Raw genomic sequence first — 288,358 nt, forward strand, 5'->3', positions numbered from 1 at the left:
TGTTATTTTCTGGATTTTTGTTTTAGATTCCGTCTCTGACAGTTGAAGTGTATGATGATAAAAATTACAGACCTCTACATGCTTTGTAAGTAGGAAAACCTGCAAAATCGGCAGTGTATCAAATACTTGTTCTCCCCACTGTATATAGCAATCATTATAATAAAATATTTGTACCAATAGTAAATAAAGCACTCAAACCACAGCATTTCATAGTCAACATAAAATACACAGGCTATACATTGTGGGTCTATATAAAAGCCAGTGGAGGCTGGTCACGGGAGGAATGTTCATAATAATGGCTGGAATGGAGTGGCTTTTTTAAATAAATATATAATTACCTACAATATACAATGTATTAGCATAGGCTGTGTATTTTATGTTGACTATGACATGCTGTGGCTTTTGAGTGTCTTATTTACTATTGGTACACATATATAATTATAGTGATTGTGTACCCCATACTCTATATATGTTTATAGATGTGTTGTTTATTTGATGTATTGATGCAGGCCTCATCCGTAAAAGTATTGATGCAGGGCTCACCCCCAGCTAAAATAATGTAATAGTAAACTTGAGTTCTTACTGAATGTTTTTTTTTAAATCTTCAATAGTGCCAATGACTCAGATGACCTTAGGGAACCACCACATTCAAGTCACCCATCCCCCACTCATTCAAATGTAGAAACTGGTTCATCCAGTCTGACCCCTGCTGCGGTCTCTGGCTCCACACCTAGCCCCACTATAGTTTCAACAGTAAAACACTGTAGAATGCACAGTAAAATACCTTAATTGTGTTTTACAGCTTTTAATGCTGTACATTGCACTGCTTTATGGGTAAAATGCTGAAAAATACTCTAACTTACTGTATTTCTTTACAGTAGTACCCGAACACTGCTGTACTTGGCGGCGCCAAACGGTCTGTTGTGTGTGTGTATGAGAGAGAGAAAGAGAGCTGTATCGCATAGTTGAAACCAATAATGTTCTCAGGGCAGGTCTGCCGGTTTTGACAAGCAGAAGTTACTTTTCGTAGGAGGTTATGAGAATTAACACAGCATGTTAGGATAATTAACATGGCAGGTTAGGATAATTAGGTAAAGGTTAGGGAAAGCTAAAATGATAACATTGTCCCCGACGCGACTCAATCCTGGTTCGATCCCCGGGACCACCCATACACAAAAAAATATATATGATGCACGCATGACTGTAAGTCGCCTTGGATAAAAGCGTCTGCTAAATGGCATATTATATTATATTATTATCTACAACCAGGCCTGCCCTGAGTACAGTCTTGATTTCCATTAATGCGATGCTCCGCGCCAAACGGTCTGTGAGGGAAGACTCATGAGAAAATAAGCTTTCTGTTCTTCTCGAGCTATTTTATATTTTATTTTCGTGAAAAAGTCGGCTAAATATTTTTGATCAGCTGCTAGGTATGTACTACTTCCATATACTATATACTTCCATATACCTACTGCCTGTTTTCTTAACTAAACTACTAATGTTAACTAGCTAGCTTGTTTGGATTGTGTTAGCTAGCCAAGTTGACACGTCGGTCTTTTGCGTTGATATTTCTCACTGGTAAAATAATCAGTGATATTGTAGCTATAGAGCAAATCATTTTAGTACTAACAACGTGCAGAAATCCATATGTGTATTTCTTTGGATAGGCTACTTAACTGGTGGGTGCATGACATGGTGGCATGGTGCTAACGCTATTATTGGCAAAGTGGTTGTAAGCTACATAAAAAGACTGTCCACCTAGGGAGGGAGCGAGAGTTTAGCTAGGTCGAATGTACCTTTAGTTTGTCAGCAGGCACGGACTGACATTCTGCCTTGCGATGTATAATTTGGGGGGGATTCTGTAGTTGGAATGAGAGGCATCTCAGATGAAAGGGGAATGGTGCTTGCTAACGTCAGCCATAGCTCAGAGATGAGGAACTCCATTGGACACCTTTCTCTAAATATCTCTAGTTAGCTCTATTCAGTCTGGAGGTGCGTGTGATTTAGCAGAAGTGTAGTGGAATATTCCCCCTACTTTTGTTATCCTTATTAAATCATAAAATTAATTAATTCAGCAACAACAGGCACAGACAGATATTTTGCCCTGCAGGATATTACATTTATATTTTTTCATTTTCTTCAGATTGTGTGGTTAGCTCGCTAGCATTATTCAGGGCGATGGTTGTGGCATTTTCCCGCATTAGTTGAATTTTCCTCGTGCTTTTGCTAATCTTTTCAGAAGTTATCCTTATCCATCCATTAATTAGGCAATGTTAAATTAATTATATCTGAAACATCAGGCACAGATTTATATTTTATTTAGCCTTGTAGTCTATTAAAATAGTTTTTCTTGAGATTGTGTGGTTGGCATGAGTTGCATGGTATAGCTTGATAGTTCTTCAGGTGTGTGCATGCAATTTGGTGGCTGGGGGTAGTGTAATTTTCATTTTGCAGGATGGCTGGTAGCTGGAAGTAGCTTTATTGGGAAGGTACAGGTGTAAATCCTGCAATTTCTGTTCTAAATATTAAAGCATTCATCACTCATGCAAAAAAACACATAGAAATGTGGCGGACTACAGTTTTACTTGTGGGGTAGAGGAGTGCCCTTGCATTTTTAAGAACTTCTCTGCTTTTAAATCCCATGTATATAGGCTTCATAAAACGACAAAACCTCAGAATGAGGCGACTCAACAAGGAGAATTCCCATGGACCTGCCAGGTTCAGGGATGCTCATTTCAGAACCCTATTTTTTCAGTTTTGTGTGCTCATTTGAGATGGCATCAGAGATGGGAAAAAGGTGTTTTGTCCCCATAGAGGCTGCTCCAGAAATGTCCAGGTCAGGTCATCTTTTAACACCCATCTGAGCAGAAAACATAAGGAGCCGGTTGCAGATCACAGTCATGTCAGACAACATGTAGAAAACACAGTAGATGATGAGACTGTCACACTCGCAGATGCACATGTCGATAAAGATGATGTAGTTGATGAAGTTGACCAAGAGGCATTCTTGAGTAACTTAGCCTTGTTTTACTTAAAGAGGCATGCCAAAATGCTGTTGCCAGCCAGCACAAAACAGTCCATAATAGAGGAGTTTCAGGAGGTCCATAACCATGGAATGAAATGTGTGCTTTCAAAACTCCACGAGAAGTTGTCTATGCTTAAGTTGCAGGACAGTGAGATAAAGCAAATCATTGATGAAGTATCAGAAGAAGATCTGCTTACAGGTCGGACAAAACACGAAAGCCATTTTTCAAAAAGAACTTTAGCTATTTTGAGCCCTCTCAGATTTACCTTGGTTCAGATGCTAGTGGCAAGGAACGTTTCTGTCAATACATCCCTATCAAAGACAAACTGAAATCTCTCCTGGGACAGTCAACTATGAAAGACCAATACAAACAGGCAAAAATGCATGTCTCTGTTGCCAATGTTTTAGAGGATGTGACAGATGGAAAAAATGTAAAGGAAAATGTACTGTTACAAGAGTCCCCCTCATCATTGTCTATCATTCTCTACCAGGATGCATTTGAAGTGGCAAATGCTCTAGGCTCAGGTAAAAAACACAAAATCCTGGCAGTATACATGACACTGGGTGAGATTCTGCCCCACAATCGATCATCAATCGATCCCATGCAATTGGTATTGATTTTAAATGTTTTGGGTATGAGAAAGTATTTTCCAATCTGATTGCAGATCTTAAGGATATTGAGGATTCAGGCTTTGAGATAGGGGATGGGGAAACTCTTAAAGGGTAATTGATCACCATTGCTGGGGACAATCTTGGGTCCCACTGTATTGGTGGGTTTACAGAAATCTTTAGCTGTAGTAAGTATTTCTGCCGATACTGCTTAGTTGACAGAGAGACCTTTCAAAGAGCACCTCACAAGCTTGGCCCAAAGAGAACAATCAGTAACTATCAAGACAGTGTTGAGGAGCTGTCCACCACTGACCAATACATAATTCAAGGAATCAAGTTCGATTCTGTGTTCAACACTTTGAACCACTTCTATGTGTGTAAAGGGCTTCCTCCTTGTCTATGCCATGATTTATTTGAAGGAATAGTGTCATATGACTTGGCCCTTTTCATTAAGTATCTTGTAACTGTGGAAAAACCTTTCACATATGTCCAGTTAAATAGATGCATGTCACAGCTCAGACATACAGGGACCGAAGCACATAACAAGCCGTGTGAGATCAAACCAAACGGAGAAAAACTTGGGGGCCATGCAGCCCAGAATTGCCACTTGTGTCTCAAACTGAGGGAGATGGTTGAGTTAATTTGTGCCCACAAAATTAGTCACAATCAGATTACATACTTCAGGGTTCTGATTGAAGAATATGTGCATTTGAGAAGCACTATGTTACCTGACTCCAAACTGAAACCAAAGCATCACTACTTGTTACACTACCCCGACCTCATCCTGCAATTTGGGCCACTCATTCGTTTGTGGACACTGAGGTTTGAGAGCAAGCACTCCTACTTCAAGGAGTGTGCCAGAAAACTTCTCAACTTTGCAAACCTGTGCAAAACATTGTCTGAGAGGCAATCTTACTTATGCAACGGCCAATTGTTTCCACATAGCATTGAAGTTGTTGGTGTCATGAATGAATTTGAGGAGCAATTATATAACAACGCTATTCAGGGAGCTGTACAGTCCAAAGGGTTCACAAAGCAAAGCACTGCAGAGGTGTCTAAAGTTGTATACAAAGGAACAACATACACTAAAGGCCTTGTTGTTGTAATGGGAGAAAATGATGACGGATACACATTTGGAAAGATCTCACTGATTCTGATCACAGAATCACAGGTCCATTTAATTGTTGGTGTGTATCAGTCTGTGTCACTGGTCGATCTTGGGGTTCATTTTATACCAGATTCTGTGATTAATTATGTGTGTGTTAATGCAGATAGTCTGAGTGATTATTACCCACAACCAGTTTACAAAGTGTCAGGTTTCCCTGTTGCTTCCCTGCATCACTCAGTGTGTTCTCCTTAAACCAGTGTAGGCATGGAGGGTCTTCAAGATGCAATTAAAAACCAATTGCCCGAGTTGGAGACCGAGACGGTGAGATCTTTGTTGGAGCATCTGAGGGGAAATGTTGGAGTGGAGTATATTAAAGACCTTGAAAATGTTCAGCCGGAGGACATAAAATACCATTTGACATCAATACAGTGCCGGAAATTGCTTCAGTCCTTCAGGCAGAGAGTAGAGATCTTGATTGATAATTTATGTTTATGTAATTGTTATGACAAAAAGGTGCTATCTAGAACCTAAAATGGTTATTTGGCTGTCCCCATAGGAGAACTCTGTGAAGAACACTTTTTGATTCCAGGTACATGTATAACCCTTTTGGTTCCAGGTACAACTCTTTTGGGTTCCATTTAGAACCCTTTCCACAGAGGGTTCTACCTGGATCCCAAAGGGTTCTACCTGGAACCAAAAAGGGTTATATGGGGACAGCCAAAGAACCCTTTCGGAACCCTTTTTTCTAAGAGTGTACACACACACACACACACACACACAAGGTTAAAAAGGTTCCGTAAATAGTTCATTTGTTTGCCCTCAATATCAATGGTTTATGCTATGAGGGAGCGATGCAAATGCAATAAAAGGGACATAAATGACAAAAAATACATAAAAGAAAGTAAAAAGATATACAAATGTTTCTGTAAATTATTTGTTTGTCCTCTTGTGCTGGGATAGAGTGCAGCGCATAGCCTAACAGACAGTTTAAAAAAAATGAAAAATTAAGAATGGATAGGCTTGTGACGAGCACTGAGTATACGAAGAGGCAGGATGCAGACGCAGGAATTAACAAGGTAAAGGTTTATGTAACAACGAGAAAGAGAATAACAAAGCGTGAGTAAAAGACACAACTCTAACAATTACACACAACAATGAACAAACAGTGAACAAACAGTCCAGGGCTATATAGTGGTGGTGATGAGATGATGAGGTGCAGGTGCGCTGGAGGTGATTAGGGTGCATTGGGTTTCCATTCCTGTGTTTGCCGAGGTGGTGCACTCAGACCGGTGGCTCAGTAGACCGGCGAATCAGAGCGCCGGAGGGGAGCAACGGGAGGAGACGTGACAAGGCTGAATGGTTTTGATCTGTAAATAGTTTGTTTGTCGGTGTATTTTCTAACGATCTGTCCCTCGACAAACATGCGTAGCCGGCGAAAAGATGAAGAAAGATTATTAGTTCATTTTGATTGTACAATGTTGTGGCATAAGTGTCAGGAGAAGAAAAGTTTTACTCCTCTCTGAAGTGAAACAATATATTGGGCAGTCGAATACCTTTCTGTGTCTGGAAATAATGCAGGCAGCAGTAGCCAGCCATGCAGGGCTCTACGCTGACCTTTTTTACAAGGAGTACATGTGCGCCTATGTTGAAAACTGTTAAAACTGTAACTTCAAGCGGGAACAGACTCAGTGTTCACAATGTTCAAGTTTGCGCTCAGCAGACCTGAAATTTGCTCAGTGCCGAAAACAATTAGAGGGAACATTGGTAAGGACTGTATTTCTTACACATTGTAATTTTTGCCTAAAGTGTTTTATCTTTTCTTCTTTCAAGATTCTGGTTGTCGCTCATCATCCCCTCTGCTTTGTGAGTCAGTCAGTGGTGTGAGTGAACTGCTGTCCCCTCTAAGTCCGGCCTCTTCTTTGCCTACAACAACAATGATTAACATGAGCACATTGTGGGTCAGCAACTTCCAGGTACCTTGGCAGAAGATTCCCTCCAGCCTCAAGCAGGCCATTGCCCAAGGAAAGAGGGTAGAGGCGGCAGATGGTGAGGGAGACTGTCGACGCCATGCGCGAGCACTGCCCCAATCCCAATAAGGCTGTATGCAGTGAAATTGCAAAATCCATTGTAATGCAGTACCCAAAGACGTTTGGAGACCTGACCGAGGAAGGAGAACCACTTGGCAGTGGGTACCACTCCCTGTTCACTAAGATTAAGACCAGAGTGGAGCATAAAAATCGTAACCGCACTTTAGATAGAATCCGTAGACCCAAGGGGAACAATGAAGAGGAAAGGGACATCAGCGGACAGGCAAGAACTAAGGTCGACAGTTATAGCTGCATCAACTGGCAACCACAGGACCTTCCAGAGAAAGAAACCCCAGACAAGAGACAGACGATGGCGACCATTTTCAGCTGTGTGGGACCCAGAGGTGCAGACGAGTGGAATGGATTACCTGATGAAGCTGACATACACTTATCAACGCCACATGATCAACACTTGTCCACCTCCAAGCAACAGTGACCTCCAGGGACAGTGGCTTTTCCTTTTCACCAAGTTATGGCTCTGCGACCACTTCAATACCCTCACTGGCATCGAGATTGACAGTCACCTGACTCAAGCTCTCCTGAACAAGGGTAAGAGAATTGTCTACTTTTTAAAAAGCCAAAAGACCAAGTGAAGGAGAGAGATCCAGTGCCTGCTGAATGAAATCGACAGTTACATCAGAGGCAATGACGATATAAGAACCAATCCATTCTTTTGTTGATGACCCACTTCAAAGAGAAAGACAAATCTCTGTTCCTCTTGGCAGATGTAAGGAATAGTGTTTTTATACTTATAAAGTGTATATATGATTAATGGTGTTTATACTGTACTATTACACATGATTTGAATATTTTTTTAATGTATGTTTTGTGATTTTAGGTCACTGCAAGTCGGGTTGATGTCGAGGCGCAAATTCCTTTGCCAGACACACCAAGGCTGATCATGCTTGGTAATACAATTATTTTATTTAAGGTGGAACAGAAATATATAGTATTGTGGTACCTATCTAGAGATACCTAGTAAGTATGCACTAACTTTTTTTTCTAACACCCTTACTTTTGTGTATTTCAGGAAATACTCTATTGGGTTCCTCAAAATGGATGGTGTCGATCGAGGGGAGAGTGGTCTGTGTTTTGGACAGTGAGTCCAACTTTGCTGCTGCCCTCTCTGTGCTCTTCAGCACATTCTATGTTTTTAACATAGAATTCCAGGAGTTGTCCTCTGCAACCTTGGAGCTGATACGGCGGTAAGCATTGAAGTTTCATTGATCCAACACTTACATTTAGCATCTGTTACTTACATTGCAATTATATTTCTTATTGTTATTTTTTCAATGCCTCAACTGATTTCATATATTCTTTATTGGGTTGTGCAGGTTCCTGGTTCCAATAAACCCTGAAGGAACCAAATGCACACCGAAAGAAGGAGAGAGCCGCAAGACCGGAAATGTCGTTCAGAGGAAGCCGCAAGACAGGAAAGGTTGTTCAGAGGAAGCCAATGCCAATTAACCCACATGTTACATGGTTCCTTGCGGACCTGAATAAGTTCTAATTGAAAAACTACAACATGTAAGTACACAAACACACACACCTGATGAACACACACACTTTATTTGTCAGTTGTCATCTGCCTTTTTACCCACCAAGTAATAGTAATAGTAATAGTAATAGTAATAGCAATAGTAATAGTAATAGTAATAGTAGTAGTAATATTAATAGCAGTAGTAATAGTAGTACTAGTAGTAATAGTAGTAGTAATAGTAATAGTAATAGCAGTAGCAGTAGTAGTAGTAGTAATAGTAGTAGTAATAGTAATCTCTCTCTCTTTCTTTCTATTTCCATGTCTGTCCTCGTTGACGTATCAGAGCTAAGGAGGATCAGAGTTTCAAAGATTGGGGTGATAATCTGCACGCCACCAATACTTATTCAAGACTTGTTTGCATCTCTCATTCTCTCAGAAATCCTACCAACACAGGCGCCATCCCGGAGCCTGTGTTGGCTTGTGGTAGCGTGCCTCTCTGGCTCCAGTCTAGCCCTGCTCGCTCTTCTCTACCCACCCCTCTCTCTCAGCCCCTCCCTCTCTCTCAGCCTCTCTCTCGTTTCTCTCTCAAAGACAGGCAGGCAAGCAGTTCTTGTTATAGTTTTTTTATAAACATTTCTCCCTGTTCGACTGTTGTTTTCCTATTTTTTCAATTTTCTGTTTTGATCTTTTTTTTTTTTACATAGTCCAGTATTTTCAAGAATGACCTATTCTGATGTCTTGGTTTGTGTATGATGAAGTACATTATTGGCCAGTATTTGTCAATGTTCTTATCACTGTATCTCTCGCTCTCTCGCTCCTACTATCTGGAGTTGTAATGTTTGTGGTTAAAGTGAAATTCATGTGAAATTCATGTTATGAATTTGAAGAAATACATATATATTTGTAAAATTATTGTTTTTCTTACAATATTACATTTCAGGGAGCTGTCTTCTAAAGACAACCTGCAATGTTGCTTAGTACTGTAAAATAATTGTATATTACTGTAGGTATTTCCCTGTAAATTTACAGCATTATACTGGCACAACAGTTGCCAGCTTAATACTGTAATTTTGCTTTAGAGCAGTGATGCTGTAATATAGTTTACAGTACTATTTTCCTTACTGTAAATCATATTACAGCATCCTTGCTGTAAATTTACAGCAGGGATGCTGTAATATGTTTGGGAGTGTGTAAACTTAATTTGTTTTATTACCATAGCATTTTTGTATGTTCTCTATAGTTATGTACTTGAAAATGTATAAATTGACCAATTCGGCCACTTGGAGGCCACTTGGGTACATTTGGGCTAACTCGTGAGGGACACCTGGGAGTCTTGATACAAAATATGATATTCTGTTGTCATCCTTCATTGTATCAGTCTGCAACTTTGCACAGGCACTGCAGCCCTCTTGTGGATAACATCTAAATTACCTCCAGCTTCCTATCTGAATAGGCCTTTCTTTTTCATTTCAAAGATGATGCAACAAAAATTATAATTGAAAACGTATGTTTTTTTGTTTGTTTTATCTTTTACCAGATCTATTGTGTTATGTTCTCTAACATCATTTCACATTTCCACAAATTTCAAAGTGTTTCCTTTCAAATACTATCAAGAATATGCATATCCTTGCTTCAGGTCCTGAGCTACAGGCAGTGAGATTTGGGTATGTCATTTTAGGCGGAAATGGAAAAGTAGGGTCTGATCCTTAAGAGGTTAAAGTTGAACATGAATGAGCAATTTACAATTTGCTTAAAATTCTGCTATGAATCAGGTCTGTCGTTAAAGCTGATATGGGTAGAGATTTTTTGTTATGTTTCTATTCAAGATGGTAATGTGCAGTCACCACCCTCTCTCTCTCTCTCGCTCACACACACACAAAAACACACACACACACACACACAGTTTTATAAGGGTATAAACAGGTGCTATTTTGTGCTATTATCAAACATTGGCATAATGACAAGGAGTGGAATGATACAACAAACATGTCTGTTAAGCACTAGATTTGAGCACTAGATGTGAGTCATAGATGAGTCATACTGCTTTATAATAGTGTTGCAAAGTAGAGGTCTTCACGGGTCCAAAATGTTGTACCCATTCTTTATACTAAGACTTGTTCCGAATGGACCCGACGACAACTAGACCCGTTCCGTATAGACCTGGTCGGCTCCAGACACGATCTGATCCGACTGAGGGAAGCAGCAGAAAAGTCATTTTTTTAGCTACTTTATTAACAGGAGCTGAAAAAGCGTGAGGGAGAGAGAGGTGCCACTGTAGCAGTGGCTGTGCTGTGTGTGTACTCTGTGTGTGAGCGAGTAACACGGGGACCAGGGAGGAGGGAGTGAGAGATCACAGACAGCACCCAATCAAGCCAAAGGAGGGAGGGAGAGACAGCAACCAACCAAGCCGACTCACACTATAGTAGATATCTGCCATAGCTAGGTTATTTATCATGCAACATGACTACGTCATACAGTTGAAGTCGGAAGTTTACATACACTTAGGTTGGAGTCATTAAAACTCGTTCTTCAACCACTCCACAAATGTCTTGTTAACAAACTATAGTTTTGGCAAGTCGGTTAGGACATCTACTTTGCGCATGACACAAGTAATTTTTCCAACAATTGTTTACAGACAAATTATTTCACTTATAATTCACTGTATCACAATTCCAGTGGGTCAGAAGTTTACATACACTAAATTGACTGTGCCTTTAAACAGCTTGGAAAATTCAAACAATTATGTCATGGCTTTAGAAGCTTCTGATAGGCTAATTGACATCATTTGAGTCAATTGGAGGTGTACCTGTGGATGTATTTCAAGGTCTATCTTGAAACTCAGTGCCTATGCTTGACATCATGGGAAAATCAAAAGAAATCAGCCAAGACCAGAAGAAAATGTGTAGACCTCCACAAGTCTGGTTCATCCTTGGGTGCAATTTCCAAACGCCTGAAGGTACCACGTTCATCTGTACAAACAATAGTACGCAAGTATAAACACCATGGGACCACGCAGCCGTCATACCGCTCAGGAAGGAGACGCGTTCTGTCTCCTAGAGATGAACGTACTTTGATGCGAAAAGTGCAAATCAATCCCAGAACAACAGCAAAGGACCCTGTGAAGATGCTGGAGGAAACAGGTACAAAAGTATCTATATCCACAGTAAAACGAGTCCTATATCGACATAACCTGAAAGGCCGCTCAGCAAGGAAGAAGCCACTGCTCCAAAACCGCCATAAAAAAGCCAGACTACGGTTTGCAACTGCACATGGGGACAAAGATCGTACTATTTGGAGAAATAAAAAACCCAGTTCCTACATTTTGAATATAAAAATTGATTTTATCAAACAAGACTACATTTTATCTCTGGGACCCTCAGGATGACAAATCAGAGCAAGATTACTGAATGTAAGTACATTATTTACTTTCAGTCGTGAATCTATCAAACCAGTTGCCGTGATACTTTTTTTGTTGTTGTGCACTCTCCTCAAACAATAACGTGGTATTTCTTCACTGTAATAGCTACTGTAAATTGGACAGTGCAGTTAGATGAACAGGAATTTAAGCTTTCTGCCCATATACAGTGGGGAAAAAAAGTATTTAGTCAGCCACCAATTGTATGATGGGATGTTACTGGGATGCTGACGGGAGAGGTTGTGTTTTCTCTAGCAGGAGGTAAGCTTGGCTTCTTATATGGTGTTGAGTAAAGCTTAAACCATGTATTTAGATTGTAGGTAGGTATTGTAGTTAGGTATTATAGGTAGTTTACTCAGGTAGTTATTGAAGGTTATTGTAGGTAATTATTGTAGGTAAGGACTGTATTCGGCGGACTCCGGCGAAGCACGAGGCTAGCCTACCCACTACTTGGACCAACAAAGCTAGCTAGCTAGCGGGTAGCTACCGGTAACTTTTAGCAACTGTGGTTAGCTGTTTCCAATGTTATTTCACGCTTAAGAGTACCTGTAATTGAGCCAGCTAGCTGCCACCTTCAGCTGTTTTTCTAACCTCATTATCATTAACGTTAGGTGGTTGGTAGCTGCTGTACTTAATTTCGGCTACTGATTGCAGTCTGCCAGTTTGGCTTTATACATAGCTTGGGCTTTGTCGAGTAAGGCTTAAACTATGTATTTAGATTGTAGTTAGGTACTATAGGTAGGCATCGTGGGCTGTATATTATTAAGTAGTATAGGTAGGCATCGTGGGCTGTTGTGGGTAGCTGTTGTGTAGTTATTGTAGGTTACTTTTGTATTCGGCGGTGCCGGATGTAGCACGGCTAGCTAGCTAACTCACCTCCTGGATTAGCTGGCGAGTTGCTATTAGCAACGGTTGCAACTAAAAACAATATCCTTTTAGCCAGCTACATTCGTTCGCAGCGACGCAGTTTTTCAAACAAAGTCAACACAGTAGCCATTGCTAGCCAGCCAACACTACCAGCAGGCTGTGGTAGCTAAATACAATATCTTTGTGCTAGCTACCCAACGTTTAATCGTTGCTGCGTTATGAAAGGTAAGCTTGGCTTCTTATATGGTGTTGAGTTAAGCTTAAACCATGTATTTAGATTGTAGGTAGGTATTGTAGTTTGGTATTATAGGTAGCTTACTCAGGTAGTTATTGAAGGTTATTGTAGGTAATTATTGTAGGTAAGGACTGTATTCGGCGGACTCCGGGCGAAGCACGAGGCTAGCCTACCCACTACTTGGACCAACAAAGCTAGCTAGCTAGCGGGTAGCTACTGGTAACTTTTTGCAACTATGGTTAATTGTTTCCAATGTTATTTCATGCTTAAGAGTACCTGTGATTGAGCCAGCTAGCTGCTACCATTCAGCTGTTTTTCTAACCTCATCCGAGGCATTAACGTTAGGTGGTTGGTAGCTGCTGTACTTAATTACAGCTACTGATAACAGTCTGCTGTAGTTTACAACAATTCTAATTTCTAAAGTGGAAGTTGGGAGAGTTTTACTCGGGTGGTTCAGTGAAACAATTATAGTTTCTGAGGTGGAAGTTGGGAGAGTTATATATATATTTTTTTTTTGGTGAGGGAGGCCTGCTCTCTCCTTTCCCTGATGTTTAGTTCATTTCATCCCGATCTCCTCTGCATTATTGTAGCCATCTGCTGCAGCCTGTCAACTATGCCTCTGCCTATCCCTGTTCTCTCCTCTCCGCACAGGCTACACAAATGCCTCACACCGCGTGGCTGCTGCCTCTCTAACCTGGTGGTCCCTGCACGCACCACACACCTGGAGTTCCAGGTCTCAGGCAGCCTCTGGAACTGCCGTTCTGCCGCCAACAAGGCTGACTTCATCCCAGCCTATGCCACCCTCCAGTCCCTCGACTTCCTGGCACTGACGGAAACATGGATTACCACTGAAAACACTGCTACTCCTACTGCTCTCTCCTCGTCTGACCATGTGTTCTCGCATACCCCGAGAGCATCTGGTCAGAGGGGTGGTGGCACAGGAATCCTCATCTCTCCCAAGTGGTCATTCTCAATTTTTCCCCTAACCCATCTGTCTATCTCCTCATTTGAATTCCACGCTGTCACAGTCACTAGCCCATTTAAGCTTAATATCCTTGTCATCTATCGCCCTCCAGGTTCCCTTGGAGAGTTCATCAATGAGCTTGACGCCTTGATAAGTTCCTTTCCTGGCTCACCCTTCACAGTCTTGGGGGATTTCAACCTCCCCACGTCTACATTTGACTCATTTCTCTCTGCCTCCTTCTTTCCACTCCTCTCCTCTTTTGACCTCACCCTCTCACCATCCCCCCCCCCCACTCACAAGGCAGGCAATACGCTTGACTTCATCTTTACTAGATGTTGCTCTTCTACTGATCTCACTGCAACTCCCCTCCATGTCTCCGACCACTACTTTGTATCCTTTTCTCTCTCGCTCTCCTCCAACACTACTCACTCTGCCCCTACACAGATGGTAACGCGCCGCCGCAACCTTCGCTCTCTCTCTCCCACTACTCTCTCCTCTTCCATCCTATCATCTCTTCCCTCTGCTCAATCCTTCTCCCTCCAATCTCCTGATTCTGCCTCCTCAACCCTCCTCTCCTCCCTTTCTGCATCCTTTGACTCCCTGTGTCCCCTATCCTCCCGGACGGCTCGGTCCTCCCCTCCAGCTCTGTGGCTTGATGACTCATTGCGAGCTCACAGAACAGAGCTCCGGGCAGCTGAGCGGAAATGGAAGAAAACTAAACTCCCTGCCGACCTGGCATCTTTTCACTCCCTCCTCTCTACATTTTCTTCATCTGTTTCTGCTGCTAAGGCCACTTTCTACCACTCTAAATTCCAAGCATCTGCCTCTAACCCTAGGAAGCTCTTTGCCACATTCTCCTCACTGCTGAATCCTCCCCCCCTCCTCCCTCTCTGTGGATGACTTTGTCAACCACTTTAAAAAAGAAGGTTGACGACATCCGATCCTCGTTTGTTAAGTCTAATGACACTGCTGGTCCTGCTCACACTGCCCTACCCTATGCTTTGACTTCTTTCTCCCCTCTCTCTCCAGATAAAATCTTGCGACTAGTGACTGCAGGCCGCCCAACAACCTGCCCGCTTGACCCCATCCCCTCCTCTCTTCTCCAGACCATCTCCGGTGACCTTCTCCCCTACCTCACCTCGCTGATCAACTCATCCTTGACCGCTGGCCATGTCCCTTCCGTCTTCAAGAGAGCGAGAGTTGCACCCCTTCTCAAAAAAACCAACACTCGATCCCACTGATGTCAACAACTACAGACCAGTATCCCTTCTTTCTTTTCTTTCCAAAACTATTGAGCGTGCCGTCTTTAGCCAACTCTCTTGCTATCTCTCTCAGAATGACCTTCTTGATCCAAACCAGTCAGGTTTCAGGACTGGTCATTCAACTGAGACTGCTCTTCTCTGTGTCACGGAGGCTCTCCGCACTGCTAAAGCTAACTCTCTCTCCTCTGCTCTTGTCCTTCTAGACCTGTCTGCTGCCTTTGATACAGTGAACCATCAGATCCTCCTCTCCACCCTCTCCGAGCTGGGCATCTCCGGCGCGGCTCACTCCTGGATTGCGTCCTACCTGACCGGTCGCTCCTACCAAGTGGCGTGGCGAAAGCTGTCTCCGCACCACGTGCTCTCACCACTGGTGTCCCCCAGGGCTCAGTTCTAGGCCCTCTCCTTTTCTCCCTATACACCAAGTCACTTGGCTCTGTCATATCCTCACATGGCCTCTCCTATCATTGCTACGCTGACGATACACAACTAATCTTCTCCTTTCCCCCTTCTGATAACCAGGTGGCGAATCGCATCTCTGCATGTCTGGCCGACATATCAGTATGGATGACGGATCACCACCTCAAGCTGAACCCTGGCAAGACGGAGCTGCTCTTCCTCCCGGGGAAGGACTGCCCGTTCCATGATCTCGCCATCACGGTTGACAACTCCGTTGTGTCCTCCTCCCAGAGTGCGAAGAGCCTTGGCGTGACCCTGGACAACACCCTGTCGTTCTCCGCCAACATCAAGGCGGTGACCCGATCCTGCAGGTTCATGCTCTACAACATTCGGAGAGTACGACCCTGCCTTACACAGGAAGCGGCACAGGTCCTAATCCAGGCACTTGTCATCTCCCGTCTGGATTACTGCAACTCGCTGTTGGCTGGGCTCCCTGCCTGTGCCATTAAACCCCTACAACTCATCCAGTATGCCGCAGCCCATCTGGTGTTCAACCTTCCCAAGTTCTCTCACGTCACCCCCCCTCCTCCGCACACTCCACTGGCTTCCAGTTGAAGCTCGCATCCGTTACAAGACCATGGTGCTTGCCTATGGAGCAGTGAGGGGAACGGCACCTCCGTACCTTCAGGCTCTGATCAGTCCCTACACCCAGGCGAGGGCATTGCGTTCATCCACCTCTGGCCTGCTGGCTCCCTTCCTCTGCGGAAGCATAGTTCCCGCTCAGCCCAGTCAAAGCTGTTCGCTGCTCTGGCACCCCAATGGTGGAACAAGCTCCCTCACGACGCCAGGACAGCGGAGTCACTCACCACCTTCCGGAGACATTTGAAACCCCACCTCCTTAAGGAACACCTGGGATAGGATAAAGTAATCCTTCTACCCCCCAAAAAAAAAAAAAAATATAATTGTAAAGTGGTTATCCCACTGGCTATAGGGTGAATGCACCAATTTGTAGTCGCTCTGGATAAGAGCGTCTACTAAATGACGTAAATGTGCCCTTGAGCAAGGCACTTAACCCTAATTGCTCCTGTAAGTCGCTCTGGATAAGAGCGTCTGCTAAATGACTAAAATGTAAAAATGTAAAATGTAAAAGTTCTCCCACTTAAAAAGATGAGAGAGGCCTGTCATTTTCATCATAGGTACACGTCAACTATGACAGACAATCACATTGTAGGATTTTTTATGAATTTATTTGCAAATTATGGTGGAAAATAAGTATTTGGTCAATAACAAAAGTTTCTCAATACTTTGTTATATACCCTTTGTTGGCAATGACACAGGTCAAACGTTTTCTGTAAGTCTTCACAAGGTTTTCACACACTGTTGCTGGTATTTTGGCCCATTCCTCCATGCATATCTCCTCTAGAGCAGTGATGTTTTGGGGCTGTCGCTGGGCAACACGGACTTTCAACTCCCTCCAAAGATTTTCTATGGGGTTGAGACTGGCTAGGCCACTCCAGGACCTTGAAATGCTTCTTACAAAGCCACTCCTTCGTTGCCCGGGTGGTGTGTTTGGGATCAATGTCATGCTGAAAGACCCAGCCATGTTTCATCTTCAATGCCCTTGCTGATGGAGGGAGGTTTTCACTCAAAATCTCACGATACATGGCCCCATTCATTCTTTCCTTTACACAGATCAGTCGTCCTGGTCCCTTTGCAGAAAAACAGCCCCAAAGCATGATGTTTCCACCCCCATGCTTCACAGTAGGTATGGTGTTCTTTGGATGCAACTCAGCATTCTTTGTCCTCCAAACACGACGAGTTGAGTTTTTACCAAAAAGTTCTATTTTGGTTTCATCTGACCATATGACATTCTCCCAATCCTCTTCTGGATCATCCAAATGCACTCTAGCAAACTTCAGACGGGCCTGGACATGTACTGGCTTAAGCAGGGGGACACGTCTGGCACTGCAGGATTTGAGTCCCTGGCGGCGTAGTGTGTTACTGATGGTAGGCTTTGTTACTTTGGTCCCAGCTCTCTGCAGGTCATTCACTAGGTCCCCCCGTGTGGTTCTGGGATTTTTGCTCACCGTTCTTGTGGTCATTTTGACCCCACGAGGTGAGATCTTGCGTGGAGCCCCAGATCGAGGGAGATTATCAGTGGTCTTGTATGTCTTCCATTTCCTAATAATTGCTCCCACAGTTGATTTCTTCAAACCAAGCTGCTTACCTATTGCAGATTCAGTCTTCCCAGCCTGGTGCAGGTCTACAATTTTGTTTCTGGTGTCCTTTGACAGCTCTTTGGTCTTGGCCATAGTGGAGTTTGGAGTGTGACTGTTTGAGGTTGTGGACAGGTGTCTTTTATACTGATAACAAGTTCAAACAGGTGCCATTAATACAGGTAACGAGTGGAGGACAGAGGAGCCTCTTAAAGTAGAAGTTACAGGTCTGTCAGAAACAGAAATCTTGTTTGTAGGTGACCAAATGCTTATTTTCCACCATAATTTGCAAATAAATTCATTAAAGATCCTACAATGTGATTTTCTGGATTTTTTTCCCTCAATTTGTCTGTCATAGTTGACGTGTACCTATGATGAAAATTACAGTCCTCTCTCATCTTTTTAAGTGGGAGAACTTGCACAATTGGTGTCTGACTAAATACTTTTTTCCCCACTGTAAGACATGTCTATGTCCTGGAAAGTTTGCTGTTACTTACAACAGTCATGCTAATTACATTAGTGCACGTTAGCTCAACAGTCCCGTATACGGACACTGATCCCGTAGAGGTTAATATTCCTGTCCAGACTGGAGCCTGTATTATCCTGTCCTCTTCTCGCAGGCTCGCTCGCTGTCCACTGGATGCCTCGTCCGCGCCAGGGCACCATGGCAAGGACTGACAGATGTAACAATAGTGTCAGAATAGGATGTATTTTCTAAATATACTTTTAAAAAATCTTAATCACATGAACAAGTCAAATGTCAAGTAAGTACACAGGAAAACACAGGCAACAATTATGTGAGTACGGGTGACCGGGGGTGTGTGTAACACTTAACAGCCATACAAGCTAGAGTGGTGTAACTTGCTCTGCACAGCTCTGTTAAAGTTTCATAAAGGACAGTTCATTAAGACCAAGTGTAGCCTAATTCTAATCTCAGTCTTATTCAATAGTGCTTATTCAGCACTAGTGTTATTACTACATTGATTTCACAGAATGAAATGATAGCTATACAATGTAAAGGTAGGCCTAACCTACCTTCCAAAAATATGATCTTGATTCATAATCCATAACTATCCAGATGCATTAAAATAACATACACTATATATACACAAAATGTGTATGTGGACACACCATCAAATTAGTGGATTTGGCTATTTCAGCCAATATGGTTGCTGACAGGTGTATAAAATCGAGCACACAGCCATGCAATCTCCATAGACAAACATTGGCTGTAGAATGGCCTTACTGAAGAGCTCAGTGACCTTCAACGTGGCACCATCATAGGATGCCATCTTTCCAACAAGTCAGTTCGTCACATTTCTGCCCTGAAAGAGCTGCCCCGGTCAACTGTAAGTGCTGTTACTGTGAAGTAGAAACGTCTAGGAGCAACAACGGCTCAGCCGTGAAATGGTAGGCCACACAAGCTCACAGAACGGGACCGATGAGTGCTGAAGCGCGTAGCGCGTAAAAATCATATGTCCTCGTTTGCAACACTCACTACCAAGTTCCAAACCGTCTCTGGAAGCAACGTCAGCACAAGACCTGTTCTTCGGGAGCTTCCTGAAATGGGTTTCTATGACCGAGCAGCCGCACACAAGCCTAAGATTACCATGCGCAATGCCAAGCGTCGGCTGCAGTGGTGTAAAGTTCGCTGCCATTGGACTCTGGAACAGTGGAAACGGGCTCTCTGGAGTGATAAATCACGCTTCACCATCTGGTAGTCCGACGGACGCATCTGGGTTTGGCGGATGCCAGGAGAACGCTAGCTGCCCAAATGCATAGTGCCAACTGTAAAGTTTGGTGGAGGAGAAATAATGGTCTGGAGATGTTTTTCATGGTTCGGGCTAGGCCCCTTAGTTACAGTGAAGTGAAATCTTAACTCTACAGCATACAATGACATTCTAGACGATTCTGTGCTTCCAACTTTGTGGCAACAGTTTAGGGAAGACCCTTTCCTTTTTCAGCATGACAATGCCCCGTGCACAAAGCGAGGTCCATACAGAAATGATTTGTCGAGATCGGTGTGGAAGAACTTGACTGGCCTTTTCAGAACCCTGACCTCAACCCCATTGAACACCTTTGGGATGAATTGGAACGCCGACTGCGAGCCAGGCCTAATCGCCCAACATCAGTGCTCGACCTCACTAATTCTCCGCAGCAATGTTCCAACCTCTAGTGGAAAGCCTTCTCAGAAGAGTGGAGGCTATTATAGCAACAAAGGGGGACAAACTCCATATTAATGCCCATGATTTTGGAATGAGCTGTTTGACGAGCAGCTGTCCACATACTTTTGGTCATGTAGTGTACATAAACTCTGTTGTAGCTCTCCTCGTAAGAAACAGACAGAATTTATGTCTGAATAAATATGTCAGAAAAACTAAAGAACATTTAAAAATGTCTGACATAACCAATCCGTTGCAGTACAATGAGGTAATCATATTAGGTGATCAGATTTTCATTACATAATTAAATGCCTCCTTATGGTATTGGTCACAAGCTCAGTCATGAATAGGTTGAGCTGTGTCTGTAAATGTATTTTGTTCACAGTCCCCTTGCAAGTTAAACATTACTGATCAGGGATGGACTGGGAACAGAAATCAGCTCAGGCCATTTTTTTTGTACATCAGACAATTTTTTCCCCAAAGGTCCCCATTATAAGCCAAATAATGATCAATCTACCTAACTGTAGACTGGCCCACTGGGCTAAAGAGGGACCAGTCCATCTGGCATTTGCCCGAACTGTAGATCGTTTCTTTCACTGATGCTAACAATGGCAAACTTGGGGCATATCTCATCAGCCCATTTACTTCATAGTAGAGTGCCATTCATTTGATTAATCAAAACAAATGGTTGAATTTTTTATAAGATCCTTTTTTTATTACATCAGGCAGTATAGTTTCATTGTAGAATGGATAACTCCCACACACACACACACACATTATCACCTCTGCACAGGTTTCCCGAAAATCTGAATGTCCCTTTCCCAAGTTCCTTCACCCCCCATTTGTCCACCCCAAAATGTTCCACCTCTCAAATAATGGCTTAGGAGGGGCTTGAGGTCAGATAGGAGTGGTCACGTTCCAGGCTGACTACATTGCAGTTGTTGCATTGCATCAACCAATGGTTGTGTACACGTCATTGACTGTGCAGTAGGGCATCATATTGCCATATCATATGATGTGGGGAACTGATATGTTAAACACCTATCAAGGCTTTGTGAAATCTGGCAGTCATCTGCAATGTAGTCAGCTAGGAACGCAACCAGTGTGTTGAGCTCTAGATAGATCCAGCAGGAGGTTTGGACACTGGGTTCATATCTGTCACTTCCTGTCCGCCTGTCTGAAGGAGGGCGCGCTGCTCGTCCATGCGCTTGGCCTGGACTCTCTGGATTAGGCTGAAAAAGTCCTTGTCTTCCTCAGACAGAGCTCCACAACCATGGCCCGGGAGAGAACACCTCTGATTGTTGATCCTGGAAGACTGTGAGAGAGAGAGATAAAAAAAAAAATACATTAGCAAGATATCTAAAAAATTATCAAGGTAATAAAAAGGAAAGATCCCACTGGCACAAACTGTCTGACTCAACGTAATTTGTCAACGTATTGTGTCATGGAATCTACCATACCTGGAAAATACTGTAACGTAATGGTGACTGTCTTTTTAACAATGGAACTCTAATAGGCTCTTTGGTATCACATGCACTTATGTCCGTCTCATTAAGACTGCAGAACTCACAGTTTACAAGCTTAACCTTTATTAACCTCTTAAGGATCGGACCCTTTTTTTCAATTTTCGCCGAAAATGACATACCCAAATCTAACTGCCTGTAGCTCAGGACCTGAAGCAAGGATATGCATATTCTTGATACCATTTGAAAGGAAACACTTTGAAGTTTGTGGAAATGTGAAATTACTGTAGGAGAATATGACACATTAGATCTGGTAAAAGATAATACAAACAAAAAACATGCATTTTCTATTTATTTTTTGGTTCCATCATCTTTTAAATACAAGAGAAAGGCCACAATATAATATTGAAGTTTAGTCGCAATTTAGATTTTGGCCACTAGATGGCAGCAGTGTGTGTGCAAAGTTTCAGATTGATCAAGTGAAGCATTGCAATACTGGACTATTTTGTATCAAGTCTGCCCAAATGTGCCGAATTGGTCAATTGATACATTTTCAAGTACATAACTATAGAGAACATACAAAAAATTATATGGTAATACAAAATGTAAGTTTACACACTCCCAGGAATGTCATACATGATGGATCATTAGCTTATACACATCTAGATGGCGGGGTGGGTGTGGAGCCAGAGACGACAGGGGTTCAAACTGTAGAACCCAGATCCTACATTTGAATATAAAAATTATTTTATCAAACAAAACTATGCTACAAAAACTGGGGCCCGTTAGGATGTCAAATCAGAGCAAAATACATTATTTAACTTCAGAGGTGAATGTATCAAACCAGTTGCCGTGATACGTTTTTTGTTGTTGTGCACTCCCCTCAAACAATAGCATGGTATTTTTTCACTGTAATAGCTACTGTAAATTGGACAGTGCAGTTAGATTAACAAGAAATTAAGCTTTCTGCCATATAAGACATGTCTATGTCCTGGAAAGTTTGCTGTTACTTATAACAGTTACGCTAATCACGTTAGCACACATTAGCTCAACCGTCCCATATACAGGACACAGATTCTCTAAAGGTTAACAGAGTACAACATAATACATGAACTGGCACGACAATTTTACACATGGTTAACCAAACAAAGCTCATCCAAGGCCACGCCTCCACCAAGCCACACCTCCAGATCCTCTAATAGGCTGACGCCACTACATTGCCCCCACCTAAGGGGTCAGTCGTCCCCGACAACCCGAAAATCAAACACAAAGACCTGAAACCTGGACAGGGGTCTTCGGTGGCAGCGTGATTGCGGTGGTGGGGGTGCCAACCTGACCTCGAGACGGGAGCCTGCCGCGGCGGCACCCTGGTGGTCATGGGAGAGTCCCATTCTGATCTTGCCCCTCAGGTGAGGAAACCGCTGCATTGTCCAATGGTCAAGGGCTGTGAGGAGGAGTAACCACCTCCTCGTCCTCTCTTTCCACTTCACAAGGTGTATGAGGTTGGTAAGGCGCCAGCTGATCTTGATGGATGACCACAACTCAGCCACGAGTCTGAAGCTGGATGTGGTACATACACCATGTCAGAAAGTCATTACAGAACCATGGATGGGCCTTCCCAGTGACTCAGACCACGCTTGCGCCCACACTTCTTGGCCAGGCTGGAAAGGCTGACCTCAACATTGGGTGTCGTATGCCCTCTTCTGCTTTACCCCTTTGTCCGTCAAGCCATGTGGTGCAAAGTCGTGGGTTGTGTCCAGGCACTGCTGAAGGTGGTGGAGGTACTCTAAGCCTGCGGCTCCAGGAACCACGGGCTCGCAGTCTTGTTAGTCTTGTTGTCTTGTTATCGCAGGTTGTTATCCTGGCACCACACGGCCAGGTCTCTGACATCCTCCCTATAGGCTGTCTCATCGTTGTCGGGGATCAGGCCTACCACTGTTGTGTCATCGGCAAACTTAATGATGGTGTTGGAGTCATGCCTGGCCATGCAGTCATGGGTGAACAGGGAGTACGGGAGGGGACTGAGCACGGACCCCTGAGGGGCCCCCGTGTTGAGGATCAGTGTGGCAGATGTGTTGCTACCTACCCTTACCACCTGGGGCGGCCCGTCAGGAAGTCCAGGATCCAGTTGCAGAGGGAGGTGTTTAGTCCCAGGATCCTTAGCTTAGTGATGAGCTTTGAGGGCACTATGGTGTTGAATGCTGAGCTGTAGTCAATGAATAGCATTCTCACGTAGGTGTTCCTCTTGTCCAGGTGGGAAAGGGTAGTGTGGAGTGCAATAGAGATTGCATCATCTGTGGATCTGTTGGGGCGGTATGCAAATTGGAGTGGGTCTAGGGTTTCTGGGATAATGGTGTTGATGTGAGCCATGACCAGCCTTTCAAAGCACTTCATGGCTACAGACGTCAGTGCTACGGGTCGGTAGTCATTTAGGCAGGTTATCTTAGTGTCCTTGGGCACAGGGACTATGGTGGTCTGCTTGAAACATGTTGGTATTACAGACTCAGTCAGGGACATGTTGAAAATGTCAGTGAAGACACTTGCCAGTTGGTCAGCACATGCTCGGAGTACACGTCCTGGTTATCCGTCTGGCCCTGCGGCCTTGTGAATGTTGACCTGCTTAAAAGTCTTACTCACATCGGCTACGGAGAGCGTGATCACATAGTCATCCGGAAAAGCTGGTGCTCTCATGCATCCCTCAGTTTGCTTGCCTCAAAGCGAGCATAGAAGTGGTTTAGCTCATCTGGAAGTCTTGTGTCACTGGGCAGCTCGCGGCTGTGCTTCCCTTTGTAGTCTGTAATAGTTTGCAAGCCCTGCCACATCCGACGAGCGTCAGAGCCTGTGTAGTACGATTCAATCTTAGTCCTGTATTGACTCTTTGCCAGTTTGATGGTTCGTCGGAGGGCATAGCGGGATTTCTTATAAGCGTCCGGGTTAGAGTCCCGCTCCTTGAAAGTGGCAGCTCTACCCTTTAGCTCAGTGCGGATGTTTCCTGTAATCCATGGCTTCTGGTTGGGGTATGTACGTAAGGTCACTGTGGGGACGACATCATCGATGCACTTATTGATGAAGCCAGTGACTGATGTGGTGTACTCCTCAATGCTATCTGAAGAATCCCGGAACATGTTCCAGTCTGTGCTAGCAAAACAGTCCTGTAGCTTAGCAGCTGCGTCATCTGACCACTTTTTTATTAACCGAGTCACTGGTGCTTCCTGCTTTAGTTTTTGTTGATAAGCAGGAATCAGGAGGATAGAGTTATGGTCAGATTTGCTAAATGTAGGGCGAGGGAGAGCTTTGTATACGTCTCTGTGTGTGGAGTAAAGGTGGTCTAGAGTTTTTTTTCCTCTGGTTGCACATTTAACATGCTGGTAGAAATTAGGTAGAATGGATTTAAGTTTCCCTGCATTAAAGTCCCCAGCCACTAGGAGCGCTGCCTCTGGATGAGTGTTTTCCTGTTCACTTATGGCCTTATACATCTCGTTCAGTGCAATCTTAATGCCAGCATTGGTTTGTGGTGGTAAATAGACAGCTATGAAAAATATAGATGAAAACTCTCTTGGTAAATAGTGTGGTCTACAGCTTATCATAAGATACTCTACCTCAGGTGAGCAAAACCTTGAGACTTCCTTATTATTTGATTTTGTGCACCAGCTGTTGTTTACAAATATACACAGACCGCCACCCCTTGTCTTACCGGAGTCAGCCGTTCTATCCTGCCGATGTAGCGTATAGCCCGCTAGCTGTATGTTGTCCATGTCGTCGTTCAGCCACGACTCGGTGAAACATAAGATATTACAGTTTTTAATGTCCCATTAGTAGGATAACCGTAATCTTAGGTCATCCAATTTATTCTCAAATGATTGAAGATTGGCTGATAGGATTGATGGGAGAGGCAGTTTACTCGCTCGCCATCGGATCCTTACAAGGCACCCCGACCTACGTCCACGATATCTCTGTCTCTTTCTCATGCGAATGACGGGGATTTGGGCCTTGTCAGGTGTCTGTAGGATATCCTTTGCAGCTGCCTCGTTGATGAAAAAATATTCGTCCAATATGAGGTGAGTAATCGCTGTCCTGATATCCAGAAGCTCTTTTTGGTTATAAGAGACGATGGCAGAAACATTATGTACAAAATAAATTACAAATAACCAAGCCATGAGGTCGAATGAATTGCAAGTAGAGCTCCGAGACAGGATTATGTCCAGGCACAGATCTGGGGAAGGGTACCACAACATTTCTGCAGGAGTGGCTTCCATCTGGCCACTCTACCATAAAGGCCTGATTTGTGGAGTGCTGCAGAGATGCTTGTCCTTCTGGAAGGTTCTCCCATCTCCACAGAGGAACTCTAGAACTCTGTCAGAGTGACCATCAGGTTCTTGGTCACCTCCCTGACCAAGGCTCTTCTCCCCTGATGCTCAGTTTGGCCAGGCGGCAAGCAGTAGCATGTGTCTTGGTGGTTCCAAACATCTTCCATTTAAGAATGATGGAGGCCACTGTGTTCTTGGGGACCTTCAATGCTGAATAATATAAATGATGTTTATATGACTTGTTGGTGTAGCAGTATATAAGGACTGAAAGGGAACGTCCTTTTCAGAGTTTTCATCATGCTTGGATTGAGTTTGTGAACCTCTCCGACCGTGATAATAAAGATTGATTCATTTACATTGAGTTTGCGTCCTTAGTGGTGAATTTCCACGATCATCACCGCCCTTTACATGCGGTATGGATTGTTTTGGCCCAGTTCTTATTAAGCAAGGATGAAGAGTGCACAAAAGGTATGGTCTTCTCTTCACCTGTTTTTGCTCTCGTGCCGTTCATATTAAAATGTTGGATGACATGTCAACAGATGCCTTCATTAATGGTCTGCGCTGCTTCAAAGCCATACGTGGTGCAGTTCGTCAGATTAAATGTGACCAAGGAAGCAACTTTGTGGTAGCCAAAAATGAACTGAAGGAAGCTCTCAAGGAAGTTCACATGGACAGGCTGACTGCCTTTCTCGCTGAGAAACAGTGTGACCTCAGCATGAATGCTCCCCATTCAAGTCACGTCGGCGGCATCTGGGAGCGACATATCAGGACAGTGAGAGGTATCCTTAGCTCCACACTCTCACTCTCTTCTGGTAGACTTGATGATTCTTCTCTACGAGCCTTCTTCTACGAAGCAATGGTAATTGTAAACAATCGCCCACTCACCGTTGACAACCTCAATGATCCAAAGTCTTGAGCCACTCACCCCTAATCATCTGCTTACTATGAAATCTACCACATTTCTACCTACTTCAGGCAAGTTCATCAGGGAGGACATATACGCTCGGAAAAGGTGGCTCAATATCTAGTAGAACAGTTTTGGAGCTGCTGGCGAAAAGAGTATCTAGCCAACATCGCAATCAGGCAGCGCTGGGACACCCCGACGAGAAACCTGGAAATCGGTGAAATAGAGATGATGATCTGCCTAGGAACGAGTGGCGGTTAGGTAAAGTTTCAGAGACTACTGTTGATAAAGATGGACTAGTAAGGAGAGTCAAAATATGTGTTGGTGATCGGAAGTTAGACAAGACAGGCAATTGTCTCACCAAGCTGTTAGTGTTCGAACGCCCAGTTCAGAAGCTGGTCTTGTTGGAGGAGACTGGTTAAGATAAATGCCCCCCAAATCTCTTTACATCATATTACTAACCATGATATCTTGTACTTTTGAATGGTTTGTGCTATGATTCCATACCTTTATGATAACCTATTTCTGGTCATAGGTCATTTAAAGTACATAAATCATTCGTGCTTTGTGTATACCATGTACATTGTTCTAAATCACTCATGATTTGGTGGGTGTGTAAATTAACCCCTTAAAACAAGTGTCAGATCACAATGTCTGCTCTATATTTTGACTTTTATTTTCTTTGTACAAGCTTTTAATCCTCATTGTACAGTGCCTTGCGAAAGCATTCACTCCCCTTGGTATTTTTCCTATTTTGTTGCCTTACAACCTGGAATTAAAATGGATTTTGGGGGGGTTTGTATCATTTGATTACACAACATGCCTTCCACTTTGAAGATGCAAAATATGTTTTATTGTGAAACAAACAAGAAATAAGACAACAAAACAGAAAACTTGAGCGTGCATAACTATTCACCCCCCCCAGTCAATACTTTGTAGAGCCACCTTTTGCAGCAATTACAGCTGCAAGTCTCTTTGGGAATGTCTCTATAAGCTTGGCACATCTAGCCACTGGGATTTTTGCCCATTCTTCAAGGCAAAACTGCTCCAGCTCCTTGAAGTTGGATGGGTTCCGCTGGTGTACAGCAATCTTTAAGTCATACCACAGATTCTCAATTGGATTGAGGTCTGGGCTTTGACTAGACCATTCCAAGACATTTAAATGTTTCCCCTTAAACCACTCGAGTGTTGCTTTAGCAGTATGCTTAGGGTCATTGTCCTGCTGGAAGGTGAACCTCCATCCCAGTCTCAAATCTCTGGAAGACAGAAACAGGTTTCCCTCAAGAATGTACCTGTATTTAGTGCCATCCATCATTCCTACAATTCTGACCAGTTTCCCTGTCCCTGCAGATGAAAAACATTTTCATTTACATTTAAGTCATTTAGCAGACGCTCTTATCCAGAGCGACTTACAAATTGGTGCATTCAACTTAGGATAGCCAGTGGGACAACCACATCTTGATCACAGTAAGTACACTTCTTCAAACAAGCAGCTGTGAGCAAAGTCAGTGCAATCAGGGACAACTACATCTCGATCACAATAAGTACATTTCTTTAAACAAGTCAGTGCTAGCAGGTGAAATAAATCAGGTGTTAGTTTAGACAAAAGACAGTGGTAGTAAAGGTGGGGTAGAAGGATTACTATTATACCATTGTGCACTTCACAAAATAGATGGCATCATGAGGAAGGAAATTGATGTGGATATATTGAAGCAACATCTCAAGACATCAGTCAGGAAGTTAAAGCTTGGTTGCAAATGGGTCTTCCAAATAGACAATGACCCCAAGCTTACTTCCAAAGTTGTGGCAAAATGGCTTAAGGACAACAAAGTCAAGGTATTGGAGAGGCCATCACAAAGCCCTGACCTCAATCCTATTGAACATTTGTGGGCAGAACTGAAAAAGCGTGTGCGAGCAAGGAGGCCTACAAACCTGACTCAGTTACACCAGCTCTGTCAGGAGGAATGGGCCAAAATTCACCCAACTTATTGTGGGAAGCTTGTGGAATGCTACCTGAAACGTTTGACCCAAGTTAAACAATGTAAAGGCAATGATACCAAATACTAATTGAGTGTATGTAAACTTCTGATCCACTGGGAATGTGATGAAATAAATAAAAGCTGAAATAAATCACTCTCTACTATTATTCTGACATTTCACATTCTTAAAATAAAGTTGTGATCCTAACTGACCTAAGACAGGGAATTTTTACTAGGATTAAATGTCAGGAATTGTGAAAAATTGAGTTTAAATGTATTTGGCTAAGCTGTATGTAAACTTCCGACTTCAACTGTACATGTCTTATATGGGCAGAAAGCTTAAATTATTGTTAATCTAACTGCAGTGTCCAATTTACAGTAGGTATTGCAGTGAAAAAATACCATGCTATTGTTTGAAGATAGTGCACAACAACAAAACCCTTTTATCACGGCGACAGGTTTGATACATTCACATCTGAAGGTGTATGTAAACTTCCGACTTCAACTGTATGTATATATACACACATACATACATACATACATATATATATATATATATATATATACAGTGGGGAGAACAAGTATTTGATACACTGCCGATTTTGCAGGTTTTCCTACTTACAAAGCATGTAGAGGTCTGTAATTTTTATCATAGGTACACTTCAACTGTGGGAGACGGAATCTAAAACAAAAATCCAGAAAATCATATTGTATGACTTTTAAGTAATTAATTTGCATTTTATTGCCCCTAGTGGTGTTGCAGACTCTTGGGCCTTTCAGAACAGGTGTGTATATACACTGAGATCATGTGACAGATGATGTGATGCTTAATTATGTGACTTTATGTGACTTCTGAAGGTATTTGGTTGCACCAGATCTTATTTAGGGGCTTCATAGCAAAGGGGTTGAATACATATGCACGCACCACTTTTCCGTTATTTATTTTTCCGAATTATTTGAAGCAAGTTATTTTTTTCATTTCACTTCACCAATTTGGACTATTTTGTGTATATCCATTACATGAAATCCAAATAAAAATCTATTTAAATTCCAGGTTGTAAGGCAACAAAATTGGAAAAATGCCAAAGGGGGCGAATACTTTCGCAAGCCACTGTATATTTGACAGTTTAGTTTGACTTTTATTTTGACAGCAGGTTTTTTTGCCTTCTCTTTTTTATGTGCAAAGGGCATATGGGAAACGGGCGCGAGAGAAAAAAGGAAAATCACTTTTTTGTTAAGGTTATTCAAGCGTCCAAGAAACAACGTCAAACTTAGCACCTAGCTGGAAATAGAACAAGGTATTTACTGTCTTTCAAAATTGGTCTTCAGAAATCTTTCGAATTTGAACGTGTACTGAACGGATATTTGTGTTGTAATTGATGTTCTGAAGTCTGCTAGCAATATGACGTTGTTAGCTATAGCCTAGTTCCACCGTTTGTGCTGGCTAATATTAGTTCATCTTGCGCCACATTAGCTAGCTGTTAGCAATTGATATCAACTATTTGGGTAGATATTCTCATGCCTATTCTCATGCAAATTCTTGACACCAACATAATGTTGAATATTTGGGGCATACAATCCTCACAGCTCTGCAGATTTTGTTGTGAGGATACAGAGTCAATAGACCATTAGTTCTGGTATTGCCCTCAGGTAGCCTGTTTCTGGTCTCAGGTTCAGGAATGGCTGAAAAAGCATAACATGAATCTAAAATTGACCCTAGAAATAGCACTGTTGGGAGATCTGGAGAGATCAATTACTAATATACTAATACTCTTCGTAAAAGTATTTATCTTCAACTCGCAATCTGTGGATTCTATTTGATTAGATACAGTAGATTCAAGTTGGGGGGATGGGGGGGAGTCTCGGATGGTTGAGGGGCAGCTCTCGGGGAACTGTGGGGGGATCTTGGATGGTTGGTGCCCTGGCGGTTGGGATCTTGGGCCGGTGGCCGATAGGTCGATGGTTTGGGTCCCCGTTTTGACTTGGTGGGAGATCTGTTGACGTGCCCTTGGGCCTGATTGCTCCTGTGGTTCGTTCTGGATGGGAGTCTGTTAGATGATTGAATGTAATGTAAATGTTGAGCGACTTCACTGCAGGTAGATTGTATGTTTTAATATTCAATAAAATAAAAAATAAAATGTGCATTCTTGGTTGAGATGGAGATGTGAATCCAACATATAAATGATTAATTTGTACCCAAACTGAAATTTGTTGACAACCAAACAAATTCAATGTCACAGTATTTTGCGATACAGTAAAATTCAATGTATTTTGCGATACAGTAAATAGCCTATTAAATTGTCGACAAGTTAACAAATGATATTTTGGATTCCCGTCTCCAACTAAACCAAAATTACAAGTTAAATAATAGGATTAAGCCAGTGGCTCAGATGAAACTATCCAAACATTAGATATCCTTTAAATGTAGATATTTGGTTGCGTTGTCAACCAAACACAATTTAATAATATTTTTGTAATACAGTAAACAGCCTAAAGTTAAGGCTATCTTACAAACTAATGTAACAGTATTTATTCAACCTTAAAATGCGTAACACATTCTTGGCCACATTGAGGTTAGCCTACTGTAACTATAAATGTCTATTTATGTAATCATAGAAAACATGCATGTTCAAGATAGCATGCAAAGGTCTGTGGAGATCTTCACATTGGTGTAATCATCTGTGCAGAATCTTGAACAGCAGTGATCACTTGCATTATGTCTTTTTAATGTAATCTCAACTGCAATACATTGGTTGTGCCATTAGATGAAGCACATTGATAATAGATTAAGTTGTATAAATACAAAATATCTGACATTCTATTCCCAGTTTAACTTTGTTGTGCTTTTAAATAGTTGAAAGCACAGTGATGACACATTTCGATGACAACTAAACCTAATATTAGACATTGTTTTTCCATTGGAATTTGGTTGTGCTTTTAGATGGTTGAAAGCATAGTGATAACATATTGGGAATTCAACAAACTTTTGGCTGTCTTTTTGAGTGGGTAAATAAAGGTTGAAATCACATTAATAAACATCTCAGCCAAACATTAACCACATTTCCATGTTGAAATGACGTGGTGTGCCCAGTGGGATGAGTGTCATGTCAACAAGGAAGTGGACAGCATCATGCTCCACTAGCTGCTCCAACACCCACTGACCTGGTACTTGATGAGCATGTTGAAGAAGTCGTCGGTGGGCTCCTGGGGGGTGCAAGCGGCACACTGGTGTCCCAGGTTGTTGTGGGTTATCCTCAGCCCTGGGAAGTTGCTGACACTGGCCCTCTGGTCATTCAACCTGTGACTCTGAGAGCTGGCGATCAGGTCAAAGAACTCCTCTGTCTGGGCTGAGGTGAGGGTGGAGTCAGGTGCTGAGGTGGTGGTGGCCCCTCTGTCCACTGATAGGGGAAGGGGGAACGGGCAGTGCTGGTCAGCCATGCCACTACTCTGGAACTGACTGGAGACGTCCAAAGGCCTGTCCTCATCAGAAGGGTTCGAACCTCTGAGAGGATGGAGATACCACAAGTTAGGGCATATCAATTGACTGACAGGCGGTAATGGGCCAGTAATTGGTGCGAGTTGAGTACACATGGAGCACAAATAAGAAACAAAATGGAAAAAAAAGTAGACCTTTTTTTAAACAGAGCTGGTTGACACATCTTTCATAATAACTTGAAAGCTTAAATTACACGTGTAAAAGTTCGAACATCCAGTCCTTATTATGTTACATCTGAACACCAAGTATGCATTCGGCTGACAATAGTAGCCACACTTGCTTGAAATACACTTTAACTATCCTGAAGTATGCTACTTTCTGTCATTTTTTTGGAAATAATTTTTATTCTGTAAATAAAAAAAGTGGTACACATCTAGATTTTAATTCTATCCACATAACAGCAACAGTGCAAACTAGGTCACTATGCACACAAAGAGGTCCAACATAATGTGAAAGACCAAATCCAGCTTCTATACAAAACAGATAGCGCAATAATTCTACTTTGTTCACCACTAACTCAGAATCAAATGACTTCATAAAGTGAAACCTTATTTTAATTAACAATGTCTCTCCATCTCTTTCTCTCTCTCTCTAGCAACTGTCATTAAAATTATTAAAAGGTTTTTAAAACAATTATAATAAATGCAACATTTGGACAATTGATGAAGATACTCCAAACTTTTCAATTTTTTACAAATCTATCAGATATTGACTGAATCATAGCACATAACACATTTTACTGGCAGAGACAAATAATGAATGGAGTACAGGGATTTTGGTGGTAATTCAGATATTCAATTTATTGTAACATTTCAAGGGTATCAGGTATTTTTTAAATATTTTTTGTGAAAATACAGAACATTATATGTGCATCATTTGCATAAATACACTAGGTGTATTTGCGTATATTAATATATTTACATAACGGGGTGGAGCAGTGCTGCAACCACCAAAAACTTGCTCTGTCTAGGCCTAAATGCACTCACCTGCACTGTCTAGACTGCCTCATTAATTACTGTTGTTATCACATTCTGTTGCATAATTCAACAAGTGTGTCAATAGCAGGATACCCTCGGATTAAAAATCAACACGCTTGGCTTTAGATTACATCTATACATACTTTGCATTGTTTACGAAATCATACATAATATCACTATAATCCGAGTGTACACATTTTCGGAAGTTGCTTACATTTCACCGCATCTCATTTGTAAACATTTCAACTGTAAATTATTAATTTTTTTCAATTCCACAAAAAATGAACACCCATTAAAATCAATTTCTCTTTCTTCTGATGTAAGTGTCGAAACGATGTGTTAAATCCCCGACGAAGCTTTAGCGTTCTTATAGATGCAATGGAAAGAAAATGTATTCCATTGAGCCCATTTCAGCCATTACCAGGTGTGTTTGACAGGTCATTACAAACATTTCTGCGGTCGTAATATTAACGGGAAAAAACGACAGGTACAAGCAAGAGTATGAAAGAGCCGCAGGAGTACAATGAAAGCAATTAATCCAGTGAGGTTTAAGTGACAATTGGATTTTGCACCCCTCCAACACAGGAAATAAATAGCTATAAAAGACAGATCCTCAAGTGGGCCGGCCAATTCGCGTTGCTTCTCACTCTCTCTCTCTCTCTCTCTCTCTCTCTGCAGGGACCATATTCCCCTGAGGCTGCAGGTTTCACGCTGTAAGAATTGGGACCTTCCCCCTGTGCAGGGTTCCTGCTAGCTCTGGTCCAGGACCAGAAGTAGTTTCTGCCTACCACAGGAACCAATGCACAAACACTGAATGAACGTCTACAACATAATCCGAGTAGACACATTTGTTACTGCACCTTGCACTCCAGAAACACAAATGTAGAAGTCCAACGCTCCTCCTCTTCGTAAAAGTAAAATCTTGTTGTCGTTCTTTACAACCTGTCTCTCATTCTCACACACCCCTGAGTTCCGGACACTGTTTCATTCAACCAAATGCAAGAGAGAGAGCGAGAGAGGCAGAGAAAAAAAGAAAGGGAGGGGGGGAAATTGCTTCAATCATGGTTACTATAGGAACAAGAAAGTGGCACACACACACACACACACACACATTCCTGCATTGTTAAGTCCCATTCACTGCCTCCGAGAGAATCAGTTGCCTCCCTCTATCAAGAGGCACACAAAAGGAACTGGTGCACTTTGCTGGAGTAATAGATCACAAATACATTTATTGCAATATTTATGCTGTTTGCGTGTGACAATACAGTCAATTTGAGTAGCTAGACGAAAGGACTCCAGTGAGAGGTTATGGTGAAAATAGTGTAGAAAGAATTCAAATAACTCCACGCTGCCTAGGATCCCAACCATGAATGACTCTCTGTTCCTGCATCATTATGTGGGAATCAAGCCATCTCTATTGGCACTCCCCAGTCAATGTGTCCGCCAGCAGCCAGGGGATAGTGCAGTCCTACGTGTGTTTTTTGTGTTCCCATAAAGCAGATTGTTAGTGTCCTCATTACCCTAACACACATATTGCTGTCGCCTTAGGACAAAATATTATTTATTTGGTGAAAAAGTGCACCGCTCTCTACAAACAAATACCGTAAACATCATAATCTGGCAGCATGATTTAATTTGAAACATCCAATTCAAATCACATTTATTACCTGCGAGGGAACTTCATATCTGCTGATGATTGCTATGTAAAAGACGCGTAACATACATACAGTGGGGAGAACAAGTATTTGATACACTGCCGATTTTGCAGGTTTTCCTACTTGCAAAGCATGTAGAGGTCTGTAATTTTTATCATAGGTACACTTCAACTGTGAGAGACGGAATCTAAAACAAAAATACAGAAAATCACATTGTATTTTATTGCATGACATAAGTATTTGATACATCAGAAAAGCAGAACTTAATATTTGGTACAGAAACCTTTGTTTGCAATTACAGAGATCATACGTTTCCTGTAGGTCTAGACCAGGTTTGCACACACTGCAGCAGGGATTTTGGCCCACTCCTCCATACAGACCTTCTCCAGATCCTTCAGGTTTCGGGGCTGTCGCTGTGCAATACGGACTTTCAGCTCCCTCCAAAGATTTTCTATTGGGTTCAGGTCTGGAGACTGGCTAGGCCACTCCAGGACCTTGAGATGCTTCTTACGGAGCCACTCCTTAGTTGCCCTGGCTGTGTGTTTCAGGTCGTTGTCATGCAGGAAGACCCAGCCACGACCCATCTTCAATGCTCTTACTGAGGGAAGGAGGTTGTTGGCCAATATCTCGCGATACATGGCCCCATCCATCCTCCCCTCAATACGGTGCAGTCGTCCTGTCCCCTTTGCAGAAAAGCATCCCCAAAGAATGGTGTTTCCACCTCCATGCTTCACGGTTGGGATGGTGTTCTAGGGATGGTACTCATCCTTCTTCTTCCTCCAAACACGGCGAGTGGAGTTTAGACCAAAAAGCTATATTTTTGTCTCATCAGACCACATGACCTTCTCCCATTCCTCCTCTGGATCATCCAGATGGTCATTGGCAAACTTCAGACGGGCCTGGACATGCGCTGGCTTGAGCAGGGGGACCTTGCGTGCGCTGCAGGATTTTAATCCATGACGGCGTAGTGTGTTACTAATGGTTTTCTTTGAGACCCAGCTCTCTTCAGGTCATTGACCAGATCTACAATTGTATCCCTGATGTCCTTACACAGCTCTCTGGTCTTGGCCATTGTGGAGAGGTTGGAGTCTGTTTGATTGAGTGTGTGGACAGGTGTCTTTTATACAGGTAACGAGTTCAAACAGGTTCAGTTAATACAGGTAATGAGTGGAGAACAGGAGTGCTTCTTAAAGAAAAACTAACAGGTCTGTGAGACCCTAAGTTGCAGTGTACCTATGATAAAAATTACAGACCTCTACATGCTTTGTAAGTAGGAAAACCTGCAAACTTGGCAGTGTATCAAATATTTGTTCTCCCCACTGTATGTATGTTACGCGTCTTTTACATAGCAATCATCAGCAGATATGAAGTTCCCTCGCAGGTAATAAATGTGATTTGAATTGGATGTTTCAAATTAAATCATGCTGCCAGATTATGATGTTTACGGTATTTGTTTGTAGAGAGCGGTGCACTTTTTCACCAAATAAATAATATTTTGTCCTAAGGCGACAGCAATATGTGTGTTAGGGTAATGAGGACACTAACAATCTGCTTTATGGGAACACAAAAAACACACGTAGGACTCTGCACTATCCCCTGGCTGCTGGCGGACACATTGACTGGGGAGTGTCAATAGAGAGGGCTTGATTCCCACATAATGATGCAGGAACAGAGAGTCATACATGGTTGGTAGGTGATCAAATACTTATGTCATGCAATAAAATGCAAATTAATTACTTAAAAATCATACAATGTGATTTTCTGGATTTTTGTTTTCGATTCCGTCTCTCACAGTTGAAGTGTACCTATGATAAAAATTACAGACCTCTACATGCTTTGTAAGTAGGTAAACCTGCAAAACAAGTGTTAAACAAATCAATATATATTTTAGATTTTAGATTCTTCAAAGTATCCACCCTTTGCCTTGATGACAGCTTTGCACACTCTTGGCATTCTCTCAACCAGCTTCATGAGGTAGTCACCTGGAATGCATTTCAATTTCAATTTAATTTGTGGAAATTCTTTCCTTTTAATGTGTTTGAGCCAATCAGTTGTGTTGTGAAAAGGTAGGGTTGGTATACAGAAGATAGCCCTATTTGGCAACATTAAATCATGCTGCCAGATTATCCTGCTGGCAGAGGTTTACGGTTGATAAAGAAATGTGTGAGTAAGATATGACTAAAATGTCACACCCTCAGTTAAACTAATACTGTATGACTAATTAGTAGACTAGAGCTTAGAGAGTTAATCAAATGTGTTTATATCCCAGCAACAGAGTGTTTGTGTCTTGTAATTAGGCAAGCAGAAGTGCAAAACGATTGAAACCAATAACAGGAGACTGGTTCCAAAAACACACAGGGAAAAGGGAGTGAAAAGGCTTGCAGGATATTGTGAGGACGGCGATAACTAAAGAATGCAGCCTGCCCGAGCAAGGAGTAGACTATGATAAGAACATGTGTGTGTGTGTGTGTGTGTGTGTGTGTGTGTGTGTGTGTGTGTGTGTGTGTGTGTGTGTGTGTGTGTGTGTGTGTGACCTGATGGTCAGGAGAGCAGAGGAAAATCAAATGAGCTAAACCCAGGTGTGAGCTTACAAGATGTGTACAGTGGAAAAATACAGCCCGCCTAAAGCGGGGTGGGATTTTTCCTCTGACGTGTGGGTATAAAAAGATTGTACGACCATTTTGTTACAGAGCGCTCTCATGAATAAACATGCTGACCATTGCAGAATTGGGTCTTTGTTTAATTTATTCAAACTAAGAGATTTACAACCTTTTGGGAATTATTCAAAGATTTAAGAAGTGTTTGACTTCAACCATTGAGATAACAAAATTCTCGTGACAGCTTGGTCCTTCGAGCCGGATATCAATACCCGTCCTCTATCATTCCGGGGGACACTGAAAACCGTGCACGGGCGGATGATACATCCGTATAGACAAAGACCTGCCCTCTGAGATTGGGGGATCAATACAGGCCAGTGACAACCTGGAAACGACAGGAACAGTGACGATATCCAAACAAAATTGAGCTGCAAGAATAAGGTCAGTAATCTTTATTCATTGGATTTTGGGGGAATTGAATCTGTAACCTGCAGTAAGGATTTATGGAGTTTAAATATACTGTAGTGAGGTTCCGTCAATAATCCAAAACGGGATCGACATCCCGGTAGCCCGTTTTTAGACGTTTATCTAGAGAAAACCCAATGCGCCAGGGGCGAGTGTAAGATCAAAAAAGGAAGGAAGTGGGTCCGCAATTGACCCAAGGTAATAGGCCACTACCAATATAAACTAGGTAATATTGAGATTGTACAAGATACAGTCTTTACAATATAGCAGGAAGGAAGGAAGTGAACTTCAGCGTTTTTAGATGTTTATCTAGAGAAAACCCAATGCGCCAGTATTCTAGATAAACTTAAAACGGGGGTGAAACTTCAAGGAAGGAATAATTATTGACTTGTGAAATAGATATATTAATCGCGATAATTAATTGTTTCAAGGAAGGAATATACGATAAAACATATCATTCATTAAAAGTGGTAAAATAATTTGACACCAAATAATTCATTAAAAGTGATCAAATAATTATTTGAGATTCTAAGTATAAGTTATCTATAAACCATACTTAGGCGTTTGTAAGAAGACTATTAAAACATTAGTGAGACCTAATAATCTATCAACAGTCATAATATAATTATTCGAGGGAGGGGGGATTTCTTCTTTTTCCATTATGGGAAGCAAACTCTCCAAGGAGGTCCCGGAGAAAACCGGGGATGAGAGATTTATGGAGTCAAGGTATAGGAGAAACCTCCATTATGTGACCAGGTGAAGGGAGAGGTATGGTTTTGAGGGACGTCTGGACGCAGACAATCTCGAATCCATGGTAAAACAGATGCACAAGGTGTAAAGGCAGAGCAGTGAGAGAGTGAGTGGAAGGGCTAGATACGGCCAGGGTGTGGCTCTTGGAGTCTCGAAAGAGAGAGGAGGGTGAGAGACAGAAAAACGATGAAGTAGTGGTGGTGAGGGGAAGGGTGCCACAGCAGGCTGCCGCTGTGGAGCCTCCACCCCCTTACCAGAACCAAGGGGAAGCTGAGGCAGAAAAGGAAGAAAGTATAGTTGTGGTTCTTAAGAAACTTTTGGAACAACAGCAGCAAAACCAATTGGAATTGCAGAAATTTGAAATTGAGAGAGCAGTAAGACAGATAGTGGGAAAGGATTGGGCTGCCATTAGAGGGCAGTGGGTTCCAGGGAATGCCCAGAGGGCACTTTTGCCATGGGCCGATCACGGAGAGTATGTTGGGAAAATAACTGAATTGTGTAATAGCCTCAGGGAACATTACCATCATCATGCAGACTTCTCTAAAGTACATGAGTGTAAACAAGAGGATAGTGAGACTGTCAGCCAGTACTTAGAGAGGCTTAAAGATGTGTTCAACGCAAACAGTGGCATACCCGAGCCAGACCAGGCACTGGGGAATGATACGCCCTACCATCAGCAGTTAAAGATAGCATTTCTCAGTGGAATGAGACCAGAGATAAGCAGAACCATTAAAAATACTTTGGTGGGGTGGGGAACGGGACCGGTAGCTGAGGTTAAAATATATGCAATCCATCATGAGCAGAATAACAGACAGGACCTAGCCAAGAGAGAGCAGAAGGGAGCAGAGTACCTAATTGCCACTCTAGGATAAATAATGGGTAGAAGTAGAAACCTAGGAGAGAGAGGGGATAGGGCAGGAAAGAGTGAAGGCCACAGGGGGGAGAATAGGTGCTTTAACTATAGCCTGGAAGGGCATTTTGCCAAACAGTGTGAGGCCCCATGCAAGTACTGTAAGAAAACAGGCCACAACCATCGAGACTGTAGATATAAAGGAAAGGGCAAGAAGGATGACCGGGGAGGAAAGAGAGAGAAGCCTTACAGACGCCCACCCCCCGGCTTTGATATTGAAGAAGAGGAAGATGAGGCATGACTAGCCCTGGAGGGAGGGGGAGTAGATTCTAGTGAGGAAAATTAAATTCCTATTTGATACAGGGCCTTGCAGGACAGCAATCTGTTCAGCAGACAAACCAGAGGGAGTGAGGATTGATGGGGAGAAAATCATAGTGTGATCTGCCTCTGGTCATCAATTTATTGAAAGGTTATCAGCCCCACTAACACTAAAACATGACCAATCAGGAGGAGAGGCAACCATACCCATCCTGATATCTAAGCTGTGTCCGGTAAACTTACTAGGACGTGATGTAATGGCTAAATTGAATGTGGCCATCATTTCCACTTAGAAGGGAATGAAAGCACACATAGTCAGAGACAATATGGTGATCTGTGGGGAGGGGGAACCATGTTATTGGTATACTTGTTAAGGGGGGGGGAGCCAATTCAATTCCTGTGGTACATTTAGAGGAGGATAGAGATTGTACAGGGTTTCCTGCGTAAAAAAAAAAGGGTAATAGAAATTGGGTGATGAGAAATATTGAATCGCATTGTTTAAGCAAGAATGGTATTAAATTCATGCTTTCTAGTTACTGTGAGGGAAAAAAGTATTTGATCCCCTGCTGATTTTGTACGTTTGCCCACTGACAAAGACATGGTCAGTCTATAATTTTAATGGTAGGTTTATTTGAACAGTGAGAGACAGAATAACAACAAAAAAATCCAGAAAAATGCATGTCAAAAATGTTATAAATTGATTTGCATTTTAATGAGGGAAATAAGTATTTGATCAGCAGGGGATCAAATACTTTTTTCCCTCACTGTATGGGTATGCAAGTTGTATTCGTTTTTGGTGGTGTGTGGATAGAATTTACTAATGCCAGGATTTAGTAAACGAAGCAGAGGGTAATGTGAAGCGGATGTCTGAATAGTTTGTTTATGCAACAGTGAGTTATGCAGACAGTTCACGCTGAACAATGGGAGATCGTTTTTACTATTTTACATTTACATTTTAGTCATTTAGCAGACACTCTTATCCAGAGCGACTTACAGTTAGTGAGTGCATACATTATTTTTTTACCTATTTTTTTCATACTGGCCCCCCGAGGGAATCGGACCCACAACCCTGGCATTGCAAATGCCATGCTCTACCAACTGAGCTACATCCCTGCCGGCCATTCCCTCCCCTACCCTGGACGATGCTGGGCCAATTGTGCGCCGCCCCATGGGTCTCCTGGTCGCGGCCGGCTACGACAGAGCCTAGATTCGAACCAGGATCTCTAGTGGCACAGCTAGCACTGCGATGCAGTGCCTTAGACCATTGCGCCACTGCACTACTATTAGGCTGATGGCATAGTAAATTTTTTTCGAAGGTTCTGAATTTGTTAAACAATAGGTTTATATTTTAGGTTTAAATCAGTAGATTACCGGAAAGTGGTTATGGGTTTGTTATTTATAGGTTTAGTGAATTTAATGAAACGTGGAATTATCTGATGTATTCTGAGGGGGAGTTCAGGATAATTCAGGATTGAGGGAAATCCCCTACAGTATACAGTGGGGAAAAAAAGTATTTAGTCAGCCACCAATTGTGCAAGTTCTCCCACTTAAAAAGATGAGAGAGGCCTTTAATTTTCATCATAGGTACACGTCAACTATGACAGACAAAATGAGAAAAAAAAATCCAGAAAATCACATTGTAGGATTTTTTATGATTTTATTTGCAAATTATGGTGGAAAATAAGTATTTGGTCAATAACAAAAGTTTCTCAATACTTTGTTATATACCCTTTGTTGGCAATGACACAGGTCAAACATTTTCTGTAAGTCTTCACAAGGTTTTCACACACTATTTTGGCCCATTCCTCCATGCAGATCTCCTCTAGAGCAGTGATGTTTTGGGGCTGTCGCTGGGCAACACGGACTTTCAACTCCCTCAAAGATTTTCTATGGGGTTGAGATCTGGAGACTGGCTAGGCCACTCCAGGACCTTGAAATGCTTCTTACGAAGCCACTCCTTCGTTGCCCGGGCAGTGTGTTTGGGATCATTGTCATGCTGAAAGACCCAGCCACGTTTCATCTTCAATGCCCTTGCTGATGGAAGGAGGTTTTCACTCAAAATCTCACGATACATGGCCCCAATCATTCTTTCCTTTACACGGATCAGTCGTCCTGGTCCCTTTGCAGAAAAACAGCCCCAAAGCATGATGTTTACACCCCCATGCTTCACAGTAGGTATGGTGTTCTTTGGATGCAACTCAGCATTCTTTGTCCTCCAAACACAACGAGTTGAGTTTTTACCAAAAAAGTTATATTTTGGTTTCATCTGACCATATGACATTCTCCCAATCCTCTTCTGGATCATCCAAATGCACTCTAGCAAACTTCAGACGGGCCTGGACATGTACTGGCTTAAGCAGGGGGACACGTCTGGAACTGCAGGATTTGAGTCCCTGGCGGCGTAGTGTGTTACTGATGGTAGGCTTTGTTACTTTGGTCCCAGCTCTCTGCAGGTCATTCACTAGGTCCCCCTGTGTGGTTCTGGGATTTTTGCTCACCGTTCTTGTGATCATTTTGACCCCACGGGGTGAGATCTTGCGTGGAGCCCCAGATCGAGGGAGATTATCAGTGGACTTGTATGTATTCCATTTCCTAATAATTGCTCCCACAGTTGATTTCTTCAAACCAAGCTGCTCACCTATTGCAGATTCAGTCTTCCCAGCCTGGTGCAGGTCTACAATTTTGTTTCTGGTGTCCTTTGACAGCTCTTTGGTCTTGGCCATAGTGGAGTTTGGAGTGTGACTGTTTGAGGTTGTGGACAGGTGTCTTTTATACTGATAACAAGTTCAAACAGGTGCTATTAATACAGGTAACGAGTGGAGGACAGAGGAGCCTCTTAAAGAAGAAGTTACAGGTCTGTGAGAGCCAGAAATCTTGCTTGTTTGTAGGTGACCAAATACTTATTTTCCACCATAATCTGCTAATAAATTCATTAAAAATCCTACAGTGTGATTTTCTGGATTTTTTTTTTCTTAATTTGTCTGTCATAGTTGACGTGTACCTATGATGAAAATTACAGGCCTCTCTCATATTTTTAAGTGGGAGAACTTGCACAATTGGTGGCTGACTAAATACTTTTTTTCCCCACTGTATGTTAAGGGACAGTAGAAGACAACGTATCAATTTTTTTTTTAAATAGATGCCTGGGAACAAAATATCACTGCTTACTTATACGAAGTAAGGGATTATATTGGCAAACGAGTGAAATATCACATTAAGAAGGGTGACAGGAACAATATACGGGGAAACAGATATTTCCTATGTTCTTGATTACATTTTGCATTTTGGTCATTTAGCAGACGCTCTTATCCGGAGCGACATACAGTTAGTGAGTGCATACATTTTCATACTGTAAAGACAGGATAAAGAATTGAACATGTGGAAAAAGAAAGGGGCAATCCTACGAGATAATGTCTAGCATAAGGCTAAATTATTAATTTGATTAAAGTCACCGTTTTGATATGCAGAAATATTGACACATGAGTAAAGTCATGTGTCAAATGGGGGGTTGGTAGAGCAGGTTAGAAAAAACTTTGGTAGAGCAGGAACAGGTTAGGAAACACTTAGGAAACACTTTGTGGCCTAGGGTATAACGAATTACCAGATTCGTGTGTCATCTGTGCACAGAATAATCACCAAGGTAGAGAGAGCACCCCAGGGGGAATATCCCCTGGCAAAATATCCAGTCCAGCAATTGGAAATGGATTTTATAGAGTTATCACGGAGTGAAGGGAAGCAACTGGGTACAATGTCTACCGATAGTATTAATGACGATCAGGGTAACACTCGATAAATTGGGTTATCCCCCTTTGAAAAAGTGTTTGGGAGACCATATAGAATGCCCGAGTTAGGTACACTAGAACAGACAGACATAGAGGCAGAAGACACATTGGCAGAGCATATGAGGAGACTGTTCGTTAACCAAACCCTATGTCAAAGATTTTGTGTCCCACAGGAGAACTAAAGGAGAAGGTAACCCACTCTATCCAACCAGGTGACTGGGTGTGGATCCAATCCTTAAAGAAGAAAGACTGGAAGCAGCCCCGCTGGGAGGGACCATACCAAGTCCTATTGGTAACTGCCTTCGCTGTAAGAATAGTTGAGAGAGCCACTTGGGTCCACGTTACCCAAAAGTTACGCCCACATACCAGCACCGTTGAACACACACAGAGTTAAAGAGAAGAACTGCACCACTAGGGTTCGGGGGTAAACTCTGTTAACGAAGAAACCCTACCCCGACCTTTCATCACTGTGGGGTGTTCCTAGAGGTGTGGGTATAGGGATGTACCAGGCAGGTGGGTCAGGGACAGGATTGGGATGGCGGTTTTGGGGATTTTAGGGGACTCTGAGCTGCATCATCGTGTTAACCATATTATGGATTAATCCAGGTCAACCTAAACAGGGAAATGATGAACCAAATAATACCAAGGCACTGATTTGATCTCGTAGAAATACTGAAACCAAGAAAGACTATTGGGGAAATTATTATTTTATAGTTAAAGTCAGGTTATGACAAGATGGGGGATTCAAAGTACTATTCGACTTCTCCCATGAAGAGTTAGGAGGTTTTGGGGGCATTGGTAAGAGGGAGGCGTGTACAAGAAAGGAATGTCCTAGAAGGTATGGTAAATACATTTGCACTGGGGATAGCATATGTCCTTGGGCAAAGGTGTTTAAACATACCTGGGGAACATACTATGAGAATGGGATGGACGCAGCACACCGATGAGGAATTAAACAAACCCATGATAAATGTAAAACGGAACTGGTGATAACGGTAAAGTCAATTATGCAAGATGACATAGCAAGGAACTATTGAGTCTGTGTTGATGATGTCGGGGAAGATACATGTGTGAAGCTCATTTTTCAGGAGAGAAATGAATCTTCCACCCCTGAGACAGAACAGCAGGTAGATCCAATGTTATCACTAGAGGTATCAAAAACTAGTCTAACACCCTTTGGAAGGCCCTCAGTGTCACGATCGTTAGAGGAAGCGGACCAAGGTGCAGCGTGATATAAGTACATCTTTTAATGAGTACTTTCTACAATACAACAAAACAACAAAACGATACGTGAAGTCCTAGGTAATAAACACACAAACCTACACGGAACAAGATCCCACAAATGACAAGTGCACAAAAGGCTGCCTAAGTATGGTTCCCAATCAGAGACAACAAGCAACAGCTGATTCACGTTGCCTCTGATTGGGAACCACCCCGGCCAACATAGAAAACACATGAACTAGAAACTGAACATAGAACACAAAACATAGACCCTACACACCCTGGCTCAACATATAAGAGTCCCCAGAGCCAGGGCGTGACACTCAGAAGGAATCCTAAATAGCACTAAACCACCAAGGGTAGAATGTTTCCTCATGCAGGAAATGAACAAAGGAGAAGTAGAAGGAATTTCAAAAGAGAACTTCTGGGTAAAGTGGATGAACTACACAGCTAGGGCGTTGGGTCAAACTATGCCTTTTCAACAGGTAGGCCAACCCTTTTAACTGCACCTATGCCTCAGACCATGTTCTCTTGTATGATATATTTGGGATCAAACAAAACCTCACCTAATTGTTCTGATATTAAAACATCCGCTTAAAAAAAAAGAGAATGTTAAGCCACCCTAATTCACCATGACCCCCGGAGATTATCAATGTTATAGATGCCAAAGTAATGCGAATCGCAGATCAAATTGGAGAAGGGTTTACAACAACGTTTTTCTGGTGGGTTACAATTAATAAAAATGTTGACTGGATTAATTACATCTATTACAATCAACAAAGGTTCATTAAAGGGAATCTCAGACCAACTATCCGCCACCTCACTCATGACCTGGCAGAATAGGTTGGCTCTCGATATGCTTTTAGCAGAGAAGGGCGGGATTTGCAAGATGGTGGGAGGTCATTGTACGTTTATCCCCAACAATACAGCCCCAGATGGTACAGTAACTAGAGCACTGGCAGGTCTCACTGCATTGAGTGAAGAATGGGCTGAGAACTGGGGGGTGAATACATAATTGACTGGATGGGCTGATGAAATGTTTGGTAAATGGAAAACTATTGTTGCAACTATTCTGGGTGCAGCTATAGCTTGTATGGGTATGCTTGTTCTTTGTGGATGTTGTCTTATTCCCTGTGTCAGAGGGTTGGTGAGCAAGGCGTTGGACGAAGCAGTAGCCCTGCAGATTGTGACCTATGGGTCCATTCCCTACTCAGACCGATGGAACGACAACCTATATCCTCCCTCTCTAGTGGACGATGCAGAAGATTTTAACCCTGATTCAACTAAATTAAATGAGACAATTTTTAATGTTTAGTATACTATCTTTTCAAATGAAGACCATAACGAAAATCTAAACAAGAAGTGTTATGGTTGGAAGTAAAATTTGGTAGCATGTCAGGCAAATTGTGTTATTATAGTGTGTTTTGTACTAGTGATTCATTTTATATGCAAATCAAGTTTTATGCTTCGATGTGTGTGTTTCATTTCATAACAATGTATATTTTGAGTGTTTCGTTTTATAAGAATGTATTTTAAATGTTTGTGTGAAATTTAGTCAAAGGGTGGATTGATTAAGAAATGTGTGAGTAAGATATGACTAAAATGTCACACCCTCTGTTAAACTAATAATGTATGACTAATTAGTAGACTAGAGCTTAGAGAGTTAATCAAATGTGTTTATATCCCAGCAACAGAGTATTTGTGTCTTGTAATTAGGCAAGCAGAAGTGCAAAACGATTGAAACCAATAACAGGAGACTGATTCCAAAAACACACAGGGAAAGGGGAGTGAAAAGGCTTGCAGGATATTGTGAGGACGGCGATAACTAAAGAATGCAGCCTGCCCGAGCAAGGAGTAGACTATGATAAGAACTTGTGTGTGTGTGTGTGTGTGTGTGTGTGTGTGTGTGTGTGTGTGTGTGTGTGTGTGTGTGTGTGTGTGTGTGTGTTTGTGTGTGTGTGTGTGTGTGTGTGTGTGACCTGATGGTCAGGAGAGCAGAGGAAAATCACATGAGCTAAACCCAGGTGTGAGCTTACAAGATGTGTACAGTGGAAAAATACAGCCCGCCTAAAGAGGGGTGGGATTTTTCCTCTGACGTGTGGGTATAAAAAGATTGTACGACCATTTTGTTACAGAGCGCTCTCATGAATAAACATGCTGACCATTGCAGAATTGGGTCTTTGTTTAATTTATTCAAACTAAGAGATTTACAATCTTTTGGGAATTATTCAAAGATTTAAGAAGTGTTTGACTTCAACCATTGAGATAACAAAATTCTCGTGACAACGGCACTGTGCTTTTTTAGCACCACAAAATGTGCCCCAAAGGGACAAATTTACTAAGTGTTTGCATCAGGTGTTAAGGTATAAAACAAAGCTAAAATATTTTCATTTACAGTTGAAGTCGGAAGTTTACATACACTTAGGTTGGAGTCATTAAAACTAGTTTTTCAACCACTCCACATATTTTTTGATACAAACTATAGTTTTGCCAAGTCGGATAGGACATCTACTTTGTGCATGACAAAAGTAATTTTTCCAACAATTGTTTACAGACAGATTATTTCACTTATAATTCACTGTATCAAAATTCCAGTGGGTCAGAAGTTTACATACCCTAAGTTGACTGTGCGTTTAAACAGCTTGGAAAATTCCAGAAAATGATGTCATGGCTTTAGAAGCTTCTGGTAGGCTAATTGACATAATTTGAGTCAATTGGAGGTGTACCTGTGTATGTATTTCAAGGCCTACCTTCAAACTCAGTGCCTCTTTGCTTGACATCATGGGTAAATCAAAAGAAATCAGCCAAGACCTCAGAAAAAAAATGGTAGACCTCCACAAGTCTGGTTCATCCTTGGGAGCAATTTCCAAACGCCGGAAGGTACCACATTCATCTGTACAAACAATAGTATGCAAGTATAAACACCATGGGACCACGCAGCCGTCACACCACTCAGGAAGGAGACGCGTTCTATGTCCTGGAGATGAACGTACTTTGGTGCGAAAAGTGCAAATCAATCCCAGAACAACAGCAAAGGACCTTGTGAAGATGCTGGAGGAAACAGGTACAAACAAATCTATATCCACAATAAAACGAGTCCTATATCGACATAACCTGAAAGGCCGCTCAGCAAGGAAGAAGCCATGCTCCAAAACCGCCATAGAAAAGCCAGACTACGGTTTGCAACTGCACAAAGATCGTACTTTTTGGAGAAATGTCCTCTGGTCTGATGAAACAAAAATTGAACTGTTTGGCCATAATGACCATTGTTATGTTTGGAGGAAAAAGGGTGTGCTTGCAAGCCAAAGAACACCATCCCAACCGTGAAGCACGGGGGTGGCAGCATCATGCTGTGGGGGTGCTTTGCTGCAGGAGGGACTGGTGCACTTCACAAAATAGATGGCATTATGAGGAAGGAAAATTATGTGGATATATTGAAGCAACATCTCAAGACATCAATCAGGAAGTTAAAGCTTGGTCGCAAATGGGTCTTCCAAATGGACAATGACCCCAAGCATACTTTCAAAGTTGTTGCAAAATGGCTTAAGGACAACAAAGTCAAGGTATTGGAGTGGCCATCACAAAACCCTGACCTCAATCCTATAGAACACTTGTGGGCAGAACTGAAAAAGCGTGTGCGAGCAAGGAGGCCTACAAACCTGACTCAGTTACACCAGCTCTGTCAGGAGGAATGGGCCAAAATTCACCCAACTTATTGTGGGAAGCTTGTGGAAGGCTACCTGAAACGATTGACCCAAGTTAAACAATTTAAAGGCAATGCTACCAAATACTAATTGAGTGTATGTAAACCTCTGACCCACTGGGAATGTGATGAAAGAAATATAAGCTGAAAATAAATAATTATTTCTACTATTATTCTGACATTTCACATTCTTAAAATAAAGTGGTGATCCTAACTGACCTAAGACAGGGAATTTTTACTAGGATTAAATGTCAGGAATTGTGAAAAACTGAGTTTAAATGTATTTGGCTAAGGAAAATGTAAACTTCCGACTTCAACTGTATACTTAAAGGAAATATTCACCCATTTTGAATGTTATTGTTTTTGTGCAACTCTGAGCGATGTTCTATTGATTCCCGGGGTAGTTTCAAGTTTTCATGTGTATCTGAGCTGTTGCAATTCAAGCAGGCAGAAATTTGGCCACTATGACGTAGCATTGCAATAAAACCGCTCTCACTATACTGGAAGTTAATAGGAATACAACTTTTAGATCGCAAAAACGTCTATCATACAGGTCAGATTTCAATACTGGCTGCTGTCATAACACGTGAGGTTGTCTTCTCTTGAACGAGCCATTGATAATATTTTTGCGATATTCCTACCTCGAGAAATTTGTAATTTAACAGATGGTCCACCACATTTCTCCTATTTGTCTGCCCTTTCAGTCCAGGGTGCATTGCATGGTGCCGTTGCGAATGTCAGACTCCACTCTGCGAGGCACATCGATCTTCAGGTTGAACATAGTGAGATTGTAGACTACTAAATAGATAATGCAGTTTGTTTAGGCGATTTTACAGATTACTAGCTACTTCACATGCTGATATTGACTTTGGTATTATTCAGTGGTGTAAAGTACTTAAGTAAAAATACTACTTAAGTAGTTTTTTGGGTATCTGTACTTTACTTTACTATTTATATTTTTTGACAACTTTTACTTTTATCTCACTACATTCCTAAATAGAATTATGTAGTTTTTACTCAATACATTTTCCCTGACGCCCCCAAAGGTACTCGCTACATTTTGAATGCTTAGCAGGACAGGAAATTTGCATCTCTGATGTGGCAGACTCACTAAACACATGCTTCATTTGTAAATGATGTGTTGGAGCATACCCCCGGCAATTCGTAAATAAAATAAAACAAGAAAATGATGCCGTCTGGTTTGCTTTATAAATGGATTTTGAAATTATTTATACTTTTACTTTTACTTATGATACTTAAGTATATTTTAGCAATTACATTTACTTTTTATACGTAAGTATATTTAAACCCAAATACTTTTAGACTTTTACTCAAGTAAAGTTTTACTGGGTGACTTTCACTTTTACTTTAGTCATTTTCTATTAAGGTATCTTTACTTTTACTCAAGTATGACAATTGGGTACTTTTTCCACCACTGGTATTATTGTGTAGCTACATTTGCTAGCCAGCCCACAGAGAGAGCATTGGATTGTGGGTTTTCTAGTTGATTTGAGCTGCAACTGCTTTCCACAACGATTTTCACGTTGCTAGCAACCTTATTAAATGACAAAATGAAACATTTGTTCACAAAAAAATATTGTTCTCACATATTAGTGTTATTTAACACTGTAAATTATAGGCATTTGTGATTTTGGGTGGATTTTTCCTTTAACCTCATGCACCGGTATTTTATGTTTTTGTTCTGTCCTCAATCTTTATTTCCTTTTGGAAAAACTGGTGCAAATTCTGTACCTGGTGCAAAGGCTGGGTTAGTAAATCTAACCCTTAGTCTTAGCCATGAAATAATAAATACATTATGAACAATAGAGTGAGACAGTCCCATGTCCCATATGTCCTCATATTATGACATGGATCATGAAAAGCTCTCCAAATGGCCCTCGATATGAACAAAAACATTGTTGGACAATTGCTGTTAATGATACACCCACTCAAATCGATTTGAAACAATTTACAAAAGCCTCCAACTTTTCCTTACTCACATGAGAAGAGGACTACAGATGTAGTTCTTCATTTGAGCCAGTTTGATACAGCAGGAAAATAATCCTGCAGCAACAGGAAATGTGAATTATTATGTGGATTATAATTAATGGAAATGTTTTGTAGGTGTTGATAAATGTTTTGTTTGGGCAAATCAAGTCTGACATTTTAAAGTGGAAATTGCAAACTTTAGAAGCCTTTTAAAACCTAGAATACACTACAAGTTTGCATTTCCTGCTATGCAGGAAAATTCTCAGCAACATAAGAATGATCAAATTAAGATCCTACATCTGTATGTTCACCATGTTCCTGTAGCATCCATCAGGTGCTCTACATGATGCAATTAACTCACACGTGCCTTGTTGAGCCCTTATCTGTGGACGCCAGAGAATGCCAGGATTAAAGGTCCGTACTCCACTGGCTGCAGATTGGCCTCTTTGTGCTGTCGTTTTCCTATTACTACCCATCCACGGTGCCCTTTGCGTTTCTAAGCTGAACACAGACAGAAAGTACAGTTCAAGCGATGGAAAGATCACTACAGTAATTCGATATCTTTGCAAATGGTGTGGGTCCATAATTATAACATGTGTGTTCCTGTTCTCTGGGCCCTTGATGAGTGCAAGGGCTTGTGAGAGGCATCAGCGCTGACAGGGAAGCGATTGGGACAGTGTGACTAGGATCAGATCAGTCAGCCATGGAATTTCCTGATGAGGCATTTGCCTTTGTGCCTTTGTGATACCCCAACAATACATATCCACGCTGGAATTGAGAGTGAACGTGACACAGGAAGAAGGATAAGGGATAAAAAGAGGAGGGCTGGTTTAGCCATTTTGTGTTTAGCAAATACAATGTGACCTCATTGTGAAGTATTAATGTCTTTAGCTTGAAATAACTTGCATTGAAAGAGCCCACATACAAAAAAGTAACTAACAATTGTGTTTATTCAAGTAAAAATCTACCATTTAAACAGCCTGACCCTGCTATTTGGTAAGCTATTGGTTACTATTCAACCTGGTCTCAGAATAAAATGTATTATATTTTACAAATATCCATGCCACTCCATTTAGTATGATATGTTACTTTACCTTAGGTTACATTGGCCTACCAATGTAATAGCGGTTGTTCAATATAATACAAATTGTAGGACGTATAGTATCCTACGTCTTGATCCATTTAGTATGATATATTATGCTTGACTGCTTTAGTATGATATATTACATTCGACTGCATTAGTATGATATACAGTGCATTCAGAAAGTATTCAGACCCCTTGACTTTTTCCACATTTTGTTACGTTACAGCCTTGTTCTAAAATGGATTAAATAGTTCCCCCCCCCCTCAATCTACACATAATACCCCATAATGACAAAGCAAAAACAGGTGTGTAGATCTTTTTGCAAATGTAATTTTTTTTTACTGAAATATCACATCTACATAAGTATTCAGACCCTGTACTCAGTACTTTGTTAAAGCACCTTTGTCAGCGATTACAGCCTCGAGTCTTCTTGGGTATGATGCTACAAACTTGGCACACCTGTATTTGGGAAGTTTCTCCAATTCTTCTCTACAGATCCTCTCAAGCGCTGTCAGGTTGGATGGGGAGCGTCGCTGCACAGCAATTTTCAAGTCTCTCCAGAGATGTAAGATCGGGTTCAAGTCCGGGCTCTGGCTGGGCCTTTCAAGGCAATTCAGAGACTTGTCCCGAAGCCAGTCCTGCGTTGTCTTGGCTGTGTGCTTAGGGTCGTTGTCCTGTTGGCAGGTGAACCTTCGCCCCAGTCTGAGGTCCTGAGCGTTCTGGAGCAAGTTTTCATTAAGGATCTCTCTGTACTTTGCTCCGTTCAGCTTTCCCTCGTTCCTGACTAGTCTCCCAGTCTCTGTCGCTGAAAAATATCCCCACAACATGATGCTGCCACCACCATGCTTCACTGTAGGGATGGTGCCAGGTTTCCTCCAGGCGTGACACTTGGCATTCAGGCCAAGGAGTTCAATCTCGGTTTCATCAGACCAGTCGACATTTAGGTGCACTGAGCTCGGTCCGGAGTCAAAGTATTCCCTGGTCCTCCACACATACACCTTCTCAAACATCTGACAGACACTTAGAGGGAACAGAAAAATAAAACATTCCTGTGAGATCACACAGAACAGCGCCATGGAGCCATGCGCAGGACGTTCTTGACTACATGGTTGGACAAATGAGTGAGAGGAGGCAAAGGGAGTTAGTGAGGAGGCAAGAGGCTGAAAGCGAGCAGGAGAAAAAGAAGGAGGTGCAGAGGGCAGCCCTGCACAGAGCCACCAGGAAGGAGTTGCAAAACCCAACACAGGTGAATAACACATAGAATACCTGTCAGCAACACATCAAGGCGACTTATAGCCAAACTACACTTCATTGTCTGTAGGAATCACTGATTAAAAAAATAAATAAGATAATCCCCTCACAATACAATACAATGCAAAACAACTTAGACATTTGTCTTTTTGCTGTCTTATTCGTTCCAATCCCCCGGGCACCACACAAACCCACACACGAGAGGCTGGAAGCAGCACATGTTAAGCCTCAGTACCCCAGGAATACAGTATGATTTTATATGTTTGCTCTGTGTATCAGGATGTGAAGTCTTTTCAGGGAACAACATGATCTCCAAAGGGGTGCTTGGCTCACATGCAAGGTAATGTATGCAACCTGACAAATCAGATTATGATATTATTTCTGGCAATTGTACATAATTAACCATACAGGTGGGGGAGGAAACACTTTGGGTGCATTGCAACCAACAGGCGGAATGTAGTGCTGTGCTATGCATTACTGCTGGATTTCTTAAAAGGCTACAAACAGGAGATTATATGTACCTGCGTGCAAACTGGCTTGCAACCAAAACCCCACAAGAATAAATCAGCAGATCAGTTGGGATCTCTCGTTGTTACCGTGTCAAGTGGTTATGATACCAGAAAACTGAGTCTAGGTTCTCTACTCCTGCCCCAGCGAAATATCGGAGCACCGGAAAATAAGGTATGGTAAAAATACTTATTAGAGTATATGAATATAGAAGTAGTAGGCCTATATTCATTCCAATATTTCACCTTCGATGGCAAAATAATATATGCCATTTCAAATAACTATATTAGCCTACATATTAATTTCCAGCGCTCTGGAGCAGGTTTTCATCAAGGATCTCTCTGTACTTTTCTCCGTTCATCTTTCCCTCGATCCTGATTAATCTCCTGTCCCTGCCGCTGAAAAACATCCCCACAGCATGATGTTGCCACCACCATGTTTAACCAGGTTTCCTCCAGACGTAACGCTTGGCATTCAAGCCAAAGAGTTCAATCTTGGTTTCATCAGACCAGAGAATCTTGTTTCTCATTGTCTGAGAGTCCTTTAGGTGCCTTTTGGCTAACGCCAAGCAGGCTGTCATGTGCCTTTTACTGAGGAGTGGCTTCCGTCTGGCCACTCTACCATAAAGGCCTGATTGGTGGAGTGCTGCAGAGATACAGTGGGGAAAAAAAGTATTTAGTCAGCCACCAATTGTGCAAGTTCTCCCACTTAAAAAGATGAGAGAGGCCTGTAATTTTCATCATAGGTACACGTCAACTATGACAGACAAATTGAGAAAAAAAAATCCAGAAGATCACATTGTAGGATTTTTAATGAATTTATTTGCAAATTATGGTGGAAAATAAGTATTTGGTCACCTACAAACAAGCAAGATTTCTGGCTCTCACAGACCTGTAACTTCTTCTTTAAGAGGCTCCTCTGTCCTCCACTCGTTACCTGTATTAATGGCACCTGTTTGAACTTGTTATCAGTATAAAAGACACCTGTCCACAACCTCAAACAGTCACACTCCAAACTCCACTATGGCCAAGACCAAAGAGCTGTCAAAGGACACCAGAAACAAAATTGTAGACCTACACCAGGCTGGGAAGACTGAATCTGCAATAGGTAAGCAGCTTGGTTTGAAGAAATCAACTGTGGGAGCAATTATTCGGAAATGGAAGACATACAAGACCACTGATAATCTCCCTCGATCTGGGGCTCCACGCAAGATCTCACCCCGTGGGGTCAAAATGATTACAAGAACGGTGAGCAAAAATCCCAGAACCACACGGGGGGACCTAGTGAATGACCTGCAGAGAGCTGGGACCAAAGTAACAAAGCCTACCATCAGTAACACACTACGCCGCCAGGGACTCAAATCCTGCAGTGCCAGACGTGTCCCCCTGCTTAAGCCAGTACATGTCCAGGCCCGTCTGAAATTTGCTAGAGTGCATTTGGATGATCCAGAAGAGGATTGGGAGAATGTCATATGGTCAGATGAAACCAAAATATAACTTTTTGGTAAAAACTCAACTCATCGTGTTTGGAGGACAAAGAATGCTGAGTTGCATCCAAAGAACACCATACCTACTGTGAAGCATGGGGGTGGAAACGTTTTTCTGCAAAGGGACCAGGACGACTGATCCGTGTAAAGGAAAGAATGAATGGGGCCATGTATCGTGAGATTTTGAGTGAAAACCTCCTTCCATCAGCAAGGGCATTGAAGATGAAACGTGGCTGGGTCTTTCAGCATGACAATGATCCCAAACACACCGCCCGGGCAATGAAGGAGTGGCTTCGTAAGAAGCATTTCAAGGTCCTGGAGTGGCCTAGCCAGTCTCCAGATCTCAACCCCATAGAAAATCTTTGGAGGGAGTTGAAAGTCTGTGTTGCCCAGCGACAGCCCCAAAACATCACTGCTCTAGAGGAGATCTGCATGGAGGAATGGGCCAAAATACCAGCAAGTGTGTGAAAACCTTGTGAAGACTTACAGAAAACGTTTGACCTGTGTCATTGCCAACAAAGGGTATATAACAAAGTATTGAGAAACTTTTGTTATTGACCAAATACTTATTTTCCACCATAATTTGCAAATAAATTCATAAAAAATCCTACAATGTGATTTTCTGGATTTTTTTTCTCATTTTGTCTGTCATAGTTGACATGTACCTATGATGAAAATTACAGGCCTCTCTCATCTTTTTAAGTGGGAGAACTATGTGTGTCTATGTCTAAATTCTGTTCATGGTGTGTCTATGTCTGTAAATTGTTATGTCTGATATTTGTCTGAAACATTGTTCCCGCATGCTGCTGTCATGGTTGGACCTGGTCCCTCTTGAAAAAGAGATTCTCAAATGAGACTAACCTGGATAAATACCAAATCACCATGGTTTTCGTATCATCATAAATATATCTCACCCACCTGTCCTGAAACAGTTGTTGCATTCTTCAGAGTTCAGCAATCAGATCGTCCAGCCTGAATACCTAATCAATAAACCCTCTATGTAGCTATCAGATTGTTTAGAATGGCTAGTCTTGCAACAAGAGTGCATCCTTTCACTAGGAACCAAACAGAAGAAAATGTATTGAAACGGAGAGGGAATTATCTGAATTTCTAGGGTAACATGGGGTAAGATCAATGTCTAATTGCTGACAGAAAAAATAACAGCTTGGAGAATAGATGGATGGTGGCCATGCTTAGAGTAACAAACTATAAAGGAAAATAAATGGCTACAGTTAACAGATAGTTATTTAATCAAATGTATTCTTTTGGAAAGGGGCATTTTGCCGAGCTACCGGGGTAAGATGCCCACTGTATCCTTGGCCTGAGGGACAACTCCAATATGACCTTTGCCGCTGTTTGTTGTTGTAGAACTGCTACTTTAAACAAAAACAAACAAACAAATAAACAACAACAAGAAGTCATGAGTATTGGTTCAATAAATACTTCTTTCTAATCACTATATATTTCCTAAAATGAGTACTGACGTTTCTTTTTCTTATAAGACACTCTGGTTTGACATTAGAGAAATGTACATTTAACATTTTAGTCATTTAGCAGACGCTCTTATCCAGAGCGACTTACAGGAGCAATTAGGGTTAAGTGCCTTGCTCAAGGGCACATCGACAGATTTTTCACCTAGTCGGCTCGGGGATTAGAACCAGCGACCTTTCGGTTACTGGCACAACGCTCTTAACCACTAAGCTACCTGCCGCCCCAAATATGGTAAGAATGCCTATTTCTCTGTCCATTCTTCCCTGAAAATTAAATTTTCATTATCCACCTTGCTTTTGAGACTTTTTCAGAGAGACATTTTCCCTAAATCGACAACACCAAACATATATCTTCTGTTTAGTTATTTCACTCACCTCTACATCATCATCACTTTCATCCAGGTGAATCCAGGTGAAATCAGTGCAACGCTAAACAAAGAGTTGCAGTCAGTTTAAGAATGGGTGGCCAGTAATAAACTGGTCGTGAACATCTCTAAAACGAAGAGCATTGTATTTGGTACAAATCATTCCTTAAGTTCTAGACCACAGCTGAATCTGGTAATGAATGGTGTGGCTGTTGAGCAAGTTGAAGGGACTAAATTACTTGGTGTTACTTTAGATTGTAAACTGTCATGGTGAAAACATATTGATTCAATAGTTGGGGGAGGTCTGTCCGTGATAAAGAGATGCTCTGCTTTTTTGGACACCACACTCCACAAAGCAAGTCCTGCAGGCTCTAGTTTAATATTATATTGATTATTGTCCAGTCATATGGTCAAGTGCTGCAAAGAAGGACCTAGTTAAGCTGCAGCTGGCCCAGAACAGAGCGGCATGTTTTGCTCATCATTGTAATCAGAGGGCTAATATCATTAAATGCATGCCAGTCTCTCTTGGCTAAGAGTTGAGGAAAGACTGTTTGCATAGTCAACTTACACACAGCACTGACACACACAATTACTCCACCAGACATGCCACCAGTGGTCTTTTCACAGTCCCCAGGTCCAGAACAAATTCAAGGAACCAGTATTATACAGAGCCATGATTGCATGGAACTCCCTTCCATCACATATAGCGCAAGTGAAAAGCACACCTGGTTTCAAAAAACAATTAAAGCAACACCTCACGGCACAACGCCTCTCCTCCATGTGACCTACTTTTTGTGTGACATGCACACTGAGTGTACAAAACATTAGGAACACCTGCTCTTTCCATGAGACTGACCAGGTAAATCCAGGTGATAGCTATGATCCCTTATTGATGTCACTTGTTAAATCCACTTCAGTCAGTGTAGATGAAAAGGAGGAGACACGCACGCACACTAGCTCAATTGGTAGAGTATGGCGCTTGTAACGCCATGGTAGTGGGTTCGATCCCCGGGACCACCCATACGTAAAAATGTATGCACACATGACTGTAAGTCACTATGGATAAAAGCGTCTGCTAAATGGCATATTATTATTATTACTACATGTTAATGTTTTTAAATGTATGTAAATTGTAAAGTCTTTGTCTGTAATGTCTTTTTCGTTAGGTGTCAGACCCCAGTAAGACTAGCTGTCGCCATTGGCGTTGGCTAATGGGGATCCTAATAAAATCTAAACATGGAGGCTGAAAAGCCCAGCGGTTCTAGTGTTAACGAATGCTTGTGTGAACACGGGATAAGCTAGGTCAGGGCCAGTCTTAAGCTGATGATACACCTGCAATTTTTTTGCCGAGCAATATTGCTGCAACAGAGTGGGGTATGAGACAATGGAGCAATAATGAGCGATGAGGAACAGCATATGTACAGTATATTTAAAACTCAATTTCCCCATTAATTTACTCATCTCCTATAGCTTGTTGGTGGCTACCACATCTGTACTGGAATTTGTCAGCTAACAAACAAGCAACAAAGAGGTGTTGTCCCTACACTGGGCATCCACTCAACCTACTGCCAGTCAAGTCAATGGCAATGCAGCCATAAGGATAACTAGATTTAGCTAACTTTTTACTTCACAATTCTAAGCTAGTTATTCATCCAGCTAGCCAGCTAGTTTAACATACAAAAAAAAAAAAACTATCTAAAATGAAAAATCTACATGGCTAGTTAGCTAGTGAATTAGCCTGTTTGTCCCATTGACTTAGCATGGGTTATGGTTAGCATGCTATTGATTAGCATGTACCCCAAGCATGAATATTTGACAAACTGAACACAGTATGTATGTAGTAACGTACCATGATCAAATATAATACTTTCCCAACAACTTAGACAACAACTTAGAGCGTATGAAATCTTAGTTTCCTTCTCTGCTTTTCAAATAAAAAATCAGAACACTTCTTCAACTACCACAAAAATACTTTTAAAGAGCTAAAGCAGGTCCCACAATTTTACTTCATGTAAAATTACCATCTACATGTAGTTTCCTTATACAGTGCCTTGCAAAGTATTCATCCCCCTTGGCATTCTTCCTCTTTTGTTGAATTACAACCTGTAATTTAAATTGATTTTTATTTGGATTTCATGTAATGGATATACACAAAATAGTCCAAATTGGTGAAGTGAAATGAAAAAAATACTTTTTTCAAACAATTCAAATAAATAAATAACGGAAAAGTGGTGCTGTGCATATGTATTCACCCTCTTTGCTATGGAGCCCCTAAATAAGATCTGGTGCAACCAATTACCTTCAGAAGTCACATAATTAGTTAAATAAAGTCCACCTGTGTGCAATCTAAGTGTCACATGATCTGTCACATGATCTCAGTATGTATACACCTGTTCTGAATGGCCTAGAATCTGCAGCACCAGTAAGCAAGGGGCACCACCAAGCAAGCGGCACCATGAAGACCAAGGAGCTTTCCAAACAGGTCAGGGACAAAGTTGTCCCAGATCAGGGTTGGGTTATAAAAAAATATCTGAAAATTTGAACATCCCACGTAGCACCATTAAATCCATTATTTAAAAATGGAAAGAATATGGCACCACAACAAACCTGCAAAGAGAAGGCCGCCCACCAAAACTCATGGACCAGGCAAGGAGGGCATTAATCAGAGGCAACAAAGAGACCAAAGATAACCCTGAAGGAGCTGCAAAGCTCCACAGCGGAGATTGGAGTATCTGTCCATAGGACCACTTTAAGCCGTACACTCCACAGAGCTGGGCTTTACGGAAGAGTGGCCAGAAAAAAGCCATTGCTTAAAGAAAAAAATAAGCAAACACGTTTGGTGTTCGCCAAAAGGCATGTGGGAGACTCCCCAAACATATGGAAGAAGATACTCTGGTCAGATGAGATAATAGCCATCAAGGAAAATGCTATGTCTGACGCAAACCCAACACCTCTCATCACCCAGAGAACACCATGTTTTTCATCGGCAGGGACTGGGAAACTGATCAGAATTAAAGGATGGTGCTAAATACAGGGAAATTCTTGAGGGAAACCTGTTACAGTCTTCCAGAGATTTGAGACTGGGGCGGAGGTTCACCTTCCAGCAGGACAATGACCCTAAGCATACTGCTAAAGCAACACTTGAGTGGTTTAAGGGGAAACATTTAAATGTCTTGGAATGGCCTAGTCAAAGCCCAGACCTCAATCCAATTGAGAATCTGTGGTATGACTTAAAGATTGCTGTACACCAGCGGAACCCATCCAACTTGAAGGAGCTGGAGCAGTTTTGCCTTGAAGAATGGGCAAAAATTCCAGTGGTTAGATGTGCCAAGCTTATAGAGACATAGCCCAAGAGACTTGCAGCTATAATTGCTGCAAAAGGTGGCTCTGCAAAGTATTGACTTTGGGGGATGGTGAATAGTTATGCACGTTCAAGTTCTGTTTTGTCTTATTTCTTGTATGTTTAAAAAAAAAAAATATTTTGCATCTTCAAAGTGGTAGGCATGTTGTGTAAATCAAATGATACAAACCCACCAAAAATCTATTTTAATTCCAGGTTGTAAGGCAACAAAATAGGAAAAATACCAAGGGGGGTGAATATTTTTGCAAGCCACTGTACAAGCCCGGGGCCTCCCAAGTGGCGCAGCGGTCTAAGGTGTCACTACAGACCCGGGTTCGATCCCAGGCTGTGTCACAACCGGCCGTGACCAGGAGTCCCTTAGGGCGGCGCACAATTGGCCCAGCGTCGTCCGGGTTAGGGGAGGGTTTGGCCGGGGGGGCTTTACTTGGTTCATCACACTCTAGCGACTCCTTGTGACAGGCCAGGCGCATGCAGGCTGACTTCGGTCGTCAGTTGAACGGTGTTTCCTCTGACACATTGGTGCAGCTGGCTTCCGGGTTAAGTGGGCGGATGTTGAGAAGAGCGGTTTGGTGGGTCATGTTTCAAAGGATGCATGACTTGACCGTAGCCTCTCCTGAGCCCGTAGGGAAGTTGCAGCAGTTTGGACATACCTACTCATTCCAGGGATTTTCTTTATTTTTACTATTTTCTACATTGTAGAATAATAGTGAAGACATCAAAACTATGAAATAACACATATGGAATCATGTAGTAACCCAAAAAGGGGGTTTATATTTTATATTTGAGATTCTTCAAAGTAGCCACCCTTTGCCTTGACAGCTTTGCACACTCTTGGCACTATCTCAACCAGCTTCATGAGGTAGTCACTTGGAATGCATTTCAATTAACAGGTGTGCCTTGTTAAAAGTTAATTTGTGGAATTTCTTTCCTTCTTAATGCGTTTGAGCCAATCAGTTGTGTTGTGACAAGGTAGGGGTGGTATCCAGAAGATGGTATTTTACCAAATTGGGCTATGTCCATATTATGGCAAGAACAGCTCAAATAAGCAAAGAGAAACAACAGTCCATCATTACTTTAAGACATGAAGGTCAGTCAATCCGGAAAATGTCAAGAACTTTGAAAGTTTCTTCAAGTGCAGTCGCAAAAACCATCAGGCGCTATGATGAAAGTGGCTCTCATGAGGACCGCCACAGGAAAGGAAGACCAAGAGTTACCTCTGCTGCAGAGGATAAGTTAATTAGAGTTAACTGCACCTCAGATTGCAGCCCAAATAAATGCTTCACAGAGTTCAAGTAACAGACACATCTCAACATCAACTGTTCAGAGGAGACTGCGTAAATCAGGCCTTCATGGTCGAATTGCTGCAAAGAAACCACTACTAAAGGACACCAAAAATAAGAAGAGACTTGCTTGGGCCAATAAACACGAGCAATGGACATTAGGCCGGTGGAAATCTGTCCTATTGGTCTGATGAGTCAAAATTTGAGATTGTTGGTTCCAACCGTTGTGTCTTTGTGAGACGCAGAGTAGGTGAACAGATTATCTCTGCATGTGTGGTTCCCACCATGAAGCATGGAGGAGGAGGTGGGATGGTGTGGGGGTGCTTTGCTGGTGACACTGTCTGTGATTTATTTAGAATTCAAGGCACACTTAACCAGCATGGCTACAACAGCATTCTGCAGCGATATGCCATCATATCTGGTTTGCGCTTAGTGGGACTATCATTTGTTTTTAAACAGGACAATGACCCAAAACACACCTCCAGGCTGTGTAAGGGCTATTTGACCAAGAAGGAGAGTGATGGAGTGCTGCATCAGATGACCTGGCCTCCACAATCAACCCAATTGAGATGGTTTTGGACGAGTTGGACCGCAGAGTGAAGGAAAAGCAGCCAACAAGTGCTCAGCATATGTGGGAACTCCTTCAAGACTGTTGGAAAAGCATTCCTCATGAAGCTGGTTGAGAGAATGCCAAGAGTGTGCAAAGCTGTCAAGGCAAAGGGTGGCTACTTTGAAGAATCTCAAATATAAAATATAAACCCCCTTTTTGTGTTACCACATGATTCCATATGTGTTATTTAGAGTTTCATAGTTTTGATGTCTTCACTATTATTCTACAATGTAGAAAATAGTAAAAATAAAGAAAATCCCTGGAATGAGTAGGTGTGTCCAAACTGCTGCAACTTCCCAACGGGCTCAGGAGAGGCTACGGTCAAGTCATGCATCCTTTGAAACATGACCCACCAAACCGCTCTTCTCAACATCCGCCCGCTTAACCCGGAAGCCAGCTGCACCAATGTGTCGGAGGAAACACCGTTCAACTGACAACCGAAGTCAGAAAAACCCTTGAATGAGTAGGTGTGTCCAAGGTTTTGACTGGTACTGTATATAGAAATACAAAACAAAAACAAAAAATCATAGCCTGGGAAGGGTGCTGGAGCACCCATGATACTGTGATGTCACGAGAGGCTGTGTCCTGGAGGGACGTTACATCCCCCTGAGGTGGCTGCAAACCCAGACAGCTATGGCTCCATCTGCTGGTATGGTCGGGAACTCCACCCCTCTATGGCCAATCTTCCCACGCAGCTGAAACAAATCAGGAGCTGATGAGCTGAAGGTTTGGGAAGGGAAGAGACACAGTCTCCAAGCTGGGCTCTCTGGAGGACAAGAGTGCTGCACGTCCACTTCCATGAGGAATATAAGGATTTGGAGATACTTACCTTTGGGAAATACTCACCTTTGGATATATGCACCTGTGGAAATACGTGAGAGACATTTGGAAGGACTTTTTGCTGGGTTGGCCACTAGCTGCAACGTGGACTACAGTAAGGCTGGGGAAAAGTTATCTGAGCGAGTGAGAATTATGATTTTGGATGTGGAAGAGACATCCCTGAACTGTTAACCCTTAAAGAGCCACAAGAGAACAGAATTTTGTTATATTTTCGTTAATTTCCCAAGACCTATAATAAAATCCTTGTTTTGTTTGAACCTTGTCTCCTTGCACTACTTGAGCAATCCCGCTGAAAGCTGTGTAGCCTCTCGTGACGTCACAGATGGTGGAGAATACGGGCACGCTCAAGCGTTAATAGTGCATGTCAGAGGAGGATACCGAAGGTTTGATCACCCAGTTTTCCAAGTTGGCCGTAGGCTCCCCGCCGACTGAAATGGAGGACATATTGAAAGCCCTGGTTGCTGGCCAGCAAGCCCAGATGCAAGCAAACGTGGCTCTCTTGGAGGAGCAAAAGAAAGCCAACCTTCTGAAGGCAGAGGAATTGCAGTTGCAGAGACAGAGGGTGGTCCAAAATACCCGCCCAATAAAGGCAAGTGACTTTATATCTAAGATGGGAGCTACCGATGACATTGAGGCATACCTGCATGCATTTGAGGCCACGGCCACTAGGGAAGCCTGGCCCAAGCAACAGTGGGTTGGTCTGTTAGCCCCCTTTCTAACCGGGGAATCGCTGAATGCTGTCCGGGACCTGGGCCCTGACCAGGTTACTGACTATGATGCCCTGAAGTCTGAGATCCTCAGCAGATATGGACTCACAAAGTTTGGTATGGCCCAGCGCTTTCACAGCTGGACCTTCCAACCAGACCAACCTCCTCGGGCGCAGATGCATGAACTTGTCCGAATCGCAAGGAAATGGCTGGATCCGCAGAGGAATACAGCAGCGGCGGTGGTGGAGGCCGTTGTGGTGGATCGTTACCTACGCGCCCTGCCTTATGAGGCAAAAGCGGTTCATCAGTCAACAGGCCTTGACCACGGCTGATCTGACCGTGGAAGCTGTGGAAAAGTACCAGGCCACAGCGGAGATGCTGAATGCTTCCGAAAAGACCCCAGGAGTGCGGCCCCACCACAAATGGGAAGAACCCGTCCAAAGGACCCCAAGGTCTCGAACCCAGCCACGTCAGGACTTATCCCGGCTCCAGGGGGAGCCAGAAACCAGACGGGTCCAAGAAGAGTACACCAGGAGGGGGAAACTCGACAGTGTTACCGGTGTGGGGAGATGGGACATATCTCCTGGCAGTGTGGGAAACCAGCCGATGAACCTATGCCCACTGCAGAGTCCTCCAGCTCAGCACCCACACACCGTTTTGCCTCGCTCTTGGGAGTCGTAGATGGCGGCCCAGATCGACCCCCCCACCTGCCCGGTAACTGTGAATCACCATGATGTGGAGGCCTTACTGGATTCTGGTAGCCGGGCCACCCTGGTGCGTAAGGATTTGGTGGGCCCAACGTGTCTGACCCTGGGGAAAGTCCTCCCAGTTTCCTGTGTCCATGGGGACACCAGAGAATACCCCCATTACTGAACTTACAATGACCAGCACACGGGGAACCATACACACGACGGCGGGGTGGTTGATTCCCTCCCCGTCCCTGTCCTAATTGGACGAGACTGCCCAGCCTTTTACCCACTCTGGAGAGAGTCTCAGGAGAGGATAACCCGAGTACCTCGGAAACGGAGAGGCAAGACTCATCCTGGGAAGGCTCCGGTGCAATCCTCCGAGTTACTCACTCCCGCCCGGGCTCTGATAGGGATGGCAGGTGCCCAGACCGACACAGAGACGGAGCTACAGAATCTGGACAAAGAACTGTCTGGTCTGAAGGGGACCGCTGAGAGGTATCGTTTGTTAAAGCAACAGTTAGACATGAAGACAGAAGAGTTAGATATCCTCCAGGCTAAACTCCAACAGATCTCCTTCCCTAAGCAACAGGAGGAGCTGGAGAGGCTGCGCAGGACCATCGAGGAGTGTGAGGAGACCCTGCGCAGTAGTAAGGAGGTCCAGAAGAAGGCAGAGGAGAAGTACAAGGTGTTGGAGAACAAGATGAAGAATGCGGAGGCAGAGAGAGAGAAGGAACTGAAAGCTGCTCAACAGAAGCTAAACTCTGCTAAAACCAAGGCTGATGCGTTCAGTAAGAAACTCAAGGAGAGACAACAGGAGGCTGAGTCCCTGGTCCTAGAGTTGGAGGAGTTGAAGAGAGAGCAGTCTGGCAAGCACCACGGCAATGCGGACGCCCTCTCCCGGCGTGATGCCTTCTTCGCTGCCTTTACCCCGACGAGACGTCGGTCCCGAGGAGGGGGATGTGTGATGTCACGAGAGGCTGTGCCCTGGAGGGACGTTACATCCCCCTGAGGTGGCTGCAAACCCAGACAGCTATGGCTCCATCTGCTGGTATGGTCGGGAACTCCACCCCTCTATGGCCAATCTTCCCACGCAGCTGAAACAAATCAGGAGCTGATGAGCTGAAGGTTTGGGAAGGAAAGAGACACAGTCTCCAAGCTGGGCTCTCTGGAGGACAAGAGTGCTGCACGTCCACTTCCATGAGGAATATAAGGATTTGGAGATACTTACCTTTGGGAAATACTCACCTTTGGATATATGCACCTGTGGAAATACGTGAGAGACATTTGGAAGGACTTTTTGCTGGGTTGGCCACTAGCTGCAACGTGGACTACAGTAAGGCTGGGGAAAAGTTATCTGAGCGAGTGAGAATTATGATTTTGGATGTGGAAGAGACATCCCTGAACTGTTAACCCTTAAAGAGCCACAAGAGAACAGAATTTTGTTATATTTTAGTTAATTTCCCAAGACCTATAATAAAATCCTTGTTTTGTTTGAACCTTGTCTCCTTGCACTACTTGAGCAATCCCGCTGAAAGCTGTGTAGCCTCTCGTGACGTCACAATACATTGAAATAAATGAGACAGTTATAGAATTACTGCTGTCTGTTCAGAAATAATTCAGAATAGCCTACTACACCATGAGTAGGGCTATAATTTAGCCACAGAGGATCAATAGCTTCTTACAAAAAATAGCCTAGCTGTGGATTGTGTGTAGCATGCAGACAAAACAGGCCTTTCACAATATTTCAAATATAATCCAAAACGGGTTGGAAAGCAAATGGATCCTGCTGAAAAGAACATACTCTTACCGGTCTGCTGTAGGCTACCAAAATATTTGATCAACTTCCAAATAGGCCTATTGAGCGAACATTGCTTTACAAAGTAAAACAAGAGAGAGGTAGGCTTGGCACGAGCGCAGCGGCCATCGCCGGCGAGTGAGATGCGCATCATTGTGTGAATCAGTGAAACTGGAAAGGGTTTTTAGGACTATAATTTCCTCCTCATATTGAAGAATATGTGGCTCTCCACACACCTAGGCTATTGATGGATTCAAGACAAGGTTGTTTTCAATGTTCAGATTCTCAGTTTGTCAGTGTCAAAGTAGCCTGTCATTTCGATCATTTGTTGAGTGTTCAAAAAGATTCTGCAAAATGCATGTAAAATGAAGTAGAATGGCATGAAATGCGTTTATAAAACAAAAAATTTCACAGACCCTAGGCTACTAAAAATGGTCCCCATGTGTGCAACTTCTGTAAGTGCCTCTCTTCTACTGCTCTCTGCCACAACGCAAACACAATAAAATGCATGCAATGCTTTATTATAAAAGGTAAAAAAAATACATTCTCATGCATTCCGGTACCTCAGAGCTCCCCAGGTCATCCCCCCCTTGAGCTCACTTTCTGTTCCGGCACCTCCCGATTCACAAGAAGAAAAAAAAGCACCTGCCCCATGAAAAGTCTGCACAGCCCTTCTGTAAATCATCTGTCAATGCCATCTCCATGGGTCTAATTCAATATTGGTCAGTGAACCGAACACATGATAACCATGCAATATCAACCATGGAGATTGAAACTGAGCCAGACACAGACACATGCACTCTCAGTGTACTGTCTCCTTGCTTGCCTATAAGTGGCTTATTGATTAGTGTCCTGGGGCTCAAAAGAGAACTGCCGATCTCACACAGATGCTCTCGTTTTAAAGGGGAAATATGTGATTGGTACATCCATTTTTTTTTTAACGTTTAAATTAATTATATACCCATTGATTCTGAATTATGTAACTTATAAATGCCCCATGAGCGTAGTTCAACTGTCAAACCCCATCAGAACCCAAATTATAAGCTTTTTATACTCACTGTATAGCCTCAAAACATGGTAAAATCTATCATTTTGATCTCATAGATGGTCAGTCCTTGCATTTGTAGCTATGTCTATGAATTGAGTTACATTTGTTGTTACATTTCTCCAGCCCCATCCCTCAGCTATAAATGGTTTAAATTAATATTTTACTGCAGTGAGCTAAATCAGGATCACACAGTGTTTCTTGGTAGTCTTAAACAAATCTACTTTCAAACAAAAGTATACACCTCACACACATAACTCTCCCGAGTGGCGCAGTGGTCTATGGCACTGCATCGCAGTGCTAGCTGTGCCACTAGAGATCTTGGATCGAATCCAGGCTCTGTCGTAGCCGGCCGTGACCGGGAGACCCACGGGGCGGCGCACAATTGGCCCAGGGGAGGGAATGGCCGGCAGGGATGTAGCTCAGTTGGTACAGCATGGCGTTTGCAACGCCAGGGTTGTGGGTTCGATTCCCACGGGGGGCCAGTATAAAAAAAAAAGATGTATGCACTCACTAACTAAGTCGCTCTGGATAAGAGCGTCTGCTAAATGACTAAAATGTAAATGTAAAAAGAATACACCTGTACCATGTCAGATATAGAGTTGAAATGTATTCAATTTTGAGTTTGCTTCCCAATATTACACTTTATATACAGAAGACTGAAATATAACAAAACCGTTTGACATACACTACATGGCCAAAGGTATGTGGACACCCCTTCAAAGCCACACCCGTTGCTGACAGGTGTATAAAATCGGGCACACAGCCATGCAATCTCAACAGAAAAACATTGGCAGTAGAATGTCCAGTACTGAAGAGCCCAGTGACTTTCAACGTGGCACCGTCATAGGATGCCACCTTTCTAACAAGTCAGTTCGTCAAATTTCTGCCCTGCTAGAGCTGCCCCGGTCAACTGTAAGTGCTGTTATTGTGAAGTGGAAACATCAAGGAGCAACAATGGCTCAGCCACGAAGTGATAGGCCACACAAGCGCACAGAGCGGGACCGCAGAGTGCTGAAGTGCACAGAGCGTAAAAATCTTCTCATCGGTTGCAACACTCACTACCGAGTTCCAAACTGCCTCTGGAAGCAACGTCAGCACAATAACTGTTCGTCGGGAGCTTCATTAAATGGGTTTCCATGGCCGAGCAGCCGCACACAAGATTAAGATCACCATGCGCAATGCCAAGCGTCGACTGGAGTGGTGTAAAGCTTGCCACCATTGGACTCTGGAGCAGTGGAAACAAGTTCTCTGGAGTGATGAATCACACTTCACCATCTGACAGTCTGACGGAAGAATCTGGGTTTGGTGGATGCCAGGAAAACGCTACCTGCCCCAATTCATAGTGCCAACTTTAAAGTTTGGTGGAGGAGGAATAATGGTCTACGGCTGTTTTTCATGGTTCGGGCTAGGCCCCTTAGTTCCAATGGAGGGGAATCTTAACGCTACAGCATACAATGACATTCTAGACGATTCTGCGCTTCCAACTTTGTGGTAACAGTTTGGGGAAGGCCCTTCCTTGTTTCAGCATGACAATGCCCCCGTGCTCATAGCGAGGTCTATACAGAAATGGTTTGTCGAGATTGGTGTGGAAGAACTTGACTCGCCTGCACAGAGCCCTAACCTCAACCCCATTGAACAGCTTTGGGATGTAAGGGGTGACTGAAAAAGTTAGGACATTATTGCCACCAGCCAGCAGTCTAAAAATGGCAGCATTGCAACACTGTGTATAGCTTCATGAAATGTTAGACTTACCTAATGCAAAGCTATGCCCTGGCACCATAGAAAGCCTATCATTGATTCGATAGGCATGCGGGCGCATAGACGTTGCAATTTCAGCACCATGGACAGCGATCAGTAGTTTACTTTGAGAGTGGCTGTCTGGAATATGAGGTAAATGCATGGGGGCCGCAATCTTGAAGCACTTCTGCTATTATTATAGTATCCAGACACTTTTCTTTATGCGATTTCACTTGATTTTGAGAAACTTACCCCACCAGCGATCGACTTCCTCATGCTTGTTCTGCAGTTGCAGGGGTACAGATAAAACATGAACAAAGGTTCCAAAAACACCCAACTACGTCATTTTAGAAACGACAACGCTCTCAGTATAGTGATGCAGGTCTTTAGATCTTGTAAATATGAAATCTTGTCATTCCGAAAATTTTTTGCTACGTTATATTCCATTTTGTTGGACTTGAACGATACTTTGTCTAGCCTGTGCATGCGCACACGGAAAACTATCGCTCGAGTCCAACAAAATGAATAGGTGAAATCTAGAATCTAAAAGGGTTATTCGGCTGTCCCCATAAGAGAACCCTTTGAGGAACTAGTTTTGGTTCCAGGTAAAAAACATTTTGGTTTCAGGTAGAACCCTTTTCGGTTCCATGTAGAACCCTTTCCACAGAGGGTTCTACATGGAACCAAAAAGGGTTATCCTATGGGGACAGCTGAAGAACCCTTTTGGAACCTCTTTTTTTCCTAAGAGTGTAGTTTGCCAAAACCTCTTCCCCCGAAGTGGGAAAAAACACCAGTTGACCAGGAAACTCTGTGTCCTCCACGTCCTGACTTGAACTTGTTTCCACATCAGACCAGAGTGAGGGGTGCAGGCAGCGGAAACAACGTCTCAGGAAAATGGTTCGCTGGATGGATACTGGTCTGGAGGACACCCAATCCTCAGTTTGTGTGCTGTCTGCAAATAATATTACTTGAACTTATTTCCACAAGTTCAGGTAACTGTATATTTAAACATCTAGTCGTTCCTGAACTTGTGGAAATACGTTAATGTAACTGTTTTCAAGGGAATTGCACAGCTGGCCCTAAATTTGACCTAAAGCAGACATACAGTGAGCTCCAGAAGTATTGGGACTCCAGCACTTTGGATTTGAAATGATACAATGTGTATTAAAGTAGTAAAAAGTTTAGTATTTGGTCCCATATTCATAGCACACAATGACTACATCAAGCTTGTGACTCTACACATTTGTTGGATGCATTTGCTGTTTGTTTTGGTTGTGTTTCCGATTATTTTGTGCCCAACAGAAAGTAATGGTAAATAATGTCTTGTCATTTTGGAGTCACTTTTATTGTAAATAAGAATGGAATATGTTTCTAAACACTTCTACAATAATGTGGATGCTACCATGATTATGGATAATCCTGAATGAATCGTAAATAATGATGAGTGAGAAAGTTACTGACGCACATTTATCCACTATCTTTGTTATAGTCCTTCCCATTGTAAGATTGTCACTGACCTCTAGTGTTTTGTAGGTGACTGTACAAATAGTCTCGTCCACCAGCCGGCTCAATATGCGGTTGCAGTAGCAATTAGTAAGCCCCTTGTCCGGGCCAGATGGCCCATAGGGCAGGATGCTATCTCTTGTTTCTGTAGCACAAGGCAGCTTGATGTGTTCCCTGGACAGGACACTAGTCTAACGCAGAGACTTACCCTCAATCCATCTCCTTAATGCGAAGCAGAGAGGCATCAGGACCCATTTTTTAAGTATACCTCGACCAGGGATCGAACCATCCAATCTTAGTGTGGACATTCAAACCACAACTTTAGTGTCCTTTGGGCTATAGAATAGCTTGACAGTTTATGGAATTAAATTATATGAGGCCATGTTATACTTGATTTGATTGTATTGTGGTATTGATAAAAACAAGACTAGTCTGACATGACAATAAGAAGATTAGACTCGCATACATAAAAAAAAAAACATGTCCAAAGCAACAGCCATTTCACAGAGTACTTTATTTTGCCTAATAACAGTGGAGAACAAAAGTAACATTGTGGTCATACTGCATAGAAGTTCATGTTAACAATACATGAAGAAATACAGTTAAATGATCAGTATATCTCTATTTTCTTCCATTGAATAGGAACTGACAATTAAAGTAATACAAGGTCAGAATCTACGATCACTGCACTTATCAGTCATTTTATTTCAATGTCTGGTCTAAGCCCTTGGTTTGCGATATCTACTAAGCTAACATATGGAATTGTTTTAAGATGGTCATACCATGGATCATTTAGCCATTTGATTTGGAATTTTAGGACCCCTGTAGGTATAAAAACAAATATATAAAACAATTATTTGATAAAATATTGAATTTGCCTTTTACTGCTATAACCCATAGAAACACATTGATAACAGATTCATAAATGGCAAAACAGCCAAAAAATGTATCATAAGGAATAAGGTTTTGAAGTGTCTGTCCTATTGTCCGAGTACTTGTTTAGTACAGTCAGTTTGTAACTCCACTCACTACTTGTAGCTGTATAGTCTGTTTGTTTGTGTTGTTGGTCTTGGCTAGCTTAATGTTCTAGTCGGTAGCTAGCTAGCTAGCTAGCACACACACACTCCCTCATGTGGCTGCTAGCATCGTCATGAAAAGGGGCATGAGGGAAGCCCTACAATATTACATTTTTCTAAGTAGTGAGAATGCTCGGGAGCAGGCAATGCTGAAAAGTAATCTTTACATGTTGTCCTTTTCTTAAATGTAGTTTTGCAATTGACTAAAACAAGCAGACAACAAGAAAACTGTGTTTGAAAAAGGTCAAGTTTTTGCTGTGAGCCAATTGAGTAACCTAGGTTACCACAGGTTGTTTTCCCCACAGGTGGGCTGGGCCGGGCCGCGACGGTCCATCTAATACCGACTGGGTCTACATCTAGGAGATATAAGCAAACACCTATTTTTATTTTATTTATTTTTACATCTATACCCATATTTAGTCACTTTGTTTATGGCACTTTTTATACCCTCATTCATGTTGTGCCATTTTCACAGGTTACCTTCCGTGCGTCGTAGAGTAAAACAATGTGCTAAATGTTTGTGAAAGTCTTGTGTCGATGTTGGTGACTATTAGCTTGTAGCTCAAACGGTTCGGACTGGACAGTTGGTTTTGTGAGAAGACATCTTTGATATTAGGACTTGGGTGTCAGAAAGTTCAGACGACTGCCATAAAGCTTGTGGGTGTCGTAGAGCAAAACAAACAACATTGTCATGTTCGTGTGTCTCCTCTTTGATGGGGTCGTATGAGTTGCTAGCTCAAACGGTTTGGGTTTTAAATCCAATTTTGTGACGATTTTCTTGTCCGGATCCTCTCATGTGTAGAAAAACACCGCTTTCACAAGCCCCATCTTATGAAATAGGCCAAGCTTTATATCAGTGGAAAGAGGGGATTGAGCTGCAGCCACTGAAAGAAACGGTAAGTCTCTAGCCTAAACACTCAGGGAGCTAATGACGTCTCGTGTGACACGCACGTGTCAATTGACTATAGGTTGACTCCATGTGTTAAATTGTACATAGTGAATACACCAAAATACACTCTTTATAAGCAAAGCATCTTTCTACATTTGCAGTATAGGTAACAAACCAGTTATTCTATAACTTCGATCTCTCTTTTTCATATGACCCATTTTGTTTGGTTAACGTGTTTATTTTTTCTCCTTGAAGATAAATTTTTCTCCTTAGGGGTCTCTAAAAGTCAGATATGTGCTATAGATGTCATGAGATTAATTATTAATGACATAAATTGCTTTTCCATGTTATCACTGTTTATGTTACTTTTATAAAGTATGTGAGCCTCCTTAAAACAATTACTATTATATAAGATACTATAATACAAAACCGTACAGGGTAATATACTATTTCTCCTTTATACAGTACCTTCAGAAAGTATTCACACCCTTTGACTTTTTCCACATTGTGTTGTGTTACAGCCTGAATTTAAAATGGATTAAATTGAGTTTTTTTTTGTCACTGGCCTACACACAATACCCCATAATGTCAAGTGGAATTAAGTTTTTCAATAATTTCTGGAGTCAAGTGTTCAACCCCTAAATAAGTTAATGAGTAAAAGTTTAACTAGTCACATAAGTTGCATGGACTCACTCTGTGTGCAATAATAGCGTTTAAAAACAAAGAGTCTCTTTGTTTTTATAGCTTACAGTTTATTCACCGTTAGTCAGCACCTCTACACTAAATAATTTTCTCTGGGTGTGCGCCAGCTCATGCTTTTTATTAGACAATAATAGCGTTTAACATGATTTTTTGAATGACTACCTCATCTCTGTACCCAACACATATAGTTGAAGTCGGAAGTTTACATACACTTAGGTTGGAGTCATTAAAACTTGTTTTTCAACCACTCCACACATTTCTTGTTAACAAACTATAATTTTGGCAAGTCGGTTAGGACATCTACTTTGTGCATGACACAAGTCATTTTTCCAACAATTGTTTACAGACAGATTATTTCACTTATAATTCACTGTATCACAATTCCAGTGGGTCAGAAGTTTACATACACTAAGTTGACTGTGCCTTTGAACAGCTTGAAAAAATCCAGAAAAAGATGTCATGGCTTTAGAAGCTTCTGATAGGCTAATTGACATCATTTGAGTCAATTGGAGGTATACCTGTGGATGTATTTCAAGGCCTACCTTCAAACTCAGCGCCTCTTTGCTTGATGGGAAAATCAAAAGAAATCAGCCAAGCCTCAGAAATTGCAGACCTCCACAAGTCTGGTTCATCCTTGGGAGCAATTTCCAAACGCCTGAAGGTACCACGTTCATCTGTACAAACAATAGTACGCAAGTATAAACACCATGGGACCACACAGCCGTCATACCGCTCAGGAAGGAGACGTGTTCTGTCTCCTAGAGATGAACGTACTTTGGTGCGAAAAGTGCAAATCAATCCCAGAACAACAGCAAAGGACCTTGTGAAGATGCTGGAGGAAACGGGTACAAAAGTATCTATATCCACAGTAAAACAAGTCCTATATCGTCAGCAAGAAAGAAGCCACTGCTCCAAAACCGCCATAAAAAAGCCAGACTACGGTTTGCAACTGCACATGGGGACAAAGATCGTACCTTTTGGAGAAATGTCCTCTGGTCTGATGAAACAAAAATAGAACTGTTTGTCCATAATGACCATCGTTATGTTTGGAGGAAAAAGGGGGACGCTTGCAAGCCGAAGAACACCATCCCAACCGTGAAGCATGGGGGTGCCAGCATCATGCTGTGGGGGTGCTTTGCTGCAGGAGGGACTGGTGCGCTTCACAAAATAGATGGCATCATGAGGAAGGAAAGTTATGTGGATATATTGAAGCAACATTTCAAGACATCAGTCAGGAAGTTAAAGCTTGGTTGCAAATGTGTATTCCAAATGGACAATGACCCCAAGCATACTTACAAAGTTGTGGCAAACTGTCTTAAGGACAACAAAGTCAAGGTATTGGAGTGGCCATCACAAAGCCCTGACCTCAATCCTATAGAAAATGTGTGGGCAGAACTGAAAAAGCGTGTGCGAGCAAGGAGGCCTACAAACCTGACTCAGCTACACCAGCTCTGTCAGGAGGAATGGGCCAAAATTCACCCAACTTATTGTGGGAAGCTTGTGGAAGGCTACCCAAAATGTTTGACCCAAGTTAAACAATTTAAAGGCAATGCTACCAAATACTAATTGAGTGTATGTAAACTTCTGACCCACTGGGAATGTGAAGAAATAAATAAAAGCTGAAATTAATCACTCTCTCTACAAGTATTCTGACATTTCACATTCTTAAAATAAAGTGGTGATCCTAACTGACCTAAGACAGATAATTTTTACTAGGATTAAATGTCAGGAATTGTGAATAACTGAGTTTAAATATATTTGGCTAAGGTGTATGTAAACTTCCGACTTCAACTGTACAATGATCTGTAAGGTCCCTCAGTTGAGCAGTGAATTTCAAACACAGATTCAACCACAAAGACCTGGGAGGTTTTCCAATGCCTCGCAAAGAAGGGCACCTATTGGTAGATGGGTAAAAAAAAAAGCAGACATTGAATATCCTTTTGAGCATGGTGAAGTTATTAATTACACTTTGGATGGTGTATCAATACACCCAGTCACTACAAAAGATACAGTAGTCCTTCCTAACTTAGTTGCTGGAGAGGAAGCAAACCGCTCAGGGATTTCACAATGAGGTCAATGGTGACTTAAAAAACAGTTACAGAGTTTAATGGCTGTGATATGAGAAAACTGAGGATGGATGAACAACATTGTAGTTACTCCACAATACTAACCTAAAAAAGAAGGAAGCCTGTACAGAATAAAAAATATTCCAAAACATGCATCCTGTTTGCAACAAGGCACTGAAGTAATACTGCAAGAAAAGAGGCAGAGCAATTAACTTTTTGCCCTGAATACAAAGTGTTGGATTTGCCGCAAACATGACACATTACTGAGTACCACTCTCCATATTTTCAAGTATAGTGGTGGCTGCATCATGTTATGGGTATGCTTGTAATTGTTAAGGACTGGGTGGTTCAGTCTGCTTACCATCCAGCACTGAGAGATTAATTCACCTTTCAGCAGCACAATAACCTAAAACACAAGGCAAAATCTATACTGGAGTTGCTTACCAAGAAGACCGTGAATGTTCCTGAGTGGCTGAGTTACAGTTTTAACTTTAATCTACTTGAAAATCTATGTTAAGACCTGAAAATGGTTGTCTAGCAATGATCAACAAACAATTTGACAGAGCTTGAATAATTTTGAAAAGAATAATGGGCAAATGTTGCACATTCCAGGTGTGGAAAGCTCTTTTAAAGACTCACAGCTGTAATCGCTGCCAAGGGTGTTTCTAACAAGTATTGACTCAGGGGGTCGAAATCTTATCTAATCAAGATATATTAGTGTTTTTTATTTTTTACAAATGTTAGAATTTTTGTGTAAATCGTTGACAAAAAAATACAATTAAATACATTTTAATCTCACTTTGAAACAACCAAATGAGGAAAAAGTCAAGGGGTGTGAATACTTTCTGAAGGCACTGTACATAACACATTCATATTGCACTTAGAATCTGGACGCTGATGGTGAAGGTTTTCTGTAAGCAGGGACAACCACCTTGTATTGCAGAGCTTCCAATGCTGAAATATTAAAAGATCATATAGGATTGCTTTTAGAATTTTGGGGGGGAATTTCATTGCACCATCATGTTTGTGGAGTGCACAAAGGTTTAAATACACTGGATGGCCTCTTGGCTATGTTGAAGACCTCCTAGATCTAGCGTACAGCATCTTGGAGCCTTTGGAATAGTGAAGTGTCAGAAATCTGCCTGTGTTTCACACAGGAATAGAAGGCAGTGTAGGTTTGGACTATGCCACAAACAGGAAGGCCCATGAGGATATGGGAGCTGTATTTGTCCAAAAGGCTCAAAATTAAAACATGTAAACTTGTCAGAAATACTTGGTTGTACCAATGACCACAGAACCAGGTTGGGAAAATGCCCATGGAGAATAATGGAGAATCAGATGAGGTAAATATAACAGACAAAATAGTACCAAACCATTCTCTAAACCAATTTAGACAACAACGTGAATGTCACCTGGGAACAGCTCTCCAATGTCCATCCCTCAAATGAACACGATCCAGGGCTCCAAATCATCCGATGTCCTCGATCTCTCCTCCAACTCAGGGCAGATCTGGCACCATGGCGTTGAACCTCTTTTGGTTGGTCAAGTCCCTGTAGAGGTCCGAGCGCAGGAAGCGAGGGTACGGGTCCTTCTCCATGAGGCCGTAGATCCTGTTCTGGGCCAGGTCAAAGGTTGAGGCCGAGGTGCTCTGCAGGTTCTCCTTGGTGACCTCTCGGGTGTAGGAGTCCAGATTCACCTGTTATTGGAAGGAGGCTCTTAAAGGGGCAATCTGCAGTAGCTACATACATTTTTGGACTTATAAATTAATAATATGTACCCATTGATTCTTGAAGAATATAACATAAATGCCTCATGAGCTGAGTTCAACTGTTGTACTCCATCAGAACTCGAAATATAAGGTTGTTTTACTCTGTTTGTAAGCAAAGTAATGTAAACAAACACTGTATAGCCTCAAAGCATGGTTAAAACTATATAATGTTGATATCATGGATGGTCAGTCCTTGCATCCATAGTTCTGTCTATGCATTTGAGAGTGGTTAAATTTCTCGAGCCCCATCCCTCAGCTTTTTAGCGAAACTGTGGCGGGGATTACGCTTTGTTATTGTTTCAACTGTTGATTGCCACTTTAAATATCACACCCTGCTAATGTTTCATATACGCTGGGTTGAGGTTTCCCCTAGGCACAGATCTAGGATCAGCTTCCCTTCCCCCAATCCTAACCTTAAAGCTAGTCCTTAATTGAAACAACAACCAAATAGTTACCCCGCCTCTGTTTTGGTAAAAAGCTGATGGAGAGGCCTGGAGAAATGTAACCACTCTCAAATTCATAGACAGTGCTATGGATGCAAAGACTGACCATCCAGCATATCAAAGTTATAATTTTAACCATGTTTTGAGGATATACAGTGTTTGTTTACATGTACATTGTTTACAAACATTGGAGTAAAAAAAAAGCGTATATTTTGGGATCTGCTGGGGTACGACAATTGAACTAACCTCTTATATATCAATAATTTATACGTCCAAATGGATGGAGCAACTAAGGATTCTAGATTTAAAGGCTCAATGCAGCTGTTATCTCATATCAAATAATTTCTGGGTAAAAGTTAAGTACTGTACCTTACTGTGATTGTAAGCTTTTTAGCAAGAGCAATTTCTCAAGCAAGAACTGTCTGGGAGTGGTCTGAGTGGGGAGGGGAAAACTGGAAACTATCCGTTATTGGCAGAGAGGTTTGGAACTCTTTCTTATTGGTCTATTAAAGGGAAAGTTTACCTAAAATCCAACATTTCCCAAGTGATTCCATACACTGAAACTAGGTAGGTGGCTTTTGCCTTTTTCTCCCTCTCTTTCCCTGCAGTCTAGAACAGGAAAGCGGCAAAAACGGCGTCACGTCACTTGTGATGTTTGTTTGTGCACTGCTAGCTCTGCTCCATTGTCAATCAAAGAGCAATTGAGAAATCTGCGAATTGTGGACAATTTTTTTTACTGAAAGCGTACTGCCGAATTAGCTATTTTTAATCAAAAGTACTATCGGTTTGGAGTCAGAAAATGTGTAGTTTTCCACCTAAAACCCTTGCGATTATTTTATATCATTATTTTATGTGGCAGACTGCAACAGCAGAGATAGGTAACAACTGTGTATGTGCGCTCTCGTTGGGGAATCCCTTTACGTAAAAACTGCACGCAATGCCCTTATTCACAATCACAGAGGCTAGTTTTTTTTTTGGAGGAAAAGTGAAGACAGTAGCATAGCGTTACAGATGAGTTATACTAAGTACACAACAACCTAGTGATGAAGAAAACTACTGGAGGGGCGCTGATGGTGTCGTTGAACGGTACTTTATATTTTGTTTATGAATTTTCTGTTTTACAGACAGATAATGACAGCAAACAATACATCGAGAATAACCCCCCAACCCCAACAGAAGACAGAAAAACGAAAACAGAAAGAAAAAGCAGAACACAACAGGAATCGGCAACATGCTTCATTGATATTTGACATACTGTATAAGGATTATGCTCCATTAAAAATAATTACTTCGGATCAGGGTGGGTTGCAGGTTGTATGCTGTGTTATCCATCTTCACGTGACAGATAAGCCAAAAAGGGCTGCCATATCTTAAGGAATGTATTAGATCTGCCAGAGATATCATGGCGAATCCTTTCTATATGTAGCAAACTGGTGACTTCAGCTAACCAGGTTTTTTAAAACAGATATTCTCCTTATTCCAAAGGCTTAAAATATTTATTTTTGCAATAACCAAGCCATATTGCGCAGTATTCTGTTCCCAGTGGGTTAAAGTCATTACATGCTGTAACCTGCCTAAAATAGCAGTGTCCAGGGCTGGTGTGAGGTTACAGCTGTATACTTCTGAGTAACACTTACAAATATCCAGCCAGAATGTGTGCAGTTTGGGGCAGTTTGACCAGAAGAGGTGACCTAGGGCACCTTCAGCAGACTTGCACTTAGGGCATATGGGAGAGAATGACGTGTAAAATGAGTGTAATTTGGTACAGGAATAGTGGAGTCCGTGAATCACTTAGTGTTGAATAAGTTGGTGTCGGGAGTTTATCGAGCACAAGTGAATATCTCGAAGGTAAACAGCCCAACTGTTATCAGTAATCTCCATACCAAGGTCTTCCTCCCAGGTGTCCTTCAAATATTGTGTGGATACAGAGTAATATGCTGCAAAGAGATCTACAAATCTGGAGACGAGACTCTTGGAGTCAAGGTTCACGAAAATATACAGGTCAGGTCAGGTCAGGTGTAATTGCCTCAATTTTGTATATTTAAGCAAATAGGTGTAGAGACAGAGGTCTCCGGGAGACCGAATCTTTTCCAAATTTGATACAAAAAAATAAAAATATGTTGTTTTGCATAAAGTTATTGCCAGTAATAACTTTAGGGGATTTAGTTGATGAAAAAATATGTGCTGGAAGAGAGGTGTTGTTTATATCTTGTTCAATAGCAAGTCATGAAGGGGTGGAGGGATCTACCACACCAGGATATGCATCCTGCCAATAAACCAGTGCTCTAGCATTTTATGCCCAATAAGAATGTTGAAAATTTGGCAGGCTCAGGCCCCCTTACTCTTTGGGTTTGATTATGTGTTTTTTTAGAGATACGGTATACTTTGTATCCCCACACAAAAGGCAAGATGATAGAATCCAAGGATTTGAAAAAAGCTTTAGTAAGAAATATAGGCAGATGTCTGAAAGAGATAAAGGAATCTGGGGAGTGTACCCATTTTAATAGCGTTAACATGGCCTATCATAGATAGAGGCAACACTCTCCAGATCTCAATGTTGCGCTTCAACTTCTCGATCATGTCGAGATAGTTCAATTTATAAATCAAATGAGGATCTTTGGGGATGACAATGCCTAAATATTTAATTTTGTCTCTTGTGATTTTATTTTTAAGAAAGTCTGTTTAAGTCGCCTTTTTGAGGCATGAATTCGCTTTTATCCCAGTTTCTGGTGTACCCAGAAACGTCTCCAAAATGATGATTCGATGAGCTACAACAGTGGTGGGAGTGACTCTTCAGGGCGTGAAAGGAACAAAATGATGTCATCCGCGTAGAGTGAGCTGCGGTGATCAACCTTGTCCATGTTTAGCGGAGCAATGACAGGATGGCTTCTGATACTAATAGCTAGGGGTTCCATAGCAATGGCAAATAGCAACGGACTCAAGAGGCGAACTGTATTTATTTGAGCCAGAGTATTTTGATGCAGAATTTAGGCAAATTGAGCTTCAGATGGCCGCCACCGCTCTAGCTACCGAGACCACAGCCCCAGCCCAACCCAACGATGAACGCAGATTGGTGGTGCAGTTGTGTTAACTGTGCTCCAATGCAGACTCCAATTCCGACAGAGAATTTGATTACATGACAGGAACTTATTCATGATGAGGAGCAGTTAGTTTGCTTTCGCGACCACAGGGATTTTGCTGCCCACATCAACTCTGGTGTCCTGGAAAAAGAAATCTGTTTCCCAAAAATAAATTTGAGACGCCACCCCAATCCAGCTGGGCCAAATGGACAGTTATCCAATGAGTAAGTAGCTGAACTTTACTTTATTGAATGACCACTTATCATAAACCTCTATAAGCTAGACCATTGTGGGTTTATGTTTTTACATTAGCCCAAACACTGTCCACATACAGTATGTTTTCACAATGTTTTTGGCCTCTTTTATTTTAGTAGGATATAGGAAATATAGGCCTACACATTGAACTTGAAATAACAGCAACATTTAAGAAGAGAAAATAAGAACCTGTTTTCATATTGTCAAAAATATGTACATGACTGTTGCTCCAGATTCTCAAATTCACTTTGCCCTTTGATCTATAATTGTCATTCCAGAGAGTCGAGACTGGTCTCATACTGCATGGTTGTACACACTGTATCTTGGTTTCCTCCGTGGTGAGACAATGGGTCCAGGAGTCCGGATTCCTCTTCCATCCTGCGTAGTAAATGCCATCCGAGCCAAATATCTAAATCGCCTACACTAGTTTTCAGGAAGTGGAAGACTCCAAGGACTTGTGAATACTCAAAGTTACAGCTACAGTGCATTCGGAAAGTATTCAGACCCCTTGACTTTTTCCACATTTTATTACGTTACAGCCTTATTCTAAAATTGAATAATAATAACATCTATCTACACACAATACCCCATAATGACAAAGTAAAAACTGGTTTTTAGAAATGTTTGCAAATGCATTCAAAATAAACTGAAATAATACATTTACATTAGTATTCAGCCCATTTACTCAATACTTTGTTGAAGCACCTTTGGCAGCGATTACAGCCTTGAGTCTTCTTTGGTATGACGCTACAAGCTTGGCACACCTGTATTTGGGGAGTTTCTTCCATTCTTCGCTGCAGATCCTCTCAAGCTCTGTCAGGTTTGATGGGGAGCGTCGCTGCATTGCTATTTTCAGGTCTCTCCAGAGATGTTCGGTCGGGTTCAAGTCCGGGATTTGGCTGGGCCACTCAAGGACATTCAGAGACTTGTCCCGAAGCCACTCCTGCGTTATCTTGGCTGTGTGCTTAGGGTCGTTGTCCTGTTGGAAGGTGAACCTTCGCCCCCAGTCTGAGGTCCTGAACGCTCTGGAGCAGGATTTATTACTTTTTTAATCCATTTTTTAATAAGGTTGTAACGTAACAAAATGTGGAAAAAGACAACAGGTCTGAATACTTTCCGAAGGCACTGTGTGTGTGTGTATATATATATATATATATATATATACAGTGAGCTCCATAATTCATTGGACAGTGACCATTGTTTTGTTATTTTGGTTCTGTACCCTAGCACTTTGAGTTTGAAAGGATACAATGACAATGAGCGTGAAGTGCAGACTGTCAGCTTTAATTTGAGGGTATTTTCATACATATCGGATGAACCGTTTAGAAATGACAGCACCTTTTGTACATGGTCCCCCCATTTTAAGGTACTACAAGTATTTGTTAAATTGGCTTCACAGATGTGTGTCGTTAGGCAGGTGTATTCATTTGTGTCGTTAGTGAATGCAGGAGAGCTGTTGATGAATAGTAATGATTCTAGACGTTGCTATTGCCTTTGGAGGTTGTTATTGGGGTGTGACAACATGAGGAAGACAGCAGTGTCGATGCAAATGAAGTTGGCCGTCATAAGGCTCAGACATGAAAATCAATCATTCAGGAACATTGCAAAAACCCTGGCCATGCCCAAGTCAACAGTTTTGTTCATCATTAACAAGAAAAAAACAACCGGTGAACTCAATTATGTCAAAAGACCCGGTAGACAGAGGAAGACCACTGTAGTGGATGACCGGAGAATACTCTCTATGGTGAAGAAAAAACCCTGATAACAGCCCAAAAGATCAAAAACACTCTCCTGGATGCAGGTGTAGATGTGTCAAAGTCTACCATACGTAGAAGACTACACCAGCAGGACTACAGAGGGTACACTACAAGATGCAAACCACTGATAAGCCTGAAGAACAGAAAGGCAAGATTACAGTTTGCTAAAAGCACCTAAAAGAACCCCAAGAGTTCTGGAAAAAATATTGTGGACAGATGAGACAAAGATTAACATGTACCAGAGTGATGGAAAGACAAAAGTGTGGAGAAAAAAAGAAATGCCCATGATCCAAAGCATACCACCTCATCCATGAAACATGGTGGAGGGGGTGTTATGGCTTGGGCCTGTATGGCTGCCAGTGGAACAGGCTCACTTGTCTTCATCGATGATGTGACTACAGACAGAAGTAGAACAATGAATTCTGAAGTCTACAGAAATATTTTATCTGCTCAGATAAAACCAAATGCCTCCAAACTCATTGGACGGCACTTAATCACGCAACAAGACAATGACCCTAAACATACTGCTAGAGCAACAAAGGGGTTTTTGATGGCCAAAAAGTGGAAAAACCTTGACTGGCCGAGTCAATCACCAGATCTGAATCCAATTGAACATGAATTTTACATGCTGAAGAGGAGACTTAAGGCAATAAGTCCCCGAAACAAGCAGGAACTGAAGATGGCTGCAGTACAGGCCTGGCAGAGCATCACCAGGGAAGATACCCAGCGTCTGGTGATGGCGATGCATCGCAGACTTCAAGCAGTCATTGCATGCAAAGGATATGCGACCAAATATTAACAATGATTACTTTATTCTACATTATGTTAAACTGTCCAATGATTTCTGATGCCCGAAAATGGGCGGGACCATGTACAAAAGCTTCTATAATTCGTAAACGGTTCATCCGATATGTATGAAAATACCCTCAAATTAAAGCTGACAGTCTGCACTTCACCCTCATTGTCATTGTATCCTTTCAAACTCAAAGTGCTAGGTACAGAACCAAAATAACAAAAGAATGGTCACTGTCCAGTGAATTATGGAGCTCACTGTATATATATATATATATATATATATATATATATATATATATATATATATATATACACATACACACACACACACACACACACACACATATAGAGTGAGGGAAAAAAGTATTTGATCCCCTGCTGATTTTGTACGTTTGCCCACTGACAAAGACATGATCAGTCTATCATTATAATGGTAGGTTTATTTGAACAGTGAGAGACTCAAATAACAACAAAAAAAATCCAGAAAAATGCATGTCAAAAATGTTATAAATTGAGGGAAATAAGTATTTGACCCCTCTGCAAAACATGACTTAGTACTTGGTGGCAAAATCCTTGTTGGCAATCACAGAGGTCAGACGTTTCTTGTAGTTGGCCACCAGGTTTGCACACATCTCAGGAGGGATTTTGTCCCACTCCTCTTTGCAGATCTTCTCCAAGTCATTAAGGTTTCGAGGCTGACGTTTGGCAACTCGAACCTTCAGCTCCCTCCACAGATTTTCTATGGGATTAAGGTCTGGAGACTGGCTAGGCCACTCCAGGACCTTAATGTGCTTCTTCTTGAGCTACTCCTTTGTTGCCTTGGCCGTGTGTTTTGGGTCATTGTCATGCTGGAATACAAAAATCCAGAAAATCACATTGTATGATTTTCAAGTAATTAATTTGCATTTTATTGCATGACATAAGTATTTGATACATCAGAAAAGCAGAACTTAATATTTGGTACAGAAACCTTTGTTTGCAATTACAGAGATCATATGTTTCCTGTAGGACTTGACCAGGTTTGCACACACTGCAGCAGGGATTTTGGCCCACTCCTCCATACAGACCTTCTCCAGATCCTTCAGGTTTCGGGGCTGTCGCTGTGCAATACGGACCTTCAGCTCCCTCCAAAGATTTCTATTGGGTTCAGGTCTGGAGACTGGCTAGGCCACTCCAGGACCTTGAGATGCTTCTTACGGAGCCACTCCTTAGTTGCCCTGGCTGTGTGTTTCGGGTCGTTGTCATGCTGGAAGACCCAGCCATGACCCATCTTCAATGCTCTTACTGAGGGAAGGAGGTTGTTGGCCAAGATCTCACGATACATGGCCCCATCCATCCTCCCCTCAATACGGTGCAGTCGTCCTATCCCCTTTGCAGAAAAGCATTCCCAAAGAATGATATTTCCACCTCCATGCTTCACGGTTGGGATGGTGTTCTTGGGGTTGTACTCATCCTTCTTCTTCCTCCAAACACGGCGAGTGGAGTTTAGACCGAAAAGCTCTATTTTTGTTTCATCAGACCACATGACCTTCTCCCATTCCTCCTCTGGATCATCCAGATGGTCATTGGCAAACTTCAGATGGGCCTGGACATGCGCTGGCTTGAGCAGGGGGACCTTGCGTGCGCTGCAGGATTTTAATCCATGACGGCGTAGTGTGTTACTAATGGTTTTCTTTGAGACTGTGGTCCCAGCTCTCTTCAGGTCATTGGCCAGGTCCTGCCATGTAGTTCTGGGCTGATCCCTCACCTTCCTCATGATCATTGATGCCCCACGAGGTGAGATCTTGCATGGAGCCCCAGACCGAGGGTGATTGACCGTCATCTTGAACTTCTTCCATTTTCTAATAATTGCGCCAACAGTTGTTGCCTTCTCACCAAGCTGCCTGCCTATTGTCCTGTAGCCCACCCCAGCCTTGTGCAGGTCTACAATTGTATCCCTGATGTCCTTACCCAGCTCTCTGGTCTTGGCCATTGTGGAGAGGTTGGAGTCTGTTTGAGTGTGTGGACAGGTGTCTTTTATACAGGTAACGAGTTCAAACAGGTGCAGTTAATACAGGTAATGAGTGGAGAACAGGAGGGCTTCTTAAAGAAAAACTAACAGGTCTGTGAGAGCCGGAATTCTTACTGGTTGGTAGGTGATGTAATACTTATGTCATGCAATAAAATGCAAATGAATTACTTAAAAATCATACAATGTGATTTTCTGGATTTTTGTTTTAGATTCCGTCTCTCACAGTTGAAGTGTACCTATGATAAAAATTACAGACCTCTACATGCTTTGTAAGTAGGAAAACCTGCAAAATCGGCAGTGTATCAAATACTTGGTCTCCCCACTGTATATATATATATATATATATATATACACACACACAGTTAAAGTCGGAAGTTTACATACACTTAGGTTGGAGTCATTAAAACTTGTTTTTCAACCACTCCACACATTTCTTGTTAACAAACTATAATTTTGGCAAGTCGGTTAGGACATCGACTTTGTGCATGACACGTAATTTTTCCAACAATTGTTTACAGACAGATTATTTCACTTATAATTCACTGTATCACAATTCCAGTGGGTCAGAAGTTTACATACTCTAAATTGACTGTGCCTTTAAACAGCTTGGAAAATTCCATAAAACGATGTAATGGCTTTAGAAGCTTCTGATAGGCTAATTGTCATCATTTGAGTCAATTGGAGGTGTACCTGTGGATGTATTTCAAGGCCTACCTTCAAACTCAGTGCCTCTTTGCTTGACATCATGGGAAAATCAAAAAAAAATATGCCAAGACCTCAGAAAAAAAATTCTAGTCCTCCACAAGTCTGGTTCATCCTTGGGAGCAATTTCCAAACGCCTGAAGGTACCACGTTCATCTGTACAAACAATAGTACGCAAGTATAAACACCATGGGACCACGCAGCCGTCATACCGCTCAGGAAGCAGACGTGTTCTGTCTCCTAGAGATGAAAGTACTTTGGTGCGAAAAGTGCAAATCAATCCCAGAACAACAGCAAAGGAACTTGTGAAGATGCTGGAGGAAACAGGTACAAAAGTATATATATCCACAGTAAAACTGGTCTTATATCGACATAACCTGAAAGGCCGCTCAGCAAGGAAGAAGCCACTGCTCCAAAACCTCCATAAAAAAGCCAGACTACGGTTTGCAACTGCACATGGGGACAAAGATCATACTTTTTGGAGAAATGTCCTCTGGTCTGATAAATCAAAAATAGAACTGTTTGGCCATAATGACCATCATCATGTTTGGAGGAAAAAGGGGGACGCTTGCAAGCCGAAGAACACCATCCCAACCGTGAAGCACAGGGGTGGCAGCATCATGCATGGGGGTGCTTTGCTGCAGGAGGGACTGGTGTGCTTCACAAAATAGATGGCATCATGAGGAAGGAAAATTATGTGGATATATTGAAGCAACATCTCAAGACAACAGTCAGGAAGTTAAAGCTTGGTCGCACCCCTTCTCAAAAAACCAACACTCGATCCCTCTGATGTCAACAACTACAGACCAGTATCCCTTCTTTATTTTCTCTCCAAAACTATTGAGCGTGCCGTCTTTAGCCAACTCTCTTGCTATCTCTCTCAGAATGACCTTCTTGATCCAAACCAGTCAGGTTTCAAGACTGGTCATTCAACTGAGACTGCTCTTCTCTGTGTCACGGAGGCTCTCCGCACTGCTAAAGCTAACTCTCTCTCCTCTGCTCCTGTCCTTCTAGACCTGTCTGCTGCCTTTGATACTGTGAACCATCAAATCCTCCTCTCCACCCTCTCCGAGCTGGGCATCTCCGGCGCGGCTCACTCTTGGATTGCGTCCTACCTGACCGGTCGCTCCTACCAAGTGGCGTGGCGAGAAGCTGTCTCCGCACCACGTGCTCTCACCACTGGTGTCCCCCAGGGCTCAGTTCTAGGCCCTCTCCTATTCTCGCTATACACCAAGTCACTTGGCTTTGTCATATCCTCACATGGCCTCTCCTATCATTGCTACGCAGACGACACACAACTAATCTTCTCCTTTCCCCCTTCTGGCAGACATATCAGTATGGATGACGGATCACCACCTCAAGCTGAACCTTGGCAAGACGGAGCTGCTCTTCCTCCCGGGGAAGGACTGCCCGTTCCATGATCTCGCCATCACGGTTGACAACTCCGTTGTGTCCTCCTCTCAGAGTGCGAAGAGCCTTGGCGTGACCCTGGACAACACCCTGTCGTTCTCCGCTAACATCAAGGCGGTGACCCGATCCTGTAGGTTCATGCTCTACAACATTAGGAGAGTACGACCCTGCCTTACACAGGAAGCGGCACAGGTCCTAATCCAGGCACTTGTCATCTCCCGTCTGGATTACTGCAACTCGCTGTTGGCTGGGCTCCCTGCCTGTGCCATTAAACCCCTACAACTCATCCAGAATGCCGCAGCCCGTCTGGTGTTCAACCTTCCCAAGTTCTCTCACGTCACCCCGCTCCTCCGCACACTACACTGGCTTCCAGTTGAAGCTCGCATCTGCTACAAGACCATGGTGCTTGCCTACGGAGCTGTGAGGGGAACGGCACCTCCGTACCTTCAGGCTCTGATCAGTCCCTACACCCAAACGAGGGCATTGCGTTCATCCACCTCTGGCCTGCTGGCTCCCCTACCTCTGCTGAAGCACAGTTCCCGCTCAGCCCAGTCAAAACTGTTCACTGCTCTGGCACCCCAATGGTGGAACAAGCTCCCTCACGACGCCAGGACAGCGGAGTCACTCAACACCTTCCGGAGACATTTGAAACCCCACCTCTTTAAGGAACACCTGGGATAGGATAAAGTAATCCTTCTAACCCCCCCCCTTACCACACCCCCCCAAAAAATAAAAAATAAAATAATAATAATAATTGTAAAGTGGTTTTCCCACTGGCTATAAGGTGAATGCACCAATTTGTAAGTCGCTCTGGATAAGAGCGTCTGCTAAATGACGTAAATGTAAATGGGTCTTCCAAATGGACAATGACCCCAAGCATACTTCCAAAGTTGTGGCAAAATGGCTTAAGGACAACAAAGTCAAGGTATTGGCGTGGCCATCACAAAGCCCTGACCTCAATCCTATAGAACATTTGTGGGCAGAACTGAAAAGGCGTGTGCGAGCAAGGAGGCCTACAAACCTGACTCAGTTACACCAGCTCTGTCAGGAGGAATGGGCCAGAATTCACCCAACTTATTGTGGGAAGCTTGTGGAAGGCTACCCGAAACGTTTGACCCAAGTTAAACAATTTTTTTTTTTTTTTTTTTTTCACCTTTATTTAACCAGGTAAGCCAGTTGAGAACAGGTTCTCATTTACAACTGCGACCTGGCCAAGATAAAGCAAAGTAGTGCAATAAAAAACAACACAGAGTTACATATGGGGTAAAAAAAAAACATAAAGTCAGAAATACAACAGAAAATATATATACAGTGTGTGCAAATGTAGCAAGTTATGGAGGTAAGGCAATAAATAGGCTATAGTGCAGAATAATTACAATAGTATTAACACTGGAATGCTAGATGTGCAAGAGATTATGTGCAAATAGAGATACTGGGGTGCAAAAGAGCAAAATAAATAACAATATAAGGATGAGGTAGTTGGGTGGGCTAATTTCAGATGGGCTGTGTACAGGTGCAGTGATCGGTAAGGTGCTCTGACAACTGATGCTTAAAGTTATTGAGGGAGATAAGAGTCTCCAGCTTCAGAGATTTTTGCAATTCGTTCCAGTCATTGGCAATTTAAAGGCAATGCTACCAAATACTAATTGAGTGTATGTAAACTTCTGACCCACTGGGAATGTGATGAAAGAAATAAAACCTGAGATAAATAATTATCTCTACTATTATTCTGACATTTCACATTCTTAAAATAAAGTGGTGATCCTAACTGACCTATAAACAGGGAATTTTTACTAGGATTAAATGTCAGGAATTGTGAAAAACTGAGTTTAAATGTATTTGGCTAAGGTGTATGTAAACTTCCGACTTCAACTGTATATATATACACATACACTGAACAAAAACATAAACGCAACATGTAAAGTGTTGGTCCCATTTTTCATGAGCTGAAATAAAAGTTCTCAAATGATAGTCCCACTAAGCCCAAACCAGATGGGATGGCGTATCCCTGCAGAATTCTGTGGTAGCCAGGCTGGTTCAGTGTGCCTTGAATTCTAAATGAATCACAGACAGTGTCACCAGCAAAGCACCCCCACACCATAACATCTCCTCCTCCATGCTTTACGGTGGGAACTACACATGCAGAGATAGTCCGTTCACCTACTCTGCGTCTCACAATGACAGCGGTTGGAACCAAAAATCTCAAATTTGGACTCATCAGACCAAAGGATAGATTTCCACCGGTCTAATGTCCATTGCTCGTGTTTCTTGGCCCAAGCAAGTCTCTTCTTCTTATTGCTGTCCTTTAGTAGTGGTTTCATTGGAGCAATTCAACCATGAAGGCCTGATTCACGCATTCTCCTCTGAACAGTTGATGTTGAGATGTGTCTGTTACTTGAACTCTGTGAAACATTGACTTGGGCTGCAATCTGAGGTGAAGTTAACTCTAATTAACTTATTCTCTGCAGCAGAGGTAACTCTGGGTCTTCTTTTCCTGTGGCAGTCCTCATGAGAGTCAGTTTCATCATTGCGCTTTATGGTTTTTGCGACTGCACTTGAAGAAACTTTCAAAGTTCTTTACATTTTCCGGATTGACTGACCATCTCTTAAAATAATGATGGACTGTCATTTCTCTTTGCTTATTTGAGCTGTTCTTGCCATAATATGGACTTGGTATTTTACCAAATGGGGCTATCTTCTGTATACCACCCCTACCTTGTCACAACACAACTGATAGGCTCAAACGCATTAAGAAGGAAAGAAATTCCACAAATTAACTTTTAGCAAGGTACACCTGTTAATTGAAATAAATTCCAGGTGACTACCTCATGAAGCTGGTTGAGAGAATGCCAAGAGTAATTAAAGCTGTCATCAAGGCAAGGGGTGGCTACTTTGAAGAATCTCAAATATATTTTGATTTGTTTAACACATCTTTGGTTACTACATGATTCCACATGTGTTATTTCATAGTTTTGATGTCTTCACTATTAATTCTACATTGTAGAAAATAGTACAAATAAAGAAAAACCCTTGAATGAATAGGTGTGTCCAAACTTTTGACTGGTACTGTACAGTGCATTCGGAAAGTATTCACACCCTTAACTTTTTCCACATTGTTACATTACAGCCTTATTCTAAAATTGATCAAATATTTTGTTATCTCATCAACCTACACACAATACCCCATAATGAGAAAGTAAAAACAGATTTTTTGAAATTTTTGCAAATGTATTAAAAATAAAAAACAGATTCAGATCCAAACTATTCAGATCCTTTGCTATGAGACTCGAAATCAGGTGCATCCTGTTTCCATTGATCATCCTTGAGATGTTTCTACAACCTGATTGGAGTCCACCTGTGGTCAATTCAATTGATTGGACATGATTTGGAAAGGCACACACCTGTCCATACAAGGTCCCACAGTTGACAGTGCATGTCAGAGAAAAAACCAAGACATGAGATCGAAGGAATTATCCGTATAGCTCCGAGACAGGATTGTGTCGAGGCACAGATCTTGCGAATGGTACCAAAACATTTCTGCAGCATTGAAGGTCCTCAAGAACACAGTGGCCATCATTCTTAAAAGGAATAAGTTTGTAACCACCAAGAATCTTTCTAGACCTGGCCGCCCGGCCAAACTGAGCAATCGGGGGAGAAGGGCCTTGGTCAGGGAGGTGACGAAGAACCCTATGGTCACTCTGAAAGAGCTCAAGAGTTCCTCAGTGGAGATGGGAGAACCTTCCAGAAGGACAACCATCTCTGCAGCACTCCACCAATCAGGCCATTATGGTAGAGTGGCCAGACGGAAGCCCCTCCTCAATAAAAGGCACATGACAGCCCGCTTGGAGTTTGCCAAAAGGCACCTAAAGGACTCAGACCATGAGAAACAAGATTCTCTGGTCTGATGAAATCAAGATTGAACTCTTTGGCCTGAATGCCAAGCGTCACTTCTGGTGGAAACCTGGCACCATCCCTACGGTGAAGAATGGTGGTGGCAGCATCTTGCAGAGGGGATGTTTTTCAGAGGCAGGGACTGGGAGACTAGTCAGGATCGAGGGAAAGATGAACGGAGCAAAGTACAGAGAGAGATCCTTGATGAAAACCTGCTCCAGAGCGCTCAGGACCTCAGACTGGGGGCGAAGGTTCACCTTCCAACAGGATAACGACCCTAAGCACACAGCCAAGACAACACAGGTGTGGCTTCGGGACAAGTCTCTGAATGTCCTTGAGTGGCCCAGCCAGAGCCCGTACTTGAACCTGATCTAACATCTCTGGAGACACCTGAAAAAGACTGTGCAGCAACGCTCCCCATCCAACCTGACAGAGCTTGAGAGGATCTGCAGAGAGGAATGGGAGAAACTCCCCAAATACAGGTGTGCCAAGCTTGTAGTTCATACCCAAGAAGACTCGAGGCTGTAATAGCTGCCAAAGGTGCTTCAACAAAGTACTGAGTAAAGGGTCAGAATACTTATGTAAATTAGATATTTCAATTTTTTTGTTTGAATAAAATTTGCAAACATTTCTAAAAACCTGTTTTTACTTTGTCATTATGGGTATGGTGTGTAGATTGATGAGGGGGGAAAAAAACAATTTAATCAATTTTAGAATAAGGCTGTAACGTAACAAAATGTGGAAAAAGTCAATGGTTCTGAACACTTTCCGAATGTACATTGGGGGAAAAAAGTATTTAGTCAGCCACCAATTGTGCAAGTTCTCCCACTTAAAAAGATGAGAGAGGCCTGTAATTTTCATCATAGGTACACATCAACTATGACAGACAAATTGAGATTTTTTTTCTCCAGAAAATCACATTGTAGGATTTTTTATGAATTTATTTGCAAATGATGGTGGAAAATAAGTATTTGGTCACCTACAAACAAGCAAGATTTCTGGCTCTCACAGACCTGTAACTTCTTTAAGAGGCTCCTCTGTCCTCCACTCGTTACCTGTATTAATGGCACCGGTTTGAACTTGTTATCAGTATAAAAGACACCTGTCCACAACCTCAAACAGTCACACTCCAAACTCCACTATGGCCAAGACCAAAGAGCTGTCAAAGGACACCAGAAACAAAATTGTAGACCTGCACCAGGCTGGGAAGACTGAATCTGCAATAGGTAAGCAGCTTGGTTTGAAGAAATCAACTGTGGGAGCAATTATTAGGAAATGGAAGACATACAAGACCACTGATAATCTCCCTCGATCTGGGGCTCCATGCAAGATCTCACCCCGTGGGATCAAAATGATCACACGAACGGTGAGCAAAAATCCCAGAACCACACGGGGGGACCTAGTGAATGACCTGCAGAGAGCTGGGACCTAAGTAACAAAGCCTACCATCAGTAACACACTACGCCGCCAGGGACTCAAATCCTGCAGTGCCAGACGTGTCCCCCTGCTTAAGCCAGTACATGTCCAGGCCCGTCTGAAGTTTGCTAGAGTGCATTTGGATGATCCAGAAGAGGATTGGGAGAATGTCATATGGTCAGATGAAACCAAAATAGAACTTTTTGGTAAAAACTCAACTCGTCGTGTTTGGAGGACAAAGAATGCTGAGTTGCATCCAAAGAACACCATACCTACTGTGAATCATGGGGGTGGAAACATTATGCTTTGGGGCTGTTTTTCTGCAAAGGGACCAGGACGACTGATCCGTGTAAAGGAAAGAATGAATGGGGCCATGTATCATGAGATTTTGAGTGAAAACCTCCTATCAGCAAGGGCATTGAAGATGAAACGTGGCTGGGTCTTTCAGCATGACAATGATCCCAAACACACCGCCCGGGCAACGAAGGAGTGGCTTCGTAAGAAGCATTTCAAGGTCCTGGAGTGGCCTAGCCAGTCTCCAGATCTCAACCCCATAGAAAATCTTTGGAGGGAGTTGAAAGTCCGTGTTGCCCAGCGACAGCCCCAAAACATCACTGCTCTAGAGGAGATCTGCATGGAGGAATGGGCCAAAATACCAGCAACAGTGTGTGAAAACCTTGTGAAGACTTACAGAAAACGTTTGACCTGTGTCATTGCCAACAAAGGGTATATAACATAGTATTGAGAAACTTCTGTTATTGACCAAATACTTATTTTCCACCATAATTTGCAAATAAATTCATAAAAAATCCTACAAATGTGATTTTCTGGAGAAAAAAAATCTCATTTTGTCTGTCATAGTTGACGTGTACCTATGGTGAAAATTACAGGCCTCTCTCATCTTTTTAAGTGGGAGAACTTGCACAATTGGTGGCTGACTAAATACTTTTTTTCCCCACTGTGTGACCAACCGGCTCAAAATTGGTCTTATGTGGCAAAATTTGAAATTGTGTTTTACACATTTGATAAAAGTAGAGACTCAGAGCTACAAAATGGTATATCATACACTACAGTTGAGGAACAATGGGAAAGTAAATTTTTTTTGAAAGTTGATAAACTTGTAAACTCACCTTTGAGAAAATGGTACTACTACTGGAGAGCCCTTCTTTGTCTACACCCAATAGGCATTGTTCACACCCTCTTAAGCTTTAGCCCCACCCATCTCTTTAAGGGTTGATCCGAGCGTTCTGTACTAACAACAGTAGTCAAGCACTCAAGCTAACTTGCTCACTGAACATTACTCGCCCTAGCAGAGCTGGTTAGGCTGTTATGTTATCCAGATCGTTGGTGACTGCAACTGTGCTGTCAGATTGTCAGTTCGTAAATTCAAAACGTGTCGCACACCGGATGCTCTGGCCGATGAGTAGGGTTGATCCGATCTTTCTGACCTCACAACGGCAGTCAAGCTAACTGGCTAACATTGGCTAGCTTGCTAGATACTTCCAGACACATAATGAGAGAACACCCCACTCTGACCATTTTACTCGCCCTAGCAGAGCTGGTTAGGCTGTTTTCATGTTATCCAGAGCGTTGGTGACTGTAACTGTGCTGCTGGCAACAATTTAACAACGATTTTTGCCAACGTTTACTGACACTGGCCATATTCAACGGATGTTGAGCATTCGGAAATTCATCAGTTATTCTGCGCTCTGGCACACTCAGACGAGAGTGTTCTGAATTCGGAGTAGATGGCCAGACTGAATTTACGAACGCACCCGAAATGGTTACTTGCAAAGTCTTTTGTTAAGACATGTAGCTAGCTAGCTAGATAAACAATTAACCATAATCCCAACTCATGACGTTACTACCCTGCATGAATCTGCAGGTAGCCAACCAACCAGGTTCAATGTTAGCTAGCAAACATTAGGCTATAGCTAGCCAAGCAAATGGCTCTGATATACAAATAATAAAGGTAATACACGTAACGTTAGCTAGCGAGCCAGCCAGCTAACGTTAGCTAGCTAGCTAGCTAGGTAAACAATGAACCATAATCCCAAATCATGACGTTACTACCCTGCATGAATCTGCAGGTAGCTAACAACCAGGTTCAATGTTAGCTAGCTAACATTAGGCTATAGCTAGCCAAGCAAATGGCTCTCTGTCAAAATTAGAAACATGTAATATCTGAAAATGTAGCTAGCAAGACTATCTTACCCGTATACATCCTTCATGGATGGACGCGTCTCCTGTCAGATGCCATGGTTGCCCTTAGTTTGAAGATGTAATCCGGAGACAGGTGTTATCTCCATCTCCTTAGCTATCATACTCGAATTCCACTGATTTCAAAACTCTGTCCTCCAGAAAGTGGAGCAACATTTATGCCGTTTTAATACAAGATAAAAAAAAATTTAAGCCGCGTTAGACAGGATTACCTAGACATACTGACCAGCTCAAATTGACAGAAGCGTGCTATATGGCAGACCAATCCAAACTCATCTCTTGGCATGTCCAGCCCACTCATTATCTCAGCCAATCATGGCTAGCGGGAAAGTTGCTGTCTTTTTCTTTGGCTAAACCAACTAGGCTCGTAATTTAAAAAACATATTCGTATTTACAATTGGCATTCAAGTTTGTTATTATGGCACATGAAAGTTCACATGTTCGAGAAGGCATTTCTGCCAAAAGACGCATTTTGATTTTATTTTTTTAAAGTTTGAGTTCAAACGGCTCTCCTGTGAAGTAGTGAACCGCGACATACGCCTAGTTTCCTGAAACGGGTCACATATATAAAAACACAGGACAATCATGTGTTTGACTGCACTGGGCCTTTAACCATTAGTGGGGGAAATGCAAAACTGACCCAAGATCAGCGCCTAGGGGCAACTTCACCCTACTCCGTTTCGTATATCTAAACGGTATAAATAAGAACAATACATCTTATCTGTAACACGCTTTCTCACAAAAACTCAAAGTGCTCAAATAGTAGCAGCATCACTAGAGTATCACTCTAAAGATGAACCATGGTGTGTGTACTGTGTATTAGGCTTTACCTCTTTACAGGACTGTATGGACATGTACTCTGAGAAGATTTGTTTTGCTCGGGAGGCCATTTTGGACTGGGATTTGATCTTCCTGTACTTCTCACAGGCCAGCCAGAAGTCCAAGTTCTCCTCACTGAACTCTGTCTGCAGGAACCTTTGGAAGACTGCCACTCCATCTGTCCAGGACGATAATATCATATTATATAGTGTTTTTGTATTAAATATTGTGTTATTAAATAGTATACAGTGAGGGAAAAAAGTATTTGATCCCCTGCTGATGTTGTACGTTTGCCCACTGACAAAGACATTATCAGTCTATAATTTTAATGGTAGGTTTATTTGAACAGTGAGAGACACAAATAACAACAAAAAAATCCAGAAAAATGCATGTCAAAGATGTTATAAATTGATTTGCATTTTAATGAGGGAAATAAGTATTTGACCCCTTTGCAAAACATGACTTAGTACTTGGTGGCAAAACCCTTGTTGGCAATCACAGAGGTCATACGTTTCTTGTAGTTGGCCACCAGGTTTGCACACATCTCAGGAGGGATTTTGTCCCACTCCTCTTTGCAGATTTTCTCCAAGTCATTAAGGTTTCGAGGCTGACGTTTGGCAACTCGACCTTCAGCTCCCTCCACAGATTTTCTATGGGATTAAGGTCTGGAGACTGGCTAGGCCACTCCAGGACCTTAATGTGCTTCTTCTTGAGCCACTTCTTTGTTGCCTTGGCCGTGTGTTTTGGGTTGTCATGCTGGAATACCCATCCACGACCCATTTTCAATGCCCTGGCTGAGGGAAGGAGGTTCTCACCCAAGATTTGACGGTACATGGCCCCGTCCATCGTCCCTTTGATGCGGTGAAGTCGTCCTGTCCCCTTAGCAGAAAAACACCCCCAAAGCATAATGTTTCCACCTCCATGTTTGATGGTGGGGATGGTGTTCTTGGGGTCATAGGCAGCATTCCTCCTCCTCCAAACATGGCGAGTTGAGTTGATGACAAAGAGCTCCATTTTGGTCTCATCTGACCACAACACTTTCACCCAGTTCTCCTCTGAATCATTCAGATTTACATTTACATTCAAATGTTCATTGGCAAACTTCAGACGGGCCTGTATATGTGCTTTCTTGAGCAGGGGGACCTTGCGGGCGCTGCAGGATTCCAGTCCTTCACGGCGTAGTGTGTTACCAATTGTTTTCTTGGTGACTATGTTCCCAGCTGCCTTGAGATCATTGACAAGATCCTCCCGTGTAGTTCTGGGCTGATTCCTCACTGTTCTCATGATCATTGCAACTCTACAAGGTGAGATCTTGCATGGAGCCCCAGGCCGAGGGAGATTGACAGGTCGTTTGTGTTTCTTCCATTTGCGAATAATTGCACCAACTGTTGTCACCTTCTCACCAAGCTGCTTGGCGATGGTCTTGTAGCCGATTCCAGCCTTGTGTAGGTCTACAATCTTGTCCCTGACATCCTTGGAGAGCTCTTTGGTCTTGGCCATGGTGGAGAGTTTGGAATCTGATTGATTGATTGCTTCTGTGGACAGGTGTCTTTTATACAGATAACAAGCTGAGATTAGGAGCACTCCCTTTAAGAGTGTGCTCCTAATCTCAGCTTTTTACCTGTATAAAAGACACCTGGGAGCCAGAAATCTTTCTGATTGAGAGGGGGTCAAATACTTATTTCCCTCATTAAAATGCAAATCAATTTATAACATTTCTGACATGTGTTTTACTGTTTTTTTGTTGTTGTTGTTATTCTGTCTCTCACTGTTCAAATAAACCTACAATTAAAATTATAGACTGATCATTTCTTTGTCAGTGGGCAAACGTACAAAATAAGCAGGGGATCAAATACTTTTTTCCCTCACTGTATATAACATTTTTGTGTTTTTAGATGTCTCAACATACAGGACCACAATGGAAATAAGTATGTTGACTGTGTTCTTATGCTTGCTGTATTCAATTAATTAATTTACAGTCATTTTGAGACCAAGGTAATTTTTGCATGGCTCCCTTGGAAAATATACAGTGGTCTCCCCTGCCTAAACAAAGGTTAAAGGTTTATTTTAATTTTTGCATTGTCATTTCAGAAAATGTCCATAATGTATCTGCCGCTAATAGTGGGATGATAGTGTTTCACAGTATTAATTACAGTTTTGTGATTGGCTGTGATATTCACCTATTGATGAGCGGCATCTGTTGTCAAAATGGGAAAACGGTTCTGACTTTGTGGCTGTGTTATCTAGTGGAAATCGCTAATTTCCTGCTTGCAAAAATTCTACACTGTCTGCTCAATTTCAGTTTATTTGAGAAAACAAGCACTGAAATAGTATAGGAAATCATTGTGCCATCTAAATCGCTGGGAAATCAGTTTAGAATTTTTGCAACCAGGAAGTGATAGCGATTGCAACTAGATAACACAGCCACAAAGTCAGAACAGCTTTCCCATTGTGACAACAGATGCCGCTCTGGCGGGAGAAATCGATAGGCAAATATCACAGCCAATCACAACACTGGCAGGTAAGTAATACTGTGAAAAACTATCTTTCCACTATTAGCGGCATATATATTATGGACATTTTCTGAAATTACAATGAAAAATTAAAAATAAATCCTATGTGTAGCACCTTTAAATAAAACAGAAATAAAGACATTAGGATCTTTGCGTGTGGAAAAACGTACATTTGTGAGCCAGCAGCGTATCAAAGCATTCCCCCCACTTCAGAGCCTCCTCTGGCGATGGCCTAAAAATGAAAGCAAAGAAAGACAAATTACTAATACATCAAGTTTCTTATTGCGTGGGAGCCTTTCAAATAAATACCCTTCTCTCACACTGTGCCGTGTTTATCTTGTACTATAAGTGTTTATCATTATACTCGGACTATGATTAAAAGTATTTCCTACTGTAAACAGCACGAAGTTGAGGTGATTGACGAAAACGGTAACTATTCTCTCATAGCAAAAACATGACATGCTGATCACCAACATGACATGCTGATCACAAACTGAACGACAGGTGTTGGTTGGTTTGTTGTTGTAATGCTTTTCATATAACTCTAGTGTATGAAGTCGGTTTGAGGTACAGTATCCTCTTCTGAGGTCTTGGGATGCGCCAGTGGATGGAGTGTGCTTTACAGTGTAGGGTGAAGTTGCCCCTAAATGATGATCTTGGGTCAGTTTTGCATTTCCCTCACTAATGGTTAAGGTTAGGATTGGGGTAGGGGAAGCTGGTCCTAGATCTATACCTAGGACCAGCTTCCGGAGTGCTCTTTACAAGGAGGCTCTTACTTGACAGACTTCAGGACTTTCTCTAGCCCGTTTGTTGGGTTGCTGCCATAGAAATCATTCTTCCTCCTTAAGAAAGTCAAGCGATTTTTCATGTCCTTGGCCCTGTGGAAAACATATTTTTTTATTATGTCAATGCCAGAGTATACCCCATAGAGTCGATCCGCTGACTGATACAATCCACTAGCATTGCTACATGCACCCAAAATGCTAGCTAGGAGATTCTATGACGCTGCTAAATAACCAGCTTGAAGAAAATAAAAAAAAGGTTTGGATGAAACAACACTCTAGGTAAATCAAAAATAAGATAAATCAGTTTTTTTTTTTAAAGCAAATGTCTCTAGTCTCCAGTTCTTGTTCCAAAATGAGGAGAGAGAACTTTGGGAATGAAAATGAGAGTAGTTATATCATGATAGAAACATTTTGAGCATAGCAACATTTGATAATGATTGTGATTCAGTGACTGCTGAAGAACAGAGAAGAAACCAGAGGAGGAGGTCAAACAGGATAGCACCAACAATTCGTCATGTCACCCGATCTCTCTGTGTTGCAGCTGTCGATTTCAATATGAAAAGATGGGGGGAAAAGTTTTGACACATGCTTTGGTGAATTTGCAAAGCATGCAAGACAAGAGATACTGATTACCAAGACATATGCACACCACAGTACTTTCTGCCTGCCCCCTCCTCTCTCCCTCGCGCTGGCAGCATGGCATTAGTGGAAACCAAGACAGTTTTCGGGGCAGGCCTGGTTGTCGCGTCATCAGGGACAATTTTAGCATTTTAGCTAACCCTAACAATTTCCTAACCTTAACCTAATTCTCCTAACCTGCCACGTTAATTATACTAACCTGCCACGTTAATTCTGCTAACCTGCTGTGTAAATTCTCCTAACCTGCTACGAAAAGTAACTTCTGCTAGTCAAAACTGGCAGACCTGCCCTGAGAACAGTCTTGGTTTCCACTTATGCGATACAGCTTCGCGCTGGCTCGCCTGCTCTTTCTCGTCGCTAATGATGCGAGTGTGTGTTCAATCTTCGGTCTGTCCATACACTTTTTGGTCCAGACGGAGACATGGATTACTCCAGCTGCTCTCTCGTCAATGGACTATGTGTTCTCTCAAAATCTGAGAGCATCTGGTCATCGCGGTGGTGGCACAGGGCTACAACTTTTTTCCTAAGTGAAGATGTTCTCTTTAATCCCTCTATCAGCTGTCTATCTCATTTGAATTCCATGCAGTCACTGTCACAACTATAAAACTTGGGTGAGCATCCACAATGGAGGAAGTTTATCATTCTACAGTTGGCCTACATCTGTCAATCAACTGATGGCCCAAATCAACTCATCAACTCAGCCAGGGAAACACAACCAGTAGCCTATTATCGCTTTTCACACCTTTCATTATGTGACAATGGCTAGGCTATTGGGTAGCCTACAGAATGCAGCCTATTGGAAAATAATCAAATAACATGGGGTTTGTTGCAACCATCGATGGCACTTGATAATTGCCAGCTGATGTCTCGTTAAACCATCAATATGCACTAAATTCACCCGCACAGCTGATCACAATTGCAACCATTATTGGTTACCTCATTATCGCTCCCTAAAAGATGATGTCGGTGTTACCTAGGTGTTGCCATTGGAACAACTTAGCCCTTTTCAACCAGACTAAGGGCTGTACAATAGAAAAAAGTATTAACTCGCTTAACATGCCAAATCTACTGTGGCAATTTACCCAACACTTTGTATGAATGGAAACTAATGTTGATGTAGCCTATAGATATTATTTTATTTGCTTCCTATTTATGTTATCCAAAAGTGTCTGGTATGGTAATTTCTTATCAAGATCATGGGGTAAAATATCCCTGCACCATCCATATTTGAAATGTGTAACTTAATCAAGTAAATCGGGGTAGATTGAGTTATTTGTGCCAGATGGCCATTGGCCGGAATCAAACCCACACCAACACGGTAGGACTATATGTGCACACTGAAGAGAGAATATTATTTTCATGATATGCCCTGATCCCAATGAAACGACGGCCCCCACATGGAGAGAAGGAGAACTGCTCATTTTCAGAGATTCACAAGGCTCATTTGAATTTCCTGATGCAGCAGGAAAATTCTCTGCAACAAAAGGGATCAAGTTAAGATCTGACATCTGTACCTTCTCTTCCCCTGTATCCGCTGATAAGCCCACTTTCTACATTTTAAGCTTCTGCCTCCAACCATGGGAAACTCTTCCCCACTTTTTCCTCCCTCCTTATTCCTCCCTCCTCCCTTTCTGCGGACGACTTTGTCAACCACTTTGAAAAAAAGGATGACGACATCCGCTCCTCATTCACTCAGCCTTCTGAGTCCATTGGTCCCACTCACACAGAACTACCTTACGGCTTGACCTATTTCTCCCCTCTCTCTCCAGATGATATCCTGTGACTAGTGATGTCCACCCGCCCAACAACCTGCCCACTTGACCCCATCCCCTCCTCCCATCTCCAGACCATCTCTGGAGACTTTCTCCCTTTCCTCACCTCCCTCCAACTAATCCTTGACCACGGGCTGCGTCCTCTGACTTCGAGGGCCAGAGTCACTCCCCTCCTCAGGAAACCAACACTTGACTCCGCTGATGTCAAAAACTACAGACCGGTATCCCTTCTTTCTTTTCTTTCCAAAACACATGAGCGTGCAGGTTCTGACCAACTCTCTCGCTATCTCGCTCAGAACGATCTTCATGACCCTAACCAGTCAGGCTTCAAGGCGACTCACTCAACTGAGATCGCTTTCCTCTGTATCACAGAGGCGCTCTACTAAAACTGACTCTCTCTCCTCTGTTCTCTAAAGCTGACTGCCTCCTCTGTTCTCATCCTCCTAAATCTATCTGCTGCTTTCGACACTGTGAACCATCAGATCCTCTTTTCCACCCTCTCAGGGTTGGGCGTCTCAGGCTCTGCACACTCCTGGATTGCATCCTACCAGGCAGGTCGCTCCTACTAGGTGGCATGGAGAGGATCTGTGTTTGCACCACGTGCTCTCACTACTGGTGTCCCTCAGGGCACGGTATTAGGCCCTCTTTTCTCTCAAGTTACTCAGCTCTGTCAAATCCTCACATGGTCTCACTTATCATTGCTATGCGGATGACACTCAACTACTCTTCCCCCCCCTTCTGACACCCAGGTGGCAACACGCATCTCTGCGTGCCTGGCAGACATCTCAGCTTGGATGTCGGCCCACCACCTCAAGATCAACCTCCCAGGGAAGGCCTGCCCGCTCCAAGACCTCTCCATCACGGTTGATAACTCCACAATGTCCCCCTCCCAGAGTGCAAAGAATCTTGGCGTGACCCTGGACAACACCCTGTCGTTCTCTGTAAACATCAAAGCAGTGACTCGCTTCTGCAGGTTCACGCTCTACAACATCTACAGAGTACGAAGTGGCGCACACTCAAAAATGCTGGGTTAAAAACACCCAATTTGGGTAAATCTTAGAACACAAGTTGGGTTATTTTGACCCATTGTTTTCTTTAAGTTGGGTTGTTGAGCTATCCACAGGGTCAGATCAGAAGACTGGAGGCGTGGCCTAGTAGAGGTAGTGTTTTCATATAGTTATTTTTGGCCACCTGTGAGAATAAATGTCATTCCGGTTCATACGTTCTGTTGTATTGTCAACACATGTTAAGGTTGAACACTGACACTTTTATAGCTTTAATAAGGCTTACACAGGAGTATAAGTTATTTAAGTGCCTATGCATATCCCAATGTTGGGATAGTTACCACTTTGTTATGTTTAAATAATAATGTTATACATTTTACATTCCAATATGTAATGTGAAAAAATATTGAAGGGAAATTTATATTTACAGTGTACAAATATAACATAAACAGGAATTACATTTACCTCGACTGGTGAGCTCGTCTGAGTCGGTGTCTGCGGAGTCGCTGATGGAGATGCTCTCTGGTGTCAAAAAGTAGTCGCCACTGATCATCTGAACCAGCTCCCACCACAACATTACTATTTCTCTCTCCTGGGAATCCATTGATGCAGTAGAAAGCTAAGCTAGCTAGCTAAGATGTAGGCAGTAGTGACAGTGTGACTATGTATGATGGGGTTTTGACAGATCTGAAGAGCGAGAGAGAGAGACTGTGTAGCCTGAGGTAAAGTTTTTGTTTTACTGCGGATGATACGATATAGCAGCTATGGTTGGGCAAACAGGAAAATCATCCAATTGAATAGCCTATTGCAGTTTGATTGAAAATATATAGCTAACTAGCTAGTTTGCAATTCATTCCTGATTTTGGGTTTTGATAGAGCAGATAAGATAGTACCGCAAAAGCCTGATGTGATGTGTTACAAGCTAGCATCCACCGAACCGATGTGAAAGTGCTCCGTTTCATTCTACGTTTATAATATTAAAAACTATATTTATACTCTGAATTTGGCAATAAGACATACAGATTATGAAAGCAAAGACATTTTGTTAAAATCAGATGAAACTCCCAAACAGCGAAAAATCTAAATGGACAAAAACACAATTTATATGCAAATTAGCCATAACGACTTCAGACTGATTATGATAAAGTGCGTCACATATCATAAAGTGGTAACTATCCCAACCTTGGGATACGCATAGGCACTTAAGGAACTCAAATTGCGTAAGCCTTATTAAGCTACAAAAGTGTCAGTGCTCAACCTTAACATGTGTTGACAATACAACAGAATAGATGAAGCGGAATAACATTTACTTTCACGGCTGGCCAAAAAGAACCAACTGAAAGCCACGCCCCTTCTAAGCCATGCCTCCAGTTCTGATCTGACCCAGTGGACCATAGCTCAGTGACCCAACTGGCTGGGTCAAAAATAACCCAACGTGTGTTCTGTTTTTAATCCAGCATTTTTTGGAGTGTGGTGCTTGCATAAGGAGCAGCAAGGGGAACAGCCCCTCCTTACCTTCAGGCTATGCTCAAACCATACATCCCAACCAGAGCACTCCGTTCCGCCACCTCTGGTCTCTTGGCCCTCCCACCCCTACGGGAGGGCAGCTCCAGCTCAGCCCCGTCAAAGCTGTTCTCTGTCCTGGTACCCCAATGGTGGAACAAGCTTCCCCCTAAAGTCAGGACAGCGGAGTCCCTGCCCATCTCTCAAAAATGTCTGAAACCCTGTCTCTTTGAAGAGCATCTTAAATAACTCTCACGGCGCACCCCTCCCCACAAAAAAAATAAATGCACTTCTCTTTTCCCACTAGCACTGACTTTGCTGATAAATACTTTGTTGAGGGAAAATGTACTTAATACAATTGTGATCTGTTGTCTCACCTAGCTATCTTAAGATGAATGTACTAATTGTAAATTGCTCTGGATAAGACTAAAATGTAAAATGTGTGTAGAATATCCTAGCCTATTCATTGATCATAGGCCCTGCTTTACAGAAATTCTGAGATACAGCATTCTATTGCAAGATACAGCTTTTGATTGCAGATAGATAGGCCTAGTGCACAGTTCTTACTCTGTCTGCTTGGTGCCCCTCCCATCTCTCAACGTCCCTCGCTAACTCGCTATGAAAGATGCAAGTGTTCTTGGAAGTACGGCAACGAATCAGTCTCTTCCGTTCCAGAAATACTGAATCTTAGGAGTCGATTCTGCTATCTTGACACTCTCCACCACTACGGCATCATCGTTAACAGTTGGAAAAATTGCAGAAAAAGGCAAGCGAGAGCAGGGAAGTTCTGTATGGCAATACTTTGAGAAGTTAAATGAGAACGAAATGTAAACTTGGCGGGGTGGAATTGAGGTACAGTAATGGTAGTACAGGTGCAATGTGTAACCATCTGAAAGGGACACACCGTGAGACACAAACCATTGCTGTGAATCACGTGGAATTTTATGAATTTTTCTTATAATTTCATGAAAAAACTACAAAAAATGTGCTGTTTAAACGTTAAGAAAAAATAATCATGGTCAAATGTAGGGAATAGGGTGCCATTCGGGATGCAACCAATTACATAAATAAAAGTAACACAGTCGGCCACATCGGCTTCAGGGGTTTAGATACGGCAGCAGCTATAAGATAACATGAGGTAGCTACTTCTCTGTCGTGACTCGTAAATGTCCTACTGGTAAAATCGTTTCAGACTTAGTACCTGGGTATGTTTGATACGTCCTGGGGACAAAACTCATAGGGACTCAATGGAGAAAGCTGTTATATCATTCAGTGTAGTCCTTCTATTATGCTCCTCATCTCTTCACTGTATTCACAGCTTCCTGTCAAGACTGCTAGAGATTTTTAGCCAATGTCCAAATGTATCAGGACTTACAGGTTCATGGATTTCTTCTTTTTCGTGTGGCCATGTTCAAACTCACAGTTACAGTCAGATTCGCTGCATACCTTTGGGGAAAGAAAGGAACACAAAGAGAGAGAGTTAGAACAAGAGAAAGACAGAACAATTTGGAAGAGAGCAAGTATGTGTTTGCGATGTATTCTTTGTCGAAATCCTATATGAATCAAGTGTTTCCCTAACTGCTGTATGGCATTTTAGGAGGGGATACAATTCAAGTGATGCTCAACGCCGGGGGAAAAATGGTCTGCCATTAAATTAATGTGGAAGTCATCGGATCTGAGTTCAAATAGTATTGGTTTCCCTTCAAATTGTGTGTTTGAGCCTGTCTGAAATGCCAGATGGGGCGTGGTAGGGTTATATTTTGTTTGTTTTTAATCTTGTCCTTCCTCTACCCTCAACCTCTCCCATCTATTTCTGATCCAGTTTGATTTCTATTTGCCATATATTTTTCACTGTGCTGTTTCACAAAAGTTCTGAACCTATGTACATTTTAAAGACAGTATATTTTACATTTGTTATCTCGTTGTTATTAGTCCCACCCTTCAGCTCCATTCAACCGCTCCCATCTATCTCTTAACACCATCCATATTGGATTGCTATTTGCCATATATATTTTCAACTGTGCTGTGATGCTTCACAAAAGTTCTGAACTTTTCTATTCTCATAGTTTCTACAGATTGTAAATTAAAGATGAACATTTTTTGCTAAAAGTATTATTATATTATTGATCGATTGACTATGACTTTTCAAATCACCCAGTATTGCTATCTGCAGCATTAGCTCCAGGTAAATGTTGCAATTCTTCAGCCATTCCTGGACCTGTGACCAAAAACAAACTATATATGGACAGTACCAAAATCAATGGTCTAATGATTCTGTATCTTCGCAGCAAAATCTGCAGAGCTGGGAAGGTTGGACCCCCCATATATATAACATTATATTGGTTGCAATAATTTTGTATAATAATTTAAATTGAAAAATGTAAAGTTTTGAATCCGGCGTCGTTTTGCGTATCACTTCATAAACCATGTACCATGGAATCGGTACATCAAATATCTCTTCCAAAATATTTTGCAATCTATATGGCACAGCTGTACATTTTTTGGTCCTTAAATGAAAACTGGAATATTTGTTTAATTTGTCACAATGTTCTTTAACCAATTTTGGTCTTTAATGAAGGGCCGACAGACAAGTTCCTAATTGCAGCATTACCGCAAAAAATGGAAGAGGCAACTGGACGGGGGAAAAATCCCTTCCACTTGACCTCTTCCATTTTTTTGTGGTAATGCTGCAATTAGTTGGTTGTAATTTTGGGTAGAGCAGACATTTCCATATTTTGTTGTTAGCTGCATGTGTGACATAACTCCACCAGTCCTATTTATGATATAATTTACAAAGATTAAACTTTAAAAAAACTTAAACTTAAATCAATTAGTATATTTCAGTTTAACCACAATATTTGTTGTGTTATTTGTCCTGTCTTTTCTGGTGGATTAAACTGAAATTGCAACCAACCTTCTATGGCTTGTTTTAAAAATAGCAATATTTTGGAGATGATTTCCTTTTCAAAAACCTGAAAGTGAGGGGTTGTAATCTGAATAAAGGGAAAAAGTCCCTTCTTGAACATTGGGTGAGACAATCTTACTAGTTTGCTAGAGAACCAGTTCGGATTTAAGTATAATTTTTGTATGACTGAAGCTTTTAGTGATAGGTCTAATGCTTTAATATTTAATAATTTCTGTCCTCCGAATTCATATTCATTATATAAATAGGCCCATTTAATTTTGTCTGGCTTGCCGTTCCCTATAAAATTGAATATTTTTTTCTCATATAATTTAAAAAACTGTTCGCTAGGACCATAAGCAAATAGGTAAACTGGGATAATACTAAAGAGTTAATCAGGGTGATTTTTCCACAAATTGACAGGTATTTACCTTTCCATGGTAGCAAGATCTTATGTATTTTTGCTAACTTTCTATTAACATTTATTGGAGTGAAATAATTTAATTCATTTGGGATATGTATTCCGAGTATATCCACATCACCATCAGACCATTTTATTAGTAAACTACAAGGTAATGTAAAAGTTGTATTTTTTAGTGATCCAATACGTAATATAGTACATTTATCATAATTTGGTGGTAATCCAGAGAGATTTGAAAACGTATCTAGATCCTATATGAGGCTGTGGAGGGATTCAAGTTGTGGATTTAAAAGAAAACATGAATCATCAGCGTACAATGACACCTTTGTTTTTAAGCCCTGGATTTCTAATCCCTTGTATTATTGTTGGATCTGATTTTAATAGCTAACATCTCGATGGAAATAATAAATAGATAAGCCGATAGTGGACAACCTTGTTTCACTCCTCTTGACAGTTTCAAACTTTCTGAGAAATAGCCATTATTTACTATTTTACACCTAGGGTTACTATACATGATTTTAACCCAATTTATAAGAGATTGACCAAAATTGAAATGCTCCAGGCATTTATATATAAACCCCAGTTGTACTTTATTAAATGCCTTTTCGAAGTCTGCTATGAATAGTAGGCCTGGTTTCCCAGATTTTCCATAGTGTTCTATTGTTTCCAGTACTTGCCTTATATTATATCTTACATGGATTTATTAGACTTTTTAAAATGTAGATGTTCCAAAGGTCTGCATTAGTGGCTTGTAGGCTATGTGTGGAAGCCAGGAGATGCTAAATGTGTTTATGTTAATTAACGGTCAATTACCGTGAGACCGACAGTTATTTGCTTGACAATCACCGGCTGATTAAATTTCGTGACCGCCACAGCCCTTATATATAGGTTAATGAGCCATATCTGTTTATGGTCCAATAACATATTTAAAATCATCCATCTACCTTGAGGATCTGTTTGGACAATTTGCACATTCGGATCAAAGTTACTGTTAATTGGATTCCGGTTGAGCGATGTAGAAAGAAGTCGCACGAGGTCTCTCCTCCGACAACTTTTTAGCCTAAATTCATACTTCTCATGACCTCAAAAGTTATTTTAATTACCCAGTAATAGAGTGTATCTAAGTTAGCATGAGCAAACCAGTCACACGCTTTGGGAAATCGACTTCACTACACCAAATCAACTTCAGCTAAAATGGCTACCATCCCACCTTCATAGCCACTCCGGGCGATACGGCTAACCCGATAACACCGGAGATCCTTGTCAGAGAGCTGGAGAAATCACGTGAAAGTTTGGCAGCAGAAGTCACCGAATTGCTGAATAACTCACTGATGGCTGCTCTGGCTCCAATTCAGGCAACCGTGGAAACCATCCGTGGTTCTGTGGCATGTCACACTATCACACTGGCTGAAGTTGAGGCCAGGCGACCAACTCACTATGCTGGAAACCAGGCTTGACGATGTGGCCGCTGCCAACAAGTCGATGCAGCTACAACTGGAAGATTTGATTTCACGTTCAAAACACCAAAATATCAGCGTGATTAGACTGCCAGAGGACTATCATACAGGACCCCCAACCCAGTTCATGGCAGAGCTGTTCAATGAGGTTTTGGGCGATGACGCTTTTCCCAATCTTCCTGAACTCACTCAGGCGGCCGACCGCATCCCATCATAGTGCGGTTCCATTGATACAAAGAAAAGGAGCTCGTCCTTCGGTGGGCAAGGGAACACGGCGATATAACTTTCCAAGGCCACAAGATCAAGTTCTACCAGGATTTCAGTTGTAGCCTGGCGAAGAAACGGGCCGCATTCAACGACATCAAGTCCACTCTGTACAAGAAGGGAATCTGCTTTGGGCTGATTTATCCTGCCTATCGGAACTCCTGAAGAAGCTGAGTTCTTCTACCGACAGCGCATACATGCCTGGATTGGGATGATTTCGCACCTACCTGTATTATGTGAGTAACGTTAGTCCTAGTGACCGTGTGGACACTAGGCTACATACATCTATGGCTATCTATCGATCCGTTTCTCGTTAAATAATCCTATGCTAAAGCTTGCTGGCATCGCATAACTAGTTTGTGTTGTTGACAATGACATAATATGCTGTCTCACTGCTCTTTATACTTTAATTTGATCTTGTTTAGTTTCTTAAATCAAAGACAATTGCTGTTAAAAGCGCAGCATTTTTATTTATTTATTTTTACTAAGGTTTTGAACTTGCTGCTCCACTTATAGCAATCTATAGCCCATACCCAAATGAAATAAATGAAAAAAAGTTAGCAAAAATAGATAAGATCTTGCTACCATGGAAAGGTAAATAACTGTCAATTTGTGGAAAATTCACCCTGATTAACTTTTTAGTATTATCCCAGTTTACCTATTTTCTTATGGTCTTTGCCTATGCCTAGCGAACAGTTTTTTTTTTAATTATATGAGGAAAAAATATTCAATTTTATTTGGAACGGCAAGCCAGACAAAATTAAACGGGCCTATTTATATTATGAATATGAATTCGGAGGACAGAAATTATTAAATATTCAACCCATCACTAAAAGCTTCAGTTATACTTAAAAAGTTATACTTAAATCTGAACTGGTTCTCTAGCATATTTGTAAGATTGTCTCACCCAATGTTCAAGAATGGCCTTTTTCCCTTTATTCAGATTACAACAGCTCACTTTCAGTTATTTGAAAAGGAAATCATCTCCCAAATATCACTATTTCTAAAACAAGCCATAGAAAGTTGGTTGCAATTTCAATTTAATCCTCCAGAAACGACAGAACAAATAATGGAACAAATATTGTGGTTAAACTCAAATATACTAATTGATAAAAAACTATTATTTTTTGACCCAAAAAAAAAAAAAAAGCTATAATCTTCGTAAATTATATCATAGGTAGGACTGGTGGAGTTATGTCACACATGCAGCTAACAAAAACATATGGAAATGTCTGCTCTACCCAAAATTACAACCAAATAATTGCAGCATTACTGCAAAAATGGAAGAAGAAAGTGGAAGGGAAAAAAGTAAGGAACTTGTCTGTCGGCCCTGCATTAAAGAACATAATGGCGTTTCAAGATTCAAGATTCTACATTCCAAGATGGCGTAGCAGTACGGTCGCTTTTATTTTTTCGTCCTGTGTAAATATCCCGTTTCTTGTTTTTTTGTCTATATTTCTCAATTTTTTACTTTCATTCTTTAACTAAATATACTCTCCTGCAACCCGCCTCACCCAACGTGGAAAGGATTCTATTATTTCTTTATAACTTTCATCAAGAACCGTAAGCTGAAACGTGTGTAGCCGCAATCTGAATTGGCTACCTGCTATTAGTTACCGTTAGCGTCTTCACCACTGTCCGTGGCCTACACTATCCACCAGCCAGCTCTAGCTAGCCTGGACAATTGTCGGCCAGTCTGCACAGCGTGCTATCGACCCAGCGTGCTATCGACCCATAGCTTATTGGACTTTCTGCCGGAATCACTGGACCCTAGCGCCGGATCATCACAACCAGCTAGCTAGCTGCAACTAAATGGCTACCTGTTATTAGTCACCGTTAGCGTCTTCACCATTGTCCGTGGCCTACACTATCCACCAGCCAGCTCTAGCTAGCCTGGACAATTTCGTCGGCCAGTCTGCACAGCGTGCTATCGACCCAGCGTGCTATCGACCCATAGCTTATTGGACTTTCTGCCGGAATCACTGGACCCTAGCGCCGGATCATCACAACCAGCTAGCTAGCTGCAACCTGTTGTTGGCTGATTACCATTACCATTGCCATATAGCAAGCACCAGTTAGCCTTGAGCTAGCCTGCTAGCTCCCTGCTAGCTGTGCTGAAGCACCAATTTGAACTGCTCTCGGACTCACATATTGCTGTTCACTGGACCTTATGATCACTCAGCTGCACAGCTGATGCCTGCTGGACTGTTCCTTTACACGGTACTCTGTCCTGTTTATTCTGTTTAGTCTTAGCCCAAAGCGTTATCGCTATTTCCAGTTGTGTCTTAGCTCTCTCTAATAACACGTGACTGCTTTATGCCTCTCTCCCATGTCAATTATGCCTTGCCTATTGCTGTTTGGGTTAGTTCTTATTATACAATTTCAATGTAGAACCCCTAGTCCCTCTCAAACTGTCTCATATAGTTCCTTTGTTCCTCCCCCCATACACGCCGAGACCGGCTCAATCGATGCCTCCAATGACGCTATCTCTTTCATTGTTACCCAACACTTAGGATTACCTGAACTGTACTCATATCCTTCCATATCCTTTTCTGTACATAATGCCCTGAATCTTTTCTACAACGCCCGGAGAACTGTCCCCTTTATTCTATGTACCCAACGCACTAGAAGACCAGTTCTTAAAGCCTTTAGTCGTATCCTTATTCTAGTCCTCCTCTGTTCCTCTGGTGATGTAGAGGCTAACCCAGGCCCTGCAGCCCCCAGTATCCTCCTACTCCCCAGGAGCTATCATTTGTTGACTTCTGTAACCGTAGAAGTCTTGGTTTTCTGCACATAAATATCAGAAGCCTCCTTCCTAAGTTTGAGTTATTCACTGCGTTAGCACACTCCGCCAACCCTGATGTTCTAGCAGTGTCTGAATCCTGGCTTAGGAAGGCCACCAAAAATTCTGAAATTTCCATCCCCAACTATAACATTTTCCGTCTAGATAGAACTGCCAAAGGGGGTGGAGTTGCAATCTACTGTAGAGATAGCCTGCAGAGCTCCATCATACTATCCAGGTCTGTGCCCAAACAGTTTGAGCTTTTACTTCTAAAAATCCACCTTTCCAGAAATAAATCTCTCACTGTTGCCGCTTGCTACAGACCCCCCTCAGCCCCCAGCTGTGCCCTGGACACCATATGTGAATTGATTGCCCCCCATCTATCCTCAGAGTTCGTACTGCTTGGTGACCTAAATTGGGATATGCTTAATACCCCAGCCATCCTACAATCCAAGCTAGATGCCCTCAACCTCACGCAAATTATCAACGAACCTACCAGGTACAACCCTAAATCCGTAAACATGGGTACCCTCATAGATATCATCCTGACTAACTTACCCTCTAAATACACCTCCGCTGTCTTCAACCAGGATCTCAGCGATCACTGCCTTATTGCCTGCGTCCGTAACGGGTCCGCGGTCAAACGACCACCCCTCATCACTGTCAAACTCTCCCCAAAAACACTTCAGCGAGCAGGCCTTCCTAATTGACCTGGCCCAGGTATCCTGGATGGATATAGATCTCATTCCGTCAGTAGAGGATGCCTGGTTGTTCTTTAAAAGTAATTTCCTCTCAATCTTAAATAGACATGCCCCATTCAAAAAATACAGAACTAAGAACAGATATAGCCCCTGGTTCTCCTCAGACTTGACTGCCCTTGACCAGCACAAAAACATCCTGTGGCGTACTGCATTAGCATCAAATAGCCCCCGTGATATGCAACTTTTCAGGGAAGTTAGGAACCAATATACACAAGCAGTTAGGAAAGCAAAGGCTAACTTTTTCAAACAGAAATTTGCATCCTGTAGCACTAACTCCAAAAAGTTTTGGGACACTGTAAAGTCCATGGAAAATAAGAGCACTTCCTCCCAGCTGCCCACTGCACTGAGGCTAGGAAACACTATCACCACCGATAAATCTACAATAATCGAGAATTTCAACAAGCATTTTGCTACGGCTGGCCATGCTTTCCACCTGGCTACCACTACCCCGGCCACCAGCTCTGCACCCTCCGCTGCAACTTGCCCATGCCCCCCCGCTTCTCCTTCACACAAATCCAGACAGCTGATGTTCTAAAAGAGCTGCAAAATCTGGACCCCTACAAATCATCTGGACTAGACAATCTGGACCCTTTCTTTCTAAAACTAGCCGCCGAAATTGTCGCAACCCCTATTACTAGCCTGTTCAACCTCTCTTTCGTAACGTCTGAGATCCCCAGAGATTGGAAAGCTGCCGCGGTCATCCCCCTCTTCAAAGGGGGTGACACTCTAGATCCAAACTGTTACAGACCCATATCCATCCTGCCCTGCCTTTCAAAAGTTTTTGAAAGCCAAGTCAACAAACAGATCACCAACCATTTCGAATCCCACCGTACCTTCTCCGCTATGCAATCCGGTTTCCGAGCTGGTCATGGGTGCACTTCAGCCACGCTCAAGGTCCTAAATGATATTATAACCCGCGATCGATAATAGACAGTACTGTGCAGCCGTTTTCATTGACCTGGCCAAGGCTTTCGACTCTGTCAACCACCGCATTCTTATTGGCAGACTAAATAGCCTTGGTTTCTCAAATGACTGCCTCGCCTGGTTCACCAACTACTTCTCAGATAGAGTTCAATGTGTCAAATCGGAGGGCCTGTTGTCTGGACCTATGGCAGTCTCTATGGGGGTGCCACAGGGTTCAATTCTTGGGCCAACTCTTTTCTCTGTGTATATCAATGACGTCGCTCTTGCTGCTGGTGACTCTCAGATCCACCTCTACGCAGACGACACCATTTTGTATACATCTGGCCCTTCATTGGACACTGTGTTAACAAACCTCCAAACGAGCTTCAATTCCATACAACACTCCTTCAGTAGCCTCCAACTGCTCTTAAACACTAGTAAAACAAAATGCATGCTCTTCAACCGAACGCTGCTTGCACCCGCCCACCCGACTAGAATCACTACTCTAGACGGGTCTGACCTAGAGTACGTGGACAACTACAAATATCTAGGTGTCTGGTTAGACTGTAAACTCTCCTTCCAGACTCACATTAAGAATCTCCAATCCAAAGTTAAATCTAGAATCGGTTTCCTATTTCGCAACAAAGCCTCCTTCACTCATGCTGCCAAACATGCCCTCGTAAAACTGACTATCCTACCGATCCTTGACTTCGGCGATGTCATTTACAAAATAGCCTCCAACACTCTACTCAGCAAATTGGATGTTGTCTATCACAGTGCCATCCGTTTTGTCTCCAAAGCCCCATATAATACCCACCACTGTGACCTGTACGCTCTTGTTGGCTGGTCCTCACTACATATTCGTCGCCAAACCCACTGGCTCCAGGCCATCTATAAATCACTGCTAGGCAAATCCCCGCCTTATCTTAGCTCATTGGTCACCATAGCAACACCCACCCGTAGTCTGCGCTCCAGCGGGTATATCTCACTGGTCATCCCCAAAGCCAACACCTCCTTTGGCCGCAATTCCTTCCAGTTCTCTGCTGCCAATGACTGGAACAAATTGCAAAAATCTCTGAAGCTGGAGACACTTATCTCCCTCACTAACTTTAAGCATCAGTTGTCAGAGCACCTTACCGATCACTGCACCTGTACACAGCCCATCTGAAATTAGCCCGCCCAACTACCTCATCCCTATATTGTTATTTATTTTGCTCATCTGTACCCCAGTATCTCTATTTGCACATCATCTCTTGCACATCATTCCAGTGTTAATACTAAATTGTAATTATTTTGCACTATAGCCTATTTTATTGCCTTACCTCCATAACTTGCTAAATTTGCACACTGTATATTAATTGTATTTCTGTTGTATTTTTTTTGATTTTTGTTTTGTTTTACCCCATATGTAACTCTGTGTTGTTGTTTTTATCGCACTGCTTTGCTTTATCTTGGCCAGGTCGCAGTTGTAAATGAGAACTTGTTCTCAACTGGTTTACCTGGTTAAATAAAGGTGAAATAAAATAAAATAAAAAATAATTGGTTAAAGAAAATTGTAGTAAATAAAAAAGTATTCCAGTTTCATTTAAGGACCAAAGGATTGACAGCCGTCCCATATAGATTGCAAAATATTTGGAAAGAGATTTTTGACGTACCAATTCCATGGCATAGTGTTTATTAACTGATACGCAAAACGACGCCGGATTCAAAACTTAGAATTTTTCAATTTAAATTATTATATAAAATTATTGCTACCAATAGAATGTTATTTATATGGGGGATACAATCTTCCCAGCTCTGCAGATTTTACTGCGAAGAGACAGAATCATTAGATCATTTGTTTTGGTACTGTCCATTTGTAGCTTGTTTTTGGACACAGGTCCAGGAATGGCTATAGGATTGCAATATTTACCTGGAGATAACCCTGCAGATAGCACTACTGGGTGATCTGAAAAGTCATAGTCAATCGATCAATAATATACCTTTAGCAAAAATGTTTATTTTCAATTTACAATCTGTAAAAATAATGAGAATAGAAAGGTTCAGAACTTTTGTAAAACATCACAGTACAGTTGAAAAATATATGGCAAATAGAAATCCAATATGGATGGTGTTAAGAGATAGATGGGTGGTGTTGAATGGAGTTGAAGGATGGGACTAATAACAACTAACAACAACTAATAACAACAAGATAACTAATGTAAAGCATACTGTGTCCATAATAAGTATATAGGTTATAGGTTGAGAGCTTTTGTGAAAGAGCACAGTTAGAAAGATATGGCATATAGAAGCAAACCGGATGGACACCATGAAAATGATTGGAGAGGTTGAGGGTAGAGGAAGTTCAGGAGTAAAAACAAATGAAATAGAATTATTGTAAAATTGACTGTGTCCATAAAATGTATATAGTATGTACAGTGCCCTCCACAATTATTGGCACCCCTGTTTAAGATGTGGTCGAGGACTTCCAAAAATTCTCCTTTTTTTTTAAAAACAACATAGAACCCAAATGCAAAAAAGAGAAAAATCCAACCTTTTATTTAAGTACATTACTTTGGTGTAAAAAAAAAATCACACATTTAGAAAAATAAAACTTGAAATCATGTCTCCCACAATTATTGGCACCCCCTGATGTTAATACTTTGTACAACCCCCTTTTGCCAACAAGACAGCACTTAATCTCCTCCTATAACATTTCACAAGATTGAGAACACAGAGAGAGGGATCTTTGACCATTCTTCTTTGCACAATCTTTCTAGATCATCCAGTGTCCTGGGTCCTCTCTTATGCACTCTCCTCTTTAGCTCGCCCCACAGGTTTTCGATTGGGTTGAGGTCTGGGGACTGAGATGGCCATGGGAGGACCTTGACTTTGTGACTGCTGAACCATTTTTGTGTAGATTTTGCCACATGTTTTGGATCATTATCCTGCTGAAAGACCCAATGACGACCCATCTTCAGCTTTCTGGTAGAGGCCATCAGGTTTTTATTTAAAATGTCCTGGTAGTTCAAAGCGTTCATAATGCCATGCACCCTAACAAGGTTCCCAGGGTCTTTGGAAGAGAAACAGGCCCACAGCATCACAGATCCTCCACCATACTTCACGGTGGGCATGAGGTGCTTTCGGCATACTCATCTTTTGTTTTACGCCAGACCCACTTAGAGTGTTTGTTGCCAAAAAGCTCAATCTTAGTCTCATCTGACCAAAGCACACGATCCCAGTTGAAGTCCCAGTGCCGCTTAGCAAACTCCAGACGTTTACGTTTGTGAGTGTTAGTGAGAAAAGGCTTTTTCCTTGCATGCCTCCCAAACAGCTTGTTGGCATGTAGAGAGCGTCTGATGGTTGTTTTGGAGACTTTGTGACCCCAAGATGCCACTCTTTGATGCAATTCTGTGATAATGAGCTTAGGACTTTTTTTTACTTCTCTTACCATCCTCCTCACTGTGCGTTGTGGCAAGATAAACTTGGGACCTCTTCCAGCCTTGTTTGTCACTGTTCCAGTTGTTTTAAACTTCTTAATGATTCCTCTGACTGTAGATACGGGCAAGTTAAGGCGAGTGGCTATTTTCTTGTAGCCATTGCCTGACTTATGAAGGTCGACACAAATCTGCCTTACTTGAATGGTGTGTTCTCTTGTCTTTGCCATGTTGACAAATGGGTAAGAGAATTAGGCCTCTGTGTCACGTCATATTTATACCCCAGGGAGACAGGAAGTCATGAATTACTAATCAAAAGTTCCTAGATACCCTGACCAACTTTAGCAACTACAGAAAAATATATTTAAAAAAAAAATCAATTAAAATTTTCAGCGGAATTGTTAGGGGTGCCAATAATTGTGGGACACATGATTTCAAGTTTTTTTTTTTCTAAATGTGTGATTTTTTTTTACCACCAAAGTAATGTACTTAAATAAAAGGTTGGATTTTTCTCTTTTTTTTGCATTTGGGTTCTATGTTGTTTAAAAAAAAAAGGAGAATTTTTGGAAGTCCTCGACCACATCTTAAACAGGGGTGCCAATAATAGTGGAGGGCACTGTATAAGCTGGAAGTAGAGGACTAAGCATTGTTGTTCACTAGTTTACTCCAATTAGAGAGAGAAAAACATATGGGGGATTGGAAGTGATGCAGACAATTACATTGATGGAAGTTACAATCTATCTGCAATATTAAAGCTGATCCACCCCCGAATGTTCTTTTTTTTAAATATTTAAAACAAAAGATCTATAGCCCACATGGTAGTTTGGCTGCCTTTAGGTCGTTTCGGATACTAATGTTACTCGCTAGTTAGACACCGATCCTGTCTACCGATATTTGTGTTTACAGTGCCTTCGGAAAGTATTCAGACCCCTTCCCTTTTTCCACATTTTGTTACGTTTCAGCCTTATTCTAAAAAGGATAAAATTATTATTTTTTCCTCATCAGTCTACACATAATACCACATAATGACAAAGCGAAAACAAAAATACATTGTTTACATAAGTATTCAGACCCTTTAGGTGCCTTTTGGCAAACTACAAGTGGGTTGTCATGTGCCTTTTACTGAGGAGTGACTTCCGTCTGGCCACTCTACCATAAAGGCCTGATTGGCGGAGTGCTGCAGAGATGATTGTCTTTCTGGAAGGTTCTCCCATCTCCACAGAGGAACTCTAGAGCTCTGTCAGAGTGACCATCGGGTTCTTGGTCACCTCCCTGACCAAGGCCCTTCTCTCTCGATTGCTCAGTTTGGCCAGATCTATGCTTTGACACAATCCTGTCTCGGAGCTCTACGGACAATTCCTTCGACCTCATTGCTTGGTTTTTTGCTCTGACATGCACTGTCAACTGTGGGACCTTATATAGACAGGGGTGTGCCTTTCCAAATCATGTCCTATCAATTGAATTTACCACAGGTGGACTCCAATCAAGTTCAAGAAACATCTCAAGGATGATCAATGGAAACAGGATTCACCGGAGCTCAATTTCTAGTCTCATAGCAAAGTGTATGAATACTTACTGTATGTCAATATGGTATTTCTGTTGTATATTTGAAATACATTTGTCAATATTTCTAAAAATATATTTTCGCTTTGTCATTATGGGGTAATGTGTGTAGATTGCTGAGGATTTGTATTAATTTAATCCATTATAGAATAAGGCTGTAACGTAACAAAATGTGGAAAACGTCAAGGGGTCTGAATACTTTCCGAAGGCACTGTATATTTATTTTTATTACAATCCCTACCATGGCTAGTATTGGGTGTTCCTTTATTCGACTCCTCTATGGGAACTTTGTAATATTTAGAATAGCCATGGAGTAGTCTTTGTGTCTCGGAACATCCGGTTAGTTTATCGACTACGAGAGCTACTCATTTCCCTTTTCATCTTTTCTCCTTGAAGATTGGGTATATAACTTTGCGCCGTTTCCTTCGGGAACTGAACATTCATGCCTATTTTCATGCCAGCAAGTCTATAACCCAGGCTTTTAACCATTATTTTATCTTTAAAGAAAGCACATTTGGCAATGATTTGGTGCTCATATCTCTGTCCGAAACGGTGTACACGTTCAAGTTGGATTTTGTCGACAGCTTCGCGTGGGATCTGAAGCGCTGTAAGGAGGAACTCCCTCACTACACCCTCAGGAACTTCTCCTTCTTTCTCATGGATACCAGTAAGTACCACATTTTCTCTCATAGATCTAGTCTGTCTGTCAAGTAAGGCTTCTCTCAGAAAGATGTTCTCCTTTTTAAGTTCTTTAACGTCCGTTTCAACCTTATTGACTCTCCCTTTTGGCTTGTTTGTTTCTTTCTCTATTGTCGCAGCTTTTTCGTCACTCATCTTGAGGCTCGCCTTCAACTCCTTTATGTCTTTACTGACTAGTTCAAGTATGCCCAGTTTGTCATTAATCGATTTTAACAGATCGGTTACCACCATTCCCATTCCCGGTGGTGAAAAGCTTAAATCGCCTGTGTCCGTCGAGGAGTTCTGTTTTCTTTTGGAGATTGGTTCTCCTTGTTTACTCTCGGTCATGTTTGGGTGTTGCTTGTTTTCCTAATATTTGTCGATACATTTCTCTAGCCTTATGATTTGTTTTGTGTTGTTTTCCAGATTGAAGGTTATTACCCACCAGTATGTGAAGTGCTAATATTTAGTCTAACTTACGTTTTTATCTTGAGGTGATCTGTACCTGCTGTCTTCAGTCTGCCATCTTACTTGCAGTGGTACTTGCAGAGACTTACCTTCCTCCCTGAGAGGAGCATGTAGAGCTGGTGCACCGAGCCTCCATTCCTGGTCAACTCCTTCCTCAGGGTCTTGGGGGAGGGTCGCGTCCAGCTGCCCGGCAGGGGAGCGTGGCCTCTGTCCAGGCAGTGGATGGTGCTGTCGGAGATAAAACGTGGCGAGCGCGGCTCCTGCAGCAGACTGCCCTCGCTGAGAGTGCGTCTGTGGAGGGCCCTCGGCTCGCCGCCACCGCCCACGCCCGCTCCCCGCTTCCTAAAGGGAGAGCACTCCCCGATGCTCCGACGTTCCAGGTCGTCTTCGTCACTGTCCTCCTCATCCTCCTCTTCTTCTTCTTCACCCACCTCCTCGGGAGAGGACGTGGGTTCTGTGTTGAAGGAGCGATCGAGGAAGCGCACGTCTGGCACCGTGACGGGGGAGGACGGGGAGGGGGATAGAGGTATGGCACCAATGCATGCAGTCTCCGACGTCTCGGAGGCGCTCTCCCCCTCGCCCTGCTGCCTCTCCTCGTCTCCCTCCTCCCTCTCCTTACAGATGCCCATTCTCTCCAGGCTCATGCTTTTGCAGGTTTTACCCATGGTACACGGTGGGGGCGTGAGGGGCAACTTCTGTCCAAGGTCCTCTGTGCTGCGCACCACCAGGGGGGTGAGGTTCAGAGTCTTGGCTGGCAGGCTGCTCATGCTGTAGGGTTCGGGGGAACGGCTATGTGAGGAGGGCTCTTCGGTGGCTTGACGGCCCAGACTTAGGATACCGAGCTCACAATGGACATCAGCCATTGGTTCCAACATCTGTCAACACACAGCGGGGCAACACTCAGCTATTCAATCATTGGTTCATTGCTTTAGCTTTGCAGGCGATCTAGAATGTAGTGAATGTGCCTTTGAGATCGACTACATTGCAGTGGGATTGTGCAGAATCCCTGAACTACAAATCACCTCACATCCAAATAACTACTCATATCATTATGTGATCAAGATTAGACATTCTGCACCTTGCCTTGCTCAAATGGATATCCTCAGACAAAAGTTTTTAAAGTTAGAATGGACTTGATAAGAAACAAACATATTCACAATTCTATGTTGCTAGCCAAATCTGAAGAGTCAGATACGCAGACAGTAGAAAAATTGCAAAAGTTGAAAAATGTTGGTAACTTTCCAAAATGTCCCTAGTTTTTCAGAAATCCTGGTTGAAAGATTCCTGGAATCAGGAGGGCATAAGCAGGATATATGGAATTCTCCAACCTGAATTTCTGGAAGACCTGGGAATTTTGGGAAAGTTGGAAAGATTTTACCCTAGTAGGCAGTGTACCTGATCATGTACAAGTGTATCTCTCTGCTCCAGCTGCTTGTCGATGTTCTCCCGCAGGCACTGATGTATCCGCTTCTTCTGCTCCACCGTGTACGCCTCCAGACTGAACAGGCACTCACTCCTCTACAATAGACAACACAGAGACATAGGGGTTGTATTTACTAGGACACACCGTAGCTAAACATTTTGAAACCTTTTTTGAGGCATGACACCGCCTTTTTCGAGGTGGTCCATTGTAAACAACAGCTAGTCGTGAATCGAATGCGGCATTCAACGTGTCAAAGCAAGGCTTTAGTAGACAGTGTACACATTTTATTTTAATTACATGTACACAGTTACCTCCAAAATTACCATTGATAAAGATTAGCAAAAATATAATATAAAATAAATAATAAAAATAGTATTGTCCTTCCAAATAGCCTATTTGCATGGAGGTGGCGTCTAATTGTAAATTTGGAAACTTGGTGAATACAAGATGCAACCAAGTTCTGTAATTCTCCTGCGGCCCTTGGACTTTTCATTCCCTCCTGAACCATCCTTCTCACTGTGTGTGGGGACAAGATACACATTGTTCACAGCTACATAATCTGATTACAAAAAAACTAACTGTAATCAGTAAAGTTACAAGCTAAAATATCAGATGATTACTTCTTGGATTACTTTTAAAGAGCGACTGCACTTCCTGATTTGGCTTCGTTTTTCATCAATGCTCATTAAAAAATGCTAGAGGCCATAACGGAAGGCAAACAACAGTTGTCTTGGGGGTGTGGTTTGATGTGGGTGTTTCTTTGCTATTCAATCACAACAAACAAGTCAGTACAGTAGTGAGTACAGCGAGGTAAACTAAGCTAGCTTTGCTATGGAGTGAAAAACGTTTTCAAGTTGAGGACTTCTCCCCTCATGACTGACTTGCCATCTCTAGATGGTCAGCTAATTCAGTTCTATGTGTAGGCTAAAGCCTGCGCTGACCTTGTGTTTAGCCAAGCTGACAGCAGCTAGCTAGCATAGTTTGGTGATAGCTGCAGCTGGCTATCCTATCAACTGATATTTCTCTGTCGCATCAGTTATGGCAAGATAGCAAGAGCCAGTGTCGGGAATGTGTTTCATAAGACAGTCGTTCTACAATGCCTTGCTATGAAAGTAGCTTGCAACTAAAAGTTTCAACGTTTAATCACGTCAAGTAATTACGTTATCGTGGAAACGATATAAACTACTGCGAGTTGAATGCCCGCGGTCTTCAGTAACTCAGCTGTCCTACAACACAATATCTAGAACTGGCTTGTTTTGTCTTGTCTCTCCTCATATGCGCTGTTAGATCTTTCCTGGGAGACAAATCCCAAAACTAACATCCCTACAGGTGTAGGCTACATGTGGACATTGCACAAACATCACGCACCTTGAGTGTAGATACATCAACTACAAATCGATGGTTGTGTTCGTGTTACAAAGACAAAACAGTTCAAGTCTCCAGTGGGTGATAAAGTCCCTTCTATCTACAGTTTGTAATGTATTAGAAGTTATGGACATTTGCAGTCAAGTGGCAGGAGGGGTGGAGTGCATGACACTCCATCCTGGATATGACAGATTTTGCCTCATGGGTCCAGCAGGCTGTTTAATAATAACTACAGGCAGATGTGAGATGCAGGGGGATGGCACTCTTCTCATACTGAGTACCCCACAGAGTAATACAGTGGCTTGCGAAAGTATTCACCCCCCTTGGCATTTTTCCTATTTTGTTGCCTTACAACCTGGAATTAAAATTGTTTTTTTGGGGGGGGTTGTATCATTTGATTTACACAACATGCCTACCACTTTGAAGATGCAAAGTATTTTTTTTATTGTGAAACAAAGAAGAAATAAGACAAAAGAACAGAAAACTTGAGCATGCATAACTATTCACCCCCCCTATTATTATCCTATTTACACTTTGTAGTCAATTCTGAGAGTAGAATTAATGTTTCTGACTCATATCGATGCGACTTAAGTAATTTAAAACCAGAGGAATTGGCTCTTAAGCGGCAGTTGACCTTTAAATTCAGAAAGGAAAGTTTGTGAAAAAATACATTATGAAACCTTTCTGTTTTCCCTTATGACATTCAATTCAGCATTGAAAAAAGCATGCCTCATAAACGTAAAGTAACAAAGTAATCAGATTACGTTACTGAGTTTGGGTAATCCAAAAGTTACGTTACTGATTACAATTTTGGAAAGGTAACTAGTAACGGATGCATTTAGAAAGTAACTTACCGAACAACTGTACACATGCGTCCTTTACCAGGCAAGTTTACCACTGCACCAGTGGTTTTAAACTTCTTAATTGTTGCCCTAATAGTGGTAAGTGGTATATTAGATTGTTCTATTGTTGTACCCATTGCCTGATTTATGAAAGTCAACAACCATTAGTCTTTTTATTTGTGAGTTCTTTGCCTTTCCCCATGCTGATGGATGTCAAGGGGATTTGACATGCGTGTTAACTCTTATTTATTTACCCCAGTGAAACAGGAAGCCATGGAAGGCCATAATACAGTTCCTTAGACTGAGATTAACTTTAAAAAGTACAGTGTTGTGGTCTAGCGTGTGTACCGCTGCAGCATGGGTTCGAATCCGCCCCACTGCTATTTCAGCACACTCCTGTCTCTCTCTTTCATCTCCATCTCTCTCTATCCAATAAACATACAACGACATATTTAAAAAGTAGAATGTTAATGCAGATGTAATTTTGTTTTAATTTATTTATACGAATCTTTAGGGGTGCCAATCATTTTTTAGATTTTTTGTTTTTTACTTGTTAAACAAAATCTCTTTCTCTAAACGATTGTATTTTTTTATCATACAATATAGCTCAGTATTTGTATTATTCATTTTACAGTCTTTTTTGTTTATCTTTATCAAGGGTGCCAATCATTTTGGAGGTGACTGTATATATCCCCAGTCCCCTGCAATGGGGAGTAACAACAATTTTTTTTTTTAAATTGCATGGAATATATTTGTATACAATACAAATGTATCATCCAATCGGAAATGTGTCTTTTTGCTTTCTTATTCAAAACCCCCCGGACACCAGTCACACATATTGTATTGTTGGATTTGTATCTAATAAGTCAAATAATTCAAAACAAAAAATACAAATGCTCATTCATGTTTACCTCTGTCCAGTGGACGATGTACAACCTCAAAACATCAGCAGGAACTGTACGGGATGAGAAAAAAAAACAGACGTCTCACACAGCATAGAGAAACAGACCGCAAATGCCACAATCCTCAAATAGACATTGTTTATCCTTTGATCGCCACATCCAAAAATTCATCCTTCTATCACTTCCATCCGAGTACAGACGAGTACATTTGAGACTTCAGCCCTATAGGACATTCCCACGTAGGTCCCCCAGCTGTTGAGTGCTGCTATGGGGTGTAACAAGAAGGTCAAGGATACACAGCCCCCCCCTTGTCCACCCAACCACCCCGCCTGCCTCTGTACTCCTCGGAGCCGGAGACAAGTCCATTGTTCGAAGCAGACACGGCATCAATGGGGCATCAGCTGAGCTCTAGTTACAAAGTGACTGAGGTCTCCACAGTCCCCAAATCCCCCCAGCCCCATCCCTCCAGCACAAAGAGGCCCCTTCAGCCAACAAAAACACAACACAGCGTGTGTGTACGCCTATGTGCGTGTGTAAGTGTGTGTGCATTGGTGTGCACTATGTGCATCTATGTCTAGCTCTCTGTGTGTGTGTGTGTGTGCTCACCATCCCGCAGGCGGAGGTGGTGGAGGTACAGGGGGCTCTGCAGCACATTACAGTGGCCTGCCTCGTCCTCCCTGGTCAGCAGCATCAGGTCTGTGTAGATGAGCAATGTCACCTGCAGGGGGAGACAGAGGGCAAGGCACTGAGTAAAGGAGCGTAGTACACGGAACAAAAATATAAACGCAGTTACAGTTCATATAACGAAATCAGTCATTAGGCCCTAATCTATGGATTTCACATGATTGGGAATACAGATATGCATCCGTTGGTCACAGATACCTTGAAAAAAAGGTAGGGGTGTTAATCATAAAACCAGTAATTTGCCTCATGCAGCGTGACACATCTCCTTTGCATAGAGTTGATCAGGATGTTGATTATGGAATGTTGTCCCACTTCTTTTCAATGGCTGTGCGAAGTTGCTGGATATTGGCAGGAACTGGAACATGTTGTCATACACGTCAATCCAGAGCATCACAAACATGCTCAATGGGTGACATGTCTGGTGAGTATGCAGGCCATGGAAGAACTGGGTCATTTTCAACATCCAGGAATTGTGTATAGATCCTTGCAACATGGGGCTGTGCATTATCATGCTCAAACATGAGGTGATGGCAGCAGATGAATGGCAGGACAATGGGCCTCAGGATCTCGTCTCTGTACATTCAAATTGCCATCAATAAAATGCAATTGTGTTCGTTGTCCATAGCTTATGCCTGCCCATACCATATCCCCACCACGGGGCACCTCTGTTCACAACGGTGACATTAGCAAACCGCTCGCCCACACAACGCCATACTGCCATCTGCCCGGTACAGGGATTCATCCGTGCCTACTGAAGATGGTTATGACGTCTAACTGTCTCAGAGTTCTACGGACAATTCCTTGGCTTGGTTTTTGCTCTAACATGCACTGTCAACTGTGGGACCTTATATAGACAGGTGTGTGCCATTCCAAATGATGTCCAATCAATTGAATTTACCACAGGTGGACTCCAATCAAATTGTAGAAAAATCTCAAGGATGATCAATGGAAACAGTATGCACCTGAGCTCAATTTCCAGCCTCATAGCAAAGGGTCTGAATATGTTTTATTTTTAATACATTTGCAAAAATAAAATAAAAAACTGCTTTCACTTTGTCATTATCGGGTATTGTGCGTAGATTGATGAGGATTTTTTTAAAATCCATTTTAGAATAAGGCTGTAAAGTAACAAGATGTTGAAAAAGTCAAGGGTCTGAATACTTTCCGAATGCACTGTAAATGAGATTTCTGTATTTCATTTTTAATACATTTACAAAACTTTCGCAAAACATGTTTTCACTTTGTCATTATGGGGTATTGTGTATAGATGGGTGAGAGAAATATATTGTTGTAACAACAATATGTGGAATAGGTCAAGGGGTATGAATACTTTCTGAGTACAGCGAGGACCGGATCTCTGTAATTTTTTCGAATTTATTTTGGAAGTCAGTCGGGGTCTCAACTTACTTTTGAGAGTTAGAATATACAAGGTGCAATTTCGAAACTTGGTTGTGCATCAGTAGTTTTTTCCTCTTGTTATATGTCACTCACTGAAATTCACTCAATTAGCCCATGTCAGTTAAATGTTTTTAGATTGGTAAATTAGTCTATTTAGTCTAGCCACCTATCTAAACTTGTAGTAATCATGGCTGAATTACCGACCGGGCACGTGCCCAGGGTCCCTGACCTCTAGGGGGCCCCAATTGATTTTGTTACTCACTCTCACTCAGATATCATATTAAGGTGGCTTAAGACATGGCAAAATGTGTAGAATTGCAGGAAATTAGCTGTAAAACAGCAACAACAGGGGCGCTGGTGAGCAGCAACATGTGAAGACGCGTTTTCTCGGTGCTCCTGTCCAGGTCGAAAAATGTACTATGAATATTTCACCAACACCTCCCCTACCGCGTTAGTTTTGCAACATTTTATTAGGAATCAAACCCAATTCACTAATTTTGCCATTTTTCCTGACATTTTTGGCCTTTTCATCGTAAAATGTCAAAACAACGGCCACGAGTCACAAAAGAGCAGGCCTCTACTAAAGCCTCAGGCTCACCGGACACTGACACGGACTCTGACCCCCCGACCTAGCCAAGGTAATGGCGGCTATCACCAAGTCTGAACAGACTGTGCTGGCTAAGGTGGAGTCACCATCCACTTACCTATCCGCACAAATAGCCACTCTCGCCACCGATGTCAATACAAAGATCGACTCCGTTAAAGAAGATTAGGCGAAACAGGACACCCGTCTGAATGGCCTGGAGGGCGTCGCAAATACTTAATCAGACAAAGTGGTGACACTGGAAGAGCAAGTCACCCGGCTATCATCAGATGTCGTCAAACTTACTTCCAAGGTCAAGGACCTCGAGAACAGACAGCGCGGGGGAACGGTCGCATTTTTGGCGTGAGAGAGGGACTCGAGATTGTAGGCGGATTGCGGCCTACCATGTTCATAGCTAAACTACTACAGGAAATCCTAGGCCTCGATTACACCCCCACCCTTGACCGTGCACACAGAAGCTTACAGTCCGCACTGAAGAATGTGGAGCCGCCCAGACACATCGTAGTAAAATTCCACTACTTTCAGGAGAAAGAGCCGCTCGTAAGGCATCACGAGCAGCTCAAATCACCCACGACGGCCAGAAGATTCACATTTACCCGGAATACACGGCGGCAGTCATGAAGAAGAGGTTGGCCTTCAACGAGGTGAGGGGGCTCCTACATCGCTGTCGGGACACCAAGTTTGGCATTCTCTACCCAGCAGTGCTGAAGATCACTACTCCCTCCGGCGAGCAGAAGACATTTGTGGACTCAACCAGGGCCAAAGAATACATTGTCGCGCACCTACATCCACTGGTGGCATACGACTAACTAGCCATTGTAAAGCCCGTACTCTGACCCTGACCTTACACTACTAGCCATGCTACCGCGACTAAGGACCAACTACAGAACTCCTCTCTTGATTAGAAACGTGCCTCCACCATGCTGCCAAAAAGGACAATTATTCTTCCAGTAATTGAACATTATGAACAATGATGGTATGTACAGTGGGGAGAACAAGTATTTGATACACTGCCGATTTTGTAGGTTTTCCTACTTACAAAGCATGTAGAGGTCTGTAATTTTTATCATAGGTACACTTCAACTGTGAGAGACGGAATCTAAAACAAAAATCCAGAAAATCACATTGTATTCTAAGTAATTAATTTGTATTTTTTGCATGACATAAGTATTTGATCACCTACCAACCAGTAAGAATTCCGGCTCTCACAGACCTGTTAGTTTGTCTTTAAGAAGCCCTCCTGTTCTCCACTCATTACCTGTATTAACTGCACCTGTTTGAACTTGTTACCTGTATAAAAGACACCTGTCCACACACTCAATCAAACAGACTCCAACCTCTCCACAATGGCCAAGACCAGACAGCTGTGTAAGGACATCAGGGATAAAATTGTAGACCTGCACAAGGCTGGGATGGGCTACAGGACAATAGGCAAGCAGCTTGGTGAGAAGGCAACAACTGTTGGCGCAATTATTAGAAAATGGAAGAAGTTCAAGATGACGGTCTATCACCCTCGGTCTGGGGCTCAATGCAAGATCTCACCTCGTAGGCATCAATGATCATGAGGAAGGTGAGGGATCAGCCCAGAACTACACGGCAGGACCTGGTCAATGACCTGAAGAGAGCTGGGACCACAGTCTCAAATAAAACCATTAGTAACACACTACGCCGTCATGGATTAAGATACTGCAGCGCACGCAAGGGCCCCCTGCTCAAGCCAGCGCATGTCCAGGCCCGTCTGAAGTTTGCCAATGACCATCTGGATGATCCAGTGGAGGAATGGGAGAAGGTCATCTGGTCTGATGAGACAAAAATAGAGCTTTTTGGTCTAAACTCCACTCGCCGTGTTTGGAGGAAGAAGAAGGATGAGTACAACCTCAAGAACACCATCCCAACCGTGAAGCATGGAGGTGGAAACATCAATCTTTGGGGATGCTTTTCTGCAAAGGGGACAGGACGACTGCACCGTATTGAGGGGAGGATGGATCCATGTATCGCGAGATCTTGGCCAACAACCTCCTTCTCTCAGTAAGAGCATTGAAGATGGGTCGTGGCTGGGTCTTCCAGCATGACAACGACCCGAAACACACAGCCAGGGCAACTAAGGAGTGGCTCCGTAAGAAGCATCTCAAGGTCCTGGAGTGGCCTAGCCAGTCTCCAGACCTGAACCCAATCGAAAATCTTTGGAGGGAGCTGAAAGTCCGTATTGCCCAGCGACAGCCCCGAAACCTGAAGGATCTGGAGAAGGTCTGTATGGAAGAGTGGGCCAAAATCCCTGCTGCAGTGTGTGCAAAGCTGGTCAAGACCTACAGGAAACGTATGATCTCTGTAATTGCAAACAAAGGTTTCTGTATCAAATATTAAGTTCTGCTTTTCTGATGTATCAAATACTTATGTCATGCAATAAAATGTTTTAGATTCCGTCTCTCACAGTTGAAGTGTACCTATGATAAAAATGACAGACCTCTACATGCTTTGTAAGTAGGAAAACCTGCAAAATCGGCAGTGTATCAAATACTTGTTCTCCCCACTGTATATAGTGACATGTTCTCACAAGGACAATATAGTTTGAATAGTATTTTATTTACAGTAAATTACACAATTAGCTTTTACCAACTAGCTGCGGCTTGACAGCCTTGGTGGGTGCTAGGTGGCGCGAAACTAATTAGCCTAGTCGCTACATAAGGCTAGCCACTGAGATCTCTATTTCCATGCCTTAATAGGATACCCTGCCATTATACTGTGGGCATGTTTAATACCTAAAGTTTGTACTCCCAAAGGACCACGTGTATTATTCTTTCCTATTTGACTGGTTGGCCCGCTTTGGTGCTTAGTGGCTGCTGGCACAGGACCGCAGGTTGTACAGCCGAGCGAACACTGCAGGACGAGTATTAATTACCAAGTGTTTGCCATTAACTTTTCTGTGTTCTGGCTTGTTAGGATGTTCAATCGAGGGTTACATTTAAACAAATGTTGAATTATACTGCGTTTGTTTTCCTTTATTTAAAAAATAAAATAATTTAAGGCATCCCAATTGGATGGGGTTGGACACACCTACTCATTCAAGGGTTTTTCTTTATTTTTACTATTTTCTACATTGTAGAATTTCATAGTTTTGATGTCTTCACTATTATTCTACAATGTAAAAAACCCTTGAATGAGTAGGTGTCCAAACTTTTGACTGGTACTGTATATATTTTTTATTATCCTTCAAATATGCATATTGCATAAGATACATTAGAGAACTGAGGTGGTTCCCTCTAGAATCCCTTCCCTATGTGTAAACTTCATTATGTTTGCCCTGGATAGAGCTCTACTGAAGTTCGGTTTAACATAGTAGTATCTTGCTCTAGTCTAGGAGAGGTAGATCCAACAGGGGGAAGGCCAGCATAGGGGTCCAAGGTTTTCTTCTGGGTATTTTTTTTTCTGAGTCACCAGCAGCAAGAGCGACATCATTGATATACACAGAGAATAGAGTCGGCCCGAGAATTGAACCCTGTGGCACCCCCATAGAGACTGCCAGAGGTCCAGACAACAGGCCCTCCGATTTGACACATTGAACTCTATCTGAGAAGTAGTTGGTGAACCAGGCGAGGCAGTCATTTGAGAAACTAAGGCTACTTAGTCTGCCAATCATTCTACTGTGGGAGTCGTTAAAAGCATATCTAAGGGGCCAAATTATTTCATACACAGCATATGACAACGAACAGTGCACTAAACACTTATTGGAGCCATCTCAACTCATTCTAGATGTGGACAACAGATATGCCTCTTCTCCGACTCCTGAACTCTACACCAATCGGAATTTGACAAGCTTTCCACTAAACAAATGGAGCAGCTTCTGTTTAAGTCGAGGCAGACATTTTATGAACACTGAGAGAAAGCTGGCAAGTTGTTCTCACCTGCTTTGACAATCCGCTGCTAGTAGCACCATACCTGAAATCTGTGATGCAGCTGATTTAACTTCTACCAATCCCAAAGAAATCAACAATCAATTTAAGCAATTCTGCTCTGCTCTTTACTCATCAGAGGCTCTTCCTGACACATCTCGTATGCATGCATTTCTAGACAACCTGGACATCCCATGTCTAACATGGGTACCTCAATAAGTGATGAGGAAGCTACTCTGGCAAGCCAGTCCATGCAGAGCGGTAAAGCCCCTGGGCCTGATGGCTTCCCTGTTGAATTTTAGAAAGCATTATCCTCTAAACTATCCCCCATCCTCAGCTCAATGTACAATGAAATCCTTTCTAATCAGAAACTGCCCCAAACACTTACCCAGGTGACTATTACGGTTTTGCTTAAAAAGGACAAGAATCCCATAGACTGTGGCTCATACCACCCTATAAGCTTCTTGTGTTGCGATGATAAAATTCTCACTAAGGTCCTCTCGCGCCGTTTAGAGACAGTGATGCCTAATACACTGCTCAAAAAAATAAAGGGAACACTTAAACAACACAATGTAACTCCAAGTCAATCACACTTCTGTGAAATCAAACTGTCCACTTAGGAAGCAACACTGATTGACAATAAATGTCACATGCTGTTGTGCAAATGGAATAGACAACAGGTGGAAATTATAGGCAATTAGCAAGACACCCCCAATAAAGGACTGGTTTTGCAGGTGGTGACCACAGACCACTTCTCAGTTCCTATGCTTCCTGGCTGATGTTTTGGTCACTTTTGAATGCTGGCGGTGCTTTCACTCTAGTGGTAGCATGAGACGGAGTCTACAACCCACACAAGTGGCTCAGGTATTGCAGCTCATCCAGGATGGTACATCAATGCGAGCTGTGGCAAAAAGGTTTGCTGTGTCTGTCAGCGTAGTGTCCATAGCATGGAGGCGCTACCAGGAGACAGGCCAGTACATCAGGAGACGTGGAGGAGGCCGTAGGAGGGCAACAACCCAGCAGCAGGACTGCTACCTCCGCCTTTGTGCAAGGAGGAGCAGGAGGAGCACTGCCAGAGCCCTACAAAATGACCTCCAGCAGGCCACAAATATGCATGTGTCTGCTCAAACGTGCTTACAGCCCAACACCGTGCAGGACGTTTGGCATTTGCCAGAGAACACCAAGATTGGCAAATTCGCCACTGGCGCCCTGTGCTCTTCACAGATGAAAGCAGGTTCACACTGAGCACATGTGACAGACGTGACAGAGTCTGGAGACGCCGTGGAGAACGTTCTGCTGCCTGCAACATCCTCCAGCATGACCGGTTTGGCGGTGGGTCAGTCATGGTGTGGGGTGGCATTTCTTTGGGGGCCGCACAGCCCTCCATGTAGCTTCGCCAGAGGCAGCCTGACTGCCATTAGGTATCGAGATGAGATCCTCAGACCCCCTTGTGAGACCATATGCTGGTGCGGTTGGCCCTGGGTTCCTCCTAATGCAAGACAATGCTAGACCTCATGTGGCTGGAGTGTGTCAGCAGTTCCTGCAAGAGGAAGGCATTGATGCTATGGACTGGCCCGCCCGTTCCCCAGACCTGAATCCAATTGAGCACATCTGGGACATCATGTCTCGCTCCATCCACCAACGCCACGTTGCACCACAGACTGTCCAGGAGTTGGCGGATGCTTTAGTCCAGGTCTGGGAGTAGATCCCCCAGGAGACCATCCGCCACCTCATAAGGAGCATGCCCAGGTGTTGTAGGGAGGTCATACAGGCGCGTGGAGGCCACACACACTACTGAGCCTCCTTTTGACTTGTTTTAAGGACATTACATCAAAGTTGGATCAGCCTGTAGTGTGGTTTTCCACTTTAATTTTGAGGGTGACTCCAAATCCAGACCTCCATGGGTTGATAAATTTGATTTCCATTGATAATTTTTGTGTGATTTTGTTGTCAGCACATTCAACTATGTAAAGAAAAAAGTATTTAATAAGATTATTTCATTCATTCAGATCTAGGATGTGTTATTTTAGTGTTCTTTATTTTTTTGAGCAGTGTATAATTAACTTTGACCAAACCAGCTTTATCTCAGGTAGGCAATCTTTCTATAATATGCTCCGGCTATTTAATGTTCTTTATTCTGCCCTCTCAACTCAACAGCCAGAGGTCGTCATCGCTCTTGATGCTGAGAAAGCTTTTGACCTGGTTGAGTGGGATTATCTATTTACAGTACAAGAAAGATTGGCCCGTCGTTCCTTTCCTGGATTAATATTTTGTAGTCGTCCCCAGTGGCTTCTTTTCGCACCAACAATGTTACCTCCAGCTACTTCCCTCCCCTTTCCCATTTGATATGGCTATTGAGCCTCTTGCTATCGCCCTGCGGGCGGAGGAGAGGGGCGACATAACTCACAAGGTGTCCTTATATGCAGACAATCTTATTTTATTCTTCTCTAACCCTGTGAAGTCTATACCCTCTCTTGGACATGCTACAAGGTTTTGGGACATTCTCTGGTTATAAGTTGAACCTAACAAAAAGTGTGATCCTCCCAATTAATCAGTTAGCAGAAGGTATTGGGTATGCCAATTTCCCGTTTAAAGTGGAGCATCAGGTCTTTACTTATTTGGGGATAAAGGTCAGATGCGCATTTAAGGCTCTGTATGAACATAACTTCAAAACCCTCCTGGAGCGCACTAACCAGGATTTCATAAGGTGGTCGTCTCTTCCCATTTCATTAGCAGGTCGCATTAATTCTGTCAAGATGACTGTACTACCTAGGTTTTTGTACTTATTCCAAATTATTCCCACTTTTCTGCCAAAGTCGATGTTCAAACAACTGGACAGCTGCATTTCCAACTTCATTTGGATCTAGAGAGACCTAAGCCCGCAGGCTGGCCTTCCCAATGTTTTACACTACTACTGGTCAGCAAATATATCTAAATGTGTTTATTGGGTTTCTACATTTGAAAACAAGGATGGTCCAACTTGGAGTTACAGTCAAGCCTTCCAACTTCTGCTGTCTGGCTCCTGTGCTCCCCACTGCCCATGAACCTTGGCACTCATGTTTTGAATCCCATTGTCAAGAACTCCCTTAAAATCTGGTCCCAATTTCCGAAATCACTTTAGCCTTAAACAAGCAAGCAGCTTCTCTCCATTAACATCTAATCATCTCTTCCCAGCATCGCAGATTGACACAAGCATTCCAGTTCTGGCATAGGAAATGGTCTGGTGTTTTTTGGTGACCTATTTGTTGATAACACATTTGTCTCATTCGATACTCCATAATATTGACCATAATATTCCCAATAACCCGTATCTGAAGGGCACAATCTCCAGATTATACTACATAATAAAGAATATTAATCCGCCTTCCTTGGCAAATACAAAATCTGCATGGGAGCAAGACATGGGGTGGCAAGCTACCTGATGTCATATGGCAACATAGTATTGATCGTATCCACACCTCATCATTTTGCATAAGGCATGGGCTCATTCAGTTCAAAGTTTTGCACCGTTTCCATTACTCAAATGACAAATTGGCAAAAATATATCCAAATGTTGACCACCAGAGTCCAGCGACTGTGGGACACATGTTTTGGTCATGACAATCTTTGAGTGGCTTCTGGGACCCCATTTTTGAGGCATTCTCACAGATGTGTAATACAACTATTAACCCCAACCCGTTCACTGCCATTTTTGTGTACAGAATGTTACTACGCTGCTAGCTCGCCGCCTTGTCCTCTTTCACTGGAAGTCTGCAAAGCAGACTTCCTTTAAGTTCGACTTAACCTGGTCCCCATTCATACAATACGTGGAGAGCCTGTCTTTTACTTAATGTAACTTGCATATTTTGCTAAGCAGTCATATCTGTTCTAGTGGCCATATATTGTGCTGATAAGACTCAACTATAATTATGATACCGATATATATTTTTATTTAACTTTTTCCATTGTTTTTGTTTCTATTACTGTTTATGTTTTTGTCCTATTTAATTTACTTTTCTGTGATATCCTTGTATGATGCCTTGGGGTGGAGGGACGGATGGATGGGAGGGATGTAGGGATGGGTGGGTGGGGGAATGAGGGGTTGGGGTTGTACTGTTTTTCTGTTCTCATATCTGAAAATCTATGAATAAAGTCCCCCCCAAAAAAAAAAAAAAAGTTTAACAAACACACTCTATATACACAAAAGTATGTGGACACCCCTTCAAATTAGTGGATTTGGCTGTTTCAGCCACCCGTTGCTGACAGGTGTGTAAAATCGAGCACACAGCCATGCCATCTCTATAGACAAACATTGGCAGTAGAATGGCCTTACTGAAGAGCTCAGTGAGTGAAGTGGAAACGTCTAGGAGCAACAACAGCTCAGCCGCGAAGTGGTAGGCCAAACAAGCTCAAAGAACGGGCTCGCCGAGTGCTGAAGCGCGTTGCGTGCAAAAATGTCCTCGGTTGTAACACTCACTACCGAGTTCCAAACTGCCTCTGGAAGCAACCTCTGCACAATAGCTGTTCGTCGGTAGTTTCATGAAATGGTTTTCCATGGCCGAGCAGCCGCACACAAGCCTAAGATCACCATGCGCAATGCCAAGCATCGGCTGGAGATGTGTAAAGCTCGCCGCCATTGGACTCTGGAGCAGTGGAAACGCGTTCTCTGGAGTGAAGAATCACACTTCACCATCCGGCAGTCCGACGGTCAAATCTGGCTTTTGCAGATGCCAGGAGAACGCTACCTGCCCCAATGCATAGTGCCAACTGTAAAGTGCCACTGTGCCACTAGAGATCCTGGTTCGAATCCAGGCTCTGTCGTAGCTGGCCGCGACCGGGAGACCCATGGGGCGGCGCACAATTGGTCCAGCGTCGTCTAGGGTAGGGGAGGGAATGGCCGGCAGGGGATGTAGCTCAGTTGGTAGAGCATGGCGTTTGCAACGCCAGGGTTGTGGGTTTGATTCCCACGGGGGGTATGAAAAATAAAAATAATAATAATAATCAAATAATGTATGTAAGTCGCTCTGGATAAGAGCGTCTGCTAAATGACTAAACATTTTAAAATCTAGAAAGACTCTGTATAGAGTGTTCTCCAATCTTATAAAACACTTTAGAAAAAGGTTCAGCGTCGTCAGGGTGCTGTAGTACTGACAACAGGGTTGCCAATAATTTTGACCCCTATCTTTTTTTGATTTTTATTTTACCACACAAAATCTGTCTCTAAGCAATTGTATTAGTATAAAATAATATCATTTTTTCTTTGTTTTCAGTATTTGTATTATTTCTTTTATACAGTCTTTTTTGCTCATCTTTATCAAGGGTGTCAATAATTATGGACCTGAATGTAGTAATGTATAGTATAGTATAAAAGAAAATAAAGCGAACAAAAAATAACAACCATGAAATATGTACATTTGTGCACTGTTGAAGAGAAGCAAAGCTAAGCTGAGACAATATGCCAAACTTAAAATACTCTTCCAGGACTGCCTGGAAAACAGTGGAAAGTGTTACTCAGTAGGCTATCCTGGCTAATAAAAAGTTATTATGAACTAAATCAATAAGGACCATAAAATGTACTATTAGACACATCAAATCCAGCCATCTCCTCTCTACTTCATGAAAAGTCAGCACACATTTGTATTACTTTATCATAAACCGGTAGTCTGTATCTGAGAAGTAACTATATCAAGTTCTGTGTATCCTACATCACCATTAAGAGACCCATAGCATTCCATCCAAAATGGGACCATATTCCCTTTATAGTGCACTACTTTTGACCAGTGACTTGGTCAAAAGTAGTGCACTACATAGGGAATAGGATGGCATTTGGGACACACCCATAGCGTTCCATTTCTCATGCATTGTTCAGTGATATGGATCTGGCTTTTACCAGGTAATGTTTCATCCATCCTAATAATACTGTATGGTTGTGCATCTCTCTATGGGGTGTCACTGGAGCAAACTAGAAACCTGACAGAACATTTCAATTTGTGCTGAAAAACGACTCTGGTGCAAAAAGCACAGAGGTGACCTTTAAGGCAGGAAATATGACTATTCGACAAATTCCAAGTATTTGTAGGAAATGTCAATGTTAATTGTTGTGCATACCTTAAGTGGTCATTATTATAACATTAAGTTACTGTGTTTTACAATGGTTATTCAGTAATTGTGTTATAATTTAATAGTAACGGAGTTGAACTTTTTTTGTTGTTGTAATTGCATAAGAAGAACAGGGACTGTTCCTTATTCCACTGGTGTAAAAACAAGAACCACTCAACTTCATCACTGTGCAATTACAAAGCTACTGCTACACTATTTTGTAATAATCTAACAACTATGTCATTACAGTGAAATTACACAGGTAGAAGAGCAACAATGTGAAGTGTCAGCGTAAATAACAAAACAAAAGAGAAAGGACGTTGTACCTTGATAGACATGTACTGGCTCTCATGCAGGATAATCTCCTCTGAGAGAAGAAGTGTTCGCTCGCTACACAGTTCCAGGGGCTACAAGAGAGAACACACCAGTAAACACCACTGTGCTAATAATGCATGATTTTATATCATATATACTGAATATGTCATTTAGTACACTCTTTTATCCAAAGCGACATACATTTTTTTGTATGGTTTGCCCCAGCGGGAATCAACCCACTATCCTTGGTGTTGCAAGCGCCATGCTCTACCAACTTAGCCATACAGGATATGATTTTGTCTATCTTTCTCTCTCTCTGAAATCAAACCTCTTAGGTCGAGTTTAAATCGGATGCCAAATAAAGTTACAGCATCACAATCATGAATCTCACTAATGCTGAGTCATGTTCACTAGGCACGAAAAGGAAGAAAACAGTCAAATGGGGAGGTACTGTTAATCATTTGAAATGTTTTGCTACAACGTCACCTCAAACACTACCCTGCTGTCAGTTTGATAGTCTTCTACTTGCTTCTCATCCAAACACCCCAATCATGCATCTGATCAGGTCAGCCAAGGGACAAATATGACTGACAGCAACAACACCAACAGACGCAAGAAAAACACGATGATGTAATAACACAAATTAATTAAACAAAAGAGCCAACCTGAACAAAGACAGGGAAGATGAGGGTTTTGGGAGCCAGCGTGACGTAGGTGCCGTAATTGGAGTAGGGCAGATGAGACTGGACAATGGTGCAGTTCTGGTAATTGCCATAGCTGGGTTGGTAGCCAGATGGGGGCAGCATGGTAGCCATCTTGGCGTTGCTGGAGCGTCGAGAAGATAAGCCCCTGGCCTGTAGCCCGCCTGCAGTGTCCTGTAGAAAGCCATTGCCCTGCTGAAGCCCACCGCTTGGGTGAGTTTGATAGATCCCCCCTGTTTTGGTGAAACATGAATGCAACAATATCCTCTCTGGAAAATATACATAGAAAGTTAACATACTGTACACTCCCCTACGTATTTATTTAGACAGTGAAGCTAAAAAGTTTAATTTGGCTCTAAACTCCAGCATTTTGGATTTGAGATCAAATGTTTAATATGAGGCGACAATATAGAATGTCACCTTTTATTTGAGGGTATTTACATACATATCTGTTTCACCATTGAGAAATGAAAGCCCTTTATGTATCTAGTCCCCCCATTTGAAGGTGTGAAGTATTTTGACAAATTCATATACAGCTGCGGAAAAAATTAAGAGACCACTGCAAAATTATCAGTTTCTCTGGTTTTACTATTTATAGGTATGTGTTTGGGTAAAAATAACATTTTTGTTTTATTCTATAAACTACAGACAACATTTCTCCCAAATTCCAAATAAAAATATTGTCAATTAGAGCATTTATTTGTAGAAAATGACAACTGGTCAAAATAACAAAAAAGATGCAGTGTTGTCAGACCTCGAATAATGCAAAGAAAATAAGTTCATGTTCATTTTTAAACAACACAATAGTAATGTTTTAACTTAGGAAGGGTTCAGAAATCAATATTTGGTGGAATAACCCTGATTTTCAATCACAGCTTTCATGCGTCTTGGCATGCTCTCCACCAGTCTTTCACATTGATGTTGGGTGACTTTATGCCACTCCTGGTGCAAAAATTCAAGCAGCTCGGCTTTGTTTGATGGCTTGTGACCATCCATCTTCCTCTTGATCACATTCCAGAAGTTTTCAAATGGGGTTCAGGTCTGGCGATTGGGCTGGCCATGACAGGGTCTTGATCTGGTGGTCCTCCATCCACAACTTCATTGACCTGGCTGTGTGGCATGGTGCATTGTCCTGCTGGAAAAACCAATCCTCAGAGTTGGGGAACAATGTCTGAGCAAAAGGAAGCAAGTTTTCTTCCAGGACAACCTTGTACGTGGCTTGATTCATGCGTCCTTCACAAAGACAAATCTGCCCGATTCCAGCCTTGCTGAAGCACCCCCAGATCATCACCGATCCTCCACCAAATGTCACAGTGGGTGCGAGACACTGTGGCTTGTAGGCCTCTCCAGGTCTCCGTCTAACCATTAGACGACCAGGTGTTGGGCAAAGCTGAAAATTGGACTCATCAGAGAAGATGACCTTACTCCAGTCCTCTACGGTCCAATCCTTATGGTCTTTTGCAAACCTCAGCCTGGCTCTTCTTTGATTATCTTTGATGAAGGGCTTTTTTCTAGCTTTGCACGACTTCAGCCCTGCCCCTAGGAGCCTGTTTCGAACCGTCCTCGCCGTGCACTTCAACCCAGCTGCCGTTTGCCATTATTTTTGTAGATCACTTGATGTCATCCTACGGTTGTTGAGTGACATTCAAATGAGTTGGCGGTCATCCCGGTCAGTAGAGGCGTTTTCGCCTTCTGCCAGTCTGTAGCTTTGTTGTCCCCAATGTCTGCTGCTTGACCTTGTTCTTATGAACCGCCGTCTTTGAAATTTTAAGGATGGAAGCAACCTGACGCTCACTGTATCCCTCTGCCAGTAAAGCCAGAATTGAACCTTTCTTTTCCTCACTCAAAACTTTCCTTTTCAACTCTTTTGGCATGGTCAATAGTTATTTTTTGATTAATATTACTTTTGAGGTACTATTAGCACTGTTTTTGCCATCCATCTGGTCCTATAGCAAGAGGATAGTGATGACCACAGCAGTGGTTTTTATACTTTTCGCCATTAAATAAGATTTGGTTCAGGTGATCACCTAATCAGTACCTAATTCAGTATAATGAGGTGTGTCTGTGTTGGAATTCAACAGACACTGGAATGGAATGACTGTCATACATGTAGAGATGCTGATTTAAGAGAAATTTGCAGTGGTCTCTTAATTTTTTCCAGCGCTATATATGTTTTTTTTTTTTTTTTTTTTGTCATTTAGCAGATGCTCTTATCCAGAGCGACTTACAGGAGCAATTAGGGTTAAGTGCCTTGCTTAAGGGCACATCGACAGATTTTTCACCTAGTCGGCTCGGGGATTAGAACCAGCAACCTTTCGGTTACTGGCACAACGCTCTTACCCACTAAGCTACCTGCCGCCAATATATGTGTATTAAAGGGCGACTGCACCTCCTGATTTGGCCTCTTTTTAGATTTGGTTTATTAAGAAATGCTAGCAGCCATGACTGAATTCAAACATTAGTTGTTTCGGGGTGTGGTTTAATGTGGGTGTCTCTTGTGTTTGTTTGCAGGTGGGAAGAGTTAGCCAAATCATTTTGCCAATTAGCTTCAGTCAGCTGGTGTGCAACTGTGGCAAAGTTGGTTTGACTTTGGATAGCCTATCTCTGGGGATAGTTAAGGTCCGACAAATTACACAATGTAAATGAGACAATATTTTCATGTTTCACATATTTTAGTTGTCTCATTAAATGCTTTCAATATTTGTACATTTTATTTCAACAATTTACAGTATGGTTGGTTTAAGGTTTTTAAGTCATTGAAATTTGGAGCTATTGACATTAAAAAATATTGTCCCATGTACATTTAATGATGGTCCCTAACCAGCCCCATAGGGATATCGAATGCCAAACCAAATTGACCATGGGCATTACGATGGGGTTGTGTGCATCTGCGCTCTGAATTGATGATTACTTGGGTGATGCCGGCTGTGTAAGGCAGGATTGAAATGAACCCAACCCAAGGAAAACCGTTATGGTACCCTTTTTCCTATTATCTCGCAAATCCCAGTTTTGGACGAGACTGACTTTATGACCAGAATTATTCTATTTACTGTACACTTTGTAGTAAATTTTGACATCAGAATAAATGTTTCTGTCTCATATCGAAGCCACATAGGTCATTTTCAAAACGAGAAGTTGCTTTTTAGGGGCAGTCGGTCTTTAGAGTAGTCAAAGGTTTAGTAATTGGTCTCATATTCCTAGCACGCAATGACTACATCAAGCTTGTGGCTCTACAAACTTGTTGGATACATTTGTTCGTAACATTTTAAGCAATTTTCTGACCGATGCATGCTGCATTTGGATAGTTTTTTGGGGGTCCCGCGGTCCAATTCACTCGTATCTTAAACATTTGAACTGGGGGCCCATGCGTATCCGTAATCATGGGAGCATCCACATTAATGTAGACGTGTTCAGAAACATATTCTATTCTTACAAAATTCTTATAAAAGTGACTCCAACGCATTATTTACCATTAATATTGGGCACAACATAATCTCAAACACAACCAAAACAAACTGCAAATGCATCCAATAAATTTGTAGAGTCACAAGCTTGATGTAGTCATTGATGTGATCCAAATACTACACTTTTGACTACTTTAATCCTCATGTGAATTTGTCCAAATGCTTATGACACCTTCAAAATGGGGGGACTAGATACCTACAGACAAGTGCTTTCATTTATAAATGGTAAAACAGTTTATACAGTTTAAATACCCTAAAATAAAAAGATGACATTCTATACGGTCGCCTCACATTTGATCTCAAACCAAAATGCTGGAGTATAGAGCCAAATTAAAAATTGCAGCTTCACTACCCAAACAAATAGTTATTATAAGGCTCATACATGCTTTTAACAAGTTACAAAGCATTATACCTGCAAGCTTACGTTTTTACCAAAATATACTGACTGGTTAGTTAATCTTATGAAAGTTGCTTACCAAGTGTACCATTCCTGTCTTGATAAATGGGCTGCAAGATCTGAAAGGTAAAAAAGCATTAAAATGGACAAGGGGGGAAAGGTCTACAGTTTACAGTATGGTCGGTGATGCATGCAGACCCCAAATGTTTGAGTGACATGTATAATTGAGTAAACGTAAGCTGAATGATCAAGAGAGGCACAGTCAGCCCTAAACCTAAGCCTGCATTCAAAATGGCACCCTATTCCCTAATTAGTGCACTACTTTTGACCAGGCAACATCTCAAGACATTAGTCAGGAAGTTAAAGCTTGGTCGCAAATGGGTCTTCTAAATGGACAATGACCCCAAGCATACTTCCAAAGTTGTGGCAAAATGGCTTAAGGACAACAAAGTCAAGGTATTGGAGTGGCCATCACAAAGCCCTGACCTCAATCCTATAGGGCAGAACTGCAAAAGCGTGTGCGAGCAAGGAGGCCTACAAACCTTCCTCAGTTACACCAGCTCTGTCAGGAGGAATGAGCCAAAATTCACCCAATTTATTGTGGGAAGCTTGTGGAAGGCTACCTGAAACGTTTGACCCAAGTAAAACAATTTCTAGGCAATGCAAATTGAGCGTATGTAAACTTCTGACCCACTGGGAATGTGATGAAAGAAATAAAAGCTGAAATAAATCCTTTTATTCTAACATTTCACATTCTTAAAATAAAGTGGTGATCCTAACTGACCTAAGGCAGGGGATTTTTACTTGGATTAAATGTCAGGAATTATGAAAAACTGAGTTTTTAAATGTATTTGGCTAAGGTGTATGTAAACTTCCAACTTCAACTGTATATAGGGAATAGGGTGCCATTTGGGAATGCAGCCTTTGAGTCACAGGATTAGACAAGGCACTATGTTTCCCCTAAATATGCATGTACTCTGTAAGTGGCTTGGATAAGTGACTGTCTCCAACTATCCATCACTTTAGGCAAGCAACAGTATATCAACTGTAAACCCCTGACGAGAGCCCTCTCTCTCTTTCGTGTTATCTTAGAGGAAAGCTCTTAACATTAAAACACAAAAAAAAGATTTGCTGAGCCCCATGGATAATGTAGTCTATGCAATCACCTGGCTTCCTGGGTCCACAGGGGAGAGGATAATGTAGTTGTCACCATTGGATGAGGTCACCCGGGTGCCTTTGAGGGTCCGAGTCCTGACCTTAGCAGTCCCGTAGTCTGGCTCCTGCCCCTTGTCTTCTCGCTTGTCCCTCCACAAAGATCCGAGGCCGCCCTTGCCCACTGACCCCAGCCCTTGCTTACGTCCACTCCGTCTGCCATGGGCGGGGTGGGTCAGCAAAGGGGGGGTCTTGTCTCGTTTCTTCTCCACTGGGGACACCACAGTGTCGTAGGCAGATGCCTTATAAGACGGCCTGTGGATCAGGCCCTCAAAATACGGCTTCATGACAGGTACGGTCCTCCATACCACTACAGTGATCTCATTGTGGCAGTTTCTGTGAAGGGAGAGGACAGTTGATTCAGACACATTTGATAGGAGAGAACTTGTTGCACTGTATGTACTGTAGGGCTGTCCCTGACAAAAAACAATCTTGGTCGACCGAGAGTCGTCCTGTTCTTTCGACCAATTGATTGGTCTAAATGTTTAAACTCATTTTTCCATATACAGACACACCCTATGTGTTTGAATAAAATCAACCACATATGCACTGAGCTTGTCTGATGCTTTAAGCACACTGTTTGATAAAATAATAAAGACACACAAATGACTCAAGGAAGAGCCCGATGGTCACACTGTGCTAAAAAAAAAATTACAGCGAGTGCCTGTGTGACTGGCACACCTTGTCTCGCTCTCCTCCCTACTGCAGCCAAAAGGCACCACAGCACAGCACATCATTTCTTACTTGTTTCTGACTGAAAAGTTGTTACCGAAAAACATTCCCTATTCCCTCAGCCCTTGCTCTCTTTACGTGAAACATGTAAGCATCGCATGCATGTGACCAACAGGGCCGGACCTATTGCCTATCATAATCACATCAATAAATTGGTTATAACAAACTCCGAACTCAGTAACACGTGACAGCAAAATGAATGCTGAGGATGTGAAAAATAAACTCGAAATGGGCTAATGTTTACTGGTTGCTCAAGAGGGAAGGGGAAGACATTTGACTTAGTTGTGGAAACTACTGGAGATCAAGAAAAAGGAGGGTATAGGAGCAAGCGTTGCGTGAGTATTATGTGTGCCAAACAGTTACTGTTACACTTAAAAAAAATAAAAAATATGACCATTTGGAACAGTGTAAACAACACTAAATAAATAAGTCTACCAGAGAGTCTGTTCTAACAAAACATTTTTTATAAATAAAGCCAGCAGACTAAAAACTGTTACGCATTCGTAAATTGCGGTTTATTTATTGTTTAGGCTAATTATTCAAAGCTCCCTTTGTTATTTAATTTTAAAACTAAAATGCTTGATTTGATTTCAAAGCATGAATGTTTCGTATGCTGTGTCATGGGCTTAAACTAATTAATGATTGATTGATTTATGCGGTAGCCTATATTTAAATATAGGCCTAAGTAAGTTATGGTATTAAGACTAAACAGGACGCGCTCTTAGGCCTTCAGCTCGATGGTGGTTATTCAAGGCTACTATACAAAGCCTACTAATGATAACGAAATTAATTATGATTATAATGATGATCATAAAAATAATTGTAATCATAACAAGAAAAAGGAGGGTATAGGAATGAGACAAACAGGTGCTGTTAGATTACAATATAATTTTTCTGCCTGTTTGGTACAGTGTAAACAACACTACATAAATTATAAGTAATACCAGTTTGTTCTAAATATAGATATTTTTAAAGCCTTTATTACAACATAGAAAATATTAAAAACAGCAGAATCTGTGAAATTGCTTTATCCAACATTTTGCCATTGCATGAGGCTTGGTGCTCACGGAATCAGTAGGTTATTAAACAAACACTCAAACAGGCAAGAGAAGCTAGATGTCTTATTTCTGTAGATATACAGTGTATTCAGACCCTTTGCTATGAGACTCAAAATGTAGCTCAGGTGCAGCCTGTTTCCATTGATCATCCTTGAGATGTTTCTACAAATTCAATTGATTGGACATGATTTGGAAAGGCACACACCTGTCTATATAAGGTCTCACAGTTGACACTGCATGTCAGGGCAAAAACCTAGTCATGGAGGTAGAAGGAGTTGTCTGTAGAGCTCTGAGACAGGATTGTGTCGAGGCACAGATCTGGGGAAGGGTACCAAAACATTTATGCAGCATTGAAGGTCCCCAAGAACACAGTGGCCTCCATCATTCTTAAATGGAAGAAGTTTGGAACCACCAAGATTCTTCCTAGAGCTGGGCCTGGCCAAACTGAGCAATCGGGGGAGAAGGGCCTTGACTAAGGAGGTGACCAAGAACCCGATGGTCACTCTGACAAAGCTCCAGAGTTCCTCTGTGGAGATGGGAGAACCTTCCAGAAAGACAACCATCTCTGCAGCACTCCACCAGTCAGGCCTTTATGGTAGAGTGGCCAGACGGAAGCCACTCCTCAGTAAAGAAAAGACAAGACAGCCCGCTTGGAGTTTGTCAAAAGGCACCTAAAGACTCTTAGACCATGAGAAACAAGATTCTCTGGTCTGATGAAACTAAGATTGAACTCTTTGGCCTGAATGCCAAGCGTCACATCTGGAAGAAACTTGGCACCATCCCTACGGTGAAGCATGGTGGTGGCAGCATCATGCTGTGGGGATGTTTTTCAGCGGCAGGGACTGGGAGACTAGTCAGGATCGAGGGAAAGATGAGCAAAGTATAGAGAGATCCTTGTTGAAAACCTGCTCCAGAGCACTCAGGAACTCAGACTGGGGCGAAGGTTCACCTTCCAACAGGACAACGACCCTAAGCACACAGCCAAGACAACACAGGAGTGGCTTCGGGACAAGTCTTTGAATCCAACCTGACAGAGCTTGAGAGGATCTGCAGAGAAGAATGGGAGAAACTCCAAAATACAGGTGTGCCAAGCTTGTAGAGTCATACCCAAGAAGACTTGAGACTGTAATCACTGCCAAAGGTGCTTCAACAAAGTACTGAGTAAAGGGTCTGAATACTTCAAACCTGTTTTTGCTTTTGTATGACTGTATATAGATGATTTATAAAGCCAGGCACATTTAACAGTTAGGCTATTGATTATAGACCTAATTAAGTCAGGGTTTCCTCTCTCAATTTTAGACAATTAGGCTAAGGAAGGGCTGTTTCCTCATCTCTGCTGCTGCTGCCTCCCCTGCATTGTTCTCAATCCCAATATGCTGGTTAACTTTGCTATTATGCACATAGCAACAAAGGGAAAGGCGCAAATTCTACGGCACACTGAATATTATGTTTCAGGGAGATCGGACAGTGTAGGACTGTAGGCTACCTGAAGGCATGAGCAAGGTCCACACACTTCCATTGCTCCACTGGTAGGCCATTGAGCTGCAGCACAGTGTCCATCTGCTGTAAGCCAGCCTGGTGCGCTGGACCCCCTGAGACACACACACGCACACACACACACAATAACACAATGACTCATAACGAAAACAGGAAGTATAAATGAAAATGCAACCAATATATCAATATACTGTAATTCTAAACAGTATGCTAGTAACAGAAGACACACTCTTCCAGTAACTCCATGAACAACCACTAATGTATAATCTCGCCAACCTAAAACCAAATCTTGCGTGAGCATTGGCCTGCGGAGAGCTGGCGGATCCATGGCGGGGTAGCAGACAAGTCCACACCCTCTCCTCTGAGACACTCTCGGGCCAAGTCTCTGGGCCAATGAACACTTCCCCTTACGAAATTCAAAAGATGGCACGTGTAGGTGCACCCCCTCAAAATCTTGATTCATCCAAATAATCAGTGATGTAAAAACCAGAGCACTAGAATGTTCTGCATAACCTTCCTATCCCATACCCTCCTGACCAAGGCTTTTTCATTGTCACGAGAGACTAATGTATAGACAATACCATTCAATCAAATGATTGTTTGGGCATAAAACAGGTGGATGAATTGGCAAATGTTAACTCTCAGATATTCTCATATTATTACACCTTACCTCTCGTGGACAGACTTACGTAACCTAAATGGTATCGTTACATCTGTCACCAGACTGTGGGATGTGACGAATAACGAGGAACTATTGCTCCTGTGTGCTGGTTTTGTGTCACTGGTTATTTGGACAAATCACAATTCACCTGCACCTAGCATGTTTTGAGTTTTGGAAGGGGAGGTGACATTTGGCTCATAGACTTGTGGGAAGAGGGGGGTGGAGCTACTGAAGAGGTTCTGGCACTTCCGCTAGTTTTGTATCTCATACCTCTCCGCCCAGAACCGAATTGTTAAATTAGTGAAATGTAAGGTTCTAGGTGGCCGAGATTATATTACCACTTACCTGACAATAATAATAAATAACAATAATAATAATTTGGTGGGTGCCTTTATTTGTCCTATTTCACACATATACAAGTGGAAATGTGTTTTTTTGCATATCCCAACTGAGACACCCTCGGAGTGTGGGGTCACGGCCAGGGTCTGCCATTTGAGCAATTCCAAGATAACAGAGGGGTATTCCAGAAAGATTCTTTAACAAATTCAGGATTTCCTGAACATAACCGCCTTGTCTTAACCAGATGAGGGACTCAAGGATTTATTGGTTCCAGAACGGCTGCTTCTCGTTTAAGTTATTAGGCGAAGCGCAGCTTGGTTGATCTGACAACTGGCGTGTGCATGCAACATTCAAAAAGGTCCTCATGTCGATGACAGAAAATACAATAGATATGGAGTCAAAAGACAGAGCCCAATATTTCACAAGTCTAGAACAAGAAACAATTGTAACGTCATACAATGAATATGTTCACATATTTACCTAAAGAGTAATACAGTCCCCGCCGCAAAAGCCAGAGGGGGAGCCTGGCAGAAAATTGCTGACAGAGTAAATGCACAGGTGAAGTAGCACGATTCCAATATCTAATAAGCCTATCTTACACACATGGGCAATTAGTAATAATGCTTTCACTTTATAGAGCACTTTTATTACAACGCTGGTGATATTAAGTGTCAAGGCTATGGCCTAATATGGAAGTTGTCGTAGCATATGTCACAATTGCAATGGTAGGATCATTCCATAGCCTATGTAGGATGAATAATAATTAATTAAATTCCTAGAGTGCTTTTCATGACAACACAGGCAACAATGTGTTTGGTCTATGTTTAGTTGTAACCCCATGGTAGTCACAGATCATCTGACAAAAGAAGTAAAGGAGAACACTGAATTGAATGACTGTTTCTGAAAATGATTTGGTTTGGAGAAAGTGTAGGCTACAGTATTCAATAGCTACCTGTTGACGCTGTGAAAATATTTTCTATTCACATACAGTGAGGGAAAAAAGTATTTGATCCCCTGCTGATTTTGTATGTTTGCCCACTGACAAAGAAATGATCAGTCTATAATTTTAATGGTAGGTTTATTTGAACAGTGAGAGACAGAATAACAACAAAACAATCCAGAAAAATGCATGTCAAAAATATTATAAATTGATTTGCATTTTAATGAGAGAAATAAGTATTTGACCCCCTCTCAAATCAGAAAGATTTCTGGCTCCCAGGTGTCTTTTATACAGGTAATGAGCTGAGATTAGGAGCACACTCTTAAAGGGAGTGCTCCCAATCTCAGCTTGTTACCTGTATAAAAGACACCTGTCCACAGAAGCAATCAATCAATCAGATTCCAAACTCTCCACCATGGCCAAGACCAAAGAGCTCTCCAAGGATATCAGGGACAAGATTGTAGACCTACACAAGGCTGGAATGGTCTACAAGACCATCGCCAAGCAGCTTGGTGAGAAGGTGACAACAGTTGGTGCAATTATTCGCAAATGGAAGAAACACAAAAGAACTGTCAATCTCCCTCGGCCTGGGGCTCCATGCAAGTTCTCACCTTGTGGAGTTGCAATGATCATGAGAATGGTGAGGAATCAGCCCAGAACTACACGGGAGGGTCTTGTCAATGATCTCAAGGCAGCTGGGACCATAGTCACCAAGAAAACAATTGGTAACACACTACGCCGTGAAGGACTGAAATCCTACAGCGCCCGCAAGGTCCCCCTGCTCAAGAAAGCACATACACAGGGCCGTCTGAAGTTTGCCAATGAACATCTGAATGATTCAGAGGAGAGATGGGTGAAAGTGTTGTGGTCAGATGAGACCAAAATCGAGCTCTTTGGCATCAACTCAACTCGCCGTGTTTGGAGGAGGAGGAATGCTGCCTATGACCCCAAGAACACCATCCCCACCGTCAACCATGGAGGTGGAAACAATATGCTTTGGGGGTGTTTTTCTGCTAAGGGCACAGGACAACTTCACCGCATTAAAGGGATGATGGATGGGGCCATGTACCGTCAAATCTTGGGTGAGAACCTCCTTCCCTCAGCCAGGGCATTGAAAATGGGTCGTGGATGGGTATTCCAGCATGACAATGACCCAAAACACACGGCCAAGGCAACAAAGGAGTGGCTCAAGAAGAAGCACATTAAGGTCCTGGAGTGGCCTAGCCAATCTCCAGACCTTAATCCCATAGAAAATCTGTGGAGGGAGCTGAAGGTTCGAGTTGCCAAACGTCAGCCTCGAAACCTTAATGACTTGGAGAAGATCTGCAAAGAGGACTGGAACAAAATCCCTCCTGAGATGTGTGCAAACCTGGTGACCAACTACAAGAAACGTCTGACCTCTGTGATTGCCAACAAGGGTTTTGCCACCAAGTACTAAGTCATGTTTTGCAGAGGGGTCAAATACTTATTTCCCTCATTAAAATGCAAATCAATTTATAACATTTTTGACATGCGTTTTTCTTTCTTTTTTTGTTATTCTGTCTCTCACTGTTCAAATAAACCTACCATTAAAATTATAGACTGATCATGTCTTTGTCAGTGGGCAAACGTACAAAATCAGTAGGGGATCAAATACTTTTTTTCCTTCACTGTAGTCTCCATTTGGTCTAGAGGGTCTTTGAATGGGGAATGTGTGTCCCATCTATAGCTTCAATGACGTTAGCAGTGGGGATTTTATCATGTAAATCTTGGAGGGGCAAAACCACCCCAAAAATGTTTTGATGCATGCCAGCAAAGCCACTACACAACACTAAACAATACATTAATTGCACTATAACGGTGACAAACAGTGCCAACAAACTGTTAGGGCCTACATAAAGCTGTCCCAACAGCAGTCCCAACATCTTACCACTGCTACACCTGGCTATCAGCGGAGCCTTGTCTGGCAGCGAAACAGTTTATTCATTTACTGCATAAAAATAAAAAAAACATGGCTGACTTGCTTAAACAAATGTGGTTTCTACTGACAATTGAGATGTACAAACTATGGCATAAGTGGACGACGAGCGGAAAAGAGGCAATCTGTAATTCCGATTAAGACATTAATGAGCGAGCTAGGACGAACGTAGTCAATATAACTATTTGTTCAGCTCTTTTGAAATGTACAGTGACAGAATTCAGAACATGGGCTGTTCTTACAGTATTCTCCCTGTACACCAAGTCAGAACCGTAGGATAAATAAAGGGGGCATATAAGCAGACAATGAAAGCTCTTACAATATTCGATGATTACATTTCTCTAAAACAGGCTATACGTTACATGTGCACCACTAAGTCAGAACAGTAGGCAAAAATAAGAGGGGAAAACGTACCAAATTATTAGGGTGAGGCACATCGGCTACTAACAGTTTACTACACAACATACACTTAGTTTTACTTTCTTAGCTACAGTATACATATCTCCCTGGCATATTACATCATTTATGCAGCAGCATACAATTGGACTCACCTTGTTGTGCTGTGCTTACTTGAACAGGAAGGTGGCGCGGCGGTCCTTCGTGGGAAACTTTTGTCATTAAAGTCTGGCATTCTCTGGATTTATGGTGCTTTCAAGATAACTCGGAACTCGGAAAAAAACAAGGCGAGTCATGATGACGTCAGTGATCTTCAGGTTGGAGCTCTAGAAAGAGGCCTGAGTTTCCGACTTGCAATTCCAACTTGGATGACCGTTCAAAACGTATTTTCCCAGTCAGAGCTCGTTTTTTTCAGAGTTCCCAGTTGTCTTGAACTCACTGATGTCAGATTTACCAGTTCCTAGTTTCCAGTTGTTTTGAGCGCGGCAGAGGTCATGCTGGATTGGCAGCATGGCCAATGTTGAATGTTTATTATTTTAAGCTTGGAAAAGAGACCTTTAAACCCAGACTTGGACCACACACCCTCTCCACTGAATAGCAGGCTAGTGATTGCTTTGCAATGATTCCAGTTAGCCACTGATTCCTTCCAAACAAATCATTGTTGAATTTGCGATTTCCAACTTTTTGTGTAATGTTTATGTCCAATGGCCGATCAGCACCGATATGTTTTATCTATAATTTCTCTTCATTATTTATCTTCATATGACAAGGATTAAAAAGCATTTGCTAGTAGATTGTCGACTTGATTCATGATGATGACTGCTAGCTTGCTAAGATTTTGAAAGAATGATGTTGACAATCAATGATGTTGACAATCAAAGCTACTGTAGATACGTGATTTTATGTCATTTTATCTGTGGCCAATGACCTTGAGCCTTTGTGGATGGGCACTTCTAATGTAAGTCTATGGCAGCACCCAAGGGGCTTGAATTTTCGAGCTCTACTCTTAGATTTGGCGGTGAAGTAGTGTCCCCATGAGTGACAGAACACTGAGCCAATCACGGCGCAACTAGAGAACATTACCAACCCCTACGCTCCGTATTTTCCGCTGGCTGCCCCACCACCACAGAAAGCACTGAGGTAGGCTGAAACAACTGCATTTTGGAGCTGCCTTACTCAAGACAGCAAAAAAAGAGACCATGTTTGTATGCGGCATTATTAACGCAATTAATTTTTTAATTTTTTTTTTGTTACATTGTTTATAGCCTTAATATGCTTGTACTGGACATTGTTGATTAAATACAAACGCTATAGGCTAATAGGTGTGTTGGAAAAATTACAAGCTCGCAACCCGCATCTGATTATTCATTATGAATAGGATTTATTTTATTTCATTCATTTAAATTCTTCATTGTAACCACAATGTCACAAATAATTGAACACACACACGAGCAGATTAACTTGGTCAAAATTTGTATTCATTAAAGACGATCTTATTTATTATTTATTTTGAACCAAGGCCACGAACGAGTGAGTCCGAGTGCCTGGCTGAGTGGAGGAGCTGAACTCTTCAGAAACCAACGGCAAAATTACTATTGAAGGCTTGGCCTATTTAGAAAGATATTTTGCAGCATAAAGCTATATTATTGTAACGTTTTGTCACTCAAGTTGTGGATTTCTCTATTGACAGCCAGAGACAATAGCCACAACATTTCTCGAATTTGACAATTTACTTATGAAGCTTGCATTTGAAGTTCTTAAAATTAATTGAACATGCAGTGGGGAGAAGAAGTATTTGATACACTGCCGATTTTGCAGGTTTTCCTACTTCCAAAGCATGTAGAGGTCTGTCATTTTTTCATAGGTACACTTCAACTGTGAGAGACAAAAATCCAGAAAATCACATTTTATGATTTTTAAGTAATTAATTTGCATTCTATTGCATGACATAAGTATTTGATCACCTACCAACCAGTAAGAATTCCGGCTCTCACAGACCTGTTCGTTTTTCTTTAAGAAGCCCTCCTGTTCGCCACTCATTACCTGTATTAACTGCACCTGTTTGAACTCGTTACCTGTATAAAAGACACCTGTCCACACACTCAATCAAACAGACTCCAACCTCTCCACAATGGCCAAGACCAGAGAGCTGTGTCAGGACATCAGGGATACAATTGTAGACCTGCACAAGGCTGGGATGGGCTACAGGACAATAGGCAAGCAGCTTGGTGAGAAGGCAACAACTGTTGGCGCAATTATTAGAAAATGGAAGAAGTTCAAGATGACGGTCAATCAACCTCGGTCTGGGGCTCCATGCAAGATCTCACCTCGTGGGGCATCAATGATCATGAGGAAGGTGAGGGTTCAGCCCAGAACTACACGGCAGGACCTGGTCAATGACCTGAAGAGAGCTGGGACCACAGTCTCAAAGAAAACCATTAGTAACACACTACGCCGTCATTGATTAAAATCCTGCAGCGCACGCAAGGTCCCCTTGCTCAAGCCAGCGCATGTCCAGGCCCGTCTGAAGTTTGCCAATGACCATCTGGATGATCCAGAGGAGGAATGGGAGAAGGTCATGTGGTCTGATGAGACAAAAATAGAGCTTTTTGGTCTAAACTCCACTCGCCGTGTTTGGAGGAAGAAGGACGAGTACAACCCCAAGAACACCATCCCAACCGTGAAGCATGGAGGTGGAAACATCATTCTTTGGGGATGCTTTTCTGCAAAAGGGACAGGACGACTGCACCGTATTGAGGGGAGGATGGATGGGGCCATGTATCGCAAGATCTTGGCCTTCCCTCAGTAAGAGCATTGAAGATGGGTCGTGGCTAGTTCTTCCAGCATGACAACGACCCGAAACACACAGCCAGGGCAACTAAGGAGTGGCTCCGTAAGAAGCATCTCAAGGTCCTGGAGTGGCCTAGCCAGTCTCCAGACCTGAACCCAATAGAAAATCTTTGGAGGGAGCTGAAAGTCCGTATTGCACAGCGACAGCCCCGAAACCTGAAGGATCTGGAGAAGGTCTGTATGAAGGAGTGGGCCAAAATCCCTGCTGCAGTGTGTGCAAACCTGGTCAAGACCTACAGGAAACGTATGATCTCTGTAATTGCAAACAAAGGTTTCTGTACCAAATATTAAGTTCTGCTTTTCTGATGTATCAAATGCTTATGTCATGCAATAAAATGCAAATTAATTACTTGAAAATCATACAATGTGATTTTCTGAATGTTTGTTTTAGATTCCGTCTCACACAGTTGAAGTGTACCTATGATAAAAATTACAGACCTCTACATGCTTTGTAAGTAGGAAAACCTGCAAAATCGGCAGTGTATCAAATACTTGTTCTCCCCACTGTACATACATACATACACACACAAAAAAGTATGTGGACACCCCTTCAAATTAGTGGATTCGGCTATTTCTGCCACACCCGTTGCTGACAGGTGTATAAAATCGAGCACACAGCCATGCAATCTCCACAGACAAACATTGGCTGTAGAATGGCCTTACTGAAAAGCTCTGTGACTTTCAACGTGGCACCGTCATAGGATGCCATCTTTCCATCAAGTCAGTTCGTCAAATTTCTGCCCTGCTAGAGCTGCCCCGGTCAACTGTAAGTGCTGTTATTGTGAAATTGAAGCGTCTAGGAGCAACAATGAATCAGCCGCGAAGTGGTAGGCCATATAAGCTCACAGAACGGGACCGCCGATTGCTGAAATAGGTAGTGCGTAAAAATCATCTATCCTCGGTTTGTACACTCACTACCGAGTTCCAAACTGCCACTAGAAGCAACGTCAGCACAAGAACTGTTCGTCGGGAGCTTCATTAAATGGGTTTGCATGGCTGAGCAGCCGCACACAAGCCTAAGATCATCATGCGCAATGCAATGCATCGGCTGGAGTGGTGTAAAGCTCTCCGCCATTGGACTCTTGAGCAGTGGAAACGCGTTCTCTGGAGTGATGAATCACGCTTCACCATCTGGCAGTCAGACGGACGTATCTGGGTTTGGCGGATGCCAGGAGGACGCTACCTGCCCGAATGCATTGTGCCAACTGTAAAGTTTGTTGGAGGAGGAATAATGGTCTGGGGCTGTTTGCCATGGTTCAGGCTAGGCCCCTTAGTTCCAGTGAAGGGAAATCTTAACACTACAGCCTACAATTACATTCTACACGATTCAGTGCTTCCAGCTTTGTGGCAACAGTTTGGGGAAGGCCCTTTCCTGTTTCAGCATGACAATGCCCCCGTGCACAAAGCGAAGTCCATACAGAAATGGTTTGTCGATCGGTGTGGAAGAAATTGACTGGCTTGCACAGAGCCCTGACCTCAACCCCATCGAACACCTTTGGGATGAATTGGAATGCCGACTGCAAGCCAGGTCTAATCGCCCAACATCAGTGCCCGACCTCACAAATGCTTTTGTGGCGGAATGGAAACAAGTCCCAACATCTAGTGGCAATGTTCCAACATCTAGTGGAAAGCCTTCTCAGAAGAGTGGAGGCTGTTATAGCAGCAAAGGGGGGGACCAACTCCATATTAATGCCTATGATTTTGGAATGAGATGTTCAACAAGCAGGTGTCCAAATACTGTCGGTCATGTAGTGTACATTACTTTGATGTAGGCCAGGGATCATCAACTAGATTCAGCCGCGGGCCGATTTCAAACCTTGCATACGTTCACGTGTCTCTATTATACGTGGGAATACTTAGGAACAGATTTCTTGAATAAAAATCACTCAGAGCTGAGTTCCTGGTGTTTTTCAAGTATCTTATGTCCAAATTCTTATTTTATTTACTCAGGAAACTTGAGGTGCCAAATAAAAATCACCCGCGGGCCGCCAGTTGGTGAACCCTGATTTAGGCTATGTTTGCTAGGCTTAGGTGCCTGGCTGAGTGGAGACTCTTGGACAGAAACAAATGAAGTTCTGTAGTGTTTCACACCCTCCATTAAATCCTGCAAAAGACTAATTAGTATGGTATGTGTGATTTTTTTTAAAAATCTGTATTTAGTAGCCGAGGCTATATGGCTGCGCCATCAATTCGTTCATTTAGCAGATATCACTTTCGTATTTTCAGTGAACACATTTACACAGAGTGTACAAAACATTAGGAACACCTGTACTTTCCATGACATAGACTGACCAGGTGAATCCAGGTGAAAGCTATGATCCCTTATTGATGTCACTTGTTAAATCCACTTCAAATCAGTGTATATGAAGGGGAGGAGACAGGTTCAAAAGAAGGATTTTTAAGCCTTGAAACAATTGAGACATTGATTGTGTATGTGTGCCATTCAGAGGGTGAATGGGAAATTAAATATTTACAGTGGGGAAAAAAAGTATTTAGTCAGCCACCAATTGTGCAAGTTCTCCCACTTAAAAAGATGAGAGAGGCCTGTAATTTTCATCATAGGTACACGTCAACTATGACAGACGAAATGAGAATTTTTTTTCCAGAAAATCACATTGTAGGATTTTTTATGAATTTATTTGCAAATTATGGTGGAAAATAAGTATTTGGTCAATAACAAAAGTTTCTCAAAACTTTGTTATATACCCTTTGTTGACAATGACACAGGTCAAACGTTTTCTGTAAGTCTTCACAAGGTTTTCACACACTGTTGCTGGTATTTTGGCCCATTCCTCCATGCAGATCTCCTCTAGAGCAGTGATGTTTTGGGGCTGTCGCTGGGCAACACAGACTTTCAACTCCCTCCAAAGATTTTCTATGGGGTTGAGATCTGGAGACTGGCTAGGCCACTCCAGGACCTTGAAATGCTTCTTACGAAGCCACTCCTTCGTTGCCCGGGCGTTGTGTTTGGGATCATTGTCATGCTGAAAGACCCAGCCACGTTTCATCTTCAATACCCTTGCTGATGGAAGGAGATTTTCACTCAAAATCTCATGATACATGGCCCCATTCATTATTTCCTTTACACGGATCAGTCGTCCTGGTCCCTTTGCAGAAAAACAGCCCCAAAGCATGATGTTTCCATCCCCATGCTTCACAGTAGGTATGGTGTTCTTTGGATGCAACTCAACATTCTTTGTCCTCCAAACACGACGAGTTGAGTTTTTACCAAAAAAGTTATATTTTGGTTTCATCTGACCATATGACATTCTCCCAATCCTCTTCTGGATCATCCAAATGCACTCTAGCAAACTTCAGACGGGCCTGGACATGTACTGGCTTAAGCAGGGGGACACGTCTTGCACTGCAGGATTTGAGTCCCTGGCGACGTAGTGTGTTACTGATGGTAGGCTTTGTTACTTTGGTCCCAGCTCTCTGCAGGTCATTCACTAGGTCCCCCCGTGTGGTTCTGGGATTTTTGCTCACCGTTCTTGTGATAATTTTGACCCCACGGGGTGAGATCTTGCGTGGAGCCCCAGATCGAGGGAGATTATCAGTGGTCTTGTATGTCTTCAATTTCCTAATAATTGCTCCCACAGTTGATTTCTTCAAACCAAGCTGCTTACCTATTGCAGATTCAGTCTTCCCAGCCTGGTGCAGGTCTACAATTTTGTTTCTGGTGTCCTTTGACAGCTCTTTGGTCTTGGCCATAGTGGAGTTTGGAGTGTGACTGTTTGAGGTTGTGGACAGGTGTTTTTTATACTGATAACAAGTTCAAACAGGTGCCATTAATACAGGTAACGAGTGGAGGACAGAGGAGCCTCTTAAAGAAGAAGTTACAGGTCTGTGAGAGCCAGAAATCTTGCTTGTTTGTAGGTGACCAAATACTTATTTTCCACCATAATTTGCAAATAAATTCATTAAAAATCCTACAAATGTGATTTTCTGGATTTTTTTTCCTCAATTTGTCTGTCATAGTTGACGTGTACCTATGATGAAAATTACAGGCCTCTCTTATCTTTTTAAGTGGGACAACTTGCACAATTGGTGGCTGACTAAATACTTTTTTTCCCCACTGTAAGTGCCTTTGAACGGGGTATGGTAGTAGTTGCCAGGCTCACCGGTTTGAGTGTGTCAAGAACTGCAACGCTGCTGGGTTTTTCACGCTCAACAGTTTCCCTTGTGTATCAAGAATGGTCCACCACCCAAAGGACATCCAGACAACTTGACAAAACTGTGGGAATCATTGGAGTCAACATGGGCCAGCATCCCTGTGGAACGCTTTTGACACCTTGTAGAGTCCATGCCCCAACGAATTGAGGCTGTTCTGAGGACAAAAGGCGGTGCAACTCAATATTAGGAAGGTGTTCCTAATGTTTTGTATTTTACAGTAAGAATATAATAACAGAACATTTTTGTTTCTCTTACAATAAAAAGACTAGTGTAACAAGTTATAGTAAGTAAGTAATAGGCTACAGTCCAGTTACAGCTTCTTCTGACAAAGTAGTAACAAAAAACAGGTATTTTTCCGGGTGTGAGCTGTTGTTCGTGAGGAAGAGCAAATATTTTATTTATCATTATTGTTTACCCCCTTTTTCTCCCCAATTTCGATCTTCTCATCGCTGTAACTCCCCAACGGGCTCGGGAGGTGAAGGTCGAGTCATGCGTCCTCTGAAACACGACCCGCCAAACCGCGCTTCTTAACACCTGCCCAATTAACCCGGAAGCCAGCCGCACCAATGTGTCAGAGGAAACACTGTTCAACTGACGACCAAGGTCAGCCTGCAGGCGCCCGGCCCGCCACAAGGAGTCACTAGTGTGTGATGAGCCAAGTAAAGCCCCCCCCCCTCTAACCCGGACAACAACCAATAGTGCGCCGCCCTATGGGACTCCCGATCACGGCCGGTTGAGATACAGCCTGGGATCGAACCCAGGTCTGCAGTGCCTTAGACCGCTGCACCACTCGGGAGGGCCAGAGGAAGAGCAATTCTTACACGATTGTTCAAAATTCAAAATCACCCTCTTCTTCTTTATCCTCATTATTAACTTCATTCAAATTCAATTGTGAAGCCATGTGCACAATTATCAGTTTCTATCCGGTTTCCATCATTCATCAATTGACGTCATTCATTCAGTGAGGAGAGAGACACATTAGCGCCTGTGTACCAACACTTTACACTGAACCCAAAAGCATAATCAGAATACTAACTCCCCCTTGCGGTGACGCAATATACCGTACTATACCATAATGTACCTCAATACACCGCAGCATAACTTCAAAACTTTTAATTGAGGAACCACTGTAGCAATTAAGGATTCTCGCTTTAAACTAACCATACTATGCACAAGGACGACTTAACAATTTCAACTGAATATTTTATAAAGAAAGATTTATTTGAAGAGCAGTGCAGATGCAAAGTTTGGTAACAAAATGATGGCAAAAACAGCACAAACTGTCATTATGCTACCAAACTTTGCATCTACACTGTTCTTCAAGTAAATGTGTTTTTATGAAATATTCAGCAGAAACTGTTAAGTCATCTTTGTGCATAGAGTTGTATGGTTTTTAAAACTTTGCAATCATTGGTTTTTGTTTGACATACATTTGAAAGTAAAAAAAAAATCAGATTCAGCATCATTCTGTTACTCTGGAATTTCCCCGTTATCTACACGACCCTGGAGCAATTAGGATCAAGTGCCTTGCTCAAGACATCCTTACCATAGTGCTGGCAAGAGAGCACAATGAGATCTGGGACCAGGCTACAACTTACCTGGATCGACAGCCTGAACACGCACAGGTGAGTCCGAGCAGATTGTGAAGCCGAAGCCATCTTTGCCCCGAAGGATAGTCACCTGCCAGAGCAAAAGAGATCGTATTACTTTGAATGACCTTTGAACTTGCTGCCTTCCAAGCCATGTAAGAAAGTGAAGCTAGATCAGGGTGCAAATTCATAAAGTGTGTCAGAGTAGAACTGCTGGTGTCGGATGAGGCTCCCCCTCCATGTAATTGTATTCATCATAATCTAAAAGGAAAATCGGACACTTTGTGAATACGGGCCCTGAATAGTAGAATTAATCAATCACTGTCAAAGTGTACAAACATTGAGAAATAATGCCTTCTTACACTGCATTGTTCTTAGCCCGGGCTGAAATCTCTCTTAACCCAGGGCTAAGAAGGCTGTTAACCCTGGGATACGTGCAGTGTGAACAGTACAGTATGAGAATCAGTTTCTCATGAAAATCCCAAGGCCAGAAGTAAACTTTACAAACATGACATCTTCCATTGGCATACAGCCACTAGTAGCAACAGCAGCAGTGCAGGTTCCTTTGTAACCAGGTCAGGAAAGAAGAAAAAGTTTGGCTCCATGGGAGCTTTCCCAGGACAAAAGCTTTAATGCCACGGCCTCAAGCAGTCAGCGATATTAAAAACACTAAAGAGCGGAGAAGCCGGAGAAACAGCCGTGGAGCACGCCGTTGCTGGGAGATCTGACTAAGGAGACCTTTGCTGGCAAACATGGGAACTGTTGCGAACATCCTTAAGGGTTGTTCCATGTCATTTCAGATTGTTGTGAAATCATTTCTGCAGTTAAAAACAGATAAGATTAGCATTCCTGCAACATTATTTTGTTTAAATATAATTTGATCTCTGAGAAATTAAGCTAATTGATTGCACCCAAATTGGCTATTTTAATTTATAGGATTCATATAATATTCAATAGTACCTAACATCCAATTTGGACTAAACTTTGAGGGATTCAAAGAAAGTCAAAAGCCACCCACGGACCCCCCACGCCAATCCCACCCAAACAATGAATCTACAGCAGGGTTCTTCAATCCTGGTCCTGGAGGGCCGAAACACCTCTGTTTTTCATCCTCTCCTTCTAATCAGGGGCTAATTCAGACCTGGGAAAACCAGGTGAGTGCAATTAACTACCAGGTAGAAATAAAAAACAGAAGTGTTTCGGCCCTCCAGGACCAGGATTGAAGAACCCTGATCTACAGTATCAGTTCTCTATGTCTGACAAGTAGTACGGAGCTGTGGTTTATGTCCCATACTACATCCTGAAATGACCAGGTTATGACCACTAGATGGTGCTGTTGCTGCTATTACAAAGTTAGCATTTGAAACAGTGGACAACAAAACCAAAGCATGGATTGTTGTCACACCTTGTCCATAGACTGCTTACAGGAAACCAATATTTCATTTTGTAATTTGTAATTAACATGAATAGCAGGAACAGCACCATCTAGTGGTCAGAACCATTTGTATGGATTATTCTGGTCTAACTCATTGTTAGAAGAAAGTGTGATCCAAATCAGATTGTTAGATAATATATTTATTGAATAATATATGAATCCTATAAATTAAAATGGGTTTGGGTGCCCCAAATTAGCTTGATTTCTCAGAGATCAAATTATATTTCAACAAAAGAATGTTGCAGGAATGCTAGTCGTATCTGTTTCTAACACCAGAAAAATGTCGGAACAATCTGAGATGGTGGGTGTCGAAATCCTCTTGCTTGTGGTTTTTGAGGTGGAACGACCCATAACTTACTAACCACGGCCTAGACTAACAGTAAAGACAGTGACAGTATTTGGATAGTCCCAATCCAAATGCCTGTCTAGAGGCACCAGTTCAAACAGAAATGGGGAAATAAAGCATCTCAGCTCTGGTTGTGTGGACTTAGGTCCACAACACCCAAGCTACTCTGGTGTGCTTGGTTGGCACAGTTATTCTGAAATGATTCAACTAGCATTCCAATGAATTCCCTTAGCTTAGTATGGGTTGATGCCAAGAAAGCAGTCCTTGTTGGGGATGATAAACAGGTTTTCAACACAATGTGTATCACGGATGTTGACTGGCTTTACAGATGTCGGATCTTAACTTGATCACTCTTTTGTCGCAGAGAATTTTCCTGAAAAATCCCTGAGTCCCTGAAAAAGAGCAGCTTTCTTTCTCTCCATGCAGGGGCAGTCAAAATCATTGGGATCAGGGCTTGCTATCAAAATAAATTTCTCTCGCTTGCTCAAATGCTAGTCCTACGTCCTATTACTGCAACATTCAAATGTACAAAAATGTATCTGAAATGCAGCCATAAACATCAACAAACATCGTTTTATATAGATTAATAACACAAGATAGATATTGGTTTCCACTAGGCTACGACATACAAGTGTATCCTACGGTCAACATTTTGTTCAAACATGGCATGTGGTGGTCTAGCGGTTAGGGCCACTACCTTCAGTGTCCACATATAGGCCTACCAGGTCGGCGTGGGTTCCATTCTGGCCCACACCCTTCTACACAAAGAACTCAATCCCCCTGAATGACTTGATGTATTTACACATTTCAAATATGGACAGTCCAGGGATATTTTACACCCGATTTTGATAGGAAAATACCATACAAGACACTTTTGGATAACATAAGACAGGAAACAAATAAAGTAATAACTATAGGCTACATCAACATTAGTTTCCAATCAAACAAAGTGTCGGGTAAATTGTCACAGTAGATTTTCCGTGGTAAATGCTTAAATACTTTATTTATATTGTACGGAATACTTGTCAAATAGATAAATCGTCCTTAGTCGTTTTGATGGTTGCAATAGGCCCCATATTTAATTATATTCCAATAGGCTACATTCTGTAGGCTACCCGTTAGCCTATCCACAACCATAAGACCCACTAATAATGATATTATTTTATCAAAATAGTTTAACCTGCACTTTTTGCAATAAATCACTGATCTGGCTTTCAAGTCTGTCTATGAAAATGCAATTTTTGTTACAAATTTAACCAGAAACATGCATAATGCACATTCACTAATAATGTAGCAGGTATTATAGAGAATAAGCACAGGTCTCATAAACAATCAAGCACAAGCTCACGTGCTAGTGAGTTGCCAGCTAATCTTTATATTTCAAGTTTAGCCAATTTGGATGTATTTGCTAGCTAACAATGTAGAACAGTTTAATTGTTTTGAACACACCCTTCTGTCAGTCTCCTACTGTTTGAACAGCATGCTAGCCTGTACACTTTGTTCAGATGTTGAAATCAAGTGGCCTACCTTATTTCTTAGAATGAGAACGCATTGCCAATTCCTTATATAATTGTGTTTTATGCTTACTCACTCAGAAACGTATTACAGTGTCTGCCTGCAAGCTGAAAAGGCTACCTGCTCATCCCCCCTCCGAAGCATAGGCTACTGTACTAACCATACAATCGTGATTCAGAAGATCGGGCTAGAGATTTGTTATTCAATATGTTTTTATATAGCTAAAGGGGTCCTACAATTCAACATCAAATAGCTAAAATATCCATGGTATGACCCCCTCCCCCAACGGCTTAGACTTTGAGGTTACGTATGTATACAAACATACAGTTTGAAGTTCTTGTTGACTACTTGCCTATCTCCGAGATACATAGGAACTCAACTGTGCAGCTCAGATGAAATCCCTGAAGCTTGAAGTATGAACAACATTCCTCCAGTCTTTGCTCGACTGGTTGAACATACAAACTACAGTACCATCCAGAATATTGACATGACTAGAACTAACTAGAAGCTATCAATACAATCCCCTAGGTACAGATCTCGGATCAGCTTCCCCGACCAATCCTAACCTTAACCATTAGGAAAATGCCAAGATCAGTGTCTAGGGTCAATTTCCCCCCGCACCTATACAGTATAATGGAAGAGGCAGTCTAATGAGAGCGCTGCTAATATAAATATGATACATCAGCACTGTTGTAAGTCTCCCAGTGCACACTACCACTGTGTGCAGTCTAATCTGAAGTTCCCCAGTCCTTCTCTACCCCCTCCAACTGTGTCAGACCTGAAGATAGTATTGTGACAAACCTGTGGCAGATTCCGTCCGATGCAGACCCTGCACAGCCCGTGGATGGTATGCATAGCTTCAGCAAATTAAATTATACTATACACGCGGCAGATCGCATATTATTCAGTAGGATCTCAGATAGAGCAAGTGCTATGTGAAGTGGGACCTGTAGCCTGCTTTGCTGGACTCTAATGCTGTGAACCAAGCATATCCACTCATGGGAACCCAGCTCAGCAGAAGAATAGCAGGAAACCACCTTCCACCCCCCAACCTGTGGCCAAGCAGTATGTCTGTGCTTGATAAGCCAACGTGTTTCCTGAACTAAAACCGGCAAAGTGGTGTCCCTCCACTCTAGGCACATTTACCGTCACATTTACCGTCTCGTGTGAATCATGTTAACCTACACACACATTTCCAATAAATTGACTTCTTGTCACCTTCCTAGGAATCATGGCTTGTGAAAAAAAGTGTAAAGTACTTTGAAGTGCCTTCATGGAAGGACTAGGAAGGATGGTTGTACTAGAAAAGGTTATCGTATTATCTATTTTTTATTTATTTCCAAATATGATCTTTGTGTTGTTTTTATTGTTTTATTGTGTTACGATTAAATGACTCAACATAACTTATTTTTAATTTCCACCACAGAATAACAGAAATACTTTGGGTAGCAGACAATACAACAAAGAAAAAATTATTTGTAAAGAGATTAAAACATTATTCAAAAAGTGAGGGTTTGTGAATCCCTGATTCTGAGGCGAAGGAAAGGAAGGGTATAGGCTACTACACATGATTAGTTATTTGTTTGACCAGCTTCCACTGTGGGCTGAAAAGGCCCCTCTACAGGAGGGAAAACACAGTGTGCTTCCGAAATGGCACCCTATTCCCTATATACTGTAGTGCACTACTTTTGACCAGAGCTTCATAGGGCTATTCTCATAGGCTCTGGTCAAAAGTAGTGCACTAGGCTACATAGGGAATAGGGTGCCATTTTGGACGCAACCACAGTACTTGTAAGTGGAATCAAACAGCAGATAAATCATAAACACTGTGTGGCCCCAGCTTCCTATTACAGCCACTATGTTGGCTTTTGCTACTTCCCATCTTTGTCTGTGGGACTGGGAAAAGTAGCTACTGCCAAGCGGACCGGGGGAAGCTGGAGTGAGAGAGGGCAGGACAATGAAGTGCTATTTGAAAGACACCAACATCAGTAGCCTACACTTCCCTGTTATTATTTTGCCTCTTTCTATTATCAGCATAAGCACTTTTAACCTATTACAGTAAGAGTGGGGGGCAGGGGAGAAGGTCCACCACTGACATGATTGGTTTGTGGATGTTGTTGTTAGGCCATTCATTTCCATTAAAACTCTGCTAGAGAAATGCTGATGTGGGCAAAACCTAAAAGCAGAAGTAAATCGGACATTACAATTTTAAAGGTTATCTATCTATATATATTCATTAATACAAATCTATAAAAAGGAACAAAAAAATACATGTAATAGCTAGCTAGTAGGGTAATGGTTACAAAGCCAAACCCTATGCACATCATCCATGCATCTTCAATTTGAACGCATAGTATTAGTAATGTCTGGTTCATGTTTGGAAAATTAAAAGCACCATTTCAATATGCGTACAAAAATCTGCCTTCTGTAATGACAGAGTCAAAACAGAAACATTGAGCACAGGTGTGACCAACATGCAATCAGCTAATTCAACGGTGTGAATGCACATCAATTCATAATTTATCACGTACGAATGTTTGATAACTTCTGAACAAATGTTTCCTACCACAAACTCAATTAACCTAAGTTAAAGCCACAATCCTGAGTTTGTGTTTTAGCCCAATGGTAGCCCCACCACTGGGTTTACAAAAAAGCTGAGGGATGGGGCTAGAGAAATGTAACCACATAGATGGTGCTATGGATGCAAGGACTGACCATCCATGACATCAACTTGCAATCATATTTTGAAGCTATACATTGTTTGTTTACAAAGACTCAATTACAACAAAAACATTAACAATGGAGTACACCAACCTTCTATTTTGGGTTATGATAGGGTAAAGACAGTTAGTTGTACTAAGCTCATGAGCCATAAAGGTATACTTAAGGTATGACGGTACTATATAAATATCTGGGCATCTGGACTGATGAAAAGATCTCTTTCAAAAAGCATGTTTATGATTTAGTTAAGAATTTTTTTATAGGAATAGGTCATGCCTTTCGTTAAACAGTAGAAAACAAATAATTCAGTCGACATTCATTCCGGCTTTAGACTATGGCGATATCGTCTATATGAATGCAGCTGCCACTGTATTGAAGCCATTGGACATAGTTTATCATTATATCACTACACTTTATTACAGGCGATAGGTTCAGTACACATCACTGCATTCTGTATCAGAAAGTAGGATGGCCCTCTCTTAAGTCTTATAGATCAATGCACTGCTCTCTTTCTGTTTATAAAGCCCTCTTGTGCAAACTTCCGCCGTACCTCATTGTTAAATTACAGACATACGAGCCACAAGACCAGATCACAGGGATGGCTAACTCTAGAGGTCCCGTTGATCACTACAGAATTAGGTACAGTAAATCTGCATTCAGTTTCTTTGCGCCCCATATATGGAATGATCTGCAGAGCTCTCTGCACCTTAATGCTCTGGTGCCTCTAGGGCAATTCAAGTTGAGGAATGTGTTTGCTTTTTAAATTGCTTGTAGTATTGTATACTTGTATTACTTTGTATGTTTGAATGTTGTAAATGTAATAAATTGTGTTCATGCAGGGCTCCCTTGAAAAAGAGCCCTTGGTCTCAATGGGACTCCCTGCTAAAATAAAGGTTAAATAAAAACAAATATAAAGGTGAAAATCCCTAATTGTGCCTTTATAGCTTTGAGAGGCCAAACACTGCCGATATCCATGAATCAATATAAATTTTTCCAACACATGCTTTGGCAATCACATGCATGTCAAACACACATTCATTTATACTGTACTGTACTCTCTAGAACTAGAAAGGAGGAGAGATGGAGTGGTACTCACCGTTAAACATTGCATATTCTCTGGGCTTGGAGGCAGCACCGTCTCGGATGCTGGAGCACCATGGTCGGACAAGACAGCTTCTGAAACATAGTCCAAAGAATCCCAAGCTGAAGCACTGCTCTTCCAAAACATCTCCGCTCCAAAAGAAGCAGCCACTTTGCAATGAAAGAAACAGCGGCCGGACTAGCTCTCTGCGCTCCGAGTGCACAGCTTTACAGTAGCAACAAGGCTCTAGAGAGAGTAGTGCGCCGAGAGCACTGGGCTGTGGAGATCACTCTGGATTGCGGTTACATAGACTTCTGTTCACAGAGACACAGAGAAAAAGGGACGGGTCCTATAGCATGACCCCTACCCACTATCCCGTCACTAGGGCTTCTTCAGTGTAACCACGATGATTACAACGCCCTCAAGTAACACTGTCTCCTAAAACATCCTGGATGAAAGGGAGCCATTCAACAGAGACACAATACCATTGGCTGCTTTCGCACATTCTACACAGCTCCATGTCAGAGAGAGCCTCCTCCTCCTCTCCCACCTTCCCTCCTTCCTCTCGGAGGAATCAAACGTAATCGCCTGCATGTCAAGGTGGATGAGAAAAATGGATGCGAAAAGAGCACGTTGAGGTATATGTCATGCATCCCATTGAGCAGCATGCCTTTCCAATTGAGTCGTTTCCCTGATACGGAATCACTCAGGACAATCCAATGTGAAACACTTCAATTAATCCGTTTACAGGACATATCGGTTTCACTAAAGGCATAATAACGTTCGAAAAGCCATAAAATGTTATTGGATGTACAGTAGCCACGCAGCACTTTGCTTTTTCACAGTTGCAAGCAGGAAAAATAATGAGAGACAAAAACATCTGATATTTGGGAATCTGTCCAACTGGAGCCATTTTCCCTGCCCCTCATTATCCGGTGAATCCCACCTACCCCGTGGCTTGGAGGCCAGAGGCGCCCGTCTCAATTCACCAGCAGAGTCCTGCCTGCCTGTGAGGTGTCTCGAAGCCACTTTCAGATGCTTGCTTCTCCCCAGCTCTTCACCCAGGAGATAATACCAGCCACTGATCACCTAGCAGACACAGTATAATATGGTCAGTCAAATGTAAAATGAGCCTCTGATGGTGGGGGGTATCAAAATGAACAAAATTAAACAAAACCTGTCTGATGATTGGTCACACTAGTGTTAACCTTTATATGTTTATGTGGGTTAATGTGTGTGTTGTTGTGAAATGGGAGGAATAAGAGAACGAGAGTAGGGCATGAAAGAGAGAGAGGAGAGAATGAATGAAGAGAGAGATAGGAGAGAGAAAATGAAGAAAGACAGGAGGGGAGAGAGAATAAAACAGAGGTTCAAATAACAGCGACTGCATTGAGGTTGATATTTTTGATTCTACTGTGTAACTTGTCAATGCCTTCCATGACGAGGGCGTGTAGCATCGCCCTAAGCCCTGCCCCACTAACTTCATCTCTCTCCCGACCATCACCATCCTCCCTCAGGGTTGCATGCACAGTAACTTTGAGGTTCACTGCACTCCAGCAGCTGATGCCCAACCGAAGGCCAGCCCAGAGCCCACAGATGGCTGTGTGTGTGTGTGTGTGTGTGTGTGTGTGTGTGTGTGTGTGTGTGTATATAAAGCGGTGTAGCGTTAAGCAGAGGATGAGATTAAAATAGCAGTTTATCCTGCAGAAATAATTGCCTCGACAGCACAAGCATGTGATCAGGTCACTTAATGATGTTTGCATGCCGTTTTGCCCACTTTGTGTGTATATGCTGTATTCTAGTCATGGTTCTCATCCTATACAACTACAGCTGAACCTACCTTTTTTAATTTAATTTTTAATATTTTTAATATTAATATTAATACCTTTTCTATTCATATACTGTCTATGCACACACCATTCACATACAGTGCATTCGGAAAGTATTCAGCCGCCTTGACCTTTTCCACATTTTGTTCCTTATTCCTTATTAATTTCATCCTTATTCTAAAATTGATTAAATTGTTATTTTTCCTCATCAATCTACACATAACACCTCATAATGACAAAGAAAAAACTGGTTGTTTCTAGACATTTTTCCACATTTATTAAAAAGAGAAAACTTAAATATTACATTTACATAAGTATTCAGACCCTTTACTCAGTACTTTGTTGAAGCACCTTTGGCAGCGATAACAGCCTTGAGTCATCCTGGGTATGAAGCTACAAGCTTGGCACACTTGTATTTGGGGAGTTTCTCCCATTCTTCCCAGCAGATAATTTCATGCTCTGTCAGGTTGGATGAGGAAAGTCACTGCACAGCTATTTTAAGGTCACTTAAAATGTTTGATCGGGTTCTGGCTGGGCCAATCAAGGACATTGAGAGACTTGTCCCGAAGCCACTCCTGAGTTGTTTTGGCTGTGTGCTTAGGGACGTTGTCTGTTGGAAGGTGAACCGTCGCCCCAGTCTGAGGTCCTGAGCGCTCTGGAGCAGGTTTTCATCAACGATCTCTCTGTACTTTGCTCCGTTCATCTTTCCCTCGATCCTGACTAGTCTCCCAGTCCCTGCCGCTGAAAAACATCCCCACAGCAGGATGCTGCCATCACCATGCTTCACCGTAGGGATGGTGCCAGGTTTCCTCCAGACGTGACGCTTGACATTGAGGTCAAAGAGTTCAATCTTGGTTTCATCAGATCAGAGAATCTTGTTTCTCATGGTCGGAGAGTCCTTTTGGTGCCTTTTGGCAAACTCCAAGCGGGCTGTCGTGCATTTTAGTGAGGAGTGGTTTCCGTCTGGCCACTCTACCATAAAGGCCTGATTGGTTGAGTGCTGCAGAGATGGTTGTCCTTCTGGAAGGTTCTCCCATCTCCACAGAGGAGGACGACTATGTGATCACGCTCTCCGTAGCCGATGTGAGTAAGACTTTTAAGCAGGTCAACATTCACAAGGCCGCAGGGCCAGACGGATTACCAGGACGTGTACTCCGAGCATGTGCTGACCAACTGGCAAGTGTCTTCACTGACATTTTCAACATGTCCCTGACTGAGTCTGTAATACCAACATGTTTCAAGCAGACCACCATAGTCCCCGTGCCCAAGAACTCTAAGATAACCTGCCTAAATGACTACCGACCCGTAGCACTGACGTCTGTAGCCATGAAGTGCTTTGAAAGACTGGTCATGGCTCACATCAACAGCATAATCCCAGAAACCCTAGACCCACTCCAATTTGCATACCGCCCCAACAGATCCACAGATGATGCAATCTCTATCGCACTCCACACTGCCCTTTCCCACCTGGACAAGAGGAACACCTACGTGAGAATGCTATTCATTGACTACAGCTCAGCATTCAACACCATAGTGCCCTCTAAGCTCATCACTAAGCTAAGGATCCTGGGACTAAACACCTCCCTCTGCAACTGGATCCTGGACTTCCTGACGGGCCGCCCCCAGGTGGTAAGGGTAGGTAACAACACATCTGCCACACTGATCCTCAACACGGGGGCCCCTCAGGGGTGCGTGCTCAGTCCCCTCCTGTACTCTCTGTTCACCCATGACTGCATGGCCAGGCACGACTCCAACACCATCATTAAGTTTGCCGACGACACAACAGTGGTAGGCCTGATCACCGACAACGATGAGACAGCCTATAGGGAGGAGGTCAGAGATCTGGCCGTGTGGTGCCAGGACAACAACCTCTCCCTCAACGTGACCAAGACAAAGGAGATGATTGTGGACTACAGGAAAAAAAAGAGGACTGAGCACGCCCCCATTCTCATCGACGGGGCTGTAGTGGAACAGGTTGAGAGCTTCAAGTTCCTTGGTGTCCACATCACCAACGAACTATCATGGTCCAAACACACCAAGACAGTCGTGAAGAGGGCACGACAAAGCCTATTCCCCCTCAGGAGACTAAAAAGATTTGGCATGGGTCCTCAGATCCTCAAAAAAATTATACAGCTGCACCATCGAGAGCATCCTGACTGGTTGCATCACCGCCTGGTATGGCAACTGCTTGGCCTCTGACCGCAAGGCACTACAGAGGGTAGTGCGTACGGCCCAGTACATCACTGGGGCAAAGCTCCCTGCCATCCAGGACCTCTATACCAGGCGGTGTCAGAGGAAGGCCCTCAAAATTGTCAAAGACTCCAGCCACCCTAGTCATAGACTGTTCTCTCTGCTACCGCACGGCAAGCGGTACCGGAGTGCCAAGTCTAGGTCCAAAAGACTTCTCAACAGCTTCTACCCCCAAGCCATAAGACTCCTGAACAGCTAATCATGGCTACCCGGACTATTTGCACTGCCCCCCCACCCCATCCTTTTTACGCTGCTGCTACTCTGTTAAGTACTTATGCATAGTCACTTTAACTCTACCCACATGTACATATTACCTCAACTACCTCAACTAGCCGGTGCCCCCGCACATTGACTCTGCAACGGTACCCCCCTGTATATATAGCCTCCCTACTGTCACTTTATTTTACTGTATATATAGCCTCCCTACTGTCACTTTATTTTACTTCTGCTCTTTTTTTCTCAACACTTTTTTTGTTGTTGTTTTATTCTTACTTTTTTTGTTTAAAATAAATGCACTGTTGGTTAAGGGCTGTAAGTAAGCATTTCACTGTAATGTCTGCACCTGTTGTATTCGGCGCATGTGACCAATAAAATTTGATTTGATTTGATTTGATTTGAACTCTAAAGCTGTCAGGTTCTTGGTCACCTCCCTGATCAAGGTCCTTCTCCCCCAATTGCTCTGTTTGGCCGGGCGGCCAGCTCTAGGAAGAGTCTTGGTGGTTCCAAACTTCTTCCATTTAAGAATGATGGAGGCCACTGTGTTCTCGGGGACCTTCAATGCTGCAGAATTTTTTGGTACCCTTCCCCAGATCTGTGCCTCGACACAATCCTGTCTCGGAGGTTTACGGACAGCTTGGTTTTTGCTCTGACATGCACTGTCAACTGTGGGACCATATATAGACAGGTGTGTGCCTTTCCAAATCATGTCCAATCAATTTAATTTACCACAGGTGGACTCCAATCAAGTTGTAGAAACATCTCAAGGATGATCAATGGAAACAGGATGCACCTGAGCTCAATTTCGAGTCTCATAGCAAAGGGTCTGAATACTTATGTAATTACAGTATTTCAGTTCATTATTTTTAAAAATGTGCAAACATTTCAAAAAAACGGTTTTCGCTTTGTCATTATGGGGTATTGTGTGTAGGTTGATGAGGGGGAAAAAGTAATTTAATCAATTTTAGAATAAGGCTGTAACGTAACAAAATGTGGAAAAAGGGAAGAGGTCTGAATACTTTCCGAATGCACTGTACCATATACACTACATTATCAAAAGTATGTGGACAACTGCTCGTCGAACATCTCATTCAAAAATCATAGGCATTAATATGGAGTTGGTCCCCCTTTTGCTGCTATAACAGCCTCCACTCTTCTGGGAAGGCTTTCCACTAGATGTTGGAACATTGCTGTGGGGACTTGCTTCAATTCAGCCAAAAGAGCATTAGTGAGGTCGGGCACTGATGTTGGACGATTAGGCGTTCCAATTCATCCCAAAGGTGTGCGATGGGGTTGAGGTCAGCGCTCTGTGCAGGCGAGTCAAGTTCTTCCACACCAATTTTGACAAACCATTTCCGGACCTTGCTTTGTGCACGGGGGCATGGTCATGCTAAAACAGGGAAGGGCCTTCCCCAAACTGTTGCCACAAAGTTGGAAGCACAGAATCGTGTAGAATGTCATTGTATGCTGTAGCGTTTTGATTTCCCTTCACTGGAACTAATGGGCCTAGCCCGAACCATGTAAAACAGCCCCAGACCATTATTCCTCCTCCACCAAACTTTACATTTGTCACTATGCATTGGGGCAGGTAGCGTTCTCCTGGCATCTGCCCAACCCAGATTCGTCCGTCGGACTGCCAGTTGGTGAAGCGTGATTCATCACTCCAGAAAACACGTTTCCACTGCTCCAGAGTCCAATGGCGGCAAGCTTTACACCACTCCAGCCGACACTTGGCATTGCACATGGTGATCTTAGGCTTGTGTGCGGCTGCTCGGCCATGGAAAACCATTTCATGAAACTACCGACGAACAGCTATTGTGCAGAGGTTGCTTCCAGAGGCAGTTTGGAACTCGGTAGTGAGTGCTACAACCGAGGACAGATTATTTTTACGCACTACGCGCTTCAGCACTCGGCGGTCCCGTTCTGTGAGCTTGTGTGGCCTACCACTTCGCAGCTGAGCCGTGTTTGCTCCTCGACGTTTCCACTTCACAATAACTGCACCTACAGTTGATCGGGGCAGCTCTAGCAGGGCAGGCATATTATTATTATTACTACATTTTATTAACTGACTTGTTGGAAAGGTGGTATCCTATGACGGTGCCACATTGAAAGTCACTGAGCTCTTCAGTAAGGCCATTCTACTACCAATGTTTGTCTATGGATATTGCATGGCTCTGTGCTCGATTTTATACACCTGTCAGCAACGGTTGTGGCTGAAATAGCCGAATACACTAATTTGAAGGGGTGTCCACATACTTTTGTATATATAGTGTATATTTATATTCAGCACTCTGACGTTGCTCGTTCTGATATTGCTCATTCTGCTATGTCTTAATTTCTTGTTATTTTTATTGATATTGTATTGCAAGATATTGCTGCACTGTTGGCACTAGAAACATAAGCATTTCACTACACCTGCGATAACATCTGCAAAACTGTGTACGCGACCAATAAACTTTTAGTTCGGTTTTTTTTCTCAAACACACAACAAAAAAAACAGCAGTCCCAACCTGTAGTATTAGAAGATAACCCCCACGGATTATAGTCACCTTTGATGAAGTGATGAGCGAGTGTGTTCCAAAACTCATGCAGCCCAGGAACTCACTCCTCCTGTAGACACAAGAGCTCCGGAGTTAAGTTTCCCTTAGGTAAAGATATAAGATTGGCTTCCCCTCCCCATTCCTAACCTTAATCAATTAATGGAGAAAATGCTAAACTGACCCAAGATATAGGGGCAAATATACCCTACATCCACAGTTCCAAAGGGAAACGGCACTAGAAATATGACCCTTGTTCCTCTCATTTTCCCAGTCAATGAAAATGTCATCCGAGTCCTCCTTCCTCCATATATAGTCCCCTGTAGCTCAGTTGGTAGAGCATGGCGCTTGCAACGCCAGTATTGTGGGTTCGTTTCCCACGGGGGGCCAGTATGAAAATGTATGCACTCACTAACTGTAAATTGCTCTGGATAAGAGCGTCTGCTAAATGACAAAAAATTAAATTTAAATAAAAAATATCATAAATGGTAATCTGCCCAATACTGTAACAGCTGACAACCCTCACAGCTAACAGGAGAGGGCATGAAGGAGATGCTTGCCAGGAAATGTGAAATCTAGATCACAGTGAGGGACCGGCAAGCTATAGTTTATCCTCTTTAGGGGGCTGCTTACATTAAAACTAGCACTGTAGAACTGATCAAATTAGGGTCAGTTAACCATCTCAGGGACCAGCCAGCAACATCCATTGGACCGGAGGTTGATAAACTTCATCAGACACATAATAATATATTCAAATGAACCATATAATAATACCATATACTCAATGAACAAAGCTATATAAAACTAATAATAAGAATCATCATCATCATCATCGTCAAAAACAAAATAATACTGGAAATAATGAAAAATATGAAAGACCAAATACCTGGAGGATGGGTTGCGATTCCATACAGTGACCAGCAGTCTCTTCTGATAATCCTCCACACTAATAGCCCTGAGTAACAGAGATATATAATACCTTAGCTTATTAAAAATCTTCAGGTATAATGCTTTATAACTTGTTGGAAGCATGTAAGAGCTCTCATAATCTCTTATAAAAAAGGCTTAAAATACATCTCTCTATGTATCAGACATTTCAACAGACTGAATGGGATTTCACAAGAATTAAAAAAACACCACTCACAGCAAAAAGGTCTCATGGAAGAGAGGATTCTTGCAGTCTAGTACAGTTTCTGTCTTCCGATTAGTACTGTGATTCAGGTCTGGGATAATCGCTAGCTGAAATTGACAATTATTGTACTCATCTAATCCACAAAAAGACCAGCAGACAAGACATTTAAAGCTACAATCTGGGATTCTTTTTTCAGCAAAACTGCAGGCCTGCCACTTGGTGAGGAAATGTAACGCTAGAAGGTGACATCCATACGGTAGTTGAATTTTCAGAGCTATGCATTTTTTGTTTATGTTCTTGTTGTTTGTAAAGAATGGACTAATTGTTTGAACACCTAGGCCGGGATTTAATCCAATTACGCATTGTAGAGCAATGTCGATAATGCGCCTTTTAAAGGCAATGTTCCCGCTTTCACGGAGATCGCACTCATAGTAAACACTGCATATGTCGGCTCAATCAAAAATGTACCAATGTCAAGCGCGCTACAACACACGATCAGATTGAATCCCGGTCTTAGTTTCAACTGTAAACAAACTACGGGAAGCAAAAATGTACCTTGACATAAGAATCGCATGTCCTATTTTTTTCCCCCAGGAGTCCTCTGGCTTCAATGACTGTGAATGAAGAGTTGTGACAAGGACACAAGAGATTACACATCCAACAGTCTACTGTAGACCAAATAGCATTGGAATACAGGACACTTACAGTGAGCTCCATAATTCATTGGACAGTGACCATTGTTTTGTTATTTTGGTTCTGTACTCTAGCACTTTGAGTTTGAAAGGATACAATGACAATGAGTGTGAAGTGCAGACTGTCAGCTTTAATTTGAGGGTATTTTCATACATATCGGATGAACCGTTTAGAAATGACAGCACCTTTTGTACATGGTCCCCCCATTTTAAGGTACTACAAGTATTTGTTAAATTGGCTTCACAGATGTGTGTCGTTAGGCAGGTGTATTCATTTGTGTCGTTAGTGAATGCAGGAGAGCTGTTGATGAATAGTAATGATTCTAGACGTTGCTATTGCCTTTGGAGGTTGTTATTGGGGTGTGACAACATGAGGAAGACAGCAGTGTCGATGCAAATGAAGTTGGCCGTCATAAGGCTCAGAAATGAAAATCAATCATTCAGGAACATTGCAAAAACCCTGGCCATGCCCAAGTCAACAGTTTTGTTCATCATTAACAAGAAAAAAACAACCGGTGAACTCAATTATATCAAAAGACCCGGTAGACAGAGGAAGACCACTGTAGTGGATGACCGGAGAATACTCTCTATGGTGAAGAAAAAACCCCTGATAACAGCCCAACAGATCAAAAACACTCTCCTGGATGCAGGTGTAGATGTGTCAAAGTCTACCATACGCAGAAGACTACACCAGCAGGACTACAGAGGGTACACTACAAGATGCAAACCACTGATAAGCCTGAAGAACAGAAAGGCAAGATTACAGTTTGCTAAAAAGCACCTAAAAGAACCCCAAGAGTTCTGGAAAAAAATATTGTGGACAGATGAGACAAAGATTAACATGTACTAGAGTGATGGAAAGACAAAAGTGTGGAGAAAAAAAGAAATGCCCATGATCCAAAGCATACCACCTCATCCATGAAACATGGTGGAGGGGGTGTTATGGCTTGGGCCTGTATGGCTGCCAGTGGAACAGGCTCACTTGTCTTCATCGATGATGTGACTGCAGACAGAAGTAGAACAATGAATTCTGAAGTCTACAGAAATATTTTATCTGCTCAGATAAAACCAGATGCCTCCAAACTCATTGGACGGCACTTAATCACGCAACAAGACAATGACCCTAAACATACTGCTAGAGTTTTTGATGGCCAAAAAGTGGAAAAACCTTGACTGGCCGAGTCAATCACCAGATCTGAATCCAATTGAACATGCATTTTACATGCTGAAGAGGAGACTTAAGGCAATAAGTCCCCGAAACAAGCAGGAACTGAAGATGGCTGCAGTACAGGCCTGGCAGAGCATCACCAGGGAAGATACCCAGCGTCTGGTGATGGCGATGCATCGCAGACTTCAAGCAGTCATTGCATGCAAAGGATATGCGACCAAATATTAACAATGATTACTTTATTCTACATTATGTTAAACTGTCCAATGTTTTTTGATGCCCGAAAATGGGGGGGACCATGTACAAAAGCTTCTATAATTCGTAAACGGTTCATCCGATATGTATGAAAATACCCTCAAATTAAAGCTGACAGTCTGCACTTCACCCTCATTGTCATTGTATCCTTTCAAACTCAAAGTGCTAGAGTACAGAACCAAAATAACAAAAGAATGGTCACTGTCCAGTGAATTATGGAGCTCACTGTATGCTAACACTTATTTAATGTCAATAAAACAATGTGTGTTTAATGGGGCAAACAACTTGAGCCCGGGTTAGTTGTCCAAACGGTTTATTCATCAATCACAGACCCTTACTATCATTAATAATTTCATTAACTTTATCACACGTTCAAGATTCAACCACAACCAGTGGCCGTATCTAGTGACTCGAGTACTAGTGCTGATCTAGGATCAGGTCACCCTTGTCCAAGTAATCTTACTGATTATGATCTAAAATACCAAACTGATCCTAAATCAGCACTCGTACTCTGAGACCCTTTATGAATATGGGCTCTGATCTTCAGTATACTGCATAACATACTTACTCTGAATTTCAAGGCAGCCATTTTCTGGCCTTATTGACACTCTCAGCTGACCTATATGTGAAAGAAGAAACATTCAGTAGGGTGTACAGTAGAAAACAGGAGCAAGGCACAGGAAGGGCTGTCCTTCTCGATCATATGATGACAGTATGTTATTAAATGTGACAGTTTGCCACATAAATAACGTATTAATGAGATCATTATGGCCTCGGTACGGATGATTAGGCATGTTTGGTCACATAAAGGCCATAATGACTCATTGCCAGCAGAACTAACCAAGGACTGATCCTTCTAATTATTTTAACTAATTAGATTCCACAATTAAAACTGTAATTTTCAAATGACACCCTGTTCCCTATATAGTGCACTACTTTTGACAAGAGCCTGGTTAAAAGTAGTGCACTAAATAGGGAATAGTGTCACGATCGTCGTACGGAATAGACCAAGGCGCAGCGTGATGAACAAACATGTTTATTTATCTATAGTGATAAATACTGACAATGAACAAAACAACAAACGACTCGTAACGTCCTAGGTAACATAGACCAACACGGAACAAAAACCCACAAACACAAAGGGAAAAACAGACAGTTTAAATATGGCTCCCAATCAGAGACAACCAGCCACAGCTGACACTCGTTGCCTCTGATTGGGAGTCACTCAGGCCAACATAGAAATAAACAAACTAGAACTCCCAACATCGAAATACAACACAATGAATGAACACACCCTGGCTCAACATATAGAGTCCCAGAGCCAGGGTGTGACAAATAGAGTGCCAATTGGGACGCAGACAGTGTTGGGTGTAGTGGTATCGCTGCCAAATAAAGACTACACACAGTCGAACCCCAGGTTGGCCACTTTCCCGTCATGTCCCTCTACTCTCTATTAAGCTTCCTACTGTTGTGTCAAACATTAATTATTAAATACGAAGGCGGTTTGGAATTCCAATCTCCTTTTAGAAAAAAAAAAATGCTAAGCCTCCAAAAGGCCCCTGAAAGAACACCATAAAAATGTGTACATAAATAGGATGAAAAACAACCAAAATAAGATATATATTTTGGGGTTGATTCAACGTTTCAAAATCAAAACAAACAAAGGCATATTAGGTCATTAGGTTACTAAAACAGTAACAATGTCAGTGTGCAGAAACAGACAAACCCATAAAGAAAGTTGAAACAGAAAAACTCACCAAAGGTTTGTAAAAGGGTTGAGGACGTCTGTAACGTGACTTTGCCTGCACTTATCACTGCAACTTGACAGTCCTCCATATCATAATGATGCTCAATAGTAAACAAAGACTGAAGACTGCTAGCCTAAATAAAACCCTCCTCCACGTTACTTGGCTCAATCCATGCTCCAAATGAATCCTCAATGACCCAAATAAATCCGTTTGTCAGTGAACATGTGGCCAGTCGGAGAGAAAAAGACAAGTGTGTGCTCATAATTCTTAATCTCCTTTTGGTTTTGAACAGAGATTGGAAATGGGGGCCCTCTGATTGGTTGGGGACTCATTTGAATGAGGGGAGCAGAGGGAGGGGCCAGTCCACCTGCTGCTATGGCTAGAAACAATTGAGTGACTTCTTTGCTGCGTCCGTGCTCCAGATTGCCTTTTCACACCAGAGCATCATGACGGGACTGCACCCCGGAGCCAGCCACACTCAAAACATGGACCAGACCACTCATTGGCCCCTGGAATGCTCTGAGGGACCTCCTGAGCCCTTCCCAACCCCTCCAATCTATCTCCGGGGTAAAGTTTCCCACTAGGCACAGATCTAGGATCAGCTTACCCTCTCCCAATCCTAACCTTAAAGTAACTGTCCAGTGAAAATCTCACTTAAAGTTCATATTCTGCTACCTCATACCCAAACAATGTTGTTGTATTATACTCATATGTGACCAAATAATATATTGGAGAAAAAACACTTCAAAAACCCCACCTCAAACAGACCGTTTCAAAAATGCTTGCCATTTCCTCATAGAGGAGGATGTCATCCTCCTGAGGAGAATGAGCTGGCCAATCAGCGGTCTACTATCATTAATATTTTTTATGACCGGTATACGCCCACACCATTCTGTTGTTGGGGTACACCCACACTATTACAACACAGGAAAATTGCTTTTTTACAAACTTAATTGACCTTTTTTGGAAGGAAAACTATTTAAATCATATTGTAATTAATTATAGGTCATATTAAATAGAAATCTGGAAAGACTGGACAGTTACTTGAACCATTAGTGGGGGAAATAATAAACTGACCCAAGATCAGTGTCTAGGGGGCAACCTTACCCTACACCATGTTCTACTGTTGCCAGTTCAGGTGAGCTCTAAGATCCCAGCTGTCCAAGCAGTGGTCTGTTGTCTGTTAATGGACTTTCATCTTTATAAGTTACTCATTCTCACCAGCCAAGCAGCACCTTAAAGCCACACTAAGATGGTGATGAATGCCAACAAAGAGTGCGTCACAGACAACAAAAGGTGAACAGTGCATCCCAAGGTTCATTCCATGGCATTTTTACAAAGCAAACAGCACTTGGGTTATGGTATATCAGTAGTGCTAAACTAGTACAGTTTTTGGTAGACAGACTGGTATGATTGTCTTCTAAAATGTTTTAGTGTCAATGCTTTTCAAGATTTCTAAAGAGTAAAGAAACCACTGTTGCCTCACATGACAGGAATACAACATGACGTCTGGCTACGCAAGACCACAACAGCTCTACGCAAGGCTAATGGTGATAGCAATGCAAGCAATCAAGCAACAGTGCATGACTGTAGTTGATACGGCAAAACAGCCTTTTATATAACGCCACTTCATATTTTTCTGTCACTGAAGATACACGGCATATACTTTTTTATCAGGGGGTCACTTCCCTTTTCAATGGAGCAATGGACTTTACCTAGTAGCACGAGGGAGGGGCGGAGAGTGCATGCATAGAACTATGAAAAATTACATCCGGTAGGATAGATCATATACAATACATGACACAAATAACAAAAGAGCGAAATCGTTAAAATATTAGCAACTACAGTAGACAACACATGCTTGATTACTACTGAGAACATTTATTTTCAATCAATTGTAGGAATTCCTGAATACAACAATGTGCCTCTATAGGAGGTTATAAATGGCAATTGCCAGGGACATCACGATACGATATTGCCATGATACTTAGGTGCCGATATGATAAGTATTGCGATTCTACACTGAGTATACAAAACATTAAAGGGGAATTTCACCCTGGCTCTGCCATGGTATATAGTCATTACTTATTAACGACATTACATTTTTATCGTAAACATCACAATTATCCAAACCACAAGCTAGAACTAGCACATTTTCATTTCACTGGTAGGATCGGGAAGTTTCGCCTCCCTGTGTATTGATCTGCTCATAGTGCACCACAAAGTCCGGCATTCATAGCGAATGCTGATACCGCCGGCTAGGTAGAGGGGGCATGCCCACAAACTTGAATAATGTTCACCCCGATTCTACCAGTGGCTTGCGGCTATTGATGCTGTGACTAACCGGTGTCCCCGCACATTGACTCTGTACCGGTACCCCCTGTATATAACCTCCCTACTGTTATTTTATTTTACTGCTGCTCTTTAATTTTTTGTAATTTTTATTTTCTTCTTAAACTGCATTGTTGGTTAAGGGCTTGTAAGTAAGCATTTCACTGTAAAGTCTACACCTGTTGTATTCGGCTCATGTGGCAAATAAAATGTGATTTGATTATCAGAGGGATTTTCAGGCTGAACTGATGGGGAATCCATTTCGACAACAGCTGAGAAGTGATGCGATACCAGCTAATTTTTTTTCTTCTTAAAAACAAAAAACGGAAGATTTGCAATTAGAGGTAACCTAACATTAGCTAGCTTGCTAGCCTAGCTGGATAAGTTAACTAGCTAACGTTACGGTCCTGTATTGAACTCTGAAAGCCATCAGCTAAATCATATAGTTACCTTTTGGTATACACACCGTTAATCAATTTCGCCTATGCCATGTTAGTCACTGCTAGACTGGTAACTACCTTCAGTAGAGTAAACATGTTTGTTTGTTCTATCTTTGACTGATGTTAGCTAACGTAAACTAGTTAATGTTACCAGATAAAGAGTATCTCAATTTGGTTGCCATGTATTCCACCCTTGTCTGGAAAACACTCCATTAGTAAAAATAGAATTGTCGATATAGCTAACTCACTCTGTGTGTTGGTAACAATGATGAATTTGTATAAATCGTCTATGGTTGCTTCTCAGCCAGTCTCAACTGGCTAGTAATCTTGCTGCCAATTTATTGACACTAGTTAGCTCACAGCAAGGGAAAGGCCATCGGCGCCTGGGGAACAGTTGGGTAACTGCCTTGCTCGGGGGCAGAATGACATTTATACCTTGTCAGCTCTGGGATTCGATCCAGCAGCCTTTCAGTTACTGGCCCAACGCTCCTACCCGCCAGGCTACCTGCAAGCTCACAATATTGAAAATGTCCACGTTAGGTATGCTTAGCTAGCCAGTCTAATAGATATCAATACAATTAGTGGGGTGGGTAAATTGTGTATTGTTGGGTATTTTGTTGTAGGTGGTACAGAATCTGATTCCACCAACCTGCACTTCCAACCCCTAGCTCTGCACAAGGTGAAGGTAAGTTAACCAAAATGTTTACAAGCTGATGGCTAACATAGCTTGTAAATAGTAAGACAGTAAGCATGGTATAATCATGAATTGGGTAGTGTTTGTATGGTTTGTTTTGGGGTTACAGGTGGTTAGAAGTAGCCTGAGGACCACAGAGTACCTTCCAGACCATCTCTTTTTACCTTTTCTCTTTGTAAAACTCAGGTTATCTGGAGTCATTCCACAGTGTCCTGCTGAAAAATACCCCAAAGCGGGGGCATTTTGGGTACACAAGCATGAGGAAGTGGACACACCTTGAAGTTATGGAGCACAACAAGATTGTGGGACAGAAACCAGCAAGGGACCCTGAAAGGTATAACATCAAGACTACAGCAGTAATGACACAACCACCACATTATTCTCTCTGCAGATTCTCAAAACACAATACAAAGACATGTCTACAAAATGTACCTGCAAAGGGCTACTATTGACAAGAATGATCTGTCAAAGTCAATGGGCTGGGGGAGGTTTACAGACAGTACTTTAAGATGAGGAAGTGGGTTTGGGTTGTGCAGAGTTGTGCTTAGACAGTAAATGTGTTGGTGTGTATGAGAGCGATTGAGGTATCATTTCTCCTCAATCTCACATACACAACAATTCATACTGTGTGAGAACTGCCTTCCTAAGACTTTTCACACCTTCTTTAGCCCTCCAGCCCATTCACTTTGTTGACTGATCTTTCCTCTCAAAAGCAGCTTATTTATTTATTTTACCTTTATTTAACTAGGCAAGTCAGTTAAGAACAAATTCTTATTTACAATGACGGCCTACACTGGCCAAACCCGGACGACGCTGGGCCAATTGTGCGCCGCCCTATGGGATTCCCAATCACGGCCGGTTGTGATACAGCCTGGAATCGAACCAGGGGGTCTGTAGTGACGCCTCAAGCACTGAGATGCAGTGCCTTAGACCGCTGCGCCACTCTGGAGCCAATGTCCCCTCGTTCTCCATAAACAATACGCTAGCCGGTCCCATTAGGTTGATACCTTTACCAACAAAGGTGTGTTGCCCTACGTCCCTTCCACAAAAAGTGTAAAATGCTAAGACCACAACCATGTCTTTCCAGGAGATGTGCAATACCAGCAAATTTTCTGCAAGAGGACCAAACAGTTGGTGGTTAAGAAGCCCTACACCACTTTCGGCAGAGTCTTATCCAGCTGGCCGTTCACCGCAGACAGGACAAGCCCATCACCATAAGCACAAAGAGTATCAGCTTCCCCAGCCCACCATTTCCAGTGTACCGAAGCCGTATAAAAGGACTATGGCTGCTTTTACACAGGCAGCCCAATTGATTTTTTTTCCTCACTAATTGGTCTTTTGACCAATCAGATCAGTTCTGAAAAAGATTTGATGTGATTAAGACCAATTAATGGATATCAGAATTGGGCTGCCTGTGTAAACGCTGCTAATTATTAGAATCTGGTGGGCTAGATTAAGGTTGGAGTGAAAACCTACAGGACGGTAGCGCACCAGGAACAGGGTTGGAGAGCCCTGATATAGAACCACCATAAAATAAATATGGATATCTTCTATCAATCTTTGAAATTTGTCTGCCCTTATGGATTCACAGAAGATAAAGCATTTCTATAAACTGTACAGGGCTCTGTAGCATCAAACAGATATCAAAATAATGTTTGTCTATTTGTCAAAATGTAAAATACAGGAGAGTGTACAATATTTAATGCTAACTCAAGAGAACTAGGTATTCAACAACAATGTTATATGCTAAAAGTAACATACAAAACAAATAGTATCAACGGTGTAGTACAGTTCAGTGTGTCAGAGTATGTCTTAGGTGTAAAGACACACAAGTGCAGAGAACTGTAGTTAGAGATTGTTACACCAGATAATGTGATTTACCCAAAGATGTTTGCCGACATCTTGTCTATTTCAAGTCTTCTCTCAATGATCGAGACAGGTGGGTGTCCACTCCAAAGTGCTGCATGTCATGATGACCGAGACCTGTCTCGATCAATGAGTGAGAAGACTTGAAATAGACACAATGGCGGCGCACATATGGTTGAATTACTTTATGGAGCAAAGAAAGTATTTATTTTAATAACGGAGCATTTTCTAAATTCAAACTGACCCCCTGCAACTGGACAAGGACATTTTATGAGACTCCTTTTTCCCCCGAATCGAGGACGAAGACAGCATCGCTAAGGTTGGTCGAAGATTCTCTGTGCTACACCAAATTGTACATATCCTGTAACTCCCAGTAATGGATACCAAACATCTTTGGTTAAATCACATTATCTGGTGTAACAATCTGTAGCTAAGAGAACTGGTGATCAGCAGATGATGGGAGAGGTGGTCATGATGAAATTGCAATTCCAAAGAAACACAGTAAGTTCAGGGAATACTTGTAAAGCTGTGGGAGGAGTGTCATGATCAAACTGCCATTCAGCTCCTCATGAGGCATCTGCTTGAAATCTAGCTTCATGTCTAATCTCTCTAGAGGGATATAGTTTACGGGATACAGTTCTGCTACAATGACACGCGCAGGCAAAGGAATTCTGTTTATGTATCTAGAATCCACTCCAATAAGAAGCCCAGGCACTACACAGTATTGTCTGTAAGACAAAAAACATTATTTTAATTTTTATCTATTGTACAGTTTGAACAACAGTTGAACCATGCCAGCATAACGTCAACATTAGGGTAGACTAGTTAAACATGCATACATGTGCACAGGCACAGAGATTGCATTTAAAATCATATCTAGCCTTATAGAAAGAAATACAGCATAAGCCTCAACCTTTGCACAGTGACCAGACTGTACAAATGAGCCTTGGTAGGTAGGCAGACAGTATCTACCTACAGCCATTGCTATCAGGCATGCTTAGGCAAATATTTTTTATGGTAAAACCAGCTTCAGTTTTAGAGATTTACAACAGTAAATGGTTTTATTGTTTCTTCTCACTGTTTGGTAGTAAATAAGCTAGCTAGCTTGATGGATATGCAATACTTGCAATACTTATTTACATCTATTTGTAATCCTATCTTGCATCATGCCTATAATTTTGTGAGATTGAAATGCATCCAAGGTCATAATCATAACCAATGTCAACCCTGGACAATTATGTTACATAGCTAGCTACTTGAAAAAGAAAAAGGAAAGCCGCACACTCTAGGAGCTCAGATGCAATAATTTAATATCCTAATAAGCAACGTTTCGACAGACATCTTCATCATGTCTTCATCAGGGTATAATGACAAACACTGCGGGTCACTAGTTTATATAGTGTCAAAGGACACACACAGGTGTCTGTAATCATGGCCGGGTGTGGCCTAATAGCATTGGCCAATTCACAGATAAAAACAACATACAAAAAACATGGATAGCATATGATCATAGATACTTGACTACACAGGCCCACAACATTTACAATGAATAGCAAAATCAAAAGAATGGCTTCAAATCAAAGTCTACGTTGAGACCGAAGGGAGCAAGGGTCTTTAAATTAAAGATCCAGGCAGCCTCTCGTTTTAACAATAAGTTGTCGAGGTCACCCCCTCATATAGCTAGCTACTAACATTATTTACAGTTGCTGAAGTTACACGTTTGCTAAGAAGTTACAAATGCGAGGCATGGCGCATAACAAGTTAGCAGGCACCAGGCTAACTAGCCAGCCAACTTCAGTCATGTGCTAACGTTTGCTGGTAAACCTAGCTTTAAGAGGCTGGTTGTAACGTTGCAGCTTGCTGTTTCGTAGCTAGCCATATTTACGACTAAAAAGAGAAGAGTTTTTACAATTGAGATACACAAAAGATCTCCGATCGGTTTTAGCTGAGCTTCTAACGTTAGCTAAATCCAACTCTTTGTTTCAAATATTTTTTGCTATATTCCGGTTGAAACATGTATGATTGAATGTCACCATATAGTTAATACATGCTTCATCGTCGAATTTGTGTTGATGAGAGGAATCACTTGAAGCCATTGCGTCTGGTCAGTTCTTTCAGTTTTGCTCAAAGGATTGTTGTTAGTGTCTGCCCCCTTTTCAAAACAGCCTGCCTTAGGGGAGGGACAGGGGCCAGAGCACAACGCACTGCCCATCACAAGTGGTAGTCTTTCAGAGCCTGGAAGAAATTTCTGCTTGTATATTTACTAATGAATCCGTCGATAGGAACGTTGCTGAAAGACGTCCAATGGCTCTATCGAACAAGGACAACCATATCTACACCCACAAACAAAAACATATAGTGCGACCAGTATGACATAGAGCCTTCGGGAAATGTCACAAAGCAGGACTACATGTATTTTTAGATCTCCCTCCATCAATACACTGGAAGCAGTCATACGGTGAATCATTCAGCGTGCAAAGCCCTGACCTGCCTTCCTCCTGGACAAATTATGCGTGAAACATCTCACTGTCCTAGAAATGCCTCAGGCATGATGAAAACAAGCCCAGATTCCCCCAGGGTGAAATTATCCTTTAAGAATAACTGCTCTTTCCATGACACAGACTGACTAGGTAAATCCAGGCAAAAGCTGAGTATAGATGAAGGGGAGGACACAGGTTAAAGAAGGATTTTTAAGCCTAGAGACAATTTAGAGATGGATTGTGTACGTGTGCCTAGGGCTGTTGCAGTGACCGTATTACTGCCACACCAGCGGCCACAAGTCATGAAGGCAGTCAAATTCCACGTGACCGTTTAGTCACAGTAATTAGGCTTCTCCAAGCTCTGATGCTGCTGATGGTCATTAATAGACTACCAAACTTGCTAACTGCCTGGTACTCAGCACTCTATTGTCCCTCTAATCACTCTGACATCAATGCAAATGTTTTCAAAAATCTAATCAAACACTTCATGAGTGCACATGAGCTCATGTTGCGCAACATTTCAATAGGCTATGCAATTGCGCAAGAAAACAGAGTGATGGCCTCTAGTAAAAAAAGGAGGATCAGCTTTCTATAGGCTAGGCCTACTATATTTATTTCTCAAATTTATTTCTCAACAACAGGAGTATAGCATACCTGGCTGGCATTCAAATGAACCACGGGGAAAAGCGTCCTCCATTCACCATTTAAGTGCATAGATGACATGTATGTTTTCCTGCTGCCCCTGTTCCGATACGGGTGCATGATAACGGTCCATTTTAAATCAAAACCAATTTCACACATACAGTATATTAATATTATTAGTATATGTAAAGACAAGATTAAATCAAGAACAGTCTGATGGGTGACTATATTAGCCTATCAATTGTGAATTATATATTATCACTTGTGAATGAGGCCCAGCATAATAAAAAAAGCAGAACACCTCATGTAGCCTAGCCCATAGGCCTATATGTTTTAATAAGGTTTGTATCTCAACTAAAGTGGCCAGATAACTTCTTAAAATTAAGCACATTAATCCGCTTTACAAGGGGTGTATTGCCTAATTGGTATACATAAGCAGCGCGTGAGTTTCAAGTTTGGGGAAGATAATTTTCACCATAAAAATGCACTTTTATAATAAAACCATTACATGCATAATTGCATTTGCAGTCACTTTTGATCAGTGTTTTCAGCTAATGAAATATTCACGCTTATAGCCTACTACCATGTGTGCATTGCTGCACTTATAATGTGAAGAAATAGCCTAATAGTTTTTAAACATTTTAAGCTAAACGTTCTGATCTGCTGCATCAGCCTAATTGCATAAAAAAAGTTTTTTGATGCTAGTGGTTGTATTCATTTGGGATCTATCACATCCCACAACTGTCCCAGACTATGTTTGGAATATTTATTTCTCGCAAAGAATAGGTCAACTTTTGTACTATGGGGGATAGTAGATTGACATAGGCTAGTGCTTTTGCTCTTCGTCAGGCCTACTCATCTTGTTGGCTGACGAAAAGTAAATGTGGACAGTTTCCAATATCTTCAACATGCACCTCGGAATTGGATAAGGACGCGCGCAGTTGCGTCCCCGATGTGTCTGTCTTCACTTGTAGCCTGTGAGAAAGACCCGATCACATGATGGAGTGCGCAGCACTCAGGGAGAAGGGCACAACGGCCACTGGACGCAAAAGGCAGATCAGGACCTAACATAAGGACAACTCAGAGTATGCTATTCTGTTTTTCTGAAATAGACTACATTTTCTTCATATCATGCTTCTTTAGACCTGTCTAAAATAAATAATAGATTTATTGTGAAGGTGTAGGCTATATTACATGGATTTAGATTTTTTTTTTTTTATGTAGATGTTCCAAAGGTCAGCATCAGTGGCTTGTAGGCTGTGTGTGAAAGCCAGGAGATGCTAAATGTGTTTGTTACTTAACGGTCAATTACCATGAGACCGACAGTTATTTGGATGACAATCACCGGCTGACGAGATTTCGTGACCGCCACAGCCCTACGTGTGCCATTCAGAATATTTAAGTGCCTTTGAACAGGGTAGTAGGTGCCAGGCACACCGGTTTGTGTCAAGAACTGCAACGCTGCTGAGGAAGCATTGCAGTCAACATGGGCCAGCATCCCTGTGGAACACTTTCTACACCTTGTACAGTCCATGCCCCGACGAATTGAGGCTGTTTTGAGGGCAAATTCATAGTATAAAAAGGAACGTTTTGAGGGTGGTTTTAACCTTCCAGACTTTTATCAACTCGCTACCCAAGGCTTTTACTTGCGACATATAGTTAAATGCACTAAAGAGGAACAATGGGTACATATTGAAGATGCACATGCTCACCCCCAGAATCTTTTTACGTGTCTATTTTCAAAGGATAAAGCTAAGAACATTAACAACTTCATAGTTAAGAACACTATAACAATGTGGAAGAGAGTGAGGCGTATTCAAAAGGAACCAGTGTCACTCCCTGGGAGCACGGCCTTGTGGACCGGTCCTTGGATGGCTTTTCGGAGTTCACCGATGGATTGGTCTACATGGAAAACTAAAGGCATGGAAACCATAAGTGACTTGGTAGCAGGAAGTCTATTTATTTCCATGACAGAATTGGAAGGTAATTTTTGACTGACCAATGTAGATACAGTAGTTTCAAATAAATGCAACTTGTAGGCTACATGTCTTGATGTCATGATTTGGAATCTTTTGGACATCGGCGCAACCTTAAGGGGATCTTATTTGAGTTGGAGGGGAATGTGTATATGATAGGGAGGATGTACAGAACAGAGCATGGCGTTTACAACGCCAGGGGGTGGTGGGTTCGATTCCCACGGGGGGCCAGTATGAAAAAAAAGATGTATGCACTCACTAATGTAAGTCGCTCTGGATAAGAGCGTCTGCTAAATGACTAAAATGTAAATGTAAATGTATATATCCAACTGACAATCTCTTGGAAAATATGTGGACTCTTGGAACCAAGACTTAAAAAAGAGCTGATTTTGGCACAAGATGGAGGGGAAGTTGGAGCATAACTAGCTAAATTGCAGTTCACGAAAATGTGCGGTTGGTCCAGTGTACTGTAAACTGTTGTGTAGAGTGTGTTGTGCAGGAGACAAGGTTCACATATTCTGCGGCGGAGTCATGTCTTGGGTGTAGGGCTAATAATGACTCGGTGGTCCATGCTTTCTGAGTATTGCAATGTAAACTTGCTTTTGATTCGTCCATCTGCATGTGCATGTTTCAAGACATGGCATGTGGGGGTGTAGTGAGGTGCCCGATGGGCTGGATGATTCTCTTCTCGTCAGTCATCTTGAAATACCTTATGCTGGAAAGTTGAAGATCGATCAGTCCGCCATCATTGGCAGGGTGGAGGGCTTATGCGATTTATTGTTTAAATGTTGAGAAAACATGGGCGACCGAGAAAAACAAGTTGATACAATTTGAGGCCAAGTTGCAAACAATAATACGGGCACAGGGGATGTGGTGTGAGCATGCGGGTCCGGGCAGATGAGATGTAGTCATTGTTTGTGTGCGTCTGTAAGTTGTTATGCAGTGGGGGAAAAAAAAGAAACATTTAATTTAAAGAAATTCATTATTAAAAATAAGAAGATTGAGGCCAAGCTATATAAGGAGAAGTACCAGTTTTGGGGCAGGTACAGCCAACTAACGCTAGCTGACATTAACTACCTATCAAAAAAATATATACTTGGGAGTCATAGAATCGATAAAATCGTAAAAAGAATAACGCAATAATTTACTGTATAAACTTTTTCCCCCATCCCTACTTCTGAGTACATACTCCTACCATCACGCCCCCATCCTCATCAACAGGGCTTTGGAGATGCCATGGAGACGGTCAAAAACGTCAAGTTCCTTGGCATAGACATCTCAGAGGAGCTGAAATGGTCAAACCACACGAACACCGTGGTGAAGAAGGCACGACAACGGCTCTTCAACGTCAGGAGGCTGAAGAAATTCAGCCTGTCCCCCGAGGGCCCTCACAGTGTTCTACAGGAGCACCATCGAGAGCATACTGTCGAGCTGCATCACATCCTGGTACGGCAACTCCACCGCCGCTGACCGCAAGGCGCTACAGAGGGTGGACGAACTGACAATTGGGTGCCCACTGCCTGCCCTCCAGGACACCAACACCAGGTGTCGCAGGAAGGCCAAGAAGATCATCAGGGACCCCAGCCACCTGAGCCACGGACTGTTCTCCCCGCTTCCATCACTCAGACGCGGGCAGTATAGAAGCATCATGGCAAAAACTGAAATGCTGGTCAATAGCTTCTACCCCCAGACCATCAGGCCCCTATGGATCCCCCCACCACCTCAGTGGACATATGCCCTGCCCCCATTCAATGGACATTTATCATGCTAAATAGCCAGCTACCTGTTTCCACTGTCCCCCTCCTGACCCCCCCAGGACCCCCCATGCCAAGGGCACTCTACGCCTACATCTATTCAGCATTAGAGGTTCCCTAGGGAGGAAACAGAAGTCTAAACTACACGTGACAGCTTGGTCGTGTTCATTATGGCACGCAACAGGAAACATTTTTGAAGCTGAAAACAAAAGTCCCTCCCTGTTTCAATCCGTTTTCTTCAGTTTGGTGCCTAATGAACAGGACCCCTGAGTATGTCTGAACTGGACTGCAACATCTTTAAAGGCAGCTATGCTACATAAATTGCACATTCAAAAGGGACAAGATGGAGGAGGTAGACTGAAATATACATTGAAATATTATTTATCCTTATTATGATCATCCTTTGTTGATTTAGGCCTATCAATTGAGAAGACTAATCATATTGTACGTCCACAAAATCTCTCCTGGAATGTTCACTACTTCCCACAAATCTAAAAGCATTGGATTGGAGGAGGCATGGGCTTGTGGGAGTTTCCACCATATTTCTATACCAGTCATTTCCTTTCAAATCAGTGAACAAGTGCACACTTTTGGAGGAAGGAAAGATAATTGGGACATAGCTATTGATGACAAACCACTACTCACAAATACCAATGATGTCTGAATAGTACTCAAAAAAGACATCTCAGAAGTCAATACTGCCATCTATTGGTCAACATTGAATATGATGATGTATGTACTCACAAACCAAAGTTCCCTTCACCACTGACCTTTTGTCCAAGGCTATGTCATAGAGTTTTATTTAGTTTTTTTTTTAACAGGAGTCAGGTATAAATTTGATGCTGTTTCTGCATAAATTACAAGAGCTTCCGAGAACATCAGGTAGTATCCTGTGATTTTAAATTGATGTCAATGTGGAATTACATTTCTCCCACCTTTCCTCATGAATCCCGAGGGGTGGATCTTTCTCCTCTTCCTGGGGGCAGGTTCAGCATCAGTGTTCTTCAGAGAAGTCTTCTTGACCATTGCTACCTTGACCTCTGCCCCTGGGCTCCTGTGGACCACTGCTGCTCTATCCCATCGGTCAGCTCCTGGTCTGACAATGTGGCTGCAAACAGACAGACATATTCAATCTTAGCTGATACAGACAGAGTTTCCAGGTAAAGCAGAGAGAAAGCATGTTTGAATATGCGGTTGTGCTTCGTTACGGTTCACACTATAAAGATGGATTTGTTGAGTGCATGACTTCAAACTGCGCTCTTGAGGAATTGTGTCTTGTGCCGGACACCCAGTGACTTTCTAGACTAGATAAGACTGGGTTCGTTTAAACAGGAATGTCAGTTATTAAGCTTTACCCTACAGCACATGAAATACAATATAATAAAATACAAATTATACAAATATATACAAATAAAATTAAAATAAGAACATTAAGTTAATTAGAATTAAGTTGTGTTTACGTGTCAATGAAATTACTACAATTTATGACTTAACAGGTTACAGGAAAAATCAGGAAAATCTAGCACTATGGCATTGGAAGCCTGTGGGTTGTTTGGCTTGACAGTAATGTTGGCTTGTTCATACCGGTGTTCCACACGCCTCATTACATTCCTGGGGTCTCCTTCTGTCGCTCTGTTCTCCATATTCCCCATGGGAAATACAGCATCCCTCCTCTCTCTGCATTTTCTCTTTGTGGGAGGCTCCGGTTGGCAGGCCCGCTCTGGTAACCTGTGGCCACTAGTATATCATGACAGAAGAGGTTACTGCTGTGGGGATTTGCTCTCATTTGCAAAACTCTTCAGCGGTGCCCAAATGGCACCGTATTCCCTACATAGCACACCATTTGGGATGCAGCCCTCAACAAAGAACTTCTATCATTTTACATTTTACATTTACGTCATTTAGCAGACGCTCTTATCCAGAGCGACTTACAGTTAGTGAATACATATCTTTTTATACTGGCCCCCCGTGGGAATCGAACCCACAACCCTGGCGTTGCAAACGCCATGCTCTATCAACTGAGCTACATCCCTGCCGGCCATTCCCTCCCCTACCCTGGACGACGCTGGGCCAATTGTGCGCCGCCCATGAGTCTCCCGGTCGCGGCCGGCTGCGACAGAGCCTGGATTCGAACCAGGATCTCTAGTGGCACAGTTAGCACTGCGATGCAGTGCCTTAGACCACTGCGCCACTCAGTGGTGAATGCTATTGCACAGTTGATTTGGTTGGCTGCAATTGTAGTGAGTTACCTTGCCTATCTTTATAAGATGTGAAGAGTTGATGCCTTCAGCTCAGAGGGTTAATACATTAAACAAGAAAAGGCAACAACCCAGCTAAGCTTCACATCTGATCTGAACACATGATCACGGATGACAAAAAAACACCAGCTTGAGGAGAGCAAACAATATGAGGCGATACTGCATAAGTTTCAAACCCTTCTGTTACAGCCGTGGTGATCTTTTTCAGGATTGAGTGCACACAAAACACAATTAAAAACACGTGGTGTGTTAAACAGTACTAATGAAGGGGATGTGTTCTGACAGCACAGTATGGGGCAACAAAGACTAGGGACCCCATTTCGTTAGAGGTCGGAATCACATTTCTCAGGGGGCTGTCGCCTATCTACCAAGTGAAAGGTAGGATTCAAACATACACTGAACAAAAATATAAAAAAACGCAACATGCAACACTTTCAAAGATTTTACTGAGTATAAGTTCATATAAGGAAATCAGTCAATTTAAATAAATTCATTAGGCCCTAATCTATGGATTTCACATGACTGGGAATACGGATATGCATCTGTCGGTCACAGATACCTTAAAAAAAGGTAGGGGTGTGGATCAGAAAACCAGTCAGTATCTGGTGTGACCACCATTTGTTGCATGCAGCGCGACACATCTCCTTCGCATAGAGTTGACCAGGCTGTTGATTGTGGCCTATGGAATGTTGTCCCACTCCTCTTCAATGGCTGTGCGAAAGTTGCTGGATATTGGCGGGAACTGTAACACGCTGTCGTACATGCTCAATGGGTGACGTCTGGTGAGTACGCAGGCCATGGAAGAACTGGGACATTTTCAGCTTCCAGGAATTGTGTACAGATCCTTGCGACATGGGGTCGTGCATTATCATGCTGAAATATGAGGTGATGGCGGCGGATGAATGGCACGACAATGGGCCTCAGTATCTCGTCACGGTATCTCTGTGCATTATAAATTGCCATTAATAAAATGCAATAGTGTTCGTTGTCCGTAGCTTATGCCTGCCCATACCATAACCCCACCGCCACCATGGGGGCACTCTGTTCACGATGTTGACATCAGCAAACCGCTCGACCACACAACGCCATACACGCTGTCTGCCATCTGCCCGGTACAGTTGAAACCGGGATTCATCAGTGAAGAGGACACTTCTCCAGTGTGACAGTGGCCATCGAAGGTGAGCATTTGCCCACTGAAGTCGGTTACAACGCCGAACTGCAGACAGGTCAAGACCCTGGTGAGGACGATGAGCACGCATATGAGCTTCCCTGAGATGGTTTCTGGTACTTTGTGCAGAAATTCTTTGGTTGTGCAAACTCACAGTTTCATCAGCTGTCCGGATGGCTGGTCTCAGATGATCCCGCAGGTGAAGAAGCCAGATGTGGAGGTCCTGGGCTGGCGTGGTTACACATGGTCTGCGGTTGTGAGGCCGGTTGGACGTACTGCCAAATTCTCTAAAACAACGTTTTATGGTAAAGAAATTAACATGTAATCCTCTGGCAACAGCTCTGGAGGACATTCCTGCAGTCAGCAAGCCAACTGCACGCTCCCTCAAAACTTGAGACATCAGTGGCATTGTGTTGTGTGACAAAACTGCACATTGTGTCCTTTTATTGTCCCCAGCACAAAGTCCACCTATGTAATAATCATGCTGTTCAATCAGTTTCTTGATATGCCACACCTGTCAGGATTATCTTGGCAAATGAGAAATGCTCACTAAAGGGATGTAAACAAATGTATGCACAACATTTTAGAGAGAGAAATAAGCTTTTTGTGTGCATGGAACATTTTTGGGATCTTTTATTTCAGCTCATGAAACATGGCACCAACACTTTACATCTTGCGTTTATATTTTTGTAATTAAATTCCACATGTAAAATAAAAAACATGTGCATAGACTAAATATAAAATGGGGGTGACTGTCTGAATAGTATATTATTCGAATTAGGCTACAAATGATCCCAAAAAAAACTTTAATGAAATAAGACAGTAGTCATGAATAGGCTAAAAGGCTACTACTTCGACTTCTCTCAGCTTTCTTCAATAGTGTGTGATTGCGGGTCGCAATTTGGGGCATTCCTGCATGTGGGCATTAATGAATCTGCAGGAAAGCCCCACCCTCAAGCATACCATTGGTTCTTGTATGAACGCCCCTCCTCGAGCATCACATTGGTTCCTGCATGGTTCCTAGCACACAGCGTTCTTTGCTTCCGCTGGTCGAACACCTGCCCTTGCCGTCATTAACAGAAGTGTGTGAAAACAGTGCCTGACAGGCGGGGGCAAAAGGACACTGTCTACCGGTGTCCTAGCTATCGTTAACTAGCTAGCTACCTATCCCGCCTGCTGTGTACTAGTTAGCACCCAGTGTCCTTCACTTACACCTGCGGAACACCTGCCCTCGCCGTCAAAGACTAAGTTAACCTAAAATCCCAGATTTCCCAAGTGATTCCATACATTTAAACTAGTTAGGTGGAGTTGGCCTTCTTTCTCTGCAGTCTAGAACTGGAAAGCTGCAAAAACGGGTCACGTTAATCGTGACGTGCCTTTGTGCACTGCTAGCTCTGCTCTGTTGTGAGTCAACGTTATGGTACATTACATTACCGCCACCTACTGTATTGGAGAACCTCTGCCTCCCGCCTGTGTAGCGGAGTCCTAGCTTAAAAATTGACCAATAGAAGTATAACAAGAGGGGTTACTACAGATGCAGGAACGCCCACATGCAGGAATGTCCCAAATTGCGGCATTCTCTATTTCTTCAAATCAAATCAAATTTTATTGGTCACATGCGCCGAATACAACAGGTGCAGACATTACAGTGAAATGCTTACTTACAGCCCTTAACCAACAGTGCATTTATTTTAAACAAAAAAGTAAGAATAAAACAACAACAAAAAAGTGTTGAGAAAAAAAGAGCAGAAGTAAAATAAAGTGACAGTAGGGAGGCTATATATACAGTAAAATAAAGTGACAGTAGGGAGGCTATATATACAGGGGGGTACCGTTGCATAGTCAATGTGCGGGGGCACCGGCTAGTTGAGGTAGTTGAGGTAATATGTACATGTGGGTAGAGTTAAAGTGACTATGCATAAATACTTAACAGAGTAGCAGCAGCGTAAAAAGGATGGGGTGGGGGGCAGTGCAAATAGTCCGGGTAGCCATGATTAGCTGTTCAGGAGTCTTATGGCTTGGGGGTAGAAGCTGTTGAGAAGTCTTTTGGACCTAGACTTGGCACTCCGGTACCGCTTGCCGTGCGGTAGCAGAGAGAACAGTCTATGACTAGGGTGGCTGGAGTCTTTGACAATTTTGAGGGCCTTCCTCTGACACCGCCTGGTATAGAGGTCCTGGATGGCAGGGAGCTTTGCCCCAGTGATGTACTGGGCCGTACGCACTACCCTCTGTAGTGCCTTGCGGTCAGAGGCCAAGCAGTTGCCATACCAGGCGGTGATGCAACCAGTCAGGATGCTCTCGATGGTGCAGCTGTATAATTTTTTGAGGATCTGAGGACCCATGCCAAATCTTTTTAGTCTCCTGAGGGGGAATAGGCTTTGTCGTGCCCTCTTCACGACTGTCTTGGTGTGTTTGGACCATGATAGTTCGTTGGTGATGTGGACACCAAGGAACTTGAAGCTCTCAACCTGTTCCACTACAGCCCCGTCGATGAGAATGGGGGCGTGCTCAGTCCTCTTTTTTTTTCCTGTAGTCCACAATCATCTCCTTTGTCTTGGTCACGTTGAGGGAGAGGTTGTTGTCCTGGCACCACACGGCCAGATCTCTGACCTCCTCCCTATAGGCTGTCTCATCGTTGTCGGTGATCAGGCCTACCACTGTTGTGTCGTCGGCAAACTTAATGATGGTGTTGGAGTCGTGCCTGGCCATGCAGTCATGGGTGAACAGAGAGTACAGGAGGGGACTGAGCACGCACCCCTGAGGGGCCCCCGTGTTGAGGATCAGTGTGGCAGATGTGTTGTTACGTGCACTTACCACCTGGGGGCGGCCCGTCAGGAAGTCCAGGATCCAGTTGCAGAGGGAGGTGTTTAGTCCCAGGATCCTTAGCTTAGTGATGAGCTTAGAGGGCACTATGGTGTTGAATGCTGAGCTGTAGTCAATGAATAGCATTCTCACGTAGGTGTTCCTCTTGTCCAGGTGGGAAAGGGCAGTGTGGAGTGCGATAGAGATTGTATCATCTGTGGATCTGTTGGGGGCGGTATGCAAATTGGAGTGGGTCTAGGGTTTCTGGGATTATGCTGTTGATGTGAGCCATGACCAGTCTTTCAAAGCACTTCATGGCTACAGACGTCAGTGCTACGGGTCGGTAGTCATTTAGGCAGGTTATCTTAGAGTTCTTGGGCACGGGGACTATGGTGGTCTGCTTGAAACATGTTGGTATTACAGACTCAGTCAGGGACATGTTGAAAATGTCAGTGAAGACACTTGCCAGTTGGTCAGCACATGCTCGGAGTACACGTCCTGGTAATCCGTCTGGCCCTGCGGCCTTGTGAATGTTGACCTGCTTAAAAGTCTTACTCACATCGGCTACGGAGAGCGTGATCACATAGTCGTCCGGAACAGCTGGTGCTCTCGTGCATGCTTCAGTGTTGCTTGCCTCGAAGCGCAGCATAGAAGTGGTTTAGCTCGTCTGGTAGGCTTGTGTCACTGGGCAGCTCGCGGCTGTGCTTCCCTTTGTAGTCTGTAATAGTTTTCAAGCCCTGCCACATCCGACGAGCGTCAGAGCCAGTGTAGTATGATTCAATCTTAGACCTGTATTGACTCTTTGCCTGTTTGATGGTTCGTCGGAGGTCATAGCGGGATTTCTTATAAGCGTCCGGGTTAGAGTCCCGTTCCTTGAAAGCGGCAGCTCTACCCTTTAGCTCAGTGCAGATGTTTCCTGTAATCCATGGCTTCTGGTTGGGGTATGTACGTACGGTCACTGTGGGGACGACGTCATCGATGCACTTATTGATGAAGCCAGTGACTGATGTGGTGTACTCCTCAATGCTGTCTGAAGAATCCCGGAACATGTTCCAGTCTGTGCTAGCAAAACAGTCCTGTAGCTTAGCATCTGCGTCATCTGACCACTTTTTTATTAGCCGAATCACTGGTGCTTCCTGCTTCAGTTTTTGCTTATAAGCAGGAATCAGGAGGATAGAGTTATGGTCAGATTTGCCAAATGGAGGGCGAGGGAGAGCTTTGTATGCGTCTTTGTGTGTGGAGTAAAGGTGGTCTAGAGTTTTTTCCCCTCTGGTTGCACATTTAACATGCTGGTAGAAATGAGGTAGAACGGATTTAAGTTTCCCTGCATTAAAGTCCCCGGCTACTAGGAGCGCTGCATCTGGATGAGCGTTTTCCTGTTGATTAATGGCCTTGTACAACTCATTCAGTGCAATCTTAATGCCAGCATTGGTTTGTGGTGGTAAATAGACAGCTATGAAAAATATAGATGAAAACTCTCTTGGTAAATAGTGTGGTCTACAGCTTATCATAAGATACTCTACCTCAGGCGAGCAAAACCTCGAGACTTCCTTAGTATTTGATTTTGTGCACCAGCTGTTGTTTACAAATATACACAGACCGCCACCCTTTGTCTTACCAGAGTCTGCAGTTCTGTCCTGTCGATGTAGCGTATAGCCCGCTAGCTGAATGTTGTCATTGTTGTCGTTCAGCCACGACTCCGTGAAACATAAGATATTACAGTTTTTAATGTCCCGTTGGTAGGATAACCGTAATCTTAAATCGTCAATTTTATTCTCAAAAGATTGAACATTGGCTAATAGGATTGATGGGAGAGGCAGTTTACTCTTTCGCCGTCGGATCCTTACAAGGCACCCGGATCTGCGTCCACGATATCTCCGTCTCTTCCTCACGCGAATGACGGGGATCTGGGCCTTGTCGGGAGTCTGTAGAATATCCTTCGCGAACGCCTCGTTGAAGAAAAAGTCTTCGTCCAACGCGAGGTGAGTAATCGCTGTCCTGATATCCAGAAGCTCTCTTTGGTTATAAGAGACGATGGCAGAAACATTATGTACAAAATAAATTACAAATAACGCGGAAAAACACACATAGTAGTACAATTGGTTAGAGGGCTGTAAAACGGCAGCCATCTTCTTCCGGCGCTGTTCTGTTCTTGGACTTGCCTCAGTCTTTTCAGACGTCATATTTTTTATTAACAGGGAATGAGGGTATTTCATGATATTCATATGTGGGTTAGTAGCAAATAATACAATTTAATCCAGAATGAAAAATGTATGCACTCACTAACTGTAAGTCGCTCTGGATAAGAGTGTCTGCTAAATTACTAAAATGTAAATGTAATGCAGCTACAGTGCATTTGGAAAGTATTCAGACCCCTTCACTTTTTCCACATTTTGTTACGTTACAGCCTTATTCTAAATTGAATTTACAAATTTAAAAAATCCTCATCATTATACACACACAATACCCCATAATGACAACACAAAAGCAGGTTTTTAGAAATGTTGGAAAATGTATACAACATTTTAAACAGAAATACCTTATTTACATAAGTATTCAGATCCTTTGCTATGAGACTCGAAATTGAGCTCAGGTGCATCCTGTTTCCATTGATCATCCTTGAGATGTTTCTACAACTTGATTGGAATCCACCTGTGGTAAATTCAATTGATTGGACATGATTTGGAAAGGCACACACCTGTCTATATAAAAAGGTCCCACAGTTGACAGTGCATGTCAGAGAAAAAACCAAGCCATGAGGTCGAGGGAATTGTCCGTAGAGCTCTGAGACAGGATTGTGTTGAGGCATAGATCTTGGGAAGGGTCCCAAAAAATGTATGCAGTATTGAAGGTCCCCAAGATCACAGTGGCCTCATTCATTCTTAAATGGAAGAAGTTTGGAACCACAAAGACTCTTCCTAGAGCTGGCTGCCCGGCCAAACTGAGCAATGGGGGAGAAGGGCCTTGGTCAGGGAGGTGACCAAGAACCCGATGGTCACGCTGACAGAGCTCCAGAGTTAGTCTGTGGAGATGGGAGAATCTTCCAGAAGGACAACCATCTCTGCAGCACTCCACCAATCAGGCCTTTATGGTAGAGTGGCCAGACGGAAGCCACTCCTCAGTAAAAAGGCACATGACAGCCCGCTTGGAGTTTGCCAAAAGGCACCTAAAGGACTCTCAGACCATAAGAAACAAGATTCTCTGCTCTGATGAAACCAAAATTGAACTTGTTGGCCTGAATGCCAAGTGTCACGTCTGGAGGAAACCAGGCACCGCTCATCACCTGGCCAATACCATCCCTACGGTGAAGCATGGTGGTGGCAGCATCATGCTGTGGGGATGTTTTTCAGCGGCAGGGACTGGGAGACTAGTCAGGGTTTAGGGAAAGATGAACGGAGGAAAGTACCGAGAGATCCTTGATGAAAACCTGCTCCAGAGCGCTCAGGACCTCAGACTGCGGCGAAGGTTCACCTTCCAACACAGGAGTGGCTTCGGGAAAAGTCTCTGAATGTCCTTGAGTGGCCCAGCCAGAGCCCGGACTTGAACCCAATCGAACATCTCTGGAGAGACCTGAAAATAGCTGTGCAGGGATGCTCCCCATCCAACCTGACAGAGCTTGAGAGGATATGCAGAGAAGAATTTGAAGTCCCCAAATACAGGTGTGCCAATCTTGTAGTGTCATACCCAAGAATACTTGAGGCTGTAATTGCTGCCAAAGGTGCTTCAATAAAGTACTGCGTAAAGGGTCTGAATACTTATGTAAATGTGATAGTTGTTTTTTTATATACAATGGGGAAAAAAAGTATTTAGTCAGCCACCAATTGTGCAAGTTCTCCCACTTAAAAAGATGAGAGAGGCCTGTAATTTTCATCATAGGTACACGTCAACTATGACAGACAAATTGAGAGAAAAAAAATCCAGAAAATCACATTGTAGGATTTTTAATGAATTTATTTGCAAATTATGGTGGAAAATAAGTATTTGGTCACCTACAAACAAGCAAGATTTCTGGCTCTCACAGACCTGTAACTTCTTCTTTAAGAGGCTCCTCTGTCCTCCACTCGTTACCTGTATTAATGGCACCTGTTTGAACTTGTTATCAGTATAAAAGACACCTGTCCACAACCTCAAACAGTACTCCAAACGCCTCTATGGCCAAGACCAAAGAGCTGTCAAAGGACACCAGAAACACAATTGTAGACCTGCACCAGGCTGGGAAGACTGAATCTGCAATAGGTAAGCAGCTTGGTTTGAAGAAATCAACTGTGGGAGCAATTATTAGGAAATGGAAGACATACAAGACCACTGATAATCTCCCTCGATCTGGGGCTCCACGCAAGATCTCACCCCGTGGGGTCAAAATGATCACAAGAACGGTGAGCAAAAATCCCAGAACCACACGGGGGGACCTAGTGAACGACCTGCAGAGAGCTGGGACCAAAGTAACAAAGCCTACCATCAGTAACACACTACGCCGCCAGGGACTAAAATCCTGCAGTGCCAGACGTGTCTCCCTGCTTAAGCCAGTACATGTCCAGGCCCGTCTGAAGTTTGCTAGAGTGCATTTGGATGATCCAGAAGTGGATTGGGAGAATGTCATATGGTCAGATGAAACCAAAATAGAACTTTTTGGTAAAAACTCAACTCGTCGTGTTTGGAGGACAAAGAATGCTGAGTTGCATCCAAAGAACACCATACCTACTGTGAAGCATGGGGGTGGAAACATCATGCTTTGGGGCTGTTTTTCTGCAAAGGGACCAGGACGACTGATCCGTGTAAAAGAAAAAATGAATGGGGCCATGTATCGTGAGATTTTGAGTGAAAATCTCCTTCCATCAGCAAGGGCATTGAAGATGAAACGTGGCTGGGTCTTTCAGCATGACAATGATCCCAAACACACCACCTGGGCAACGAAGGAGTGGCTTCGTAAGAAGCATTTCAAGGTCCTGGAGTGGCCTAGCCAGTCTCCAGATCTCAACCCCATAGAAAATCTTTGGAGGGAGTTGAAAGTCTGTGTTGCCCAGCGACAGCCCCAAAACATCACTGCTCTAGAGGAGATCTGCATGGAGGAATGGGCCAAAATACCAGCAACAGTGTGTGAAAACCTTGTGAAGACTTACAGAAAACGTTTGACCTGTGTCATTGCCAACAAAGGGTATATAACAAAGTATTGATAAACTTTTGTTATTGACCAAATACTTATTTTCCACCATAATTTGCAAATAAATTCATAAAAAATCCTACAATGTGATTTTCTGGATTTATTTTCTCATTTTGTCTGTCATAGTTGACGTGTACCTATGATGAAAATTACAGGCCTCTCTCATCTTTTTAAGTGGGAGAACTTGCACAATTGGTGGCTGACTAAATACTTTTTTTCCCCACTGTATATACATTTGCAAAAAAAAAAAAAAATGTTTTGCTTTGTCATTATGGGGTGTGTGCAGATTGATGAGGGAAAAAATTTAAAAATAAGTCTGTAACGTAACAAAATGTGGAAAAAGTCAAGGGGTCTGAATACTTTCCGAATGCACTGTATATAGTGCAGTATTAACATTAGGCAGTATGAATAATCCAGGGCTCGGTTTCCCAACAGCGATGGAACTTAGGCTTATGAGTGTTTTAACGATGCATCTTTCCTACAACGGCCGACGATGTAATATGTGTTTCCCAAAACACCATGCAGAGAACGTTCACTAATGCCATGCATACACTGCATGATTTTGCCACGAATTCACCAAGTTGCTGCCATCCCAGGCAAATGTTCATGATCGGGGTGAAACCCTATGAACTTGGGCTAGGATCAGTAGTCGGGTCAGTTTGAGCGAATCAAGGACGCACAAATGATGGCTGTTCCGTTCTCCAGACCTCTGTCGGATGTCCCGATAATGTCAAAAATGTTGGTAGTGCATCTTGTAGTATGAACAGTGCTATGATGCGATTGGGCAAGGACTGCTGCCCATAGCCAAAGAGCATTCAACATGTGAGACCAAAACAATGATGGTGAAGAGGAAAGCAACAACACGCACTGTATGGACCGATGTGATGGAAGACAGATTGTTGGAGCTGTGGAGAGAACGCAGCTGCCTTTTCAAATGGGCAAGTTCATTTTACATGGCCCCGGTGCCCCAGTTGGGCGGAGTTTGATTAATTTAGACCATTCCATTGGTCCTTAAGTGAAATCTCCACCCACCAATATTACTGAGTCCTACCATGACAGAAACCAAAAATATTATTTCATATAATCATTTTAATTAATATTAAGTACATATTTTGTGCCTCCGACTCATTTTGAAATGTTTCTGCACATAATAATGTGCACACTAATAAGCAGCTCACTAGCCAGGTTTCCATCCAATTTGCGACAGATTTTAATGCAAATATTTTGAAAAAATCTGCATAAAACAATTCCCCCCCCAGAGATGTTTCCATCAAACTGACTCATTGCGGATAAAAGGCTGTGTGATGAAGTAGTGCACATAAAAATAACTTTTGCGTTTAAATTCCCATGTACCGAATGAAAAATTCAAGTTAAATGGTGTTCCATCGCAGTTTCAACTCTACTGATGGTTTTGTCACAACAACTGTTGCGTTATATAGCAAACGTGCCCACTCTGGTCTTGGCCCATGCGCTCTAGCCAACAGCTCGCAGGTACAGTGCGGGTAGGCTACCTGCATTTTTTTTTATTTGTCAAACGGCAGCCAAGCATCCTGTCACCAGAATAACATATTTATTTTAAAGGAGCATCAAGCTCATCATGTGCACTTTCACCACCCTGTGAAGTTCATAACTTATTTCATGTGTAGCTTAATAAACTGCATGGCTTATCATCGCTTGACTCCAAGTTTACTTTGATATGATGATTATTACATCAATATTTGTGCAAAAAGGCATTTCCATCGCTATTTCTTGCATAATAACATTTTACAGACACAAAAATATCCCACCATGTCAAACGAACAAATTGTCTGTCGGCATTTATACAATTTTACCGGCATATCCTGTTTCCATCAGCCCGGTCGTGACTTTTGTCATGCGTCAGGTAATTCAGCCGCATTAAATGGTTGGATGGAAACCTGAAACCTGTAGCTTATCCTTTCAGCACTAGATTCATTGTCTGATCCTTTGATTGGGTGGACAACATGTCAGTTCATGGTGCAAGAGCTCTGATAGGTTGGAGGACGTCCTCCGGAAGTTGTCATAATTACTGTGTAAGTCTATGTAAGGGGGTCAGAACCATGAGCCTCCTAGGTTTTGTATTGAAGTCAATGTACCCAGAGGACAGAAGCTTGCTGTCCTCCGGCTACACCATGGTGCTACCCCAGAGAGTGCTGCTGAGGCTACTGCAGACCTTCATTGCAAAACAGTGTGTTTTAATCAATTATTTGGTGAAATGTGAATATATTTAGTAAAGTTTTATCTAAAAAGGATCACTCTTTTTAATGTTTCACTATATTTTTTATATTATTCACTGAGGAAGATGGTCCTCCCCTTCCTCCTCTGAGGAGCCTCCAGTGGGGCAGAATCAACTAGGGAATCATCATGTAATGTGAACACTGGGGTCCTGGGATTGAGGATGGACGAAAGATTTGGGACAAGGAAATCGCGAAATGTGAGCACATCCAAATTGTTAAGATTTTGTTAATCGTGTAGTTTATGCCCAGCATAAGCGCCTCGTGAAGGCATGTGTCGATACTGATAGGATCGAAAGAAAGGCAGCGCTGCTCTCGGATCAGCTTTCTCCATTCAAATCTGCGAATTATTCCACAATACTGACGACGGACCAGCTCCTAGAAAGATATCACCCATGGCTACGAATACTGAGGCGACTTATTCTAATGCTTCCACTATAAAAATGCACAAAATCACCGGTTTGGCACATCTTTGCGGACATGTTAGGCTACATATCATGAAATATATTGAGTCAAATTACAGCAAAATAGAACTCAATTGATTGAACATTAGATGTATTTCAATATGATTTAAATAGCCCTATAGGCTACCGTTTATATTTAATGAAGCATATTTTTATACGTCGCTTGTTTGTATACATTTCAAAGACATTGGCAACTTTGTAATTTAGTTATCGGCGGTAATAGAGACACGGATAAACCATCTGATTCCATGTTTACCGGATATATTCTGGTTATAAGTGACGCGGGAGGGCAAAAAAGCATCTTATCACTTAGCTGTTCTATGAGTGGTCTGATGCAAGCGTTAGATTAAGAGCGTTTTCAAGTGCAACGTTAATAACGATGGTTTTGGAAAACAGCTCGGAGATTGAACGATGCTCCTACGAAGGTTCTAACGATGAACTTTAGCCTTATAATGCTCTTGGGAAAACGGCGTCTGGACATTGCATTAAGCACACAAAATAATTCCAATAGGCCTACCTTTTTCGCTTGTCTTGATGTGGCTTAACGTTTTCCATTGACATTGTCCTCCTGAACGACACAGGATATCACTCTTTCATAACTACGTTCAAAAAAGGCGCTTGCAACGTTCATAAGTTCCTCTACTCCTTGCATTTAGTAAGGGAAGTCTGCCGTCCACTCCACTCCCCCTAGTCTCCGCTGCGAGCACTGAGTTGTAAACCAAATATGCTTTCGACCAATCCGGGAGCTCTATTTGAAAACGTACACGCGCTGCTGGGCTCAAGTAAACGTTTAAAATTCCCCCAAAAATGTGGGGTAGCAATTGCCTAAACAGATCCGTTTCTTCACTTGGCCAACAAATACTTTCGTGGTCAATTTTGGGGACTTATGTATAGATCTTTAAATATATTCATATCTTTTGTGTCATTATAGTTTATACCTGGATTTTGGGGATTTATGTATAGATCTTTAAATATATTCATATCTTTTGTGTCATTAGGATATTCTTATGATAATAATTTCTTGTTCTATAGAGATTAATTACATGGTATCAGGTGGGATATCTCAGTCTGCTCAACTTCAGACTGCAAGGAAGTTGGGGGAGGGTATATTTTACTCAAAGGGCTCACAAATTGAAGTTCAACATGAACAATAGCAAAATGCCTATAATTTCAAACCAATGACACTGTATATCAACTAAGTGTATCAGTAGACATCAAGCTCTTGAAATAGATCATAAAAGTAATGTTATTGTATGTGAGCGATACGACTCACTATCTAATAATTAACTGAGTGTAGCTTGAATGCAGCTTTGGGAGTTCATGGAGTTTGCTGTGTCTTTCCAACTGCTGTTAGAGGGGCTTTATATGTCGCCAGGGGCTCTGAGACGAAGGAATTCTACTTTTTTTCCTTTCATTTACTTCTCAGCCTCATCTGTCACCCTCTGTACATGATGTATGTGTCAGCCAACCAAGCCATAGACTGTAGACTCTGCTATGCATCGTCTCTCGGACCAACAGGCTCCGAGACAGCTTCTACCCCCAAGCCATAAGACTGCTAAATGGTTAATTAAATTGTTACCTGGACTATCTGCATTGACCCTATTTTGCACTGCCTCTATGCACACTCACAAGACTACACTGAGTGTACAAACATTAGGAACACCTGCATAGACTGACCAGGTGAATCCAGGTATAAACTATGATCCCTTGTCAAATCCACTTCAATCAGTGTAGATGAAGGGGAGGAGACAGGTTAAATAATCATTTGTAAGCCTTAAGACAATTGAGACATGGATGATGTATTTGTGCCATTCAGAGGGTGAATCGGCAAGACAAAAGATCTAAGTGCCTTTGAAGGGGTTATGGTAGTAGGTGCCAAGCGCACCGGTTTGAGTGTGTCAAGAACTGAAATACTGCTTGGTTTTTCACACTCAACAGTTTCTCTTGTGTATCAAGAATGGTCCACCACCTGAATGACATCCAGACAACTTGACACTACTGTGGGACGCATTGGAGTTAACATGAGTCAACTCACTCACACACATTACACTGACACTCTCACACAAACCCACACACATTCACAAACACTACATACACACACATAACACACACACAATACCGACGTCACACACACAAACATTGTTTCACAATCATCATATCCTGATGCCTAGTCACTTTACCCGGCCTTTATGTACAGATCTACCTCAAATACCTTTTACCCCTGCACAGTGAAATGGTACTGGTACTCCCTGTATATAGCTTCATTCTTGTGTATTTTATTCCTCCTGTTGTATCTGTATTATTTTTAAAGGCCAAATGCATCTGTTTTTATATCAATATCAAATCATTTCTGGGTAACAATTAAGTACCTTACTGTGATTGTTTTCAATAAATTTTTTAAAAAATAACAAAATAGCTTCTTAGCAAGCAAATTCTCAAGCAATAATTTTGCTAGGACTGTCTGGGAGTGGTCTGAGTGGGGAGGGGAAAACGGAAAACTAGCTGTTATTGGCAGAGAGGTTTGGAACTCTCTTTCTTATTGGTCTATTAACACATTTTGATGGCACCAAGCAGGCCAAAACGCAATCCCACCAAAACAGGCTGAAATGTCAGGCGGTTTTTTCAAACAACTCTTACACTAAAAGGGCCTTATCATAATCTTCACAATTTCACAGTATTTTTCCAACCTCATAGTGTGGAAATACACTGCTCAAAAAAATAAAGGGAACACTTAAACAACACAATGTAACTCCAAGTCAATCACACTTCTGTGAAATCAAACTGTCCACTTAGGAAGCAACACTGATTGACAATACATTTCACATGCTGTTGCGCAAGTGGAATAGACAACAGGTGGAAATTATAGGCAATTAGCAAGACACCCCCCAATAAAGGACTGGTTTTGCAGGTGGTGACCACAGACCACTTCTCAGTTCCTATGCTTCCTGGCTGATGTTTTGGTCACTTTTGAATGCTGGCGGTGCTTTCACTCTAGTGGTAGCATGAGACGGAGTCTACAACCCACACAAGTGGCTCAGGCAGTGCAGCTCATCCAGGATGGCACATAAATGCGAGCTGTGGCAAGAAGGTTTGCTGTGTCTGTCAGCGTAGTGTCCAGAGCATGGAGGCGCTACCAGGAGACAGGCCAGTACATCAGGAGACGTGGAGGAGGCCGTAGGGAGGGCAACAACCCAGCAGCAGGACCGCTACCTCCGCCTTTGTGCAAGGAGGAGCAGGAGGAGCACTGCCAGAGCCCTGCAAAATGACCTCCAGCAGGCCACAAATGTGCATGTGTCTGCTCAAACGGTCAGAAACAGACTCCATGAGGGTGGTATGAGGGCCCGACGTCCACAGGTGGTGGTTGTGCTTACAGCCCAACACCGTGCAGGACGTTTGGCATTTGCCAGAGAACACCAAGATTGGCAAATTCGCCACTGGCGCCCTGTGCTCTTCACAGATGAAAGCAGGTTCACACTGAGCACATGTGACAGACGTGACAGAGTCTGGAGACGCCATGGAGAACGTTCTGCTGCCTGCAACATCCTCCAGCATGACCGGTTTGGCGGTGGGTCAGTCATGGTGTGGGGTGGCATATCTTTGGGGGGCCGCACAGCCCTCCATGTGCTCGCCAGAGGTAGCCTGACTGCCATTAGGTACCGAGATGAGATCCTCAGACCCCCTTGTGAGACCATATGCTGGTGCGGTTGGCCCTGGGTTCCTCCTAATGCAAGACAATGCTAGACCTCATGTGGCTGGAGTGTGTCAGCAGTTCCTGCAAGAGGAAGGCATTGATGCTATGGACTGGCCCGCCCGTTCCCCAGACCTGAATCCAATTGAGCACATCTGGGACATCATGTCTCGCTCCATCCACCAACGCCACGTTGCACCACAGACTGTCCAGGAGTTGGCGGATGCTTTAGTCCAGGTCTGGGAGGAGATCCCTCAGGAGACCATCCGCCACCTCATCAGGAGGTGTACTGGGCCTTTAACTTTGCATCGTTGGGAAGGGCTTGTAAGCAAGCATTTTACGGTAAAGTCTACACCTGATGTATTCGGCGCATGTGACAAATAAAATTTGATTTGATGTGTGTGAGTACAAATGGTGTGCATCCCAAATGGCACCCTATTCCCTGCATAGTGCAAAAGTAATACAAAGGAAATAGGGTGCCATTTGGGATGTAGTTGTTGCTCTTTTCATCCAGTGACATCCTCCAACATAATTAATTCCTTACCTTGTAGCCAACACCTCAACTGTAATGTTCACTAATCTTGCTTTCTGCTACCTTTTAGAGCAACTCTGAGGCTTACATGACATTTTCAGAATGAAAGTTTATTGTAAAAATAATATATATGTATATATATATACACATACATATACATATATATATTTTTTTTACAACAAATGGCACCATATATATACACTATATATATACACACTACCAGTCAAAAGTTTAGACAAACCTACTCATTCAAGGGTTTTTCTTTATTTTTACTATTTTCTACATTGTAGAATAATAGTGAAGACATCAAAACTATGAAATAACACATAAGGAATCATGTAGTAACCAAAAAAGTGTTAAACAAATCAAAATATATTTTATATTTGAGATTATTCAAATAGCCACCCTTTGCCTTGATGACAGCTTTGCACACTCTTGGCATTCTCTCAACCAGCTTCATGAGGAATGCTTTTCCAACAGTCTTGAAGGAGTTCCCACATATGCTGAGCACTTGTTGGCTGCTTTTCCTTCACTCTGTGGTCCAACTCATCCCAAACCATCTCAGTTGGGTTGAGGTCGGGTGATTGTGGAGGCCAGGTCATCGGATGCAGCATTCCATCACCCTTACACAGCCTGAATATGTGTTTTGGGTCATTGTCCTGTTGAAAAGCACAAACCAGATGGGACGGCGTATCGCTGCAGAATGATGTGGTAGCCATGCTGGTTAAGTGTGCCTTGAATTCTAAATAAATCACCGACAGTGTCACCAGCAAAGCACCCCGACACCATCACACCTCCTCCTCCATGCTTCATGGTGGGAGCCACACATGCGGAAATCATCCTTTCACCTACTCTGCATCTCACAAAAGACACAGCGGTTGGAACCAAAAATCTATAATTTGGACTCATCAAATAAAATAAAATAACATCAAATAAAATAAAATTGTATTTGTCACATACACGTGTTTAGCAGATGTTATTGCGGGTGTAGCGAAATGCTTGTGCTTCTAGCTCCGACAGTGCAGTAATATCAAACAAGTAATATCTAACAATTTCACAACATATACCCAATACACACAAATCTAAGTAAGGAATGGAATTTAAGAATATATACATATATGGACAAGCAATGACAGAGCGGCATGGACTAAGATACAGAATAATATTATAGAATACAGTATATACATATGAGATGAGTAGTGGAAGATATGAAAACATTATTAAAGTGACTAGTGTTCCATTTCTTAAAGTGGCCAGTGAGTTCAATAGGCAGCAGCAGCCTCTAATGTGCTAGTGATGGCTATTTAACAGTCTGATGGCCTTGAGATATAAGCTGTATTTCATTCTCTCAGTCCCAGCTTTGATGCACCTGTACTGACCTCACCTTCTGGATGATAGCGGGGTGAACAGGCAGTGGCTCGGGTGGTTGATGTCGTTGATGATCTTTTTGGCCTTCCTGTGACATCGGGTGCTGTAAGTGTCCTGGAGGGCAGGTAGTTTGCCCCCAGTAATGCGTTCGGCAAACTGCACCACCCTCTGGAGAGCCTTGCGGTTGCGGGCGGTGCAGTTGCCATACCAGGCGGTGATACAGCCCGACAGGATGCTCTCAATTGTCATCTGTAGAGGTTTGTGAGGGTTTTAGGTGCCAAGCCACATTTCTTCAGCCTCTTGAGGCTCTGTTGCGCCTTCTTCACCACACTGTCTGCGTGGGTGGACCATTTCAGTTTGTCAGTGATGTGTATGCCAAGGAACTTGAAGCTTTCCACCTTCTCCACTGCGGTCCCGTCGCTGTGCTCACTTGAACAGGAAGATGACGCGGCGGTCCTTCTTCTGGGCTCTAGAAAGAGGCCCGAAATCCCGACTTGGAATTCCGAGTTGGATGACCGTTCAAAATTATTTTCTGAACTCACTGAAGTCTGAGATTTCTCTGTTCCGAGTTTCCAGAAGTCATGCTGGATTGACTGCATGGCCAATGTATTCAACATTTTCTGTACCACTCAGGAGGCCCTCAATTTGACAAAATTGTATCTGTGGCCAATGACCTTGAGTCTTCTTGGATGGGCACTTCTAATGTATCTCTATGGCAGCACCCAAGGGGCTTGAATTTTCGAGCTCTACCCATAGATTTTGTGGTGACGTAGTGTCCCCATGAGTGACAGAACACTGAACCAATCAAGGCGCAACTAGAAAACATTACCAACCCCTACGCTCCGTATTTTCCGCTGGCTGCCCCACCACCACAGAAAGCACTGAGCTAGGCTGAAACAACTGCATTTAGGAGCTGCCTTAATCAAGAAAGCAAAAAAGAGACCATTTATTAACTCAATGATTTTTTATTTATTTTTTTTTTTACATTGTTTGCAAACTGATATGTGACACGTATTAATGCAAAAATAAAATGCAAAAATAATAATTATATATACACTACCAGTCAAAAGTTTGGACACACCTACTCATTCAAGGGTTTTTCTTTATTTTTACAATTTTTTACATGGTAGAATAATAGTGAAGACATCAAAACTATGAAATAACACATATGGAATCATGTAGTAACAAAAAAGTGCTAAACAAATCAAAATATATTTTATATTTGAGATTCTTCAAATAGCCACCCTTTGCCTTGATGACAGCTTTGCACACTTGGCATTCTCTCAACCAACTTCATGAGGTAGTCACCTGGAATGCATTTCAAGACGGTCCATATTATGGCAAAAACTGCTCAAATAAGCAAAGAGAAATGACGGTCCATCATTACTTTAAGACAGGAAGGTCAGTCAATACGGAAAATGTCAAGAACTTTGAAAGTTTCTTCAAGTGCAGTCGCAAAAACCATCAAGTGCTATGATGAAACTGGCTGTCATGAGGACCGCCACAGGAATGGAAAACCCAGAGTTACCTCTGCTGCAGAGGATAAGTTCATTAGATTTACCAGCCTCAGAAATTGCAGCCCAAATAAATGCTTCACAGAGTTCAAGTCACAGACACATCTCAACATCAACTGTTCAGAGGGGACTGTGTGAATCAGGCCTTCATGGTTGAATTGCTGCAAAGAAACCACTACTAAAGGACACCAATAAGAAGAAGAGACCTGCTTGGGCCAAGAAACACAAGCAATGGACATTAGACCTGTTAAAAAGAAAATGCTATTGCAACCTCTTTGCAATAAGGAATTGAGACCAAAAGCTCAAGAGAAGTTTCAAGTGTTTATTACCAAGGATGCCATCAGTTGAGTGCATACATTTAGAAAGTTCACAACACATCTTATACTCTTCCCTCCTTTTGGTCACCACCCTCTTGTAGGTGTCACCTCCCCAGCTATACATTTTACGACCCCAATGAGTTTCCCTTATCTCCCCTGTGGAATGTCCATGGTCTTCTCTTTGGTTAGCTAGATGTCAGAATCACAACCCGTCAGTCTTCATTGTCCTGGGCCTGCTCCCTGATCCGAGGCAATTTCCTCTTATCTGATTAGGTCAACCTTTTCAAATTAGCATACACACGGTTTCATGGCCTAAACTCCATTAATGTTCACAGTAATCATTCACTAAACAGGATACAAACAAACTACAGTTTAACTTGAAGCATGTTACATTTTAACATAATCCATCAGTCCCCCCTATTAAACCATAAACACTTCTAGTTGTTTAATATCACTAAGCAATCATTTAAACTGCCTGCTGTAGACTTTCTTCTTCTTTGGATTTCTCCAGACCTGAGAGTTTAATAGAAACAGACTTGATAGATAGAGAAAATAGAAAATACTAGAAAACAAAAAACAAAAATAAAAACACTGATGAGTTAAAACAATCCTAAATTCTACTTCTATGTAGATACATTTATAAACTAAATCTCTGAACACAGCTTGAGGAACCCGATTGACACAATCTCCTGCTACCCCTGGACACTATGCCCACTGACATACTTTTCTGCTAAGGTCCACAAAAAGTAGTGCTCTAAATATCCCCATTATGCTTTTCCTCAGTCTTCCATCAAGGGCTACAGGATCACAAGATATGTTTTTCAGCCAAGCCCTCCTCTCTGCGTTCACCTCCTAAAGCTAGCCTAAAGACACGAACCGTAGCCTGAATCAATTTCACCTCCTCTTGTGGCAGATAGATGCGTTTCAACAACAAAGCTTTTACTATATGGAATCCTAACAATGTCACCAGAGCTACCCCCGTAACTGCCAACACTGCCCATGCTGCATACTACAAAATCTACATGATTTGATCAATAGTCCAATACCATGCTGTTCCTACAGCACCTCCCACAACCTTAAAAGTCTCTTTTGTTATTACTTCCAATGTAACAGCAGTAATTATGCTACTGCTTTAACGCTGTCACTGTCAGTGACTTGCATCCCCAGCTTTACCGTTAGATCTATGATTGAGTTTGTGAGATATTCTCTGCCTTTTTCCCAGTCCTCCCCTAATGTTTTCCTGACCAGCTTATCTATTGCCTCCTTATGTTGTGCTACAGTAGGGACTGGCGGGTAATAATTACCATTACTCAGATCTGGATCACATCTCTCATCCCACGGCATCCCCATCCCCCACCCCCCTGTGAAAACCCTATGTGTGACAAAGGTTTTAGGGCCTAAAGGTTGTTTTTCTGCAATCCCTCTACAAATTCCTGTTACCGTGGCTTGGTCCCAGTTCTCTGGGAGGTATGTCAATTGATTATCTGCCCTTTGATATGGAGGCGAGAGCAGTGGAGTTGAGAGAGTGTCCATTTCTACATATCTCTGGGTTACATGCTTCCTGATCGTCCCCTGCAACAGATGGGCTGCCACCACTACTGCAAGCTTTTTCTCTGGGAATACAGCTTCTTGTATACATGGGTCTGTGGCAACCCTCTCAATTGTTGTTCCCTCATCAGTAAAACCTTCTCCATATTTTTATTTTATTTTTTATTTCACCTTTATTTAACCAGGTAAGCCTGTTGAGAACAAGTTCTCATTTACAACTGCGACCTGGCCAAGATAAAGCAAGGAGTGCGATAAAAACAACAACAACACAGAGTTACATATGGAATAAACAAAACGTACAGTCAATAACACAATAGAAAATCTATATACAGTGTGTGCAAATGTAGTAAGTTATGGAGGTAAGGCAATAAATAGGCCATAGTGCAAAATAATTACAATTTAGTATTAACACTGGAGTGATATATGTGCAGAAGATGATGTGCAAATAGAGATACTGGGGTGCAAATGAGCAAAATAAATAACGATGTAAATAACAATATGGGGATGAGGTAGTTGGGTGGGCTAATTACAGATGGGCTGTGTACAGGTGCAGTGATCGGTAAGCTGCTCTGACAACTGATGCTTAAAGATAGTGAGGGAGATAAGTGTCTCCAGCTTCAGAGATTTTTGCAGTTCGTTACAGCCATTTGCAGCAGAGAACTGGAAGGAATGGCGGCCAAAGGAGGTGTTGGCTTTGGGGATGACCAGTGAGATATATCTGCTGGAGCGCATACTACGGGTGGGTGTTGCTATGGTGACCAATGAGCTAAGACAAGGCGGGGATTTGCCTAGAAGAGATTTATAGATGACCTGGAGCCAGTGGGTTTAGTGACGAATATGTAGTGAGGGCCAGCCAACGACAGCATACAGGTCACAATGGTGGGTAGTATATGGGGCTTTGGTGACAAAACGGATGGCACTGTGATAGACTACATCCAATTTGCTGAGTAGAGTGTTGGAAGCTATTTTGTAAATGACATCGCCGAAGTCAAGGATCGGTAGGAAAGTCAGTTTTACGAGGCCATGTTTAGCAGCATTAGTGAAGGAGGCTTTGTTGCGAAATAGGAAGCCGATTCTAGATTTAACTTTGGATTGGAGATGCTTAATGTGAGTCTGGAAGGAGAGTTCACGGTCTAACCAGACACCTAGGTATTTGTAGTTGTCCACATATTCTAAGTCAGACCCGCCGAGAGTAGTGATTCTAGTCGGGCGGGCGGGCGGGCGGGTGCAAGCAGCGGTCGATTGAAGAGCATGCATTTAGTTTTACTAGCGTTTAAGAGCAGTTGGAGGCCACGGAAGGAGTGTTGTATGGCATTGAAGCTCGTTTGGAGGTTTGTTAACACAGTGTCCAATAAAGGGCCAGATGTATAAAAAATGGTGTCGTCTGCATAGAGGTGGATCTGAGAGTCACCAGCAGCAAGAGCGACATCATTGATATACACAGAGAATAGAGTCGGCCCGATAATTGAACCCTGTGGCACCCCTATAGAGACTGCCAGAGGTCCATTTTTTACATGCGTTTTTCTGGATTTCTTTGTTTTTATTCTGTCTCTCACTGTTCAAATAAACCTACCATTAAAACTATAGACTGATCATTTCTTTGTCAGTAGGCAAACGTACAAAATCAGCAGGGGATCAAATACTTTTTCCCTCACTGTACATACATACATATACATACAGTAGGGAAAAAAAGTATTTAGTCAGCCACCAATTGTGCAAGTTCTCCCACTTAAAAAGATGAGAGAGGCCTGTAATTTTCATCATAGGTACACGTCAACTATGACAGACAAAATGAGAAAAAAAAATGCAGAAAACCTCAATGTAGGATTTTTAATGAATTTATTTGCTAATTATGGTGGAAAATAAGTATTTGGTCAATAACAAAAGTTTCTCAATACTTTGTTATATACCCTTTGTTGGCAATGAAACAGGTCAAACGTTTTCTGTAAGTCTTCACAAGGTTTTCACACACTGTTGCTGGTATTTTGGCCCATTCCTCCATGCAGATCTCCTCTAGAGCAGTGATGTTTTGGGGCTGTCGCTGGGCAACACGGACTTTCAACTCCCTCCAAAGATTTTCTATGGGGTTGAGATCTGGAGACGGGCTAGGCCACTCCAGGACCTTGAAATGCTTCTTACGAAGCCACTCCTTCGTTGCCCGGGCGGTGTGTTTGGGATCATTGTCATGCTGAAAGACCCAGCCACGTTTCATCTTCAATGCCCTTGCTGATGGAAGGAGGTTTTCACTCAAAATCTCACAATACATGGCCCCATTCATTCTTTCCTTGACACGGATCAGTCGTCCTGGTCCCTTTGCAGAAAAACAGCCCTAAAGCATAATGTTTCACCCCCATGCTTCACAGTAGGTATGGTGTTCTTTGGATGCAACTCAGCATTTTTTGTCCTCCAAACACGACGAGTTGAGTTTTTACCAAAAAGTTCTATTTTGGTTTCATATTCATATGACATTCTCCCAATCCTCTTCTGGATCATCCAAATGCACTCTAGCAAATTCAGACGGGCCTGGACATGTACTGGCTTAAGCAGGGGGACACGTCTTGCACTGCAGGATTTGAGTCCCTGGCGGCGTAGTGTGTTACTGATGGTAGGCTTTGTTACTTTGGTCCCAGCTCTCTGCAGGTAATTCACTAGGTCCCCCCGTGTGGTTCTGGGATTTTTGCTCACCGTTCTTGTGATCATTTTGACCCCACGGGGTGAGATCTTGCGTGGAGCCCCAGATCGAGGGAGATTATCAGTGGTCTTGTATGTCTTCCATTTCCTAATAATTGCTCCCACAGTTGATTTATTCAAACCAAGCTGCTTACCTATTGCAGATTCAGTCTTCCCAGCCTGGTGCAGGTCTACAATTTTGTTTCTGGTGTCCTTTGACAGCTCTTCGGTCTTGGCCATAGTGGAGTTTGGAGTGTGACTGTTTGGGGTTGTGGACAGGTGTATTTTATACTGATAACAAGTTCAAACAGGTGCCATTAATACAGGTAACGAGTGGAGGACAGAGGAGCCTCTTAAACTAGAAGTTACAGGTCTGTGAGAGCCAGAAATCTTGCTTGTTTGTAGGTGACCAAATACTTATTTTCCACCATAATTTGCAAATAAATTCATACAAAATCCTACAATGTGATTTTCTGGAAAAAAAATTCTCATTTTGTCTGTCATAGCTCACGTGTACCTATGATGAAAATTACAGGCCTCTCTCATCTTTTTAAGTGGGAGAACTTGTACAATTGGTGGCTGACTAAATACTTTTTTCCCCCACTGTACATACACATACATACCCTTTAAAAAATATATAATCCCCTTTATTACTTTCCAACCCCACCACTCTTTCCCTAATTTGAGTAAATTAGTGATCAACAATGCTAAGGCCTCTACTTCCAGCTTATACTTACTATATACATTTTATGGACACAGTCAATTTTACAATAATTATATTTTGTTTGTTTTTTCTCCTGAACTTCTGCTACTCTCAACCTCTCCGATCATTTTCATGATGTCCATCCGGTTTGCTTCTATATGCCATATGTTTCTAACTGTGCTCTTTCACAAAAGCTCCCAACCTACAACCTATATACTTATTATGGACACAGTATGCTTACATTATTAGTTATCTTGTTATTAGTTGTTGTTAGTTATTATTAGTCCCATCCTTCAACTCCATTCAACACCACCCATCTATCTCTTAACACCATCCATATAGGATTTCTATTTGCCATATATTTTTCAACTGTACTGTGATGTTTTACAAAAGTTCTGAACCTATCTATTCTCATTGTTTCTACAGATTGTGAATTGAAAATAAACATTTTTGCTAAAAGTATTATTATATTATTGATCGATTGACTATGACTTTTCAGATCACCCAGTAATGCTATCTGCAAGGTTAGCTTCAGGTAAATATTGCAATCCTTTAGCCATTCCTGGACCTGTGTCCAAAAACAAGCTACAAATGGACAGTACCAAAACAAATTATCGAATGATTCTGTCTCTTCGCAGCAAAATCTGCAGAGCTGGGAAGATTGTATCCCCCATATAAATAACATTCTATTGGTAGCAAGAATTTTATATAATAATTTTTATATAATAATTTCCATATGTTTTTGTTAGCTGCATGTGCGACATAACTCCACCAGTCCTACCGATGATATCATTTACGAAGATTAGTTTTTTTGTCAATTAGTATATTTGAGTTTAACCACAATATTTGTTGCATTATTTGTTCTGTCGTTTCTGGAGGATTACATTGAAATTGCAACCAACATTCTATGGCTTGTTTTAGAAATAGTGATATTTGGGAGATTATTTCCTTTTCAAATAACTGAAAGTGAGAGGTTGTAATCTGAATAAAGGGAAAGAGGCCATTCTTGAACATTGGGTGAGACAATCTTACTAATTTGCTAGAGAACCAGTTCGGATTTAAGTATAACTTTTGTATGACTGAAGCTTTTAGTGATAGGTCTAATGCTTTAACATTTAATAATTTATGTCCTCCGAATTCATATTCATTATATAAATAGGCCCGTTTAATTTTGTCTGGTTTGCCGTTCCAAATAAAATTGAATATTTATTTCTCATATAATTTAAAAAACTGTTCGATAGGTGTAGGCAATACCAAAATGCAAATAGGTAAACTGGGATAATACTAAAGAGTTAATCAGGGTAATTTTTCCACAAATTGACAGGTATTTACCTTTCCATGGTAGCAAGATCTTATCTATTTTTGCTAACTTTCTATTAAAATGTATTGGAGTGAGATCATTTATTTCCTTTGGGATATGTATTCCGAGTATATCCACATCACCATCAGATCATTTTATTGGTAAACTACATGGTAATGTAACATTTTTATTTTTTAGTGATCCAATACGTAATATAGTACATTTGTCATCATTTGGTTGTAATCCAGAGTGGTTAGAAAATGTATCTAGATCCTCTATGAGGCTGTGGAGGGATTCTAGTTGTGGATTTAAAAGAAAACATGAATCATTAGCATACAATGACACCTTTGTTTTTAAGCCTGGATTTCTAATCCCTTGATATTATTGTTGGATCTGATTTTAATAGCTAACATCTCGATGGCCATAATAAATACATATGCCGATAGTGGACAACCTTGTTTCACTCCTCTTGACAGTTTAAAACTTTCTGACAAATAGCCATTATTTACTGTTTTACACCTAGGGTTACTATACATGATTTTGACCCATTTTATAAGAGATTCTCCAAAATTGAAATGCTCCAGGCATTTATATATAAACCCCAGTCGTACTTTATCAAATGCCTTTTCGAAGTCTGCTATGAATAGCAGGCCTGGTTTCCCAGATTTTCCATAGTGTTCTATTGTTTCCAGTACTTGCCTTATATTATCTCCAATGTATCTTCCATGTAAAAAACCTGTCTGATTAGAAATAATAATGTCTGACAATACCTTTTTAATTCTATGCGCTATACATTTTGTAAGGGGCCTCCAATTTTTTTAATGGACTGTATCTTTATATTTTCCACTTGTATCCTGTTTCAGTAATAATGAAATCAGACCTTCTTCTTGAGTGTCTGATAATCTACCATTTACATAGGAGTGGTTAAAACATGCTAATAACGGTCCTCTTAGTATATCAAAAAAGGTTTGGTATACCTCGACTGGTATGCCATCCAACCCTGAAGTTTTCCCGGACTTAAAGTCTTTAATTGCATCCAGAAGTTCCTCCTCTGTAATTTCACCTTCACATGAGTCTTTCTGTATGGCTGTTAATTTTACATTATCAATAGAAAACAAATCTCTACAATTAGCTTCAGTTAGAGGAGATGGAGGCGACTGAAACGAAAACATATGCTTAAAGTACTTTGTTTCCTCCTTCAAAATATCATTTGGTGAATCATGGGTGACTCCATCAATTGTAACCAGTTCCATTAAATTATTTTTGGTAGCATTCCTATGTTGAAAAAATAATTTGGTGCATTTTTCCCCATATTCCATCCAGCCGCTTGGAGTTTGCCAAAAGGCACCTAAAGGACTCTGACCATGAGAAACAAGATTCTCTGGTCTGATGTAACCAAGATTGAACTCTTTGGCCTGAATGCCAAGCGTCACGTCTGGTGGAAACCAGACACCATCCCTACGGTGAAGTATGGTGGTGGCAGCATCATGCTGTGGGGATGTTTTTCAGTGGGAGGGACTGGGAGACTAGTCAGGATCGAGGGAAAGATGAACAGAGCAAAGTACAGAGATCCTTGATGAAAACCTGCTCCAGAGCACTCATGACCTCAGACTGGGGCGAAGGTTCACCTTCCAACAGGACAATGATCCTAAGCACACAGCCAAGACAACACAGGTGTGGCTTCGGGACAAGTCTCTGAATGTCCTCGAGTGGCCCAGCCAGAGCCCGGACTTGAACCTGATCGAACATCTCTGGAGGGACCTGAAAATAGCTGTGCAGCAGTGGAGGCTCCTCAGAGGAGGAATGGGAGGACCACCCTCCTCAGTGAATTTAATAAAAATACTAATTGTAAAACATTTGAAAAGTTATCCTTTTTAGATAAAACTATACTAAATATATTCACATCACAATCATTTATTAAAACACACTGTTTTTCAATGAAGGTCTACAGTAGCCTCAACAGCACTCTGTAGGGTAGCACCATTGTGTAGCCGGAGGACAGCTAGTTCCATAGACTTACTGTCACGCCCTGGCTCTGGGGACACTGTTATGTTGAGCCAGGGTGTGTAGATCTATGTTCCCTATTTCTATGTTGGCCTGAGTGACTCCCAATCAGAGGCAACGAGTGTCAGCTGTTTGCTGGTTGTCTCTGATTGGGAGCCATATTTAAACTGTCGGTTTTTCCTTTGGTTTTGTGGGTTCTTGTTTCAAGTTGGTTTAGTTTGACCGTGAACTGTCACGTTACCGTCTTTGTTGTTTTGATCGTGTTTTCGCTCAATAAAGAGTATGTTTGCCTGCAACGCTGCGCCTTGGTCCTCATCTGTTCCTGACGATCGTGACAGAAGAACCCACCAAAACTGGACCAAGCAGCGAGTCGAGGAGCCATCACCAGGGAAATCCCTAGCAGATCTCCGTGGCAGCCTCGACTGGGTCAAGCCGAGTGAAGAGCGGAGAGAGTGGACTTGGGAACAATGGATTAAGAGTCTCGACTGGGCCAAGCCAAGTGAAGAGCAGAGAGGTTGGACTTTGAAGCAGTGAGGTGAGAGTCTGGCGAGAACTAGGGAGGCCTGGTCCACGGGGAGGAGAGAACCCCAGAAAATTTTTAGGGGGGGGCTCACGACGTGGACGACGGGGCAGCAGGATGCCGCGATGGAGCGGTCCAACGGGTGTGCAGAGGAGGCCGCCAGGTTAAGGGGGCCACTGGTCACAGAGGAGAGGGAAAGTGTGGAGGCACGGCGAGAGGTACTGGGGTGTGTTACCAGTCCGGTCCGGCCCGTTCCTGATCCCTGCGTAGGGCCAGTGGTGTGTGTCCCCAGTACGGTCCGGCCTGTTCCTGTTCCTCGCATCGAGCCTGTGGTGCGTGTCGTCAGCCCGGCCCGGCCTGTTCCTGCTCCCCGCACCAAACCTATGGTGCGCGTCGCCAGCCCGGTCCGGCCCGTTCCTGCTCCCCGCACCAAGTCTGGGGTGCGTTTCGTCAGCCCTGTCCGGCCCGTTCCTGCTCTCCGCACCAAGTCTGTGGTGCGCGTTGCCAGCCCGGTCCGGCCTGTTCCTGCTCCCCGCACCAAGCCAATGGGGCGCGTCGCCAGCCCGGCCCGGCCTGTTCCTGCTCCCTGCACCAAACCTGTGGTGCGCGTCGCCAGCCCGGTCCGGCCTGTTCCTGCTCCCCGCACCAAACCTGTGGTGCGTTTCGTCAGCCCTGTCCGGCCCATTCCTGCTCTCCGCACCAAGTCTGTGGTGCGCGTCGCCAGCCCGGTCCGGCCTGTTCCTGCTCCCCGCACCAAGTCTGTGGTGCGCGTCGCCAGCCCGGTCCGGCCCGTTCCTGCTCTACGCATCAAGTCTGTGGTGCGCGTCGCCAGCCCAGTCCGGCCCATTCCTGCTCCACGCTGTGTCTGTAAATAGCCTGTAAATACCCTGTTTTTTTTGTATTTTTCGTACATATTTCCCTATCAGACTTTTCAGCCTTCTACAAAATTTACTTTCCTGCAACCCGCCTCACTCAATGTGGAACGGATTATTTTATTGACTTACCTTTTATCTAGAATCTCCAGTTGAAACTAGCTAGCCAGCTAACTAGCTACTTGCTATTAGCCACAGTTAGCGGTATTTCACCCAGAACATTGGATTTTTCTGCCGGAATAATTTAATCACTGGACATTAATCACCGGATCGCAACTAGGTAGCCGCAACCGAATGGATGTTGCTGTTTGGCTAATCACCACTGCCCCGATGCAAGCACCAGTTAGCCTCGAGCTTGCCTAGAGCCAGGCCCATATCCCGGCTATCTACCTCTCGGTCTACCGGACGGGAGTAGCCAGCTAACTAGCTACTTACTATTAGCTACCGTTAGCAGTTTTTCACCATTGTCCGTGGCCTGCACCACCTACCACTGGACCTTTAACACCGGATTCATAGCTACCAGCTAGCTGCAACAAAATTGCCGTTGTGGTTTGGCTAATCAGCCTGAGCTAGCTTTGAGGCAGGCCCATGAGATGAGCCAGGCCCATCTCCCGGCTATCTACCTCTCTGTCAACCGGACGGGACCACCTAGTTTTGACACGGAGCCTCGCCGATCCAACACGACTGGTCTGCCGACGAAATCGTCTGATGTGGTTACAACAGGCTTCCCGTTACGACGTCGACCACGAAGATTCCATCTGCTAGCCCCGGCCTGCTAGCACACGCTAGCCATGGCCTCTTGCTCGCTAGTGCTTTAGCAGCCCCCAAACTACCTCCGAACTATCCTATTGCTGTTCACCGGACCTTATGATAACTCAGCTATACAGCTGATGCCTGCTGGACTGTTCCTTTTTACGGTACCGCATCCTGTTTATGTTTAGCCTCAGCCCAAACTGTGTCGCCATTACCAGCTGTTGTCTTAGCTCTCTCAAATTACACCTGTGATTGCTTTATGCCTCTCTCCCATGTCAATATGGTTTGCTTATTGCTGTTTCGGTTATTTCTTATTGTACTATTTCACTGTAGATCCCCCAGCCCAGCTAAACCTGCCTTAGATAGCTCCTTTGTCCCACCCCCCATACACGCGGAGACCGACTCAATCGGTGCCTCCAGTGATGCTATCTCTTTCATTGTTACCCAACACTTTGGTTTACCTCCACTGTACTCATAGCCTTCCATATCCTTGTCTGTACATAATGCCCTGAATCTTTTCTACAACGCCCGGAAATCTGCCCCCTTTATTCTCTGTACCCAACGCACTAGAAGACCAGTTCTTAAATCCTTTAGCCGTATCCTTATTCTAGTCCTCCTCTATTCCTCTGGTGATGTAGAGGTTAACCCAGGCCCTGCAGCCCCCAGTATCACTCCTACTCCCCAGGCGCTATCATTTGTTGACTTCTGTAACCGTAAAAGCCTTGGTTTCTTGCATGTTAATATCAGAAGTCTCCTTCCTAAGTTTGAGTTATTCACTGCGTTAGCACACTCCGCCAACCATGATGTTCTAGCAGTGTCTGAATCCTGGCTTAGGAAGGCCACCAAAAATTCTGAAATGTCCATCCCCAACTATAACATTTTCCGTCTAGATAGAACTGCCAAAGGGGGTGGAGTTGCAATCTACTGTAGAGATAGCCTGCAGAGCTCTATCATACTATCCAGGTCTGTGCCCAAACAGTTTGAGTTTCTACTTCTAAAAATCCACCTTTCCAGAAATAAGTCTCTAAGTTGCCGCTTGCTACAGACCCCCCTCAGCCCCCAGCTGTGCCCTGGACACCATATGTGAATTGATTGCCCCCCCATTTATCCTCAGAGTTCGTACTGCTTGGTGACCTAAATTGGGATATGCTTAACACCCCGGCCATCCTACAATCCAAACTAGATGCCCTCAATCTCACACAAATTATCAACGAACCTACCAGGTACAACCCTAAATCCGTAAACATGGGTACTCTCATAGATATCATCCTGACTAACTTACCCTCTAAATACACCTCCGCTGTCTTCAACCAGGATCTCAGCGATCACTGCCTTATTGCCTGCGTCCGTAGCGGGTCCGCGGTCAAAGCGACCACCCCTCATCACTGTCAAACGCTCCTAAAACACTTTGGTGAGCAGGCCTTCCCTAATTGACCTGGCCCAGGTATCCTGGATGGATATAGATCTCATTCCGTCAGTAGAGGATACCTGGTTGTTCTTTAAAAGTAATTTCCTCTCAATCTTAAATAAACATGCCCCATTCAAAAAATACAGAACTAAGAACAGATATAGCCCCTGTTTCTCCTCAGACTTGACTGCCCTTGACCAGTACAAAAACATCCTGTGGTGTACTGCATTAGCATCAAATAGCCCCCGCGATATGCAACTTTTCAGGGAAGTTAGGAACCAATATACACAAGCAGTTAGGAAAGCAAAGGCTAACTTTTTCAAACAGAAATTTGCATCCTGTAGCACTAACTCCAAAAAGTTTTGGGACACTGTAAAGTCCATGGAGAATAAGAGCACTTCCTCCCTGTTGCCCACTGCACTGAGGCTAGGAAACACTGTCACCACCGATAAATCTACAATAATCGAGAATTTCAACAAACATTTTGCTATGGCTGGCCATGCATTCCATCTGGCTTCCACTACCCCAGCCACCAGCTCTTCACCCTCTGCTGCAACTTGCCCATGCCCCCCGCTTCTCCTTCACACAAATTCAGACAGCTGATGTTCTGAAAGAGCTGCACAATCTGGACCCCTACAAATCAGCTGGGCTAGACAATCTGGACCCTTTCTTTCTAAAACTAGCCGCAACCCCTATTACTAGCCTGTTCAACCTCTCTTTCGTAACGTCTGAGATCCCCAGAGATTGGAAAGCTGCCGCGGTCATCCCCCTCTTCAAAGGGGGTGACACTCTAGATCCAAACTGTTACAGACCTATATCCATCCTGCCCTGCTTTCGAAAGTTTTTGAAAGCCAAGTTAACAAACAGATCACCGACCATTTCGAATCCCACCGTACCTTCTCCGCTATGCAATCCGGTTTCCGAGCTGGTCATGGGTGCACTTCAGCCACGCTCAAGGTCCTAAACAATATTATAACCGCGATCGATAATAGACAGTACTGTGCAGCCGTCTTCATCGACCTGGCCAAGGCTTTCGACTCTGTCAACCACCGCATTCTTATTGGCAGACTAAATAGCCTTGGTTTCTCAAATGACTGCCTCGCCTGGTTCACCAACTACTTCTCAGATAGAGTTCAATGTGTCAAATCGGAGGGCCTGTTGTCTGGACCTATGGCAGTCTCTATGGGGGTGCCACAGGGTTCAATTCTTGGGCCGACTCTTTTCCCTGTGTATATCAATGATGTCGCTCTTGCTGCTGGTGACTCTCAGATCCACCTCTACGCAGACGACACCATTTTGTATACATCTGGCCCTTCATTGGACACTGTGTTAACAAACCTCCAAACGAGATTCAATGCCATACAACACTCCTTCAGTAGCCTCCAACTGCTCTTAAACGCTAGTAAAACTAAATGCATGCTCTTCAATCGAACGCTGCTGGCACCCGCCCACCCGACTAAAATCACTACTCTCGACGGGTCTGACCTAGAGTATGTGGACAACTGCAAATACCTAGGTGTCTGGTTAGACTGTAAACTCTCCTTCCAGACTCACATTAAGAATCTCCAATCCAAAGTTAAATCCAGAATCTGCTTCCTATTTCGCAACAAATCCTCCTTCACTCATGCTGCCAAACATGCCCTCGTAAAACTGACTATCCTACCGATCCTTGACTTCGGCGATGTAATTTACAAAATAGCCTCCAACACTCTACTCAGCAAATTGGATGTAGTCTATCACAGTGCCATCCGTTTTGTCTCCAAAGCCCAATACACTACCCACCACTGTGACCTGTACGCTCTTGTTGGCTGGTCCTCATTACATGTTCGTCGTCAAACCCACTGGCACAGCCAGCCAACATTCCTTCCAGTTCTCTGCTGCCAATGACTGGAACGAATTGCAAAAATCTCTGAAGCTGGAGACTCTTATCTCCCTCACTAACTTTAAGCATCAGTTGTCAGAGCACCTTACCGATCACTGCACCTGTACACAGCCCATCTGAAATTAGCCCACCCAACTACCTCATCCCTATGTTGTTATTTATTTTGCTCATTTGCACCCCAGTATCTCTATTTGCACATAATCTCTTGCACATCTATCATTCCAGTGTTAATACTAATTGTAATTATTTTGCACTATAGCCTATTTATTGCCTTACCTCCATAACTTGCTACATTTGCACACACTGTATATATATTTTCTGTTGTATTTTTTGACTTTATGTTTTGTTTTACCCCATATGTAACTCTGTGTTGTTGTTTTTATCGCACTGCTTTGCTTTATCTTGGCCAGGTCGCAGTTGTAAATGAGAACTTGTTCTCAACTGGCTTACCTGGTTAAATAAAGGTGAAATAAAATAAAAAATGAAAAATAAATAAAAGTGCGGTAGAGAGAGAGAGAGAGTCGAAAACAGCAGGTCCGGGACAAGGTAGCACGTCCGGTGAACAGGTCAGGGTTCCCTTGCCGCAGGCAGAACATTTGAAACTGGAGCAGCAGCACGACCAGATGGACTGTGGACTACCAGGAGTCATCAGGCCAGGTAGTCCTGAGGCATGATCCTAGGGCTCAGGTCCTCCGGGAGGGGAGGGCAAGAGAGAGAATTAGAGGGAGCATACTTAAATTCACATAGGACACCAGATAAAACAGGAGAATTACACCAGATATATCAGACTGACACTAGCCCCCCGGCACATAGACTATTTCAGCATAGATACTGGAGGCTGAGACAGGGGGGTTGGTGGAAACTGTGGCCCCGTCCGACGATACCCCCGGACAGGGCCAACCAGGCAGGATATAACCCCACCCACTTTGCCAAAGCACAACCCCCACACCACTAGAGGGATATCAACAGACCACCAGCTTACTACCCTGAGACAAGGCTGAGTATAGCCCACGAAGATCTTCTCCACTGCACGAGCCCGAGGGGGCGCAAAACCGGACAGGAAGATCACGTCTGTGACTCAACCCACTCAAGTGACGCACCCCTCCTAGGGACAGCATGGAAGAGCACTAGTAAGCCAGTGACTCAGCCCCCGTAATAGGGTCAGAGGCAGAGAATCCCAGTGGAGAGAGGGGAGCCGGCCAGGCAGAGACAGCAAGGGGAGTTCGTCACTCCAGTGCCTTGCCGTTCACCTTCGCACACCTGGGCTCATCTCTTCATAGGACCTACTGAAGAGATGAGTCTTCCGTAAAGACTTAAAGGTCGAGACCGAGTCTGCGTCTCTCACATGGATAGGCAGACCATTCCATAAAAATGGAGCTCTATAGGAGAAAGCCCTGCCTCCAGCTGTTTGCTTAGAAATTCTAGGGACAATAAGGAGGACGAACTTCAGACGGGCATGTATATGTGCTTTCTTGAGCAGGGGGACCTTGCGGGTGCTGCAGGATTTCAGTCCTTCACGGCGTCGTGTGTTACCAATTGTTTTCTTGGTGACTATGGTCCCAGCTGCCTTGAGATCATTGACAAGATCATCCCGTGTAGTTCTGGGCTGATTCTTCACCGTTCTCATGATCATTGCAACTCCACGAGGTGAGATCTTGCATGGAGCCCCAGGCCGAGAGAGATTGACAGTTATTTTATGTTTCTTCCATTTGCGAATAATCGCACCAACTGTTGACACCTTCTCACCAAGCTGCTTGGCGATGGTCTTGTAGCCCATTCCAGCCTTGTGTAGGTCTACAATCTTGTCCCTGACATCCTTGGAGAGCTCTTTGGTCTTGGCCATGGTGGAGAGTTTGGAATCTGATTGATTGATTGCTTCTGTGGACAGGTGTCATTTATACAGGTAACAAGCTGAGATTAGGAGCACTCCCTTTAAGAGTGTGCTCCTAATCTCAGCTCGTTACCTGTATAAAAAACACCTGGGAGCCAGAAATCTTTCTGATTGAGAGGGGGGTCACATACTTATTTCCCTCATTAAAATGCAAATCAATTTATAACATTTTTGACATGCATTTTTTTTCTGGATTTTTTTGTTGTTATTCTGTCTCTCACTGTTCAAATAAACCTACCATTAAAATTATAGACTGATCATTTCTTTGTCAGTGGGCAAACGTACAAAACAGCAGGGGATCAAATACATTTTTCCCTCATTGTATGTAAACTTAGAACAAAACAATGCAAGTCATCCATTTAAAGATGGTAAATGTTTTCATTCATGACAATGTAATAAACAAAGTGATCCAAACTAAAGCCATACCTCAATTTCCAGGTCCCTTCCTGGTGCCATGCACTCAAAGGTGGATGAGAACAGTGTGAAGGAAAATGTTATGTTTATGCTTTTCTAATAACCAATATGACTGGGTTCATGCAAGTGACTGATTGATCGTGCCTGGGAGGAATCATCACTATCAGTATCTGCAATTTGGCAGTATGCCCAGAACATTGTTTTGAGAACGGAAAGGGATATCTCAGTTTCAAGGTCTCAGCTTGGAGAGAAGAAGTCTCGTGAGGTATTGGTCGGTTACATGCATGAACCAAACGTTAATGATGAATTAATGATGAATGATGAATAAGCTAAATCATGCAAATATAACTTGTCTGTGTAAGCAGTATATTTAGTGCCTTCAGAAAGTATTCAGACCGATTGATTTTTTCCACATTTTGTTACGTTACAGCCTTATTGATAAAATTGATTTAAAAAATAATAATTCTCAGCAATCTACACACAATACCCCATCATGATAAAGTGAAAACCATTTTGTAAAAAGTTTTGCAAATTTATAAAAAAAAAAAAATAATAATACCTTATTTACAAAAGTATTCAGACCCTTTACTATGAGACTCGAAATTGAGCTCAGGTGCATCCTGTTTCCATTGATCATCCTTGAGATGTTTCTACAGCTTGATTGGAGTCAACCTGTGGTAAATTCAATTGATTGGACATGATTTGGAAAGGCACACACCTGTCTATATAAGGTCACACAGTTGACAGTGCATGTCAGAGCAAAAACCAAGCCATGAGGTCGAAGGAGTTGGCCGTAGAGCTCCGAGACAGGATTGTGTCGAGGCACAGATCTGGGGAAGGGTACCAAATAATTTCTGCAGCATTGAAGGTCCCCAAGAACACAGTGGCATCCATCATTCTTAAATTGAATAAGTTTGGAACCACCAAGACTCTTCCTAGAGCTGGCTACCCAGCCAAACTGAGCAATCGGGGGAGAAGGGCCTTGGTCAGGGAGGTGACCAAGAACCCGATGGTCACTTTGACAGAGCTCTAGAGTTCCTCTGTGGAGATGGGAGAACCTTCCAGAAGGACAACCATCTCTGCAGCACTCCACCAATCAAGCCTTTATGGTAGAGTGGCCAGATGGAAGCCACTCTTCAGTAAAAGGCACATGACAGCCCGCTTGGAGTTTGCCAAAAGGCACCTAAAGACTCTCAGACCATGAGAAACAAGATTCTCTGGTCTGATGAAACCAAGATTGAACTCTTTGGCCTGAATGCCAAGCGTCACGTCTGGAGGAAACCTGGCAACATCCCTACGGTGAAGCATGGTGGTGGCAGCATCATGCTGTGGGGATGTTTTTCAGCGGCAGGGACTGGTGACTAGTCAGGATCGAGGGAAAGATGAATGGAGCAAAGTACAGTGAGATCCTTGATGAAAACCTGCTCCAGAGCGCTCAGGACCTCAGACTGGGGCGAAGGTTTACCTTCCAACAGGACAACGACCCTAAGCACACAGCCAAGACAACACAGGAGTGGCTTCAGGACATGTCTCTGAATGTCCTTGAGTGGCCCAGCCAGAGCCCAGACTTGAACCCGATCGAACATCTCTGTAGAGACCTCAAAATAGCTGTGCAGCGACGCTCCCCCATCCAACCTGACAGAGCTTGAGAGGATCTGCATAAAATAATAGGGAAAACTCCCCAAATACAGGTGTGCCAAGCTTGTAGCATCATACCCAAGAAGACTAGATGCTGTAATCGCTGCCAAAGGTGCTTCAACAAAGTACTGAGTAAAGGGTCTGAATACTTATGTAAATGTTATATTAAATAATTAAGTTGTTGCTTTGTCATTATGGGGTAATGTGTGTGGATTGATGAGGGAAAAAACTATTTTATACATTTTAGAATAAGGCTGGATCGTAACAAAATGTGAAAAAGGTTCTGAATACTTTCCGAAGGCACTGTAAGAGAACTAACAGGACTGCCCTGGTGGAGCTCACTTCAGACCGGTACTTTATGCGTCTAAGTTTGACTGTGACCTCTCTAGCTTGCTGTTAATAAAGAATGATTCATTTTAGATTGACTTCAGGTGTCCCTGGTGGTAATTTCCAGAACAATTTGGCTTCAACGAACAGGATGATTGATTCTGCCTAAGGAGCTTTCCAGTGAGGGTCTGCGAGGAAAACCGGTGGTGCATTTTATGAAGCGTGAGGGAAATACCCGTCTGAACAAAAGACGATGAGGACCCGCCCAGACCAGACCGTTACTGTGAGCAGCCCAGGAGGAGACACATAATCCGTGAACAATTGAGGGACACGGCGACTGAATTTCAGTAAGTCAATTTAAATGAATCTGTATTTTTTTTAAATTATATAAAACCAATCAAACTGAACAATAAAAAGGTAACGAGTAACGGTACCATGGAAAGCCCCACTGACAGCTGTCTGTAGGCATTTATAATGAAGTGTCTACAGTACGTGGTCTGCAGCCACTACAAATAGCACGAGGTGTTATTGAGCACGTGATGTTATTTTATATGTATAGGAAGTAGCGGCAAGAGAACCGTTGAAGATACATATGGTGCATAGGAAGTAACAACAAGAGAATCGTTGAAGATGCACATGGAGTAATAAGGGAGATTAGGAAGTTCTGGGAATTGTCTATGTGGTCTGGGACTACTGAGTGTGTTTGGGAATAGTACTAAGTGAATGTCATGTGACTGTGGAAAGGATGTGTTAAGAGGATTTAAATTAGGATATTAAGCTGATTTAAATTTGGGATAATAAGAGGATTGAAATTAGGATATTAAGAGATATTATTACTATTAAGTACTGAGTGAATGAGAGCTGTCAGGGGACTAGCCCCGTTGTGAAAGAGGTGCGTTTCTGAACGAATACCCCAACCAGTTCTGTGTGAGCTGAGTTTTTCGATCTATAACGTTATATACGGGTTCTGTCCACCACCACCCGTCAGATCTACAGGTAGATGATAATATGTCTCAGAGGATAACATGTGATAATATGTCTAAAAGGATAACATGTTTCACACAGTAATAAGATTACTGGGTAGAGGATAATATGTCTCAGAGGATAACATGTCTCATCAGTGGAGTTTGATTTATAACGTTATTATGTATGTGGAGATATGAAAGGAGAACGTACTATTCCCCAATATGCTGTTAAATAAATAGAACACTAGTGTAAGTATTTAAACCCCTGTATGAATAGAACATTAGTGTAAAGGAGGAATTCGTGAAGAAGAGTATAATGGGTTACTAGATTTGATAAAGTAACAATGTATGAATGTATAATGATTTACTGGAGTTTAACTTGCTAGGTAGAGACTTATTATGGACAGAGCACACCATCTACAGGGGACTGATAGACAGTGCCAGCCCAGTTTTAGTACATATTGATCCCAGAAAGTTGATCTCTTCCCTTCTGAATTGGCCGACGTATTTTACAAATTCGGCGCATTACATGTTTATCTCAAAATAATAGACATTTAATAAGTGTGAAACAGAAAGTGAATATCCAACAGAAATTGGTAATAAATATATAGAGTAACATTGTTAGGGTTGACTAAAATGAAAACAATGCCGTCCAATAACAAGAAAAAAGTTATCATGTTTGTTTTGTTTTTAAACCTTACAATAGGGGTAAAAGCAGAACATTGTTTGGGAGTGATCCGTATGTATTAGCAGTAGTGATTGAGAAGGTCTTCCTATTGGGAAGAAGGAAGAGTCCTAGTTGAAAGAAACAGATATGGAGACTAGTGAAAGTAACAAAGTGAATGGTAATATTAGTGGCTTTCAGATAGCACTCTAATAATGCAGTATTTTAGTAATTTGAAGATGCTGAGGTTTCTATACAAGGTCACATGACAAACAGAGGGATTGAGCATTGGGACTGATATTAAATTAGAGGCCGCCATCTGGTGTTTGGGTTAGAGATACGCTTCCTGAGGACAAATAGATAGGCCGCCAGTACTCACTAAACTCAAACAGGCTGTAAGGGACAGAGGTATGAATGATTGAATAAGATACGTTCTTGACCATTTCCAATTACTATTTCTCAATTCGATAGTTGGAATATACCAGTGATTTAAGTAAGTAAAAAGGTAATGTCATCTAAAACAATAATCTGTTTCCATTACGTGGAACTGTGTCTAGAATTGAAGTAGATCCAAGTAAATGTTTTTAGTACCGAATATTGAGCTGATCAGCCAGCACCAACTTTTTGAAGGTCCTAACAGATTTGTTAAACAACAGGTTTCATATTTTGACTAGTTGATGTCACAGTCAGTACAAATAATATGTCAATGCAACAAGAGAGGGGCTCTGGGATTGTTTACTTTAGAAGGTGCCTATTCCGCTTAATGGGACACTGTGTCGTTTACATTTACATTTTAGTCATTTAGCAGACGCTCTTATCCAGAGCGACTTACAGTTAGTGAGTGCATACATTATTATTTTAAATTTTTTCATCTGATGTGTCTAAAGTATAATTCTGTATACGTACGTTTTTCGATCTATAACGTTATCTACGGGTTATATCTTCAAAAGATCAAGGGAACTGATTTGAAATGTGTCAGATTGCATATTGAATATCAGGTGCTTAGAACAAGAGCTAAGACAATCATAGAACGCCTGGAGCTGGCCAAGATGCAGTAAACTCGATTAATGGAATGTCCACTACCAAGTTTTTTTTTTTACATGTTTACCAATGATTCTGTATCTCTCCCTTTGAAAGGCTTCCTGAGGTACAGTGGGGAAAAAAAGTATTTAGTCAGCCACCAATTGTGCAAGTTCTCCCACTTAAAAAGATGAGAGAGGCCTATAATTTTCATCATAGGTACACGTCAACTATGACAGACAAAATGAGAAAAAAAATCCAGAAAATCACATTGTAGGATTGTTAATGAATTTATTTGCAAATATTTGGTCAATAACAAAAGTTTCTTAATACTTTGTTATATACCCTTTGTTGGCAATGACACAGGTCAAACGTTTCCTGTAAGTCTTCAAAAGGTTTTCACACACTGTTGCTGGTATTTTGGCCCATTCCTCCATGCAGATCTCCTCTAGAGCAGTGATGTTTTGGGGCTGTCGCTGGGCAACACGGACTTTCAACTCCCTCCAAAGATTTTCTATGGGGTTGAGATCTGGAGACTGGCTAGGCCACTCCAGGACCTTGAAATGCTTCTTACGAAGCCACTCCTTTGTTGCCCGGGCGGTGTGTTTGGGATCATTGTCATGCTGAAAGACCCAGCCACGTTTCATCTCCAATGCCCTTGCTGATGGAAGGAGGTTTTCACTCAAAATCTCACGATACATGGCCCCATTCATTCTTTCCTTTACACGGATCAGTCGTCCTGGTCCCTTTGCAGAAAAAACAGCCCCAAAGCATGATGTTTCCACCCCCATGCTTCACAGTAGGTATGGTGTTCTTTGGATGCAACTCAGCATTCTTTGTCCTCCAAACACGATGAGTTGAGTTTTTACCAAAAAAGTTATATTTTGGTTTCATCTGACCATATGACATTCTCCCAATCCTCTTCTGGATCATCCAAATGCACTCTAGCAAACTTCAGACGGGCCTGGACATGTACTGGCTTAAGCAGGGGGACACGTCTGGCACTGCAGGATTTGAGTCCCTGGCGGCGTAGTGTGTTACTGATGGTAGGCTTTGTTACTTTGGTCCCAGCTCTCTGCAGGTCATTCACTAGGTCCCCCCGTGTGGTTCTGGGATTTTTGCTCCCCGTTCTTGTGATCATTTTGACCCCACAGGTGAGATCTTGCGTGGAGCCCCAGATCGAGGGAGATTATCAGTGGTCTTGTATGTCTTCCAGTTCCTAATAATTGCTCCCACAGTTGATTTCTTCAAACCAAGCTGCTTACCTATTGCAGATTCAGTCTTCCCAGCCTGGTGCAGGTCTACAATTTTGTTTCTGGTGTCCTTTGACAGCTCTTTGGTCTTGGCCATAGTGGAGTTTGGAGTGTGACTGTTTGAGGTTGTGGACAGGTGTCTTTTATACTGATAACAAGTTCAAACAGGTGCCATTAATACAGGTAACGAGTGGAGGACAGAGGAGCCTCTTAAAGAAGAAGTTACAGGTCTGTGAGAGCCAGAAATCTTGTTTGTTTGTAGGTGACCAAATACTTATTTTCCACCATAATTTGCAAATAAATTCATTAAAAATCCTACAATGTGATTTTCTGGATTTGTTTTCCTCAATTTGTCTGTCATAGTTGACATGTACCTATGATGAAAATTACAGGCCTCTCTCATCTTTTTAAGTCAGAGAACTTGCACAATTGGTGGCTGACTAAATACTTTTTTTCCCCACTGTAGGTGCCTTAGTAGAGCAGTTATTGAGACTGTGTACTATACAGTATAAAGGTACCTGGATCCGGCTGTTAAGGGAGCTCCCAAATTAATTAAGACCATTTTGTTTGTTTTTACCCTACGTTTTACCACACACGCCAGCACCCACACAACCCACCTGTTATGAATATTTTTTAGTGGTGTTAATACTGTGTTTGATTTATTGTGTGATACTTTTTTATTTTGGTGTTAGTGGGTTTTTCACGGGTTAGAAAGGATACACCATAAAGGGCACACAAATGAATCTATTGTCTGAGTTTTGGTTGCACACATGTAAATTATCTTGATAAGAAATGTCTTTAAATAATGTCTGAGGGACAGGGAAAGAAAAGGGAAAGAAACACTCACTTAATAGGGTGGAATGACCTCTGACCTCTGTTCTGACTTTCTGGTGAGGCCTGATCACCCTCACTAGGCTAGAGACATTGGGTGAGATTTAAATGCAATATGTAAACACTGATAATTGTGAAGAATTGTATAATTGATCAACAGTCCTATGGGTGATTCGGACAACTTGCAAAACAGACTATCTTTTGGCAGGTCAAGGGGGCACTCGTGCAATCATTGGTGATGAATGTTGTACTTTTGTCCCAGATTACTCTTCTAATATGACTGATCTCGCCAAATACATTGCCACTGTTGCTAAGAATAATTCCCCACAACCAGAGTGGACGCTTGCAACTTGGTTGGAATCCCTGTTTGGAAGTTGGGGATCCCAAATTGCCAAATGGGCTGCAGCGTGTGTTTTTTTCTTAGTTTGCCTAATTGTGTTATTAACATGCTGTGTATGTGTGTGTATTTTTGATAAATTCACTCCCGTTAATAGAAGTATAACCTTTATTATGATGATAGTATTACCATACTAATTAGATTGTATAACCCAGAATGAAGGGTTTGAAATGATGAAGTGTCTGGTTATATGTATTGATTTCCCTTACTTTAATATAAGTATAAAACATTTTGATAGAAGCTATAATCTAATGCTTACCTTAAATTTTATGATTTTAATCACAGAAGTGATAAGAGGAGGAAATGTGAAGGAGAATTGTATGTTTGTGCTTTTCTAATAACCAATTTGACTGGGTTCATGCAAGTGACTGATTGATCGTGCCTGGGAGGAATCCTCACTATCAGTATCTGCAATTTGGCAGTACGCCCAGAACATTGTTTTGAGAACAGAAAGGGATATCTCAGTTTCAAGGTCTCAGCTTGGAGAGAAGAATCCTTGTGAGGTATTGGTCGGTCACATGCATGAACCAAACGTTAATGATGAATTAATTATGAATGATGAATAAGCTAAATCATGCAAATATAACTTGTCTGTGGAAGCAGTATATAAGAGAACTAACAGGACTGCCCCGGTGGAGCTCACTTCAGACCGGTACTTTATGGATCTAAGTTTGACTGTGACCTCTCCAGCTTGCTGTTAATAAATAATGATTCATTTAAGATTGACTTCAGGTGTCCCTGGTGGTAATTTCCACGACAACAGCTTAGACAAAATGCCCCCAGCTTTCCCAGCCTAGATGTCATTCAGTCCTGGAGGAAACAATATGTTGTCACCATTTATTCATTTGAATGTGGATAAATGTGTTGCTTTGAGTCAGAACTCACACTCGTCATCAGTTGCCTTGAGGCCAGATGCATCCCTGAAAGGGCTTGATGCACTAATGGCGGAGGCTGGCAACACAGGAGGGGAAACAGGATAAGAGGATATGGGGATGATGGGGGCAGAGACAATGATGGCAGGCAGAGGCTGAAGTCTGGTTATGGTGTGAGGCCGAAGCTGAGAATGAGGTCTGGTGATGGTGGGAGGCTGAAGCTGGGGTCTGGTGATGGTGGGAGGCAGAAGCTGAGGTCTGGTGATGGTGGAAGGCTGTAGCTGGGGTCTGGTAATGGTGGGAGGCTGAAGCTGGGGTCTGGTGATGGTGGGAGGCAGAAGCTGAGGTCTGGTGATGGTGGAAGGCTGTAGCTGGGGTCTGGTAATGGTGGGAGGCTGAAGATGGGGTTTGGTGATGGTGGGAGGCAGAAGTTGAGGTCTGGTGATTGTAGGAGGGAGAAGCTGAGGTCTGGTGATGGCGGCAGGCAGAAGCTGAGGTCTAGTGATGGTGGCAGGCTGAGGTCGGTTATGGTGGGGAACTGATTTGGGAGGTTATTAAAAGGGGACAAGATGGGTGAAGGAAGAATTAAGTATGAGATGGTTGAAGTAAATTATACAGGAAGGACAACAAAAGAACAATGAAGGGGAACAAAAGACACTGTGGATAAAACAGAGGGACCTGCAGTGTGACCAGCAGAAGAGGCAGCAGAGGGGGGAGTAAATTGACGGGATTTGTGTGGGATTATTTCCTTTTCCTCTTTGAACATGACCAGGTGGTTAGTGTTTATCATTGGGGTCAACTTCCCTTCCTTAGAAAGCAGGTCTGCATTCATCCCCTTAATTCTGGCGATAATATATGGGCCCAACTGGTCATGGTCCAACTTGACACACTTCCTTTGCTGGCTCCGGATGTTCCTTCTCAGGACCTGGTCTCCAACGGCAAAGGTCACGTAATTTTCACTTCAACTTCCTCTTCCTCACCTTCTCTTGCTCCTTCTCCACATTCTGTAGTACTATTCTGTAAATGTCTTTGTGCCTTTTCAGACCCTCTGCCAGGATCTCATTTGCCAGGACATCCTCAACACTTGCATCTGCCTATACCAAAATAAATGTGAATATGTTAACTGTGTAGGCCTACATCAAGGATACATGTTAATCATATAAGGGAATGAATTCCAGACTTACTTCATAATGTACTGGCATCTCAGAAGGATATCGAGCCTTTCTGCCAAACATCAAAAAGTACGGGGAGAACTTTGTCGTCATTTGTTTCTTTGTTCTGATTCCAAAAATGGTAGCATCCAGGAATTTGTTCTATTGTTCTGCTTTCAGGTTCACCAGTTTGCTAAGGGTCCTGAAAGATATAAAGACATTTGAGGATTATGTCATTCTAATGTCATTCCAATTTATAAATTACATTTGCCATACCTTTCAATTGTGGCATTCATCATCTCCACCAAGCCATTTGTTTGAGGGTTGTACAGGGAACAAAAGCTATGTTATATTCCCAGCCTCTCACAGACATCTCTGTTGATCTTAATCAATTAATTAACATTTTCCACTCTAATGTCAATGTTAAAGCATGTGGAAAACATGTGAATGAGAAATTAGGATACCTGGAATTTATCGGTCAATTTAATGCTAAGCATTAGACTGAAAAGTATTATTAATGTTCGGACTAAAACTTACCTTGTTCACAGATTATTTCCCTTGAGCAGTTACAATTATTTTGGGGGCGCCAAACTTGTAGAACAATTTCACAATGCAGTCTGTGACCTCCTTTGCATATTTTGTCTTTAAGGGGAAAGCCTCTGTCCATTTTGAAATGTAATCCATCATTACACATATGTACGGGTACCCCTCAGATGTTATTTTCGCCCTGGTTAGGTCCATCCCAACCAATTTCTATGTTTTCATTAAGCAGAAAAGAAAAAAACAACTTCTATCTCTGCATATTCATTGTTCAAAGGCATTGGAAATGTGTGGGTTGAGGGAGAGGAAATTACCATTATTGGGGTTTCAAGTTTTAATGTCACATGCACAAGTACAGTGAAATGCCTTTCTTGCAAACTCAAAACCCCAAAATGCAATAATTAATAACAATGTATTACTAGAAAAAAACACATGAGAAATAAGAATAAGACATATGAAATACACAAAGTAAGTAAGTAAACATACAGGAAATATTTAAAAAGTAAGTTCCAATACCATATTTACATGTGCAGGGATACTGGAGTGATGAAGGTAGATATGTATAGGGGTAAGGGGACTAGGCAAGTGGATATGAGATAAACAGAGTAGCAGCAGTTTGCATGTGAGTGGGTGTGCGGGTGTGTAGAGTCATTATAAATGTATGTGCATATTATGTGTGAATGAGCAAATGATGGAGTGAGTGTTTGTGTGTGTGTTGGAGTGACAGTGTGTGTGAGTGTGTAGGGCCATGTGAGCGTGCATTGAGGCAGTGCAAATATTTAAATAAAAGGTCAATAAAGATACAAGGTAAACTCAGTCTGTGTAGCTATTTTGTTAGCTATTTATCAGTCATATTGTTGGGGATTGAACCTGTTCAAGAGCCTGTTGTTGTCAGACTTGATGCACCGGTACCTCTTGCCGTGCGGCAGCGGAGAAAATAGTCTATGGCTTGGGTGGTTGGGGTCTTTGACGATTTTCCAGGCCTTCTTTTCACACCGCCTGATATAGAGGTCCTAGTTAGCAGGGAGCTCGGCCCCAGTGATGTACTGGGCTGTCCCCACAACCCTCTGTAGCACCATGCGATTGAGGGCGGTGCTATTGCCATACCAAGCAGTGATGCAGCCAGTCAATATGCTCTCAATGGTACAGCTGTAGAACCTTTTCAGGATTTGAGGGCCCATGCTAAACTTTTTCAACCTCCTGAGGGGGTAGAGGCACTGTCGTGCCACCTTCACGACTGTGCGTGTGTGTTTGGACCATTTTAAGTCTTTAGTGATTTGGACACCGAGGAACTTGAAGCTGTCTTCCTGCTCCACTGCTGCCCCGTCGATGTGGATGGGGGCGTGCTCGGCCCCCTCCGTTTCCTGTAGTCCACGATCAGCTCCTTGGTCTTGCTGATGTTGAGGGAGAGGTTGTTGCTCTGTAATCTGATGTATTTTTCAAAACAATTATTTCCCCCTGGCAGACTGGACATTGAGCTACCTGCAGGAAAAGGAGGATTATTATCACCAAAACCAATTGGGGTGTAACCCTCCATCAAATCATTAACTAGCTATCTGAAGACACTATGCTAATGATATGAAGAGTGTTTGATCCAATATTATAAAGATAGTAAATTGTATGAGAGAGCGAGGAAAGCCATGTGTTAGTGGTATCACGAGTGCTGGAGACAATGTGTGAGAAATATCTGCAGCCATTCCTGGCCAGTAATATCTAGCAGCGCTGGCATGCTGTGTTTTATGAATGCCACTATGCCCTCCCATGCTGCTGCTGTGGAACTCCACAAAGTTGTTGTCAACCTCTCCAGGAGTCCTCACTAACTTTGCCAGGCGCGGTCCTAATTCACTTATTGTAAATCGGTAGTATAGTTCTCCCTCTATTCAAATGACAATATTTTAAAGGTTTGAATTAGAAGAAAATAAGTTAAATTGTCAAAAAATATGGGTTGAAGAAGGCCTGGGCCCATATCCACAAAGCATATCAGAGTAGGAGTGCTGATCTATGATAAGGTCCCCACTATTATTCATTATGATTTAAAAGTGAAAACTGATTCTAGATCAGAACTCCTACTCTGAGATCCATTGTGGATATGCAGGCCCAGGTTTGAAAATGTTGAATAGTCTAAGATCATAGGAATAAAAGTAAGCAAATGTTAAATGTTTGGCTTTGATTTACAAACCCTTCAGATTTTGCCTTTCTCCACAGGCTGATCTTTTGGTTGCTGGTGAAGCCATCAGGACATGTCTTGATGGATTTCAAATCCATGATGGCCTGGTATTTCTCAGGATCCACTTTTAAATCAATATCAATCTATCTATCCATAGCTTGTCTAATTTATATGTAATCTATATTTTTATCTCCACTAAATTCTCACATCCGAGCAGTATTGCTCCTCTTTCTTTGGATTTATACTGTAGCACCCAATGGTGCGACTGCCATGAAAGTTCAATTACCTGCTAATCACTGGCCCCCTCCAGTTGCAATCCGAAAGGATTGGATAAGTAAAAGCATGCAATATGACATTTCCAACTAGCCTATATCAGAGGGCAAGATGAAGATACTACCATATCACTTATACCTATCCAATCCTCAGATAGATCTACATGAAGTCCCTTGGGGTAGGGGACTCTAAAAGGTTTCTGGACAAGTCAATGATTCAGATCTCCCGCAAATTAAGTTGAAATAGTGTGTGGTATGTTGGTCAACCCATCAGCTCATTCTCTTACGCTATAGGCTAACACATTTACATTTACATTACATTTTAGTCATTTAGCAGACGCTCTTATCCAGAGCGACTTACAGGCACAATTAGGGTTAAGTGCCTTGCTCAAGGGCACATCGACAGATTTTTCACCTAGTCGGCTCGGGGATTAGAACCAGCGACCTTTCAGTTACTGGCACAACGCTCCCAACACAATTGGTCAATGTCATTATGTGTGGCTCTGAAAAAGATCTGATGAGAAAAGTAGTGCAAAGAAGATCAGAATAGAGACTCTGACAACACACTGATCACACCTCCAAATTTTGTTTACGCCTAAAACTAAGTTGATCCAGTGGACGGACTGCCCATCCTGTGCTGAAATAGACCTCCTATATTGCTAAATGTCATGATCAACTTGTGAACACCTTTTAGGCCAATTGCTGATGAGGGTCATATGTTGGTGGTTCCTTGAAAATGCACGGCATTCTACAGACAGGTAAAAACTACAATAACACACACACAACAAGTTCGAACTGTGATTTATTGGTGACGCTCATTCCTAGGCACAATGATGCAAAATAGCTCAACCTGCTGGTGAAGCACTTGACCTACACAGCCTACATAGGACAGCAGTGATGAACAGCTAGCTCACAACCACGCTGGAACAAGTTGATTTCTCTGAGTCCCCGACCCCACCACCATTTATTGTAGTGTAGTGTCGCCTGCTGGTGAAAGTTGACACTTGTTGGTTTGTGCATAATAGTGTACTTTTAGTTACGACAAGGTCGTGGTATAAAATACCAATTTTTATAAGAAAATAGATCTGAAAATATGAAGACCGAAAAATCGCGACAGGCCTGCGTAGGTCTATATGCTTGATTTTTCAGTCTTCATTGTCACACATTGTCACACACCAAGTACATTTTGACTGATGCCAATGATACAGTATGTTCACAACTATGGAGGTTTCCTTCCTACCATTAATATGATTTTGGTGTTGATGTATCAAATAAAACAAGTGAGGTGGGCGATATGCAGACAAGCAAATGTGATTAGTCTTTGATATTCATTATAATTGGACAAACTAAGAAATTAAAAAATTCCACGCCTCCCGTTTTCTGATGACAGCGCTTTTCTTGTTCTTTCTCCAAGCGCGTCGCCGTACAAATAATCAGTGTCGACAAACCACCAGTATCATAACACGGTCCTTGCTATCTAGAATCCTTGGGATGTCCCAACTCTGAAGTTACCCCATTGAAATTGACATTTAATATAGTTAAGGTAATGGCGATTTTAGCATGTAACTCTTGGTTGGGCAAAATAAAATATATATTTTTAGATACATGCCAGCAAAGCCACTACACAACACAAGTGAATAACATTTTACCAGCTACCTAACTTCCTATTAGCTAGCTATCTTTATGTATTTATCACTGTAAAAAACTAACTCTAAATGCATTTGTAGGTAGCTAGCTAACTGCCATGGAGGAGGGTGAAAGGATAGCAGCCCAATCTATCAAATTGAGAAGAGTAGGCTATTCTTTTGTGTAGTTCCAGTCCCTAGAAGTGTGGACAGAGAACATAATATTCAGTGCGGTCTAATTTGAGTATAATGAAGTCTGTTTCTTGTGAGGTTTTCTGTCCTCAGATACAGAGAGCTGTGAAAGCCTGTCTGCAGATGAATAGGTCCCAATGAAGAGCAGTTGTTCTCAGTCCTGGTCCTGGGGACTCAAAGGGGTGCACATTTTTGTTTTTGCCTTAGCACTACACAGCTGATTCAAATGATCAAGTCATCATCAAGCTTCAAGTGGTATTTATGTATTCATTTGTTTGACTCCCGAGTGCTTCGCAGTGCTAGCTGTGCCACTAGAGATCCTGGTTCGAGTCCAGGCTCTGTCGCAGCCGGCCGCGACCGGGAGACCCATGGGCGGTGACAATTGGTCCAGCGTCGTCCAAGGTAGGGGAGGGTTTGGCCGGCAGGGATGTGGGTTTGTTTCCCACGGGGGGGCCAGTATGATTTATTTATTTAATAAATAAAAATAATAATACATTCACTAACTGTAAGTTGCTCTGGATAAGAGCGTCTGCTAAAATGTAAAATGATGCTATCCTTGATATGATCCTGCTATTGTCACATGCATCTATGTATCCAATGTTATCATGATTTGTTATAAGGGATATTACACTTTAGTAATCCACAATGACCTGGTGATGTAAAAGTCTAATAATGACATTCTTCCGTATTCCTACAGATACCTTGTAACTGGAGATTCCTTCAAAACTATTGCCTACTGTTACCGTGTAGGGCACTGCAAGGTTGGGTGACTAGGGCCATCTGGGACTGCCTCCTGGGGGAATTAAGGCGTGTGTGAAGGCTACCTGTGTCCTGCATAACTTTATGAGGATGGACACGAGGACCAGGAGGGGGTCTGCAGCTCCCTGCCATGTGCCAGAGGAGAGGTCTGCTGCTCTGCAGGATGTTTCAAGGATGGGGGCCAACAATGCAGCACGGGAGGCAATCTATGTGCGGGAGATCTTCCATTTCCTACTTATTTGAAGAGGGTGCTGTTCCCTGGCAACACCATAGACTACACTATGTACAACCAAATGCTCTTTTAAGAGCCATCCACATTGCAATAAGAGTATTCTTCCATTTACTTAGCTATGTCAACTGCAGTTATTAAATCCCCAGTTTCTCTCCTTTTGATTTCTACTTCTCAGGTGAGGGTGCTGTTCAGGTAAGTGCTGTCTGTACAGAAACAAAACAGGCTCTTTTAAGAGTCACCCATATTGAAGAAATGTAGAACAATTAGACACCCTATAACCCACACCTACACACTTGTGTATCAATCTGATTGATGGATTGTGTTGTGCAGTAATCAGGCTCAGGTGTATAACTGTGGCTCCTTCCACCTTCAAAGAATAGGCAAGAGGACCAACCATGGAGAATAGTAAGACACTTCATTATTTATATAACTACGCTATATTGTTTGTCCTCATGTTTCTGTGCATGTTTTTCAGTATAAAGTACTCTGCAGCCACTTAGTGTGGACACCAGGTAGGACCACACACACAGATTCCTGTTGAACACTGCCTCTTTAACTACCTTATTTTCTCAATAACAGTTTCTCTCCTTCACTTCATCCCTCTACCCCCTTCTCCCTAAATCCTCTAGGTTATATCAGCTGTGTCAGTGAACCCCTCGCGCATCTGAACTGGCTGACACATAGAGGGGTGAGTGGTCACTTGGTTGGGTCAACAGGAAGTATTATTAAAGAGATGCTTTACATTGAAATACAGATAGAGATGTAGTAGTCCCAGAGTTAATGATCCAAGGTCAGTTTTGCATTTCACCTCCTGATGATTATGATGACTGAGTGTTAGAATAAAAAAAACACAAGGCTTAATCATGCTATCTCTCTCTCCATCTGTCTCTCGTCTGCAGGTATGTTTTGATGTGAGAGAGGATGCCAACCCCCAGTCCCGTCATCACCATCTCACCCACTCTTAAGATAACCTTTGGGCCAACTGGGGGCCCAAGGCTGGTTAGGGACACTGCTAGAGACACTATTATGTAATTGTGATGAACTGATTCATTAATCATATGCGGTCTTCCCTGTTCCTCCCTCTGTCTTTTACACTCTTTCTCACACCTCTCTCCCCACCTCCTCTTTCTTCCTCTGTTTTTATAATGCACACCAGATGTGCATTGAAGTACAGATTGAACTTTAATTTATAATATTACAATTATAATATTCATAATGCATGTATTATGTATTTATAACACTTGGATAATGAACTTCTTTCAATAAAGCGTTTCACATTCTCTACTGGTTGAAATTAAGTCTCTCATTTGATGAAATACTACACCTATCCTGTGTCCTCAGATCAATGCAGATGAAGGAAATTAGATAGTGAAATCAAATCGTATTTGTCACATGCGCCGAATACAACAGGTGTAGACCTTACAGTGAAATGCTTACTTACAAGCCCTTAACCAACAATGCAGTTTTAAGAAAAATAAGTGTTAAGAAAGTATTTACTAAAATAAATTGAAAAAATAAAAAGATGAAGCGGTTTTAGAGTATTTACATGATGCATAGGAAGGGTAGTGTACTGTTTTTAAAGATGTTTTATTCTGTTTCTGTGTATATGAATTACAAATCAGCCTTTAACTAGTTAAATCATGTTTGTAGTCTATTGCATAGTTACAATGTGTAACCATTGATGTCCCAGGACCAGGATTGGTAAACACTGTTGAAGTGTATAATTGTAATACATACATGCAGACACGGCATCATTCAAAGACTGGAGTTTGATACTCCTGGTATTGGATATGACTGAAAAAGAACGTCTCACAGACTGCACCTTTATTTGCCAAGGTAGAGTATATGATCAGTGAATATATTCAATGTACAGGCTACAATGTGGGGATCATGCATGGTAATAATTACATGTGACTTACATCCTTGGCACAAAGTTATTATATTCCACTCAATCCATAGGCTTCATTAATGTCATTCAGACTGTTTTGAAGTTGATACAACTGGCTATGATAGCTGAGGTTCATAGCTAGGTTCTGAGCAAATATTTATGCCAAACGTTTTATGGTCCATACACAGATCGGCTACATAGCTAGTTACACATCCATAGGCATACAGGTATTTTTATCCTCCACTGCACTATAAGCAAGAAAATAGTTAGCTAGCTACGTTACTTCAGCTGTATTGCATAGCAAATATCAACAAGGCAAGCTTACAAAATTGTACATTCAATTTGTAGTAAATGCTTTAGCTAGCTAGATTCTTTATAATTACTTACATTTGCTTCCATCCTAGTATTTTTGTCAGCCATCTTTGCTGAAGAAAGTCTCCAGCCTTGGGTTGCATAGCCTTGAATTCGTTATGGGAACCACTCGATATGATTGGTCATCACCCAGCGGTCGCTGCTGGTGATTTGCATAAAGTTGGGAAAAGTTGAAGTTGGGAAAGTCGAACCAAAGATACCGCCCTCGCCGCTTACCTTCCATTGAAAAGGAATGGGAAGCGTTGTTTCACCGCGCGGCATCGCGTGCTAGTGTACACGGGGCATTAGATCATTTTTCCTTCTGCGTGTGCATGTGACACAAGCTCGTCCATGTATCAGCATGAATATAAAACGTTTCTAATTTCGTCTGTGAGTGATGGAAAAAAATTGGCGTCGAAGTCAATTCATGGAAAAAATGCTATGTATATTTCTCACAAAGGTGATGACGAAAGTTTCTTTTTAAGGAATTTTGAAAATTTACATCTCTATGGGGGAGTCTTCTGGGCTACGCGTCAGTTAAACTGCAGTACCTCCAGTCTCCTCTGTGTACATGGGATGGGTGCTTTCCAATCAGAACACTAGTATACGTGGCACGCTATGGCAATTACTGCCTACAGAGGGAGCTATGTAACCCAGCGCTAAGCATTATGGGGCGGAGATAGCGCTTGCATTTCTTCGATGAAGAGGAGCTAGCGTCTGAAAAGACCTAAGGCGGCTGGTCAAAATTTCGTCAGAATTTTAGAAGACTGCAGTGGCACCAACAATATCAGTCTCAGATGACATGGGGCAGAACGATCTGATGAGCAATGCGGAGGACGTGGCGGACCAGGTAAGCAGTGCACCGACAAGACCACAGCAGAACCAGTCAGTAGTCATCATTGAAGGGGAGGGGATCTTTTCACTTTTTCATGATAGTGAAACTAGAATGTGGATTTTAAAAAGTGAATGTTAATTCATGAACAATGATAGTGTAGTCCCTTCCCGTTTGAGTTATTATTCAGTCGTGAAGCAGAAACCGTTATAGTAGTGGCTACCTCTCTGGCTTAGCTTTCGAAAACTCTTCTCTGTATGTAGGGTTTTCAGCGGTTACATTCGCCCACATTTGGCACACTTCCGACGCTGTGTTTTAACGTTTAGACACGTCAAATCATTGCTTTCAAACCGGTTTTCGAAACATATGCTGACATGCCCCTTATCTTTCACAGCGAGACAGAACTTTTCTAATAAAAATGTAGTTACTGTAGCAGTTTTGCACAGATCCACAAGCTGTGTTTGCCTCCAGTTTACCAACTACTCTTCCTCCCCAGTTATGATTACACACAGGTGTTCAGCGCAAGCTAGATGGCAAATTAGCACCGGTGGCTGCCTATGTCTTCAATCTGTTTTTGGAAACTAGCGATGTTAACATGGAGATATGGCTGTGCGGGAACACTAACACTATAAAGGTGTGTAGTAATTTAACCGTTAGTTTTTAGAAAATTATTTTTCACTTATATGAAAGATACGTTCATTATGTTTCCAAAAACGTACCGCAAGCGATATATTAATGTTTAGACTAGTGTGGGGCCTCTTAACAAAACTCCCTCGGTCAGAAGATACTACCATCATTAGGGAAGCAAACCGCTGAAGCAGTTAGCTTCTATGAATTGTCTACCTCAGGCTAAATTTGCAGTGAGCACAGTAACATGCACCCAATAATAGGATTATTGTGGATAATCAGATTAACATAATAGTTTGTTTAAAACGTTTACATGCTTTGCAAGAACGATTATAATCCAGTTCACATGGAAACATCTGAAATCAGGGTACCTGATGGGACTTAAATAAATTAAGAAAAACGCCAATCAAAATAAACATTCTACCACAGTGACCATGTTATTTTTGTGAAGCTTATTTGATTCTGAGTTCGGACAATTAACGTTTGTATATGAACTATTTCTAAGATGCGTACTTACGTTTTTCCGAACTCACTTTAGGCATACCTGACGTCCTATGACTGTCAGATTTGTCAATCTGATGTCTTCTAGGAGACGTTCATATGCAATCAGAATCCATCCTGAATAAGAGGTCTTATTTCTGACGTCCTTATAACTCATATCCAACCAAAATATGACCAGTTTATGACCTCCCAATTTTACTCATGTAATGCTGTACTCATGTATCTCACAGCAGCAATGTTCACTGCAAAGCAAATCAGTCCATATGTATAGTACTTTACACCACTATATCACAATGTCCAGCTACTATGACAATGGTGAGATGATCTACAAAGATGAAATTGCCTATTTAAAATAGCCAAATTATCCTAGAGTCCCATTCACAATAACTGTTGTACCACCATAAAAAATCACATCAATAAAGAAAAACACATTTTAAGTCAAATAACATGTATTTATTAACTGAGGGGGAGGAGATTATATAATTACAAAATGAACCCAACCAAACAAGAACAACAGCAACAACTCATTGTTGTGGCCATTCTCCACTCCCTCGTGTGTCCGGTGCATACTTTAGCACCAGTCTGAGGTCTACAACTGAACCTCCAGAGGGGTCGGGTCTCTTTGCCACCCGCCAGAGGTATTCAGCCATGTTGGTTCCGACCTGTCTATTAGAGCAGTGTTTCCCAACCCTGGTCCTCGAGTACCCGCAACAGTACACATTTTTGTTGTAGCCCTGGACAAACACACCTCATTCAGCTCATTGAGGGCTAGATGATTATATGACAAGTTGAATCAGGTGTGCTTGGCCTTGAGGATGGTTGAGCGGACATTACTCCTCCCAACTCGGTACATTGGTGGTGGTGGGAGCAGCATTGGCAGCACCATCAGCCATGTCGTGTTTTTTTTATGTGGGGGCGAAGATTTAGTACAAAATGGATAAAAATAAGAGTAGTTTTATTAAAAGATTTACCTGCAGTAATCACACCTGCCTCCAGCTCTGACAGCAGGTTCTCTGCATGAATATCCTTGTGGTGAAAACTGTTTTCGGTCAGCTTTGTTGAACATCCGGAGAACAGGTAGACAAACAAATCTATGAATTTGTTTATCATTTAGCTTAGAAGGGTAGATTGAAAGGTAGCACTTTCAATGGCAAAATCTAAGCTGTAATGCATGTCATTTTGTACATCAATGAAACTGTCAAAAGAATAGAAGTTATAATTAAATCATACATTGAATTCTGCCTACTGACAGAAGTCCCCTGTAGCTCAGTTGGTAGAGCATGGCGCTTGCAACGCCAGGGTTGTGGGTTCGATTCCCATGGGGGGCCAGTATGAAAAATGTATGCACTCACTAACTGTAAGTCGCTCTGGATAAGAGCGTCTGCTAAATGACTAAAATGTAAATGTATGAGTATCAGGGTTGGGGTCAATTCCAATACCAGACAATTCGGGAAGCACACAAAAATTCAAATTCTCTTCAATGAGGACAATTAGGAATTGGGTTTACTTTCTGAATTGACTGGAATCAAAATGGAATTGATCCAAACCCTGATGAGTAGACTTCAAATCATGTATGGAAACGGATTAGACTTTAACCCTATTGCTGGGTGGCTTACAATGACCCACCATGCCTGAAGTATCCAGCAACTGTGATTGGAGATTTCTTCCATGGTCTTGGACCCATTTTCATGTATCCACTATACATTTTACATTTTTAGTCATTTAGCAGACGCTCTTATCCAGAGCGACTTGCAGTTAGTGAGTGCATACATTATTTTATTTTTTTTCATACTGGCCCCCCGTGGGAATCGAACCCACAACCCTGGTGTTGCAAACGCCATGCTCTACATCCCTGCCGGCCATTCCCTCCCTTACCCTGGACGACACTTGGCCAATTGTGCACCGCCCCATGGGTCTCCCGGTCGCGGCCGGCTACGACAGAGCCTGGATTCGAACCAGGATCTCTAGTGGCACAGTTAACAATGCCTTAGACCACTGTGCCACTCGGGAGGCTGTCTCCTCTGGGTGGCTGTCTATGCCCTCTGGATGGCTGTCTCCTTTAGGGGACACATCTGACTCTTATGGACAGGACTCTTGCTTGGTCTGTCATCTTCGGCGGCTGCAGCTGTAGAGTTGCGCCGTCCTGGTCTCCGATGCCGCTTTCTCAGGTTCCTGAGGTGTTCCTCAAGGAAATCAGTAGAAGGATGGTGGCATCATCCTTGGGTGTACCAAGCATCCTTGAAGATAAGTATTTTTATTTATTTTTTTAAGACCCTTTGTGTTCAATGTGGCTAGGATTTGGAGAGAGAGAGATTTTTCCCAGTATTTTACTACTGTTCCACCCCATAATAAATCACTTTTCTCCCAGATAACCTGATATTTCCCGCCAAAACCTTTGATAAAAAATTCAAGCATGATGAGCCATACATTAAATACACTTTTTGAACCCTACATTAGACATTTAATAAGCCCAAATTATTGTGCCGTTATCCAAAACATACACTGCTAAAAAAAATAAAGGGAACACTTAAACAACACAATGTAACTCCAAGTCAATCACACTTCTGTGAAATCAAACTGTCCACTTAGGAAGCAACACTGATTGACAATACATTTCACATGCTGTTGTGCAAATGGAATAGACAACAGGTGGAAATTATAGGCAATTAGCAAGACACCCCCAATAAAGGACTGGTTTTGCAGGTGGTGACCACAGACCACTTCTCAGTTCCTATGCTTCCTGGCTGATGTTTTGGTCACTTTTGAATGCTGGCGGTGCTTTCACTCTAGTGGTAGCATGAGACGGAGTCTACAACCCACAGAAGTGGCTCAGGTAGTGCAGCTCATCCAGGATGGCACATAAATGCGAGTTGTGGCAAGAAGGTTTGCTGTGTCTGTCAGCGTAGTGTCCAGAGCATGGAGGCGCTACCAGGAGACAGGCCAGTACATCAGGAGACGTGGAGGAGGCCGTAGGAGGGCAACAACCCAGCAGCAGGACTGCTACCTCCGCCTTTGTGCAAGGAGGAGCAGTAGGAGCACTGCCAGAGCCCTGCAAAATGACCTCCAGCAGGCCACAAATGTGCATGTGTCTGCTCAAACGGTCAGAAACAGACTCCATGAGGGTGGTATGAGGGCCCGACATCCACAGGTGGGGGTTGTGATTACAGCCCAACACCGTGCAGGACGTTTGGCATTTGCCAGAGAACACCAAGATTGGCAAATTCGCCACTGGCGCCCTGTGCTCTTCACAGATGAAAGCAGGTTCACACTGAGCACATGTGACAGCCGTGACAGAGTCTGGAGACGCCGTGGAGAACGTTCTGCTGCCTGCAACATCCTCCAGCATGACCGGTTTGGCGGTGGGTCAGTCATGGTGTGGGGTGGCATTTCTTTGGGGGGCCGCAAAGCCCTCCATGTGCTCGCCAGAGGCAGCCTGACTCCCATTAGGTACCGAGATGAGATCCTCAGACCCCTTGTGAGACCATATGCTGGTGCGGTTGGCCGTGGGTTCCTCCTAATGCAAGACAATGCTAGACCTCATGTGGCTGGAGTGTGTCAGCAGTTCCTGCAAGAGGAAGGCATTGATGCTATGGACTGGCCCGCCCGTTCCCCAGACCTGAATCCAATTGAGCACATCTGGGACATCATGTCTCGCTCCATCCACCAACGCCACGTTGCACCACAGACTGTCCAGGAGTTGGCGGATGCTTTAGTCCAGGTCTGGGAGGAGATCCCTCAGGAGACCATCCGCCACCTCATCAGGAGCATGCCCAGGCGTTGTAGGGAGGACATACAGGCACGTGGAGGCCACACACACTACTGAGCCTCATTTTGACTTGTTTTAAGGACATTACATCAAAGTTGGATCAGCCTGTAGTGTGGTTTTCCACTTTTAATTTTGAGGGTGACTCCAAATCCAGACCTCCATGGGTTGATAAATTTGATTTCCATTGATAATTTTTGTGTGATTTTGTTGTCAGCACATTCAACTATGTAAAGAAAAAAGTATTTAATAAGATTATTTCATTCATTCAGATCTAAGATGTGTTATTTTAGTGTTCCCTTTATTTTTTTGAGCAGTGTATATTAGTGCATTCGGAAAGTACTCAGACCTCTCTTTCTACATTTTGTGACGTTACAGCCTTATTCTAAAATTGATTGAATAGTTTTTTCCCCTCATCAATCTACGCACAATACCCCATAATGACAAAGCAAAAACTGGTTTAGACATTTTTGCTAATTAATAAAAAATTAACTGAAATATGACATTTACATATTCAGACCTTTTACTCAGTACTTTGTTGAAGCACCTTAGGCAGCGATTACAGCCTCATCTTCTTGGGTATAATGCTACAAGCTTGGAACACCTGAGTTTCTCCTATTTCTTCTCTGGAGATCCTCTCAAGCTCTATCCGGTTGGATGGGAAGCGTTGCTGCACAGTTATTTTCAAGTCTCTCCAGAGATGTTCGATCGGGTTCAAATCCAGGCTCTGGCTGTGCCACTCAAGGACATTCAGAGACTTGACCTGAAGCCACTCCTGCGTTGTCTTGGCTGTGTGCTTAGGGTCGTTGTCCTGTTGGAAAGTGAACCATCGCCCCAGTCTGAGGTCCTGAGCGCTCTGGAGCAGGTTTTCATCAAGAATCTCTCTGTACTTTGCTCTGTTCATCTTTCCCTCGATCCTGACTAGTCTCCCAGTCCCTGTCGCTGATAAACATCCCCACAGCATGATGCTACCACCGCCATGCTTCACCGTAGGGATGGTGCCAGGTTTCATCCAGACGTGACACTTGGCATTCAGGCCAAATAGATTAATATTGGTTTCATCAGACCAGAGAATCTTGTTTCTCATGGTCTGAGAGTCTTTAAATGCCTTTTGGCAAACTCTAAGCGGGTTGTCATGTGCCTTTTACTGAGGAGTGGCTTCCGTCTGGCCGCTCTACCATAAAGGCCTGATTGGTGGAGTGCTGCAGAGATGGTTGCCTTCTGGAAGTTTCTCCCATCTCCACAGAGGAACTCTGGTGCTCTGTCAGAATGACCATTGGGTTCTCGGTCACCTCCCTGACCAAGGCCCTTCTCCCCCGATTGCTCAGTTTGGCTGGGCGGCCAGCTCTAGGAAGAGTCTTGGTGGTTCAAAACCTCTTCCATTTAAGAATGATCGGGGCCACTGTGTTCTTGGGGACCTTCAATGCTGCAGAGATTTTTTTGGGACCCTTCCCCAGAACTGTGCCTCGACACAATTCTGTCTCGGAGCTCTACGGACAATTCCTTCGACCTCATGGCTTGGTTTTTGCTCTAACATGCACTGTCAACTGTGGAACCTCATATAGACAGGTGTGTGTGCCTTTCCAAATCATGTCCAATCAATTGAATTTACCACAGGTGGACTCCAAGTTGTAAAAACATCTCAAGGATGATCAACGGAAACAGGATGCACCTGAGCTCAATTTCAAGTCTCATAGCAAAGGTACTGAATACTTATGTAAATAAGGTATTTCCGTTTTGGTAAAAAAAAGTATAAAAACATATGTTCACTTTGTCATTATGGGGGTAGTGTGTAGATTGATGAAAATATATATTTTAGAATAAGGCTGTAACGTAACAAAGTGGAAAAAATCAAGGGGTCTGAAACTTTCCGAAGGCACCGTATATCTACAGAAATAAGACAGATCCTGCTTCTGTTGCCTGTTTGTTTGTTTAATAGCCTATTGATTCCGTCATCACCAAGCCTCACGCAACTGCTAAATGTAGAATTAAGCAATTTCACAAATTCAGTCATTATACCTAGCTATCATCATAAAGGTTAGGCTTCAGGCTTAGGCTACATAATAATTATTTCAATCAACAGCCAGCAGGCTTGCTAATTTTAATAATCATAGCTATCACAGATATAAATACACATATGCAGCTAGCTAATAGTTAGCTTGCCTTGTAGTTAGCTAGCTAATAATTACTGTAGCTAGCTAGCTATATGGGAATCATACGTTTTTACTGGTAAAATAGCAATCCTGCAGCAGGCATCTCTTCTGCTTGGCTTGCTGGCTAACTAACTTCATATCTAATCTCTAGCTAGTTTCTAATCACTAGCCAGCTAGGTCTAACTCATAATGACAAATACTCTTCAAATTGTAAATATGAGCATTGTATTTTGTGCAGTTATCAATTAAAACATTTGCGTCAAAATACAAGACGAGAAGAGCTAAATCGACTAGGCTGGCTGGCTAGTTAACGGTAGCTTGCCTCGTTTTGGCTGATTGTCTTCTCGGCTTGTTATCAAAATTTCATTTGACTCATCTTATCAATCGGAAAAAATACTCTAAAATGTACATATTATATAATTACCAACATTAAAAATGAATTGTATACAGTTCCTTACCTTAATTCTGTTGTCCTGATCTCAACGAAAGAGCTGTCAAAGTTGTGAAACCTTTCAGGTCCAGTAGGGGTGCCTCCCGGTGGCAGCATTTACTTAGTCTCCACGCCAAACCTCACAATTTGCTCACTCCTATCAATGACACGTTGGTGTCAGTTGTTACTATGGCAGTTCAAGATGGCGCTACCCATACCTCTAATAAACAAACATTGTTCAAGATCACAATCCCAAAAATAAATGTTTCTATGTTACAAGCACATGTTTAGTATTAGTGGATTGATGATCAGCTTTACTTAATGAAGTGTTTCCATTCCCTTTTAAAGGGCAACTGCACTTCCTGATTTGAGCTCGTTTTGAAGATTGCACATTAAGAAATTATGTTTGGTGCAGTATTTCTCAAGCTACACCCTGTTTATCATTGCCCAAAATCACTTGCTAGCTAAGTTTCAACTATGTGTTTGTCAATGAAGCTAGCAAGTAGTAGCTACCGTGCCTTCAGAAAGTATTCATACCCCTTGACTTATTCAACAGTTTGTTGTTGCAGCCTGAATTCAAAATTGATTTCTTTCCCCTCACCCATCTACACACTAATCATGGCTACCCGGACTATTTGCATTGCCCCCCCACCCCCTCTTTTACGCTGCTGCTTATTTATGCATAGTCACTTTAACTCTACCCACATGTACATATTACTTCAATTTACACAAGTATTCACACCCCTTTGCTATGACACTCCAAATTGAGCTCAGGTGCATCCAATGTCCTTTGATCATCCTTGCGATACCAATACAACTTGATTGGAGTCCACCTAATATTTGGACATGATTCTAGAAAGAAACACAGCTGTCTATATAAAATCCCACAGTTTGAGCAGAAACTATACCATGAAGTCCAAGGAACTGTCAGTAGATCTCAGAGATAGAATTGTGATGAGGCATATATCTGGGGAAGGATATAAAACAATTTCTACAGTGTTGAAAGTTTCCAAGAGCACAGTGGTCTCCATCATTGGGAAATAGAAAGATTATGGAACTACCCAGATTCTGCCTAGAGCTGGCCGTCCGACCAAACTGAGCAACCGGGTTAAGAAGGACCTTGGTTAGGGAGGTGACCAAGAACCCAATGATCACTCTGACAGAACTACAGAATTCCTTGGCTGAGATGGGAGAACCTGCCAGAAGGACAACAGTATCTACAGCACTTCACCAATATGGGCTTTATGGGAGAGTGGCCAGACAGCAGCCACTCCTGAGAAAAAGGCACTTGACGGCACGCCTGGCGTTTGCAAAAAGACTCAGAGCATAAGGCAAAAGATTCTGTGGTCTGAGGAGACAAATTGAACTTGTTGGCCTGAATGCAAAGTGCAATGTCTGGAGAAAACCAGGCACAGCTCATCACCCGTCTAACACCATCCCTACTAGAGTTGAATATTTTCCTGGTATTTTACAAATGTTCCAATCGCTTTTCTCCTGTGTAACCTGGTATTTCCCGCCAAAAGACGGAAGTGCCATTCAAAAGCATTATAATGCATATAAATGGGCCTATGTCTGGATTTGATTAGAGCTTTGATATACAATTCTAGCCTGATGCTACCTGAGCCCGATGACCCATACATTAAATACATTTTATGAGCCCTACGTTAAAGACGAATTAATGAGCCCAAGCCCATGATTGTGCTGTTATAAATACATAGTGCATTTGGAAAGTATTTAGACCCCTTCCCTTTATTCCACATTTTGTTACATTACAGCCTTATTCTAAAATGGATTAAATCATTTTTTCCCACATCAATCTACAAACAATACCCCATAATGACAAAGCGAAAAGTTTTTTTTTTTGTGTGAATTTTTTACAAATACTAACAAAACAAGACACTGATACCTTATTTACATAAGTATTCAGACCCTTTGTTATGAGACTCAATTGAGCTCTGGTGCATCCTGTTTCCATTGATCATCCTTGATGTTTCTACACCTTGGAGTCCACCTGAGGTAAACTCAATTGATTAGACATGATTTGGAAAGGCACGCACCTGTCTATATAAGGTCCCACGGTTGACGGTGCATGTCAGAGCAAAAACCAAGCCATGAGGTCGAAGGAATTGTCCGTAGAGCGCCGAGACAGGATTGTGTCGAGGCACAGATCTGGGGAAGGGTATCAAAAAATGTCTGCAGCATTGAAGGTCCCCATGAACACAGTGGCCTCCATTTCTTAAATGGAAGGAGTTTGGAACCACCAAGACTCTTCCTAGAACTGGCCGCCCAGCCAAACTTAAGCAATCAGGGGAGAAGGGCCTTGGTCAGGGAGGTGACCAAGAACCCGATGTGGTCACTTTGACAGCGCTCCAGAGTTCCTCTGTGGAGATGGGAGAACCTTCCAGAAGGACAACCATCTCTGCAGCACTACACCAATCAGGCCTTTATGGTAGAGTGGCCAAACAGAAGCCACTCCTCAGTAAAAGGCACATGACAGCCCGCTTGGAGTTTGCCAAAAGGCACCTAAAGAATTCTCAGACCAAGTGAAACAAGATTCTCTGGTCTGATGAAACCAAGACTGAACTCTTTGGCCTGAATGCCAAGCATCACATCTGGAGGACCACAGTTGTGCTATATATTCATTGGCTGTGTCATAGCTAATTTGTAAACAATAAATATTGATACATTGCTAGCTCAAATGGTTAATCTGCAAAAATGACAAGTTAATTAGTGGGTGATGGTGATTTAAAGAACCAAAGTGGGGAGAGACAGGCTACATTGCACCTCCTAATCGGATTGTGGTAGTGGGGTGTTAGATGCCTAGTTTCCGTTATGGCTCAGCTCAGGTGCCTACATAGTACGTACACCATAGACATACATCATTTAGACCATACATCATTTACAGGCACAGGCCAGCTCAGACAGATCCAGCTCAGACAGATCCAGCTCAGACAGATCCAGCTCAGAGAGGCCCAGCTCATGAGCTCCATCTACAGCAGATTTTAATTTAGAATGGAAAATGAATGTTTATGCAACAAATGTTAGCGCACCAAATCGCATTGATTTGTTCTCTAATCAAACAGAATCGCACCGAATTGTTTCAAACTAAAACCTATCAGACCTGTATCGGAGCCCATGTATCTATACTGAACAAAAATATAAACGCAACATGTAAAGTGTTGGTCCTATGTTTCATGAGCTGACATATAAGATCCCAGACATTTTCCGTACGCACAAAAAGCTTATTTCTCTAAAATGTTGTGCACAAATGTGTTTATCCGTTAGTGAGCATTTGTCCTTTGCCAAGACATTCCATCCAACTGACCGGTGTGGCATATCAATAAGTAGTTTAAACAGGTGCACCTTGTGCTGGAGACAATTAAAAGGCCACTCTAAAATGTGCAGTTTTGTCACAATGCCACAGATGTCTCCATTTTTGGGGGAGCGTGCAATTGGCATGCTGACTGCAGGAATGTCCACCAGAGCTGTTGCTAGAGAATTTAATGTTCCTCTCTCTACCATAAGCCGCCTCCAACGTCGTTTTAGAGAATTTGGCAGTACGTCCAACCGGCCTCACAAGCGCAGGCCACGTTTAACCACGGCCGCCCAGGACTTCCACATCGGGCTTCTTCACCTGCGGGATCGTCTGAGACCAGCCACACGGACAGCTGATGAAACTGAGCAATATTTCTGTCTGTAATAAAGTCCTTTTGTGGGGTAAAACTCATTCTGATTGGCTGGGCATTTCAATTGACAGATTTCCTTATATGAACTGTAACGCAATAAAATCTTTGAAATTTGTTGCATGTTGTGTTTAGATTTTTCTTCAGTATAGCTGCATATCGGAAAGATGCACATCCCTACCATGATATGTCCCCAATGGCACCCGATTCCCTATATAGTGCACTACTTTTGCACTAATGTTTAGTCCTAAGGGCCCTGGTAAAGAGTAGTGCAATACATAGGAAAAGGGTGCCATTTGGAAGAAAGCAGTGGCGACGCGTCATTCAAGGCATGTGGGGCACAGCCCCACCACTGTCCAGCAGATGGTGCTGTTTTGCATGTAATTCTGGCATTCATTCATATCATATCAGTTAGCAGACAATGTAAACAAAATCATTGCTTGAGTTAATAAAGCAGCATACTCGACTTCTCCCTGTCGTATTATTGTTTTGGTAAATGTTCTTTGAGTAAGGCAGCTCCAGAATGCAGCTGTTTCAGCCTCGCTCAGTGCCTTCTGTGGGGAGCAACCAGAGTAAGCCCAGAGTGTAGGTGTCGTTGAGCTTATCTGGTTGTGCGTGATTGGCTCAGGGTGATGTCACTCACAACACCGCAGCACCTACTGGGAGAGCCCACTGAGGGTCAGGCAACTTCTGCCCACATGGGTGTTGCCATAGTTACATTGGAAGTGCCCGTCCAAGAAGGTTCAAGGTCATTGGCCACATAAGTCAACGTCTTTTCTCCGGTAACTTTGATTGAACTGATGTGTCAACTTCATTGTTTACCACGTCTTCTAGCTAGCTGAAAAGTTATCACTCATGTTGACTATCCCTTAGCAAATAATTTTCAAACTTAGCTTTATGAAGTAAAGATAAAACGTCTCGGTGCTCATCCACTAAACATTGAAATAAGGTAATCCGTTAAAATATAGCAAGCTGGAAAAGGTTCAACTTTGGTTGGTGGTGGATGGAAGGAGGTAGACACACTCAGAAGTGTTTTGGCTGCATCCCAGTACTCTTAGCAATATTGTAGACTCATGCTGAATTTGACTATGGGAAGTAAACTGATTATAACCGAATGTTATAACGTTTGTGTGTAGTGGTATCGATGCATATTAGCTTTTTTGATTGAGTATGCCCTACCAATATTTTCATTTAAAAATCGCCACTGGAAACATGACACCACTAGTGCTGGAAATCTGTCTGACTCGATCTTGGCATGTATTGGTCAATTGAGGAAAGTTTAGCCTAATTGAAGTGATGCTGTTAACCATTAAACAGAGGCAATGTTTGGATAGCTGCTGTCTGTTTGCATGCAGGCCATTTAGTAGGACATATTAGCCTAATAGGAGTCCTCCGCTCTACACCGCACAAAACCCTGCACCTAACCTGCAAATAGCACTGTAGTGTCGCCCATGTATTTTATCATGTATGGGAGGCAAATGTTAGCCTACTTTCCTATATTGAATAGCCTATGCTTGAACACCCTCTTGCAACCTCTGAGTGAGAGCTCCGCTATTGATTGATTTTAAAAAGCACACCAACTTTGATAGTAGCAGTGAAGTGTACTGTGACCTTATCAGACCTGCTCACTTTGACAGTATCTAGGCTAAACGTAATAAGAAGTCGCCCTCTTTGGCTATTCTTGTCTAACACACAAACCTCTGGGAAACAGACCAGTTTTCTCAGAGGTACTACTACTACAAGCTAGGGCTGAGAATTGCCTTCATGATACGATATTACGATACTTCGGTGCCGATACGATATGTATTGCGATTCTATATGAATTGCGTTTCCATATTGCAATTTGATGTTCCAAACATATTGCTTGCTTTCTTCTGCAGAGAGACGAGAGAGCTTGAGAAAACGAGTTTTGATCAGTCAGGCAAATAAGTGCTGAAAACATGTTGGCTCACTATTTAAAAAGATGGAGAACAAGCTATAGGATGAAAAATACCGGAGTTTTGGCACAGGTACAGCTAACCTAGCACTAGCTAACACTACCTACAGTAGCAATTATTATTATTAACATTTTTACAAATCGATACTTCACGTCAAATATTGATATATCATCCAAAAATGTATATTGCGATATGTAACAGTGCTCCCACCCTTCACCCATCCCCTGTAGACACAACTGACTAGGTCTTATATTTGCATGTAAGAATACATACCAGGTAGCCTATCTAAGCAAATCATCTTCTCCTGGCTGCAACCAGTGGCAATGCTGGGGGCATTCCAGGTCGTCTGTTTATTATGCTAACGCATCTCAGAAGATGTCTTATTAACCTGTGACTGGACAGAAGACGTCCTGCTTGGAACGCCACTAATGACTACAACAGTTGTCCTTAGATACTGATCTTGGGTCAGTTTAGCATTTTCCCCACTCATGGTTAAGGTTTGGATTGAGGGAGGGAAAGCTGATCCTAGATCTGTACCTAGGGAAAACGTAACCTCGAGCCTGCAACTGCATGTGTTGTGACTGAACTACTCTCTCTGACTGTAACCATTTAACCAACCACTTCATCTTCCTCTTTTCTGGCAGTTCCTGAGAGTGACCAAACAATACCTTCCTCACGTGGCGCGCCTGTGTCTGATCAGCACCTTCCTGGAGGACGGCATCCGCATGTGGTTCCAGTGGAACGCGCAGCAGGACTACATTGAGGCCGCTTGGAGCTGTGGCTACTTCCTGGCCGCCTGCTTTGTGTTACTGAACCTACTAGGACAGCTAGGTGAGTAACTTGAACCTGTTACTGAACCTACTAGGACAGTTACACTGTAAAGCTTCTCCCTGTAAATGCACAGCATTATACTGGCACCAGAGTTGCCAGCTTAATACTGTAATTTTGCTTTACAGCAGAGATGCATTTGACAATACTATTTTCTTTACTGTAAAAACATATTACAGCATCCCTGCTGTAAATTTACAGGGATGCTGTAATGTTTTACAGTAAGGAAAATAGTACTGTCAAATACATTACAGTATCTCTTCTCACCAATTAGGACAAGCATAGAAAAATAAAGAATAGAATGAGAGACCAGAGCACAGGGGCTGATACACTGAGGGTAAAAAGACAGGTGACAAGGGAATTATCAAGCTTGTGGTGTGTGTGTGGTCATTCAAACTCAGTGAGCTCTTGGAAGAATGGGGCGATGTAGGGGTTGAGAGCACCTGGCTTCCTCTGGGCCACCTTGTCATGCACTTTGTCCCGTTTTCAGCGTTCATCTTGGGTTGATTCAAACCAGGAATCTGTACAGCCATATATCCAATTGAGGCATTGAACAAATACAAATAAGACAGCTAGACGCACCTACTTCAAACCTTTGCTAACTATACTGAACAAAAATATAAACGCAACATGTAAAGTGTTGGTGCCATGTTTCATGAGCTGAAATAAAAGATTCCCGAAATGTTCCATACGCACAAAAAGCTTATTTCACCTTGTGCTGGGGCCAATAAAAGGCCACTCTAAGATGTGCAGTTTTGCCAGAGAATTGAATGTTACATTTTCTACCATAAGCTGCCTCCAACGTCGTTTTAGAGAATTTTGCAGTACGTCCAACCGGCCTCACAACCACAGACCATATGTAACCACGCCAGCCCCTGACCTCCACATCCGGCTTCTTCAGACAGGATCGTCTGAGACCCGCCATCTGGACAGCTGATGAAATTGAGGAGTATTTGTCTGTCATAATGCCTTTTTGTAGGGATAAACTCGTTCTGATTGGCTGGACCTGGCTCCCCAGTGGGTGGGCCTATGCCCACCCATGGCTGCGCCCCTGCCCAGTCATGTGAAATCTATAGATGAGGGCCTAATGAATTAATTTTATTTCACTGATTTCCTTATGAACTGTAACGCAGTAAAATCATTGAAGGTGTTGCGTTTTATTTTTGTTCAGTATAATTGTTGAGCTGAATCTCAGGAGTGAGTCAAAGAACTACACTTCCCAGAGTGCACCAGCAGCAGCAAACCGGCTGCTTGTCACCTGATCAGTCATTTTCACTGATTTGGAGCACCTGTGAAGGCATGGAGGGGCTCAGTCATTCAGAAGAACACATTTCAGAGAGAAGACTCCAAGTTCAGTCACAGGTTCAGTCCAAAGACGCCAATGGTAAAAGGCTTAAATGGTTATTTAGAATGTTTATTTAAAATGTTTAAACTAATTTAAGTTCATTAAAATGTTTAATTAAAATGGTAACTTTTTGTTCTGTCTTTAAAGGTTTACAACCTAATTTAATGGACAGACCAATCAACTGAAAGCAAACTAAAAATAAAAAAGATTGAGTCGGAAATTTGAGTTGAGCTGGCCCTGAGGATAAACGGCTTCAGATCCAGAAATAAGCTGTTGACGCAGAGGAAGTCAAGATGGCGGAAGATGTCCTGGGGAAGTCGGTCCAGCAGCTCAAAAAGGAGAGGACCACTGCAAAAAGCAGCTTCACCAGACAAGCCAACTTCATTTCAAGAGGAGCAAGCAGCATGCTTCAAGTGGAGTTAAAGGAGGAATTCGCTAAGCTTTCAGATTGTTTCAGAAAGATGCTCGATGCCAACGATGACTACAGGATTGGACTGGAGGCTGACATGACTGAGGATAAGGAACCAGGTCTTAATGAACAGTAAGAGGCTGACATTGATAGATCTGTAAATGAAGGTGAAACAAAGTTGGCGGAGATAAGAGACATTGTTCAAACAAACCTGTGGTCGAGGTATGGAAGGAGTGAACTTCTTGTGTCAATCCTGGAAGCAGAAAAAGCCAATGATAAAGCGGCTGATGTACCTGTGGAAAGTGCCAATTTGGAGGGCTATGAAGTGCACCTCGCTCTCTTGGACAAGAGAATAAAAGAGGCCATCTCGGCAATGTCAACATGGGAGCGATGGATCCCTGTAGAATTAAAGGACGAATTAGATGGAAGAGTCAAGGACGTAAGAGCATTCTACTACAGGCTTGAGTTAAGACCTGAATTTGCCACTGCACGGACGATCAATGAGCAAGGCACAGGAGTGAAACTACTACCCCAACCGGCAACATCCACACCAATAGTGAGAATCAAGCCAATCTCTCTACCTATCTTCAATGGAAGCAAGAGAGAATATCTCAGATGGAGGAAAGACTGGGAAAGGCTACAAAAGCAGGGAGAGCCATCCGGATCAACTGAAGTTAAGAAAATTCAACTCCTGGAGAGTGTGGATGACAAAATCTCAAAAGACCTCAGACTTTCAACCTACACCACTGCCGATGACATGTTCAGAGTCCTGGAGAACAGGTATGGCAACAAGTCAACCATCATAGTGGAAATCCTGGAAGAGCTGGAGAAGATGCCACATGTGAAAGGGAACCAACCAAGAAAGGTAATTGATCTCATACAGTCAGTGGAGAAGGCTCTAGCAGATCTCACAGAGTTAAGAAACTCTGGAGCCATAAATAACCCACTGGTAATTAGATCCATTGAAAGCAAGTTGCCTGACTTCATTAAAAAGAGACTGGGTGATGTTCATGGTTGAACCCAGAAACAATGTCACATCAGACAACCACTTTGTCATGCTCCTTGAAGTTCCTGAAAAGTCAAGAAGAAATACTAGAGAGACTCGAACAGCTCAGAACTGTGGAGAAGGTGAGAAAAATCAGATCGTTTGGACAAGAAGTATGACAGAAAGATTGCCTCAACAAAAACCACAAAGAAAGAAGAGCTTGATGAGGTATGTGGTGATAGTGGGCACAACAACAAAATCTTCTTCTGTAGAAAGTTCAAAAGACTTAAGCTACCTGAAAAGAAAACTGTATTGAGAATGCTGGGAGCATGCAGAAAATGTCTCGGATGCCATGATGAAGATGGATACTGCAGAGACACTTTCCTATGCAGAACAAAGACTGTAAAAGGGAAGGTGGTGCCCCAGACCACCATTTTTTCCTCTGCCCAAAGGGAGAAGTCAAAAGAGGGGAAGAGAGAAAGTGGAAAAGACGGCAAAGGTGAAAGCAAGCTAACGGAGGAACAAGAGGAGATCTTGTCTGAACTTTCCCAGGAAATGGCAGATCGATGCAGAAAGGCTTTCACCAGCACCAACAAAACCGCAGTGACACTCGATGCTTCAGGCCAGTCTGAGATCATGATGTTGATGCAAGTCACGGCAAACGCAGGGCAGAAGATTAGGACTTTAATTGACCTTGCTTCAGACACAAACTACATTACCCATAAGGCTGCTGAAAGACTGAGGTTAAGACATGAGAAGACAACTTTAGTTGTGCATGGGGTTGGTGGTATGACCATGGAGGTGAACACACAGCTATCTCCTCAAAGTCAGAGTCAAGACACCTAAAGGGACAGAGAGAGCTCATGAAATGGTCTGCTACGGCTTGGATGAAATCGCCAGAGTGCATCAAGTAATTGAACCTGAGAAGTTGAAAAAATTATTCCCAGAAGTCAAACTTACAGAATTGGAAAGGCCAGAAGAGGTTGAACTTCTCATTAGCCACCGAGAGGGAAGACTCGCTCCCCAGAGGGTAAAAATCATCGGAGACCTCGTCTTGTGGGAGGGTCCATTGGGGAAAACAGTGGGTGGAGCACATCCCGACTTATTTGTAGAAGTGGAGGTTGCAGCATATGAGTCCAAAACACACTTCGCTCGCTCCATGAGGACAGCAGCTGTCAAATATCAAGAAATCACAAGTCCAACAACTGACACAGCCCAGCTACAGCAGGAGGATGTGACTCAGACCAAATGTACAGCTGCCAGTAACCGTGAGTTCCTTGAGTGGTGGCACTGGGACAGCATCGGAGCTGCATGTGAGCCAAAATGTGGAGGATGCCGATGTGGAAACTGTCCACCAGGAGGAAAGGAAATGACCCTGGCAGAGGAGAGGGAACTGGAGATCATTAAAGAAGGCCTCACCTACAAGAAGGGGGATGCTCACACACCGGCTCCACATTGGGATGCAAAGTATCCTTGGACGGTAGATCCAGCCTCTCTCCCGAACAACAAAAGTGCAGTCCAGGCTTGTTTCTTAAGGATGGAAAGCTACTAAGCAGAGAGCCAGACTGGAAAGTCGCATATGCTACCCAAACCCTCATTCGGTGACAACACCGGTTCGTATTGTATGGAATAGTAGCCAGAAATACAAAGGCGTGGGTATGAATGATCTTCTTCTGAAGGGACCAGACGTTCTCAACCCTATAAGAGCTGTCTTGCTGAGGTTCAGAGAAGGGACGTATGCATCTCTAGGAGACATCAAAAAGATGTACAACTCTGTATGGCTGGAGGAGCGTGAGATGCATCTTCACAGGTTCCTCTGGAGGGACAGCCCAGATGAAGAGATAAGTGAATATGCAATAACCAGAGTCAACATTGGGGACAGACCTGCTGGTTACATTGCTCAGTTGGCTATGAGGGAAACAGCACGCCTGCCCAACTTTCTTCACTTGGAGGATGAGCGCAGAGTCATTGAAGAGGACAGTTATGTGGATGACCTCTTAACCTCCCAAAATGACCTGAATAAACTTGACAAGATCACAGCAAATGTCGAAGAGATCTTGAAAGCTGGAGGGTTCTTCCTCAAACCATGGGTCCGGTCAGGGCAAAGTGGGAGGCAAGGAATGGAGATGGAGGTTCTAACAAAGACACAAAGTAAAACCTTAATTCTTCCAAATCAAATGAGGGACGAAGACAACAAAGCCTTGGGTATCGGCTACCAAATGGATGAAGACAAGCTCTACATGTTAACCTCAGTTAACTTTTCCAAAAGGAAAAAGAAGATGAGAGTTGGAAAAAATCTTCTCAAGGAGGAGGTGAGAACTGAGACACCTAACCCACTGACTAGGAGGGCTCTCTTAAGCCAAGTGGCTGGACTGTACGACCCAATTGGCTTAGTTACACCTGCCAAACAGAACGGAGCAATTCTTGTTCGAAAAGCATTCCAAGAGGGAGGGGGTGGGAAACTAACCCAAGAAACCTGGGACCAACCTCTCTCAGAAAGCCTCAGAGAAGAAGCCATCCAGTTTTTTGAAGAATATGTGCAGCTTGGAGAGGTGAAATTCCACAGGAGCCTCACACCAGCTGGCTGGGAAGTGAAACCTTGGGGCATCACATTCTCTGATGGAAGTGACAAAACCTATGGAGCTGTGATGTACTTAAGATGGGAGACAAGTCAAGGCACTAAAGTTTGATTAGTTGAATCAAAAGCCAAGCTGACACCCCTGGATCAGAAGGGAGAAGCTGTAAAAGCTGAGATCTGTGGTGCTGTCTTCGCAGCCAGGATCAGGAAGTATGTGGAAAAGCATGCTCGAATGAAGATCGAGAGATGGTTCCATCTACTTGACAGTCAAACGGTCTTGGGAGCCATTCAAAGAGTCAGTTATGGGTACAAAACCTTCTTTGCAAATAGAGTGGGTGAAATCCAGAAGGCTGGACAAGTGCAAGACTGGTGGTGGATCCGTGGGGATCTAAACATAGCTGACATCATAACAAGAGGGGGTGCTCCTGAAGATTTGAAGGAGAATTCCACATGGCAAAATGGACCAGAGTTCCTAAAGTGGCCAGTGGAGGAGTGGCCTATAAAATCAGCTGGAGAGGTTGCAGCTCATGCCAGGGAGAGTGTAAACAAGCTCCAGAGGAAGGCATTCTCAGGTGCATTAACAAGTGCTCAAGCAAGAAGTAGTCAGCAGAAAGAAGACCTACAAGGCACTCAGGAAAGTCAACTCTAAGCAGACTGACAGTGTACAAAGATGTGAACTCTGGGCTGCTAGTTTGTGGAGGCAGAATTCAGACATTCAACGAAGATAAGACAGCAGTGCCAGTTTTACCCTTTGAAGCATGGGTGTCTACACTGCTGGCACAAGAATCCCACAAAGCAAATCACGAGGGAGTGGCGGGAACCCTTCTCCGGATGAGGAAGAAAGCCTGGGTAAATTCAATCCAAAGGGAGACCCTGGAGATTTCCAGTTTGATGGCTACCCTTACAAAAGACTTAAACATATTCAAGCAGAGTTAAGCCATTTCTGGAAGAAGTGGAGCCAATTGGCTGGACCTAATCTGTTCATAAGGAACAAATGGCACACCAAAGAGCGAAATGTTGCTGTTGGAGATGTGGTCTGGTTGGCTGACCAAAACGCCCTAAGAGGACAGTACAAGCTGGCTAGAGTGGTCGGTGTCAATGCTGACAGCAAAGGCATCGTAAGAGATGTGCTTGTGAAGACTTTTCCCAGCTATCCTGTTCACCTCACAAAGTCAAACAGCAAAAAAGGGCCCACAAGAGCAAACGGTGAAAGAACGAAGAGGCTTCAAACCAAAATCCCAGCCACAATTCTTCATAGAGATGTCAGACGCCTTGTCATTCTACTTCCCATTGAAGAACAAACAGAGGTGTGAAGGGCTTGTGTGACCTCTCTGGATTTGAAAAAAACAGGAGCTTAAGTGGGAGGTGTTGAGCTGAATCTCAGGAGTGAGTCAAAGAACTACACTTCCCAGAGTGCACCAGCAGCAGCAAACCGGCTGCTTGTCACCTGATCAGTCATTTTCACTGATTTGGAGCACCTGTGAAGGCATGGAGGGGCTCAGTCATTCAGAAGAACACATTTCAGAGAGAAGACTCCAAGTTCAGTCACAGGTTCAGTCCAAAGACGCCAATGGTAAAAGGCTTAAATGGTTATTTAGAATGTTTATTTAAATGTTTAAACTAATTTAAGTTCATTAAAATGTTTAATTAAAATTGTAACTTTTTGTTCTGTCTTTAAAGGTTTACAACCTAATTTAATGGACAGACCAATCAACTGAAAGCAAAAAAAAAAAGATTGAGTCGGAAATTTGAGTTGTCCCTGTGTCCTTGTTGTTACAACCTAAATTTAAAAAACGATTACATTTAGATTTTGTCGCTGGCCGACACACAATACCCCATAATGTCAATTTGGAATTATGTTAAATTTGTACAAATTCATTAAAAATGAAAAGATGAAATGTCTTGAGTCAAGTATTCAACCCCTTTGTTATGGCAAGCCTAAAATTAGTTTAGGAGTAACATAATTGCTTAAGTCACATAATAAGTTGCACGGACTCACTGTGTGCAATAATAGTGTTTTGAATGACTACCTCCTCTTCATACCCCACACATACAATTATCTGTAAGGTCCTTCAGTCGAGCAGTGAATTTCAAACACAGATTCAACCACAAAGACCAGGGAGGTTTTCCAATGCCTCGCAAAGAAGGGCACCTATTGGTAGATGGGTAAAAATAAATAATAGCAGGCATTGAATATCTGTTTTGAAGATTAAGTTATTAATGACACTTTGGATGGTGTATCAATACACCCAGTCACTACAGAGATGCAGGCATCCTTCCTAAGTCAGTTTCCAGATAGGAATTTCCCCATGAGGCCAATGATGACTTTAAAACCATTACAACGTTTAATGGCTGTGAAAGGGAAAAACTGCAGATGGATCAACAACATCGCTGTTTTAGGATGGCTAGTTCAGAACTGCTGAAACTGGATTTTAAAGAATTGTTTCTAGCTCTGAAAGACTCCAAAAAGTGGCAGATTTATTTCAGGCCCTGTACCATCGCTGGGCCACAGCTGTGAAAGATTCAGCAGGCTACTGGCATTACACAGCTGACTAAAAGACTACTGTAGCTCCGTTGCCATAACTTCTATAGATGGCTTTTACACCTTTTGTAAACAGAAGATGCTCTACAGGAATGACAGTCCATCCAAATCATCTTGGTGCTTGGACCTTGTCCGCACATTTCAAGGCCCCGTTGAGACAATGACTCAATCCCTGCCATTGTGTCGCTGAGTTGTCTTAGTGCTGCTGCAACTGTACATTGTCCCATGGGTGTTGGAAGTCATAATATAAGTAACCTAATTTACAGTGGCTTGCGAAAGTATTCACCCCCCTTTTCCTATTTTGTTGCCTTTCAACCTGGAATTAAAATGGATTTGGGGGGGGGTTGTATCATTTTGATTTACACAACATGCCTACCACTTTGAAGATGCAAAATATTTTTTATTGTGAAACAAACAAGAACTTGAGCGTGCATAACTATTCACCCCCCATTCTTCAAGGTAAAACTGCTCCAGCTCCTTCAAGTTGGATGGGTTCCGCTGGTGTACAGCAATCTTTAAGTTATACCACAGATTCTCAATTGGATTGAGGTCTGGGCTTTGACTAGGCCATTCCAAGACATTTAAATGTTTCCCCTTAAACCACTCGAGTGTTGCTTTAGCAGTATGCTTAGGGTCATTGTCCTGCTGGAAGGTGAACCTCCATCCCAGTCTCAAATCTCTGGAAGACTGAAACAGGTTTCCCTCAAGAATTGTATTTATTTAGCGCCATCCATCATTCCTTCAATTCTGACCAGTTTCCCAGTCTCTGCGGATGGAAAAACATCCCCACAGCATGATGCTGCCACCACCATGCTTCACTGTGGGGAGGGTGTTCTCGGGGTGATGAGGTGTTGGGTTTGCACCAGACATAGTGTTTTCCTTGATGGCCAAAAAGTTGCTATAGACCACCAAGTATCTGGATAATGTGTGTGAAATGCTTGATAATGTATGTGATATCAAGAGGTTTTTATATTTTCTGGGTGACCTAAATATTGACTGGCTTTCATCAGGCTGTCCACTCAAGAAAAAGCTTCAAACTGTAACCAGTGCCTTTCAACCTGGTTCAGGTTCAGACAACCTACCAGGGTATTTACGAACAGCACAGGAATGAAATCATCCACATGTATTGATCACATATTTACAAATGCTGCAGAAATCTGCTCTAATGCAGTATCCGCATCCATCGGATGTAGGGATCATAATATGGTAGCCATATCTAGGAAAGACAGAGTTCCAAAGGCTGGCCTAATATAGTGTATAACAGATCATACAAGAGGTTTTGTAGAGATTCCTATGTTGCAGATGTAAATAATATTTTCTGGTCTGTTGTGTGTAATGAGGAGCAACCAGACGCTGCACTTGACGCATTTATGAAATTGCTTTTTCCAGGTACTAATAAGCATGCACCCATTTAAGAAAATTACTGTTAAATCCCTGTGGATTGATGATGAATTGAAAAATGGTATGCTTGAGAGGGACGAGGCGAAAATAAGTCTGGCTACACAGCTGATCGTCAAACGTACTGTAAATTGAGAAATAATGTGACTAAACAAAAAGAAGACGCTGTACTATGAAACAATGATATAAAGAATGATCGTAAAAAGCTTTGGAACACCTTCAATGAAATTTGGGCAAAAAGGCGAACTCTGCTCCGTCCTTCATTGAATCAGCAGACTCATTCGTCACAAAACCCACTGATATTGCCAACTACTTGAATTATTTTTTGATTGGCAAGATTAGGAAACTTAGGCATGACATGCCAACAACAACACTCTAAACCTACCCTGTCAATTGTTATCTGAGGATGATAATGGACTATATTGCCACTCCTATTTGCCATCTCTTCAATCTAAGCCTACAGGAAAAATGTTTTTCTATGTCTCACAGCAAGATATTTACGAGCAATTTAGAGCAGACCGAAATGGCTTGTCAACTTGAGCTAGCTAAGTAGCTAGCTAACATTAGCCAGCTAGCTAGCTAGGTTAACTAAGAAAACATGCAGTAATTCAACATTGACAAGCAGTAAAGATACTTATACTGAACAAAAATATAAACGCAATGTAAAGTGAAATAAGATTGCCAAAATTTTCCATATGCACAAAACAAGTATTTCTCAACTTTTGTGCACGTCGCTGTTAGTGAGCATTACTCCTTTGCCTAGCTAATCCCTCCATCTGACAGGTGTGGCATATCAAGAAGCTGATTAAACAGCTTGATCATTACACGGGTGTGCCTTGTGCTGGGGTCAATAAAATGCCACTCTGAAATGTGCAGTTTTGTCACACAACACAATGCCACATACAGTGCATTCGGAAAGTATTCAGACATCTTTACTTTTTCCACATTTTGTTACATTACAGCCTTATTCTAAAATTGATGAGGAAAAAAATTAATGTAATACATTTTAGACTAAGGCTGTAACGTAACAATGTGGAAAAGTCAAGGGGTCTGAATACTTATGTAAATAAGGTATTTCTGTTTATTTTTAATACATTTGCAAAAAATTCTAAACCTGTTTTTGCTTTGTCATTATTTGTCACTATACACAATACCCCATAATGACAAAGCAAAAACAGGTTTTTAGAAATGTTTGCAAATGTATTAAAAATAAACAAATACCTTATTTACATAAGTATTCAGACCCTTTGCTATGGGACTCGAAATTGAGCTCAGGTGCATCCTGTTTCCATTGATCATCCTTGAGATGTTTCTACAACTTAATAATAATAATATGCCATTTAGCAGACGCTTTTATCCAAAGCGACTTACAGTCGTGTGTGCATACATTTTTGTGTATGGGTGGTCCCGGGGATCGAACCCACTACCTTGGCGTTACAAGCGCCGTGCTCTACCAGCTGAGCTACAGAGGACCACAACTTGATTGGAGTCCACCTGTGGTAAATTCAATTGATTGGACATGATTTGGAAAGGCACACACCTGTCTATATAAGGTCCCACAATTGACAGCGCATGTCAGGGCAAAAACCAAGTCATGAGGTTGAAGGAACTGTCTGTAGAGTGCAGAGACAGGATTGTGTCGAGGCACAGATCTGCAGCATTGAAGGTCCCAAAGAATTGAAGGTCCCCCACATTGAAGGTCCCCCACAGTGGCCTCCATCATTCTTAAATGGAAGAAGTTTGGAACCACCAAGACTCGTCCTAGAGCTGCCGCCCGGCCAAACTGGACAATCTGGGGAGAAGGGCCTTGGTCAGGGAGGTAACCAAGAACCCAATGGTCACTCTGATCGACCTCCAGAGTTCCTCTGTGGAGATGGGAGAACCTTCCAGAAGGATAACCATCTCTGCAACGCTCCACCAATCAGGCCTTTATGGTAGAGTGGCCAGACGGAATCCACTCCACAGTAAAAGGCACATGACAGCCCGCTTGGAGTTTGCCAAAAGGCACCTAAAGGACTCTCAGACCATGAGAAACAAGGTTTTCTGGTCTGATGAAATCAAGATTGAACTCTTTGGCCTAAATGCCAAGCGTCACGTCTGGAGGAAACCTGGCACCATCCCTACGGTGAAGCATGGTGGTGGCAGCATCATGCTGTGGGGATGTTTTTCAGTGGCAGGGAATGGGAGACTAGGCAGGATCGAGGGAAAGATGAATGGAGCAAAGTACAAAGAGATCCTTGATGAAAATCTGCTTGAGAGTGCTCAGGACCTCAGACTGGGGAGAAGGTTCACCTTCCAACAGGACAACGACCCTAAGCAGACAGCCAACACAATGCAGGAGTGGCTTCGGAACGAGTCTCTGAATGTCCCTGAGTGGCCCAGCCAGAGCCAGGACTTGAACCTGATCTAACATCTCTGGAGAGACCTGAAAATAGCTGTGCAACGACGCTCCCCATCCATCCTGAGCTTGAGAGAATCTGCAGAGAAGAATTGGAGAAACTCCCCAAATACAGGTGTGCCAAGCTTGTAGCGTCATACCCAAGAAGACGCGAGGCTGTAATTGCTGCCAAAGGTTCTTCAACAAAGTACTAAGTAAAGGTTCTGAATACTTATGTAAATGTTATATTTCTGTTTTTTTATAAACGTGCAAAAATGTCTAAACCTGTTTTTGCTTTGTCATTATGGGGTATTGTGTGTTTATTGATGAGGAGGAAAAAACTATTTAATCAATTGTAGAATAAGTCTGTTACAAAATGTGGAAAAAGTCTGAATACTTTCTGAATGCACTGCATGTTTTGAGGGAGCGTGCAATTGGCATGCTGACTGCAGGAATGTCCTCCAGAGAATATAATGTTCATTTCTCTACCATTCATTTTAGAGAATTTAGCAGTACGTCCAACCGGCCTCACAACCGCAGACAACGTGTAACCACGCCAACCCACCACATCTGGCTTTTTCACCTGCGGGATCGTCTGAGACCAGCCACCCGGACAGCTGATGAAACTGAGTTTGCACAACCGAAGAATTTCTGCACAAAGTGTCAGAAACCGTATCAGTTAAGCTCATCTATGTGCTTGACGGCTTCACAAGGGTCTTTACCTGACTGCGGTTCGGCATCGTAACCGACTTCAGTGGGAAAATGCTCACCTTTGGTGGCCACTGGCACGCTGGAGAAGTGTGGTTTTTACGGATGAATCCCGGTTTCAACTGTACCGAGCAGATTGCAGTGGGCATTGTGTGGGCGAGCGGTTTGCTGATGTCAACGTTGTGAACAGTATGCAACATGGTGGTGCTGGTGTTATGGTATGGGCAGGCATAAGCTACGGACAATGAATGCAAATAGATTGTCGAGCCATTCATCCGCTGTCATCACCTCATGTTTCAGCATGATAATGCACAGCCCCATGTCGCAAGGATCTGTAAACAATTCCTGGAGGCTGAAAAATGTCCCAGTTCTTCCTTGGCCTGCATACTCAGATATGTCACCCATTGAGCATGTTTGGGATGCTCGGGATCGAGATGTATGACAGCGTGTTCCAGTTCCCGCCAATATCCAGCAACTTCGCACAGCCATTGAAGAGGAGTGGGACAACATTCCACAGGCCACAATCAACAGCCTGAGCAACTCTATGCGAAGGAGATGTCACACTGCATGAGACAAATGGTGGTCACACCAGATAATGACTGGTTTTCTGATCCACGCCCCTACCTCTTTTTTTAAGGTATCTGTGACCAACAAATGCTTATCTGTATTCCCAGTCATGTGAAATCCATAGATTAGGGCCTAATGAATTTATTCCAATTGACTGATTTCCTTATATGAACTGTAACTCAGTAAAGTCTTTGAAATTGTTGCATGTTGCGTTTTATATTTTTGTTCAGTGTATAAACCAATCAAGGTAGCCGCTGAAAATATTCTTCCACTTCAAGAAGTAATTTACTAAAATAGTCTGAGCGTCATGTGTCTCACCCGACAGCATGAGGTTGGCGCCTGAAACGGATTATTTGAATCTACAGTAGGCATAAGCTGTAACTGTAAAGAAATACAGTATGTTAGGTACATTTTTACAGCAGGCTTCCAATTAGTTTACAGTATTTTTTTCAGCTTTTTACCCATAATACAGTGCAATCTACAGCATTCATGCTGTGAAACAGTTACTGTTGAAATTACAGGAAAGTCTTAGTGTAGGTGAGTTACTAAACTTTCTAGAGCAGCTAGGTTAGCTACTGAACATACTAGGACAGCTAGGTGAGTTACTGAACCTACCAAGACAATTAGGTGAGTTACTGAACCTACTAGGACAGCTAGGTGAGTTACTGAACCTACCAAGACAATTAGGTGAGTTACTGAACCTACTAGGACAGCTAGGTGAGAGAGACTTGTTAAAGGCTAAAGGACGAAAAATACCGGAGTTTGGACGCAAGTACAGCCTACTACCGCTTGCTAACACTACCTAGCAATCAAATATCTATATAATACCCCGATACGTTACTGTATCAATTTTATTCCCCATCACTATCTAGCAGATGAGGGATGAGGACCCATACGGCCAGTTGCAGTTACGTTGGGCTCTGAAAACTGGCCTATGGCGGGACTGTGGGAGAGGGAGGGAGGGAGGGAGAGAAAAGTTATTAAGTGTTTTTGTCCATCTCCCTTTCAAACAGGTGGCTGTGTCCTTATCCTCAGTAGGAATTTTGTCCAGTATGCTTGCTTTGCATTATTTGGAATCCTTGCTTTACAGGTAAGTCTAAACTTGTTTTTCTTAATCGTATATGGCCTGAATACAGTGGAAGATTAAGCATAAAGAAACCATGCGTGATACTATATTCTGTTTATAATAATCTTCATAGCTAATTAAATACCTAAGGGAAACCAGAGTCTCACTAAATCTTCTTACCATTTCAGACTATTGCCTACAGCATTTTATGGGATCTTAAATTCTTGATGAGGTGAGTCCTTTGTTTGTCTTTTTCATTTGAACCAATGAGAGCCAAGTTAGTGATCATAAGTCTTTAAACATTCCTTCCGTGAAGCACAGATCAGAGGCACACCCCTCAGCGAATGATAAATCTCTCAGTGCAAAACTGCAAATACACTGATGAACTATTTCTCTCTCTCTGCCTCATCCTTTCCCTCTCCAGGAACCTGGCCCTGGGCGGGGGGCTCCTGCTGTTGCTAGCCGAGTCGCGCGGGGAGGGGAAGAGCATGTTTGCTGGGGTGCCGTCCATGGGAGAGCACTCGCCCAAGCAGTACATGCAGCTGGGAGGACGGGTTCTCCTGGTGCTCATGTTCATGACCCTGCTGCACTTTGACCCCAGCTTAATCTCTGTGAGTTCTGAGCTCTAGCAGACTTGGGTTCAAATCGCATTTGTTCTCTACTTTTGATTAAGCATTTGATCGAGCCTGCCCGGATAAGGGTGTTTTTTTGTTCTTTTGGGACTATTCCATTGGTTTCATTGCGAGCTCAATCAACCACCTCATGTATTTGAAAAAACATTTGATACTATTTGAACCCAGGTCTAACCTGTCTGTCAGGCAGTCAGCTTGCGGCTGGCTGCACAGATGCATACCATTTAGTGTAGTTGAGGTGTATTGGCGCTGAAATGCATCTTTACATCATAATTCAAGAGATGGGTACAGGGGATGTAGTGTAGGTACATATTGTCACATAGTACTACAACTGTTATACATGAAAAACATTTGGAGAGTGTTATCATATCCAGTGCATTTTACAAAAGTCAATAGGGATTCAGGCACATAGTCTTTGTCCCAAATGGCACCGCATTCCCTATATATTGAAATACTTTTGACTAGGGGGGCCCTGGTCAATAGTAGTGCACTATATAAGGTAAAGGGTGCCATTTGGGACGCAGCCATATCAACACGCTTCTGTAATCCTAGCACGAGTTGGAATGAACACTGACTGCTGTCCTTACTGTATACCTACCCCTCATTTTAGATTCTGCAGAACCTGGTGGGCACAGCTCTGATTGTGCTGGTGGCAATCGGCTTCAAGACCAAGCTGGCTGCCCTCACCCTGGTGCTGTGGCTGTTTGCAGTCAACGTATACTTCAATGCCTTCTGGACGGTGCCCACCTACAAGCCCATGCACGACTTCCTCAAGTATGATTTCTTCCAGACCATGTCGGTGATCGGTGGGCTGCTGCTGATTGTTGCACTGGGGCCTGGCGGGGTGTCCATGGACGAGAAGAAGAAGTTGTGGTGAGACTCGACCCAAGTTACCAGGAACGGGACCCCCCCCCCCATGGCCTAAGCAGTACGCACCTCCTCCCTCCCCTCAGCACTGTTTCATTCTCCATCTGTCGCACTCCCTCTCACTAACTTCTCCGGGACTGTCCTCCACAGGCACTTTTACAAATGTTTTGCAGTCTTTATTTTGCTACTGTAGCTCGTCGTGACATGGCCATCGCTCGATTTGGGGATATCCAAGACATCGCTTTTTTTATATATCTTTTTGTTTAGTGACCAATTTTCTAGGTATTGTCTTTTAACGGTGTATTTGTACCATTTATATACTGTAATTGTTTCATGCTTCATTTGCTATTTTTTTTGTGCATCTTTTGTCTATGCTTTCGATAATGCCAGCCCCTAACCAAAGACACAAGCCACTGTTTTAGAGGACACGTTTTACACTATTGTGTATAAATTATGGTGATTTGCTTTTGTGCTGATTTGAGAATAGATACATTACTATATTTATGGTCAGGTTTTTTCTATGAGGGGGCAAATACAGTACTTTCTATCAAATATTTTAGGTTAGGAAGGGATAAAAAAGAGTACTATTGGCAAGTCACAATTTGAAAGTTAAATGAAAAAGCATGATAGCTGCTTTTTTTTGTATTTGTCTTAGTTATTCTATTTGTGTGCCTATTCAAATGCCTTGTAGACTCCCATGAACACCTCAGGCCTATCCATCTCATGTACAGACATTTTCACATGAGGGGATTTCTATTCTGTTCTTTATTTTGTTACAAGTATAATGATTCCTCATTGCCTGTTAAACTATTCCATATGACAAATGTGAGTGCTGTCAGTTGAGTCCAACGTTTACAATTGGTTAATTATAGTATTCTATGTCATCCAGCACAACAGGGCAATTTAGCTTTATCATTGGTCTCACTGTGTTCTTCCATTTTTAAAAAATAATGATTTTCTATTGTTTTTGTTTATAAATCATAAACAAAAGAATAAACTGTGTTTATTATGGCTAAATGTGTAGATTGGCTGTGTTTCCGTGCAATTCTTTTCCACCATGAATCTCAAGGCTCCCATGATAACAGGAAATAATTGACATTTTGAGGGCAATCTAAAAGTATGATTTTTCACTGCCCTCAAACTCATGACTGCTAGATATTCCACTATTCAGTTTCATGATAGGTGAATTGAACATCTTGTTAGTTGAATCAAATATTTCAAATGCACTATAAAGACCTGAGTTGATAACCGCATACATGTTACATTTTTATTCTAGTTCAAACCATAATCTTTTTTTAAATGTGTAGCTCAACTGTTATAATCTTTTAGTTGTGCCATCTAGTGGATAAATCTGAGAAGTTAGGGCCACAGTGGTTTTATTGGCATAACTGAGTAGCCTGAGTCCTCCCACTGACTCAATACTAGCAATCAGCAGTTCCTGTCAACGCGGACCATGAGGGGGCATCAGTCTAGGTCGGTGACCTCCTCCCAGGCTCAGTCTCTTTGTCATCACCTTTCAAGAAGGAGTCCGTTTTGTGGTCCAGTAGCGTACACAAGGCTGCTTCACCATGATCGACTGACCTGACGACGTCACCTTTTCTGAACTGACAGCTTCTCTTGGCACCAGGCAGTTGAGGCGGGCGTTGTGTGGCCTGTTGAACTCCACTATAGCAATGCCGTGCCATACCAGCCCTTGTGCTGAAACAGAGGGCTAAACAGGTTGACTGCTGGAGCTGAGCGAAAGGGTTTCGGCAGGAGCTCCCATAGGGCCGCATTCCCCACCCAGAAGCTGAGGGGCTGCCTTTCACCCAGGTAATACTACAGCATGTCGTGGAACCTCTCCACCAAGTAGGCCCAGTCCTGGGGCTCACCGCGCACCTGCAGCAGGTGTAACAGTACCGTCTTCAGGTGGTAGGAGCTCAGGAAGATGACCACCCAAGTGGCGAAGGGAGATAAGATAATGTCTTTATTATCCCCATGGGGTCATTATCTTGGTTGCGGCTCTACATAAAAAGACAGACAAAGGACATATACAGGTAGAAAGTGCAGTTCTTGAGCAATCAATACACTTTATACACAACAGAACACTGACAACTACTATGTTCGCTGTAAGTCAGGAGCCTTGCTACTGCTGGGACAAAGGATCGTTCTGCCCTGTAACGTCTCCCCTAGCGGAATAGCTCAAACTTCTGATAAAGAGAATGTCTGAGGTCCATCATTTCTTTGCCAGCTTTTGGGAAGGCTCTTATATCATAAATGACCTCCAGACCTGTCTGCTTGAACCCTAGCACCTTACTAGCAGAGCTAACAATTTTTCTTAACATATTTCTCTGAGACAGTATTTCCGTACCAGCAGATGATACAATATGTTAAGACACTTTCAATGAATGACTTGTAAAACAGTGACAATAGAACACGATCAACATTAAAAAGTATAGTCTTTGCTGTGCTTGCTTATAAATCTGTTCAGTGCATTCTCCCCACTGTAGCTTGTGGTCAAGTACAACACAAGTATTTATACTCCTCCACTACCTCTGTCTTGTCCCTTGTCAGTGGGGAAGGTGTTAAATTTTTCCTGAAGTCTATCCCTCTTTGGTCTTTTTTGTGTTGAGCACTAACTTCAAAAAGTCCTCCAAGACTGGCCCGTGCTTCTCATCCTGGAGGAGACTGACCAGTGCTGAGCCTGTGTCCTCTGCAAACTTTACCAGGTGTCTACCAGGATAGGAGCTTTTACAAGATGTACAACAGTGGAGAAAGCACACAGCCTTGAGGAGATCCCATGCTAGTGGCGCGCTTGTTCGACATCCACTGTCCCACCTTGACCTGCTGTGTCCTATTGCTAAGGAAATCAAGGATCCACAGCACCAAGCCTCCATCCAATGAGAAATTGTCTATCAGCCTCTGGGCCAAGGTGGAGGGCTGGATAGCAGCCGGTATAGAAAGGACAGGATCTCCAGGCACAGTGTGTGACGTTGCACAGGAAGAAGTCCTCGCCAGTACTCCGCTTCGGGCCACCACGCACATGTCTGAGTCGGGCACGCGCACAGCCGGCACTACGTTGATGTGCAGGGCCACTCTCGGCCCCAAAAGCTGAACTTCACTCCCACCCTGAACACCCAGGCCCGTCGGAGTGCCGCCCCCAGCCAGCTGAGCAGCCGCACAGGCTCCATATACTGGTTGAGCATCAGGCACTCCTCCAGCATATAGTAGACCCTCCTTGATCCGCTGCACCTGCATGCGCTCCACGAAGTCTGAGAGCAGGCTCAAGCTGGTCTCGGAGCATTTCATATTATTCAGTACGTAAATCCAAGACACTCAATTTAGGATGATATGTTATGTTTCGTATGGTATGTATTAATTTGTGGATGTCCATCACCTATTTCATATATGTTACGAATGACAATTCGTATTATATGTTACGACTTTTCTAAACGTACAATATGTTACGAATTCTAGCTGACTGGCTAACGTTAGCTAGGCTACGGGTTAGGGTTAAGTTTAGGAATTTGGTTAAAGGGATACGGTTAGGGTTGGGGGAAGGGTTAGCTAAAAGGGTTAGGGTTAGCTAACATGCTAAGTAGATGCAAAGTAGATAAAAAGTAGTAAGTAGTTGAACAATTTCTAAAAGGCTAAAGTTGTCCATGACGAGCTTCGAACTTACAACTTTGGGTTGCTAGACATTTACGTTATATGCCCACCCATCCACCCATGCCTTAAGTAGCTGTCTTAACCATACCAAACATAACACATACTAATTTGAGCGTTGAGAATTTAGGTTTATTATGTTATGTCTAGTCTATGAGACTAGGCTGGGGAGCTGGCCTCGGTCTAGGTGGGTATAATGTCTGCAGAAACCAACAGGGGAGTTCATGATAACGATGACATCATTCACAGGTACCTGGTCCCCCCAGCTGATACCCCAGCCCTCAAACATACCACCCACACCCCTCCCCTGCAGTACTACCTGGCAAAAGCTTCCGAAAGTCTGCACCCTATTGAGCAATGAGTCAATCAACCCAGTGACCATTACATTAGTTATTTGGAGGGTCTCTTCGCCCTTTATACGTCTGGGTTGCAAAGAAATCCTGGATCTCTAAATGAGACAATTCCTCATCTTGCTCTACATCAGTCTCTGACCATCCCACAGGGAGCCCAGCTGCATTTGATTCTTGGAAAAAATGATATTTCACTTTCCGTTTCATCCATTTCTATCTCTTTTTCCTCCTTCTCGTCCATTGCTTTCCACTTCCGCTTTTTTTCTTCTTCTCAGAGCACATGAAATCATACTCTAGAATCCCAATGCCGCATACAAGCAACCACTCCCAAGGTCCCTCATTCACCAGAGCTGCGATCCATCCTCCTATCAGCAAGAGGGAAGACAAGTGGCGAGAACGCATCCTATACGTGCAAGATGAAACTGTCTCTAAATAGTACTGTACATGTTTTATTATTCCATGCCTCACCATTAATTTAATTATTGTCAAATATTAACAAAGGGCTTTCCATTCGGTTATGATATTAACATTAAGTCATCATTATTATTATTGCAACCAACCATTTTTTGGTACAGTTATATTGTTTACAAACAAGCTTATATTTTACATTGCATCCTATTCTAACTCTTTTAATCAATGGCATCAACATATTGCAAAACCAATTAACCGACTAATCAACAGACTTGCAAAACCAAAGAATAAATATGTACAAAAGCCACAGATTTGGAAAAACAGTATCTTCTACTATGTCAAAATTGTGCATGGTATGTACATTTAGTATAGTTTTTTCAACCAATCCTGTGCATTTTTGTTGAAAATTGAAAATATTGAAACTACTGAAAACTGAAACAAACAAATGGATCAATCCCGCTTTTCAAGCCTGCAGAAGGCGTGTGGTGGTGGCATGGTAAACCCGGCTCTACTATGGTCATGCTTGAGGTGGTCTCCCACAGCTCTGCGTATGTCATGTTCTGTGGCCTTGCAGATTTCTTGACTGCCGCAGCAACACAAAAATAAACCCATTTAGTTATATTATATAAAACACTCAAAGTAATGGATATGGAGCATCTATGGCCTCGGATACACCCGGCACTTAAATGAGACTTCTGTCATCCGATCACTCCAAGCTGCATTAGGTCTGGATGCACGAAAGTCACATTGTGCTTGCATTAGGTTCAGATCTGCCAGGATGGGCATTGTGTTCAGAATTTGACATAGTCAGGCCACCGAATATGCATAAACAATGTAAAGAGATGGGTGAATGAGTGGGGAAAAGTAAACTCAGCAAAAAAAGAAACGTCCCTTTTTCAGGACCCTGTCTTTCAAAGATAATTCGTAAAAATCCAAATAACTTCACAGATCTTCATTGTAAAGGGTTTAAACACTGTTTCCCATGCTTATTCAATGAACCATAAACAATTAATGAACATGCACCTGTGGAACGGTCGTTAAGACACTAACAGCTTACAGACGGTAGGCAATTAAGGTCACAGTTATGAAAACTTAGGACACTAAAGAGGCCTTTCTACTGACTCTCAAAAACACCAAAAGAAAGATGCCCAGGGTCCCTGCTCATCTGCGTGAACGTGCCTTAGGCATGCTGCAAGGAGACATGAGGACTGCAGATGTGGCCAGGGCAATAAATAGCAATGTCCGTACTGTCAGACGCCTAAGACAGAGCTACAGGGAGACAGGACGGACAGCTGATCGTCCTCGCAGTGGCAGACCACGTGTAACAACACCTGCACAGGATCGGTACATCCAAACATCACACCTGCGGGACAGGTACAGGATGGCAACAACAACTGCCCGAGTTACACCAGGAACGCACAATCCCTTCATCTCAACGCTGTGTGTTACAGGGAAGACATCCTCCTCCCTCATGTGGTACCCTTCCTGCAGGCTCATCCTGATATGACTCTCCAGTATGACAATGCCACCAGCCATACTGCTCGTTCTGTGCGTGATTTCCTGCAAGACAGGAATGTCAGTGTTCTGCCATTGCCAGTGAAGAGCCCGGATCTCAATCCCATTGAGCACATCTGGGACCTGTTGGATCGGAGGGTGAGGGCTAGGGCCATTCCCCCCAGAAATGTCCGGGAACTTGCAGGTGCCTTAGTGGAAGAGTGGGGTAACATCTCACAGCAAGAACTGGCTAATCTGGTGCAGTCCATGAGGAGGAAATGCACTGCAGTACTTAATGCAGCTGGTGGCCACACCAGATACTGACTGTTACTTTTGATTTTGACCCCCCCTTTGTTCAGGGACACATTATTCCATTTATGTTAGTCACATGTCTGTGGAACCTGTTCAGTTTATGTCTCAGTTGTTGATTCTTGTTATGTTCATACAAATATTTACACGTTAGGTTTGCTGAAAATAAACGCAGTTGACAGTGAGGACGTTTCTTTTTTTGCTGAGTTTACATTCTACACAAATTACTTTCATAATAACAGAACAAATCTGTGTGACTGAGGGGAAATAAACTTTCATACAGCCAAAAGGGTCGAGAAATCACCTGAATATCGGTGGCCAATTTGCACTAAAGTAAATGAACATACACTACATGATCAAAAGTGTGTGGACACCTGCTCGTCGAACACCTCATTCCAAAATCATGGGCATTAATTTGGACTTGGTCCCCCCTTTGCTGCTATAACAGCCTCCACTCTTCTGGGAAGGCTTTCCACTAGATGTTGGAATATTGCTGCGGGGACTTGCTTCCATTCAGCCACAAGAGCATTAGTCAGGTCGGGCACTGATGTCAGGAGATTAGGCCTGGCTCGCAGTCTGCGTTCCAATTCATCCCAAAGGTGTTCAATTGGGTTGAGGTCAGGGCTCTGTGCAGGACAGTCAAGTTCTTCCACACTGATCTCAACAAACCATTTCTGTATGGACCACACTTTGTGCACGGGAGCATTGTCATGCTGAAACAGGAAAGGGCCTACCCCAAACCATTTTTTGGTACAGTTATATTGTTTACAAACAAGCTTATATTTTACATTGCATCCTATTCTAACTCTTTTAATCAATGGCATCAACATATTGCAAAACCAATTAACCGACTAATCAACAGACTTGCAAAACCAAAGAATAAATATGTACAAAAGCCACAGATTTGGAAAAACAGTATCTTCTACTATGTCAAAATTGTGCATGGTATGTACATTTAGTATAGTTTTTCAACCAATCCTGTGCATTTTTGTTGAAAATTGAAAATATTGAAACTACTGAAAACTGAAACAAACAAATGGATCAATCCCGCTTTTCAAGCCTGCAGAAGGCGTGTGGTGGTGGCATGGTAAACCCGGCTCTACTATGGTCATGCTTGAGGTGGTCTCCCACAGCTCTGCGTATGTCATGTTCTGTGGCCTTGCAGATTTCTTGACTGCCGCAGCAACACAAAAATAAACCCATTTAGTTATATTATATAAAACACTCAAAGTAATGGATATGGAGCATCTATGGCCTCGGATACACCCGGCACTTAAATGAGACTTCTGTCATCCGATCACTCCAAGCTGCATTAGGTCTGGATGCACGAAAGTCACATTGTGCTTGCATTAGGTTCAGATCTGCCAGGATGGGCATTGTGTTCAGAATTTGACATAGTCAGGCCACCGAATATGCATAAACAATGTAAAGAGATGGGTGAATGAGTGGGGAAAAGTAAACTCAGCAAAAAAGACGTCCCCTTTTTCAGGACCCTGTCTTTCAAAGATAATTCGTAAAAATCCAAATAACTTCACAGATCTTCATTGTAAAGGGTTTAAACACTGTTTCCCATGCTTATTCAATGAACCATAAACAATTAATGAACATGCACCTGTGGAACGGTCGTTAAGACACTAACAGCTTACAGACGGTAGGCAATTAAGGTCACAGTTATGAAAACTTAGGACACTAAAGAGGCCTTTCTACTGACTCTCAAAAACACCAAAGAAAGATGCCCAGGGTCCCTGCTCATCTGCGTGAACGTGCCTTAGGCATGCTGCAAGGAGACATGAGGACTGCAGATGTGGCCAGGGCAATAAATAGCAATGTCCGTACTGTCAGACGCCTAAGACAGAGCTACAGGGAGACAGGACGGACAGCTGATCGTCCTCGCAGTGGCAGACCACGTGTAACAACACCTGCACAGGATCGGTACATCCGAACATCACACCTGCGGGACAGGTACAGGATGGCAACAACAACTGCCCGAGTTACACCAGGAACGCACAATCCCTTCATCTCAACGCTGTGTGTTACAGGGAAGACATCCTCCTCCCTCATGTGGTACCCTTCCTGCAGGCTCATCCTGATATGACTCTCCAGTATGACAATGCCACCAGCCATACTGCTCGTTCTGTGCGTGATTTCCTGCAAGACAGGAATGTCAGTGTTCTGCCATTGCCAGTGAAGAGCCCGGATCTCAATCCCATTGAGCACATCTGGGACCTGTTGGATCGGAGGGTGAGGGCTAGGGCCATTCCCCCCAGAAATGTCCGGGAACTTGCAGGTGCCTTAGTGGAAGAGTGGGGTAACATCTCACAGCAAGAACTGGCTAATCTGGTGCAGTCCATGAGGAGGAAATGCACTGCAGTACTTAATGCAGCTGGTGGCCACACCAGATACTGACTGTTACTTTTGATTTTGACCCCCCCTTTGTTCAGGGACACATTATTCCATTTATGTTAGTCACATGTCTGTGGAACCTGTTCAGTTTATGTCTCAGTTGTTGATTCTTGTTATGTTCATACAAATATTTACACGTTAGGTTTGCTGAAAATAAACGCAGTTGACAGTGAGGACGTTTCTTTTTTTGCTGAGTTTACATTCTACACAAATTACTTTCATAATAACAGAACAAATCTGTGTGACTGAGGGGAAATAAACTTTCATACAGCCAAAAGGGTCGAGAAATCACCTGAATATCGGTGGCCAATTTGCACTAAAGTAAATGAACATACACTACATGATCAAAAGTGTGTGGACACCTGCTCGTCAAACACCTCATTCCAAAATCATGGGCATTAATTTGGACTTGGTCCCCCCTTTGCTGCTATAACAGCCTCCACTCTTCTGGGAAGGCTTTCCACTAGATGTTGGAATATTGCTGCGGGGACTTGCTTCCATTCAGCCACAAGAGCATTAGTCAGGTCGGGCACTGATGTCAGGAGATTAGGCCTGGCTCGCAGTCTGCGTTCCAATTCATCCCAAAGGTGTTCAATTGGGTTGAGGTCAGGGCTCTGTGCAGGACAGTCAAGTTCTTCCACACTGATCTCAACAAACCATTTCTGTATGGACCACACTTTGTGCACGGGAGCATTGTCATGCTGAAACAGGAAAGGGCCTACCCCAAACTGTTGCCACAAAGTTGGAAACACAGAATTGTCTAGAATGTCATTGTACGCTGTAGTGTTAAGATTTCCCTTCACTGGAACTAAGGAGCCTGAACCATGAAAAACAGCCCCCGACTATTATTCCTCCTCCACCAAACTGTATAGTTGGCACTATGCATTGGGGCAGGTAGCGTTCTCCTGGCATCCGCCAAACTCAGATTAGTCCGTCGGACTTCCAGATGGTGAAGCATGATTCATCATGCCAGAGAACACGTTTCCACCACTCCAGATTCCAATAGCAGCGAACATTACACATCTCCAGCCGACGCTTGGCATTGCGCATGTTGATCTTAGGCTTGTGTGTGGCTGCTTGGCCATGGAAACCCATTTCATGAAGCTCCCGACGAACAGTTATTGTGCTGACGTTGCTTCCAGAGGCAGTTTGGAACTCGGTAGTGAGTGTTGCAACCGAGGACAGACGATTTTTACGCGCTTCAGCACTCGGCGGTCTCGTTCTGTGAGCTTGTGTGGCCTACCACTTCGCGGCTGGGCCGTTTTTGCTCCTAGACGTTTCCACTTCACAATAACAGCACTTACAGTTGACCGGGGCAGCTCTTTGACAAACTGACTTGTTGGAAAGGTGGCATCCTATGACAGTGCCACGTTGAAAGTCACTGAGCTCTTCAGTAAGGCCTTCTACTGCCAATGTTTGTCTATGGAGAGTGCATGGCTGTGTGCTCGATTTTATACACCGGTCAGCAACGGGTGTGGCTGAAATAGAAGAATCCACTAATTTGAAGGGGTGTCCACATACTTTTGTATATATAGTGTAGATGATGGAACATATTCCTTATGTGATGAACCGCTAATGGGATCTAAATATTTAACATCTAAACCATGTGTGATCTCTCACCTCTCTGGCTGTGGAAGTGTTCTTCCTAACCAGTCCCTCAACAGCTCTGAGACTAAGCTCCACCCTCACTGGGTCTCATAGGAGATGAAGGCTGTGGAGAGATGGAGGGATGAAAAGATGAATGGATCAATCATTCAACAAGTCAGTAAAATAAAGACAGTGTTGATAGGTTTAAAATGTCCATCTCCCACCCATGGGGAGACCTACTGTATATACTGTATCTTACGCTCCAGACAGTCTGACGTAGCGAGGCGGGCGGCTCATCTCCTGGTCAGCTGACATGTCGTAGGGGGTGAGCGAATACAGCCATACACACACAGGACAGGAACATAGAGCCTAGTTAAAACAACACTACAATACCATGCCTTCTTAACTGGCCATGGGAAGATTAATTCAGTTGTAATGATTTGAATTCAATATTAAATTTATTGTCACAGACAACATTATGCTCATAAATGTAGTGTATAACAAGAGGTTTTAAAGAGTGTTATGGGTTTGATTATGATAATGCTATCTCTTACATATCCAGCTCTGAGTCTGGGTCAGCTCCTGATTTCTGGGCCACTGAAGCAGCCTGGGATGGTACTGCCTGACAGGGTACAGTCTGCCCTTTGACCTCTTGAGGAAGATCCAATCTGTCATCAAGTGGCTCCGTTTCTTCATCAGACAGTCGAGTCATCAGTGAGAGCAGCTCCTTGGTCTCCTCATCCTGCTCATCCTGAGGGAGAGAAACAACACTGAACACACGCCCTTCCCTGTGTCCTAACACAGGACTCATAACAAGGCAGTCATAGCCTACTGTAGGGGTGCACCTCAAAAGTCTACAGTGGCTTCCTCTAGCTCCTTTCTTTCATTTGCACTGATCTGAACAGCAGATAGGTGAAATAATTATGGTATTTGTTTTCACCCGTCCAGTTCTTTCAGATCAGTATGAGCAGAGAACAGAAAACAGTGACAGTGAGCCACTTCAGACTATTGAGATGCACCCAAAACCTCAAATTTGAGCTTGGCTCCGTTGATGTCCATGCAGGAGCGGAAACACTCCCCCACCACCATGCCCATGTGCCTCACACACACTATGCTGCTGTCCAGGTGGCTCTGCATTCCTCCCAGCATGCACTGCAGCAGCTCTGACAGGGGGGAGGACATCAGGGTCATGATCATTTGGCACCAAACAGAAGAAAAAGGACTTCAACAAGGCGGGACTACATGGACATGTCCAATAACAAAACGCTCATTGTCGTTTTCCGTAGGAAAATGTCTTCCATTTCTCAAATGAACACAACCCAGAGGCGGACAGGTCAGAAAGTAGCGTGAACAGTTCCAATCGTGTGATCAATTCTGTGTCGGAGTGTTGGGGGGTGTACCTGAGCATAGCTCCTGTAGCTCTGCATCACTCAGTAGTCCCACACACAGCAGCCTGGCTCACATAGAGGCCCAGGCCTGGCACGCACAGTCATCAACATTGTCATAAATACGCATACCTGAGAGTACAAAACATTAAGAACACCTGCTCTGTCCATGATAGACTGACCAAGTGATTCCAGGTGAAAGCTATGATCCCTTATTGATGTCACCTGTTAAACCCACTTCAAATCAGGGTAGATCAGGGGTCTCCAAAAGGTCGATCTCAAGCTTCCTACCAGTAGCTTGCAGCCCACCTATGATTAGCTTGCCAAGCAATTCTGAAAGTACATGCAATTTTCTCATGTTCCACCGCAAACTGTCAAACAAATCTCATAAGTATCAGACACCGCAAGCTCCCAGCTACTATCTAATCAACACAACATTGGCATTATCCCACCCCTGGTTAGCCACTATTGGCTTAAAAAGCCAAACCTACCTAACACAATATATGCCAATTCATTTCAAGTAATATTTTCGTCTGTCCGTCTGGTGCGCGCGTTTGTCGATCACTCCGTGTGTAACAGTTGATGTGATAACCAATGTTCCCTCTATGCTGCTCAGGGGCATGGAGCTCCCTGGGACTGCCACATTGAAGAAGAATCAGTGCGCACAGAGAAGCACGAGATTGAACTTCACTCAACTTTCTAGAGTTTTCCCCATTACTGTGGGAATTGTGATCGAATCAACGCCATATTTTAGTCTCTTTCAATGCAACATACCAAAACAAAACATACTATGCAAGACTTAGAATGCAAAACTAACTATACAAGAGATTTTGTTGTAGGCAGAATGCATCGAAGTAGGATTCTATTGCATTGACAGGCAAGACTCAAGGCCCATACTCTACACAGACTGGTGCGCCATAACCAATCAGAGCTGCAGTAGGCCTATATGCAAATAGATCATTGCTATATGTTTTTACAGCGGTCGTGGCGTGAGCTACATGTAGCGACATTTGTACATTTGTTCATATCCTTTGCTAGTTAGTGAGTTATTAGCCCAGTTATAGATAAATTGTAGCCAACAATGGGGGAGTGATTGCTTCTTACAAGAGCACAAAACGTGTGCATTTCTAGACATCTTAGAAAAGCAAGTCAGGGGCCGTGTTGTATTTTGAATAAGCTAAGTAGCCAATAGGCAGAGGGTAGCATAATGTGTCTGATTCTCAGTACTAATTGTATTGGAATAATGATGCATTTTATTTTGTAAAGTGGTTTCTTGCATCAAACAACACAACAACATTTTCAGTCACCTCCTTGTCTGATGGACAAGTGGATAAACAGGTTAATGTCAAGCCCTGCATGTTTTTTTTTTAAAGTCTTATGGAATGTAGGGCTACATTGGGCACCACACATTGGCTGCTACTGTAGGCTGAACGGAACAGCTACAGTATTTCCATGTTAAAATGTTATGGGATGCATTTTCTCCATTGTTTTATATGGTAGGCCACTCTGGTAGGCCTACATTAAGATCAAATAGCCACAGTAGCCTACTTGACCACTGTTAAAACAAACTTAAAGCGGGTACAGCCTCAGTGTTCACAGTAAACGCGTGCCGGAAGTTGCACAGAATTTTCACAACCTTGAAGTTTGCGCTCAGCAGACCTGAAATTTGCTCAGTGATAAAAAACTATGCTGGGAACATTGGTGATAACCATCTTGTGGTTTGACAGAAATACTTTCCCCAAAACCTTCTACATTAAATGTTAACTGCAAAGTAGGCTTACCTGGCAGAAGTATATCATGAGTAAGTATATCATTTGTATCTATTATTTGCAAACTTTGCCATGAAATGAGCAGCATTTCTCTGCCAGCAATCTAACCCATTTTTCAGAATAAATGTTTTAATTTCCCCTCTACCCAGCTGCACCTGTATATCCATAATATTCTCTTTCACTGTCCTTTTTGCTATTATATCTACTATATCATTTCCATAAACACCTGTATGAGCCGGAATCCAACAGAACTGAATTTCAATACCATTCTCAGTCTTCCAATACTGTCAGTGTAGGATGACCTACCTTAATACCCTTCAGTCTTGCCCAGTATGCCAGGGCTAGCTTAACTATTTTAAGGGATAGTGGCATTTCCCCAGTATCTACTTGTAAAGCCTCAACC

The 288,358-nt window shown here is 42.6% G+C and overlaps 3 protein-coding genes and 1 pseudogene across 9 annotated transcripts; 2 read left to right on the plus strand and 2 right to left on the minus strand.

Annotated features, from left to right (window-relative positions):
• The first annotated feature begins 6,685 nt into the window (after positions 1–6,685).
• On the plus strand, positions 6,686–8,296 carry LOC121584297 (annotated as a pseudogene).
• A 12,218-nt stretch (positions 8,297–20,514) lies between these two features.
• On the minus strand, positions 20,515–50,905 carry gpsm1a (G protein signaling modulator 1a). 2 transcript variants are annotated; one of them, XM_041899914.2, is made up of 3 exons: positions 50,644–50,905; positions 31,642–31,981; positions 20,515–21,141 (listed from the first exon to the last, which is right to left on the minus strand). In XM_041899914.2, the coding sequence occupies exons 2-3, from the start codon at positions 31,915–31,917 to the stop codon at positions 20,941–20,943; spliced, it is 477 nt and encodes a 158-aa protein (XP_041755848.1). In that variant the 5' UTR covers positions 31,918–31,981; positions 50,644–50,905; the 3' UTR covers positions 20,515–20,940. The 2 variants fall into 2 exon arrangements, with proteins under 2 accessions (XP_041755848.1, XP_041755847.1); XM_041899913.2 differs by lacking the exon at positions 50,644–50,905 and adding an exon at positions 33,813–33,962.
• A 24,653-nt stretch (positions 50,906–75,558) lies between these two features.
• LOC121584298 (regulator of G-protein signaling 3) lies at positions 75,559–204,527 on the minus strand. 2 transcript variants are annotated; one of them, XM_045225641.1, is made up of 25 exons: positions 204,364–204,527; positions 191,326–191,478; positions 190,677–190,849; positions 176,379–176,429; positions 174,251–174,309; positions 173,708–173,802; positions 173,450–173,518; positions 172,576–172,636; positions 166,682–166,820; positions 165,747–165,826; positions 158,643–158,724; positions 145,718–145,823; positions 142,396–142,777; positions 141,309–141,348; positions 137,333–137,601; positions 136,679–136,759; positions 124,305–124,416; positions 123,708–123,751; positions 120,562–120,684; positions 119,256–120,041; positions 104,927–104,997; positions 98,625–98,726; positions 98,019–98,080; positions 95,347–95,513; positions 75,559–76,464 (listed from the first exon to the last, which is right to left on the minus strand). In XM_045225641.1, exons 1-25 carry the CDS (start codon positions 204,405–204,407, stop codon positions 76,267–76,269), a joined length of 3,549 nt encoding a protein of 1,182 aa, XP_045081576.1. In that variant the 5' UTR covers positions 204,408–204,527; the 3' UTR covers positions 75,559–76,266. The 2 variants fall into 2 exon arrangements, with proteins under 2 accessions (XP_045081576.1, XP_045081577.1); XM_045225642.1 differs by lacking the exons at positions 165,747–165,826; positions 166,682–166,820; positions 172,576–172,636; ... (5 more) ...; positions 191,326–191,478; positions 204,364–204,527 and adding an exon at positions 162,731–162,884.
• A 40,493-nt stretch (positions 204,528–245,020) lies between these two features.
• On the plus strand, positions 245,021–275,625 carry LOC121584579 (surfeit locus protein 4). 5 transcript variants are annotated; one of them, XM_041900539.2, is made up of 6 exons: positions 245,021–245,224; positions 258,945–259,131; positions 273,051–273,127; positions 273,292–273,335; positions 273,528–273,714; positions 274,346–275,625. In XM_041900539.2, the coding sequence occupies exons 1-6, from the start codon at positions 245,177–245,179 to the stop codon at positions 274,610–274,612; spliced, it is 810 nt and encodes a 269-aa protein (XP_041756473.1). In that variant the 5' UTR covers positions 245,021–245,176; the 3' UTR covers positions 274,613–275,625. The 5 variants fall into 5 exon arrangements, with proteins under 5 accessions (XP_041756473.1, XP_041756474.1, XP_041756476.1 ...); XM_041900540.2 differs by lacking the exons at positions 245,021–245,224; positions 258,945–259,131 and adding an exon at positions 264,594–266,018; XM_041900542.2 differs by lacking the exons at positions 245,021–245,224; positions 258,945–259,131 and adding an exon at positions 272,627–272,634.
• The last annotated feature ends 12,733 nt before the right edge of the window (positions 275,626–288,358 follow it).

Source organism: Coregonus clupeaformis, chromosome 16, assembly GCF_020615455.1.
Source record: "Coregonus clupeaformis isolate EN_2021a chromosome 16, ASM2061545v1, whole genome shotgun sequence".
In the NCBI taxonomy this organism is placed as follows: Eukaryota; Metazoa; Chordata; class Actinopteri; order Salmoniformes; family Salmonidae; genus Coregonus; species Coregonus clupeaformis.

Coding starts and splice junctions, on each gene's coding strand:
- gpsm1a (XM_041899914.2), bottom strand. CDS start 31,917: ATGGCTGACCAGCACTGCCCGTTCCCCCTTCCCCTATCAGTGGACAGA. Junction 21,142..31,641: donor ACATGCTCATCAAGTACCAG/GTCAGTGGGTGT, acceptor TCTCTCTCACAG/TCTTCCAGGATCAACAATCA.
- LOC121584298 (XM_045225641.1), bottom strand. CDS start 204,407: ATGTCAATGGAAAACGTTAAGCCACATCAAGACAAGCGAAAAAG. Junction 120,685..123,707: donor ACATCGTCCACTGGACAGAG/GTAAACATGAAT, acceptor TGTCTATTGTAG/AGGAGTGAGTGCCTGTTCAG. Junction 76,465..95,346: donor CCATACAGTCCTGTAAAGAG/GTAAAGCCTAAT, acceptor TTCCAATAACAG/GTGAATCTGGACTCCTACAC.
- LOC121584579 (XM_041900539.2), top strand. CDS start 245,177: ATGGGGCAGAACGATCTGATGAGCAATGCGGAGGACGTGGCGGACCAG. Junction 245,225..258,944: donor CGGAGGACGTGGCGGACCAG/GTAAGCAGTGCA, acceptor CTTTTCTGGCAG/TTCCTGAGAGTGACCAAACA. Junction 259,132..273,050: donor GAACCTACTAGGACAGCTAG/GTGAGTAACTTG, acceptor CCTTTCAAACAG/GTGGCTGTGTCCTTATCCTC.